Here is a 234,384-nt window from a genome sequence, read left to right as displayed (position 1 = left end):
GGGCAATAAATTTTGGGCGTCAACAAATCCAACTGTTCACAAACCGTAAGCTATTTTTTGTTGGTTTAACATCATACCTTAGTAATATTTCCTATGGGGCCGCCGTCATCCAACCTCCATTTATAATTTTCGTAGATGAAATTAATCCAGTACCTTTTTGTTGTATTCAACGCCTGGAAAATTAATGAACGGCGACATTCAGCGAGACAAGAAATCCCACCGTTCAAATAATGGTTGTCATTAGTGATGCACCGAAACAGCTATTTTTATATTCGGCCGAAACCGAATATTCGGCAAAAGTTGCCGAATTAATTCGGCCGAATAAACCGAACTAATTTTGGTATCCATCTCTTTCAACGCAATAAATTTAAACAAAACATGATGTACTGGATTGGATCTAATCCTATCATACAGCCTTTTTGGCGCTTAAAGAATAACCTCGACTTGTTCCAACTGCTATAACTTGATTTTTATCATTTCTGTGAAAATAAACAAATGAAACGAACACAATCCTACAGTTTAAACAAGGATTCTAACCTTTTCTAAACTTTGCGTATCAGCGTTTTATGCAGTAAAAAAGTTTCGGTTTCGGCCGAATTTTGCAGAAATATTCGGCCGAAACCGAATAATTGCGAAAACCTTAGTTTCGGCCGAATAAATTCGGCAAACCGAACTTTCGGTGCATCCCTAGTTGTCATGACCACACTGTTTACGAATAATTTAAATCAGGACAGGAATTCTTTCGCACATTTACAGTTGATGCAAATGTGAATAAAGTTAATGTTGTGATCAATGAAGCGTAACATTTTTCGTACCCTGTGTTAAATCATTTTGCACCCTGTAAAACATTCCAACGTTGAATGCATGGAAATGGTGTTAGACGATTTCCGTATATAATCACGGTTGTCTTACCTTCCGCACAGTCTTAATTCGAACGAGCTGCTGGCTCATACTTTTGCAAATACACTAACACATCAACTTACATTAAAAATTTCCGTTGAATTTATCCCACTGATGGTGTAAATATGGTCGTATCCCGCTTGTTTACAGATCTCCCTTGCCGTGAGATAGGAAAATGTACGATTAAGCACCTCCCCAAAAGTTACATTCTGCAAGGTTACTTCTGTTGGTGTAAAAGTGACAACTTGTTATACCTCAGCCCACTTCTATCCTATGTTATGTTGCAACTCGAATCAAGATATAACAGCACTAACGGCGGTTTCAGTAATCACATCGACAAATATTTAAGACTTTCGGGAATCACATGCGTTTTGATGGTAAACAAGAAACAACTGCCATAACCCAAAGGAAATTTGCGGCACATATGTTGAGAAGCATAAAGTTTCGATAATAGTAGTATTTTGTACCTTTAATGGTATACTGCTGTAACACCGACCCAACCAACAAAGTAACAAGAAAGTTCATTGCTTTCCGGACAATTGTTGTTCCTGGAATAAAGTTACCACGAATATAGAGTAGTACAAAAACATAAAAAACTTTTGTTAGTTATAATAGTAAAGAAAAACATTAAAAGCATTGGAAAACACTAAAAATGCAATGAACGTCTTCTTCTGATATTATCTTGAATTCCTCATTTCTTTCAACATTGCTAATGTCTATAATAAGTTCTCTCTTGATGCTTTTAATCGAATCTAAATACGTGACTTTATAAGTTCTCCCAAATATTCGTTGCTTCCACAGCAATACCGAAGACAATAATGTCAAATATCAAAAAAACTCTATTGTTTTAAAGCAGTCCCAGTAGTTACGTATTTGCATACAATTAGTGTTTATCATGTTTATGAGACAGACTGCAAGTCGCCTTTACGTAAACCACTCAAATGACCCCGCAAAACGTCGAAAAATGTAAAACTCTATATCACGTCTATATCCCACCAGAAAACATTGTATTCAACATAAAACTGAAAATGACGAAGTTATCAATCAGTTTAATTATTTTCAAACAAACGTTGCGGCTGAAACAACAGCGTTCTGCAATTTAAATTTATTTATTTTTATTTTTAGTCTTAATATTCTTGCTGTAGAGGTCTTCTTTATATTCTACATATCCTACGTAGCCAATTCTCAAATTATGCAACATACTACGAATTACTCGTCTTATGTAAACGTCTTTGTTCGTTTTGTTTTTCACACGCTTTATTTCTTTTTGTATTTTCACTTCACCTTCACTTTTACTCACATGTTTTTCTTTGTTTACTTACACTCACCTTTTATAATATATTTGTAATTATTTCTATTTTACTCGTTTTTATACGCCCGAGCAGTCACGCTTGCGTGGCAAACGTGGACAGTGATAATTGGTGTAAGTGCTGGCGGCGAAAAGAATAAGCGAAAAGCCAGGCAGTTCTCTGGTGGTGGCGAGTAGAAAGCACTGTTTTTATTGTGGCGAAAAGTAATTGTTGTGAACGCTATATGTGCAGTGGAAAGTCCTTTTTGTATAAAAAACAACCGTTGTTTTATCCGTACTTTTACCATTTTACGCTTTTATACCTATTAGCGCTTCCATTTTATTACAAAACTAGCCACCTTGGTCGTGTGACTCCAGGTCTTGGCGATAGGCCGTTAGTGCGGAGTAACCTGGGCGTTAGCCGGTTTAGAGAGAAGCTAATTTCGGTTACACTTACACCTCTCATATGTCTCATGTCGCAGTACTATGCAGAGTGGTTTAAAAAATAATATCACTGTTTTCTTATTCTATTTTTCTGTGTTCTACCCAATAAAATTTCCTCATGTTACCATCTTACCGTCCATTACACCTTCATCGGATACCAAACACAATTGCAACAAAAAAGCACCTTTCTTGCAGTTGTTAAATTTTATTTTGTTAACGAGTCTTGAATTAACAGAAAACAGGATGGAGAAACACATGAAATTATAAAGAAAATCAAAGCCATCAGTTACAAAAAGATACAACTTATTGCTCAAATTTGTTTCAAGTTTGTTAAAGTTTTCATATGCCTTTTCCAAAGAAAGTGTCTGTTAATTTATTGTAAATATTCCTAATTCTATAACGTACATTTCACTCATGCTTTCCCTATTAAGACTACACCACAGTCTGTGGCAATTAAAGCTAAGTTTGAATAACCTCTATGTATTTTTACACTATAAAATCAACCAACGTTTTACGCTAACCAGCACGTTGTTTAGACACAACGCAGGCATTGAGAGAGGTATTTGGGTGTTGAGCGAAACAATAAGTTAATGATTCTACAACACATTTTGTAGCGAATTTTGTTGAACAGTCACAAAAGAGTTTTCAGTTCTCGTCAGAGTGTCTTGAATGTAGAAGTGTGATGACGTAGGTGCTTGCTTCGGTCTTAGGAAATTCATCGCACGTCTTAGCATGGGATCCCACCACAGTCGCCTGGCGTTGGCGTTTCGGACGCAGAAGAATGCAAACACGAAAATTCCCTAAAAGCCAAGTTAGATTTGTGAAGGGTTTGCAAGACAGACTCAATGTCCTAAAGGGTGTTTCTGTTACTTTTACCTGAGCAGCTATCAATACAGAAAATGAATACGTAAGGGCTGCGGTGGTTACTCTGTCGGTATTTAAGGCAGCCTGGCTTTCCAAAGGTATTGCAAGAATCCAGACTACCCCGAAAATACTCGCCAATGCCATTCCCCTGCAAATCGATTCTTTCGGCGTTGTAGAAATTTTGCTGATGCTTACCTATACAATAAAGCAACAATGAGCGTTAATTTTAAATACCTACTATATATAGGTCGTAACTGTATGACAACTCTGATTACGGTTAAATCTAACATAAAAAAGCTACATATTCTAAATCTAAATCTAAACTTTCAAACCATACTTTTCTTCTGTTCCATGTTATATTTTTTAAAATCCATGTGTACAACACCACAATGATAAGAAACATAATTCCCCCTTCAATCAAAAATCCGAAATACAACGAATTACCACGCAGCCAGCAGTATTGGTCGTGTGTGTATGAGCTCAAAATCGCTGAAAGAAATATTTCGTTAAGTTTACGTACTATACAGGTTGTAGTATTTTTATTGTTACCTAAATATGCAGAAACCGAGCTTTGTAAAGCCACTTGTATTCCAATCGTTGCTCCCACCACGAAGGCTGGAATTACATAGGAAAGAACAAACACAAGAGCAATAAGTTCCGAACTAAAACTTCGAACGCTTCTAACCAAGAGCCTAGAAACACAATAGAGTTGTTTTTTAGAAGAGGTAACCCATTCTAAACTGCTTAAACTTACAAGAACATGAACACAGCTTCAACAAGCATCCAACACCAGCTGGCAAGCAGAAAGTAATGTGTCAAAGCTGTCACAATTACACAAGTAACTTTAGAACCGATCTTGTCTGAGCCAAGAATAAAGATAAGATAAGCCATGAACAAGCAAAGACACAGGTTAATGTGGATGGGTCCTGGTTTGGTTGTACGAAGTTCCCTGAAATAACACAACCTCATTACATACACAATGCAATTTTGCACTGCATATTAACCTGTTTATGTTTGCATATTTAGGTTTATGAAACTGTTCGTAAGTCATCAAACTCACTTAAAAGCAATGTGGATTAGCGCTGTGCACAAAAAGCCAACGCAAGACAAGCAACCGATGATAGTGTTTACTATACCGAACACGTTGCTGAAACCCATAGGGGGCGGCCTTTGTACGACCCTCTGTGACGAAACAAATAATAAAATGAGTGTGGTTTTGAAGAATTTGTGTACAGGTATTGTACTCACCACTAAAATGGCAAAATTGGTAAGATGGTTGCATCCGCAGGTTGGTGGGTTGGTGTTTGAAATTAAAAAACAACCATCTTGTGACCATGATGACGTCGAGAAATTCCATGAAACGCATTGGAACTCGACTGTCTCATTCTTAAAAAAAGCATTGTTAGTTGTTGTTCTGTGATATTTTGACACAACATTTACCTCATTTAGAGTGTAATTAAATGGATGGGTGAACGTCACTGGGTTCTTCAAGTTGTTTATTGACATTCCATTTAATTCAGCCGACACCACCTGGTAAAATTTGTGTTAGTGCTGTTTTTAAACATATATAGAAACTTTCGTTGATTAAATTGCATGAACGTTTCATCCAAACACGCAATCAGAATAAAAAAAGTTATTCTATACGTGTGCCTAACCTTTGTCGCAATAAATCCATCCGTTATTACAGCACTTGTGTTTGCAGCGAGGCACGACCCGTTATTGTCGGTCTTATTTTCAAACGAGACATTGCAAGGAGCACCGAAAAAAGTTCTGTCCGAAAACTCCACGAAAGAGACGCGGGAAATATTACCCACACCTCTTGTTCCACTTAACTTATCGAATACCTCTGGTGGAAGGTTTAATGTCAAGTTGTCTCTGCCGGTGAACGTCAATCCTCGCTTTGACTTATTGAAAGCGTTATAGTGGATCTGTGCATGTACGATAACATATGAGGTGTTTGTACAGCAAGGAAACCAAGGTCGGCCATATAATACTGTAATATAGAGGTTCTTAAACTTTTCCGCGCACGAAGCACATGGGAAATATTCAGCAATGTTATGCGCAAGATGCATGCACCACTTAGTAATATATCAGAGGAATTTGTTCAGATGTTTAATTTTCGCATAAAGCCTTATATGTGTTGCAACGTTATATACCGATATACCTTTGCAACAAAACTCTGACTGGCAAACGAAGCAACACTTGTAGACAAATTTGTCGGTTTAAATCGATTGGAAAAATCTTCAACAGTTTTGACAATTGACTCTCTCTCGGAAAGTTGAATCGCGAACTCGTTTGATTTAATAAACGTATAAAACGTGTCAATGATTTCCAATACATTGCTCATTGCGTTTTCAGTAATCTGTAAGATAATTATCAAATGTCAGGTGCGGGACCCAGATGTGAATGGAAATATTACCTCATCCTATAAATATACATCACTATACACCAGTTACCCCTGTTGTGCCATTTGTAATTGTACAATTTGCAATATAGGGTTGCCACTTCTGGTTTAAGAAATTATTTCCGAAAATTGTTTTTTATGTTTATTTTACCTGAAAACTGCTGTTGCTTTGTCGAATTTTTTTCATCACATCAACACCATGGTGTACATCAAGGGATGTCAGATTCTTGCTCTGGGTTTCCAAATTCAAGCGTTTCAACCATTCCTCCACTTGGTCTGTTGTTAGAGGGGTTGTTTCAATCTAAAATCAAACGACAGTTGTGCGTTGCATCCCGGCAATTTTTTAATTTGTTTTTACCTCACTGCGAATGCCAATCAACTTGTTTTTAGATCCTGTAATATAAACGTCAATTAACGTTTTCAAGAATATGTTCATTTTTGCCAGCGTGTTTGTCGGTGGAAACTTTTATGCTTCGAGATATACACTTTATGATGTGCGATAGCACAATCAAGGCATTTTTAATGTAATTTGTACCATTAGATCAAAGTGTCATTTGAGCCGAATCGTGATCGAAGCCCCCCAACCCAAATAGACGTTCGTCAGCATACTATAGTTTAATGGTCAAAAATATATTTAATGACACTCTTTTATCTACAGCTGCAGTGAAATGACGTATGGGGAAGACTGGATGGGGGAAGAGGGCGGTTGCCCTATAGTTGCCCCAACTTGGACCCACCATTGCGTTTACGTTAGTATATCAAAAACGACTCTTTAACAAAAGTTGATCTTACTTTGACAGACAACTTGGTTGTTGTTGCTGCAAGGGATCCTGAACATTGGGCCTATTCGCAGAAGTATATCCAAATTTACTGCCGTGCACTGGATCAATGGAACCGTGTCGGGGATACCGAACGAATTATACCTTTGTCCATTTTCGTACATCCAGCCACGTACATACGCGTTATCGTAATACCGCAATCCATTCCAAATTATTTTGGAATTTACGCTAAAAAACTAAAATTTATGTAAGATGGAAGTTTTGTACTTTGTGTAATGAAAAATATGTACATCCTATTTATCTATGCAACAGGTTCAAATTTTCTATTAACCTTCGGTATTAACATTCTGTTCAAGCCTGTGCTATCATCTATAGGATTTTAATGTTACTTAAACCACAGAGAGTTACAATATTTCATACGTCAATTGGAGTAAAATCCGTGAAAATGGCGATATGGTCGTAGCCCGCTTGTTTGCAAGCGTCGTTTGCAGTGTCGTAAGGAAGAAAAAGATTTTCTATTATTCCCAATAACACATCTCCCCTTGTCCACTCTGAAAAGTAGGTTAATGTCACAAATAAAAACATAGATATGTATTTTTTGTAATAGAATGTTTTTGATTCGTTGAAACAAAACGCTTTTTTGCTAAAGAAAAGTGGTGAGATTGTTAAGACAACTAAACAAAAAAAAACATATTTGTTACAAAACTTTACATTACTTGGATTTTATAGTTATAAAGTACTGTGAAATACTCGCTTACCGACAAGCACATATTGCTGCCATACAGATCCAATCAATAACGTGACGTAGAACAACATATCTCTTCTTTATGGACCTTCACTTCATAAACCTATATGCTACAAGATAAATCTTAATACAAAAAGCTCGACAATTTTTTCTGAAAAGCGTAAAAAACATGAAGCTGAAAATCTCAAAAACAGTAACAAGGGCTCTTCTATAAGAAAAAAGAGCTTCTTCCGGTTGTATGTGGCAGGCTATTTGCAAAAGTCCTTATTCTTTGGGAATATATCACCTATATCTTCAGACTATTTACTCCATAGTCTAAGTTATATTTTGATGAGTCCACCTTACGGTATATAAACCTGTCTTCGTCGCTGAGCGTTTGTCACTTCCCTCTCGGCCCTTTTAGGCCCATTACAAAACTTAGACCAATAAGATGCTAATCTCCTCTGAATGGAAGTGATTAGGTTTAACAGACACGCTTCCCTGCATGAGGCATTTGCATGCATTACACAAATGCCTGCAAGAGTTACGTATCAGATATCCGGTTGTTGTCGCCTGTCGGGTTACGCACGCCACGTCTGCAGACCTTATAGACTGGAGACTGCAGCTTTGTACCTGTGACATACATGCAAATCGAGGCTCTAGTCTTTATGACGTAGAAGCAACATGCTCGTAATAGGGACGTTACAAATAAACTGATGATGTGGAAATCATGCCTATCACTTAAATTTAAAAGTTTGGGCACAATAACTAACACCAAGGTTGTAGAAACTTGAATCAGTCTCATTCAATGAGAAGCATAGGGAAACACCAATGGTTAATTGGGATCATGCACGAAAACAAAACCTTAATTTAATTCAAGTCCGTTTGTTCACATACTGGTAACTTTCCTCATTCCAAAGTTGTTGAATAAAAACATGGGTTCGTCTTTGAGCTAAAAATGGTCAAATAATAAAATAAAAATATTTGATAGCTTGTAGTTTGTAGCGTCCGCTTTAACATAGTGTTGTAACAATTCAAAAGGCCAGGTTTGTTGAGGTTTTGATTTCAAGCATCCGCTCTTTACCACCGTCACGCTAAGTCGTTTTACCTTCGCAGTGTCTGCGTATATTTTCGATTCTATTAAAACAAAATCCTGCTCTAACAGAGCAACTTGAACAGAAAAACATTCGCTGTACAGAATTTGCTGCATGTACCAGTATATGGAAGTCGTTTCCCATTACTTACGCTCAATGCATTTTAAAAAAAATGTAAGTAATCAAATAGCTTTGTGTGTTTCGCATCAACATCGAAACCTTGATGCTGATTTTTTTTTCGAATTAAATCGGAAGCAACTGATTTTTGTGACCCATATTGTGGAAAGCTCTGATACAACAATTCAGATAAATTTCAGGATACTTTGGAGCTATATGTGGAGAATGCTAAAAAAAGTTGGAAAAAATGATTTTTGTGCGTTGTATATTGTTTAGTTTTGATTTTTTTAATCAGTGTTTGGTTTTTTAACCAGTGTATAACGGTTAGTCGGCAACCAAACGTGAAATGCGGGCGGCCGTTATCCACTACGCGCATAATAGATTCGATTCCATTCGTGCGTTTCGCTTGTATTGCGTTTTTGCAGCAGTTGAAATTAATAGGCATCAAATTCTACTGGTTAAACAAGTCGGGTCGATTGTTGGAAATCAACGAAGCAGTTTTAGAATTTTCTATGGTTACAGGTTTCTCGAAATCCTCTTCCTTTCTGCAGCACCTGTGACGTAAGTAAAAGTGAAAGCAGCAACTTGGATTGTAGTTTACATATTTGTTATTAGGATTCGCGGTTAGTATAACCCAACTATATAAATATCCTGCTATTTTTTGTTGCCAGGCATACTAATTAATCGGAATTGCTCTTCTGGCACTTAGTTTCTAAAGTGTTTATTGGAAACCAACGTTTCGTCTGCCATCCGGCGAGACTTCTTTAGGGGTATATAAATATCGTTTGTCATTGTGAGAAGCAACGTAACAGGGATGTAAGAAAGATTATTTCTAAGGATTTACATGTATACTGGCTTTAGCGTGAAACTTTGATCATTTGTTCAGCACGCCCAGATGAAACACAAAAATGAATGGTAATATCGTACTTTAGTCGTCTGATCTTCACGGTGAGGACTACGGCCGTTGTCACGAGCAACGTGGTACCAACGAGTGTTCCAACCACTGTAAGCGCTGTCACGAGGCCCAAACCCGTTTCCTCGGGTGGCGCCACTGTTGTCACCTGCCAAGGTTTTTCCCCTCCAACTACTTCCCTTGTGGCGTTGGCTAAGTTCATAAAATATGTAGTATATGTATAGTAGAATCTAATCACGCTCAGTACCACAAAGATTTGCCTCGCAGATATCACCCGGGTCGCAGAAGGAGCAAGGTTGGCCAACGTAGTATGGCAAAAGTTCCGTCTCGATGGAACTGTAAAAAAGCAGCAGTGTTGTAAATGTCTATATATAATAACATGGTGGTTTTGGCTTTACATACTAAACTTGTTTTTAACGGAATGCACTGGTTCTAAAACTGGGATTCGCGGACCCCGCTATGGTATAAGAGCTGGTATATCTGGAGCAGCCTTCTATCTACACATATATATTGTTCCTTTCTCTTCATTTTTACAGAATTTTTGCTTCTTTATTTTTTCGCTTCATGCTAGCGCATCTTTTTAATTGACCAAATTAAAGCAGGGTTCGCCAACTTTCGTTCACGATACAGTGGGTACAAATTAGGATGAAACCACATATACGAGGCATCAACTTTCTACACAACTATCTTCTCTACCTAGGGGTGTAGGAACAATCCAAGAATATTGCAATGTTGGCCACATGACCGTGGATTGTCATGTTTGGGCATTCCGTCCACGCACAGGCCATTTTTTCAACGTTGTGCCAAACCATTTGGACAAAGTTCTCACAAGGGGCGCCGATGCAAGTTCTTAGCGTTTGGTGAAAATGGTCCCTCTCCTCAAACCAAGAAGCAATCTGTAAAAAAAAAACAATCATGTAATATGAATCGTAATATAAGACCTACTCTAAGTTATGCTTAGATGCCAAATTAGCATCGCACTCTCAGGTACGAGTTTAGTAAATTTATTCAAGAAATGAAATTTTAACGAAAGCTCAACCGGAAAGGGGAAAATGTTTCGAATATAGAGTAGATATTTTTGTGGTTCCATCTAATATGAGGCATACGTTGAATATACACGAAACAAGATACTTTAAACTATTCAATCGGTTTATGGTCTGTCGTATCAATAATGCGAGATTTGCTTTGTTTGTTCTCACTTTCGATTTTTAAAGAAAAAAACTCATGATTTAACTCAATTCAGTTTAATTGTCGTCACATCCACAAAATTCACCATATAAATCCAACAATGAGATGTAGTATATATTGGACAGCGACGAGGGAATGGTTAAAACAACAATTGGTCATATGAAACCGAGAAACAAACTTCACAAAAATCTCTAAGCTTTGCTTCGACCACAAGGGAGACAAATTTATTTTTCACCGACAGCATACCGCTTCCGTGGGATCGAATTCAACAAGATTTCTTCCCCATCCAGCCCAGAGGTTGTCACCGAAAATCGTGTTTTGCGGCAAAACGTTGTCGAACTGGCAACTCTGCACACGCTCCCATGCATTTGCTTCAAGATCAAAATCCCACGACAGTTTGATCATTTGGTCGGCGGGGGGCTGCACATTACTGCGTATGTCGTTGTGCGCCCACAGCAGCGCATCCAACTTGTCTGGACTCATGTGTTCGGGACGAAGGTACTTATCGCTCTGCTGCAAAAACGACACAAATCACGTGATACAAATATAGTCATCTTTCGTTTTCAAATGTTATAGCGCAGGCTTTGTTATTACCATATACTGCTATTTTTGTTGCCAGGCATACTAATTAATCAGAATTGCTCTTCTGGCACTCAGTTTCGAAAGTGCCAGAAGAGCAATTCTGATTAATTTGTTGTTACCAGTTATGGATTGTGCATAAAACCGACCCGAATTGCTGTAACGATGAATGTGTATGCAAAGGTTTGAAAAAACGGCGTCAGTTCTGTCATGTCGGTCATTTGCGCGAGCATTACATTATAACTTTAAAGGCACTGGGTGTCGTAAGTCGTTAAAATGAGTAAATTTTCACAAAAAAAATCCTTCAATTACTCGTTTGGTTTGGCGCTATGTTCTTTACTGAATCGTGTTAATGTGCACACTTATTTTTGTGTCGAAAGATTTTTGCACAAAGCACTACAAGAAATACTACAAGAAGGTCAAGATGTTGTAAGAAAGTAAATTTTGTCCGCAACAGTCTACAGTATAGGTGTGCCTGCAATGTTCTTTTTGTTAAACTCTTACCTCAGAAATGTTTGCTATGTCTTGCACTAGTGGTTGGGGGCGAAAATACTGAAAATTCTTTTTTTTCCGTGGGGCTGTTGTCATAAACTCTCGATACAGTTGTTTGAAAAAAGCGGTTTCGTTGTTACCAGTGCTGCTGAACACTTCAACCAAGTAATCCTCGTCCCAAGACATTATTGCCATGCGTTCCTTACTGACAAGCGGGTAGAGGTCTGGGTCATCTTGTTGGTCTAACTTGGACCCGAAATATGCTGGTTTTGCCCTCTCGTAGGCAGATGTTCCATTCCAAGGTCCAGGCGCACATTTGTTTAATTTTATTAAAGCCGTAAGAAATAAAATAGAATTTAACACCCACATGTTGAGTAGATAACTTTTTACACATCAAACGGCCAACAACATAGCTATTGTGACGTAATACTGGCCACTGCATTTTGCCTTGTGTTTTTCCTTTAAGTCAATGAAACAATAAGTTGACATAAATTTAAGATTGTGTACGTACGTAAGCCCAACTGGGGATATAAAATATACAATCTATCAATGCACTGCCATGGCCTAAATATCTGTGGTTTCTCAGTGAACAAAGACTGATTGGACAACTATAGGAGTAAACCAGTTGTGTACATATTACGGGAGCAACATGGCTTCCCTGCCTTTGTGAGGGTTCCCTGCCTTTGTGAGTTTCAAGGTTAACTTATTGTGTCATTCAGCTCTTTGAACGAAGTAAACTTTTGTCAGCGACACCAAACTAAAAACTTGCGTATGTGTTTGGTACTTTTTTAAAATACTTTTTATGTAATGTTACAATATATTAAACCACGCACATACACTTTTTTTATTTCAATTAGTATTTTGCAAAGAACGGTTTATATCTCCTTATTGAAACGTAACGTATGCAGCTATTTTGTACCGACACCAGCAGTTGCTGTGCTTTAAACATCAAGTTTAGAAGTATACATTTAAGTTTTGTGATGCAACTGTGTGTTTTGAATGTTAGGTTGTTCTACAGTTTAGTCAAAAACCACTTGTAGAGTTAACGTTGTGAAACGCACAGGTATTTTGAGAGATTCCAGACATGTGTGTACATTTTAACCGGGTTTTGACCACATATTGGGGGAAAAAGGCAGAAAAGTGCCACAACATAGTTTTGGGCCAAACAACGTTTCGCAGGTTTGGGAAATCTGGTTCTCATAAGTGCGACCATGGTTCTTGACATTTAGTGGCAGCAAACAGGAAGCGGATGCCTCTATCGCAAAGTGTTTTAACATTGGTCATGCCGTTTTCATGTAGGGGAGAATTACCTGCGTTTTGTTGGCACTGCCAATTGTTTGAGTCTAGCCCTGGCGCCATTGAGCTGACTCGCGGCCTTTAAAGATACTTTGTTGTCTAGAAATCAAGTGTTGCTCTTCCAGAGTTGCGGATGTTGTTTCTAAGTTAGTGACGCATGAGCACTCTACTGTGTAAACACGTTAATGGACAAAGCTTTAAAGCATGGTACACAGCTGAACTTGCTTTCAAGTGTCAAAGAACCAAGTTTCTTTAAGCACTTACCTGTTGTTACAGGACTATCTGAAGTTAGATACAAACGTTCAGACTTGACAAAACATGCTTCAATCAAAGCTACCGCTACTTGTACGTCCGTGAAGAAAAAGTTTGATCCTTCATGATTACTTCAAATTACACTGATATATAAGAGGGTTACAGTAGTTCCAAGCCATACTAAAGCAGTTGGGAATTTACGGTATTTTTGACGCTACACATAATTAACGATGAACAGGGCAGTTGTAATTTTATGTGTTCTTCTTCTGAATGCATTGTGTGCCGTACAGGTGAGCTTAGTTAAACAAGTGCGACTGTATGTACGGTTTTACCGATGTCATTTCCGTGTTTTAGGCAAATCAAGAAAGCAAACATTCAAACTGCGCCAATTTCAACACCGAGTGCTTTTTGCCGAGTCATTGTATTTCCAAATCCACAGACACAGAAATTTGCGCCGAACTTCGATGTGATGTAACCATAAACAGGTGCGTATAAAGGTGGAGATGAATCTGTTATTGCGATTTCTTCAAATCATTATGTCATTATAGTTAACTCACAGAGACACCAGCCTCTGCCGCTAGGCGTTGACCGGTCTTTTTCAGTGTGTAGTAACATCAAGGACAACGGTCAAGCGCCTGATCCAAGTGCAGTTTCATGGCCATTATATCCCGGGTTTGAATCCCAGTGGGGGTCAAAAAATCAACTAGAATAGCAGATGATCAGCGTCAGGATTGTTTTTGGAATGGAAATATTAATTTAGTCTGTTCTTTTTTCTGACATTAATTTAGACATGTAATCTGTTTCTGTTCGATTCAAATAATTCCAGATCAAACTGACGCCGATCGCCAGCCACCCTCTTTGAGTTAACTAGACACCATAATACGTAAAACACAGATCCGAAGGTCAACATCTAACGACTGAGGCTGATTTCTGTAGTCTTATGTGACATTTCACTTGCACTTATATTACGATTTGAAATGTATTGCATTTTTGTTACAGGTGTACGTCCCCGAAGCCAATAACGGGTGTGAGGTATGAGTAAGAAATGGATTCAATGTTCGTAGTCGAGATCTGATGTAAACTGTGGTAGTTTTTGTGTGCTCATGTTAAAAGTGTGCAATTCTTTATGACACAATTTAATGAATGTGTATTTAGCATTGGACGTTACGTAGATTTAGTCACGTGTTATTTTGTGTTGCGTCATCAATCAGTAGCCTACATCGCCAAACATGATTCAAAAGTTGTATATGATAATACTTCGCTAATTTAAAATAAAAAACAGTTCATATTCAGTGCAATATTAATAAAAAGAATAATATCATAATATTTTTTTAGTATTGTTGTTCTCAACAAATAACTTAGTATCAGTAAATTTTGTTGCAATATCTGTGATTAAATTTTTATTAAGTTAGCTTTTTTCAGTTAACGTTTATTCTATGTAGCAAATAAACACATAGCAATGAAGTATAACGCGTTATAATACTGCGCTTTATAATTTATTCCTATAGAAAAATATATATATAGGCCGACGAAGGTTAAACTTTTGTACATATGGTAAAACCTTTCATGTAAAGTTCAAATAAAGCTTGTTGCGCGCGAGCATCGAGAGCTATCCGACTTATTATGTAACTTCAGTGAAACGGTTAATTTACGTTTTTTTTTCTTGGAAACTAAACACCAATAGTGTGTGGAAATTTAAGTGTGTGGAAATTTAAAATACTTGATTTGCTGTGATGTTACACCGTTATATTACACAACACTACGACTTGTGCACCTGTTTTACTTGATACTGCAGCAATAAGAAGAAGTACATACATATGTAATAAAAAGTTCACACAACTATCACGTTTTACCGACCGGAAAAGTGGGACAACTATTATCAACGTAGTAAGTGAGGGCACGTCTTGTTACGATTCTCCGTTTCTTGATGGAAATTATTGAAGTTAGGTATTTTTTATTGGGTGGGCAATGTTCGGACGGACTAATGAGTGCAGCTCGGTTACTGAATGCGGTTAGGTACCAACGAACAGCGAGGCAAAGACGTTCCACTTCGTAGTGTCTTTGCAGTTTCCGTCAATCCGTTGGGTTCCAAACAAGGTACAGTGTTGCTGAGAACCAACCATGGTAAAACATAGTACTATAGCAAATCGCTGTTGGCACTATCCCGCCTGCTACTCGTCATATGCAAGACCGTCTTAAGTCATCTAGCTAACTGTACTATACACGTACACTCACAAATCGTTAAATTATTGTTTCGTCAAATAATTTTATTGGGACTGGGTTCATCAAGCACTGGAACATCAAATTGAAGAAACGAATACAAATTGCACGAATCTTAAAGCAGACAACACAAAACACAAGTAAATAAAATTCGGGATCACATCGAAAAAAAGCAGTTCCAAAGCACATGGTTAAGAGTATGGCGTAAATGCGACGTTCGAGGCTAACTAAACGTGGGATCATCACTTGGTCGTTTATTACAGTTTATTCATTACAGTGGAAAGTTGAAACAGCGTTGGTTACCAGGTAGATTTGGCTCAAGCGAAAAATATCACAATTACTGTGTGCCTGTTTATACAGTTATCGTAGCGAATGCTATGCAGTAATTAAAACAAACACTTTAGAATGAGGGTTTAAAGCGAATCGTTTGTGGAAAATATTGGTACAAGAGGCGTGCAGGGCAAGGTATTTATGAAAGTTTCTCAAAATTTACATTTAAGTATTATACAGACAGCGTTGGAACGAGGAGGCAAAATTCACATAGTACGAAATTCCATTTTGTCATCAAGGTTTCAACTGCACAAAGTACGCGGTTCCATTGTTCAAGTATTTACAGAAAGTAAAATATTAATAACTATGCGAAGCATTTAACTAAATTTTTTAAGATTCTAATTCAGTGAAAAAAGTCACATAGCAGCTACATAACTAAACTATAACAAGTAATTAAAACAGGGAAAATTGTATGTAATCAACACTTTAAAAGTTGTCTAAAACTTAGGGGTAAGTTGGGGTAAAATATGTTACTGCAGCTTAAGATACACACTGTTACTACAGTTAGAAGAATATTGCACTGTTGGTTTGGGTCGTATCATACTGCTTTTGTAAAGTCATGTCATCAACGTAAAGATATAACGACTTGGAAACGAACACAATGATAACGACTTAAATCTGGCTTGAAGCTAGCTATAATGCAACGATTCGGTGAAAGTCATGTGTATAAATGGAAATATTGCACCGCAGAAAATTACAGTAGAGTTCTTCTAGGAGTACAAAACATACTCTAAACTTAAGATTTTTGCGGGCTTGAAGTATTGAATTCACTTTGTAAACACAATAATCTACATGCAAAAGATAAATACGCAAGATAAACACTGCGCTTGCGTTACTCAAACATTAAAAAAATGGTCTTTTTGAGTCACGTACGGGTTATGAATGAAAATATTACATATATCTGCGTATATGGTAGCTGGCTAGCATATCGTAAAAGTAACCAACTGCCATATCTGGATAAATTAAAAACTGCTCTTGGGTAAAATAAACGCAATAAATTGAAAGGAACTTTTTCGCTGAGCGTTCGCATTAGTACCGAAATCACTTGATAATCTCAGCCACACTTAAACCCAAAAGAAATATTAGAGTTTTGACACCAGACGCTTGCTTGTAAAACTCGGTCACTAAAACTCGGGTCACACAGGAGCGCCTGCGCCGACGTTTGGCCTCCATCCGTCTATGAAACGCCGCAGTTTGTGGCGATAGAGTTTACTTAATTCGAAATCTTCTTCCAGGATGTCGCTGCCGAGCTCGGTGAGCATCTGTCCGTCGATTCGTTCATTGTAGAAATACTGAACCACGTCTTCACTGAGTCCGATGTACCTGGAAACATGGCTGTTATGAGAAGTTGAATTTTGGTCAACGTGAATGTTGTCAATCGACATCGATAAAGATGCGTAATTTGAACAAGAAACGTACATGAAGCTTTGTTGTCGCTTCTATAGCGTAAGAGACAATGATGTTTTTTAAAGAGCTGTATGTGACGTCACTATTTGTTGTAAACCTACGTCACACGCGACGTCCAAATGACAACAAACCTTTTGCAAAAAACTAAAACAAAACTCAAAAAGAACTCTATTGAACAATCCACAAGAGAAGTTTCTGACACACTATAGGTAATAAAGCAAGTTATATCGTGCGTTATATTACGAGGTGGTAATGCGGGATTTTACACGGAAGCGAATATGGAGGGCACGCTTGAGGCTTGCGTTGCCGCAAAATGGCTTCCATCCAAAGGAAGAGAAGACAAGGGGTTATTAATCACACAACCAACAATAACTATATGTGGTCACAGGACAATCACAATGATCACAATTTGCATTCGTGACCAAACGAGGAAATGGGGTCATTTTCCTGAAGCAATTACGCCAGAATTACCTTAGAGAGTTGACGACGTCATCGACGCTCATTGACGTCACGCTTTCGGGAGGTTTCCAGCCGTTTGGCGACTGATAAAAACAAAAAAATCTTGTTACCATTGCTGGCGACCCGGTATTAAATATCAGAGTAAATGCATTAGGTTCACTGGCATTGCAGCCTAGCTGGATCACCTACTTTTTCCGACAAGTCGGAAAAAGATCTTAAAAATCAAGCTCCAAGTAAGATTTGAACTCAAACCATGCTTATCGCTCTACCAACTGAGGTATGTAGTCATGGTACACTGATGCGCAAGCGCACAACTTGCCAGACAACTTTCACATATACGAAGGGGATATCCACCAACGTAATCAGACAAAACCAAATAAATTGACGTGTATCTCTTACACGCACATAACTCTTCTGTGACATCTTGGATCGAACGGAGGTACTTTCCATGTCTTCACTCAGTCCGGATCGGGAAATGTCATCAAAAGGAGTCGATCCTTAATATGGAAAAAAGATTATTTTTCAACCGACAAATAGTAAAACAGTTTCAGGGTTCAGCAGCTACAAAGGTATAGGTTAGTTTATAAGCTGTCTCAATATATATTAAACTTTAATATTAGGGTAATCACCATATATGACAACGTCAACATTCACGTTAAGTTTATCTACGCAGTAATGTTCCAGGCAATTGCATTTTTGGCAGGATCGCCCTACTGCACAGGTCCTTACTGGGCGATGACAGCATCCTTTGACTTAAACTTATGGACTTAAATATTTCTACTATTGTTGTATAGTTATCAATAAAATTACATCGGATTCCATAAACTTTATACAAATTAATTGCTAAGATAACGACGATGCGGAAACACGAAAAGGTCAATAAATTACCATTGAAAGTATCAGGCGAAGCAACCGCATCCGTACTTGAAACCGTCAAGGTACCGTCATTAAGTCGCGTCGGTATCTGGAGCACGGCACAGGAGCGAGGCAGGTTAGGTGTTCTGTCTACCTCCTCTACCACGCTAGATGTCGCCACGGTGCTTCGTCGCTGTGCTTCTTCAGCGTTGCTGTAGATACAGTCATCTGATTGCGAATTTTTGGTCTCGACATGGAGGTCGAATGAAGGTGACTCGAGTCTTATTGGAGGAAGAGGTGGAGGTTCTTCTTCTTCGGAATTATGACGTGGAGCTACGTGATTGGTGAAAGCTGGAACAAGAGATATTTTGAACTTGGAATTCTTACCCTACGGTTTAATGCGATTTTTATTCGACGACAATTTACAAACTCCTTTGTTTGTTATAAACTAACGACAAACTGAACACGCAAGGCCATATATGGTATATGGTAAAGTTATAATGGAAGTCGCTAACACTGAAGTGAAGATATCAAACATTGTTCGCAAATAACAATAACTTTCTGTTTCGGTCGACGGCACGAATTGTTCGGTAGCAAGAAAACACATTCCAAGCGACCAATCCACCATTGTAGTTAGATATAAACGTGTTTAAGCACTACCACTGCGTACATGTGGCATACGCAGCCATTAAAACCGACCCAGAAATGCCTTCTCGGATACTTCCGCAAGGATGAGCAGCCCATACAGCTTGTGACGTATGTACAACCTAAAACAATTGCATCTAACCTTCGTCTGTTGGGCTTTCCGCGACATTATTGGGATGAAGTGTGTCTGACTTGTCTTTGGTCTGTGTCGGCTGCCAGACCTCCCATATGTCGTCCTCAACAGTCGGTTCGTTTTCTTTTCGACTGAAAACATCGAAAGGAAATTCGTCACAAGACGACTTTCATTATGACAGATAGTTGTGGTTTGAAACCAACTGTCGGTCTCCTATGTCGAGTGACGTAATACACATGACGGTGCTATCAAATACGAACTTACCAAATCCACTTAAAAATATAGTCCAGATGCAAAGTGTGACAAATCCATACACCAACTAGTTGTGGAGTCTTTACATATATATGTATTGTGCTGCACAAACAGTGTACAGCATAGTTGTTTAATAGAACGTTTTATCGAAAGTGAGTTTGACGCCAAATTGGCATACACTGTATTGATTGGACAAAATACATTAATTTTACAATGCTTTCTGCACACAAACCGTATTTCGTCAATAAATAAACGAAATCGACATATGGCATTAGAATCAGTGGAGTAGAATGACAACAAACCACAGTATTTCTTTATTGATACAAGCTGCTTGTTTCCTAGTAACGTCAACGAAAAACACATCGCCGAGCGGTGGAATGTATACGAAATTATTTCCATTTCTGATCAGTTATAACAATTCTTAAACACAAAAGGATTTTTGAAAAACTGCAACTTTGCCAAATCGTTTCGGGTCAATGGATAAAGACTTGCACTCACTTGGGCGTAAGGGTCGGCGGCAAGCTGCTGGGCGGCGAGGGGGCTTTCTCCGTCGCATGAGGGAGCGGAGCAGGTCGAATTGGCATGTCGGAAGGATAGACTTGCGACAGACGGTTCCTGGCCTTCGGGGGAACCGGGGGCACAGGGTTACGCATGCTCCTACGTGGGGACACAGGGGAATTCCCAGCGGGGTTCCGAGGGGGCAGGGGAGGTCCATCGGTACTAGGCGCCGGAATGTTGGGTGTGGGTAACGAGCGACGAGCCATTCTTGATGACGTCGACCCACGTGGCACGGATGTATCGGGAGTTTGTGTTGTGGCGAGAAGTTGGATGGCAGAAAGACCTGCATGGATGTGTTGGTACAAGTAAGGGCACCGCCTAAAGGTCGGAAACAGTGCGCACTTGTCTGCAGCTCTCAATGATTATTATAGCTCTTTTGAAATCAATGTGAAATTATCCGAGCGATTCGCAGATGTAAAAGGCAGCCATTTTGCGTTTAGATGAAGACAGTTTATTATTGACTTAGTTTTCGTTGGATTGTTTTTTTTTGGTTGTGAACGAGAGGCATCTGGCACATGTTAAGCAAACATGTGTTAAAACTATATGTGAAACTACTGCTAACAGCGATGTTGGTTGAGACTGGACTGAATGTGATCGCTTAAGTTTGAACTAGATTAGATAGTGCATGGTGAAGTCAGTTACACAAATATGAAAATCGGTAAAAAAAACTAACTTTGACAGTGATGATAATCATTATATACTAGACTAGTATTTCCTAACTGAGTGAATGGGTCACTAAAAGGAAATTAAAACTAAGATGGAGCAGTAAATGAAAAAAAGAAACTGTTTTGACTTGTCATCGGGCTGGCTGCCACGCCGCCTAATTTCTATGACTAAGACTTTTCCTTCAATGTATATATTCCAAAATCTACCTTTTTTTCCCAACGCCACTTGTGCGTGACACAGGTGGAAACTTCACGTTTGCAAAATTACAATATCAAATAGCCTTGTGTCAACGCATTTATTTTCAAGAATACATGTTTCGCTAAATAAGCATCTTCAGTGACGAAACATGTATTCTTGAAAATAAATGCGTTGACATCAGGCTATTTGGTATTGTAATTTTGTAAGACTTTTCCATTCTTAACTTCGTCAGTTGCTTAGTGTAATTTTTCACACCACCCCCAAGAATCGTCCCATGTCTATAGTGAATAAAAATTTTCCAAAAAACAGAATGCAGTTTACACCAATTGCGTGAAACAAAATGCCGCAAACTTGGGTAGAGTTTAACATACTGGAAAAAAAAAACTTAAGCAACGCCCTATCCTATTATTAAACGTATAGAGACGTCAATAGCGAAAGGGCTCTGGAACATACCTTTATGGTGCTTGCGTGCCGAGCTGGTCAATATATTTCTATGATGGTTTTGGCGAACGTTGGCATTCGCAGGCAGTGAAGTGGGATTGGTTGGGCGTAGGTGTCGGGGAATATGGAATCTTACCGACCTGAAAAATACAAACGACATTCCCACGTCATCTGTAATAAACTCGTATACCACATGTTAATACATCATGATAGTAAGGGAAATGTAAGGACCGCCAAACTGTTCCCTGACCGTTTTGAAACCATTCACGTTTCTAACAACACAGTTACAGGAAAGACGATGGTGTATGTGTTCATATATAACTGTAATCACTAACCTACTGTGGTCACACTTGCTTTAGCTTTTATGCAAGTTCAGAAAAATCCCGGTACTTTAAGGTGTACGTTCAGTTTATATTATGATTTTATTCCGAAAAAATGATGCTTGCTGTCGTCTTGCTTGTGCCATTGTTAGTTTTTGGCTACACTTTCGATTTTACAGAACAATTGCTTATCTGTAACAAACACTATAACGTGTGACAACAAGGGCAAACTAAGGTGCAAAAGTGAATTCGAAATCCAAGCAAAAAAACAGCAACACTGGAAACCAAACAACCAAACACAGTTGTACAACTATATTTGATAAAGTGGATCGTATTATCTCACCCTCGCCAAAACAAAAACTGTTACATGCTTCTTAATTACGGCAACCAAACGACAGTTGCAACAAATTGACAAATTTCTGTTTAAATAGTGTCAAAACTTGCCTGAATTCTGCCCCTAAACTTTTCTATTGTTTAGCCCTGAACGGAACCTGTTACAGACAAGCTATACTTAGCCATGATACCATCCTACACTAGCCACGCCAGGCTAAATATGCATAACTTACGTATACGTGTTTAACTGTCTCCGGTTTAACTGCCAAAAACGCTTTTCACCAGACAGGCTAACGAAATGCAAATATCTGATTAGAACTATCTGCTCGCCCGTCTAGACTCTTTCAACACTATCTAACACAACACAAGTTTTAAAATCCACCACACGAAACTTTGACCCAGAATTCATGCCAACATTATGTTAGGAGCTATTCATCAGTGCTATGCCCGGCTCTATGCCAGCAACACCAGCTTCCTGATTTTAAGCAGCGCCGAACAAATATAGTATGGCTCCTTCCGCCTCTGATACGCACAATGTTGTGCCAAATTTCGACGCGTTTGTTCGGCAGACTTGACTTTATAAAAAAAAACTGCTCAGTTATTACGATATATTAAACAAGGGACGTTTCAATGGCGCCAGAACTGTGCCTCCAACCAGAGTACAAATTTTTACAAAAATTACAAATTAAAGACTGACGCCGTGAGCGGTTAAACCATAAGGTTATCGAGTCTGTTTCGGAGGCAACCGATATCCAGATGTTCGATGCGGTTTGCACCTGATCACATAATGGGACGCCGCTATTTCCTTATTTCTATTCTCATAGTAAAGTGATTCATCGAGAGATATCACACTACGATTTGCTACGGAAAGTGAAAGCAGGAAATGCCAAAACATCTTTTCGTTTAAAATAAACAGGCATAACAACCACTGATATGTGTAGATAAATTCACCCAATTAGTTTTTTAACGAAATTTTTTATGCAAAACTGAATTGGAAGCAATAGTGCAATTTAAATCAGCCAGAGTAATTCTTTTGAAATAGCCCGATAAAGTGTTTCGAAACAACCTGGTAAATAGTTAAAAATTTGCGATACAAAACACCAAAATGGTTCCCACTAAACGTGAGTCCGAGAATGATGTTTTTGAAGTATCATAGCAGGCCTCATGTGAATCCACTTTCGCCGTCGCACTAAAGCAACCGACGTGAACAGCTCACTGACTTTGCATTAACACTACATTGTAAGACGGAACACAGTCATAATGCGAGTGCGGGAGGGAGGTAGTGCAGTGCTAATGATGATAAGACAGACATGGTTGAAGCTAAATATATCGACATTAGTCACTTACTTGCAGTAGTTGTCAATGTTGGTGACACTGCTTTGGAGTTGGGTTGCCATGTATGTACTTTGGAGGTAGGTCTGGTACTGCTTCTTGTCTTTATCGTTTCCCTGCCCACACATACCAATTAGGAAGGTAGTTCGTTCATATAACGTATACACACGGGGGAGGTAGATTTTTGCACAATTTCCTACCATTTCTATAGCGCGTGGCAACGAAGTTCAGGATTCCTTGTGGGACATTTCAACGCCACTAAACCTTACCACGCAAGTTTTTAGGAGTATTTCGCCAATTTCACAAACTTTTCAATAACATTGATGAAACAACCTGGCACAAAGTTTAACTGTTTTCAAACCAAGAACTTAGGTAAAATTCATTAAAACGGCAGAGTGCGAAACTTCTCCAACTGCATCTCGCTTTTCTGCCTCCACGTTTAAACGCATTTCCGCTCTGCGCCATCGTTTCACTGATTCAATGTTGCTCAAGAGGAAAAGGCCAGTTGGCGTCAGAGCTTAATGAACTCTTCAAGATTTACTAATGCGGAAAACCCAACAGCCCACTGTATGGTAACCAGGAAACGAAGGCCGGAGGTTCCACGAACTCGAAAGTATTGATCAGATGCTGGCAGCGACAATAACTGTAGCCGCACGTTCGTGGCAGCAGAACTGTGTTATATCGCGTTACTTCTTACGCATAAAACGTTTATTGGAATCAAACAATTTTCCACGAAAACGTTAAAAAAACGTCCTATGGAAAAGTTTGTTGTTTAAACCGCACTGAACACTAAAGCCGACATATACTGTAAGCTAAAAACAATCAACCCCCATTAGTCACTGAACAAACAAAGCAGAACTTTCTGTTTCATATAAATATGCACATAGGTTTGCATGGTTTAGAGAACGGTTTTATCAACCCTTTCAATCGTTAAAATTCCTCAACAATCTGGAGCAACGTTTTCTTACCTGTGGATTAACGACGGCCGAGGGAAGAGCAAATGTATCACCGGTCGCACTGAATTCAATGATTCGCTGAAAAGGGGTGACCGCCAATACAATGTCGTGCTCTTCGACCTGCACAACATGAAGTTTCAATGGGTTTTCCAATGCTGGCCGTTTTAGAGATACATTGCCTTTTTCTGCCCAAGTGCGTATGGAGTGACTTAGCAACTGGCGTTACATCAGCCATAGAACGACTGTACGGCAATTCCAGCAATGTCATACAACGTTTTTATGCATAATGGTGAATTATGGAGTATAGGGTGTTATACACGAGACACAAGGGGCACCGGGTTTAGCTGTGGGCATGGTAAAAGCAGTTGGGAAATTTCAGAGCCGAACCAAGCTTAATATACTTTGAACAATAGGACATTGAATGATATAATGAAGTGGTTAAGATGAACAATAGGGAGCACTTAGAATTCGAAACCGAAAATCAACGCCGCGCAAAGTAGTTGAAGGTTTATTGCTGAGTCGAAGTGTCCCCAAAAAAAACTTCTTTTTGACAAGATGGGGAAGAAAAATAGTTACTTGGACCAATATTGCTCGATTTAATCACGATTTAATTGAATGGAGATTTATTTAAATCGAGGGGTAATTAAAAGCAACTAACACGTTTGGATGGAGGACAAAGACCATAAAACTCAGCACCCAGCTGCAATGGTTCGGGCAAAACCCCAAAAGTGCACCAATCACATATTAAATTCTAACTAGAACCATAAAAAAAAATTCTGCCTGGTGTATTTTTAGGTTGGACTTGTAGAGAAACGTTTGATATATTTATTTTTGACACAAGTTCTGCACAGAATTCTATGGTTGGATATTGTAATAAAACAATTATTGAAAAGGAACATCCCTATACTGAATTAAGTGAGACCTGGTTCCAGACCAGTTTCCTCAACCTGTGGACATCATGCAGTTTTCAAGTAAACCACAGCACTAAAAGGAAACAAATTGATTTTTGGGCATCAAAAAAAAAACTAGGTAGTGGGGAGAAACGCTCTTGTGTCATTAAACTACTCTTTTCTGGTGTTTTGGCAATATTGACAAACTGATTAGTTAAATTTTTGCATGACATGCTTTGGAAAGTCGCCACGCTGACTAAATAGTAGGCCACGTAATTTTTTCCAAAAAAATTTCGCCACACAATAAAAAAACTAAGGAAAACTGATTTGGAGTCTTGGGCATTTTGTAACACTTCAGATGGACTTACACTCAATAGTTTCAGATGCATTCCAGATCTCAGAACAAATTCATCCTTCGGGGAGCGAGTACGATTTGAAGCCATAATCACAGTTATAGGAAAGTTTACTTGCCACACGAGGTCAGTCAGTAGCATGTCACGTGACCGGAATGCATGATCCACTTCAATGGGCGACCTTGTGGCAAATTTGCCTTTCAGACTCAGAGGAAGACTGAAAGATGATAAGGGTGCAGATTAAGGCACCAAAATATACAAAAAAAAATACATTTATTGCAACTTACAGGTTGAAAAAAAATACATTATGGTTCTGTCGATGACATAACATACATACACAGGTAATATATTTGGTAATCATGCTTACGTTAAACTTTCATTTAATCTTGTGTTGTGCACAATCAGTAATGCGTGCTGTGACGTCTTTGTCCGGACTTTTGTGATGAATCGACTGGCAGGCTGCACATGGAAAACGGATGTTTAAACAAAGATTACACAGGGACGTAAATACACCAACAACATTGAAAGATACAAAGAGAATCTGGTCGTTCGCTTCAAAACCAACAAGTGCAATGTTTGTGCAAACATTGGTAACTGTTGTATGAAGGAAGTGGACACTTACCACTCACATGTGGGAGAATTAATGCAACAAACACTTGCAAGGATAAGTTTTATACATTTTAATATTGTGATTACTGTAAGACTTTAAAATATTCCCAATATAAAATCTATGTATATGCTGTATGCTTATTTCAGAATGCCACAAGCATTTAACAATATCACCTTGTTAAAGTGAATGCAAGTCTAATTGACAAATTACACAAACTATAATCATGTATATTAGGTATAAATGTAGCAGTAGGAGTTATACGACTGTGTACGTTTATTTAAAAATGATAATTATTTACCTTATTTGGATTGCCGACTACAGGTTGGGCATCAGATCTGCTGATCAAAGTTAACTCGTCTCCATGTTCAAGATGAACATTATTTCCATCATTAGTAGGAACTGTAACAGCCTCTTGTACATAAATTTTTGATGGAAAGTAGTCAGCCACATCTTGCAATGTCTTGAAAGTCTATTGAATCATAAAGATTGACATAGCAGTGTTGCACAAGCAAGAAAAAAATCATGCAGCATACCTTTAAGGGATTATCATCTCGTTCAAAGTCACTGCTGATCCGAAAAAAACCAACAAACTCATCAGATATTTCGATCTGCTTTCCCATCACATAGTGTCCCTCCTCTACAGTTTGAGCTATAGTTCTTGAAGTAGAGTTGAAAAAATGAAAAAATCAAAACAGCACTAAACTGGGATTAATCAGGTTTTGATTGTATATACCTTAACAGGTGTCTTTTTCCATACAGCATTACAGGTTCATTTTCAGGTAGACCATACTTTTCTGAAGTTTCTGCAGTAACCTTGACAATCTTAACAGAAATGAGAATGACAACACAGCATTGTGAGATTGGGGAAAATAGTGTGCTCTTCAAAGAATGTGACCTATTGGCACAATCATCAGTTTTTATTTAATGACTTTTTGCCTTCCACCCAACTCGGTCCATTACCCAGTTGTAGCCTAGTTAGATAGCAGGCAAAACATCGGTGAATAGAAATCAAAGTTTAATTGTGGCTGAAGGTAAGATTCTTTGGAGTTACTATACGCCAGAAAATCAATAATATGCATAAATTGGATATGGAAAAAAATCCTGTTTAACCTGAGTAAAATTTTGTCTTACTTGAGGAAAGCCATACTTTTGCCCAATCTCTTCTATGTCCACACATTGTTTTGTCCATTGCACAGATGACCCAGCGGCGAGTATGTTGTCTATGCTATCCATGATGTATCCTTTACAGAATTATTTTCACATAAAAAAAATCAATTGCAATGTCATGCAATTTCATTACTTACCCAGCTTCTGTATAGTTGATAGGCTAGCAATGTGGACCAGCAGACATACCAGCAGATCTTTTTACATACCACCTACTAGGACAAACCAGCAAGCAATCTGTGTGACATGGAGGTAATGTGTGTGATTTGACAACCTGTAACTTATAACACAATACCACATCCGTACCAGTAACCTATTTATGGCCTAACACTACTTTTTACCCAAACGACAGTGAAGTACTATGTACAGGGCCTTCGGACTCGTCACTTCCGAAACGTTAACGAAGATTAAAATGACTCTCTCGTTGCGGCACGTACGCGTCATAACTTTACACATACAACTGTCAAGGACATAACAGACAGAAAGACAATTTCGCTATCGGTCTGACTGTTGAAGCTTTGGTTAATAATCTACACAAAAATCAAGATTTCTATTACCTGAACGAAAATGAAACACCATCATGTAGCACAGCATTTAAACAGACTGGGGATGTACTCAAAGTCCTTCAGCACATGCCCCTCCGGATGAGCCAACAACCGGCGCATTAAGTTTGTTTGTTTTCCCTCTCAAGATCTTACTTCCCGATTTCGTCCAGAGTTACGCATACTGTAAAACGTATGCCTCCGTAGTATTATCATAGTACACTCTTCTTAGTATACTATGGTATTATCATTGGGATTATATTCCATGCAGCCCTATGATGGCGCATTACAGAGAAGACCTTACTTAAAAACATACGTATGTGCAGGAAGTTGAAAAAATATGTTGTATTTTGAGGTGCCTTGTTTAAATTTGTATTATTTGTTCTGATTTTTGATAGCAGCGGGTTCATGAATCAGAACTTTCTAATTAAGGGAAATAGTAATACAACTTTATGATGAACTAGTTAAGAATTAGATATCGTAAGACGTGTAGACGAACAGGCCGAGAATTCGTTGGGCTTGCTTCAGAGGAGATTGTGGTGGTGCACAGGATAAGCCCTGTTACACTTCATTGCGCAGCAACGCAACTTGATACGGATCTTCAAACCACAAACGCTCAAATTTCTCTGCCCTTTGACAAAACAGTATTTACTTAAAGCCGCTAAAATTTGTGGAATTTCATTATTTTAACGCTGTTGAGTGTGTATTTTGCGTGAGACGCATCGAATTTTCCAAAACCATAATGATTCGTGAGGTGAAAACACTAATATTTGCCAAAAAACTCGCTATTTTTGTTCGTGCAGCAATCGTACACAAAACTTATATTTTATTCATTTCATCTTTGCTAGCCCCCATTTCAAAAACGTATCGATTAACATAAAAGCAAATAATTTATAAATACAATTTCGCAAAACATTACAATTAAACCTGGTGCTACCAAAACTTTTGCACGAAATTAGCAGCGTGCGGATATGCTTTATAACACCCAGCAAGCAAAAGCGCAGAAAATCCAATTGTAATAATTGTCATCTCAGTCTTGATTCTCTGAAACACTGGATGTTCTTTCATAATTTCCTGCAAAATATCCCCCCGCTTGTTTTTGTGTGGAAAAGGCTTCTTTGGTTCTTCCAAGCCAAGAAATTTACAGAGGGGCCCCCAGCCCTCCTTTACATCGTAGATCAACAACTTATCTTTGGGTGCGCTCTGCAAAGAAAAAGAAATATGTGCATACAATGTGTAAACGAAGTTAGTTAACAGCAGGCATAGAATTTGGCAAGTATTATCACAAAAATAAAAAGGGGATTTTGTACTTACGTGCAATACGTAAGCGTTGTGCCTACGATAAGTCCATAGCGCGGGATTGTCACGCCACGTTTGTTTTTCCCATGGCCACAAAGGAGGACTTCCAGACATAACCATTCCTAAAAACGATACCATATCCAAAGTATGTCATCTAAGCTTATAGGCCTAACACATGACCGAAAGGCCCATGTAGCAGAATCTTGGGTGTCAATTTGTAAAATAATGGTGCTACAGTTCGATCACACTTAAATTGAAAATGATACTCACCTAGCTGGTTCATAAAGCGATGCATTGCAAACCCGGTTGGACAGATAGAAAGTAGGCGAAAGATCAAGTTATTGTTGCTGACGTCCAGTTGGTTTTGAGTGCTCCTGAGCCATTCATTTTCATCTCGCATCATGAAAATGATCTGAAATGTAAATGAGGAAGATTTACTCTTCATTTCTTTTCTGTGAGGAAGGTGAGCATGCATTTATTTACTGGGATCTTCATAACATTTTATATTATCTGTAAAAGCCCAAGAACTACACATATCCATTGGCGGAATTCAAATATTCTAGCAATCTGCCATAGTAACCGCTGGGATGCAATACTCGAAATGAAACATAGCCCTATATACATACGCCTGTTATAGCAACTGGAACAAATGGTTCGCGTTGGTTATTAAATTACAATAACCGGTTCCCACGAATCGGATCGAACCGACTGCGTCTCACCACTCCACAGATCACACCAGTAGCCCACCTATGGGCATTTTTCTGGTGTTGTACCTTAGCATCTGGAAACAACTCATGAAGTACATCCCAGAAATAATGGGCAGGTGCGTCACAGACTGCATCAACAGATTCGTACACTTCTCTCAGTCCTTCTATTTCTCCCTTCTCCATGCATGCTTTCCACTCGTTTCCAGCATACCAGAAGTGCTCCATGAAATCGTATACGTTGTAACCGAGGGCTCGCAGCGCAGCGTTCATCGTTTTTGTACCGGTTTTTGAGAATCCGGCGACAATGACTTTCATGGCTGTGGTATAATGAGGTTACGGTTTTTGCAAAGTTAAAGCATACAACGCCTTCAGAATGCGAAAATCTGTGTGGAAGAAACTTTAATTATCTCTACAAATCTGTTGGTAATGGAGTATTTAAACTGATTATTATGGGTAAAACATTGTGTTTAAAATCAAAGGCAATGTTTACTGCAAACCACATCGTAATATACATGACCACTTAATACAGTTTATGCAACATGCATGATAGGTTTCCTTTGCTACATGAAATGCTTCAGTAAGTTTTTGTAGGTGAAACGCCTCTCACTGGCTGCAGTGTGCAGTACCTGTGCAATAAAGGTGCTGATATCAAACAAAAAACTGCGAAGGCGCAAAATTTGTTTACTCTCTTTAAATAACTTTGAACTTCCCCGTAAGCAATAAAACACGTTAAGTTAGCTTCATATTGACAACTTGAGAAAGGCCTAAGGCCTGATCAAATGCTGTGCTAATCAAACTTTCATACAATCGCAAATATCGTATAATGCTTTTCGGATTCAAGCTATACGCCTGTTGGCAAGGTAATCATTTACATAACTTGACAGTCAACAGAGAAAAGAGGGAACCTCACCGAAGGAGCAAACACTTGCTAAAGGTAGAAAAAGTCGAGATCCTGTTTCACGTGTGCCAGCCTAAGGTATTGCTATTCATATCATTGGATCAGTTTGGAAAACATTGAAGCGAATGTGCCATAATTTTGCTATGTTTCTTTCAGCTTGAAACTGAACCAGGGTTTATTCATAGAAATCTTTACATATTTGTTAATTGCTGCATAAGTTCATCTGACAAACCTAGAACTAGTACGAAAACATTTATTTCGATTCATGTTTATATAAATATAACTGATGAACATACATACATGACTAAATATTTCGGAAATCCTGTACACACATTGATCGTATGCTTGCCGATAATGCATAGAATGTATTTTCGCGTTCGGATAAGCCTAAAAAAATACGAGACAGTCAGAAAAAATGGTATCTCGCTGCTGCACTCACCGCAAGAGCAAACACATGGTATCATTGTAGTAATTCCTACTCTCGAAAACGTTTAGCGCCCACCGGCAAAAAAGTTAAGAATTCGTGCATTGCTGTGTATAGATATGGAGCGCACTATGGCCGAACGACTGCTTTGAATCCTATATAGTGCTACTGGCAAAATTATTATACTGCTATGATATTTTAGAAACCGTCGACCTAAAAGTTCTTGTTGCTTTTAGTGTTGTCCCAATGAAGTGTGGATTTTACAGGAAAGAACATTATAATCAACATTAGCAGGACGGAATTAAGGGATTGCTTGGGACTCGCTTTTCAGCTGGCGTGCAATATACACGACACAAAATACCACTATGGTTACATGTATGCATCTGGGATTACAAAGAGTCCCAATTATAAGTGAAATGTCAATACTGCAAGCCGAAAAATGTGTAATGCACAAACCTAACGTGGTTGCAACATATTTTTAACAAAACTGGCCGCGTGCGGATATGCCTTGTAACACCCAACTACCATAGCAGCAGAAAATCCAAAGGCAATAACTGCCATCTCTTTTTTAATTCTCTGGAATACCGGATGTTCTCTGATAACCTCTTCAACTATTTTCGCCCGCTTGTTCTTGTGTGGGAATGGAACTTTTGGATGCTCGACGCCAAGGAATTTACACAGAGGATCCCAACCTTCTTGCAAGTTGTAGACAAGCAACTGATCTTTTGGAGCTCTCTGTATGAACAGGATTCGTGTTTTGAAATCATCAAACAACAAAAGTTAAAGTCGATTAAAACAAAACCAGCATTAGCACTGGTTACTGGTTTTATAACATGTTCCAAGAAATAATATTCAGGTCAACACTGTCAACCATGTAGGAAACACTTTTAGTATATTGCCTTTGTCAGGAGTACGAAAATTTTCGGCGCAAGCAACTCAAAGTCGAGAAGGGATTTTATTCACCTGAAGTACATATGCATTGTGTCTTCTGTAAGTCCACCTTTCACGCCTCATGTAGTATTGAATGCTCTGCCAGGGCCACAAAGGAGCTACACCAGAGAAAACCAGACCTAAAAACGTGATATAAATATTTCAGCTTGCTCACAATGGATGGTCTTACCTATGCAGCTCAAAAATTGATGCAAAGCGTAGCCTGTTGGACAGATAGCAATGGATCTGAAAATGAAGTTACTGTTCTGGACATTTACTTGGTGCTCGACGCTCTTTAACCACTCGGCTTCGTCTCTTAATGTCAATATAATCTAAATCAACAACCAACATATATTCGCCTGACTCGTAAGTTTATTTTGAATTTTTTTGAAGACATACATGCCACTGATCATGGATTTGTTATTAGTCGAGTTTCCCTAGATGTCAGTAGAAACTTTCTATTTTAGTCAACACAGTTATGTTGCTTCAGGATTCCAAATTTAGGTTTGTTTTAAATTGTTTTCTAATTGTTGCTTGCGTTGTTTGTAATTAGAATTTGTCATCAAACTACAACTATAGTGACTTGCCGTACAACAAGCTTTATTTTTAGGTATTTTTTGTACCTTTGCGTCGGGAAATAATTCAAGAAGTTCCTCCCAATAGCAGTTTGCAGGTACATTCAGGACTGCATCCACAGTTTCGTAAATCTCCTTTAATCCATCTGTCTCCCCCGTCTTCATACATTTATGCCACTGGTTTCCAGCATACCAGAAATGTTCAAGGAAATCGTATACTTTGTAATCAAGCGCCGTAAGCGCAGCGTTCATAGTTTTGGTTCCAGTCTTGGGAAAACTTGCGACTATAACTTTCATTGTATTGTTATAATTCTATTCGGCAGTTTTATGAAGGTACGACACCTGGAAATAATAATAGAAGTTGTTTTACGTAACAATACCCAGTAAAGGCTGAACATGAGATCAGGTGAACATTTCACAACATCATTCACTGTAATTTTTTAGGCTGAAAAACGGTGGTCATGTTTGGGGCATTTTTGTTGTGTTTTGGGCTATATTTCAATTAGGTAGTTACTTGGTGGTGGCCACCACGGGTGCTGCTGAAAATTATGTTGAAAATGGAGCACAAAATTCAGGCTGTATTCGTGGAAAAATGAATCGTTAAAGTCGCCGATCATTCGTGACTATGGTCCATCCAAGATCAACAAACTTTGATCAAAATTAGTCTCTAGAAAAATTGTTTAGCCAGCCCCTGGGGGCATTTGCCCTCCTGGTTAGTCAATATTTTATAAAAAAAAATAAAATGGATTTTGCAGAATTCTTGCAAATTTTTGCAAATTTAGTTGCTGAAAAAGTGACGAAGCACAATCCTGATCGGACCAGATTAATTGAAAAATTTTGAACAATTATGCAATGAGAGTTAAAAAAAAAAAATTGTTCAAGCGTTGTATCGTTGTTTAACAAACATTATGTTACGCAAAAAGAGATTGTACAAACAAAAGGAAAAAATATATTCCCATAAGATTTTTATGTTTTGCCGCGTAAACTCGTTATTTGAAAAAAAAAAGACTCAAGAAGGTAGGTGGGTAATAATATTTTAATTATATTTTAGTTTTGAAACCCACGTTAAATTACATCGTTTTTTTGTGTTTTGAGCAAGCAATTGTGCTTCAAGTTACCAGCTGTGATGTCAATTAACTTGTATGCATTGCCAATGCAAAAAACGTTCGGTAGCAGTACAAATGGTAAATTAGTTAACAGTGCTCAAATAAGCTTAGTAAATTCAATGGTATGTCATATCATATATATTGGAAATATTTTCCCATTGTAACCAGTGACTGACATACTGTGCTGACCTATTTTGTTTTCAGTTCAGCTTCATTTCTTGTGTTCAACTCCTTCAGCGCACAAATATACCTTACTAGGCCACAGTCTGATGTGACGAACATGCAAGCAATTAAAATCATAGCAAAAAAAATTAACTGAAACGATTTGGATGATCATATGGTATTTATAAAAATGTCATTTATGACCGATTAACAGTTAATGGCACAGAAAAACATCTCAAGTGTTGCAGTTTTCTTCTGTTGTAAGTCATTTTATTATTCTTTGTTGTGTTTATATACTGACTTGTACATAGTTTATAAATATTTACACTTGGAAGCTAAAATGTTTCGGGACTTGTTATTGTCAATGTTATTACAATATTGATAAATCGTTACTTGACAGTCTGAAAAAGTTGCCTAACCAAAAGTATATTGTTCTTCAAGACAATTTTAATATATTACATAAGGTTTGCTCAACTTATAAGTCAGTATTTTGTAGAAGCTGTGTGGAATAATATGCCAATTGTCACTTTTGCTCCTTCATGCTTATTAACAGTGAGGTAAGTTAAAGCATATTTTTCGTGTTATTTTAATATGTTGTACATCAAAATTATGTTTCTCATTCTTTCCTTAAGCAACCCAAATTTGTTCAGAAAGCTGTGACAAAAAAAAACAGCAAAACGCTCCTGAGCAAAAATTACTACAAGCAAACTAAAGTGTGGTCCATTGTGAGCTATTTTGATTTTGTCATTTTCTAACATTGTTATAATCTGCTTCCTTAGAAAATATTGTGTTGCACTTGCCTAACATAGTTTTTGTTAATGTTGGTGAAATAGACTAAGTGCCTGTTTATAAAAAATATTTGAAACTCCCACTATTTTCCTAAAATATTGCACTACACCCAACTTTTAACTGTATAGTTATGCTTCTTTGTCAGAGGTAAGGCTTTAAAGGTATATTTTTAGCAGATTGTTTCCAAATATTGTTAGTTCATATAAATCATGTTTAATTTTGCAGGTTAAACAAAAACAACAACACCTTATTGGACTATTGGGAAGTCATCATGTAATGCAAACACCTCCTTCAAAATGGAAATATTGTGTAAAGGTGACAACATTTGTGTTGTAAACTTGCTTGTGCTTTGGATGTGCTGATCACTGACATTTGTTTTCCTAAAATTTTACTGTCTTGCTGGTGCAACAGAAAAATATAGCAGTGGGTGGGTAAACGCAGGCAAGTGGTGGAAATAACCACCACTGGAGGTGTTAAACCTCAAGGGTGGAGTTTTCCACCTCAACTCTAGGGGTGACATTGTCCAACGTTGCTTGGAATTTTGGGACCACCCCTCGGGTTGGAAAACTCCACGTTTTTGATTTTTGAAACTTGGTTTGATTGCATTCTGCAAATTCTGTTCAGATCACTTGCATTTTAACCTCATATTAAACATGTATAGCAACTGCATTGGTTCAATTTGCACCACAACGTTCAGTTACACGAACACACGCATTCGTGACTGACTAACTAAATGCTAACGGGTGTCTTTTAGTTACTGTCTGTCTGTGGGCTAGGAATTTAAATTAGATATTTCAACATGCCTAAGTTTGTTGTTTCACGTACCGCGGGCAACCCATACCGGGAATTGCAGTACGGCGGCCGTATTTCTGGTTTAAATATCAACAACAGCTAGTTACTATCCACGACTACTTTGTTGTTTATACTTCAGGTTAATAATACTCAATGAATCAATGTAAATAGCACCGAAGTAGAGTTTATATAGATACAATTTTAGGTGTAGTGCGAAATCTTGCAAAATGTCGGCGCAAAGCACAACAGGAAGTAATTAATAAAACTATTGTTCGTAATATGAAAATAATTCTCCACACAATTAGCACCCACAAATTTTACGAAACGCAACTACCTGTTTATGTGCAAAATCATTTTTCGCGCGCAAAATGTCGAGTAGGAAATTTGCAGCTCGGAGCAGCAACAATAATTATACTACATTGTATCTTGTACCTCAATCTTGATTTTTAGAAAAATTGCGTTTTAAGGAATATTTTACACGGTTAAATGCGCATTAGTTTTTATTGTTTACTTCAAAATAAATATATGCCTGTCCATTTAGTTATGATTAAAGTGTATATTTAAAATATTGTATTTTATGATTTATTTGCAAATGGGAATTAATGAGAGTTTGATTTCTATGAATCGCCTGTGTAATCTCTATGGCTGACAGAGACTCAGTAACGGATCAACGCAGAAAATGATAAATATTCCTAAGTCGTCTGTCTGTTTCAAGTTTTTACGACATATATATATATATCGCTTATTCAAATGATTCTATTTATTTATCATTTTCTGCAAATGGGAATTAAGTATTTTATGGTTTGAATAAACACAGAAATCGATGTTTCCAATGGTTATCGTAGATGACTAATCACACACGTTTGTAATACTTCTAAAGTTTTGCATCATCACTCTTCTGCATTTAAATGGGCACGATGCCAAATCTTATTTATCTTTTTTTGACTATTGAAAGTCGAAGTGAAAACACCCAGTGAATCTACGGCCTGCGGCTGCATGGACTAAATGTGATAGTAACTTTTCTGCCTCCTTAACTATAATATGATTAATTTCTGCAAAATTTTTGAAGCCAAGCTTGTATTCATGATAGATAACACTTCAATCCGTCATTTCTGGCCTTCAACAAACTGTTATGCTACATAAGTTTAAAGGAAGCAAAACACACTGACATGATCATTTCATATAATTGATTTCGACAGAATATGATTATGTAGGATATATATCCAAGCCACCCTGTTATAACAATAATTTCTCAAACTTAACGAGGTTGCAACAAACTTTTAACAAAACTGGCGGCGTGCGGATATGCCTTGTAACATCCAACTACCATAGCAGCAGAAAATCCAAACGCAATAACTGCCATCTCTTTTTTAATTCTCTGGAATACCGGATGTTCTCTGATAACCTCTTCAACTATTTTCCCACGCTTGTTCTTGTGTGGAAATGGAACTTTTGGATGTTCCACGCCAAGGAATTTACACAGAGGATCCCAACCTTCTTGCACGTTGTAGATAAGCAACTGATCCTTTGGAGCTCTCTGCATGAACACGATTCGTGTTTCGAAATTAAGGAGTACTAAAAGTTATCGTCAAAGTCAATTAAACCAAAATCAGTATCAGAACTGTTTACTGGTTTTACAAAAAAAGTTTTTTTTATCTAAGAATTAATATTTGGGTCTATGGTGGGAACAATTCTAGTATTGTGCAGGTTGCACACAGATGGCCAATGTTTCAACCAATAAGATCTCATCAGTGCAGCTGGTGTGACTATCAGACGACTTTGCCGACCAAACGGCTAAGCAAACACTTCACTTTGTGGTGACTATACAATCACTGTCATCCGTTGGGCACCAAACAAGGTAGAAACACTATGGCCTAGCAATGCTCAAATGATTTTGCCGTCAGGCCCCGTTTCACAATAATCATACAATAAGAACAGTGGAGTTAAATTATATTATTGGCTCCACTTTACTTATAGTATTATATTGCCTTTTGCCAGGAAAACGAAAATTTTCAGCGCAAGCAACTCAAAGTCGAGAAGGGATTTTATTCACCTGAAGTACATACGCATTGTGTCTTCTGTAAGTCCACCTTGCAAACTTCATGTTGTATTGAATGCTCTGCCAGGGCCACAAAGGAGCTACACCGGAGAAAACCAGACCTAAAAAGTTGATTTAAATATTTCAGCTTCTTGCTCACAGTGGATAGTCTTACCTATGCAGCTCAAAAATTGATGCAAAGCGTAGCCTGTTGGACAGATAGCAATGGATCTGAAAATGAAGTTACTGTTCTGGACATTTACTTGGTGCTCGACGCTCTTTAACCACTCGGCTTCGTCTCTTAATGTCAATATAATCTAAATCAACAACCAACAAATGTTCGCCTAAAACGTAGGCTATTATTTCTTTTTTCGTGACATTGATGCCACTGATCGAATGTTTGGTCTGGAAATATTCTGAGTAATTCTGATAAAAAAAAATACCCTGAATGTCAATCAAAAGTTTGCATTTTGGTCAACACAATTCTGTTTAAGAATTCCAAATTGATAGTTTGTTTTCAAAACGTCGTTTGCGTTGTTTATAATTAGAATTTGTCATCAAACTACAGCTAGTGACTTGCCGTACAACAAGCTCTATTTTACGTATTTTTCGTAGACTACCTTTGCGTCGGGAAATAATTCAAGAAGTTCCTCCCAATAGCAGTTTGCAGGTACGTCCACGACTGCATCCACAGTGTCGTATATCTCCTTTAATCCATTTGTCTCCCCCGTCTTCATACATTTATGCCACTGGTTTCCAGCATACCAGAAATGTTCAAGGAAATCGTACACTTTGTAATCAAGCGCCGTAAGCGCCATATTCATAGTTTTGGTTCCAGTCTTCGAACAACCTGCGATTATGACTTTCATTGTATTGTTATAATTCTATTCGGCAGTTTAATGAAGATACTACATCTAAAAATAGAAGGTGTTTACGTAACAACACGCAGTAAAGACTAATCATAAATAGGCCTGTTGGATGGGTTGATCATTTAGGTACAACATCAGTTAACCTTGCTTAGATTGCATTCTGCAACTTTCTGTTCAGATCACTTGCATTTTGATCTCATATTAAACATGTATAGCAACTGGATAGGTTCAATTTGCACCACAACTTAAGTTACACGAACACGCATTCGTGACTGACTAACTACATGCTAACGGGTGTCTTTTAGTTATTGCCTGCCTGTAGGCTAAGAATTTGTATAAGTTCCGTCAACATGCCTAAGTTTGTGGTTTCACGCGCCGCGGGCAACCCATACCGGAAAATGCAGTACGACGGTCGTATTTCTGACTCCAACATCAACAGCAGCTAGTTACTATCTACGGCTAATTTGCTGTTTATACTTCAGGTTTATATTACTCACTGAATTAATGAGCACCGAAGCAGCGTTTACGTAGGTGTAGTTTTAGAAGTAGTGCGAAATCTTACGTAGCTATCTTCCTTATATCGGAGAATCCCAATAACGACACAATAATAATGACGTCAAAGCAAAATTACGGGACCGTGACGTCAATTACCGAAAAGACTCCTACTTCCACATACATCTCTACCATAATAACATGTTCGCCACACACACGCCCCAAGTGCAAAGTGTCGGCGCTAGGCACAACAGGAAGTAATTAACAAAACAATTATTCGAGAAATGAAAATAATGCTCCACACATTTAGTTTTCATAAACATTACGAAACGTAATTGTAGACATTATTAGCAAAATAATCCCAACACATTTCGCACGCAAAATGCTGCGTAGAAAGTTTGGATTTCGAAGAAGCAACAAATTTTGCACTTCCATTTGTCATGAATGTATCTTGTACCTAAATCTTGAATTTTGTTGAGGTGGCATTTTAAGGAATATTTTACACGGTTAAATGCACATTGGTTTTTAATGTTTACTTCAACCTAAATATATGCTTATCTATTTAGTTATAATTTTAAAGCGTATATTAAAAATATTATATTTTGTAATTTATTTGCAAATAGGAATTAGGCATTTCATGGTTTTAAATAATGACAGCAATCGATGTTCTTAATGGTTGTCGTAAAAAGGTTATTGCAAGCGTTTGAAATACTTTTGAAATTTTGCATTATCACTTGTCTGCATTGTAATGGCCACAATGCCAAATATCATTAATCTTTACTTGAAAAGTCAAAATGAAAACACCCAGTGAATCTACGGCCTGTGGCTGGACTGAATGTGACAAACCTTTCTGTTTCCGTAAATATAATAGGAATTATTTCTGCAAAACGTCTGAAACACCAAGCTTGTATTTATTACAGATAACACTGAGGTAGAACAATCTGCAAACTGTTATGCTATAAGTTTCTAGGAGGCAAAATACACCAATATGATTATTTGATTTCGACAGACTATGATTATATATGCTATATATCAAAACCGTCCACTCATAAAAGTAAAATGCTCAAAATTAACGTGGTTGCAACAAACTTTTGACAAAACTTGCGGCGTGCGGATATGCCTTGTAACATCCAACTACCAAAGCAGCAGAAAATCCAAACGCAACAACTGCCATCTCCTTTTTTATTCTTCTGAAGAGCGGATGTTCATCTACCATCTCTTCTATGATATTGCCCCGCTTGTTCTTGTGTGGAAATGGTATATTCGGGTGCTCCACGCCAAGGAATTTACACAGAGGATCCCAACCTTCTTGCACGTTGTAAACAAGCAAATGATCCTTTGGAGCTCGCTATATTGAAATACGATGTTATTAAACAAATTACAGATGTATGTTTATTTGAAAAAGTCTGCAGTATACTTTTAGTGGCATAGTATAATTTAGTTGTAATTGCTAATACGAATGAGCCTTCGCCAAAGTTTGAATTCTTATGATGTGAATACAACTTGTCAAAGGAATAATTTTTCATTGTACTCTGCTGTGAGTTCGACGAAGGTGTTTATCTATACCTGCATCACATTTGCGTTGTGTCTTCTGTACGACCACCTTGCACGTTTTTCGTAGTATTTCATGCCTTCCCAGGGCCACATAGGAGCTGAGCCAGCAAATACCATACCTATAAAATCTCGATAAAATGAAAATGTTCAAATTCGAAAAGACGATCTCACCTATGCAACTTAAAAACCTATGCAGAGCGTAGCCTGTTGGACACATAGCAATGGAGCTGAAAATGAAGTTACTGTTCTGGACATTGATTTGGTGCTCGATGCTCTTTAACCATAACTCGTCGTCTCGTATGGTCAATATAATCTAAAATACAAGGATTTGAGCAACTAAACTCTATTTTTCTTCTTTCTTTTTCAAATGGTTTTCTTGTTTTGGTCAGATAATATATAGTGATTTAAAACAATAAGGTCTATATTAAAGTTAAGTACATTATTTACTTTTGCGTCGGGAAATAATTCAAGAAGTTCCTCCCAATAGCAGTTTGCAGGTACATCCACGACTGCATCCACGGTTTCGTAAATCTCCTTCAAACCATTTACCTCCCCCGTCTTCATACAAGTATGCCATTGTTCACCAGCATACCAGAAGTGTTCAAGGAAATCGTATACTTTGTAATCAAGCGCCCTAAGCGCCGCATTCATAGTTTTGGTTCCAGTCTTCGAAAAACCCGCGACTATAACTTTCATTGTGACTACTTGTTTCTATCTATCGGTTACTTCAATATATGAATGCTGTATATGAAGGAAAAATGTAAGTTTAACCTACTTAAAAAAATGTAAATTTAACCTACTGCTTCGCAGCACATGTTGAGGCTAGAACAATCAAGTTTCACGAGTTGTCTAAATTTAAACTTGATTACATTCTGTGCTTTCTGTTCTAATCAAGTTTCTATCTGTTATAAAACACGGAAAAGCTGGCATTAATCATTCACTGATTGTCACAATGACAGTTGTTTCTGAACACATTAGTTGAAACAAATTTCATTTGCTAAACATATAGTTAAACATCTTTGTTATTAGAACCTGTCCATTATCCAGTTACTTTCCTCCTATTAGTCAAACAACAATTAACCACACTGACTTACATAAACGTGACTAGAATTACATTCTAGCCAGAGTGTTTGGTTGCTGGCTTGTCTGAATTAAGAAGTCGCGCCGGTTTATGTCAACATCCCTGCTTTTGTCATTTGTTTTGCCGCTGGCGACCTACTTTAGAAACAAATATTGTAACAATCGTTTAAAAATTACAAAATGAGAAGCTACTTGTCAGTAAATATTACACTCACTTGTGTCGTTATTTTAAAAAATTATTTTCTTTTTGAAGCTCTTAGTGCAAAAATGTAAATATTTCATACAAGAAAATAACCGCAACAACAATTTCTCCACGATATATTACAACATTTTAGTAGAGATTTTGTTTTGACAAGGAAAGTTCGCGGAATGCGTGTGGTTGAATGTATTTAAAACTAAATCTTAACCTGTCTTTAACACACATTTTATCTAAATGACAAACTTTTCCTTAATTTTTAGCACGCAGTTACACATAGTTCGCCCACAGAATTACATTTAGTCGCACAACTCTACAGATGTGTACAGAGCAGCACTTTATAGTTGTACATATAACAGTACCACAATGCTATTGCATAGTTGCACAAGCACTTTTTTACAACAACCGATCTAGGTACAAAAATTTGCATTATTCGCATTGCAAAACAGTTTAGTTGAGTCCAAATCTTTTTTGTCTAATATAAAGAAATACAAGCGATTAAATGCAAAAGTTATCGACTTTTTTCTAATAAAATATTACTTCTTTCTCTAAATCACACCTACATCTCTTATATTTATGGAAATGGTGTATCATGGAAGTTTGGTTTTAAAAAATGTACAAAATTAGACATTGTTTGTTCTATCAAGAAGTTGATAACGGTTTATTTAAACAAGGTGAATTTGAAATGTGTATTTAATGTCATTGGAACTATAAAACAGGTGATAATTGATAAATCTGTTAACATTGTTTTTCTAAGCAAAGTTGGAACATTTCAACAGCCGACCAACTTGAGCAACGCAATTATTTCGCAAGAAGCGACATTTTATTAAAAACGACACCAAGCTTGTATATACCACCATTAGTATTACATTTAAATGAAAATTCAGTATGTTAGATTCTTCAAAAAACGTGTTAAATGATGAGTTTATACAAAACAAAACACACAGTTATGGTTATTTACGCCATCAGCTGCAGTGATGTCGACAGCAGACTACGGTTATGGAAGAAATATATCACAGGTCAGTGAGAGAAGTCAAATGCTCAAACTTAACGAGATTGCATCAAACTTTTGACAAAACTGGCCGCGTGTGGATATGCCTTGTAGCATCCTACTACTAATGCAGCAGAAAATCCTAACCCACAGAGTGTCATCTCTATTTTTATTCTTCGAAAGAGCGGATTTATCTTAATCATCTTTTCTATGACATTTCCTTTTTTGTTCTTGTGTGGAAATGGAATATTCGGATGTTCCACGCCAAGAAATTTACACAGAGGATCCCAACCTTCTTGCACGTTGTAGACAAGCAACTGATCTTTTGGAGCTCTCTACATAGAAGTTTGATGTCAAACGAATTACAGTCACAGCAACCGAGTTTAGCTCAAAAGATTTATCTCTTGATTCCTAGATTGCAGAAATCGCTGTGGGTTGATCCGAAGGGTTTTTATTTTATTTACCTGCAGTACGCATGCGTTGTGTCTTCTGTACGACCACCTTGCACGTTTTTTGTAGAACTCCATGCCTTCCCAGGGCCACATTGGAGCGGAACCAGCGAATATCATAGCTGCAAAAAACTTGACAAAAATATACGACTTAAACTCCTAGAAGACAAGTTTACCTAAGCAGCTAAAAAATTGGTGCAGAGCGTAGCCTGTTGGACAGATAGCAATGGATCTGAAAATGAAGTTACTGTTCTGTACATTGATTTGGTGCTCGATGCTCTCTAACCATGATTCTTCGTCTCGTATGGTCAGTATTATCTAAATTACCATCAATTTGTTTTGAATTAGTAATTTAACCAAACTTTCATTCAAAAATGTTTTTCGTGTTGTTTTTTGTCTATGATACTGAATCGGTAAACAGCCGCCAAGCTTAGAAAGTATATATGGGGTGAAAATCCCTACATGCAAATGATAAAGAAAATAAATAAAGTCATGCATCAAGTTTTCTTAAATGTGTTTAGGCTAAACTTGGTGATTTTTTTGTGCAAATGACAACATAAGTTCACAGCAAGACGTCAGCGGGCTTTTGTGATTTATTTTAGCGTTTCATTTTTTCGTGGTGATACGTTTTCTTGGTGTTGGTTGTGTGCTGTACCAGTATCATTACCCTGAAGAAGCCTTGTTGAATAACAGGAAAAACGTCGGTCAATAATGTTACGTTTGTATTATGCCAGAAGAGCAGACTATTAAATTACAATATGCCTGGTAGCAACATAAACATAATATTTATTTGTTTTCGTTCAACAGAAGTGTCGTTTGCTATTCCCCTTAAATATGTCACCACACAGCAAATAATCACTGACCAGCAAGCTCCACATCTCAGTGTAACTTGTTTTGTCACTTGTGTTGTTGCTTACAATTAGAATTTATCGCTAAGCAATAACTGTAGTGACCTACCCGCATTATAAAGCTCTTCTTTTAGTAAATATTTTTTGTACCTTTGCGTCGGGAAATAATTCAAGAAGTTCCTCCCAATAGCAGTTCGCAGGTACGTCCACGAATGCATCCACGGTTTCGTAAATCTCTTTTAATCCATCTGTCTCCCCCGTCTTCATATATTTGTGCCATTGCTTTCCAGCATACCAGAAATGTTCAAGGAAATCGTATACTTTGTAATCAAGCGCCCTAAGCGCAGCGTTCATAGTTTTGGTTCCAGTTTTGGAAACACCCGCGACAATTACCTTCATTTTTTGGTAATGTTACTAAATTGAGTTTTCTCAAGATGTGAAAGCTGGATATGACAGAAGAGTGTTACAAACATACAAATGCTTACCAGTATGTTTATAATGGAAATAACAACTAACGAAGATATAATTGTTGCATTAAACCCTCTGCCTCTACACGATACACTGTATTTCGATCAAAATCTTTGTCTCATACAAAACATACGAAGCTGACATTTACGGAAAAAACGGAAAAAAAATGTTTCACAGTACTTATTGGTTTTAATTGCCACAACAGCAGTTGTACAAGCAACTCATTGCCTTAAGTCCTCGGCGGTGTTGTTTGAGTGCTTTGTCCGCAACATTTGAGAGGCGATTTTTTTTATTTTTTTCCCATGCGCGAAAATTCACTACACGAGCATGCACAAACGTGACTAGAATCAAATACGAACCAGGGGTGTTTTACTTCCGGTCTTCCTGTGAGAAGTCGATGCGCGTATAAAAAAAATTGGGACAAAGTGGCACAACTTTACTTGATAAGGGCTTACCTCAATTAACATAGCTTTGTAATTTGATCGCTAATCCATGCGCTATATAGGGATTCATGAATCAGTGCATATCATTTGAAATTATATCGTCTTTTGACCTACAGTAAATCCAACTTAAAGACCTTGTTCGCAGTGTGTTCAACGTGTCTTAGCTAGGTGGATTAAGCCTGCGGAATTACAGTGTACATCAGTATGTGTTAATTGCGCTTCTGGCGTTATTGGTGCGTTTGCGTTTGCCTATAACTAAAAAATGCGACAGCATATTTGCTTGAATGGTGTAAAAAAATTCGCTTCCTTCTATTCCAAGGTAGAATTTGTACGGCCGCCCAACATCGACAACGGTTTGAGGAATTCTTTTTCAAGAACCGACACTTCTTGGAAATATTTCGAACTGTGAGTGTTTGGAATCCCAATTTGCGTCAAAAGTTTTCATGATATTTCATCAAATTTATGATCCCAATAATAGGTAAAGCTAGAGAATAATCTGTAGCTGAGCAAAATGAATTGATGTTCATATGTGTACTGCTTCGCAAAAACCGCTATATCTAAAAGTAAACTACTTAGCCAAATAGTGTCTTCCATTCATATTGCTACAACATGTTCTTTATAGTATTTTTTAATCGAAACATAATACATCTTTTCCCATTGATAAACAAATATCTTTAATAAAACGGATGTTAGGATGTAGAAGAAAAAATGGAACCTCTTACATACAAACAAAAAAATCAACGCTATTTGCCCGATGAGCACACTATGTAATTATTTTATGACAAAAATATAGATAAGTCACATTTGTCAGAGCAAACATTTTATAAAAGCAGCAATGTGAGGATAAGCCATGTAACATCCAGTCAGGAATAGCGCAGAAAATCCGACTGAAATCAACGTGAGTTCAGTCTTAATTCTTTGAAACGCCGGGTGCTCCTTGATTTGCTCTTCAAGCATTCCTCCCCTCTTGTTTTTGTGTGGAAAAGGTGCATCGGGCACCTCGGCGCCAAGAAATTTACAAAGCGGTTCCCAGCCTTTCTTCACATCGTAAATAAGCAATTTGTCTTTTGGGGCTCTCTATAAAAATGTAATGATTGTTATCTTAAGTATTAAGTTATAGGACTGGACAACAGTTAAACATCTGGTGAGCGTCAAACCTTTTTGACAAGATTAGGTCGCATGATTTTAATTAAATGTTTGATATTTCCAATGATATATGCAGACCATCAGCAGCTCATAGATATGGTTGAAATAAAAAAAACAATAAAACCTTGTCGGCAACGATATTTTTTACCGTAGCGGGATTCGAACCCAGGTTATCCTGATCACGAATCCCGATCAGTTTTTCCCCGCATTCAAGATACTTACGTGCAGAACACTGGCGTTATGTCTTCGGTACGTCCACCTAGCATTCTTTTCGAACAAAGTCTGACTCTGCCCCGGCCACAATGGATCAGTTCCGAAAATAGCGGTTGCTTCATAAAAAAAAGTTCAATTCAAGGTAATTTCTTTGCATTGTTAAGTTAAAATCGTTTGGTTATGCAAACAAATTCAAAAATGCAGGAAACGCACACTAGTTCGCAGTTGTTGACCGAAAGGTGGCGCTGACGTGCAATAACTTACCTATGCAGTTCATGAAATGATGCAGGGCGAAACCCGTCGGACAAACGGGAATCAGACGGTGAATAAAGTTGCTGTTGGCGGTATCTATTTGGTTTGCAATGCTCTTCAGCCATGAATCTTCGTCTCGCACCATGAAAACAACCTGCAGTAGACCGGAGATCAGTCATGCGCAAAGGATATGTGCGGTAACCAAGCTTAGCAACAAACTGAAATTTGCGGGCCAGTGAACACAAAGTGCAACGACCAAAGCCGTCACTGTGATCAAGAGTGGCCGTAAGCCGAAACTGCCCCCTTGCTGTTTCGAGTAAGGTGTAATTTACAAACATTATAACGTTTCAGTTGCGTTTTACCCACATTTAATATCGCCGCTCTCACGTAACTTTTATTAAACAGCTTTTATTTTACAACAGGTATGGGCAAACTGCAGAGAGCGAACCAAGTTTGTCCAGTTGTGTCTTTCAATGTGGTCCCCACAACGTTGGTATAAACTTTCGGCGCTTAAAGATGCGAATTTAATACAATTTTGGTTCCTTGCTTTTCAGTTTTCAAACTGCTGTTTTAACACTCTTTGTACACTTTATACAAAGAACACACATACCCCGTCGACCCTCCAGCCAAATATTTAATAATTTGTGGGCAGTGAGTCGTATCATTCGCCCTCAACCGTTACAGAGAAACATACAGCGTTTCGTCACCTTTGAATCGGGAAACATTTCAAGCAGTTCTTCCCAGTAGTAGTGAGCGGGGGCGTCACAGACCGCATCGACAGACTCGTAAACTCTTTTTAACCCATCCACTTCTCCCTTCTTCATACAAGCGACCCACTCATTCCCGGCGTACCAAAAGTGTTCGAGAAAGTCGAACACGTTGTAACCAAGTATTCGCAGAGCCGCCGCCATGGTTTTTGTTCCAGTTTTGGAGAAGCCGGCTACAATTACTTTCATGGCATTTGTTACGTCGAAGTCTTTTTCAAAAAAAATTCTTACACAACCTTTGACTGAAATACATTTATTCAGCAATGCGGTTTTTCGTGATAAATATTAGCGCTTTGTTATCTCTTTCAAGTAAAATTAACCAGAAAACAATCAGATCCGTGCGTTTCTGCACTGCCTGCTGATCGCCGGCGTTTCGCGGACTCTATTTCTCGTTGAACGAACTGTTTCTACGTGAATAAACGTGCTAAATAGTTAGACGAAGAAATCCACACACATCACACACTGTTGCCGCCAACTGAATGATTCTTAACTGACCGTAACAACGGGAACAACGAGACGTCGAAAGTTTCTCAAGCCTTCACGGTTGAGCAGGATTGCAAAAAATTGCCCTTCCAAAAATGTGGCATTATAACCCTGGCCACGCAGCACGACCTCGTTAATGAATAACCGCCACGAAACAAGTCGACAAACATTAAAGTCTAATCTCGAAGTTCTGCTAATATTTGCTTGCCCTGTTCTGCACTTTATGTCGTATTTGGCGAATTTTGCATTATATATAGACGATACAAGTTTATTCAAGCGGGCGCACATTCAACCGTCTCAAAAAGGGATGCACAAATGCTGAGGTGAGGCATTTGCGTCGGCAGTAACGCAACGTGAGAGGCGTATCGCCTTCTGGCAAGATCACGGGTCGGTAAAACTGTTCGAATTGACACGGATAAACTTGGGGTACGAGGAACCAAGTGAAAACAGGCAGAACAAGAAAAAAAACAGGCAAAGTAATGTTTTCTGTACACATCTTTCGAAAAGTCCACGGTCGATCAACCACCGAACGGGTACTTTTTCGTGCCTGAAAGAATAAAAGGCTTGTTTAGATATTAATTAGCGAGACAAGATGACGTAATCGCATGTGTGCATTATGCATGTTAAAGTGTATTTGTTAACCAACAGTTCTAAAGTTTATTAAATGGGTAAAACGCCACAGCACGCTATATAGGAACATCCTATTATTCTCTGAACGCGGAATGTTACAGTTGGCCGATTGATTATTTACAGTTGTTACGCGACGTTGTACTCTGAGTTGCATATGACTTACAGTATTGGTTGTAGTCGGCACAGCAGCTCTTGTTATATTTACACTGAGTGTGACACTGACACGTCCATCCCTTGTTGTATCTTCCGCACCTGTTCTGGCATGTCTTTTTGGGCGCTGCAAAACATAATGAGCCAACTTAGATGTTTTCAGAATGACGCAACGCTGTAAATTACATCAGGAGAGGTATTGAAAACAACTTTTGGTAACTCCTTAGAAAATGGAAGCTTTAATATCATGGGGTGATTTTTAGAAACTGTTGACTATACGAAAAACGCAATGACATTACTTGTACCGTAATAAGGCCCAAGGCTCAACCGCTTTCCGGTTGCTTTTGCATCGCCAACAACAGAACATACGTAGTTCACAAAAATCCAAAAATATGTCTGAGGCGTAGGTAACAATGCGTTTTTATCCTTTGAGAATTTAATGTTCTTCAAACGATTGTTTACTTGAAAGGCATGTCGAGTTTCACATACACTGAGAAGAATTTTATTTGGTCACGCAAATGTAGGCTAATTTATAAACATATAAATACAAGGCAAATTGACCGGTCAGTCGTGCTTAATTATAGTTCCACTGTGCCGAGTGCCACTTCAAAGAGTTTCTGCGACGCTTGTGCTTAACTTCAATTGCATGTTTTCAGCCTTTGGCGTAAATGTGGCATATTTTGTTCTGCCGCAATGGCGCTCACAAACACGCTTGTACAGATCGACAGTAGTTCAAGAGCATTGTTTTTGTCCACTGAACCGAGTGGAATGCTGAATCAGACGCTCTGTCGCCAACAGAAGGCTGATCTCCTGTTACGTATCAGTGACACCCACCTGCACAATAGATTCCGTTGCCGTAGTAACCGGGCTTACAGCGACAAGAGTATCCCCAGAATAGGTTGGGCACGCAGACTGCATGCTCATGACAGCGGCTGTTGTAACAGCGGTCGACTGCAAAAGATAAGTATGTTGTTAAGTTAATCGGATTAAAGCTCAATTTGCTGCCCGAGCGCTCATGGGTGCAGACTTACCTGCACAGTATCCACCCTTGCCCTTGACGTAGCCAGGTTTGCAGCTGCAAACCGCCTTGCCGTCGGTGGAAGTGCAGATTGAGTTTGGTCCACAGCGTCCGTAATAGCAAGGGTTTGGTTCTGTTAAAAGACCTGTTATTCAACCGTGAATTTTACCGCAAAGGAAATATGGGCCCAGGATTCAGAGAACCATGAAACCAGGTGGCCCTAATTATTTGTTTCCCCTAGCGAGAAATAATTTTCTAGACAAGCTTTTGTTGCTCACATTATTATAATTATTTTTTTAAGCTCAAAAAAATATGTGAAACACCACAACTACGCACTCTGGCAGACTTTTCCGTAGCGGACGTATCCTTTGTTGCAGACGCATGTGGGTCGCTTGTATCCAGAACTTTTGCATGTCGAGTAGGCGCCGCACTTTACTCCGTAGCATGGGTCATTTGCTGTATGAGAGAGAAAAATGAATGTGCAGAAAACAAAGGTTGGGTTACGGGATTAGAATAAGTGTGAACTATCAAAGAAACCTACGTTGGCAATATTTTCCACTTCCCGAGTAGCCCTGTTTGCACACACAGCTGCCTCCCACGCACTTGGCATTCTTGTGGCATTGGACGTTGTAGCAAGGATCAACGGCTGAAAAACGGAAACTTTTTACACTCTCTCAGTTGCTAAACGAGTGCACTTCATTTCACATCGTGCGGAACTTATTTTTAAAGCAAACATAACAGCGTGTTGTTTGACTGATGTAGTAGGTGCTTTGTATATATTACAGCGCACTGACAGAAATTTAGGAAATTTCAGGTCACTCACGTTGGCATGATTTGCCGGATTTGACGTAACCTTCAATGCACACGCAGCTTCCTCCAACACATTTTGCATTCGCGTAACATTGGATGTTGTGGCACGGGTCGACGGCTGCAGATCGAAACATTTATATTTAAAGAAAAATAAATCCAAGTACATTAAGAAATAGGTTATGCTTTATTTAACACTGGGATTAATGCTGATTAAAACTTTACATTTTGTGCCTTGCTATCGTCAGGAATTGAATTCAAAATGCCATATAGTTGTCATGATTTTTTTCATACCTGTTTCCCGAAACTTACACAGAAGAAAATACGAACATAAACTTACGTTGGCAATATTTGCCGGATCCAGTGTAGCCATGATTGCAAACGCAGCTACCTCCAACACACTTGGCGTTTTTGTGACATTGGACGTTGTAGCACGGATCAATAGCTGCAGAACGCAATATTTATATCTCATGAATATAAATCCAAGTACATTAAAAAAGGTTTTGCTTGATGTAACACTGGCATTCATGGTGGTATGTCTAGGAGAGTATAACTTCCTCTAATATTTGTGGCTTGCTATCGCCATGAATAGAATTCAGGTTGCCATGCAGTTGTCATTTTTGCATTATTGTTCTCTTACACTAATACAGTATAAGCATAAACTTACGTTGGCAATATTTGCCGGAACCAGTGTAGCCCTGCTTGCAAACACAGCTGCCTCCAACGCACTTGGCGTTTTTGTGACATTGGACGTTGCGGCAAGGATCAATGGCTGCAAAGGAGTTGTATCATGATTACCGTGCACAGTTAACGATACCATTTCTAGACTCTAGATTAATGCTATTTGGACTTACGTGAGCAATATCTTCCGTTTCCTTCATAACCTGACTTGCATACGCACTGGTAGCTGTTCTTTGAGCTCTGGCATGTGGCATGTTGATGGCAATTATTGTTGGCACATGGGTCGGGGCCTAAAACAAAATCACAAGTCATTTGCCTATTCGGGATAATTTATATGTTAACTGTTCGGGATAATTCATATGTTAACTATTCGGGATAATTCATATGTTGACTATTCGGGATAATTCAAATAAGAAACAATTTCCACAATTATTCCACTTACGAGTGCAAATCTTTCCGTTTCCTTGGTAACCGTACTTGCAGACGCATTTGTAACCTCCCTTGGCTGCGGAGCAGGTAGCGTGTGAGCTGCAATCGTTGTTGGCGCATGGGTTTGGGCCTAATGCAAAAGAAAATTCACGATTAAATAATCACCTCATTCGTGATACAGTGCACGTTGCAAAACGTAAACAATCAACTCACGTCTACATCCGTATTTGGTCTTAACGTAGCCTTCATCGCATGCACACTGTCGAACTTTTCCGCTGTAGGTGCAGTGGGAGTAAGCCGGACACCTGTAGCTGGTGCAAGGGTTGTATGCTGAGGATGAAGCACAATATGGGTTAAGTTTATAGAGATGTCAGTGTTGCTTGTTTTGCTGGGACAGTTTTAGGGCTATTTATAGTCAAAGGAGATTGTGAGACAGAACCAGTGGTAATTTTCGTACAAATATCATTGAAAGCAAAATAACAGTAAAATTGTATATCAAGCTCTGCTTTTTTTCGGAAAATGAGAAACCGTAATGGCAAGTATGTGTTATTAATATATAATATAAGGTCTGTATTTAGTAGCACTTACCACGACAGCCCTTCAAATAACTAACAAAGCCCGTCTTGCAGATGCAGCGGTAGGTGTAGCCAATTTTGCCCCTCTGACACACACTGTTCTCCGGGCAATTGGCTCTGGCGCATGGATCACGAGCTAAATTCAAACAAAACGAACAATTTAATTTGAGCTCCTGCTGTTTCTTACGGTAGAGTGTAATGAATAATATGTTTTTCTTACGTCTACAACCATATCCTGATCTCACGTATCCCTTGTTGCAGACGCACTGGTAAGACTTGCCGTAAATTTTGCAAGTGGAGCCGGCCGGGCACTTCTTCCCAGAGCAGGGGTCGACACCTGCGAAAGGAAATTTGGTTAAAAACGATAAAGATGCTGGAAAACCGTCGAACGTCGTCGTGAGTAAACAAAAAGTAATTACAAGCAAATGATATTAAAAAAGTTAATACAGGTAACGAGAATATATAACAAAACAGCATTCTTATTGTACAGGGGCGGGCAACATACGACCCGCGGGCCAGATTCGGCCCGCGACGGAATTTTGAGCGCCCCGCAGACAGTTTCCGGTCATACATGATAATGTGGCCCGCGGCCACAGTCTGCCACAATCCCTTGCTTACTATGTCAAATTATAGTGATTCTTAGTTATTCTTTAGTTCTTTGTATTCTTTGGAATCCGGCCCGCCAAGTACTTAATTTCCCATATCAGGCCCGCCGACTGGAGAAGTTGCCCACTCTTTATAGTAGGTGAATACTTACGGACACAGCCAGTGGAGGAACGCCTGTAGCCGGGATTGCAAACGCATCTGTATTGCTTCCCGTGTGGTTTACACTGGCTGTACTGTCCGCAGTTCATTGTAGCACATGGATTTTTGGCTGCAGGAAAAACACAAATACATAACGTCAAGGAACGTGATGCTCGGCACTGAAGTAAACATGACTTACGTCTGCAGCCATATCCAGTCTGGGTGTAGCCATCCTTGCAGACACAGCTATATCCTTTGTTGGTTGATTGGCATACGCTGTTATCTGGGCACGTTACCTTAGCGCACTTGTCCCTTGCTGTGAAACATGGACATCATGTTACGTCACTTATTCTGAATATTGTGTAATTTTCCGCCCAACGATGTAATATCGGTGGTGGGAAAAGCTCAACACCACAGGAATAAATAATTTCTTTTTAACACATTCTTACGACTCCTTGTTTTTTTTTGTAAACGATGACATGCACATATGACTTTTCCAGAAGATTTTCTTACACAATTATTTTATGCTTGAGATACATTTTTCACTTCGCAAACATAACAAGAAACGTATTTTTGACACACAACCAAAGAGTGGGATTCTGATGATGGGCTAGGCGAATTATTTTTTATTTTTTCAATTTCAACTCACATTTGCAGCCTTCACTGGTCTGGTAATAGCCGTCCTTGCACACGCACGTGTGCGACTTGCCGTTAGCCTGACAGGTAGAGTGTTCTGGACAGGTGGCGCTCGCACATGGGTCCTTGGCTATATTAAAAAGTTGTGAATGAGATATCGCAAAGCTACTTCAAAAAAGTAAAACTGTGAAATTGTGACTCACGGACGCATTGGCCCTGGTTGTTAGCGACATAGTGCTCCTTGCACAGACAGATGTGACTTTTTCCGTTGGCTTGACAAACGGTGTTTTCGGGGCATAAAGCGGCCGCGCATGGGTTGGTTGCTGATAAGGAAAATTTCTACAATTATTTGTTTATACGGAGCGTGCAACTGCCTTGGTAGTATATAGGCAAAGAGCTTATTTGTTAAAAATATTCGGTATTACGCAGGTCCAAGCACACATTTTAACTTTTTTGATATTAAACTGCTTGCAAATACAAAAATATGTTTCAGGCAAATAGAGTAAAAAAAACAAATTCCTTCAAAAGAAAAAACAAATAAAAGCGGTAAACTCACGTTTGCAACTGCCGTCAGTTTCCGCGTAGCCTGGATTACATTGGCACACGTACGACTTTCCGGACTCAACGCACTGCGTGTTATCAGGGCAGGTCACTCCGTTGCAGGGATCGGCCGCTATGAAAAGAAAATCGGATTAACGACAAGTTGAGCCTCAACAGCGAAACCTGATTCGCCGTATTCACATCTCCTTACGTCGACACTCCATGCCGTTCCCCTGGAAACCAGGCTTGCAGACGCAACGTCTGATCGTACCGGACGAATAACACATCGCGTTGGCGTGACAGGAAGCGCATGGATCTGCCGTAATAAAAGTTGTTGCAAATTAGTCAATGTTTAAATTTAGCGATACTCTTACATGTTTTATTTCTTAACTTAAAGGGTCCACGTTCAGAAAAAAAAAATATTCGCTGCTTCTCGACTTTTTATTGGCAAAAACAGAGCGACGAATTGTGACGAATTGACTAAACAGCTTAAAACTACCATAAAAATGTTTACAAATTCGCGACCAACTTGACAAATCTGTCTCACTCACCTTCCTCGCAGTAAGTTCCGTTGCCGACGTATCCGTCATTGCAAGTGCAAGTGTGAGAGTCAATCTCAACAGCTTCGCAAATTGCTTCCGCATGACATGGTGAAGGGTCGCACGGGTTGCTCGGTGGAACCACTAAAATCGATGCAACGCGTTAACCAAGGAAAATTTAATGAAAGTTCAAATGCTCGAATACTTACTGGTACAGTCGACACCATTGCCTTGGTAACCCGGGTTGCAAATGCAAGCAGCATTGCCGTTTTCCAATCCGCAGGTTGCATGGAAATTGCAGGGGCTGGGGTTGCAAGGATCGTTCGGTGGAGTGGCTGAAAAAATAAAATAAATTTAAATGAAATCTCTGTCTCGTTGATTATCAAGAAAATCTTATAACTTACGCAGGAGACTGCAGGAGAGTCCGTCTCCTACGTAGCCTTGAGCGCATGTGCAAGTAAAACTCGCTCCGTTGCTGGAGCAAACGGCGTTGACATCACACGGGAAGTTGCTCTGAGTGCATGGATTTGGTGGATTGCCTGTATAACAATGTCATTCAATTCATTGTCCACCCATGCCACACAGTTATTGATATTTAGTGCTGCTTACCCCCTTTTTCGTGGCCGTACTGCGCGGTGGACAATTGCGCAAAGCAGATCACTGCAACAGACAAAGTAACAAACTTCGCTGCTCGCATCTTTTCGTTTCTCGTTGCTTGTCTCTGGTTGTGTCGTCGAATTCGATTGACGCTGAATGATTAGTCAGAGCCATAGCTTTGCTCTTTTATATCCTCCGTCCAACCGCTTAGCCCAAAGTCACGTGACTTCTTAATTGCCGACGCCCAAAGTGTCCACAAGAGACGCCAGTTCGCCTTAAGCTTCGGAGCCATTCTCGATGGAAAATAAAGAAAAAAAGGATTAAACAAAGGAGAAAAAGTATGCGCGCTCCCTTAGTTTTGAAGAAGTTGCATCAATTACGTCAAAAATTCGAGATTGAGCCTAATTAGCCTCGTGTTTACCCGAAACGCGGCCAGATTTTTGAGTAATTGTCAACTTAATTGCGCATCGCACGAGCATTCCCGCAACAAAGATTTGGAGCTCTTGAAATAACCGCGGCGTGGTGTGCTCGTATTCAATACAGACGCCCCCATGGTCCCAAAATGGATCCGTTGCATTTGGGTAGAAGGATTTGGCGCATTCTCGGTCGGGATATATGGTAATAACGACGGCGTCGCGATGCTAAAACAGTGAGCAATTAGAATGGCCGTTGGCTTGTTTCCAAGTGTTTCTCCGGCCTCTCTGGCTTGTTATGGATATATCGACCAACGAGAAGTTAAATTTAAAACGTAATTACAAAACTTTTGGACGCTTACTTAATAACGACAGCGAATAACATAAAGAAGTAGCAAAAGCGTTTCTTGGAAGAAAAGAAAAAAAGAGCCGCTTGACTTTAAGTTCTAAAAATGAGACATACTTAAAATGCTTTGAAAGTAAATTGCATTCGCATGAAGTCCCGACCAGAAAGACTTGCCTCCGGTCAGCGATGCAATTTCCGTGTTTAGTCATATGTTGTACAAACTTCTGCAGTAAACTGAAAAATGCTTGTCCCAAAAACGTTTTTTTTTTCACTAATTTGCAGTTTACATCCAAGCAAGTTTGTTTTCATTGAACCCCCCAAACATAAAATATTTGAATAAAAATAATAATTTCTGTAAATTTACTCCCCGTCAATTTTTACCTACACGATCATTTTGGACAAAAACAAATGCAAATTACTTAGCGGTCAAACGAACCCGCCAATCATGGTTCCCACCTAAATTCCACCTCAAGAAGTGGGTGTGCGCGGTTGCTTGTTTTGACCCTTGTCTCAGTGGCTTCGAAATTAGGCCAAATTATGTCGCGCCGAGAAGTTCCCTGTAATTAGTCGTGCGCCGCCAAAGTAAATTTGTTTGCGTTAGCGTAGGTGGTGCGCGTGGCCCCGGGCACTACACATTACCAGAATAGTCGGTCGGCATTTCAGTCGGGATTTACCACACTACACCGCCGCGAACAAACCGATTACACCATGTAGGCTGTTGATGAATTTACCATGCCTGTGATAAGGACTGTGGACGCCTTGTACGATCACGTGCGTCAATACAAACTTTAATAAAATACCGACGTAACCTGATGGTTAAGGTAGCCTTCGGCGAGAGTTGGACCTTGTGGAGCTATGGAGGTTAGTTACCGCGGTATGGCACAGGTACCGGTGGCTTGCGACTAGCAATCTTAAGCCGGTAGCGCCCAGATTAAAACAATCAGCTAACACCAAACGTAAGCAATTAATTGCGGGGAATTCTTCCGTTATGGCCTTCTTGTAGAGCATCTCAACAAATGTCGATGGCTAAACGGCGCAACCAGAATAGCGTTGGAGTCACAAAGACTAATGCTTGGTCTATATTTGCCTTCTGGAAAAGTCCGCGCATGCTTATGCCACATCCAACACTGCAGTGACTGCGAAGTTTCGCCTTCTAAATTTGGTGTTCCGGATTTTATAAGCGACCGATCGCCACAATGCAAGTCACCCTCCAACAAGGGTTGTGTTTTAAAAGAAACCATACGGAAATTTATTATCACGCATCCAATTCTTGAATAAAATGAACACATGAAGGCGTGTTTTGTCGACTCGATATTTGTTCTATACTAGGACGCAGATCTGAGAACGAAAAACTTTGTCACTGACCTTCGAATCACCATCGATAATTAAAATAACTCGATCCTAAATTCAATATTGAACGCTGCTGTATGGTGGCCAAAACGTTGACAGAATAAAATGAAAAGCCATATTCGCAGCAATGAAATATGCCTGGCAACATTAGTAGTAATATATGTAAATTCAAGGTATTTTGTTTTGTGGCTGGATTTTCCCAGTTTGGATTTTGTGGAATAGAATTACACCGGGGAATTCTCCCAAAGCAAATGCAGAACTTTGCGGTGCACCGCGAAGCAGTTGACCACAGGCCAATGTAATCGTCTTTGCCGCAAAATCTAATTACGGCACCTCTTAGTTAATGACACTACATGCGCCTTCATGTGGAATATCGGTCGGTGGCAACAATTACAATTTGCGACAATTAATCCGAATCATTACAACCGATGTTAATTAAGCGCTCTTATTTCTATTTTTTCTTTCAAATTTTATTTTAATTTGAAATTAAACCTGTTTCTTCGAACTGAATTGGTGATTTGCACATATACCACATAGGGAATGCAGTTTCAAAATGTGTCAGAAACGAAAATAACACATGAAAGGAAAAAAATTACTTGCGGGATAGGTCATCATCAATCAGTTTAATGAGACCATACCTGGTACACGGCAACACATCAGACAATTACTCAATTAAGTCAAATAGGGAATTCGTGTTTTTCAAAACAAATTTTCAATGACGTAATTTGCATCTGCAGTGCAGCCATTTCGTGCATGCCGCAATTCAAATCGTTACTAATTGCTGAAGAAAAGCACTGATCAAATTTCACTGCGTATAATTTATATTTAAAGTTACATGGTATGCGGGTATTTCCTCGCATAAACCGCCCGCAGTTGATTTGCATTCCTCCCTACAGTGTTTATTGATGACGGGTGCAGGCAATACAAGCACGGTTTCTTGGAACTGGTGCGCACAACTTATGAGATGCATATATAGATTTGCGTTTGTTCCCCAGACCAAGCAACATGCAATTAGTGCGTAGTTTGTGATCTTGGAAGGGCGCCAACTCGATGACGTCCATCATAAAACCAACAAACCGATTTCCCCTGTTAATATCACGAAATTATAAGTGAGTGTGGCTTGTTGGATTTTACGCCTTGTCAGACTTTGGTCGTAATTTGACTAACGCTGCGTATTGCCATGCTGGTTTTTAATTGTTTTGTCGTTATTTTAACGTGTATTCCAAACTTATGCAAGTACAGGAATCCTGTGATCAGACAATGTTCCACGTGTGAAGTTGGGCGTTTTAGAGTTGAGTTAACAAAACATAATCTTGAATTGAATAGAAATAAAATGTGCCTAATACGTTTCCTGGAATAACATATGGTGTAGATTTGACCGCAACAACAACGATCATAGCGCACAGTGAGTTAATTTTTGAGTTTAAATAGTTTGCAAACTCTTCGCAGCGGCATAGCATGAAATGTTTGGGGGATTTCCCTTGCCGCGTCGGGCAGTATCTCCAAGATATGACGCAACTTAAAGACCGAGAAAATTAGGTTTCTATTTAAAACAGTTTCAACATTTGACTAATGCGATTTTGAGAGACATGCAATTAACGGGGGTTTCATATTTGCGCGTTACACAAGTGGCATTTAACCATATGGCGACCGTATGCAGACTGCACTATTCTGAAGCGATCGCCCCAATCTTTTGAGTTAATTATGATTTACTAGATTCGAAAAAGGTTTGATTTTGTATTCAAAACTTCTACATTCCAAATTTACCTGAAACATAAATACTCTTGGTTTTTCAAAGTTTAAGTAGGGCTGTATTTGCCAGTGCTGAAAGTAAGCCGGAACGGTTCGGTACGCCGTTCCATTGAAAGAATTCTTGCCGGTACGCCGTTCTTGTGAATGGTGAAATCATTCAATTATTTAAGAAATTTCGCCTAGTATACGTAAACACAATGGTTTAGTTTTTTGTGTAAATTCAATCGATCCGAAATATAAGTTGATTAAGATTACTGGGAGGCTATTTTAACAACAATTAATACCCATAGTGGAACCCTTGTAGTTTTGGGGTAAGGCCCTCTTCACTTCGTGATAAAATTCAACAATATGACGTCAATTCTACCCTTTTAGAAACGTGACAGTGGCCGTCGGCACGCGATGGCGAAAGTCACAGTAATTATAGGCCATAAAATGAACCCTATTTAGGCTGCCCAGTTGGCAATCAACCATCAAAAACAGAGAAATTCGCGAAATTGGGTGACATACCTGTAGCGTACACTTACAAGCGTTTATCAAAGCCTCAACCCGCGAAGCACGCAAATAGGTGGGCAGACTAATTCGCGGTCAAGTGCATCGATCCCAACCACAAGCGCAGATTGAGTGATCCGCGATCCATATCAAGAAGCGCGTTGCCCTCAAGCCCGTTCAATGGACAATTTGCAGTATTTTATCGATTTTGACACAAGCGCGAAAAGAGATTTCCGCCTATATTTTTCCGCAATACATTTTAAGTTCCGGATAATTTCCGGAGTATTCATGTCGCGATTACATCAATGCGCTGGTTGTTTTTTATTACCTTTGAATGCCTTATTAACTTGAGGAACGCAGAAAAACGATCGGATACAGTTCATAACAAGGCAGCATAATATGTCGACGTGTGTAACGCAAGCCATTTGCGAATCAATTAGCGTGGACTGATGCGTTAGAGCAGAAAAGTTCACTGCACGAAAGGTTAATTTCGACATTCTGTTAAAAAAAATGAAAAAACCTTACGTAACATGCTCTGACTGGAATTATGGGCAAGTAAATGCAAATTGTGCACTAAAAATATACGCCCTTCAGGCCATAATTCCTACAGCTTAGGGCCTCTTATGTAATGCCGAGAACCGTGATCCGTGGCCTTTGAAAAATGCCAGATTTAATTCTCGAGGCATGACCTCAGCGGTTGGCACTTCCAGCCACACCAAGTCGCAAGTGAGCATGTATTTAGCAGGCCAAGAGGTTCCTCTTGTACAATGCGTTATTACGCTCTTCTGACGAGGTCATGGGACCGTTGTCGTGACAACGATGACATAGTCGACCTGCGACCGTGATTGGTGGAACCTCAATGGCGGCGTCAGTAAGTCTGAAACGCTTTTCGAGTTTGGCTCCTGTGCCTGTCCTGGGTGGTTACCATTTATCAACCAATTGACGACGTTCCGTTTATGGCAATTTTTCCCAAACGCAAGTTTTTCACACGATGTAAGCCGCAATTAACTCAGTCGGGTGGAAATTATTTGTTGTCTCGTGAGAAAACAAACAAATTTTCATTGCTTCTCATAACCTGCGGCGAACGGTTGTTAATAACGGGGCTCGCACAGGTAACAAAGCATATCTTCCGAAGGTCGAAAGGTGAGGTCACAACTGACCAACGAACTGTTGTGTTATTCACAATAACCTATGTACAAAGCAGAAATCGTGACAACTTCAATGCAATTCCAAATAGATGTACGACGAACTGGGTATTCCCGATTGAGAATATCGTGTTTACGTTCCTCAAACCATTAGCTGCTGAAACAGCATTTACGACAAAACAGAAATGCTAGTGAAGAAACCGCGTATAGATACACCACACTGAAAAAAAAATTCCAGGATCAAAGGAAATTAATCAGAGTTTTAATTATTTACATGCTTCAGAGCACAAAGAAGGTAACATATTTTTGCAAAGAAGCAACAATGCATTAAAAGTGGGTTCCTTCGAATAGAAGCGCTTCCAAATTACAATTTATATTTAGAACTTTATCGGGATCTTTGGGTGGAGGTAAAGTTTTTTAGTAAGCATGGACAGATAGCAGGGCATTTGTTTCTTTCCCAACATTCTGATGGAACCACCGTATATAACATCTCGTTGCGCCACCCTGCGGCTGACAGTTGTCAGAACGTCAATAAAGTCCACGTCCTGCCTTTGATCGTCTATGGTCAAAAACATCGATTTTTGTGAGTGTTTGAAAGTTAGTTTTATTTTGTGAAACAAAATAAACATAACAACATAAAAAATGCCAAATCATTACCTGTCGTTTCCAAGATTAGTGTTTCCATCACGTTAGTGAATTCGTCAATATACCACGACCCGAAAAACTTGTCTCGGAAAGAGAAAAAGCCTGTTAACAAACAGCATCGATATTCAGCCATCTTCAACAAATCAATGCCTAATGTATGCCGTGGGCTACCACCCAAAATCTCTTACCTTCAGCGACTGAGTAACAGAATAGGAAATCTGACCCGGATGGAATTGTAAGTTCCGGGCCACTGTCAACAGCTATTGCGTTTTCATCGCTTCCGAGATCTTCTGATATTCCATCGACCACGTCATGTGCAACAGAAACCCCAGTTTCGTATTCCTTTCCTCTGCAAGTCTAAAAGTGAAAAACTTGATAGACAGGGTTGCGACAGTGTAGGGTACATTTTTATTATTTGTGCTTATTTGATGCGGCTAATACAAATGTGTTTGTTGCCAAGAGAGGTGCCTACTTTTGACCTGTGTAATTAGTTTTCTCCACTATAAACGTGTTTACTTTTTCATTAAATTCGGATAGTTAGATATATATGAGAGCAATGATGAATGTTTTTAAAGTGCCTATGACGCGGTCACTTTTAAAGTTATGAACATCTTTTAGTGTAAATATTAACATGTTTTATTTTTCCGTGTTATATGCACTTTAAACCTACCATCAGTAGGGCAAAAATATATCGGCGTAATTTTTTTAAACATATGGTATTTTTTTTACAAATTTGATGATAAATAAAATTGGATCAATTCTTAAATTAAAAACTTCTATATCTCTATTATACCTGAAACATAAATATTTTTGGTTTGCCAGCTAAAGTAGGACATTGATCGCCACGAAAATTGTCCACAATCCTTTTGATTTTTACTGTGCCGTCTGTTCCGAAAACACAACCGTTGTCGCCGTGACTCAATATGGCAAGAACAAAACAATCTGAGTTTGAGTGATTTTCTTTAGCATACTTGTCTGTCAACTGGAAAACGTAAGTCACTGTCAACGTATTTAGATTTCAAAAAATATATACAGTGTACAAACAGATTGCAAGTACATATAAACGTGACTGGACTGGACTCGACAAGGAAAAATACGCGTAAGCAAAAATAGGGATACGACCTGCTTTTTGGTGTAAAATTCACGGCAAAATAGGGCCCTGATTTTTATGGGCGAGGCCTCTTTTCAAGCTTGGGCCCGAGTGTTTCAAATTGGTCAATTGTGCTTAGCTTATAGCCTGCAGGAAGCGCTTAAAAGATTTGCACCTCACCTCTTTGAGAGCGGCACTCGATATATTTTGTTGCAAATCAACTTGAAATCCAAGCTTTCTAAAAATCCTTTTTAAATTTCTGGCATCAACGTCACTCCCGAACCGCACATCTAACCCTGTACCATCAGGACGGATCGTTATCAGATATTCGAAGTATTCAATAATGGACTGTCAGGAATAATAAGCGAATGCTTTTTTAAGGCTGTTGTGAAATAAGATGCTACCGTAAACATCCTACAATTTCTTTCGACAACGTGCCGCAAAACTGCAAGAATGCCATTACATTTTCATGTATATATATATACATATACATATATGCCGGCATTTTAGTGGCACCGCAGCCAAATTTCCATTCAGCAAAAAACGTACTCCCGGTGAGGTTTGAACCCACGTCCTGTGGCATTCTAGGCATCGCTGAGTTACAGAATTTCTGTTGCCCGGATACGACGGTGGTGCTCTCAAACGCAAATATTAACTTTTGCATACCGGAGCACTTTGTCAGTTAGATACCGAAGCTCGTAGGATAAAGTGCAGACCCGATAGTCTTATAGTCGTGAGTTCAATAATATTTCACGCAATGGCATGATTGGCAGAATCGCCCCGTCAGGAAAAAGTGACTGATCCAGCTAGGCTGCTATGCCTGGGCTGCCAAGCCCGAAAACCTCATCATCGCGATACGTTAGCTATGATCGCCGAGCAAAGACCTGCGCAGTGGGGCGATCCTGCCTATCATGCCATTGCATAAAATTTTACTACAGTATAACATATCACAATAACGTATAGTCGTTTAAGATGCTGTTATGTGTAAATTTATGGGTGCTTTTGAAGTCTACGTAACATACTGTTCAAAATTAATCTATTAAACATCACCCGACAAGTGCCATGGTAGCGTTTACATAAATCTTTCTTACCAGTCTTCCGATGAAATGTTTCATTATTCACAATAACAGCATAACCGCGGTGTTTGAAGTTCATGTTGTAATGAACGATACGTGGTAGATTTGCTTTTCGTTTTCTCATTAGTCCCACAGGCCCTCCAACACCTTGTGCATCAACTTGGACTACACTCTCTTCCATGCAATTTCTGTTGTTGTTGTCGCTCGTTGACGAGTTTTGCCCAAGAACTTCACCTGCCTTCTTCTTTAACTCAATAGTTGTTTCGTTTTCCATGCCCAGAATTTTCACTTATACTTGACCGAAACTCACTTGCAGGGTATTGTTAGTCTGCTGGTAAGCTTATCACTTGATTAATTAAGACCGACTTTCGATATAGTTGCCTGCTGAGGGAAGTCAGACGTAGATAGCACTTGAAGTTGTAATCATTAACTTTTTGGCGACTGGCAAGTGGCTGCGATCGTTTGGCACAGTGTTGATTTGGTTAAATCGGGTTATTGTATGGATGACAGTTGATTTGTTATTTTTTTGCACTTGAATTAAGGCCAAACCCCAAAAAACGGGTAAAATATTTATGTTTTTTTCTGCAAAATAATTGTGCATTGCAATATTGTTGTTTGCAACAAAACTGAATTTTGAAACCACATCAGTGAGTGGCAAAGTATACAACCTCCATTATAAAACCACAAAAAAAACAATATGTTTGCATTCATGGGACCAGAAACATGGTATTGCGTATTGTCTTACTTCAAATTGATTGCAATAGTCAGTGAACTACATTCCCAGTGAACCAGTGGTTTTTAACAGGTGGGAAGTTATAGGGTTTTAGGTGGGTAATTATTAGGCACAAGCAGACAATAGTAGTTGGAAAAGAAACATTATGTTCTGTATTCACTGTGTGTCATCCACTTTTTGGTAATTGGTCATCCCATGCGGTCGAAAAAGTTACAACAGATATAGCAAAATAAAAATACCAGTATGGGAAATGAGGATTCCGTTCAAACTGTAGGTGGGAAATGAGATAAAAACGGTTAAAAACCACTGAAATAAACAAACACAGGGAAATTCATTGCCAGTCATTTTTCTCCGACAATCACACTGTATATGTGTGTGGACGCTCAACTACGTAACTAACGATCATAAATTCTGCGATGTTTGGACAAAATCTCGAGTAATCTGGATTAAGCGTCCATCTGAAACTAACATTCTTGTATTGCGAGGCGGTTTCACAATGTTGGAGATAATGCAACAATGTATGGGTAAAAAGTGGGGGCACAAATTTTAACTTTAAATTGTTAGAGTGATGAAACAAAACGACGAGACAACGTTCAAACAAATGCACCGAGAAACCAAATTTAACATAAAATAGAAATTGCACCGAATCGGATGAGAGATGCTGGAAAGTTGAACACTTCACCCCAAGTACAAAAGTCCAAAACGGACACATACTAAACAGGATTAAAAAACATCTTTTGATACGAAATTTCTGACCAAATCTATGCGGCAGTCCCAAACATATCAGGCAACATGCAATGAATAAACAGTTCGCACCAATTGGGTATTTACGCTCTTCATGATAGTTAAAACGACTTTTAAAAAACGTTTTTTTTTTCATCAACACAAAAACAAATCTGTTTTGAATCGTGCTAAGCACAAACTTGTTTGACACATTATACGAGATAGACCAGGCAATATAAGTAGAAATTCCGCTTTGCAATCTTACATTAAAGGGACAAATGGTTCGATAGTTGACAGTGGATTGATACGGTTAGTTTTGCTACGTTGTGATATGGGTAAATGCGATGGCACACCAGTTGCAACACAATACACAAATGTATTAACGGTTACAGGTTTATGTGTGTAATACTATGCGGATGATATGACTGATCATGTGTGTGTGTACTGACAAATGAAAAACATATGAATAAAAAGTCACTTAATACACAAGTACAATCGCATTATGGGAAAAACAGATGCTACAGTACAGAAATAACTGAGTCGCCACTCTGCCAAATCCTGTGAAGATAAAAAATCAAAACAACACTTATACAACAACGCGGTTGAGCGTCGCAGTAGGCAAATTAATACAGTTACTTTGCAGTTCGTACCCGCACAGTTTCAACTCGAACTCACGAAAATAACCTCCCCAGGAACATCAAACTTCCGTCGACTTTTTGGGACGTTTGTTCGCCTTCGGGAAAAGATAGAACTTTTTGGTGAGCATTGAAAGGTAGCAGGGCATCTGCTTCTTGCCGAACATCTGTCGGGAGTTGGTGCGGGTCACGTGACGTGACGCCACGTTCCGGTTGACCGCCGTCATGACGTCGATGAAGTCAACGTCCTCGCGTTGCTCTTCTGCAAGAAAAAATAAACGCCTGTCATTTTACTAATTTTGTGACAAACAATCGAAATTCTCAGGAAAAACGAGGTGGCTTGCTAGAAACGCAGATATATATTGTATGGATTTTATGTTTAACGAAGCTGAAACAAGTATACATGTTTACGGACGTGCATAAATTAATACGCAAACCTCCATTTCTCTAAACATAGACCAAAATAAGAGTTTGTTAACAGCAATTTCTACTTGGAAAAAACCCAAGAGTATAGAAGCATATTGTTACATAAAACCAACCATACAAGCAACACAAGCAAATGAGCGAATACAAACAACGGTAATAAACACACCAAAAATTTACCTTCGTATTGCACAGCAGTAAAGCCTTTAAAATGTTAAAACCCAGCATTGTGTACTACCAACAGCTAGATAAAGATTAGGTTAATACAGAACATCCTGAAAGTCCGCAACTGGTATGAACTTACCACAATTTTTCTAGCAAACTAGTTTATTGACAGTCTGTACATAGTGAAGAATTTCGATGAAGCAATACTGTTACCACAATGGCAAATGTTGTGCAATACAGAGCGATTAATCTCACTACAATGTTTAGATTACAATGAGGAAGGTTGAAGAAGCGGCGACAAGTTAGATCCAGACACAGCTTGTAACTACGAATCAGCAGCGTTTTAGCGCCAGCTAGCGGAAGCTATATTTGAAGAATAATAGTTCAACACGAGACGAAAATGACGAGTTTTAAAGATAGAATTCAGCAACATTTTGCAACTGACTGCATTAACAAGTGTTCAGAAAAAAACACATCATGATTGGCAAATTCCTATACTCAAAACATTTCCAATGCAATGTAAAATACCACAGCAATACATCGTGCAACTTAGAGACACCATAACATGACAATAACATTATAAAACGATTACAATTTTTTTGCTATTTAGAGTTAAATATACAGTGTGACAAAAACGGAACGCATGAAGTATTGGAATATGATTTTGTGTGGTTTATGGTTCTGTATGAAGATGGCAGGTTTAAGTTGTAAATTATAAAATACAATAGAATGCAGTGCGATGGTGAAATGAGTTATTTTGCTTGTAATAGCGCATGTATGCGAATATTTGAAAGTGCAAGGTCGTTAGTGTACGATGTATTGCAAGACAAACTACATGAAAATGGCAAGCAATAAAACTACCTTAATCCTGGGCAAGTGGGGTTTACATTTTTTAGGGCTCAACAATAATGTGCAGCTTGCATGTAAAGAAAAGGGGAATCTTATTCGTTCATTGGGAAATGAAACAAAATCCAAAAAAATATGGAAAAAAAACATTTGAGAATTGTGTTGGCATTACGAAAGAGCGCCCACTAACGGTCAACACAAAGCAGAACACGACCGGCTAAGAGAAAGGTCAGCACCAATTTTAACCACTAATTGGGCGGTTAGCAAGGGTGCTTTTGTTGCAGTTAAACAAACAAACCGCGAAAGCCATGTTTCTTTTTATCCCGCGATTTCGGCAACAGGTAAAGTTTCTTGGTAAGCATTGACAGGAAGCAGGGCATTTGCTTTTTGCCGCGCGCATGCGCAGAACTGGTGCGGGTCACGCGCCGCGACGCAACCTTCGCGTTGACGGTAGTCATGACGTCAATGAAGTCGATCGCCTCCCTTTTACTTTCTACGAAGCAAATTTGCAACGTTTGTTTTTGTGAAATTTTGGAGAATTTAACAACCTTGCATTTACTGTGTTTAAGGTTTTTTCATTCAACCAAAAATTTTGATGCATTTCGCTGTGTTAGGAACACACTTCTAGTTTGTTGTGTTTATAGATTGTTCGAACAACTCTATTTGGCAATTTTTGACGACAACCCATTTGTAACGTATTTAACGACCACACTATGACAAAACAACAAATTTAATAAGGCCATTTATACACTAGGCTTGTGAATTTTGTCATTTTAACTGGAGGTGTTTACCCATTAAATTCCAGACTATTTAAGTCAAGGATGAAATAGTTGTCCTAAAAACATATTGACAGATCCATACAACTGCACGTTTAGTGGCGGTGGAATTGGTGCGCCGAAACGTGTTGCAATCAACCGTTTACGGCAAAGACCAAGCCTTTCCACGCGAATTCACTCAACCGTCGACTATGGTTTACGAGAAACACAAATGGCGCAATAACATTTACGAGAAGTAGACGAACAAACACAAGCGCCTACCCTGTTATTGAGCTTACGGTAACGAGTAATTTGGCGAAAATGAACGACCAGACAATAACGGCGTAACAGAAAACATCACGTCAGAACATACGACTTATACGCGGAAGTTGAAACAACAAACATTTTACAACATACCAAACGTTGGCTGTATACTGGAAATCTTGCGGGATATACTGTGCTAAGCTTGAAAACAAGCATTATCAAAATGGCAGTGTCGCAACCGAAACGCATAATCGCACACTATGAGCTGAATTTGCACAAAACCGTGTGTCAATAACCTGCCTCCGGTGCCAATAAATTTAGAAGTCAATGGCAACATGGAACAAAGGCATTGGGCCGTTGCACCACTAAGCCTTTTCAGTTACTGCCATTGCATCATAAAGCCAACATCGAGTAGATCGTAAATTCAACCACAAAGAGAACCCCTGCCTCAGGACATTCTCTACACAAAGTTTTACTGACGGAAATAATTTTCGCTGAAAGCTTTTGTTGGTTCATCATTTAACTCTATTACAAACGCATTGCAGAATTTCCAGGATAAAGAGACCAGCAGATAGTTTGGATTTTCACATAACAACGGATTTTTTTGCAACCTTCATACTCACAGATTTTATGTATTTCTAGTATTGTTTATTGTGAAAGTTTTGCTTTAATTAGTTAGCAATCAGTATAGATACATATGTAATTTCAAATTAATATTTTGCAAATCAAAGTACATACCAGGGACATCCAGTATCAATGACTCCATGACATCTGTGAACTCTTGAATGTACCACGAACCAAACAGCGTGTCGCGAAAAGAATAGAACCCTGAAAACAAGACAATTTCTTTTTTCTGTAATATCTTAGAATCAAATTTTACCTTCTGTGACAGAATAACAAAAAAGAAAATCTGATCCTGATGGAAGGGTTGGGACGGGTCCACTATCTACAACAGTGAGATTGTCAGGTCCTTGGTCCACCACGTCTCCATCAATCACATCCTTTGTCGGTTCAACAGGCACTTCATACTCTGTTCCCCGACAAGCCTACACATTATAACACACATATATTTATCAGTTTACATGTATTAGTAAAGAATAGTAAAAACTATGCTGGCTGTTCTGGTACCCCAAATTACCCTGACAGGCTGTTGATCATGCAACGTATTGCAAACAGAAAAACTGTTTTTTATGTATTTACCTGAAACATAAAGATTTTGGGCTTGCCAGCCAAAGAAGGGCATTGTTCTCCCCGAAATTTGTCAACAATTTGCCTGATTCTGATTGTACCGTTTGTTCCATAAATACAACCATTATCACCATGACTTAAGATTGCCAGAACAAAACAATCTGAACCGGAATGGTCTGTACTGGCATACTTTTCCACCACCTGCAAAACAGAATGTATTTGCTTGTCATCATTGTAAACTTACGTATTTTTATGAAAGCATTGATCTAATAAGGATCAGTGAGCTGTATATATACAGTGTTTTAAACTATCAGGCCACACCAGTGCAGATGGTAACTGACAAGGTATTGTAATGGTTGCAAAAAAATGGGGTTATGAGTTTGCAATGCAGTCTAAACCTTGCCTCATGCAATGTAACACAGTCTATGTCCTTTCGCATGTCAACTTCAAATCCAAGCTTCCTAAAAATCTTCTCCAAGTTGTTTGCATCAATATCAGTTCCAACTCGTTTGTTCATTCCTTTGAAAAAATGCAGGGTTTCAACATATGGAGCTCAACAACACAAGTCTGCATTCCACTACCACAAAATCTTACCTGTGCACCAATGGAAGGATTCATTATTAATGATAACAGCATATCCGCGATTCTGGAAGTCCATGTTATAGTGACTTATGCATGATGGTGTTTGCTTTCTTTTAGAGAAAAATCCGCTGTCGCCAACACCACGGGCATCAACATGCACCTCACTCTCTTTTTCTGTGTTGTTGTTGTTTTGGTTTCCCTTCACTGGCAGACCTTGCATCAATACGTCACCAGCACTAACCCCAGCATCCACATCAACAGTATGCTCGCTTACATTTGAAGTTGACATTGCAAATTATCAAGCTTATTTATTTGTATGTATCTAAAACACAAAACCTATTACAATATTTTAACAAAACCAGTTGTTTGCAATTGGACATATAAATAACTAATTTCATTGTAGAAAGGATTTGTATTCCTTTGTGACTAAAATGTTTCATATCACATATTGTTTTCATATTTGGTCATATATTGTTTTGCACATTTGACATCATCCTACTACATCTCCAGAATTGGAAGAAACACTTTTCTCAGGAACTTTCTCAAACATCTTTTCAGTGTGAGGTCTACAGAGCTCTCGAAAGTTGAATTTTTTATGATGAGCATAGTTTTGAACCACAGACATCATGCACACAGCTTGAATAACGTCGATTAATAGAACAACTTTATCAGAACGACAATTATACTGCCAATCTGAAACCACAGCTTCAGCACTGTTACACACAGCTTCAGTCACCACATGCATTCCCAAGTGATCGTTGTTTCTTCCGCGATACAAGATAGCAAACTCCTTTTTAAATGCATTATCCTCAGCTTGATTTTTATATACTGTTGCGAAAGCATCAGGTAAGTAGGATTCAATTTCATTTTTAATATCAAGTAAGTGAGCTTTGCAACTGGTAGCAGCCGGGTGGACTCTGAGAATATGTCGAGGAAGAGGACAATCAGGCAACTTTGCTTCTGCTACATTTAAACTGATGACAATACGCTGAATAAGATCTGTTGGGTTTATATTGTGAGTTCTAATAAAGATGATGTTGTTGCATCCACTCTTTAATAGGGCAAATCTTCTCTTATTGTGTTTTTTGTTTGAAATTGCATCTTTAATATCTTTTACTTCTGCATTCAAAGCAGTATCAATGTCAACTTCTTCGTTATCACTTTCACTCTGTTCATTTTCACCCAGAGATTCTAGCTTTTGGTCTAACTCAGGTCCATGCCACAAGTTTGCAAAATAATTAAGTATGTTGAAAATGTCACTTGTACACGGTCTCTCTTTTCCCCTATCATGCGTAACTAAAATGCCACGAACACCAGCTGTCACTTTACCACATTCACCGTCCTTAAAACGCTTGTAATGTTGTTGCTTTGAACCCTTATAGAATTTTCGTTTTTTGCCCATTCTTTTTTTCAGGTTCGAGCAAACAGAAACTTTTACTGCTGTCATGTCAGAGAAATAATTTTATTTTCAACGAAATATATTTCATGCACGAGTGAACACAACTTAAAACGATTTTTTGAAAACAAATCACAAGTATGTACACAAGTTAGGACACAATGACTATCCAAATACATTAAATGTAAATTTAGCTCCTCTATGTTATAAATTCCGACTATTTTCGTTCGTACAAGGTATATTAAGACACCAAAACTTAAATTTGGTTGCGATCATGCATCAAGCAGATAAAGTGGTGTAGTTGCTAGATATAGGCGAACATTTGAAACCGTTCTGGTCCATAGGAATTCTTAAGTTTAACACAGATCTTGCCTGGAGCATGCTGATGAACATGGTATAAGTTATCTGTATGCAACTTACACAAAATACGAAAACATTCGAAACATATGGAGCACTTAACTGTTCCTATGCGTTTTGCGAATTCACTTAAAAAGTACATTGACGCTTATCCTTTTCTATGTTAAAGAGTCAATATAATTCCTGCAAACTTAATTTTTGCGGCTCCTAAGATGTATTTGTTTAGTGCAGTAGTAGTGCAACTGGGTCTTTGCATGCCAAAGGTTAGCGAACTCTGGTGGTTACAATATTCCCGAGTGTGTTTCGAAAACCTATGACGTCCGAACCGACCTATGTCCAGGGTAGTGGTCGAGTTCAAAACCCAACCGGAAGATTGATTTTTTATATCATGTCGAAAAAAGTGGCATTCATTCAGCTTTGTTACAATCCCATAGTTGAGATGGCAGTGAACCTTATGGTGTACGGCATACACCATAGCTGGGATTGGGTAACGGCGTTTAATTCGCAGTAGGGCGATCCTGCCTTTAATTGTCATGCGACAGCATGAAAAACTTCTGCGTTGTGACATACTCATGTGACAAATTTTCGACCAGCTCAATGTAAAATAAATGCCCTTGATCCTTGTTGTAAAAAAGGGTTTATTGAACAATACACGAAGATCCTACGTTTAATAATTACTCATGCGTATCCATAAACACATGTAGAAAAAAAAAAACAGTACCGCGTCGACATTTCGGCGAAATCAAAAAAAATTCATAAAAATTATTTTATGCACCAGTGAACACAACTTAGTCAATTCTTTTGTCGAATTATAATATGTTGCATGCGTGATTCAGAGAGGTAACTAACTAGTAACCAGCAAACAACAATACAATAGCAATGAATAAACAACAATTTGAAAGAATTACCTAAAATTATTACAAAGGAAATAAGGGCCATCCTGTTTCAACATTACATACGAAACGCAACTGTTAATGTAAGCCAAAACCTAATCAATTTCCGGGCCATAGAATTTCCAATAATTTTGCACAGGGCATGCTCAGATCATGCAGGTGAACGTGATTTAAGTTAAATACCAAACGGCTCCACAAATATAAAATATCAACAGGAAAACGAATAAATTATTGCAACTGCAATTTCTACACAGGGACCAACCATTTTTTTTTTAATCGCAGATGATGAGTGAGAACCGCTCTTATTAGGAGAGTATCTTCGTGAACGTGTTGGTGATTTATTGAAAACTTCCTTATGTTCACCACCGCCAAGATTAGAAGTTGAAGATTCTGGTAAAACATTAATGCTTGGCATTCCCCGTGTTAATAGATAGATCATGAGTGGTCAAAACATTTAAAAATAGGTATACAGTCTTCCAGTCCAGCTGGATCAGCCACTTTTTCCCGACAAGTCGAAGCAAGATTTGAAAAATCAAGCTCCCAGTGAGATTTGAACTCACGACCCTGGACTAACCAGGCTGCAATGCCTGGACTAACCAGAAAAGAGGCTGATCCAGCTAGGCTTCAATGCCGGGGCTACAAAGCCTGTAAAGCTAATATAAACCCGATACGTTAAATGTGATCGCCAAGTAAGGACCAGCGCAGTGAGGCGATCCTGCCAATCATGCGAATCGCGTCATTGTATGAAACATTACTGCGTTGATTCCTATCTGTTGTAAATTGTCGAGTCCGGGCTATAGCAAGACCTCATATCGCTATTTAAACCGGTTACTCTCCCACCGTGTAGGCGTGTGTAACCAAGCGCGTCACAATTGTTAATCGAATTACGTAATATTGTTTATGACATAACTCAGTAAAGGAACTATTCTATGGTAGGTACAGCAACAGTATAAACACATTTTTTTCTGCAGCTACAGATATATTCCGTCTTTGAGTTTTTAACTTGATTCTCGAATCGTCTGGCTTGCCACAAGATTTTTGCAAACGATTTAGTTGTGGAGAGTTATTTGATGACTAAAAGTAAGTAGTGTTAAATCCTTTACTGGATTACAGTCGGCCATTGTTGCTAAGTTGTAAAGTTTACTTTCCCAACAAGAAAACAACCAAACTCATATGCCTACTTTCCAATAACCAAACCCTGGTACAATAACCAAATCCAGCTACAATGACCAAACCCTGCTACAATAACCAAACCCTGGTACAATAACCAAATCCTACTACAATGAACAAACCCTGGTACAATGACCAAACCCAGCTGCAATAACCAAACCCTGCTACAATGACCGACCCTGCTACAATGACCAAACCCTGCTACAGTGACCAAACCCAGCTACAATAACCAAACCCAGCTACAATGACCAAACTCAGCTACAATAACCAAACCCTGCTACAATGACCAAACCCTGCTACAATGACCAAACCCTGCTACAATGACCAAACCCTGCTACACTGACTAAACCCTGCTTCAATGACCAAACCCTGCTACACTGACTAAACCCTGCTTCAATGACCAAACCCTGCTACACTGACTAAACCCTGCTACAATGACCAAACCCTGCTACAATGACCAAACCCTGCTACACTGACTAAACCCTGCTTCAATGACCAAACCCTGCTTCAATGACCAAACCCTGCTGCAATAACCAAACCCTGGTACAATAACCAAATCCAGCTACAATGACCAAACCCTGCTACAATAACCAAACCCTGGTACAATAACCAAATCCTGCTACAATGAACAAATCCTACTGCAATAACCAAACCCTGGTACAATAACCAAATCCAGCTACAATGACCAAACCCGGCTACAATAACCAAACCCTGGTACAATAACCAAATCCTGCTACAATGAACAAATCCTACTACAATGAACAAACCCTGGTACAATGACCAAACCCAGCTGCAATAACCAAACCCTGCTACAATGACCGACCCTGCTACAATGACCAAACCCTGCTACAGTGACCAAACCCAGCTACAATAACCAAACCCAGCTACAATGACCAAACTCAGCTACAATAACCAAACCCTGCTACAATGACCAAACCCTGCTACATTGACCAAACCCTGCTTCAATGACCAAACCCTGCTACACTGACTAAACCCTGCTACAATGACCAAACCCTGCTACAATAACCAAACCCAGCTACAATCGAACCATGTTATATGTGGAAATAGTTATTGGAGATAATTTGTAGTTGTTTTTTTTGCGATGTTTTCGATAAATTGGTAGAAGTCCAATTTTCATGTGCAACAATTTAAGCAGCTAATAGAACAAATGAGCACGTATTTCTCTAATCACAAATAACCCTACACGTAGAATTGTACGAGAACAATCAACTTCTTCGAGCACCCATGCAACATTTCATATTCTTTACCATTGTTAATGACAATAGAGCCTGCAGATTATGTTTGCTTTAACTTTTCACCGTCGGTTGAGGTAAATATGTCTCTGTATAAACTACAATGAAAACAATATTAACGATCGCGACATAATGTGATCAACTGATGTGTCAAAGTAAATTGATGACAGATACAGGGGAGTTTTCTGGGAGGTGGGTTTGGTGTAAGAGAAGGCGACTTATCTGTCAGATTGCAATGCTGTGTATAGTACAGATGATATCATTTGGTAGCTTCGTTGCGATGGCCAAAGTTTTCAATTTTCATGGGCGTGATTATATTGTGACGTCATAATTTGTTACTATACCGTCAAAAAGTAAAACTGTCTCTGAATTTGGCCGTACAGTGTTAACGATAATCACATAACAAGATAGGCGTATTACGAAAACGACAAATAGCGGGGCAGTATTTGACATAAAACATACTGCAAAGCTGACCTTGCAACTATACCTTGATTGTGGGTTTAAAATTAGGCAAATTATTCTTCGAAGTTACAAATGCGACGAGTTACGTGGCGCTGTTACCTACAGACGCGCGTATTAGCTTTACTTCATTTTTTTTTAGGGCGCCTCCCCTAGGCCTTCCAGGACTACGCGCACATTACTGAAATATTGACTCTACTCAAGATTGGTCTCAAACACTCTTTGATGCAACACTTGACCCAAAACCTCACCAAAATTACCCGAAACTGGCTCAAATTCGCCCAAGCAACAACACATGCATATGTATTCACTCGAACGTAAAATTAACCCACATGCATTACTGATTGCTTCCATTGGCGAAACCTATATTATAAGGGCTCCCGATACATGAATTTGTTTATTTCTACACGAATTAAATGTATGTACATGGATTACAGCGTTCGTCAAATCCAACTTCAACTTACACAGTTATTTACACAAAATGGGCGTTTTACATGTAGATGTTACTATTCATGTCAATAACCAGTAGATTGTTGACGTCACACAGAGTTGATTGTAATGCGCTACAAAATTCAAAAATGCAATACAGGATCAGAAAAGACAGAAATGAAACGAAAGATATGTTAAGTATCAGGATATATACAATGCATATCATAGGTTATAGTTTAACGAAGAAGTTCAGGGGGAATGTACAAACTATTTGGATCAAAAGCTGAACTTGTTGCTCCGTCCATTTCACCGGCGAGTTCGTTCCCTTCATCTAGCCTATGGGAAGTCCCCCCTACAACCAACCAGAAAATACATAAACATCATGACCATATCTATACCATACAAGTTTTCTGTATATCATCCCAAAAGTTTTAATGACAATATCTCATTCCTTAATCGTTGATCTTGTGTTTTTCTTCTTATTTTCCCGAAAGACAATGTCACTCGATTCATATTTTGGATTATCTAATACTGGGTTATAAATTGTCTGATAAAAAATTGATTTGTTTTTGCCTGTATTTACACGAAAAAAGCGCACTTACCCTTGTACAATCTTGGGTTTTAAATATTTTTCTTCTACGACTAACTTAACAACAGGTATACGTCAATGAAACAAACATATACAATTATCAACAAACCAATATTTTCGTTGCATTCAGGACAACGGCTTCGCTGTGACGCTCCACCACATTCCCCGATGGCGTACACGTGGCCATTCCTACACTTGTACCAGTGACCTTTGCTCAAATTCATCGCTTTTAAAACCATTTTCCGCTCATCTTCCGAAATCCCCAACCCCGAAAACAAGGACGGATTCTAAAACAAACCCAAATGACTTTTGAATTTTTGTTTAATTTTTTACTCGACCACCTTTGACTTCATTTCATCCAGAAGTTTTTTCACTTTTTCTTCCTTTAATTGTGAGTAGGGAGAAAGATCTTTCAATAAAACATTTTCAAGTTCTCCCACCTCCTCGCAATCCCTAGTTGTTTAGTACGAGTTGTTATGAGAACGTATTTGTGATAGACAAAAATTATTTTACAAACTTACTGCAAAATTAGACTCCGTTCAATCAAAGGTTTGATTCTGATCAAAATATTCCAATGTTTTAGTCTCGCAAATTCGCGCTCCAAGTCGTCAATTTCTTGTCCAGAAAAGTTGTTTCTTTTGTTTGTTAACCACCTGGAAATTTGGCGACAACCTGCTTCAAATTCTTTCTTCATTCCTGGAAAAATTAGATCCAGAAATGATGGCGGAAAGAACACTCTTGGTCACGTTTTATCACCTTGTAATGTGGAGTTTGTCGATGATAAATATATATTTTTCAGATTTTGCAATAAGCTTGACAAACGACTTAAACCATTGTATTTTACTTCCACCACGTGGACGTCGTTCATCGTTCGAATTCGTCTCTGGAAATTTGAGTTTGCATAAATTTCGTCTGTGATTCATTTGAAGAATGTTCGATACCTCGTTCATTTCGTCAAGGATCTCATCTGCTTGCATTTTGAAGTAAAGTTTGATATTCAAGTCTTTTTTTATTTGTCCTTTCAATTTTCCGACTTCGGAGTTGATATTTTTGTTGTTACCAGCAATTTTCATCTTACATGCGTTAGTTATTCTGTAATAAAAGAAAACTATACTAGAAAAGACTTTCAGCTGGTTAAATACCCGATTTTTGATAAAAAAGCAACAGTTAAAAAGTTCTTTCAGGAAGATATTAAAATTTAGGCAAATGCTCTATATTTACTCTAGTTGTTTGTTGATGACATTTTTGTATCTCCTCGATTTTTTTATGGGGGTTTTGCATAGTGGGCATTCCTTCGAAGCAATATTCATTTCGTCTGTTTCTTCGTCGTTCATCCATTTATCCAGTCCTTGATATGTGAAAATATGTCCGCACTCCTCAAGCTGTACAAACCTATACAGATAACACAAACAACTGTATGTTTCTACTGGTTTAAATAACAAGTTAAAGTTTGTACCGAACATCCTCTTCGTCCTCATCACCGAAAAATATTTCAGTGACCTTGTCCTTGTCACAAACTCGACAGAGGTCAGGACACGTTTCGCCGCACAAACCAATACAAGGATGACCACATTTCTTAGTTTTCTTCAAACATATCTTTTGTTACAACAGAGTGAGTACAACCTGTTAAAATACATACCTGGCATGGTTCGTTGCACGGAGGTCTATCACAAGGTCCTGAACACAGCTTTGAGCATGAATGATGTTTACACTTCCAACCGCAAATTTCTCTGCATTTTTTTTAAATATTTAGAGATTACCTTCTGACTTAGGTTCGGATCTCAGGTTTTGCAATTGTCTTCTTTATTTAAGTTAAAGCAGAACCGAAAACCATAAGAAATATGTTTGTCAAGTTTAACGTTTATACAAACTGCTATGTTGATGTCAGAACAAATTAAACTGTATTGACTACTATGTATCAATACTTACATGCAAGGTTTGCAAGGTTCTGAACATATTCTCTTACACTTGCTGTGCTCGCACAACATTGTGCATTTCCTGGTGCATGGCGGACAATTCTGTGAGCAAGTAACTTCACACGTATGCCCGCATATTAGAACCCTTCCACACTTCTGCTTGCATCTCTCGTGTAAACGACCCTTTAAATATATTTGAGAATGTTGTAGTAGGAATCACAATGAGTAATGGAAAGTTACACTTTGTGAAATCAATTGTTTGGTTTAAAACATACTTATCATTTATATTCCTTCAGTTTGTCGTGTCTGTCTCTGATCTATGACTATATGCTTGCTTGTGCACTGCTTTTATAAGAGACTGACTGTTAAACAACTTTATTGGCACGAGCTTTCGCGAGATTGATCTCGCTTCATCAGGTGCAGCAAATGACGTGTCAAATAAAATGCGGTAACAGCGCTAAAAACAAGGAAGAAAAAAGAAAAAAGAAAAAACGCACGAAGAGGTGATAATTGTTGGTCACTGAGTGCCCGTGGCATCTTGGTGCGTATAATGGCTCATAAAGCCCCAGTCTCTATTGAGACCGTGGTTGATAGAGTCAAATTTTTGGATGAGGCGTTGTTCTGCCGTCTCTCTCGCTAGTCTCGTTCTTCTTATAACCTTCTGTAGCACCATGACCCTCAAGTCTTCAACACTGTGGTCAGGCTCGTTGAAATGAGCACCTACCGGTTTCTCGAGACTAGCGAGACTAGCGAGAGAGACGGCAGAACAACGCCTCATCCAAAAATTTGACTCTATCAACCACGGTCTCAATAGAGACTGGGGCTTTATGAGCCATTATACGCACCAAGATGCCACGGGCACTCAGTGACCAACAATTATCACCTCTTCGTGCGTTTTTTCTTTTTTCTTCCTTGTTTTTAGGGCTGTTACCGCATTTTATTTGACACGTCATTTGCTGCACCTGATGAAGCGAGATCAATCTCGCGAAAGCTCGTGCCAATAAAGTTGTTTAACAGTCAGTCTCTTATAAAAGCAGTGCACAAGCAAGCATATTATCATTTATAGAAAGGAAAAAGCAAAACATTCGTAAGTATAGTGACGAAAATATTACTTGAAAGCATGACGAGCACGTTCCCTTGCACAGATGTTCACATTTCAACATCGCATTGCATTTCTTTTTGCAAAGGCTTGGGTCTGGACTTGCCGATGAATGACAGAAAACTTTTATTTTATGTCCACAAGGACTCTTCGCTGAAAAGAATTAAAAGAACTAGATTTTAACGTCTTTTGGATAAATTCGTTACTGAAACAGATATTGATGCAAACAAACCTTATTTATATGTACGACAAGTTTGAAGAAACAAATGTTGCTTCGACTGACTTTTACCACTGAGATAAAACTAATGATAATGTACAAATGCACGAAAAGTGGATAGAGTTACAATTGATTTTAGACAAGTTTGGGCTCAAATACCCAAGAATCGAAACTTTTATAAAGGAGTTACCCATGACTGAAACCATGCAGTTTGTGGTGCAAAATCTCCCACATGAACTCATGCAATTGTGGCCACATTCCAATGTTTTGGTGCAAGGAATTTTACAAAGGAATGTGTGTGGATCTTGATGACAAGGCACTTCCTGTTCATGTTTGCACCAGGGAATCACCTGCAATATAATCGAATAAATATTAAAAAATCCTCTGTGAATTATCAGAAATAAAATGTTTGTTTTTTTATTTCTTGCGCTTGGGAATCTTTAAATTGTTTTAAGTGCTTCGCAAATATTGTCGCAAAGATAAAAAAAAAACGATTTCAGTACCTTTATCACAGAAACTTTGCATTCTCCACAATCCTCGTGGCACTTTAAAGGACATATATGACCTTGAGGACACTTTTTAACACATGGTTTTCTGCACTTATGCTTGTAATGTTCCGCATCAAGAGGATGGCAACTCCTCGGACAACTATGTCCACACTGAAGTCTTACCCCACATACTTTGTCACATCCACCTGGAGAAGAAGCTCGGTAACAAAACCTGGTTTGTTTAAATTCACGTAACGACCTTCAGGTACTTTGTTGAAGTCTGTAACAACTGAGGCCTCAGTAATATGACCGGGATGGTTTCTACAACAAAGCGGGAGCGATTTTCCGAACTGTCCGTGTAGTTTTAAGTCATCCACTATGTGTCGCCAAAGAGCACTTTTTTCTTGGAGAATCTTATTCAAAAATCCATCCATAAAATTTGATACATAACATTTCTATGACAATTTACCGTGAAATTTCCAATGCAATACAAACCCATCTTTGCTCGCGAGAGAGCGACGCACACGCGGTTTTTAACCTTCAGGAATCCGATGTTTTGCTGAAGAAAACAATTTATTTGCTTCTTACCAAAACCTTTCAACAATTTCCAACCTCGTCGTTGCTTCGGACGAGAGAAAGAAGAATGACGTCATTTTCCTCCCCTTGAAAATTATCTACTGCAGTCACACGGACACCCTGGTAAAGTTTCTTCTCCATAACGCGCTTGAAAGCGAATAGTTGACCTGGAAAGTCATATTTGACGTCACCAATGTCTATATCACAATCACCGCTGTACCTGTGTAAGCCGTGAGTATCGTGATTTGCTCGGGTTTGTAACCTTGACATAAGAGGTACTGGCAAAGTGCAACCATGTAGTCTGCCTCGTGCTGGTTTGTCTGATAAAATATTTGTTATCGAATAAAAGATCCTTGTGAAGAAACAACCAACTCGGTTTACCTTGCTTTTTCCGTCAGAAACACTTTCCTCGGGTTGTTCGTGAGTTATGAAAAATACATTTTGGGAAATTCCCCGAATGTTTTCGTATTTTTCCACACTGCAGTGGTCAATCAAGTCTGAATAAATGTTAATTCGAAGCAAGTCAGCGATTCTTGGTCGCATTCTATGTTGAACCTTCAGTTTTGTGTACGGTAATCCATTTTTTATCTAAAAAATCACTGGTATTACATGTTGTGAAGTTCATAACATTAACTATGGTCACCATTCGTTCGAACAAGGAAATGTCCAAGTTAAATTTCACAGCAAGTTCGTGAACGGTCGGTGAAGGTCTGAGCTGTTGATGGTCGCCGATCAGTATCAGATGTTCGGTTGATTTGGGCATTGTTGTAACAATATGAGCTTCCAGAACCTCAGCAGCTTCTTCAACGATCACAATTTTCACCTAAATAACCGGTATTATTGGCGTAACTTCTGCAACACTTATGCTGCTGGCAAATTGCTTACGGGTAAGTTTCGAATAATATCACGGTACTTTGCTGCACCAGTTGTTGTCATTCCAATAACATCAGCTTCTTCCAGTATGGCTCGATCATCGCTTTTCTGGATTTCATGTAAACTTTTTGCAAGCCGGTTGTACTTGCAAGAGTGAACTTCAACTTTTTCCCTTATTGTGGTTCGAAAGTCAGCAACCCATCTCCTGCCATGAGGTTAAATCACATACTTAGTTTTCCGTACAATCAACTGCACTCAATGCTGGTCGTTATCACTGCGTTAAGTTCGAATACTCACCGATACAAATTCCATCTTTGATCTGCACGCAACGTGTTTATGTTTGTTAGGTTTCGGGCTGATTCACTTGTCATGGCATCAATTTTTCCGAGCTCGTTCATCACAGCCTGTTGTCGTTTTGTTTTCCCTCCCTTTTGCCTTCCACCATGAAGGTCACCTAGTTTCATCAAGGTCATGTAATTATTTAGAGTTAACAACAAGTTTTATCGATAGAAGTTTGTATGAAGACACCATGACTGGAAGTTTATATTATCATAAATTCCTGTTAGCATATTGCCAACAAAATCGTGGCAACAGAGTTTTTGACAGCTTTTACGTATGAACTTAACATGGGCGTTGTTTTGTGGAAATACTGATGATGCTTATAATATACATGCATTAACAGAATATCTTGTTGTACGACAAACGAACTAAGGTTTCATATAAAAATTGTTAAAATACCCTTAAATATGAATGCGGACATTTTTCTGATAAGTTTTTCCCTTTGTTTTTGTTTTTGCTTTTCTGTTTCTGTCAAGTTGCTACGTAAGAACTTGGCCAACATTTCATCATCTGTGATTGATTAATATAGAAAATATTTCAAGTAAATAATCTTGGCCTTGAAAGCTTTGACGAAAAAGTTGTAGTAAAAGTAATTTCCGTTATACGTGCAAGAAAGCCATAATAATTGAGAGTTGCAGACAGGGTGTACACGCACTGTTTCGACCTGTGAGGTCTCGGTGAGTTGTGCAGTTCAGTGCAGTTGTTGACTGCGGCACTGTGCTAGCTTTTACACTAGCAGGCACACTAATTGTATTGAATTGGGTTTTAGCCTTTAGCACTATCGGTTACCAAGCAGTTCCGTTTGGCCATAGAGCGCTCCACGGTGGTTCGTCTCTGTTATTTGGTACTCAGTATAGGGTACCCAACAGATCGACGTTGACCGAAAGGTGCCACAAAGCGGAAATAAGTGTGCTCGCTAGTGTAAAAGCTAACACAGTTCCGATGAGACCTCACAGGTCGAAACAGTGCGTGTACACACTGTCTGCAGCTCTCAATTTCCATTACTTTTACCAGGTTATACATTTTTCACATAAGATCCCGAAATGTGATTTAGTGACAAAGGTACTCACCTGGCATCCTTTGTTCTTGAAGTAAAGCAGCTTCTTCCTCAATTTCAAGTTCACTATTTTCATTTGTTTCATATGTGTAGTCTGTATTTGAAAACGAGAGTTGGAATTAATATGTCACAGGAACACTACTTACAGATTTTCTCATAATTCAGAGAATAAAAAGACTGGTCCATACCATTGTAAATAGTGTCATGTTTCATACAAAAAAACATGGCAATGTTTAAAATTTATAGACAAGTCTCTTTATTCTTAGAATATTCCACAGGTTATTTGATTCATCTCACTTCTTATTTGTGAATGTTCTTGTAACCACTGCAGAGCATTTTGGTTTTCTGAAACAAATTTTGAATATTAAACATTTGCAAGAAATTGTGTGAGCTGCATACAGATAGCCAACTGTTTCGACCTCTAAGGTCTCATCAGTGCAGCTGGCGTGACTATCATATGACTTTGCCGACCAAACGGTCAAGCAAAGCCTTGTGTTGACCAACATCCTTTGGGCACCAAACCAGGTGCAACCTTACGGAGAAAACAAGGGGGAAACACTATGGCCAAGCAATGCTCAACTGATACTGCCGTCAGGCAAGAAAGTGTGTCATTCCAAACTATTAATATTTGCACACTTTGAACATTTTAGTTACTCAGTTTAGTACTTTCACAGAGAAACTTGTAAAACAAAATTTGAAGTCTACAAACCTGAAACCATAATTGCACAGTTAATTTCCTCGTTGTTAAATCCAAGTTTTGTCAGTTGTTGACAGTTTGGTGGCAAAGCTATATGGTGTAATATTTCTAAAACTATATCTGCAAAGAAAAAGGTTGTTGCTATCCAGAAAAACAACTTATAAAACAAATGCCTGTCGGTGGAGGTTCGATTGATCTCATCTTAACAAACCGATGTTTGCGCATCCAATTAAACAATCTTTGGACATTGAAGGAACCTAAACAATATTGAAGAATATTAAGCAGACGAACTCTTAATTGCTTCGAAGAGATTTACTCACATGTGCGAACAATGGCATCATAGAAATGTTGTAGGTTAAAGTGTTTGGGATGAAGTGTTTGAAAAACATTAGTAATTCTGTTCAAAGCTTCTGCAAATATTTAAGGCACAAAATTTACATTGTTTGCGTGCACTTAAAAATACATACGACTTGCAACAAAATCCTTGTCAAGTTTAAAGTTTCCCATTGATTCCACACCTAGCCACTCCAGAAAAGATTCATTTGCTGAAACATATTTCATGTTGGTAAATTGATCATAAGTTTTATAACAAACAACTCACGGTCACGTGGGCAGCTATCGATTTGATTGTAGAGATGCACAGGAATGACTGGCCAGAGTGTTTCCAAGTTCAGAATTACTTTACTTGAAACTTCCAAAATCTCAATGTTTTCCATCATTTTTTCGATAAGAACTTGCCTTTCCCCTGCCCAATATTTAAGTTATATTCAAACACTTGTAACAAATCGGTATTTATTATTTTGCATATTTGTTGCCTTTTAATTTCCCAAAAGTGCTTTTGTTAAACTTTGTAGCATAGTTGTAACATCGTTTCTTGCTCATTAGTGTGCAATGTAGAAGGTTTTCGTTTTTACATCTTCCACCAACCCTCACGATTCCAGATGGATGGAATGGAACAATTCCTTCGAGAAACTGATCAAGCGCATGGTTTGTGTAACATACAACAAGGATCGGATTCTTCCGTCCCATGTCATTTTTTGTGAGGCTGAGAACGCCATATTTTTTGTTACAATGAATGGAAAAACAATAAAACTTTGAACCTACCCGTTTGTTAGCATCAGTTTCATGATAGTTAAACCAATGTATGTTTTCCCTGTTCCTGGTGGTCCTTGAATAATCGACAATTCATTTGTAAACGCATTGATTAAAGCTTCCCTCTGAGAATCATCAAGTGCTAATTTCTCAGCGGTAGGCCAATTGTTTTTGACCAAAATATCCACTAAGCCTGAAGGAGCTCCTGAAATTGACGTTTATTTTACGATTAAAAAAACAACTTTGTCATCCAAGCTTAACTATTTTTTAATGTTTAGCAATACATTTTTACCTTCAAACTCAGAAGAAAACGTAAAAAGTGCTTTGAATGGGTTGTTTCTAAAGTAAAGTGGTGAGTTTATCCTACTTTGGCATCTCACAAGATATCTCTCCAATGGAATCCTTTCAATTTCTACAGAAATATTATTCCATTAACAATTTGCTAAATAATCCTGAAAATAAGCAATACCTTGAAGACTAGCAAGTACATGACGATATGCCTCAAAGTAAGCTTCTGTTTCAATCATTGTGTACTCCTGCTGCATATCAATATCAGGCACTTTAAAGGTTTCATCAAAAAATGGGTCGAAATCCTTATCAGAAAAATACATCTCATCTAAAAGTAAAGTTTTTTTGTTTCAATCAACAAACTTATCATTGTTGCTGCTTTTGTTTAAAATCACCTTCGCTGCGAATTTTTCCTTCTTGATAAAAATCATCATCCACGGGCGCTGTTATTTCTAAGAGATTGGTGCTGTGAACAAATTCAACATTCAAGTATCCAAAACATAGGTCATTAGGATTTCGTTGTGAAATTGTGGCAAAAAGTAAGTTGTTCTGCAAAGGAAAAGAAGTCAGAAGAGCATTGGAAATGCTCAGAAATGTACCTGAAAGTTGTCAGATGAAAGGCAAATTAAATTCCCAAACATTAATCTTTTGCTACTTTGCCATCGAATGCTACGGAATGGTCTTGAGTCAAAATGTATACGATGCAACATTCCTGAAAACCATTTAATTTTTTATAAAATTGCAGTGATGTAGATTTGCCAGAAATTTACCTCGACCCCCAGGAAAGGAATATTCAACTTTTACTTTGTTGTAAACTTTAACACATTGTTTGTGTTTTCTCTCTCTACTCGCACCCAAATCTGCACAACAGAATTTTGTGAAAAGTTTACCTTTTTACTCCTTTAATCTATTACCAGAAGACAGATGTTCTTGTATTCCATCCCGCAGAGGTCGAACAAAATCTTCTCGCAAAAGTCTAAACTGGACATCCAAATAATGCTCCTGGCTGTTAAAAGTAATTTTTAAACAAACAAAGGACAGAGAAACGAAGAAAATGGTAAGTAAACGTATACTTCCAATGCAATGCCGTTCACACTAAATATTCTCTTTACCTTTGGTAAGCATTGGAAATCAGGTTGGTTCTTATAAAAAGATTTTTAGTTGAGTGAATATCAGACTGTGTAGGAAACACTGGGATTTCTCTAAAATCATCTGGTGGCTTTTCATTGTGCAATGCTCCAGGGTTTTCATAATGTTGTCTTTTAACATAAACGAAGGGATATAATTTTAACATAATCACAGTTAGCGTAGGGAAGAAAACAACAACACATACTTCTTCTGTTTGAGAGTTTCAACTTTGACCGGCGACGTTTCCTCGAACATTTCTTGAACTTCACCAAATATTTGAGAAACATTTTCATGTGATTGAAGATTCAAATTTTTAATTACATTTTCAACAATTAATTTAAGCATGGAAACCTGAAAAAGTAATTGAGCAAATAAGCTTATAATTTTGTTCAGATTATTTTTTAGATAATGCTTTATTTTGTAGACAGATAACACATTGTTTCTACCTGGGTCACATCTGTTGCTATTGCGTCTGTAATTTAGCGCTTTTTAGGGCCCCAGTGCTTCTACCCGAAGTTTAAATTTTAATTTAACTTTGTTGTTTACTTGCCTGCTTTTTTGAGGTCGTTGGCATTTTGTTCATCCATCCTTTCATCACTTGAAGGCAATTAACAACATGAGTGACATCAACATTTCTGAACATTTCAAAAAGTGTTAAAGCTTTAAAAACGGATTTTTGAAAATTTTAAACCTTCCACCACTGCTTATGCCATGCAAAAATGTGGAAGCCTTCTCATGAAAGTTGCAATCCAGCGCAGTTTTTAAAACAAAATTGACAGATTGATGATTTGGAACATCATCTCTGCATATTTTTGCCAATGCACCAAGAATCATTTGGATCATGCCTGTAAACGAGATACGAAGAACTCGATTTGTGGCAAATATAAGTTTGAAGTGTAACTGATTAATTTAAATATTTCATTATTTAATTACAAAAAACGTTTAACTAACACTGTGCAAAATTATTACAAGGGCAAAAAAATTGCTAAAACGTGACTTACCGTCCCTCAAGTTTTGTTTTAGTGTGAGGTAAAACCCTGATGATTCTGTTGATAAACGGATTGCCAAATCACCAGAGGTTATGTCCTCATTGTTAACCATCTCTTCAAGTGCTTTGTATGGAATTGGTTTTGGAATGCTGGAATCATAGCAACAGTGTAACCTCAGTTCTTCTAAAGCCGAATATAAACTAACCATTTCTCATGATTTGCAGATGATGAATAAGAACCTCTCTTATAAGGAGAATACCTTGGGGAGTTTATTGGTGAGTGGAAAACATCTTTTCGACGGCCAACATGAGAAGTTGAACATCCTGGCGAATTCCTATAATTTCAATATAAATATATCAGAAGGATATAGTATAAAGTAATGCAAGTGCAAATTCTACACAGACACCAACCATTTTTTATGATTAGCAGATGATGGGTGCGAACCGCTCTTATGAGGAGAGTATCTTCGTGAACGTGTTGGTGATCTTTTGAAAACTTCCTTATGTTCACGACCGCCAAGATTAGAAGTTGAACATTCTGGCGAATTCCTTTGGATTAATATATTTTGATTATTATATCAACAAACATTAATGCTTGGTATTCCTCTTGTTAATAGATAGATCATGAGTGGTCGAAAGCAACACCCACTTTCTAATAGTGATGAGGCAGTATGACGTATTCGTTCATTGAACTGCTCGTTGTTACAAATGTGTAACCATTGACAAATAATATAACTTTACTTGACGAAAGGATTTTGATAAACTCCACGCTTGATTTGAAAAAAAGTTGATCATCGCGCGGACATCTCGAATCAGGACTAAGTTTCACCTGGGTTGGGTGTAATGTTGGAAGTCTATCTGGGGTCCTGAGTAAATGGGTTCGGGTGAAGTTGGACGATATATATGACTGCCGCCGCTCGCTGTTGCAGTTGGCTTCACTGCTGAAGCAAATGAACGCGCTCCTGCAAATCATATTCAAAATGACTTCGACTCCTACGAATTTTCTCATTGTTTTTCATTCAGTCTTTCAGCAACGCAAAGATTACATATTTAACGAAAAACTGATACATTCCCGTAAAACAACCCTCGAATGATACACAACTTATTTAAAAACAACAAGCAACCCAAAAACATTGCATGAGGTCTTACTAGAAACATTTTCCTCAATCTCTCGTTGTATTCTCCTGCCACGAATTGGAGTCCTTTCATTTCTCTCTCTTGCATCAGACTTGATCTTTGACAGTGCGTTGACAGTTACACGTAAGTTTGTATCCCTTCCTGAAGATATTCTTCGACTCGGAGAAGCAATTCTATTAAATATTGGCCTCTCGACAGATTGACGACAAAGAGGTTTCAATTTCACTCGTCTTGTCATCTTAAATTTAATTCTGCGTAAAACGAAAAATCAACTTGTTAGAAACTGGCGCAGCAATTGCTGGTGACCAATTTAGAAAATAGATGGCTACATTTTGAGCCAAGTAGTTTGGAGGCGGAACTTTCCAGGACGCATGACGAATTGCACTGGAGGTTGGAGCAGTACAGGACATTAGGTGGCCTGCATGGTGTGTGGACCTAAGCAAATCTCATTATAACGAGTTTGCCATCGACTCACACACCAAGTTGCAAGCTGGGTTGGTATCCCGGTGTGGTGAAAAGAATGAAAGCTTAAACTCTGTCTGTACAAATGAAGGATGTCCACTTCTTTTGTCTTGTATTTTCAGTTTCTTTAGACACAAGCTTTAGTGAGTTCCTTTCTCTTTATCTGTACATAAACAATCGTACAGCGAAAAAATCTTTACTTTGCCAACTATATCTTCATATAAAACGATGCGCTGACTTTGTCTTAACTAATTTCACAACCTAGCTGTTGTAAATTGTCGATGCACGTATTACGCAAAGAAGCACATCCTCACAGCGCTATTTAAACCGGTTACTCAACCACCGTGTAGGCAGGTGGAACCAAGCGCGTCACAATTGTTACTCGCGTGACGTAATATTGTTTTTGACATTATTCAGTAAGGAACTATTTTACAGTAGGTACACACACAATATGTACACAATATTATCTGCATACACATTACGTGTTTGCATTTAAACTTGATTCTCGAGTTACTTGACTTACCAGAGAACATTTAGCAAACAATTTAGTTCTGGGAACTAATTTGTTGATTGAAAGTGAGTAGTGTTGAGTCCCTAACTGCATTTTAGTTGGTCATTGTTGTCGAGCTGTAAAGTTTGCTCTGCCAACAACAAACCAACCAAACTATAATGCCTACGTTACATCGATAAAAAACCTGCTATTCGACGAACAAACTTAGCTAAAATTAACTAAACCAGACTAACAGAGGAACTTGACGTGAATTTTCATTGTCTCGGGTAATGTAGAAAATGCACCAACACAATACTTTTGCAACAAGCGAAATAAGTTACCACTAGCCTAAGTGATTATCCGCAATCCACTGCTCCCAAGATTAAACAATCAAATCCACAACCCTTCTCTGCTCTTCTTGAAACTAAAACATTGATGCGTCAGTCGCCACTGACTCTCTCGCATAACGCTTTGACTGATGCGCCTGTTGCCTTTTCGAGACATGAAGAAAGTTGTTTTGATGCAGGAGAACCACCAGCGTGTTAACCAAGGTTTTCGATAAATAAATAAAAAGTACGTCATCCGTAGACATGTATTAAGTAAATATTGTTACTTGCGAACTAAGCTTTTACAAGTATGTACATGCTTGTTTTTGTTAAACTTCTTGCGATTGTTTGTGGAATGAGCAGAAGGCTTGTTGAACAATAGAATGGATAGCAAGGCTTTGTACAAAGACTTTCATAAGGCAGGTTGTTGAGCGTAACACTGGATACACAAGTATTGATTACACAGTGTTTGCTACACATACCATAAATAACGTAACTGTGACATGTATTGGCGTCATCGCTGCTGTGTGGAAATCACTTAACTGTGACCACAAGAGTTAAAGGTCTGGGATACTCAATCTTTTCAATTCGACCATGCGTAACGCGCACCTTTGCTTGTTACGTGACACTACCACGAGCATTGTAAAACAACACATGCAAGTGGTTATTCTGGAACTGAACAATTCGAGGGTGTATCAATGCATTTGGATGTGAATTGTACATACATGCACAATAAACAGACAATAATGATTAACGACTAACCGGTTACGACGTCATAGTGCAGGAAACTGGGACATGCGGTAAAATATAGGTGTGACCAGCGTGCCAAGATGATCCATGTATTCTAGAGTAGAGGTAGCTAGAAATAAATATAGGTTTTTAAGGCAAAACGAAACGTAACAACCCTTTTTGGAGTACGGACTATTCCGATTGTTACATTCGTCATTCACTCTGCTATATCTATGTTTACTATTGTCATTCTTTATGAGCACAATCCGCATATGTTTTTTTCTTAAAAAGCGTTCCGCATCAATTATGAGAGTTTCACAAGAAAGTTTCACAGACACATATGTGCTTGTACTGTGCCTAAAACACAGTGTGTCTCACAATTTACACAAACATGGTTGTGGACGGTTCATACACGCAAATTACTCACAGCAAACCACAGGTTTTCCATCAGAATGACTTCAAAGACTCGCGATTATGCATGTTTTGGTAGGGGGAGTACGTCACATTCAACCGCGTGTTAAAATACTTTCAGCCTACTACAATTTCTTTGAATCACTGTGTCTGTCAAGAATCTAGTGTTGATTTAAGGAAAAATGATTTAAAATGGTTACAAAATCTCAGGTTTTCCATCAGCATGACTTCAAACACGCGCAATTTTGCATCTCAATTTGAGAGCACGGTCCGAATGCAGGCACGCTGGCCAATTTGGGCCCTCAATGTAACTTTCGTTTACCCGCGAATCGTAACCTCACTTGGAAACACAACTTTGTATTTTCGCATGTCCTTAACTTAAACTCCCGTTTTAATACCGCAAAGATTGTTTTGTGTTATCAGTAATCCCATGTATGTCTAAGCAAGATTTTGCAGTAACACTTGCTCCCGGGATAAACTAATAAGGTTTGTTATGGCCAGGGACAAAATTTAGTTGGAACACACTGGTCTAAACCATGGTGTATTTATGTATTTTTTTGCGCACTAAAATTTAAGCATTATCGGTCGGCCCTACATATCGCATTGACTAAAAGCGTGGTGTTAAGTTTCCTTCTCTTGGACAAAAGTCAACAGCGAAACCCAGAGTTGTATGTGAATATCGAACCCATGTTGTATGTGGTCGGACATAATTTTTAGAGATCATTTGTACTTGTTTTTTAACGATAACTTGCAAGCAATGGGTCATCCTGTTTCAACATTACATAGGAAAAGCAACTGTTAATGTAAGCCAAAACTTAATCAATTTCCGGGCCATAGAATTTCCAATAATTTTGCACAGGGCATGCTCAGATCATGCAGGTGAACATTATTTAAGTTAAATACCAACCGGCTCCACAAATATAAAATATCAACAGGAAAGCGAATAAATTATCGCAACTGCAATTTCTACACAGGCACCAACCATTTTTTATGATTCGCAAATGATGAGTGAGTATAACGCTCTAATGAGGAAAGTATCCTCGTGAACGTGTTGATGATCTATTGAAAACGTCCTTATGTTCACGACCGCCAAGAGTAGAAGTTGAACATTCTGGTGAATTCCTATGGATTTGATTATGTCAAGAAACATTAATGGCATTCCCCGAGTTAATAGATAGATCATGAGTGGTCGAAACCTTTAGAAAATAGGTATACAGTCTTCGCAGTCCAGCTGGATCAGCCACTTTTTCCCGACAAGTCGAAGCAAGATTTGAAAAATCAAGCTCCCGGTGAGATTTGAACGCACGACCCTGGACTAACCAGGCTGCAATGCCTGGACAAACCAGAAAAGTGGCTGATCCAGCTAGGCTTCAATGCCTGGGCTACAAAGCCTGTAAAGCTAATATAAACCCGATACGTTAAATGTGATCGCCAAGTAAGGACCAGCGCAGTGAGGCGATCCTGCCAATCATGCGAATCACGTCATTGTATGAAACATTACTGCGTTGATTCCTATCTGTTGTAAATTGTCGAGTCCGGGCTAGCAAGACCTCATATCGCTATTTAAACCGGTTACTCTCCCACCGTGTAGGCGTGTGTAACCAAGCGCGTCACAATTGTTAATCGAGTTACGTAATATTGTTTTGACATAACTCAGTAGGAACTATTCTTCGGTAGGTATAACAGCAACAGTGTAAAGACGTTATTATCTGCAGCTACAGATATATTACGTCTTTGAGTTTAAACTTGATTCTCGAATTGTCTGGCTTGCCACAAGATTTTTGCAAACGATTTAGTTGTGGAGAGTTATTTGATGACTAAAAGTAAGTAGTGTTAAATCCTTTACTGGATTACAGTCGGCCATTGTTACTAAGTTGTAAAGTTTACTTTCCCAACAACAAAACAACCAAACTCATATGCCTACTTTCCAATGACCAAACCCTGGTACAATAACCAAATCCTACTACAATAACCAAAGCCTGCTACAATAACCAAACCCTGCTACAATAACCAAATCCTGCTACAATGACCAAACCCTGGTACAATAACCAAATCCTGCTACAATGACCAAACCCTGCTACAATAACCAAAGCCTGCTACAATAACCAAACCCTGCTACAATAACCAAAGCCTGCTGCAATGACCAAACCCTGCTACAATGACCAAACCCTGCCACAATAACCAAAGCCTGCTACAATAACCAAATCCTGCTACAATGACCAAACCCTGGTACAATAACCAAATCCTGCTATAATGACCAAACCCTGGTACAATAACCAAATCCTGCTACAATGACCAAACCCTGCTACAATAATCAAAGCCTGCTACAATAACCAAACCCTGCTACAATAACCAAATCCTGCTACAATAACCAAACCCTGCTACAATAACCAAAGCTTGCTACAATAACCAAACCCTGCTACAATAACCAAATCCTGCTACAATGACCAAACCCTGGTACAATAACCAAATCCTGCTACAATGACCAAACCCTGGCACAATAACCAAATCCTGCTACAATGACCAAACCCTGCTACAATAACCAAATCCTGCTACAATGACCAAACCCTGCTACAATAACCAAAGCCTGCTACAATAACCAAACCCTGCTACAATAACCAAATCCTGCTACAATGACCAAACCCTGGTACAATAACCAAATCCTGCTACAATGACCAAACCCTGCTACAATAACCAAAGCCTACTACAATGACCAAACCCTGCTACAATAACCAAAGCCTGCTACAATGACCAAACCCTGCTACAATAACCAAAGCCTGCTACAATAACCAAACCCTGCTACAATGAACAAACCCTGCTACAATGACCAAACCCAGCTACAATAACCAAACCCTGCTACAGTGACCAAACCCTGCTACAATGACCAAACCCAGATACAATAACTAAACCCAGCTACAATGAACAAATCCAGCTACATTAACTAAACCCAGCTACAATAACCAAACCCTGCTACAATGACCAAAGCCTGCTACAATGACCAAACCCTGCTAAAATGACCAAACCCAGCTACAATAACCAAACCCAGCTACAATCGAACCATGTTACATGTGGAAATAGTTATTGGAGATCATTTGTAGTTGATTTTTTTTGCGATGCTTTCGATAAATTAGTAGAAGTCCAATTTTCATGTGCAACAATTTAAGCAGCTAATAGAACAAATGAGCAAGAATTTCTCTTATCACAAATAAACGTATACGTAGAATTGTACGAGAACGAACAACTTCTTCGAGCACCCATGCAACATTTCATATTCTTTACCATTGTTAATGACAATATAGTCTGCAGATTATGTCGGCTTTAACTTTTCACCGTCGGTTGAGGTAAATATGTCGTTGTATAAACGACAATGAAAACAATCTTAACGATCGCGACATAATGTTATCAACTGAAGGGTCAAAGTAAATTGATGACAGATACAGGGGAGTTTTCTGGGAGGTGGGTTTGGTTTAAGAGGGCGACTTGTCTGTCAGATTGCAATGCTGTGTTTAGTACAGAAGAAGCTACTATTATTTAGTAGCTTCGTTGCTATGACTAAATTTTTCAAGTTTTGATACCGAGAAAGGCGTATCACGAAACCGATAAATTGCGGGGCAGTATTTGACATAATACATACTTTAAAGCTGATCTTGCAAATATACCTTGACTGTGGGTTTGAAATCAGGCAAATTAATCTTCGAAGTTACGAATGCGACGAGTTACGTGGGGCGGTTTCCTACAGACGCTCGTATTAGCTTTACTTTATCATTTTGAAAAATCTGGGGGCGACTGAAATATTAACTCTACTTAAGATTAGTTTCAAACACTCTTTGTGGCAACACCTGACTCAAAACCCAAATAAAATTACCTGAAACTTACTCAATTTCGCCCAGCAACAACACATGCATATGTACTCACTCAACCGTAAAATTAACCCCCATGCATTACTGATTGCTTCCATTGGCAAAACTTATTTTGGTTCTTGCTCTCCACACATATATTTATATATATTCTTCTGGCATTTAAGTTTCTAAAGTTTTATTCGAAACCAACGTTTTGTCTGCCATCCGGCAGACAATTCTTATCAATTAGTATGCCTGGCAGCAAAAATAGCAGTATATATTTATTTATTTCCACTCGGATTAAATGTATGTACATGGATAACTACGTTGGTCAAATCCAACTCACAATCAAATTAAACAATTATTTACACAAAATGGGCGTTTTACAAGTGGTTACTATAATCACTTTTATATGTGGATGTTACAAATCAAGCCAATAACCAGTACATTATTTACGTCACACAGAGTTGATTATGATGCGCTTCAAAATTCAAAAATGCTATACAAGATTAGAAAAGACAGCAATGGAAAGAAAGATATGTTTCTATGTTTTGGTAAAGATGTTAAGTATAAGGATATATACAATGTATATCATAGGTTTTAGTTTAACGAAGAAATTCAGGGGGAATGTACAAACTATTTGGATCAAAAGCTGATCTTGTTGCTCCGTCCATTTCACCTGCGAGTTCGTTCCCTTCATCTAGCCTATGGGAAGCCCCCCCTACAACCAACCAGAAAATACATAAACATCATGACCATATCTATACCATACAAGTTTTCTGTATATCATCCCAAAAGTTTTAACGACAATATCTCATTTCTTAATCGTTGATCTTGTGTTTTTCTCCTTTTTTTCCCGGAAGACAATGTCACTCGATTCATATTTTGGATTATCTAATACTGGGTTATAAATTGTCTGATAAAAAATTGGTTTGTTTTTGCCTGTATTTACACGAAAAAAGCGCACTTACCCTTGTACAATCTTGTGTTTTTTTTGAATATTTTTCTTCTACGACTAACTTAACAACAGGTATACGTCAATGAAACAAACATATACAATTATCAACAAACCAATATTTTCGTTGCATTCAGGACAACGGCTTCGCTGTGACGCTCCACCACATTCCCCGATGGCGTACACGTGGCCATTCCTACACTTGTACCAGTGACCTTTGCTGAATTTCATCGCTTTCAAAACCATTTTCCGCTCATCTTCCGAAATCCCCAACCCCGAAAACAAGGATGGATTCTAAAGCAAAGAAAAATGACTTTTGAATTTTTGTTTAATTTTTTTACTCAACCACCTTTGACTTCATTTCATCCAAAAGTTTTTTCACTTTATCTTCCTTCAATTGCGAGTATGGAGAAAGATCTTTCAACAAAACATTTTCAATTTCTTCCACCTCGCAATCCCTATTTGTTTAGTACGAGTTGTTATGAGAACGTAGTTGTAACAGACAAAAATTATTTTACAAACTCACTTCAAAATTGGACTGCGTTCAATCGAAGATTTGATTTTGATTAAAACAATCCAATGTTTTAGTCTCGCAAATTCGCGCTGCAAGTCGTCAATTTCTTGTCCAGAAAAGTTGTTTCTTTTGTTTGTTAACCACCTGGAAATTTGGCGACAACCTGCTTCAAATTCTTTCTTCATTCCTGGAAAAATTAGATCCAGAAATGATGGCGGAAAGAACACTCTTGGTCACGTTTTATCACCTTGTAATGTGGAGTTTGTCGATGATAAATATATATTTTTCAGATTTTGCAATAAGCTTGACAAACGACTTAAACCATTGTATTTTACTTCCACCACGTGGACGTCGTTCATCGTTCGAATTCGTCTCTGGAAATTTGAGTTTGCATAAATTTCGTCTGTGATTCATTTGAAGAATGTTCGATACCTCGTTCATTTCGTCAAGGATCTCATCTGCTTGCATTTTGAAGTAAAGTTTGATATTCAAGTCTTTTTTTATTTGTCCTTTCAATTTTCCGACTTCGGAGTTGATATTTTTGTTGTTACCAGCAATTTTTATCTTACATGCGTTAGTTATTCTGTAACAAAAGAAAACTATACTAGAAAAGACTTTCAGCTGGTTTAATACCCGATTTTTGATAAAAAAAGCAACATTTAAAAATTCTTTCAGGAAGATATTAAAATTTAGGCAAATGCTCTATATTTACTCTAGTTGTTTGTTGATGACATTTTTGTATCTCCTCGATTTTTTTATGGGGGTTTTGCATAGTGGGCATTCCTTCAAAGCAATATTCATTTCGTCTGTTTCTTCGTCGTTCATCCATTTATCCAGTCCTTGATATGTGAAAATATGTCCGCACTCCTCAAGCTGTACAAACCTATACAGATAACACAAACAACTGTAAGTTTCTACTGGTTTAACAACAAGTTAAAGTTTGTACCGAACATCTTCTTCGTCCTCATCACCGAAAAATATTTCAGTGACCTTGTCCTTGTCACAAACTCGACAGAGGTCAGGACACGTTTCGCCGCACAAACCAATGCAAGGATGACCACATTTCTTAGTTTTCTTCAAACATATCCTTTGTTACAACAGAGTGAGTACAACCTGTTAAAATACAAACCTGGCATGGTTCGTTGCACGCAGGTCTATCACATGGTCCCGAACACAACTTTGAGCATGAATGATGTTTACACTTCCAACCGCAAACTTCTCTGCATTTTTTTCAAATATTTAGAGATTAACTTCTGACTTAGGTTTAGATCTCGGGTTTTGCAACTGTTGCAATTTATTTAAGTTAAAGCAGAACCGAAAAACATTAGAAACATGTTTGTTAAGTTTAACGTTTATACAAACTGCTATGTTGATGTCAGAACAAATTAAAACTGTATCGACTACTATGTATCAATACTTACATGCAAGGTTTGCAAGGTTCTGAACATATTCTCTTACAGTTGCTGTGCTCGCACAACGTTGTGCATTTTCTGGTGCATGGCGGACAATTCCGTGAGCAAGTAACTTCACAAGTATGCCCGCATATAAGAACCCTCCCACACTTCTGCTTGCATCTCTGGTGCAGACGCCCCTAAAATATATTTGAGAATGTTGTAGTAGGAATCACAATGAGTAATGGAAAGTTACACTTCGTTAAATCAATTGTTTGGTTTAAAACATACTTATCATTTATAGAAAGGAAAAAACAAAACATTCTTAAGTATAGTGACAAAAATATTACTTGAAAGCATGACGAGCACGTTCCCTTGCACTGATGTTCACATTTTAACATCGCTTTGCATTTCTCTTTGCAAAGTCTTGGGTCTGGACTTGACGATGAATGACAGGAAACTTTTATTTTATGTCCACAAGGACTCTCCGCTGAAAAGAATTAAAAGAACTAGATTTTAACGTCTTTTGGATAAATTCGTTACTGAAACAGATACGTCAAGTTTGAAGAAACAAATGTTGCTTCCACTGACTTTTGCCACTGAGATAAAACTAATGATAAAGTACAAATACACGAAAAGTGGATAGAGTTACAATTGATTTTAGACAAGTTTGGGCTCAAATACCCAAGAATCGAAACTTTTATCAGGGAGTTACCCATGACTGAAACCATGCAGTTTGTGGTGCAAAATCTCCCACATGAATTCATGCAATTGTGGCCACATTCCAATGTTTTGGTGCAAGGCATTTTACAAAGGAATGTGTGTGGATCTTGATGACAAGGCACTTCCTGTTCATGTTTGCACCAGGGAATCACCTGCAATATAATCGAATAAATATTAAAAAATCCTCTGTAAATTATCAAAGATGAAATATTTAGTTTTTTATTTCTTGCGCTTGGGAATCTTTAAATTGTTTCAAGTGCTTCGCAAATATTGTCGCAAAGAATTAAAAAAAACGATTTCAATACCTTTATCACAGAAACTTTGCACTCTCCACAATCCTCGTGACACTTTAAAGGACATATATGACCTTGAGGACACTTTTTAACACATGGTTTTCTGCACTTATGCTTGTAATGTTCCGCATCAACAGGATGACAACTCCTCGGACAACTATGTCCACACTGAAGTCTCACCCCACATACTTTGTCACATCCACCTGGAGTAGAAGCTCGGTAACAAAACCTAGTTTGTTTGAATTCACGTAACGACCTTCAGGTACTTTGTTGAAGTCTGTAGCAAATGAGGCCTTAGTAACATGACCAGGATGGTTTCTACAACAAAGCGGGAGCGATTTTCCGAACTGTCCGTGTACTTTTAAGGCATCCACTATTTTTCGCCAAAGAGGACTTTTTTCTCGGAGAATCTTTTCAAAAAATCCATCCATAAAATTTGATACATAACATTTCTATGACAATTTACCGTGAAATTTCCAATGCAATACAAACCCATCTTTGCTCGTGAGAGAGCGACGCACACGCGGTTTTTAACCTTCAGGAATCCGATGTTTTGCTGAAGGAAACAATTTATTTGCTTCTTACCAAAAACTTTCAACAATTTCCAACCTCGTCGTTGCTTCGGACGAGAGAAAGAAGAATGACGTCATTTTCCTCTCCTTGAAAATTATCTACTGCAGTCACACGGACACCCTGGTAAAGTTTCTTCTCCATAACGCGCTTGAAAGCGAATAGTTGACCTGGAAAGTCATATTTGACGTCACCAATGTCTATATCACAATCACCGCTGTACCCGTGTAAGCCGTGAGTATCGTGATTTGCTCTGGTTTGTAACCTTGACATAAAAGGTACTGACAAAGTGCAACCATGTAGTCTGCCTCGTGCTGGTTTGTCTGATAAAATATTTGTTATCGAATAAAAGATCCTTGTGAAGAAACAACCAACTCGGCTTACCTTGCTTTTGCTGTCAGAAACACTTTCCTCGGGTTGTTCGTGAGTTACGAAAAATACATTTTTGGAAATTCCCCGAATGTTTTCGTATTTTTCCACACTGCAGTGGTCAATCAAGTCTGAATAAATGTTAATTCGAAGCAAGTCAGCGATTCTTGGTCGCATTCTATGTTGAACCTTCAGTTTTGTGTACGGTAATCCATTTTTTATCTAAAAAATAATTGGCATTACATGTTGTGAAGTTCATAACATTAACTATGGTTACCATTCGTTCGAACAAGGAAACGTCCAAGTTGAATTTTACAGCAAGTTCGTGAACGGTCGGTGAAGGTCTGAGTTGTTGATGGTCGCCGATCAGTATCAGATGTTCGGTTGATTTGGGCATTGTTGTAACAATATGAGCTTCTAGAACCTCAGCAGCTTCTTCAACGATCACAATTTTTACCTGAATAACCGGTATTATTGGCGTAACATCTTCAACACTTACGCTGCTGCCAAATTGCTTACGGGTAAGTTTCGAATAATGTCACGGTACTTTGCTGCACCAGTTGTTGTCATTCCAATAACATCAGCTTCTTCCAGTATGGCGCGATCGTCGCTTTTCTGGATTTCATGTAAACTTTTTGCAAGCCGGTTGTACTTGCAAGAGTGAACTTCAACTTTTTCCCTTATTGTGGTTCGAAAGTCAGCAACCCATCTCCTGCCATGAGGTTAAATCACATACTTAGTTTTCCGTACAATCAACTGCACTCAATGCTTGTCGTTATCACTGCGTTAAGTTCGAATACTCACCGATACAAATTCCATCTTTGATCTGCACTCAACGTGTTTATGTTTGTTAGGTTTCGGGCTGATCCACTTGTCATGGCATCAATTTTTCCGAGCTCGTTCATCACAGCCTGTTGTCGTTTTGTTTTCCCGCCCTTTTGCCTTCCACCATGAAGGTCACCTAGTTTCATCAAGGTCATCTATTTATTTAGAGTTAACAACAAGTTTTGTCGATAGAAATTTGTATGAAGACACCATGACTGGAAGTTTATATTATCATAAATTCCTGTTAGCATATTGCCGACAAAATCGTGGCAACAGAGTTTTTGACAGCTTTTACGTATAAACTTAACATGGGCGTTGTTTTGTGAAAATACTGATGATGCTTATAATATACATGCATTTACAGAATATCTTGTTGTACGACAAACGATATTAGGTTTCATATGAAAATTGTTAAAATACCCTTAAATATGAACGCGGACATTTTTCTGATAAGTTTTTCTCTTCGTTTTTGCTTTTCTGTTTCTGTCAAGTCGCTACGTAAGAACTTGGCCAACATTTCATCATCTGTGATTGATTAATATAGAAAATATTTCAAGTAAGTAATCTTGGCCTTGAAAGCTTTGACGAAGAAGTTGTCGTAAAAGTAATTTCCGTTATATGTGCAAGAAAGCCACAATAATTGAGAGCTGCCGACCTGTGAGGTCTCATCAGTGCATGTTGTTGACTGTGACACTGTGTTAGCTTTTACACTAGCGGCACACTAATTGTATTGAATTGGGTTTTAGCCTTTAGCACTCTCGATTACCAAGCAGTTCCGTTTGGCCATAGTGCGCTCCACGGTGGTTCGTCTCTGTTGTTTGGTACTCAGTATAGGGTACCCAACGGATCGACGTTGACCGAAAGGTGCCACAAAGTGGAAATCAGTGTGCCCGCTAGTGTAAAAGCTAGCACAGTGCCACAGTCAACAGCTGCTCCGATGAGACCTCACAGGTCGAAACAGTGCGTGTACACACCCTGTCTGCAGCTCTCAATTTCCATTACTTTTACCAAGTTTTACATTTTTTACATAAGATCCTGAAATGCGATTTAGTGACAAAGATACTCACCTGGCATCCTTTGTTCTTGAAGTAAAGCAGCTTCTTCCTCAATTTCAAGTTCACTATTTTCATTTGTTTCGTATGTGTAGTCTGTATTTAAAAACGAAAGTTAAAATTAATATGTCACAGGAATACTACTTACGGATTTTCTCATAATTCTGAGAATAAAGAGACTGGTCCATACCATTGTAAATATTGTCATGTTTCATACAAAAAAAACATTTCGGCAAGAACTTATGCCATCATCTTGCCGAATTTCTTTTTTAGTATGAAACATGGCATTGTTTACAATGTATAGACAAGTCTCTTTATTCTTGGAATATTCCACAGTTTATTTGAATCATCTCACTTCTTATTTGTGAATGTTCTTGTAACCACTGCAGAGGACTTTGGTTTTCTGAAATTAATTTTGAATATTAAACATTTGCAAGAAATTGTGTAAGCTGCATAACGATAGCCAACTGTTTCGACCTCTAAGGTCTCATCAGTGCAGCTGGCGTGACTATCAGAGGACTTTGCCGAACAAACGGTCAAGCAAAGATTTTCACTTTGTGGTGACTATACAATCACCGTCATCCGTTGGGCACCAAACTAGGTGCAACCTTACGGAGAACACAAGGTGGAAACACTATGGCCAAGCAATGCCCAACTAATACCGTCGTCAGATTACAGGCAAGAAAGTTTGTCATTTCAAACTATTAACATTTACACACTTTGAACATTTTAGTTACTCAGTTTAGCACTTTCACAGAGAAACTTGTAAAACAAATTTTGAAGTCTACGAACCTGAAACCATAATTGCACAGTTAATTTCCTCTTTGTTAAATCCAAGTTTTGTCAGTTGTTGACAGTTTGGTGGTAAAGCTATATGGTGTAATATTTCTAAAACTATATCTGCAAAGAAAAAAGTTGTTGCTATCCAGAAATACAACTTATAAAACAAATGCCTGTCGGTGGAGGTTCGATTGATCTCATCTTAACAAACCGATGTTTGCGCATCCAATTAAACAATCTTTGGACATTGAAGGAACCTAAACAATATTGAAGAACAATAAGCGGACGAACCCTTAACTGCTTCGAAGAGATTTACTCACATGTGCGAACAATGGCATCATAGAAATGTTGTAGGTTAAAGTGTTTGGGATGAAGTGTTTGAAAAACATTTGTAATTCTGTTCAAAGCTTCTGAAAATATTTAGGGCAAAAAATTTACATTGTTTGCGTGCACTTAAAAATACATACGACTTGCAACAAAATCCTTGTTAAGTTTAAAGTTTCCCATTGATTCCACACCTAGCCACTCCAGAAAAGATTTATTTGCTGAAGCATATTTCACGTTGGTAAATTCATCTTAAGTTTTATAACGAACAACTCACGGTCACGTGGGCAGCAATCAATTTGATTGTAGAGATGCACAGGAATGACTGGCCAGAGTGTTTCCAAGTTCAGAATTACTTTACTTGAAACTTCCAAAATCTCAATGTTTTCCATCATTTTTTCGATAAGAACTTGCCTTTCCCCTGCCCAATATTTAAGTTATATTCAAACACTTGTAACAAATCGGTATTTATTATTTTGTATATTTGTTGCCTTTTAATTTCCCAAAAGTGCTTTTGTTAAACTTTGTAGCATAGTTGTAACATCTTTTCTTGCTCATTAGTGTGCAATGTAGAAGGTTTTCGTTTTTACATCTTCCACCAACCCTCACGATTCCAGATGGATGGAATGGAACGATTCCTTCGAGAAACTGATCTAGTGCATGGTTTGTGTAACATACAACAAGGATCGGATTCTTCCGTCCCATGTCATTTTTTGTGAGGCTGAGAACGCCATATTTTTTGTTACAAAGAATGGAAAAACAATAAAACTTTGAGCCTACCCGTTTGTTAGCATCAGTTTCATGATAGTTAAACCAATGTAGGTTTTCCCTGTTCCTGGTGGTCCTTGAATAATCGACAATTCATTTGTAAACGCATTGATTAAAGCTCTCCTCTGAGAATCATCAAGTGCTAATTCCTCAGCGGTAGGCCAATGGTTTTTAACCAAAATATCCACAAAGCCAGAAGGAGCTCCTGAAATTGACGTTTATTTTACGATTAAAAAAACAACTTGTCACCCAAACAGTAAGCTTAACTATTTTTTAATGTTTAGCAATACATTTTTACCTTCAAACTCAGAAGAAAACGTAAAAAGTGCTTTGAATGGGTTGTTTCTAAAGTAAAGTGGTGAGTTTATCCTTTTTTGGCATCTCACAAGATATCTCTCTAATGGAACCCTTTCAATTTCTGCAGAAATATTATTCCATAAACAATTTGCAAAATAGCACTATTGGGTCCCAAACAGTTGTTTTGGCCATAGTGCGCTCCACGTGGTTCGTCTGTGTTGATTGGTACCTAGTTTGGTACCCAACATATCGACGATTGACCGAAAGGTACCACAAAGTGGAAATCTGTGTGCCTGCTAGTCTACCAGCTAGCACAGTGCCACATCAACAGCTGCACTGATGAGACCTTACAGGTCGAAACAGTGCGTGTATACACCCTGTCTGCAGGTCTAATTTGCAAAATAATCCTGAAAGTAAGCAATACCTTGAAGACCAGCAAGTACGTGACGATATGCCTCAAAGTAGGCTTCGGTTTCAATCATTGTGTACTCCTGCTGCATATCAATATCAGGCACTTTAAAGGATTCGTCAAAAAATGGGTCGAAATCCTCGTCAGAAAAATACATCTCATCTAAAAGTTTTTTGTTTCAATCAACAAACTTTTCATGGTTGCTGCTATTGTTTAAAATCACCTTCGCTGCGAATTTTACCTTCTTGATAAAAATCATCATCCACGGGCGCTGTTATTTCTAAGAGATTGGTGCTGTGAACAAATTCAACATTCAAGTATCCAAAACATAGGTCATTAGGATTTCGTTGTGAAATTGTGGCAAAAAGTAAGTTGTTCTGCAAAGAAAAAGAAGTCAGAAGAGCATTGGAAATGCTCAGAAATGTACCTGAAAGTTGTCAGATGAAAGGCAAATTAAATTCCCAAACATTAGTCTTTTGCTACTTTGCCATCGAATGCTACGGAATGGTCTTGAGTCAAAATGTATACGATGCAACATTCCTGAAAACCATTTAAATTTTTATAAAATTGCAGTGATGTAGATTTGCCAGAAATTTACCTCGACCCCCAGGAAAGGAATATTCAACTTTTACTTTGTTGTAAACTTTAACACATTGTTTGTGTTTTCTCTCTCTACTCGCACCCAAATCTGCACAACAGAATTTTGTTAAAAACTTACCTTTTTACTCCTTTAATCTATTACCAGAAGACAGATGTTCTTGTATTCCATCCCGCAGAGGTCGAACAAAATCTTCTCGCAAAAGTCTAAACTGGACATCCAAATAATGCTCCTGGCTGTTAAAAGTAATTTTTGAACAAACAAAGGACAGAGAACCGAAGAAAATGGTAAGTAAACGTATACTTCCAATGCAATGACGTTCACACTAAATATTCTCTTTACCTTTGGTAAGCATTGGAAATCAGGTTGGTTCTTATAAAAAGATTTTTTGTTGAGTGAATATCAGACTGTGTAGGAAACACTGGGATTTCTCTAAAATCATCTGGTGGCTTTTCATTGTGCAATGCTCCAGGGTTTTCGTAATGTTGTCTTTTAACATAAACGAAGGGATATAATTTTAACATAATCACAGTTAGTGTAGGGAAGAAAACAACAAAACATACTTCTTCTGTTTGAGAGTTTCAACTTTGACCGGCGACGTTTCCTCGAACATTTCTTGAACTTCACCAAATATTTGAGAAACATTTTCTTGTGATTGGAGATTCAAATTTTTAATTACATTTTCAACAATTAATTTAAGCATGGAAACCTGAAAAAGTAATTGAGCAAATAAGCCCAGAATTTTGTTTAGATTATTTTTTAGATAATGCTTTATTTTGTAGACAGATAACACACTGTTTCTACCTGGGTCACATCTGTTGCTATTGCGTCTGTAATTTAGCGCTTTTTAGGGCCCCAGTACTTCCACCCGAAGTTTAAATTTTAATTTAACTTTGTTGTTTACTTGCCTGCTTTTTTGAAGTCGTTGGCATTTTGTTCATCCATCCTTTCATCACTTGAAGGCAATTAACAACATGAGTGACATCAACAATTCTGAACATTTCAAAAAGTGTTAAAGCTTTAAAAACGGATTTTTTGAAAACTTTATACCTTCCACCACTGCTTATGCCATGCAAAAATGTGGAAGCCTTCTCGTGAAAGTTGCAATCCAGTGCAGTTTTTAAAACAAAATTAACCGATTGATTTGGAACATCATCTCTGCATATTTTTGCCAAAGCACCAAGAATCATTTGGATCATGCCTAAACGAGATACGAAGAACTCACTTGTGGCAAATATAAGTTTAAAGTACAACTGTTTAATTTAAATATTTCATTATTTCATTACTAAAAACGTGTAACTACCACATGGCAAATTTGTTACAAGGACGAAAAAATGCCTAAAACATGACTTACCGTCGCTCAAGTTTTGTTTTAGTGTGAGGTAAATCCCTGATGATTCTGTTGATAAACGGATTGCCAAATCACTAGAGGTTATGTCCTCATTGTTAACCATCTCTTCAAGTGCTTCGTATGGAATTGGTTTTGGAATGCTGGAATCATAGCAACAGTATAACCTCAGTCCTTCTAAAGCCGAATATAAACTAACCATTTCTCATGATTTGCAGATGATGAGTAAGAACCTCTCTTATAAGGAGAATATCTTGGGGAGTGGAAAACTTCTTTTCGACGGCCAACATGAGAAGTTGAACATCCTGGTGAATTCCTATAATTTCAATATAAATATATCAGAAGGATATAGTATAAAGTAATGCAAGTGCAAATTCTACACAGACACCAACCATTTTTTATGATTAGCAGATGATGGGTGCGAACCGCTCTTATGAGGAGAGTATCTTCGTGAACGTGTTGGTGATTTGTTGAAAACTTCCTTATGTTCACGACTGCCAAGATTAGAAGTTGAACATTCTGGCGAATTCCTTCGGATTAAAATATTTTGATTATTATATCAACAAACATTAATGCTTGGTATTCCTCGTGTTAATAGATAGATCATGAGTGGTCGAAAGCAACACCCACTTTCTAATAGTGATGAGGCAGTATGACGTGATGTGGTGGTGAGGGGTCGCCACTTAAATTCTCACTGCACTCATCACATCACTTAAAAAGTTTTGTGGTAACTTGAATTACATAGAAATCAACCACGGACAACAAGAAAACGGCATACGAGTATGTTGGGTGCAAGTCCTATTGGAAAACACTGACGGACTCGTGTTCGTTCATTTAACTGCTCGTTGTTACAAATGTGTAACCATTGACAAATAATATAACTTTACTTGGCGAAAGGATTTTGATAAGCTCCACGCTTGATTTGAAAAAAAGTTGTTCATTTTGCATTTCGTAATCCGGATTTTCATGTACTTTTTTCACTTTAACTTTGCATTCGTTCACCAAATCGCACTTAAGTTACGTTTGTTTATGACAACTACTGATAGCTATATTCTTTCCTCACTATTGTTTCCTCTGTCACATGGGCAGCATCGGATCACTAAGCACTATTATTGTTCGGCACATGTGCTTGTGACCAATGGTTTTGGGTAAACATAAGGTTAGAAATACGCGATACAGAGCTTTCGCGGTCTTAGTGTTACAAAGATATCTTATCCGTGTTCAATCAGGGTAATTCTGCTTCCAACTAATTGCGAATGCTTATAGGCCTTGAAACAATCATCGCGCGGACATCTCGAATCAGGATTAAGTTTCACCTGGGTTGGGTGTAATGTTGGAAGTCTATCTGGGGTCCTGAGTAAACGGGTCCTGGTGAAGTTGGACGATATATATGACTGTCGCTGATCGCAGTTGCAGTTGGCTTCACTGCTGAAGCAAATGAGCGCGCTCCTGCAAATCATATTCAAAATGACTTCGACTCCTACGAATTTTATCATTGTTTTTCATTCAGTCTTTCAGCAACGCAAAGATTACATACTTAACAAAAAACTGATACAATCCTGTAAAACAACCCTCGAATGGTACACAACTTATTTAAAAACAACAAGCAACCCAAAAACATTGCATGAGGTCTTACTAGAAACATTTTCCTCAATCTCTCGTTGTATTCTCCTGCCACGAATTGGAGTCCTTTCATTTCTCTCTCTTGCATCAGACTTGATCTTTGACAGTGCGTTGACAGTTACACGTAAGTTTGTATCCCTTCCAGAAGATATTCTTCGACTCGGAGAAGCAACTCTATTAAAAATTGGCCTCTCGACAGATTGACGACGAAGAGGTTTCAATTTCACTCGTCTTGTCATCTTAAATTTAATTCTGCGTGAAACGAAAAATCAATTCTTAGAAACTGGCGCAGCAATTGCTGATGACCAATTTAGAAAATAGATGGCTACATATTGAGCCAAGTAGTTTGGAGGCGGAACTTTCCAGGACGCAGGACGAATTGCACTGGAGGTTGGAGCAGTACAGGACATTAGGTGGCCTGCATGGTGTGTAGACCTAAGCAATTCTCATTATAACGAGTTTGCCATCGACTCACACACCAAGTTGGAAGCTGGGCTCGTATCCCGGTGTGGTGAAAAGAATGAAAGCTTAAACTCTGTCTGTACAAATGAAGGATGTCCACTTCTTTTGTCTTGTGTTTTTAGTTTATTTTGACACAAGCTTTAGTGAGGTCCTTTCTCTTTATCAGTACATAAACAATCGTACAGCGTAAAAATCTTTACTTTGCCAACTATATCTTTATACAAAACGATGCGCTGACTTTGTCGTAACTAAATTCACCACCTCGCTGTTGTAAATTGTCGATGCACGTATTACGCAAAGAAGCACATCCTCACAGCGCTATTTAAACCGGTTACTCACCCACCGTGTAGGCAGGTGGAACCAAGCGCGTCACAATTGTTAGTCGCATGACGTAATATTGTTTTTGACATTATTCAGTAAGGAACTATTTTACGGTAGGTACACACACAATATGTACACAATATTATCTGCATGCACATTACGTGTTTGAATTTAAACTTGATTCTCGAATTACTTGGCTTACCAGAAAACATTTAGCAAACAATTTAGTTCTGGGAACTTATTTGTTGATTGAAAGTGAGTAGTGTTGAATCCCTAACTGCATTTTAGTTGGCCATTGTTGTAGAGCTGTAAAGTTTGCTCTGCCAACAACAAACCAACCAAACTATAATGCCTGCGTTACATCGACAAAAAAACCTGCTATTCAACGAACAAGCTTAGCTACAATTAACTAAACCAGACTAACAAAGGAACTTGACGTGAATTTTCATTGTCTCGGGTAATGTAGAAAATGCACCAACACAATACGTTTGCAACAAGCGAAATAAGGTAACACTAGCATAAGTGATTATCCGCAATCCATTGTCATCAAGATTAAACAATCAAATCCACAACCCATCTCTGCTCTTCTCTAAACTAAAACTTTGATGCGTCAGTCGCCACTGACTTTCTCACATGACGCTTTGACGTCACTGGTGCGTCTGTTGCCATACACAAAGAAAGTAGTTTTGATGCAGGGGAACCACCAGCGCGTTAACCAAGGTTTTCGATAAATACAAAAAAGTACGTCATCCGTAGACCTGTATTAAAGTAAATATTGTTATTTTCGAACTAGGCTTTCACAAGTATGTACATGTTTGTTATTAAACTTCTTGCGATTGTTTGTGGAATGGGCAGATTGGTTGTTAAACAATAGTATGGAAAGCAAGGCTTTGTATAAGGCAGGTGAATAAGCGTAACACTGCACACACAACTATTGATTACACAGATAAACACCTAGAGTTTGCTACACATACCATAAATCACATGACTGTAACATGAATGGGAGTCATCGCTGCTGTGCAGAAATCACTTAAGCGTGACCATAACAGTTAGGTCTGGGACACCCAATTGTTGCACACCACATGCAACTGGTTATTCTAGAACTGAGCAATTTGAGGGTGTAACCATGCATTCGGATGTGAATTGTACATACCTGCACAATAAACAGACAATATTGATTAACGACTAACTGGTTACGACGTCATAGTGCAGGAAACTGGGACATGCGGTAAAATAAAAGTGTGACCAGCGTTCCAAAATGATACATGCATTCCAAAACGATAGCTAGAAAAAAAAATACATTTTCAAGGCAAAACGAAACGTAACAACCCTTTTTGGAGTACAGACTATTCCGATTGTTACATTCGTCATTCACTCTGCTATATCTATGTTTACTATTGTCATTCTTTACAAGCAGAATCCAAATATGTTTTTTCTTAAAAAGCGTTCCGCATCAATTATCACAATTTCACAAGAAAGTTTCACACATACGTATGTGTTTGTATTGTGCCTAAAACACAGAGCGTCTCACAATTTACACAAACATTGTTGTGGAAGGTTCATTTCATACACGCAAATTACTCGCAGCAAACCACAGGTTTTCCATCAGAATGACTTCAAACACTCGCGATTATGCATGTTTTGGTAGGGGGGGTATGTCACATTCAACCACGTGCTAAAATACTTTCCGTCCACATCAATTTTTTTGAATCTATGTGTCTGTCAAGAATCTAGTGTTGATTTCCGGAAAAATGATTAAAAATGGTTACAAAATCTCAGGTTTTCCATCAGCATGACTTCAAACACGCGCAATTTTGCATCTCAATTTGAGAGCATGGTCCAAATGCAGACACGCTAGCCAATTTGGGCCCTCACTGTAACTTTCGTTTACCGGCGAATCGTTACCTCGCTTGGAAACATAACTTTTTATTTTCGCATGTCCTTAACTTAAACTCCCGTTTTAATACCGCAAAGATTGTTTTGTGTTATCGGTAATCCCATATGTATGCATGAGCAAGATTTTACAGTAACACTTGCTCCCGGGATAAACTAATACGGTTTGTTATGGCCAGCGGCAAAGTTTAGTTGGAACAAACTGGTCTAAACCATGGTGTATTTATGTATTTTTTTGCGCACTAAAATTTAAGCATTATCGGTCGGCCCTGCATATCGCATTGACTAAAAGCGAGGCTGGACTAACCAGGTTGCAATGCCTGGACTAACCAGAAAAGTGGCTGAACCAGCTAGGCTTCAATGCCTGGGCTACAAAGCCTGTAAAGCTAATATAAACCCGATACGTTGAATGTAATCGCCAAGTAAGGACCAGCGCAGTGAGGCGATTCTGCCAATCATGCGAATCACGTCATTGTATGAAACATTACTGCGTTGATTCCTATCTGTTGTAAATTGTCGAGTCCGGGCTATAGCAAGACCTCATATCGCTATTTAAACCGGTTACTCTCCCACCGTGTAGGCGTGTGTAACCAAGCGCGTCACAATTGTAAATCGAGTACAGCAACAGTATAAACACATTATTATCTGCAGCTACAGATATATTACGTCTTTGAGTTTAAATTTAAACCGCGAATCGTCTGGCTTGCCACAAGATTTTTGCAAACGATTTAGTTGTGGAGAGTTATTTGATGACTAAAAGTAAGTAGTGTTAAATCCTTTACTGGATTACAGTCGGCCATTGTTGCTAAGTTGTAAAGTTTACTTTCCCAACAAGAAAACAATCAAACTCATATGCTTACTTTCCAATGACCAAACCATGCTACAATAACCAAACCCTGCCACAATGACCAAACCATGCTACATTGACCAAACCCTGCTACATTGACCAAACCCTGCTACAATCGAACCATGTTATATGTGGAAATAGTTATTGGAGATCATTTGTAGTTGTTTTTTTGCGATGTTTTCGATAAATTGGTAGAAGTCCAATTTTCATGTGCAACAATTTAAGCAGCTAATAGAACAAATGAGCAAGTATTTCTCTTATCACAAATAACCGTATACGTAGGATTGTACGAGAACGAACAACTTCTTCGAGCACCCATGCAATATTTCATATTCTTTACCATTGTTAATGACAATATAGTCTGCAGATTATGTCGGCTTTAACTTTTAAACGTCAGTTGAGGTAAATATGTCGCTGTATAAACGACAATGAAAACAATCTTAACGATCGCGACATAATGTGATCAACTGATGTGTCAACGTAAATTGATGACAGATACAGGGGAGTTTTCTGGGTGGTGGGTTTGGTGTAAGAGAAGGCGACTGATCTGTCAGATTGCAATGCTGTGTATAGTACAGATGATATCATTTGGTATACCAAAGCTATAGCTTCGTTGCGATGGCTAAAGTTTTCAATTTTCATGGGCGTGATTATATTGTGACGTCATAATTTGTTACTATACCGCCAAAAAGTAAAACTGTCTCTGAATTTCAACGCTTGAGGCGTATTGGCCGTAAGGACAGTGCTAACGATAATAACGTAACAAGATAGGCGTATTACGAAAACGACAAATAGCGGGGCAGTATTTGACATAAAACATACTGCAAAGCTGACCTTGCAAATATACCTTGATTGTGGGTTTGAAATAAGGAAAATTAATCTTCGAAGTTACAAATGTGACGAGTTACGTGGCGCTGCTGTTACCTACAGACGCGCGTATTAGCTTTACTTTATTTTTTTAGGGCGCCTCCCCTTGGCCTTTTTTTTTAGGGCGCCTCCCCTTGGCCTTCCAGGACTACGCGCATATTACTGAAATATTGACTCTACTCAAGATTGGTCTCAAACACTCTTTGATGCAACACTTGACCCAAAACCTCACCAAAATTACCCGAAACTGGCTCAAATTCGCCCAAGCAACAACACATGCATAGGTATTCACTCGAACGTAAAATTAACCCACATGCATTACTGATTGCTTCCATTGGCGAAACCTATATTATAAGCGCTCCCGATACATGAATTTATTTATTTCTACACGAATTAAATGTATGTACATGGATTACAGCGTTCGTCAAATCCAACTTCAACTTACACAGTTGTTTACACAAAATGGGCGTTTTACATGTAGATGTTACTATTCATGTCAATAACCAGTAGATTGTTGACGTCACACAGAGTTGATTATAATGCGCTACAAAACTTAAAAAATGCAATACAGGATCAGAAAAGACAGAAATGAAAAGAAAGATATGTTAAGTATAAGGATATATACAATGCATATCATAGGTTATAGTTTAACGAAGAAGTTCAGGGGGAATGTACAAACTATTTGGATCAAAAGCTGAACTTGTTGCTCCGTCCATTTCACCGGCGAGTTCGTTCCCTTCATCTAGCCTATGGGAAGCCCCCCCTACAACCAACCAGAAAATACATAAACATCATGACCATATCTATACCATACAAGTTTTCTGTATATCATCCCAAAAGTTTTAATGACAATATCTCATTCCTTAATCGTTGATCTTGTGTTTTTCTTCTTATTTTCCCGATAGACAATGTCACTCGATTCATATTTTGGATTATCTAATACTGGGTTATAAGTTGTCTGATAAAAAATTGGTTTGTTTTAGCCTGTATTTACACGAAAAAAACGCACTTACCCTTGTACAATTTTGTGTTTTAAATATTTTTCTTCTACGACTAACTTAAGAACAGGTATACGTCAATGAAACAAACATATATAATTATCAACAAACCTATATTTTCGTTGCATTCAGGACAACGGCTTCGCTGTGACGCTCCACCACATTCCCCGATTGCGTACACGTGGCCATTCCTACACTTGTACCAGTGTCCTTTGCTGAATTTCATCGCTTTCAAAACCATTTTCCGCTCATCTTCCGAAATTCCCAACCCCGAAAACAAGGATGGATTCTAAAACAAAGAAAAATGACTTTTGAATTTTTGTTTAATTTTTTACTCCACCACCTTTGACTTGATTTCATCCAGAACTTTTTTGACTTTATCTTCCTTCAATTGCGAGTAGGGAAAAAGATCTTTCAACAAAACATTTTCAAGTTCTTCAACCTCCTTGCAATCCCTAGTTGTTTAGTACGAGTTGTTATGAGAACGTAGTTGTAACAGACCAAAATTATTTTACAAACTCACTTCAAAATTGGACTTCGTTCAATCGAAGATTTGACTTTGATCAAAACAATCCAATGTTTTAACCTCGCAAATTCGCGCTCCAAGTCGTCAATTTCTTGTCCAGAAAAGTTGTTTCTTTTGTTTGTTAACCACCTGGAAATTTGACGAGAACCTGCTTCAAATTCTTTCTTCATTCCTGGGAAAATTAGATCAAGTAATGATGGCGGAAAGATCACTCTTGGTCACGTTATATCACCTTGTAATGTGGAGTTTGTCGGTGATAAATATATATTTTTCAGATTTTGCAATAAGCTTGACAAACGACTTAAACCAGTGTATTTCACTTCCACCACGTGGACGTCGTTCATCGTTCGAATTCGTCTCTGGAAATTTGAGTTTGCATAAATTTCGACTGTGATTCATTTGCAGAATGTTCGATACCTCGTTGATTTCGTCAAGGATCTCTTCTGCTTGCATTTTGAAGTAAAGTTTGATATTTAAGTCTTTTTTTATTTGTCCTTTCAACTTTCCGATTTCGGAGCTGATATTTTTGTTGTTACCAACAATTTTCTTCTTACATGCGTTAGTTATTCTGTGATAAAAAAAACTTACAAAAGACTTTCAACTGATTTAACCCCCGATTTTAGGAACAAAGCAACATTTAAAAAGTTCTTTTGGGAAAAGAAAATTTTTTTTGGATAGGTAGAATTCTGTAAAACACAAGCATCCTCCATAATTGTAAATTTTAAAGCTAGTTTTTCATTTTCCACTAAAACCTGGTTAAAATTTAAGCAAATGCTCTCTATTTACCCTAGTTGTTTGTTGATGACATTTTTGTATCTCCTCGACTTTTTTATGGGGGTTTTGCATCGTGGACATTCCTTCGAAGCAATATTCATTTCGTCTGTTTCTTCGTCGTTCATCCATTTATCCAGTCCTTGATATGTGAAAATATGTCCGCACTCCTCAAGCTGTACAAACCTATACAGATAACACAAACAACTGTAAGTTTCTACTGGTTTAAATAACAAGTTAAAGTTTGTACCGAACATCTTCTTCGTCCTCATCACCGAAAAATATTTCAGTGACCTTGTCCTTGTCACAAACTCGACAGAGGTCAGGACACGTTTCGCCGCACAAACCAATACAAGGATGACCACATTGCTTAGTTTTCTTCAAACATTTCCTTTGTTACAACAGAGTGAGCACAACCTGTTAAAATACAAACCTGGCATGGTTCGTTGCACGGAGGTCTATCACATGGTCTCGAACACAGCTTTGAGCATGAATGATGTTCACACTTCCAACCGCAAACTTCTCTGCAATTTTTTTCAAATATTTAGAGATTAACTTCTGACTAGGTTCGGATCTCAGGTTTTGCAATTGTCTTCTTTATTTAAGTTAAAGCAGAACCGAAAAACATTAGAAATATGTTTGTTAAGTTTAACGTTTATACAAACTGCTATGTTGATGTCAGAACAAATTAAAACTGTATCGACTACTATGTATCAGTACTTACATGCAAGGTTTGCAAGGTTCTGAACATATTCTATCACATTTGCTGTGCTCGCACAACGTTGTGCATTTTCTGGTGCATGGCGGACAATTCTGTGAGCAAGTAACTTCACAAGTATGCCCGCATATAAGAACCCTTCCACACTTCTGCTTGCATCTCTGGTGCAGACGCCCCTAAAATATATTTGAGAATGTTGTAGTAGGAATCACAATGAGTAATGGAAAGTTACACTTCGTTAAATCAATTGTTTGGTTTAAAACATAATTATCATTTATAGAAAGGAAAAAGCAAAACATTCGTAAGGATAGTGACAAAAATATTACTTGAAAGCATGACGAGCACGTTCCCTTGCACAGATGTTCACATTTTAACATCGCTTTACATTTCTCTTTGCAAAATGTTGGGTCTGGACTTGACGAGGAATGACAGGAAACTTTTATTTTATGTCCACAAGGACTCTCCGCTGAAAAGAATTAGATTTTACTGTTTTTAGATAAATTCGTCACTGAAACAGATATTGATGCAAACAACCTTATTTATATGCACGACAAGTTTGAAGAAACAAATGTTGCTTGGACAGACTTTAAGATAAAACTAATGATAAAGTACAGTGGTACAAAACACGAAAAGCGAAAAGAGTTACAATTGATTTTAGACATGTTTGGGCTCAAATACCCAAGAATCGAAACTTTTATCAGGGAGTTACCCATGACTGAAACCATGCAGTTTGTGGTGCAAAAACTCGCACATGAACGCATGCAATTGTGGCCACATTCCAATGTTTTGGTGCAAGGCATTTTACAAAGGAATCTGTATGGATCTTGATGACAAGGCACTTTCTGTTCATGTTTGCACCAAGGAATCACCTGCAATATAACCGAATAAATATTAAAACCTCCTCTGCAAATATGAGAAATAAAATATTTAGTCTTCTATTTTCTTGCGCTTGGGAATCTTTAAATTGTTTTAAATGCTTCGCAAATATTGTCGCAAAGAATTAAAAAAAAACGATTTCAATACCTTTATCACAGAAACTTTGCACTCTCCACAATCCGAAGCAAGTCAGCGATTCTTGGTCGCATTCTATGTTGAACCTTTAGTTTTGTGTACGGTAATCCATTTTTTATCTAAAAAATCACTGGCATTACATGTTGTGAAGTTCATAACATTAACTATGGTCACCATTCGTTCGAACAACGAAATGTCCAAGTTAAATTTCACAGCAAGTTCGTGAACGGTCGGTGAAGGTCTGAGCTGTTGATGGTCGCCGATCAGTATCAGATGTTCGGTTGATTTGGGCATTGTTGTAACAATATGAGCTTCCAGAACCTCAGCAGCTTCTTCAACGATCACAATTTTCACCTAAATAACCGGTATTATTGGCGTAACTTCTGCAACACTTATGCTGCTGGCAAATTGCTTACGGGTAAGTTTCGAATAATATCACGGTACTTTGCTGCACCAGTTGTTGTCATTCCAATAACATCAGCTTCTTCCAGTATGGCTCGATCATCGCTTTTCTGGATTTCATGTAAACTTTTTGCAAGCCGGTTGTACTTGCAAGAGTGAACTTCAACTTTTTCCCTTAATGTGGTTCGAAAGTCAGCAACCCATCTCCTGCCATGAGGTTAAATCACATACTTAGTTTTCCGTACAATCAACTGCACTCAATGCTGGTCGTTATCACTGCGTTAAGTTCGAATACTCACCGATACAAATTCCATCTTTGATCTGCACTCAACGTGTTTATGTTTGTTAGGTTTCGGGCTGATTCACTTGTCATGGCATCAATTTTTCCGAGCTCGTTCATCACAGCCTGTTGTCGTTTTGTTTTCCCGCCCTTTTGCCTTCCACCATGAAGGTCACCTAGTTTCATCAAGGTCATCTAATTATTTAGAGTTAACAACAAGTTTTGTCGATAGAAATTTGTATGAAGACACCATGACTGGAAGTTTATATTATCATAAATTCCTGTTAGCATATTGCCGACAAAATCGTGGCAACAGAGTTTTTGACAGCTTTTACGTATAAATTTAACATGAGCGTTGTTTTGTGGAAATACTGATGATGCTTATATTATACATGCATTAACAGAATATCTTGTTGCACGACAAACGAACTAAGGCTTCATACGAAAATTGTTCACATACCCTTAAATATGATCGCGGACATTTTTCTGATAAGTTTTTCCCTTCGTTTTTGCTTTTCTGTTTCGGTCAACTCGCTACGTAAGAACTTGGCGAACATTTCATCATCTGTGATTGATTAATATAGAAAATATTTCATGTAAATAATCTTGGCCTTGAAAGCTTTGACGAAGAAGTTGTAGTAAAAGTAATTTCCGTTACATGTGCAAAAAAGCCATAATAATTGAAAGCTGCAGACAGGGTGTACACGCACTGTTTCGACCTGTGAGGTCTCATCAGTGCATGTTGTTGACTGTGACACTGTGATAGCTTTTACACTAGCGGGCACACTAATTGTATTGAATTGGGTTTTAGCCTTTAGCACTCTCGGTTAACAAGCAGTTCCGTTTGCCAAAACAGTTTGCCAAAAGCAGTTCCGTTTACCAAACTCTCGGTTACCAAGCAGTTCCGTTTGGCCATAGTGCGCTCCACGGTGGTTCGTCTCTGTTGTTTGGTACTCAGTATAGGGTACCCAACGGATCGACGTTGACCGAAAGGTGCCACAAAGTGGAAATCAGTGTGCCCGCTATTGTAAAAGCTAGCACAGTGCCACAGTCAACAGCTGCACTGATGAGACCTCACAGGTCGAAACAGTGCGTGTACACCCTGTCTGCAGCTCTCAATTTCCATTACTTTTACCAAGTTTTACATTTTTCACATAAGATCCTGAAATGCGATTTAGTGACAAAGGTACTCACCTGGCATCCTTTGTTCTAGAAGTAAAGCAGCTTCTTCCTCAATTTCAAGTTCACTATTTTCATTTGTTTCGTATGTGTAGTCTGTATTTGAAAACGAAAGTTAAAATTAATATGTCACAGGAATACTACTTACGGATTTTCTCATAATTCTGAGATTAAAGAGACTGGTCCATACCATTGTAAATATTGTCATGTTTGATACAAAAAAAACATTTCGGCAAGAACTTATGCCATCATCTTGCCTTTTTTAGTATGAAACATGGCATTGTTTACAATGTATAGACAAGTCTCTTTATTCTTAGAATATTCCACAGGTTATTTGAATCATCTCACTTCTTATTTGTGAATGTTCTTGTAACCACTGCAGAGGACTTTGGTTTTCTGAAATAAATTTTGAATATCAAACATTTGCAAGAAATTGTGTAAGCTACATACAGATAGCCAACTGTTTCGACCTCTAAGGTCTCATCAGTGCAGCTGGCGTGACTATCAGACGACTTTGCCGAACAAAACGGTCAATACCCAACTTATACCGTCGTCAGATGACAGGCAAGAAAGTTTGTCATTTCAAACTATTAACATTTGCACACTTTGAACATTTTAGTTACTCAGTTTAGCACTTTCACAGAGAAACTTTTGAAGTCTACGAACCTGAAACCATAATTGCACAGTTAATTTCCTCTTTGTTAAATCCAAGTTTTGTCAGTTGTTGACAGTTTGGTGGCAAAGCTATATGGTGTAATATTTCTAAAACTAGATCTGCAAAGAAAAAAGTTGTTGCTATCCAGAAAAACAACTTATAAAACAAATGCCTGTCGGTGGAGGTTCGATTGATCTCATCTTAACAAACCGATGTTTGCGCATCCAATTAAACAATCTTTGGACATTGAAGGAACCTAAACAATATTGAAGAACAATAAGCGGACGAACCCTTAATTGCTTCGAAGAGATTTACTCACATGTGCGAACAATGGCATCATAGAAATGTTGTAGGTTAAAGTGTTTGGGATGAAGTGTTTGAAAAACATTTGTAATTCTGTTCAAAGCTTCTGAAAATATTTAGGCCAAAAAATTTACATTGTTTGCGTGCACTTAAAAATACATACGACTTGCAACAAAATCCTTGTCAAGTTTAAAGTTTCCCATTGATTCCACACCTAGCCACTCCAGAAAAGATTCATTTGCTGAAACATATTTCATGTTGGTAAATTGATCATAAGTTTTATAACAAACAACTTACGGTCACGTGGGCAGCAATCGATTTGATTGTAGAGATGCACAGGAATGACTGGCCAGAGTGTTTCCAAGTTCAGAATTACTTTACTTGAAACTTCCAAAATCTCAATGTTTTCCATCATTTTTTCGATAAGAACTTGCCTTTCCCCTGCCCAATATTCAAGTTATATTCAAACACTTTTAACAAATCGGTGTTTATTATTTTGCATATTTGTTGCCTTTTAATTTCCCAAAAGTGCTTTTGTTAAACTTTGTAGCATAGTTGTAACATCTTTTCTTGCTCATTAGTGTGCAATGTAGAAGGTTTTCGTTTTTACATCTTCCACCAACCCTCACGATTCCAGATGGATGGAATGGAACAATTCCTTCGAGAAACTGATCAAGTGCATGGTTTGTGTAACAAACAACAAGGATCGGATTCTTCCGTCCCATGTCAATTTTTGTGAGACTGAGAACGACATATTTTTTGTCACCATGAATGGAAAAACAACAAAACTTTAAACCTACTAGTTTGTTAGCATCAGTTTCATGATAATTAAACCAATGTAGGTTTTCCCTGTTCCCGGTGGTCCTTGAATAATCGACAATTCATTTGTAAACGCATTGATTAAAGCTTCCCTCTGAGAATCATCAAGTGCTAATTCCTCAGCGGTAGGCCAATGGTTTTTAACCAAAAGATCCACAAAGCCTGAAGGAACTCCTGAAATTGACGTTTATTTTACGTAAAAAAACAACTTGTCACCCAAACAGTAAGCTTAACTATTTTTTAATGTTTAGCAATACATTTTTACCTTCAAACTCAGAAGAAAACGTGAAAAGTGCTTTGAATGGGTTGTTTCTAAAGTAAAGTGGTGAGTTTATCCTTGTTTGGCATTTCACAAGATATCTCTCCAATGGAATCCTTTCAATTTCTACAGAAATATTATTCCATTAACAATTTGCCAAATAATCCTGAAAATAAGCAATACCTTGAAGACCAGCAAGTACATGACGATATGCCTCAAAGTAAGCTTCTGTTTCAATCATTGTGTACTCCTGCTGCATATCAATATCAGGTACTTTAAAGGTTTCATCAAAAAATGGGTCGAAATCCTCATCAGAAAAATACATCTCATCTAAAAGTAAAGCTTTTTGTTTCAATCAACAAACTTTTCATGGTTGTTGGTATTGTTTAAAATCACCTTCGCTGCGAATTTTACCTTCTTGATAAAAATCATTATCCACGGGCGCTGTTATTTCTAAGAGATTGGTGCTGTGAACAAATTCAACATTCAAGTATCCAAAACATAGGTCATTAGGATTTCGTTGTGAAATTGTGGCAAAAAGTAAGTTGTTCTGCAAAGAAAAAGCTTTTTAAAGTCAGAAGAGCATGGAAATGCTCAGAAATGTACCTGAAAGTTGTCAGATGAAAGGCAAATTAAATTCCCAAACATTAGTCGTTTGCTACTTTGCCATCGAATGCTACGGAATGGTCTTGAATCAAAATGTATACGATGCAACATTCCTGAAAACCATTTAATTTTTTATAGAATTGCAGTGATGTAGATTTGCCAGAAATTTACCTCGACGCCCTGGGAAGGAATATTCAACTTTTACTTTGTTGTAAACTTTAACACATTGTTTGTGTTTGCTGTCTTTACACGCACCCAAATCTGCACAAAAAAATTTTACTAAAAGTTTACCTTTTTACTCCTTCAATCTATTACCAGAAGACAGATGTTCTTGTATTCCATCCCGCAGAGGTCGAACAAAATCTTCTCGCAAAAGTCTAAACTGGACATCCAAATAATGCTCCTGGCTGTTCAAAGTAATTTTTAAACAAACAAAGGACATAGAACCGAAGAAAATGGTAAGCAAACGTCTACTTCCAATGCAATGCCGTTCACACTAAATATTCTCTTTACCTTTGGTAAGCATTGGAAATCAGGTTGGTTCTTATGAAAATATTTTTCATTGAGTGAATATCAGACTGTGTAGGAAACACTGGGATTTCTCTAAAATCATCTGGTGGCTTTTCACTGTGCAATGCTCCAGAGTTTTCATGATGTTGTCTTTTAACATAAACGAAGGGATATAATTTTAACATAATCACAGTTAGTGCAGGGAAGAAAACAACAAAACATACTTCTTCTGTTTAAGAGTTTCAACTTTCACCGGCGACGTTTCCTCGAATATTTCTTGAACTTCACCAAATATTTGAGAAATATTTTCTTGTGATTGAAGATTCAAATTTTTAATTACATTTTCAACAATTAATTTAAGCATGGAAACCTGAAAAAGTAATTGAGCAAATAAGCTTATAATTTTGTTCAGATTATTTTTTAGATAATGCTTAATTTTGTAGACAGATTACACATTGTTTCTACCTGGGTCACATCTGTGGCTATTGCGTCTGCAGTTTAGCGCTTTTTAGGGCCCCAGTTTTTCTGTACCCTAAGTTTAATTTTTTAATTAACGTTGCCGTTTATTTGCCTGTTTTTTTGAAGTCGTTGGCATTTTGTTCATCCATCCTTTCATCACTTGAAGACAATTAACAACATCAACATTTCTCTGGTTAAGACTAAACATTTCAAAAAGTGTCAAAGCTTTAAAAACTTAGGATTTTTAAAAACTTTATACCTTCCACCACTGCTTATGCTATGCAAAAAGGTGGAGGCCTTCTCGTGAAAGTTGCAATCCAGTGCAGTTTTTAAAACAAAATTAACCGATTGATTTGGAACATCATCTCTGCATATTTTTGCCAAAGCACCAAGAATCATTTGGATCATGCCTAAACGAGATACGAAGAACTCACGTGTGGCAAATATAAGTTTAAAGTTCAACTGTTTAATTTAAATATTGCATTATTTAATTACTAAAAACGTGTAACTAACACATGGCAAATTTATTGCAAGGACGAAAAAAAGCCGAAAACGTTACTAACCGTCCCTCAAGTTTTGTTTTAGTGTGAGGTAAAACCCTGATGATTCTGTTGATAAACGGATTGCCAAATCACCAGAGGTTATTTCCTCATTGTTAACCATCTCTTCAAGTGCTTCGTATGGAATTGGTTTTGGAATGCTGGAATCATAGCAACAATGTAACCTCAGTTCTTCTAAAGCCGAATATAAACTAACCATTTCTCATGATTTGCAGACGATGAGTAAGAACCTCTCTTATAAGGAGAATATCTTGGTGAGTTTATTGGTGGGTTGAAAACATCTTTTCGACGGCCAACATGAGAAGTTGAACAACCTGGTGAATTCCTATCATTTCAATATAAAAAAAATCAACAGAAAAGCGAATAAAATATTGCAACTGCAAATTCTACACAGACACCAACCATTTTTTATGATTCGCAGATGGTGAGTGAAAACCGCTCGTATGAGGAGAGTATCTTCGTGAACGTGTTGGTGATTTATTGAAAACTTCCTTATGTTCACGACCGCCAAGATTAGAAGTTGAACATTCTGATGAATTCCTTCGGATTAAAATAGTTTGATTATTATATCAACAAACATTAATGCTTGGTATTCCCCGTGTTAATAGATCATGAGTGGTCGAAGGCAACACCCACTTTCTAATAGTGATGAGACAGTATGACGTAATGTGGTTGAGAGGGGTCGCCACTTAAAATCTCACTGGACTCATCACATCACTTCAAAAGTTTTGTAGTAACTTGCATTACATAAAATTATTAAACGTGCCGTATCAGTATATATGTGCACGAGCTAAATTCTCTTGATTGGCACTCTTTTGTAAAAGACTGACTTTTGTAATGCAAAAAGTACACTAGCTTTCGCGATTTTCCCTCGTCAGGTGTAGTCTCCACGCTTAATTCGAAAAAAGTTGTTCATTTTACATTTCGTAATCCGGATTTTCATGTACTTTTTTCACATAAACTTTGCATTCGTTTACCAAATCGCACTTAAGTTACGTTTGTTTATGACAACTACTGATAGCTATATTCTTTCCTCACTATTGTTTCCTCTGTCACATTGCAACATCGGATCACTAACCTTTATTATTGTTCGGCACATGTGCTTGTGACCAATGGTTTTGGGTAAACATAAGGTTAGAAATACGCGATACAGAGCTTTCGTGGTCTTAGTGTTACAAAGATATCTTATCCGTGTTCAATCAGGGTAATTCTGCTAACCTCCAACTAACTGCGAATGCTTATAGGCCTTGAAACAATCATCGCGCGGACATCTCGAATCAGGATTAAGTTTCACCTGGCTTGGGTGTAATGTTGGAAGTCTATCTGGTGTCCTGAGTAAATGGGTCCGGGTGAAGTTGGACGATATATATATGACTGTCGCCGCTCGCTGTTGCAGTTGGCTTCAATGCTGAAGACAATGAGCGCCCTCCTGCAAATCATATTCAAAATGACTTCGACTCCTACGAATTTTATCATTGTTTTTCATTCAGTCTTTCAGCAACGCAAAGATTACATACTTAACAAAAAACTGATACATTCCTGTAAAACAACCCTCGAATGATACACAATTTATTTAAAAACAACAAGCAACCCAAAAACATTGCATGAGGTCTTACTAGAAACATTTTCCTCAATCTCTCGTTGTATTCTCCTGCCACGAATTGGAGTCCTTTCATTTCTCTCTCTTGCATCAGACTTGATCTTTGACAGTGCGTTGACAGTTACACGTAAATTTGTATCCCTTCCTAAAGATATTCTTCGACTCGGAGAAGCAATTCTATTAAAAATTGGCCTCTCGACAGATTGACGACGAAGAGGTTTCAATTTCACTCGTCTTGTCATCTTAAATTTAATTCTGCGTGAAACGAAAAATCAACTTGTTAGAAACTGGCGCAGCAATTGCTGGTGACCAATTTAGAAAATAGATGGCTACATTTTGAGCCAAGTAGTTTGGAGGCGGAACTTTCCAGGACGCATGACGAATTGCACTGGAGGTTGGAGCAGTACAGGACATTAGGTGGCCTGCATGGTGTGTAGACCTAAGCAAATCTCATTATAACGAGTTTGCCATCGACTCGCACACCAAGTTGGAAGCTAGGTTCGTATCCCGGTGTGGTGAAAAGAATGAAAGCCTCAACTCTGTCTGTACAAATGAAGTATGTCCGCTTCTTTTGTCTTGTATTTTTAGTTTCTTTAGACACAAGCACACTTGTGTTGACACAAGGTCCTTTTTCTTTATCAGTACATAAACAATCGTACAGCGTAAAAATCTTCACTTTGCCAACTATATCTTTATATAAACCGATGCGCTGACTGTGTCGTAACTAGTTTCACAACCTCGCTGTTGTAAATGGTCGATGCACGTATTATGCAAAGAAGCACATTCTCACAGTGCTATTTAAACCGGTTACTCAACCACCGTGTAGGCAGGTAGAACCAAGCGCGTCACAATTGTCAATCGCGTGACGTAATATTGTTTTTGGCATTATTCAGTAAGGAACTATTGTACGGTAGGTACACACACAATATGTACACAATATTATCTGCATACACATTACGTGTTTGAATTTAAACTTGATTCTCGACTTACTTGGCTTACCAGAGAACATTTAGCAAACATTTTAGTTCTGGGAACTTATTTGTTGATTGAAAGTGAGTAGTGTTGAGTCCCTAACTGCATTTTAGTTGGTCATTGTTGTCGAGCTGTAAAGTTTGCTCTGCCAACAACAAACCAACCAAACTATAATGCCTACGTTACATCGATAAAAAAAACCTGCTATTCAACGAACAAACTTAGCTACAATTAACTAAACCAGGCTAACAGAGGAACTTGACGTGAATTTTCATTGTCTCGGGTAATGTAGAAAATGCACCAACACAATACTGCAACAAGCGAAATAAGGTAACACTAGCATAAGTGATTATCCGCAATCCATTGTCATCAAGATTAAACAATCAAATCCACAACCCATCTCTGCTCTTCTCTAAACTAAAACTTTGATGCGTCAGTCGCCACTGACTTTCTCACATGACGCTTTGACGTCACTGGGGCGTCTGTTGTCATACACAAAGAAAGTAGTTTTGATGCAGGGGAACCACCAGCGCGTTAACCAAGGTTTTCGATAAATACAAAAAAGTACGTCATCCGTAGACCTGTATTAAAGTAAATATTGTTATTTTCGAACTAAGCTTTCACAAGTATGTACATGTTTGTTATTAAACTTCTTGCGATTGTTTGTGGAATGGGCAGAAGGGTTGTTAAACAATAGTATGGAAAGCAAGGCTTTGTATAAGGCAGGTGATTAAGCGTAACACTGTACACACGACTATTGATTACACAGATAAACACCTTGTGTTTGCTACACATACCATAAATCACATGACTGTAACATGAATGGGAGTCATCGCTGCTGTGCAGAAATCACTTAAGCGTGACCATAACAGTTAGGTCTGGGACACCCAATTGTTGCACACCACATGCAACTGGTTATTCTAGAACTGAGCAATTCGAGGGTGTAACCATGCATTCGGATGTGAATTGTACATACCTGCACAATAAACAGACAATATTGATTAACGACTAACTGGTTACGACGTCATAGTGCAGGAAACTGGGACATGCGGTAAAATAAAAGTGTGACCAGCGTTCCAAGATGATACATGCATTCAAAACGATAGCTAGAAATAAAAATACGTTTTCAAGGCAAAACGAAACGTAACAACCCTTTTTGGAGTACAGACTATTCCGATTGTTACATTCGTCATTCACTCTGCTATATCTATGTTTACTATTGTCATTCTTTGAAAGCAGAATCCAAATATGTTTTTTCTTAAAAAGCGTTCCGCATTAATTATCACAATTTCACAAGAAAGTTTCACAGATACGTATGTGTTTGTACTGTGCCTAAAACACAGTGCGTCCCACAATTTACACAAACATTGTTGTGGAAGGTTCATTTCATACTCGCCAATTACTCGCAGCAAACCACAGGTTTTCCATCAGAATGACTTCAAACACTCGCGATTATGCATGTTTTGGTACGGGGGGTACGTCACATTCAACCACGTGCTAAAATACTTTTCGTCCACTACAATTTCTTTGAATCTCTGTGTCTGTCAAGAATCTAGTGTTGATTTCCGGAAAAATGATTAAAAATGGTTACAAATCTCAGGTTTTCCATCAGCATGACTTCAAACACACGCAATTTTGCATCTCAATTTGAAAGCATGGTCCAAATGCAGACACGCTAGCCAATTTGGGCCCTCACTGTAACTTTCGTTTACCGGCGAATCCTAACCTCGCTTGGAAACATAACTTTGTATTTTCGCATGTCCTTAACTTAAACTCCCGTTTTAATAATGCAAAGATTGTTTTGTGTTATCGGTAATCCCATATGTATGTCTAAGCAAGATTTTACAGTAACACTTAATCCCGGGATAAACTAATACGGTTTGTTATGGCCAGCGGCAAAATTTAGTTGGAACACTCTGGTCTAAACCATGGTGTATTTTTATGTATTTTTTTGCGCACTAAAATTTAAGCATTATCGGTCGGCCCTACATATCGCATAGACTAAAAGCGTGGTGTTAAGTTTCCTTCTCTTGGACAAATGTCAACAGCGAAACCCAAAGTTGTATGTGAATATCGAACCCATGTTGTATGTGGTCGGACATAATTTTTAGAGATCATTTGTACTTGTTTTTTTTACGATAACTTAAGTGAAAAAGTTCTTTTGAGTAGAAGTCCAATTTTCATGTGTTTTTGAGCAAAAATTTAAGCAGTTACAATTTTTTACGACGTCCATATTGACCCATGTCTAGTGTCGTGAGTTCAAACCCCACCGGGAGATTTTTGATACCATGTCGAATAAAAGTGACCTTCATGCAGCTTGATTACGATCCCGTAGTTGAGATGGTGGTGAACCTAATGGTGAACGGCATATACCATAGCTGGGACTGGGTAACGGCATTTCGCAGTAGGGCGATTCTGTAATGCGATAGCATGAAACACTTCTGCGTTGAGACATATTCATGTGACAAATTTTCGACGAATTCAATGTGAAAAGAATGTCCTTGATCCTTGTTGTAAAAAGGGTTTATTGAACAATACACGAAGACAATCTTGCGTTTAATAATTACTCATGCGCAGCCATAAAAACATGTTATAAAAACAAAACCGAGATTTTACACTGTCGTCATTTCGACTAATTAAAAAAAATCACGAAAATTATTTTATGCATCAGTGAACACAACTTAGTTTATTTTTTGTCGAATTATAATATGTTGCATGCGTGATTCAGAGAGGTAACTAATTAATAACAAGCAAACAACAATACAATAACAATGAATAAACAACAATTTAAACGAATTACCAAAAATTTTTACAAAGGAATGCAATAAGACCTATATCAACATTACATACGAAAAGCAACTATTAATACACGCCAAAAATTAATCACATTCCAGGCCATAGAATTTTCTATAATTTTTCACAGGGCTTGCTCATAGCGGAAAAAATACTTACGTAGACAAGTCAGGTAAGACTCGCCTTTTTCTCGTCTCTCTCTTTCTCTCACGTAGACAAGTCAGGTAAGACTTGCTTTTTTCTCGTCTTTCTCTCTCTAACATGTTTGGCGGAAACTTACATGTGTTTAACTCATTTTCTTGAAAGTAAACCAACACAAACAAATGTTTAGTAGTTTGCACGTCATACACAAAGGTTTATTTTTGCAACAAGAAACTTTTTGGTGTCCTACGACTAATACGTTCCCACCAAACCATACCCGACTTGTCTACGTAAGTCTAAGAGAGAAAGAGAGAGACAAGAAAAAGGCGAGTCTTACCTGACTTGTCTAATACCCGACTTCTCTACTAAGTCTGAGAGAGAGAGACGAGAAAAAGGCGAGTCTTACCTGACTTGTCTACGTAAGTATTTTTTCCGCTCATAGCATGCAAGTGAACGTTATCAAAATAAAAATGCCAACCGACTCAACAGTTCCCAGCGAAATGGGCTTAACCGCAGGTCATTGTTTTTGACGGCATAGAGGCCATTTGTAAGCGCAGTGGCTTTTATGGCCTCTTTCTGTCAAACGGCCTCTTTCTGTCAGAAAATTCTAATGCCTGGAAAGTGTTGGAATCTTAGCTTATATGTCAAGATGTCTCCACCGCCATTGCGCTTAAAATGACCTGCGGTTTAAGCTGTTTAGCTTGGAATTGTGGAGCCGGTTGGTAATTTAATTTATGTCACATTTACTTTGACGCTCTAAGCAAGCCCTGTGCAAAATCATTGGAAATTCTATGGCCTGGAAGGCGCTCGTATTATCGCTTTATTTTAACTCTTTCGTAATTTGATCGTGTTTAGCTTCTTTAGTTTTGTTGGTTTCATACATTCCTATGGTAGTGATGCCGACTCGTATATATTGTTATATTTTCGTATGTATGCAAGATTTGTGTCATGTCGGAAGGGTTTGATCTGAAATCGTGTTCAGTCATGTGTGAAATTTATATCCATAAAATAAAAGGTTTCGTCGAAATGACCTTAGTCAACTTTTCATTGAAATGTACGCACATATAGAGGGCGCTATGTATGCACGCGAAAAAAAAGTTTCAACGCAGATAACTTCACAAGGTAAAAACGAGTTGCCAATTATAATTCATGAGTCCCGAAACTTACATATTATTCACAAGAATTATTAAGTCGTTTATGTATTTTTATTATACCCATGAGGGGATTGTACAGGAACACATTTCTTGAAATTGAACCGCAGAACAGAGAACATTACAAAGTCGTGATAAATAAAGCAATCTATATAATGTTGCTCACACCAAATGTCGTTTGTCAACACAGCATTTTATTACGGGTTTTGGTTAGAAAAATTGTAACGAACATCAAAATTAACAACACACTCGTGTGACATGAATGATGTAGGCGTAAATGAAACATAATGTGCCATCCATCGTTTCATATCTGGTACCAAAAAAACATTCGTTCATCGAACAGAAATACTGGGATTTTTTTCATAATCAAAACTTACATGCGCATATTATAGAGAGCGTTAACATTTTAAAGTGTGGAGAGGACTTGCGAGAATTTTAGTGATCTGCAAAAGTTGGGGATCAAACACGCCAGGATTTCCAATGACCAAAAATCCTTAAAAAAACAAAAGAATTAAAAGATTTTATCATCGGAATCTGTTTATAACCAACAAATACTTTGTAACAGATTTTACAGGAGTTGTTCAAAAAAAGAAAAGGGTAAATTTGCTTTTTGAAATCTAAAAGATATCAGTGTACCGTAATTGCATTTTGCTTTCACGATAATAGCTTTTTCATATCTTGCATAGATAACTCCACTTTTTTAGTTCACAATTTTAGAGAACGTTTGGTTTCGGCAAGTAAACTCATTCGAAGTTTCATTGAAAAAATTTCCGTTGTTGATTTCCTGAAAACCACACAAAGATTTACATTGTAAGTTATCTTATAAATTTCGTTCTTACCTCTGGTGAACACGAATCAGAATATGATGGTGATTTGGCAATAATGGTGCCATTGATATCAAAGGACACACAAGATTGGAGTTTTGCAAAATAATGGTTGCGTGATCAGTCAAAGCACTTCCGTAACAGGAATAAACGAAGCAAACCAATAAGAATGTTGAAATCCTCCACATTGTAAATAAGACCAGAATACAAATACACAAACAAAATGTAGAAATTAAAAAGTCCTATCAAAAATAAATTGTAAAAGCGCCATCAATTCTCAATTATGACACATTACAAAAGTGCTGTGCCTTAGTTTTATCACATTTACTTTACACCTTCAGAGTCTCTGGGAAATTAACAAAATCAAACAAAATTACAACTTACATGCAGGAACCAATAGGACCAACGTCCAATTTGAAAACTGAACAAATAAAATCTTTTATATCAATTTCACTGAGGTTTTTCTTTGTTCAGCCCACCAACATTTTAAAGCTTACATGCGCACAACGGTCAATATTTGCAGCATCTACATAATGAGCGTAGTACGCACATCCTTCTTATACCCACAAACCTCTCACAAGAATTAACAAGTTGTTGTTGCTGACTACATTTATGGTAAGCACATTTTAAACAACGAACTTTACTCCCACATACGTGTCAGATTATCTCCATGCTGCGTCATAATTTATTGCTGTGCTGACGTTTGCGTTGCAAATAAACCGTTTATAACAAGTTGGGGAAATCAAATGACTTCGTTCGTTGTGTTATAACAAGAAAGGCTTTCCCTTGTCTAAACCAAGCACGGTCCAATTAACGTACTATATCCCATATGTCACAAAAAACACTTGTGCAATTGGTTGCGATCTTATTGCAGAAGGTTTCACATGTGCGCATGACTCGATAACATTCATAAGGATTTTTCGGTGCCCATGTCATTGTATTTTTTATATTTATTGTCCATACGCATTGTAATCCTTTGTGCAAAATGAAATTAAATTAACATTTGTTTTATGAGCATTGTTTGACATGTTAGTTAGGAGAGTGTGACAAAGTTAAAAATGATGGTTATCGAGAGGAAGCATTACACAAGTTTAAAAACGAGATTAAAGGAGGACGTTAATAACCCTCACAGCCTCGTCCCTCAACGAGTACAGTGGTCGTCACGAGAGGGCACCTGTGAGCGAACAGCGCTTAATTTCTATACTTAATTTTCCCAAAAACGAAATTAAACCTATTTAATTTATTTGTAATAAGCAAGTTGATTCTTGTATTTAGCAACGCAACAATATAAGCAATGTTACGTCACAGATAGTTCCTGTAAGATGATGGTGACGTCATCCCGGATTTATGACAGCCAAGTTGATACTTGCAGCACTATAAAGTATGGCTTTACATTGGGTTACTTATTCTAGGACGGATAGTTGTAATAATTGCTGGGGCCACCTATTCGTATTGGAAGGATAGCAAAGGGCATCTTAAAAGGTTCGCTTGATTGCTTGAAGTTTGGTTTCCTCTTGTAGATTAAGTCGATCTCCTTTTCATTTTCGTCTGAACGCTGTTGCAACATACACAAATTATGAGCAATATATTTTTCTTACACTATGGTCAACATACTAAGTATGAATGAAAGAATGAAATGCTTTGGGCAATGTCGTTTTTTCAACAACATTGTAGTAATATTTCTGGAAGTGTTTTTCAAGCAGATTCAAAGCAAAGCAGTTTAGATCGTTACCTTGATCTTGTCCATTAAGATCTTTGTTTTCGTAAATATGGGGTTGTCCATCCATCATAGCTTGGGTCTCACTGCTCCAGATATTCGCGTCTTTCTCTACCGCCGTGCGGAGTCGGAGGACGTGCTGCCTCTTGTAAATCACAATCTACCACAAGCCTGTATGTGTCTGTAGTGGAAGTAAAAGATGGCGTAACTTCTAGTACAGAAAGTATAGGATAGAATCGAAACTACAGCTGGCGGCAAATGTTCAGTAATATTTCACAAAAAATCACCTGCTGAAAGGGATCATCGTATAATTCCCTGTATTATAACAGACTGACCATGTTTAAACAAGTGTTTTTTGTGTGAGCAACATACATTTTATTAAATTTTATTTCATTCGGTTTATGACGCAAAAGTGTTATGTTTTTGTATGGTAAGGCGGAATCGTCCAACCATGCAGGTTCTTACAACGAGGTTCGTTTTAGTATATTAAATGTTCATCTTCGATAAACACATTTAAATCCTTTTTAACCAATGCTAACAGAAAATTCAGCGTCAACATTTATCCATAATTTAAATGCGAACGTTTTCTTTCCCTTTTACTGCTACACACACCAGGGACTAAAAAAGACGTTCTCGTCCGTGGAGGTGACGACATAGAGACTGTTGAGTCTCAACGACTCGATCTTCTGCGCATCGCAGTTGCTGTTCTTGAAATATTCAATCGCATTTGATTTCAGAACGAACCACCAACGTTGATGACCCACTTTCTGGTTTTGAGGAACCAACCTTGCTGCATGAAGGAATCTCGGCCATTTTGGAAGTTTTTTGAAACAAAATTAGAGATTGATGGCGACTATAGTGAGCAAGTGCAACAATCGTTTTTTTATGTTAATTTAAGCGGCAGACCTATGTACGCTGTTTCGACCTATTATGTCTTATATAGTTGTGCAACAATGAAAAAATTACTGGGACAGGGTTTTTTTGTTGTTACACGTGATACACGAACTTTTGAAAACACGACCGAGACAAATCGTCAATTTAGCATTGTCGTTTTGTCCATTCACAGGAAAAGATAGAAGTAGGTTAATTGAATTTTGTCAACACAAACATGAGGTTAAAGTTATGACATCACACCCAAAGTGACGTCATATAATGTTACTGAGCAAAGAAACGCACCATCCCCGTCTTATCGAAGTACAGAGTAATGTCGTTGCAGCTATACCCATGTTCTTCCGATAATCAGAGACAAATAGGCCTTTGGTTTGTGACGTCACAGTGACATATTTGTGTGTGATGGAAAACTTTGTCCTGCCCTTTGGGGTAACGTAATCTGTGGATTCTCCTATGTTTGAAACCTTTCGATATCTGCAATATAAGGCGCCTTCTCCTATGTAAACAATGCATTTTTTCGACGCGAGCGCCACAAAAGGTTCAGGATTTTTGGTCACCGCTACTTTTCGTGCAGTTTTCTACATGTTTTAGTTAACGTGGAACCAAACAGAGATGGCAGTTATTGCGTTAGGATTTTCTGCTGCTATGGTAGTTGGGTGTTACAAGGCATATCCGCACGTCGCCAGTTTTGTTAAAAGTTTGTTGCAGCCACGTTAAGTTTGTGCATTACAACATTCTCGCCTTGCGGTATTGAAATTTCATATATAGTTGGGACTCCTTGAAATCCCAGAAGCAACCATGCAACCATCGAAGTTATCGCAAAAACCAACTACAAATGATCTCCAGAAACTATGTCTGACCACATACAACACGGGTGGGATATTTACATACAACATGGATTCGAAATTCACATACAACATGGGTTCGAAATTCACATACAACATGGGAAGGATATTCACATACAACATGGGTTCGAAATTCACATACAACATGGGAAGGATATTCACATACAAAATGGGAAGGATATTCACATACAACATAGGTTCGATATTCACATTAACATGGGTTCGAAATTCACATACAACATGGGTGGGATATTCACATACAACATGGGTTCGAAATTCACATACAACATGGGTTCGAAATTCACATACAACATGGGTGGGATATTTACATACAACATGGGTTCGAAATTCACATACAACATGGGTTCGAAATTCACATACAACATGGGTGGGATATTCACATACAACATGGGTTCGAAATTCACATACAACATGGGTTCGAAATTCACATACAACATGGGTGGGATATTCACATACAACATGGGAAGGATATTCACATACAAAATGGGTGGGATATTCACATACAACATGGGTTCGAAATTCACATACAACATGGGAAGGATATTCACATACAACATGGGTTCGAAATTCACATACAACATGGGAAGGATATTCACATACAAAATGGGAAGGATATTCACATACAACATGGGTTCGAAATTCACATACAACATGGGTGGGATATTCACATACAACATGGGAAGGATATTCACATACAACATGGGTGGGATATTCACATACAACATGGGTTCGAAATTCACATACAACATGGGAAGGATATTCACATACAACATGGGTTCGAAATTCACATACAACATGGGTGGGATATTCACATACAACATGGGAAGGATATTCACATACAACATGGGTGGGATATTCACATACAACATGGGTTCGAAATTCACATACAACATGGGAAGGATATTCACATACAACATGGGTTCGAAATTCACATACAACATGGGAAGGATATTCACATACAAAATGGGAAGGATATTCACATACAACATGGGTTCGAAATTCACATACAACATGGGTTCGAAATTCACATACAACATGGGTTCGAAATTCACATACAACATGGGTTCGAAATTCACATACAACATGGGAAGGATATTCACATACAAAATGGGAAGGATATTCACATACAACATGGGTTCGAAATTCACATACAACATGGGTGGGATATTTACATACAACATGGGTGGGATATTCACAAACAACATGGGTTCGAAATTCACATACAACATGGGTTCGAAATTCACATACAACATGGGAAGGATATTCACATACAACATGGGTTCGAAATTCACATACAACATGGGAAGGATATTCACATACAAAATGGGAAGGATATTCACATACAACATGGGTTCGAAATTCACATACAACATGGGTTCGAAATTCACATACAACATGGGTTCGAAATTCACATACAACATGGGTTCGAAATTCACATACAACATGGGAAGGATATTCACATACAAAATGGGAAGGATATTCACATACAACATGGGTTCGAAATTCACATACAACATGGGTGGGATATTTACATACAACATGGGTGGGATATTCACAAACAACATGGGTTCGAAATTCACATACAACATGGGTGGGATATTCACATACAACTCTGGGTTTCGCTGTTGACGTTTGTCCAAGAGAAGGAAACTTAACACCACGCTTTTAGTTAATTCGATATCCTGCTTGCTCATGGGCCGACCGATAATGCTTAAATCCTAATGTGCAAAAAAATACATAAATACACCATGCTTTAGACCAGTGGTTCCCAACCTGGGGGTCGCGACCCCTAAGGGGGTCGCGGGAAGGCTATCTGTGGGTCGCGACATATATGTGATGTTTTTATAACTTGTTACAACACATAGGCTACAACTAGTTGGGCCTACTATCGCTTTGTCTTGTCAGGGACGATAAGAAGTAGGCTATATGTGCCACTAACATTGTGCTCAGGCATTGTGATTGAAACATCACAGCAATTATTGTCATCAACAATGAAAGTATCAAAAAGCAGTTTAGGGCGTTCAGTTGTAAGTAGCAGTGAGATATCAAGGTGCAGTGTTTTTCTTAAACTCTGGTCATGGAGAAGAACCGTAAATGTGTTGAAGAATATTTGAAGTTTGGATTTACCCGCATAATCTGCACTTGCACTGAAAAGCCTCCGTGTGTCTTGTGCAACGTGGGCAGTGCTTAATCAATCCGTCTAAATTAAACCGCCATTTACACACCATGCACCCCCAACACGTGAAAAAAAGATTAGGAATTCTTCAAACGTCATGAAGCCGGTTTGTAACGTCAGAGATTTGACTTGGGAGGTAGTTTTCAGATTTTAGCGTTGTCAAATACTCAACCAAGGATTTCAAACTTGGCTATGAAGTTGCAAGTCAGCCGTCTTATGGAGCAAAGTGATTGCCAATAAATGATATACTGTAAAATGCACTTTGATTAATATTGCTGTTGGGAAAAAAGTGGTGGGGGTCGCAAGTTAGTTTAAATCAATATAGGGGGTCACCAACCACAAAAGGTTGGGAACCACTGCTTTAGACCAATGTGTTCCAACTATATTTTGTCGCTGGCCATAACAAACCTTATTAGTTTATCGCGGGAGCAAGTGTTACTGTAAAATCTTGCTTAGACATACATATGGGATTACCGATAACACAAAACAATCTTTGTTCAATGCGACATTTGTGATCGAGCTGCTTCTTCAATGAAAGCGGTATCAAAACGGGAGTTTTTGTTAAGGCCATGCGAAAATACAAAGTTGTGCTTCCAAGTGAGGTTACGATTTGCGGGTAAACAATAGTTACATTGAGGGCCCAAATTGGCCAGCGTGCCTGCATTTGGACCATGCCCCCAAATTGAGAAGTAAAATTGCGCGTGTTTGAAGTCATGCTGATGGAAAACCTGAGATTTGTAACCATTTTAAATCATTTTTCCGTAAATCCGTAAATCGTACCGCACATTTGTTTTTTGATACACTGCGTACCACCGTATTACTATACCGTAACTGTTATGACATACCACCAATGAATAACAATTTAGCCAATATCACCAGTTGCTTGGATTTCTTTGTTGTGCATTTGTGACGCAGTAGTATCAACGTGAAACTGTTGCACAGTTGAATACACGATGTCAGAATTACTTCAACAGTGCAACAATTTCACGTTGATACTATTGCGTCACAAATACACAATAAAGAAAACCGACATCATGTATTTGCAGCGGTTTGGGCTTCTGCAAAGTGCGGCAAATTGTATAGAGTAGACTAAATCGCGTACCACTTGAAAAGCTCTCGCGTACCACTAGTGGTACGCGTACCACAGTTTGAGAACCACTGTGCTAGAATGACAACAGTAAACATAGATATAGCAGAGTGTCGCGTCTGACCCTAGACTGTTCTTCTTGGGCGACGCTGTCGGGTTAGTTTAATTGGCGTGTTTTCAAAACTGGCTTTACTACTGCAGAATAAGCTGTTGAGAGTCTGCTCACTTATTTAATAATCATTCCGTTACCACTGTACAGTATTTCACACATCACTATCAAACTATGACGTCACAATATAATGTAACTTGACGTGTAAACACGTAATTTGTGACATCACCCCCAATCTAAGAGAAAACATTGGTTTTTTTGAAAACCGACACAAAACAAATTACGAAACACAAAGAAACACCACACAGCCATTTATGAACAAAAGCCGTACAACTTTTACCAACGTTGTTGTTACGACCTACTAAGAAAATCGGCACCAACATTCTCCGAACCCTTAATATACTCAAAGCGAATGCGATAACTCTGCAAATACATTGCCCAGCGCATCAAACGGTCATTGTCATATTTTGCTGAGGATAGGTACTTCAGGGAATAGTGATCCGTTTGCGACACGAACTCGCAACCGTAAAGGTAAATCCTGTACCTTTTAACTGCCCATATGATTGCAAGGCACTCCTTCTCAATAGTCGAATATGCCACCTCAGCGGGAGACAACTTCCTACTTGCGTAGCTCACGGGGTAGAGTCTTCCGTCATGTTGTTGCAGTAGAACACATCCTATTCCGGTTTGGGACGCATCGGTTCGCAGAACAAACTCTCTGTGAACATCAGGCAAGCGCAATATCGGCTGACTTGCCAACATGCACTTTAAGGTTCCAAACGCACGTTCCTGTGCATCACCCAAACAACTTCGTTCGGCTGTCCTTTCTTCGTTAAGTCCGTTAACGGTGACGCAATAGCCGCGTAGTTAGGGATAAAATCTCTGTAGTACCCTGTAAGAGCAATAAATGAGCGAATTTCCTTCTTCGTCCCAGGCCGTTTCGCTCCTTTGATTTTCTCAACATTTCGGTCGTTTAATCCAAGACTGCCATCACACACACTGTGCCCCAAGAACTCGACAGTATGAGTCCCCACTACACATTTTGGTGGCTTAATGGTGACACCTTTTCGTTTTAAGCGATCGAAAAGAGATTTTAGCGAGACAAGGTGATCCTCCCACGTATCCGTGTGTAGCAGTATATCATCGATATAACAATCAACGTGGTCAAGGCCCCGAAGCAACATCCGCATTGCTCTCATGAACGTTGCCCCCGAGTTTACCATACCGAACGGCATTTTAAGAAACTCGTACGTACCTCCGCTGGTGACAAACGCCGTTTTGGGGACGTCTTCGGCTGCTACTGGCACCTGTCAGTATCCTTTGGAAAGGTCAATCTTCGTAAAATATTTGCTTGTAGAAAGCTTCTGAAAAATCTCTTCCGCCGTGGGCATCGGCTCTGGATCGAATATTGACAGCTTGTTTAACTTGCACGGGATAAGCCTTAGTCAGTCAACTCAATTCGATGCTCAATGAACTCCACACTTCCTGGATCATCGCTGAACACAGATTCGTTCTGTCGAACGAGTTGTTCCACTTGCTTGCACTGCGCCTCGTCAAGTTGTTCTCCATAGGTCACCTGGTTCGAACCACTTGCAACGAGAGCGGTCGCACATGAATGGGAATCCTGTCCGCACCTTTCTTCCTCAGCTGGACCTTCCTTACCCGAGACATGTCTCTGTATGTACTGTTTTAACAAATTTATGTGAAACATCTTTGTCTTTCCGTTAATGTCAAGCACGTAGTCGTTGGTACCAAATCTTTCGAGAACGGTAAATTGACCTTTCCAGTGCATTAACAGTTTGTTGTGGTCGGTTGGGAGCAATAGAAGAACTTTATCGCCTTTAAATCTCCGCGGTTTGGTTTTCCTGTCAAAGTACTGTTTGTACCTACTGTGTGACTTAGACAGGTCTTCTTTGGCTAACTGCAAGGTGTTTGCGATCCGATTCCTTAAGTCGACCACGTACTGATAGCTAGACTTAATATCGGACGACTTGTCGAGGTTTGTCCATATCTCCCTCATGATTGCCATTGGACCCCGAACCGTTCTTCCATAGAGTAACTCGAATGGGGAAAACCCCGTCGCCTCCTGTGGTACTTCGCGGTAGGCGAAAAGCAATGGATTAATGTAACGGTTCCACTGTTTTGGCTGATCACAACAAAGCCTTTTTAACATTCGTTTCAAGGTACCATTGAATTTTTCAACCAGACCATTACACATTGGGTGGTATGGGGTCGTAGCCAAATGTTTGACCATAAGGAGTCGTTCCACCTCTTTCATGCACTCAGATACAAACTGTGTACCGAGGTCGCTAAGAACCTCATCAGGTATGCCAAGACGACTACACATGTCTACAAGTGCTTCGGCGACGGACTCCGTTGCAATTGATGTCAACGCTACGGCTTCGGGATATCTGGTCGCATAATCCACTAACGTGAGTATGTATCGATGTCCATCGTCGCTTACTGGGTGAATTGGACCGATAATATCCACCGCGACTCTCCTGAAGGGCGTGTCTATCAATGGTGTCGCTTGCAGGGGTGCCTTCATGGCACTCCCCTTGTTTACAGTTATCTGACAAATGTCACATGACTTACAATACCTCCTTACGTCACCGGCAATTCCAGGCCACTAAACGTTAGTAGTGATCTTATCATACGTTTTCTTTATTCCCATATGACCTCCCATAATGGAGTCATGGGCAACTGCCATCACTCTTTCCCTTAGTGTCGTAGGTACAACAAGCTGCTTCAGCCACTCACCGTTGTTAACTTTCGGATGCTTGTACATTCTATGAAGAAGGCCTTCTTTAACTGTTAGTCACCCGGTCACCTCGCACCAGTTCCTCCGTACTGTCCCACAGCTTGGCAAGCGAAGTGTCCTTCTTTTGAGCTTTTAGAAATGCTTGTCTATCACAAACAGACCATTTGCTATCATCAGCAACAACCAACGGAACCAATGTCTTCTTTTTGTCTCCTGATCGAGTTGTAACAGCATTTGCTTCGCACCAGAATTGGTTAAGATTATCTGCATTCCGTACACCCTCGATATTTCCAAAACACAAATCATTCGGTGCCCTTGGCAAGCACAACGCCTCCACAGTTCCCGTGTAATATGGCGTATCAATAAATATTTTCGCTACTTCGGTTTGCACCACTTGTCCATCAGCAAGCGCAACAGATCCTTGACTTTCAACGATATCCTTGGGGTCGACAAACCTTTTATTTACCAGCACACCAGTGCATCCAGTGTCGCGCAAAACCATAACAGGGTGCTTTCCCACAAAACCTTTTGTGATTGGCAAAGACGCTGTTTTCGCCTCCATAGCCAAAGACCCTGAAACATTCGTTGGCCGCGACGTACAGTTCTTAGCAAAATGACCTGTCTTGTCACATATGAAACACCGCCTAGGCGTTCTGCTATCAACTTGCTTACGCGGACAGTCCTTTACCTTGTGACCTTGGCGTTTGCAATGCGTGCAAAAATCACGCATGTCTCGATCGCCCTCTCGCATGCAGTTTTTGCCATCATTGGACATTTCTTTTCCGTGTGCAGACAAAAAGTGCTCTGCTAAGGCCGTTAAATCATCCAGGGACTTGGGCGCCTGCTCTTTAAGGTAAATCGCTGTTTCCTTGGAACAAGCTTTAAGAAACTGTTCTTGGATAAACAACTGCCTGGCACTTTCCCATTCAGTTGTGTGGTTTGAACTTTTCACCCACTTGTCAAGGTAGCTTCCAAGACGAACGACGAACTGTACAGGGCTTTCTCCAGACTCTGGTTTTGACTCGCGAAACTTGACCCGATAACCCTCCTCCGTTAGATCGTAACGAAGCAAAAGTGCCCGTTTAAGTTGATCGTAATCCACGGCGTCTTGATCACACAATCTCGAGTATACCTCCAACGCCCTTCCGGTTAGCAACGCACTCAGCGTCGCCCACTCTGATTTGTCCCACTTGCTGTTAGCCGCAAACCGTTCAAAGCGCAATAAATAACTATCGAGCTCGTCTTTTCCATCAACAAACGAAGGCAACTTTGGTGTTTTCGTCCTACTTGCAGCAACGTCCAGACCACCGTTTCTGGTTTGGGCAAGTTGCAATTCAAGTCGTTTTAATTCCAGTTCAGCCTCTATTCGACGTTGTTCGTCTTCCCGCGTCAGACGTTTTAATTCCAGTTCAGCCAGACGTCGTTCTTCACGCTCAAACGCTTGTTGTTCGTTGACAAACTTGATTAACCTCTCTTCAGTAAGCCCCATTTGCCTTCCCAACTCCGCCAGCCTGTCCATTTTGCATTTGCACAAAGACTTCAGTTCGATAAACTAACGCCAAGAAAATAAATGATCCCGGACGAGCCCCCAGATGTCGCGTCTGACCCTAGACTGTACTTCTTGGGAGACGCTGTCGGGTTAGTTTAATTGGCGTGTTTTTGAAACTGGCTTTACTGCTGCAGAATAAGCTGTTGACAGTCTGCTCACTTTTTTAATAATCATACCGTTACCACTGTGCAGTAATTCACACATCACGATCAAACTATGATGTAACTTGACGTGTAAACACGTAATTTGTGACACAGAGTGAATGGCAAATGTAACAATCGGAATAGTCTGTACTCCAAAAAGGGTTGTTACGTTTCGTTTTGCCTTAAAAACGTAAATTTATTTCCAGCTACCTTTACTTTGGTAAAAACGAGTTGCCAATTATAATTCATGAGTCCCGAAACTTACATATCATTCACAAGAATTATTGAGTCGTATATGTATTTTTATTATACCCATGAGGGGATTGCACAGGAACACATTTCTTGAAACGCAATCGCAGAACAGAAAACATTACAAAGTCCTGATGTATAAAGCAATCTATATAATGTTGCTCACACCAAATGTCATCTGTCAACAAAGCATTTTATTACGGATTTTGGTTAGAAAAATTGTAGCGAACATTAAAATTAACAACACACTCGTGTGACATGAACATGATGTAAGCGTAAATGAAACATAATGTGCCATCCATCGTTTCCATACCTGGTACCTGAAAAACATTCGTTCATCGAACAGTAATACTGGGATTTCTTTCACAATCAAAACTTACATGCGTTTATTATAGAGAGTTAACATTTCAAATTGTGGAGAGGACTTGCGAGAATTTTAGCGATTTGTAAAAGTTGAGGGCTAAACATGCCAGGCTTTCCAATGACCAAAAATCCTTAAAAAAAGAGATTTAAAAGATTTTATCATCGGAATTTGTTTATGGCCAACAAATACATGTTTTACAGGAAAAAACATAAGGGTTTAAATTTGCTTTTTGAAATCTAAAAGATATCAGTGTACCGTAATTGCATTTTGCATTCACGATAATAGTTTTTCCATATCTTCCATACATAACTCCACTTTTTAGGTGTGGAATTTCAGAGAATGTTTGGTTTCGGCAAGTAAACACATTCGAAGTTTCATTGAAAAAATTTCCGTTGTTAATTTCCTGAAAACCACACAAAGATTTACACCATAATTTATAATATAAATTTCGTTCTTACCTCTGGTGAACACGAATCAGAATATGATGGTGATTTGGCAACAATGGTGCCATTGATATCAAAGGACACACAAGATTGGATTTTTGCAAAATTATAGTTGCAAACGTCATTCATGTGATCAGTCAAAGCACTTCCGTAACAGGAATAAACGAAGCAAACCATTAAGAATGTTGAAATCTTCCACATTGTAAATAAGACCAGAATACAAATACACAAACCAAATGAAGATATTAAAAAGTCCTATCAAAAATCAATTGTAAATGCGCCATCAATTCTCAATGAAACATTAAAAAAGTGCTGTGCCTTAGTTTCATCACATTTACTTTACAAGTTCAGAGTCTGTGGGAAATTAACAAAATCAAACAAAATTACAACTTACATGCAGGAACCAATAGGACCAAGGTCCAATTTTAAAACTGAACAAATAAAATCTTTTATATCAATTTCACTGAAGTTTTTCTTTATTCAGCCCACAAACATTTTAAAGCTTACATGCGCACAACGGTCAATATTTTCAGCATCTACATAATGAGCGTAGTACGCACATCCTTCTTATACCCACAAACCTCTCACAAGAATTAACAAGTTGTTGTTGCTGACTACATTCATGGCAAGCACATTTTAAACAACGAACTTTACTCCCACATACTTGTCAGATTATCCCCATGCTGCGTCATAGTTTATTGCTGTGCTGACGTTTGCGTTTGCAAATAAACTGTTTCAAGGGGGGCTTTCCTTTGTCTAAACCAAGCACGGTTAACCTCCTATATCCCATATGTCACAAAAATCACTTGTGCAATTGGTTGCGATCTTACGGCAGAAAGTATTCCTTTGTCAGTGGATCACTTTCACATGTGCGCATGACTCGATAACATTCATATGGGTTTTTCGGTGCCCATGTCATTTTATATTTCATATTTATTGTCCACACACATAGAAATCCTTTGTGCTAAATGAAATTGAATTAACATTTGTTTCATGAGCATTGTTTGACATGTTGGTAGCTAGCAGGGTGTGACAAAGTTAAAAATGATGGTTATAAGTTTAAAAACGAGTGATTTGGATTCTTACTTAATGTTCTGAAAACTTTGTCTTTCCATTGAAAGGAGGACGTTAATAACCCTCACAGCCTCGTCCCTCAACGTGTACAGTGGTCGCCACGAGAGGGAACCTGTGAGCGAACACGCTTGATTATGATTTCTATACTTAATAATTTATTTGTAATATGTAAGTTGATTCTTGTTATTAGCAACGCAACAATATGAGCAATGTTACGTCACAGATAGTTCCTGTAAGATGATGGTGACGTCATCCTGGATTTATGACAGCCAAGTTGATACTTGCAGCACTATAAAGTATGCCTTTATTTTGGGTTACTTATTCTGGGACGGATAGTTGTAATAATTGCTGGGGTCACCTATTAGTATGGGAGGGATAGCAAAGGGCATCTTAAAGGTTCGCTTGATTGCTTGAAGTTTGGGTTCCTCTTGTAGATTAAGTCGATCTCCTTTTCATTGTCGTCTGAACGCTGTTGCAACTAAGTATAAGTGAAAGAATAAAATTCTTTGGGCAATGTCGTTTTGTTAACAACATTGTAGTAGTATTCCTTGAAGTGGTTTTTATGCAGATTCGAAGCAACAAGCTTTTCACGTGGCAACTTGGATGGCAAGATCGTCACCAACCAATCCGACATATTAGATCGAATCAGTTTATTACAAGTAAGCAAATTACTCCAAGCAATAAGCTTAGCTGCAATACTACACTTCTGTTTAGATCGCTACCTTGATCTTGTCAATTATGATCTTTGTTTTTCTTAACAATATGGGGCTGTCTATCCATCATAGCTTGGGTCTCACTGCTCCAGATGTCCGCGTCTTCCTTTACCTCCGTGCTGAGTCGGAAGGTGTGCTTTCTCACGTAAACAACAATCTCTAACAAACCTGTTTGTTTTTGCGGTGGAAGTGAAAGATTTTGTCAACACAATGGCGAGGTTAAAGTGACATCACGCCCAAAATGACGTCATATAATGTTACTGAGCAAAGAAACGTACCATCCCCGTCTTAACGAAGTACAGAGTAATGTCGTTGCTGCTATACCCTTTGTTCTTCCAAAAATCAAGGACAAATAAGCCTTTGGTTTGTGACGTCACAGTGACATATTTTTGCATGATGTAAAAAAAGGATCAGTTGCTTGTCTACAACGTGCAAGAAGTTTGGGATCCTCTTTGTAAATTCCTTGGCGTGGAACATCCAAAAGTTCCATTTCCACACAAGAACAAGCGTGGGAAAATAGTAGAAGAGGTTATCATGCAGAGAACTTCCGGTATTCCAGAGAATTAAAAAAAAGATGGCAGTTAATGCGTTAGGATTTTCTGCTGCTATGGTAGTTGGGTGTTACAAGCCATTTCCGCATGATTTGGCCAGTGTTGTTGAAAGTTTGTTGCAACCACGTGAAGTTTGTGTTTTGCACCATTCTCGCCTTGCGGTATTGACATTTCATGTATAGTTGGGACTCGTTGAAATCCCAGAAGCAAACATGCCACCATAGTAGTATTTTTAATCGCGTATTTTTTTTCACTTTATTGATTTGAACAATAAATAAGCTAAAGCTTGCTTAGCTCCCTATACTTGCTTATCTTGTGACAGCGGTGAATAAACAAAATGTTTGTTCATATTACAAATTTTGTGCAAGAATAAGGCGTAGCACATTTTGCAAGCAAAAACGCCTGATCGATCCCCTTAATTTTGTCTTAGGCCTACTTAATTTGTCGTTTGATATAAACTGGGTGCGCTTTCACATAAAGTACCGTTTCAACGTTAGTAGTGCGTTTGCGCACCAGCGTGACTTGACCATGGTATTTCGCTCGTATCCGTTGTGCTTTCGTATAGTTAAATCGGTAAAGAGTAGCCCGGTGAGCCTGAGGGCGTTTGTTCAGACCCTTACGGAAGATCCAGCGTCACGCTTCGATAATTCAAAAAAAGTTATTCTGGCACGCCGGCTAAAAAAGAGCGTCCCATGTCATACCTTAATTGCCACTTGCTTGTGCTGCTTTTAATCACATACAGCCCTATACTTTAACTTTGAAAAGCAATAAGTATTTATATTTCAGGTAAACTTGGAATGCAGAAGTTTTGAATACAAAATCAAACCTTTTTCGAATCTAGTAAATCATAATTAACTCAAAAGATTGCGACGATCGCTTTAGAATAGTGCAGTCTGCATACGGTCGGCATATGGTTAAATGCCACTTGTGTAACGCGCAAATATGAAATCCCCCTTAATTGCATGTCTCTCGAAATCGCATTAGTCAAATGTTGAAACTGTTTTAAATAGAAACCTAATTTTCTCGGTCTTTAAGTTGCGTCACATTTTGGAGATACTGTCAGACGCGGCAAGGGAAATCCCCCAAACATTTCATGCTATGCCGCTGCGAAGAGTTTGCAAACAATTTAAACACAAAAATTAACTCACTGTGCGCTATGATCGTTGTTGTTGCAGTCAAATCTACACCATATGTTATTCCAGGAAACATATTAGGCACATTATACTTCTATTCAGTTTAAGATTATGTTTTGTTAACTTAACTCTAAAACGCCCAACTTCACACGTGGAACATTGTCTAAACATAAAGGAAAAAAGCTGTGCAATTTAGAAAAACTGCATCGTTCAGTCATGACCGGACTTTCCCAGGAAACGTTGTACGTCGCAGCTTCCTTCCACTTTTGTGTATTTTTTGGGGGGATTCACTTCGCCTCGATAAAAAAAAAATTCTTTTCTGGTGTAAAAAAAAACAAATTCAATAATAGCCATGGCAATACGCAGCGTTAGTCAAATTACGACCAACGTCTGACAAGGCGTAAAATCCCGCAAGCCACACTCACTTATAATTTCGTGATATTAACATGAAAAATCGGTGTGTTGGTTTGATGATGGACGTCATTGAGTTGGCGCCCTTCCAAGACGACGAACTACGCACCAATTGCATGTTGCTTGGTCTGGGGAACAAACGCAAATCTATATATGCATCTCATAATTTGTGCGCCCCAGTTCCAAGAAACCGTGCTTGGATTGCCTGTACCCGTCATCAGTAAACACTGTAGGGAGGAATGCAAATCAACTGCGGGCGGTTTACGCGAGGAAATACCCGCATGCCATGTAACTTTAAATATATATTATACGCAGTGAAATTTTGTCAGGGCTTTTCTTCAGCAATTAGTAACGATTTGAATTGCGGCATGCACGAAATGGCTGCACTGCAGATGCAAATTACGTCATAAAAAATTTGTTTTGAAAAACAATTTTTTTTCGAAATTCGCTTTTGACGAATTCCCTACTTGACTTAATTGAGTAATTGCCTGAAGTGTTGTCGTGTACCAGGTATTAAACTGAATGATGATGACGTAGCCACGAAGTATTTTTTTTCTTTTATGTGTTATTTTCACATGTCAAAACTGCATTACCTGTGTGGTATATGTGCAAATCACCAAATCACCAATTCAGTTCGAAGAAATAGGTTTAATTTCACATTGAAATTATTTTGGAAGAAAAAAGAAATGAGAGCGCTAAATTAACATCGTAAAATTGACTTCATGTGTTGACAAATGGTTGTAATGAATCGGATTAATTGTTCGCAAATTGTAATTGTTGCCACCGACCGATATTCCACATGAAGGCGCATGCAGTGTCATTAATTAAGAAGTGCCGTAATTAGGTTTTGCGGCAAAGACGATTACATTGGCCTGTGGTTTATTGTTTCGCGATGCACCGCAATGTTTTGCATTTGTGTTGCGAGAATTCCCCGGTGTAATTCCATTCCAAAAAAAAAGAAAACCGGGAAAATCCAGCCACAAAAACAAAATACCTTGAATTTACATAAATTACTACTGCCGCCAGGCACGTTTCATTGCTGCAATACGACTCTTCTGCCAATATTTATTATATCAACGTTTCGGCACCATATAGCAGCCTTCAACCTTGAACATAGGATTAAATTATTTTAATTATCGATCGTGATTTGACGCTCAGTGACAAAGTTTCTCATTCTTAGATCTGCGTTCCAGTAAAGAACAAATATGGAGTCGACAAAACACGCCTTCGTGTGTTCATAATATTTAAGATTTGTGTGCGTGACAAAAATTGTTTGCTTTCACTGGGGTTTCTCTTAAACTATAAGTCTTGTTCGAGGAGTGACTTGCAATATGGCGATCGGTCGAATACGATGTCCGGAACACCAAATTTAGTAGGCGAAACTTCGCCGTCACTGCAGTGTTGGATGTGGCATTAGCATACGCGGACTTTCCAAAAGGCAAATATAGACCAAGCATTAGTCTTTGTGATTCCTACGCTATTCTGGTTGCGCCGTTAAGTCATCGACATTTGTTGAGATGCTCCACAAGAAGGCCATCAAGGAAGAATTCCCCGCAATTATCTGCTCACGTTCTGCCTGTTTTAATCTGGGCGCTACCGGCTTAAGATTGCTAGACGCAAGCCACCGGTACCTGTGCCATACCGCGGTAACTAACCTCCATAGCTCCACAAGGTCCAACTCTCGCCGAAGGCTACTTTAACCATCAGGTTACGTCGGTATTTTATTAAAGTTTGTATTGACGCACATGATCGTACAAGGCGTCCACAGTCCTTATCACAGGCATTGTAAATTCATCAACAGCCTACATGGTGTAATCGGTTTGTTCGCGGCGGTGTAGTGTGGTAAATCCCGACTGAAATGCCGACCGACTATTCTGGTAATGTGTAATGCCCGGGGCCACTCGCGCCACCTACGCTAACGCAAACAAATTTACTCTGGCGGCGCCTGACTAATTACAGGGAATTTCTCGGTGTGATATAATTTGGCCTAATTTCGAAGCCACTGAGACAAGTGTCAAAACAAGCAACCCCCCCCCCCCCCCCCCCCCACTTTTTGAGGTGTTACTATATATCTCGATCGAGAATGCGCCAAATCCTTCTACCCAAATGCAACGGATCCATTTTGGGACTATGGGGGCGTCTGTATTGAATACGGGCACACCACGCCGCAGTTATTTCAAGAGCTCCAAATCTTTGTCGCGGGAATGCTCGTTCGATGTGCAATTAAGTCAGCCATCACTCAAAAATCTGGCACCGTTTCGGGTAAACACGAGGCTAATTAGACTCAATCTCGAATTTTTAACGTAATTGATGCAACTTCTTCGAAACTAAGGGAACGCGCGTACTTTTTCTCCTATGTTAAATCCTTTTTTCTTATTCTTCCATCGCAAAGCGTTCCCAAGCTTAAGGCGAACTGGCGTCTCTTGTGGACACTTTGGGCGTCGGCAATTAAGAAGTCACGTGACTTTGGCCTAAGCGGTTGCACGAAGGATATAAAAGAGCAAAGCTATGGCTCTGACTAATCATTCAGCGTCAATCGAATTCGACGACACAACCAGAGACAAGCAACAAGAAACGAGAAGATGCGAGCAGCGAAGTTTGTTACTTTGTCTGTTGCAGTGATCTACTTTGCGCAATTGGCCGCTGCGCAGTACGGGGGTAAGCAGCACTAAATATCAATAACTAATATTTCGCCTAGCCCATCATCAGAATCCCACTCTTTGGTTGTGTGTCAAAAATTCGTTTCTTGTTATGTTTGTATTTTATAATTTTCTTGCACCCTAAAATCCAATTTGCTTGAAATCACCTTTTTTCTCTCGACGACGTTTGAAGGTTTTCGAGCATCTTTAGCGTTTTTAACAAAGTTCCCTTACGCAGGTGTCGCCCCCTGTTCTGGAAAGAAGTGCCCGGCCGGCTCCACTTGCAGAATTTACGGCAAGTCTTACCAGTGCGTCTGCAACAAGGGATACGTGAGATCAGGATACGGTTGTAGACGTAAGAAAAACATGTTATTCAATACACTCTACCGTAAGAAACAGCAGGAACTCAAATTAAATTGTTCGTTTTATTTGAATTTAGCTCGTGATCCATGCGCCAGAGCCAATTGCCCGGAGAACAGTGTGTGTCAGCGGGGCAAAATCGGCTACACCTACCGCTGCATCTGCAAGACGGGCTATGTCAGTTATTTGAAGGGCTGTCGTGGTAAGTACTACTAAATACAGACTTTATATTATATTTAACGCATACTTTCCCCTACGGTTTCTTATTTTTCGAATGAAAGCATATACAACTACAATTTTACTGTTATTTTGCGTTCAATGATTTTTGTACAAAAATTACCACTGGTTCTGTCTCACAATTTTCTTTGACTATAAATAGCCCTAAAACTGTCCAAGCAAAACAAGCAACACTGGCATCTCTATAAATTTAACCTATATTGTGCTTCATCCTCAGCGTACAACCCTTGCAGCAGCTACAAGTGTCCGGCTTACTCCCACTGCACCTACAGCGGAAAAGTTCGACAGTGTGCATGCGATGAAGGCTACGTCAAGACCAAATACGGATGCAGACGTGAGTTGATTGTTTATGTTTTTCAACGTGCACTGTATCACGAATGAGGTAATTATTTAATCGTGAATTTTTTTTGCATTAGGCCCAGACCCATGCGCCAACAACGATTGCAGCTCACACGCTACCTGCTCCGCAGCCAAGGGAGGTTACAAATGCGTCTGCAAGTACGGTTACCAAGGAAACGGAAAAATTTGCACTCGTAAGTGGAATGATTGTGGAAATTGTTTCTAACATGAATTATCCCGAATAGTTAACATGCTTTAGGCCGCGACCCATATACATACCACCATTAATGCCAGGGTTATATGAAGCATAACCTTTTTCTTATTGTACTTGGATTTATTTTCATGAAACATAAATGTTACGTTCTGCAGCTATTGATCCATGCTACAACGTCCAATGTCACAAAAACGCCAAGTGCGTTGGAGGCAGCTGCGTTTGCAATCATGGCTACACTGGTTCCGGCAAATATTGCCAACGTAAGTTTATGCTCATACTATATTAGTGTATAGGAACAATAATGCAAAAAATGACAACTGCATGGCAATCTGAATTCTATTCATGGCGATAGCAAGCCACAAATATTAGAGGATGTCATATTCCCATAGACATACCACCATTAATGCCAATGTTACATGAAGCAAAACTTTTTTCTTAATGTACCTGGGTTTATATCCAAGAGATATGAATGTTATGTTCTGCAGCTATTGATCCGTGCTACAACGTCCAATGTCACGAAAACGCCAAGTGCGTTGGAGGAAGCTGTGTTTGCAATCATGGCTACACTGGATCCGGCAAATATTGCCAACGTAAGTTTATGTCCACATTTTCTTCCGTGTAAGTTTCAGGAAACAGGTATGAAAAATACCAACTGCATGTCAGTCTGAATTCAATTCCTGACGATAGCAAGCCACAAAATATAGAGTTTTAATCAGCATTAATGCCCATGTTAAATAAAGCATAGCCTACTTCTTAATGTACTTGGATTTATTTTCATGAAATACAAATGTTTCGATCTGCAGCCGTCGACCCGTGCCACAACATCCAATGTTACGCGAATGCCAAATGCGTTGGAGGTAGCTGCGTGTGCGTTGAAGGTTACGTCAAATCCGGCAAATCATGCCAACGTGAGTGACCTGAGATATCCTGAATTTCTGTCAGTGCGTTGTAATATATTAAAGCACCTACTACTTCAGTCAAACAACGCGCTGTTATGTTTGCTTAAAAATAAGTTCCGAACGATGTGAAATGAAGTGCACTCGTTTAGCAACTGAGAGAGTGTAAAAAGTTTCCGTTTTTCAGCCGTTGATCCTTGCTACAACGTCCAATGCCACAAGAATGCCAAGTGCGTGGGAGGCAGCTGTGTTTGCAAGCAGGGCTACACTGGTTCCGGCAAATATTGCCAACGTAAGTTTATGCTCATACTCTACTAGTGTATAAGAACAATAATGCAAAAAATGACAACTGCATGGCAACCTGAATTCTATTCATGGCGCTAGCAAGCCACAAATATTAGAGGGTTTCATACTCTCCTAGACATACCACCATTAATGCCAATGTTACATCAAGCAAAACTTTTTTTCTTGATGTACTTGCATTTATATTAATGACATATAAATGTTACGTTCTGCAGCCATTGATCCTTGCTACAACGTCCAATGCCACAAGAATGCCAAGTGCGTGGGAGGCAGCTGTGTGTGCAAACAGGGCTACTCGGGAAGTGGAAAATATTGCCAACGTAGGTTTCTTTGATAGTTCACACTTATTCTAATCCCGTAACCCAACCTCTGTTTTCTGCACATTCATTTTTCTCTCTCAGCAAATGACCCATGCTACGGAGTAAAGTGCGGCGCCTACTCGACATGCAAAAGTTCTGGATACAAGCGACCCACGTGCGTTTGCAACAAAGGATACGTCCGTTACGGAAAAGTCTGCCAGAGTGCGTAGTTGCAGTGTTTTACATATTTTATTGAGCTTAAAAAATAATTGAAATAATGTGAGCAACAAAAGCACACTCAGAAGATCAAATAATCAGACCCACCTGGTTTCATGGGTCTCTGAATCCTGGGCTAATATATTGCCTTTGCGGTAAACTTCAGAGTTAATAACAGGGTTTTTTAACAGAACCAAACCCCTGCTATTACGGACGCTGTGGACCAAACTCCATCTGCACTTCCACCGACGGCAAGGCGGTTTGCAGCTGCAAACCTGGCTACGTTAAGGGCAAGGGTGGATACTGTGCAAGTAAGTCTGCACCCATTAGCGCTCGGGCATCAAATTGAGTTTTAATCCGATTAACTTAACAACATTCTTATCTTTTGCAGTCGACCGCTGTTACAACAGCCGCTGTCATGAGTATGCAATCTGCGTGCCCAACTTATTCTGGGGATACTCTTGTCGCTGTAAACCCGGTTACTACGGCAACGGAATCTATTGTGCAGGTGGGTGCTGTCACTGATACGTAACAGGAGATCAGCCTTCTGTTGGCGACAGAGCGTCTGATTTAGCATTCCACTCAGTTCAGCGGGCAAAAACAATGCTATTTAGCTACTGTCGATCGGTACCAACATGCGTGTACGTGAGTGCCATTGCGGCAGAACAAAATATGCCACATTTACGCGGCACAGTGGAACTATAATTAAGCACGACTGACCGGTCAATTCGCCTTGTATTTACATGTTTATAAATTGGCCTACAATTGCGTGGCCAATTAAAATTCTTCTCAGTGTATGTGAAACCCGACATGCCTTCCAAGTAAACAATAGTTTGAAGAACATTAAATTCTCAAAGGATAAAAACACATTGTTACTTACGTCTCACACATATTTTTGGATTTTTTGCGGATTACATATGCTATGTTATTGGCGGAACAAAAGCAACCGGAATGCGGTTGAGCATTGGGCCTCATTACGGTACAAGTAATGTCCTTGTGTTTCTCGTGTAGGCAACAGTTTCTAAAATTCACCCTATGATATTAAATCCTCCATTTTTCAAGAAGTGTCCGAAAGATATTTTCAATACCTCTGCTGATGTAATTTACAGCGTTGCATCATCCTGAAAACATCTAAGTTGGCTCATTATGTTTTGCAGCGCCCAAACAGACATGCCAGAACAGGTGCGGAAGATACAACAAGGGATGGACGTGTCAGTGTCACACCCAGTGTAAATACAACAAGAGTTGCTGCGCTGACTACGACCAATACTGTAAGTAATTTGCAACTCAGAGTACAACGTCGCGTAACAACTGTAAATAATCAATCGGCCAACTGTCTTTATACATTACACGTTCAGAGAATAATAGGATGTTCCTATATAGAGCGTTGTGGCGTTTTAACCATTTAATAAACTTTAGCACTGTTGGTTAACAGATACACTTTAACATGGATAATGCACACATACGATTACGTCATCATTTGCCGCTAATTGATATGTGAACAAACCTTTTATTTTTTCAGGCACGAAGAAGTACAGTGGTTGATTGACTTTGTACTCTTCGAAAGATGTGTACAGAAAATAATGCTTCGCCTGTTTTTTTTTGAATAAACTTGTATCGTCTATATATGTTGCAAAATTGTATTCGCCAAAAAGGACATCAACTGCAGAACTGGGCAAGCAAATGTTAGCAGAACTTCGAGATATGACTTACTTGTTTCGCGGCGGTTACTCATTAATGAGGTCATGCTGCATGGCCAGGGTTATATTACCGCTTATTTGAAAGAGTGTTTTTGCTATCCTGCTCAACCGTGAAGGCTTGAGAAACTTTCGACGTTCCGTTTTCCCCGTTGTTGCGGTCAGTTAAGAAGCATTCAGTTGGCGGGAACAGGGTGTGATGTGTGTGTTTTTTCTTTGTCTAAATACATAGAACGTTTTTTTACGTAGAAACAGTTCAGCAGGCAAAAACCTTTTTTACACTGCGAACACAAACTGTGTGGAAAAAAATTCGACATGTGGAAATGAGATAATAAGATATAGTGATTTATTTAAATTCAGATAAATAGTAAATATTCAGCATCAGCTCATCATTAAATTCAATGTTTATCTACAAGCAAAAGATAAAAAAAATACTAACAAGGAAGTGGAGGTGCCCTAATTTGTCAAACAACCGCTTGTGGTAACTCATTTGACATTACAAAACACTGATGTAAACTCTACCGAATCATTTGTACTGTTTAAACACTGCAAAAGTAATTAAAACTCGGAATGGAAGCAATTTGAACCCATTCCAGTACTTAACACAACGGTCGTTATAAAATGTGTTTCTGCAGCATGTGCATTTATCCTTTCACAATGTAAAAGAAACACTACTGCATCAGTGAACCAAGGTACCCTGACATGCTGTCGATCGATAACCGTATTGAGAGTTCTCTTCATTAAACCGATTTATTTTTTGGATTGCGTAATATAAAATAAAATGAAGAAATTGCATGAAATGCCAGCGTAAAGGTAGCTGCCAAAGGAAAATAGTTTAAAAGTGGCCGCGCTCGGTCTTTTTGTAATTTTTATTCAACGATTGTTACATTGATTGTTTGTGAAAAGGTCGCTCACGGTCTTGTTGAGATATCTGATGAATGGTTCGACTTCTCACAGAAAGCCCGGAAGTGAAAAACTTCTGGTTCGTATTTGATTCTAGTCACGTTTGCGCATGCTCGTGTGGTGAATTTCCGAAACTAGGATGAAAAAGTTGCTTCTCAAATGTTGCTGACAAAGCAGTCAAAAAACACCGCCGCGAGGACTTAAAGTGCATATGACACGGCCATGACAACTTTGCGTAAAACTAAAGGTACATCTACAACAAATATATATCCAAAGTTTCACGGTTCTACGTCAACTAAAAAATGTAGAAAACTGCACGAAAAGTAACGGCGACCAAAAATCGTAAACCTTTTGCGCTAAGGAGAAAGGGACATCACATAAGGCGCTTGCGTCGAAAAAATGCATTGTTTAGATAGGAGAAGGCGCCTTTTTTGCAAATATCGAATAGTTTCAAACATAGGAGAATCCACAGATTACGTTACCGTAAAGGTGAGGACAGGGTTTTGCATCACACAACAATTTGTCATTGTGACGTCACGAATCAAAGGCTTATTTGTCCCTAATTAGCGGAAGACCATAGGGTATAGCAGAAACGACATAACTGTAAGTGGACAAAACGACAATGCTAAACTAACGGTTTGTCTCTGTCGTGTTTTCAAAAGTTCATGTATCACATTAGCGATCATAAATGCTGTAACAACAAGAACACCCTGACCAGTAACTGTTTTATTATTACACAACTAAATTAGACATAATAGGTCGAACAGCGGCCATCTGTCTTCAGCTTAAATTAACATCAAAATCCGTTTATTTCACTTGTTTCCTTTTTGTCCCCTGTTTAATGCAATATTATGCTTAAACCAGTTTTATAATGTTTTCCATTCCGACGCATAAAAAGGCTTGCAGCCAGCACGCGCGCACGACCGAAGCGCCTTCTATGACGTCACGCAACAACATCTCGCTTTCGCACGATTTCGTTCGTGCGACTTTGATCAGCTGTATCTCAGAAACCAGTCGTCGTATCAAGCTACTTTTTTTGCCTAAAATGTTCTAAAGTTATGAATATCTCATAGTTTGATTATTAACATGTTTTATTTTTACGTGTCATATGCACTTTAAGGGAATGAGTTGCTAGTATAACTGCTGTTGTGGAAATCAAGACCAATAAGTAGTGTGAAACATTTCTGAGTTTTACGATTTTTCGTAAATGTCAGCTTCGTATGTTTTGTATGTGACAAAAATTTTGATCAAAGTACAGTGTATTATTTAGGGTCAGAGGGTCTAATGCAACAAATATATCTTCGTTAGTAGTTTTTTCCTTGAACATTTCTGGTATGCTGGAAAGCAATGGAACAATTGTATGAAGACGGGGAAGACAAATGGATTAAAAGAGATTTACGAAACCGTGGATGCAGTCGTGGACGTACCTGCAAACAGCTATTGGGAGGATCTTCTCGAATTATTTCCCGACTTATCGAAACAAAAAATACGTATTAATAGAAGAGCTTTATGATGCGGGAAGGTCACTACAGTTATATTTTGGAGATTAATTTTAATTGTAAACAACAACACAAGTGACATTTAGAAAACAAATTGCACTGCTGAGACGTGGTGCTGGCTAGTCAGTCATTATATACTGTGTGATAGCATATTTGAAAGTTAGTTGCTGATGTCTTGCTGTGAACTTATGACACTTTTGTTACACCAAAACAAATAAATCACAAAAGGCTGCTGATGTCTTGCTGTGAACTTATGCTGTCATTTGCACAAAATATCACCAAGTTTAGCCTATAAATTTAAGACAATTTAATGCTTGATTTTGGTTTAATTTCTTGATCATTTGCAAGTAGGAATTTTCACATTTAATTTCCAAGCTTGGCGGCTGTTTACCAATTCAGTATTACAGACTTAAAATACCAAGAACGGTTCAAATACTCATTGAAAACATATTGATGGTAATTTAGATAATATTGACCATACGAGACGACGAATCATGGTTAAAGAGCATCGAGCACCATGTAAATGTCCAGAACAGTAACTTCATTTTCAGATCCATTGTTATCTGTCCAACAGGCTACGCTTTGCATCAATTTCTGAGCTGTGTAGGTAAATTCGTCTACCAGGAGTTTGAGACGTATAACTTTATCAATTTTTTACAGCTATGATATTCGCTGGTTCCGCTCCAATGTGGCCCTGGGAAGGCATGGAGTACTACAAAAAACGTGCAAGGTGGTCGTACAGACGACAAAATGCATGCGTACTCCAGGAAAATAAAAACCCTTTGGACCAACCCACGACGATATGTGAACTGTAGTGAGAGATAAATCTTTTTAACTGCACTAACCTGAAAAGAATAGAAATACTTCGGATCAAGTATTGAAGGTGAATTCCCCCAAAACGGAAAAGGCCTAAACTTGGTTGCTGTAACTGTAATTTGTTTGATAACATCAAACTTTTATGTAGAAAGCTCCAAAAGATCAGCTGCTTGTCTACAACGTGCAAGAAGGTTGGGATCCTCTGTGTAAATTTCTTGGCGTGGAACATCCAAATATTCCTTTTCCACACAAGAACAAAAAAGGAAATGTCATAGAAAAGATGATTAAGATAAATCCGCTCTTTCGAAGAATAAAAATGGAGATGGCATTCTGTGGGTTAGGATTTTCTGCTGCATTAGTAGTAGGATGCTACAAGGCATGTCCACACGCGGCCAGTTTTGTCAAAAGTTTGATGCAATCTCGTTAAGTTTGAGAACTTGACTTCTCTCACTGACCTGTGATAGATTTCTTTCATAACCGTAGTCTGCTGTCTACATCACTGTAGCTGATGGCGTAAATAACCATATCGGTGTGTTTTGTTTAGCACAAACTCATCATTTAACCTGTTTTGGGAAAGAAATAACGGACTGAATGTTCCATTGAACATAATAGTAATGGCAGACAAGTCTGGTGTCGTTTTTAATAAAGTTTCGATTCTAAAAAAAAAATTCCGTTTCGATTCTAAAAGTAAGATGTGAACTCATGTGTTTGATTGTCGGAAGAAACTCGAACCAACTCCGTAACCGAGCCGTCCGGTGAGGTTACTCCAGGTCACTTATGACGTACCACGAGGCATGCAAGAGTAAATCAGATAACAAAAATATAGGCCTACTTCACAAAAAAACCAAACTATTTTCAAAAGGAATCAGCTTATGTATGGGTGGTATGATATTAGTGACCTGTAGCAACCCCGATGGACTGTTCCGTTACGGAGGCGGTTTAAGTGTTTTGTGTTAATTGTCACGTGATTGGTGAGCACGCAAGTATCTACGCCACCAGGGGCATAAAGGAGTCAAGGCGCGAGTTACGGGCAAAGGTTTTTAGTATTTGTTGCCAGATATGTGAGATTTATATTTTCAAAACTCAACTGTTGGAAGTGTTAGATCCTCTATATTGGACAGCTCTACGAACAAAATGTTCGATGTGTGAGTGGACATTGAATGCTAAGAAACTGCACCGCGTTTTTTTCATTTTGTGATTCGGTTGTATTTTTTCTGGTATTAATTAAGTTGTAAGATATACTCTACAGGGCATTAATGCAGTCAGCAACTAGATAGCTGCACTGGTAATCAACAGGTGGCAATGATATGGCCACAAAGTGGCGATACGTAAAGATGGTTTACCTTGAGTAGTACCAACTTAACCTGAAGGTACGGTTGATTACCAACAAAACATTTGCACGAAAAAAGGAAATACTTTTCTTACAAAACCGCCAATATTTCTTTGTTTAAAGTACTATTTCAATTATTACTATTACAAATTTGTGTCAACCCTTCTAACAAAGAATTAAGTTTAACTTGAGTCACGCGAAAGCAGTGTAAGCAGGTTAGGTGGTTTCCGTATAGTCAAAACATTTTCACTGCTACTTTGTTTAAAGGAATACAAACTTTCTGAGTATAAGTGTCAGCTTTCACAATCTCATAAAGTGAGATATTTTCCTACTCTCTGCATCAAAACCTCAAAAAACATTTTGTTTTATTCCTTCCATTCATATTTCTTCCAAGTAGTGGAATCGTACTAGATACACGTTAGCTCCCAAACCAGAAACGAAATTGGTCATCATAGATGTATTTTTTTTCACAAACCATAGGGTTGATTAATTACGCTCCTTATGTAACTTGCGATTACCCATAGCATGTTGACGCAACGCTAATTTCTTACTGATAAAAAACTTATCAGAGCGAGGGCTGTCGCAATAATCAAACCCTGCAACACCAGCAAAATCTTCATTCTTCTCAGCTCTATTTTTGACACATTTTCATTCTCCGCGCGTTGCCGAGGTACTGATTATTGTTAAGTTTACAGACGTGCTTGTAGTTCGGTAATTTTAGCATCCGGCAAAGCCTTGCGCTATACGAGGTCTAGTATCTTTCTCTTTGCGATTATCATTGTAATATTTCCATTATTACGTAAACCAAGTGTTCTGCAACCCTTTTTACTAACGTCATAATTTCAGTATGCATCTAACCATGCACTTTTCCCAGAATATTGCAACATTATCACACACACAAAATGTATGATAAATTGCTTCTACTTCGTATCCTAAAACTTATATATACACTCGTATCCACCAGTCAGAAGCCAAATAGAGCGTAATTCATTGCCAAAGTCCCCAAATTTATACTGAATAGGTCTTAATTTGGCATTGGGCATATGTTAGGGCCGATTACGTGTAGGTTTCCCGTTTGTTTTGTTGCTTTCTTCGGGTTTTACCGATTTTTGACGCATAATATTCGTTAACTTGTTTTGTAGAAGGAAACTTGTTGCGATTAAGATATTCTCTGAGGCGGATTAAAATTGTTGATCTATCTATTTCTATGTCGAATTACAACAACGACATGATACGAGATATTTATTTGAACGAAAGCTATATGCTCCTTAACCGTTCACATGGGAAACAGGATTTACTTTAGCTTGGTTATTATAAGATCGTTTCACTCCCCTCGCAACAGTTAAACATTAACAATTGCTTACAAAAAACGCCACAAATTGGCTCAAGCTAGTGTTTACACCAACTAAACCGAACTGCAGTGAAACGAACAAAAGTTGAAAATCTTTCAAAATATTTGTCACATTTTATTACCATTTTAGTTACAACAAATTATTGGGTTTATGTTTACCAATGCGTGAAGACATGGTTTTCTCATCAAATACCTGAAAGGCATCCGATTAACGAACAGCAATAACGGGCAATTATTTCATGATGAAAACTTATAGGGTTTCGTTCACAATACGTTAAAGGGTTTTAGTTCTCTAATCGGTCGAGAAAATTTCTTGCTTTATCGGCTATTTCCATCAAGTCTTCTCCGGGCGCACCGGGTTTTCCAATGACCATGAAACCTTGGAGAAACACAATCGATTGACTTGGCTGATTGAAAGTTATTAGATCTGCTTACCTATATTTCCTTTTGTTGTCACAGCGATGCTTTTTCCAGCTCCGATGTAAAGTGTTGTGTTCCCAATGTTTTTCAGCATGGCATAGTTCTGATTTTCACAAGTAAATTCTGTGGCATTGCTGAATAACATTGCATTACCAATTTCCTGAAATAGACAAACAGATCACCACCAACAATTGATGTGTGAAAATCAAGGTATCTTACCATTTCCGAACAAGAATTTGAATCTGACGGTGTCTGACCATTTATAAAACCGTCAGAATAAAACGAAACACATGACTGTATTTGTTCTCTGTATGTGCGTGGAAAGCAAACTGTGACCACACGACCGACCCAGACCAAATCACTTTCAGAGAAGGAACAAATGCAACAAACCAATAACAAGACTGTACTTTTGAACATTGTGAATCAGACAGAAAAATGATAACCCAGACGTGAACAATTTTTCCTGAATATTTAACAGAAATAAAACCACACTGATCGAACGTGGAATTAAAACCCTAATTACCACCGAACCCAAGCTTTCTCTTTGCAGCTGACCGTTTCTCAACTCTTGCAATTCTCGTTATCTGCAGCATCTCACTACCGAATGTGAGAAGCCGACCCTTTTAATATCGAAGCTTGTTCACGTCTTTTTTCTTTCGCCATATGTGGCAGATTATCCCTATGCTGCGTCATAGTTGTAACTGTGCTGACGCTTAGGTTGCAAATAACAAAACATCGTTTTGTGTAAGTTGCACACAGATGGCCACTGTTTCGAACTAAAAGATTTCATCAGTGCAGCTGATGTGACTTTCAGACGACCTTGCTGACCAAACGGCCAAGCAAAGATTTCCACTTTGTGGTGACATTGTTTGTTTAGTTTTATTTCTGCAGCAAAAAACGTTTGTTAGACTTTATTTTTACATTTTTAGCACTTTTAATATATGAAGCATCCTCTAGTCTAAATTGTAATACAAGTTATCAGTTAATACTATCCCTGCCAAAAAATATATGTCCTATAGTGTTTATGACTGGCCCAATCCCAAAATTAAGGCTTATAACAGTAATATTAGTAGACTTTAACTGCACATGGTCAATGACACATAATAAACCACATGAAAAATACTGTTCTCACATTAGTTACAACAATCACGTGATATATGGGATGTTGCAATGAAAGTAGTTTTGTAGAGGTAGTTTGTAAAATGTGTATTTCTATTTTACAAAGTAAGTACATTTTTATGCTATATGCAAGGAGCCATAAGAATAATCGTTTAGAGCTGCAGACAGTAGTGCACACTATTTCGACCTACCAGCTTCTGAAAGAACCTGTTTTTTGACTTAGCAGGCACATATTTCATGCTGTTGCGAAACAAACTCTTCGCTTTGACAGCTTGGTATGAAACAGTTTATTTGCAACGCAAGTGTCAGCACAGCAATAAACTATGACGCAGCATGGGGATAATCTGACACGTATGTGTGAGTAAAGTTCGATGTTTAAAAATGTGCTTACCATTAACAACGTGGACAGCAGGCACGCGGTATTATTCGAACAAGGAATTTGCACCAAAACACTTCAGCGTAATGTGCATATTGGAGAATGGCACAAGCGTTTTTCTACTGCAATCGCCGTACAAGATTGTTTGAAGGGTGAGCAAACAATCGTCAAAGCACAGCAATTTAAATTTACTGAATTCAAAAAACGATATGAAATATCAGCCTTAAAACACTGATAAACTGTGACGCGGCAGGTGGGTGTTGCGGTAACTCAACAAGAAACTTTCCAAAGCTTGTTTTCGCATTTTGAATGACGCGAGTGAAGTTAGAACAACTATCCGTTACTCTCATCCACTTTAAGATCCAGGCAAACAACAAACTGCGTAACGAGAAGATAAAACTTTCCGTTTTGCCAAGTGTGTGTGTTGCTTTTTTTCACAAACTGCTTCCTTCTGGGTGTCGTGCAACATCCAAAACATCACGTGCGTGTTGTGACCATAGGGAACGAAGTATTTGATAGTTTGCTTTATATGTTCCCAGCCATTCTATACCCCGGTCTGATTAGTTTGTTTTGTTTGATGAAAAGACCCATCAAGCTATTGCCGACTCGGAAAACTTTGATAATAAACAATTTAATGACCTTTGTACAAGTATTACACAATTTGCCGATAGAGGTATTTCACGTACTCATGGTGCAAGTGCTATTGCTATTAGAGTATTTGCTAGTATTGGTAATCATCCAATCACTGCAATGTTTTATTTCGAACTTTTTATTCTAGTTTTTTAATATCACTTTATTTTTTAATGTGCGATTTCTATGTAAGCGGGTATTCTGCAACGGAAAAATGCCGAATAACGACATGTTTTATTTCTAATCACGCGAGTTAAATCTCAAACAAGTTGTCGTCTCTCTCATCCACTTTAAGACCCAGGTAAATAACGAACGCATGCCACAAGAAGATGAGACTTCCTTTTGGGCCAATAAAGGTAACGAATATCAATTAAAATGGAATATCCTGCAATGTAAACTTAAATTTATTGTATTGTGTTACATAGATGCTCAAAAATCACTGTGGTTTGTGTGTTGTATTTGTGATCCTGAAGCGGTTGTTTGTGTCGCTTTGTCTACTCTCTCAAAAGTGCATTTAACAAGGGTCATGGTAACTTTGCATGAATTGAAAGGTACATTTACAACAAACGTGTTTCCAAAGTAGAAAAGTGCACTAAAAGAATCGGCGATCAATAATCGTAAACATTTTTTTCCTGGAACTTTTTTTAAATTTAACGTCATACAAGGAACACCACACAAGGCATTCTTTCATGAAGATAGAAAAAGTGCCTTATATTGAAGATACCGATTAGTTTCAAATATTGGAGAATCCCGTTGTGACGTCAGAACTAAAGGCTTCTTTTACTGAGATTATCAGCAAATCAAAAGGTACAGCAGCATCGACATTATTCTCTACTGAGTATGGTGTGTTTCTTCGCTCAGTGACATCTCTTGACGTTGTTTGGGATGTGATGTCTTAACTTTATGGTGATGTAATCTGACGTTTCTACAATTCTTCACGAAATAAATTGCGAAAATATACCATAGTGGTTGATTGCGGCAGAATTGAAAGCAAAAATGAGCTTAAACAACATTGATTGAAGTTCCTCATTGTTTAAGCATGTTACGATCGAAACCGATTATTCGGCAGTTCAGCTGAAGAAATTCGAATGAATTATCGGATCATATGTGATGTAACGCGATCCATGGGTTACGCTACTACCGCAGAAAGTGGTTGTAAGGATAACTTTGTTCCGTTATATCTAAGTCCCTTATTGTCGGAAGACCAAAGGGTATAGCAGCAACGACATTACTCCGCACTTCGATAAGACGGGGATGGTACGTTTCTTTGCTCAGTGACATAACATGACGTCATTTTGGATTTGATGTCATAACTTTAACCTCACCCTTCTGTTTACTTTAATTTGATGATTCCAACATTTCTAGTTACGAACTATATTGCGAAAAATACATTAGTGGTTGATTGTGTCGAAGTAATCAAATCATTTATGACGCGAACTCGCAGGCAACACTTCTGCCAGACAAAAAGTGGTGCTACAGAATAAATGTTTTGCATAATTAACTAATTTGGTCGGCTTTCTCGGCGGTCTTTGCCAGCCTTAAAATTAAATTACTTGTATCCTTTGCTGTCAGAGGACAATCAACAATGCTTAATTGATTTGTCTCTGTCGTGTTTCCAAATTTCATGCATCAAGTTAGAGATCACAAAAGCTTTGACCACAACAAAACCCTGTCCCAGTAACTGTTTTATTATTACGCAACTAAATAAGACATAATAGGTCGAAACAGCGGCCATCTGTCTGCAGCTGAAATTAACAACAATAAGATTGTTGCACTTGTTCACTTGTTGCGCCTTAACTGAAGGAACATAACTGAAGGTTTTATATATCTTTAGTACAAACAAAATAGCCAATACAATGGTGGTTCAACATACATTGGCCAGACAAGACGAAGCCTTGTCACGAGACTCTTAGGAGCACATGACGAGCCCTTCTACGGACGTTTGTCAACATCTTGTGGCTAATCTAACACACAAGGTCGACTTTAAAAAACAAACAATCCTGGGACAGATTGAAAAAAAACGGCGCCTCTCGCTTTTGGAAAAAAAATACATTCAAAATTTTCAGCCGCTGTTAAATGCCGATACATCTTTGCGTCGCTACGACTTTTTAACATATCAACCTCCCTTAGTCGCCGTGTATTTTATAGTATTTTTAATATTTTTATCGTGCACAGTGCATTTAATTTGTTTTTTTTCCTTTATTTTTATCACTAGCACAGGCAACTCTGTTCGGCTTCTAGTCGACCCTCTGCTTGCAGTAACTTGGAAACAGCTTTCGTCAATTGTCACGCAATTGTAGACAATTTATAACAACTTGACGACAGTCAAACCTTCTCTCTTCTGCGGTCTATCACAGACCTTGGTCAGCTGCATAAAAACGTTACGGTCAACTTAGATAGAGCTGACAACGAAGCATGTTGGAATAATAAGAGACGAACTGCAAGTTGAAACGGAGCCAGCGTCATGTTGTTGAGTGGAAGCTAAAGAAAATAGTCAGGGACAGACATGGTTTGAAAGTAAATAAAGATATGTGACTTTCGGGAAATTCACGAGCTTGGCTTCACTTTCAAGCTCGTTTACAGACAAACTTTCTAAACGTGGCCAGGTTTTGGGCACTCGTAGTGAGAAAGGACGAATGAAACCGTCAAAAAGTTTTGCTGCGCAGATAAAAGAGCTCTGTGTGCAAGAAGAGGTAATGGTTTCGTTCGATGTGTTTCCTGTTTACCAACGTTTCGGTAAAGTTGACCGCGAACGCAGCCGCAGAAAGACTACGAAACGACGGAACATTGGAACAACGTTGCTCGTTGCCGACACACATGGTAGATGTCTTCGTTTGTTCCTGGATACCACACACATTTGTTTCAGAGGTAATTCTTATAAATGATTTTTGTTACGGCCACTTGGTGCCCACTTTCCCTTGTAGTTGCGAGCTTCATGATGGAGTCGCTTGAACACCGGACAACGTTAGTCATCCGTCAGTTTTGGGGACGTTATGTGGATGACTCATTCTTTGTCATGCAACGGGATGACGTGCAGTCGCTGCTCTCGTATCTTAACTCTGTAGAACCAAGTCCACAATAGGGTGCTAGCAATGTGGTGGACTGCCTTTTTTATACAAGAGAAGAGCGGGCGATCCTGACCACATTTTTGTTTTTACTACACCGGGATTCGAACCCTGGTTATCTCGGTCACGAAACTCGATCAGGTTTTCTTCTTTGTATAAACGGTCGCTCGCCTTGACCAATGCTACCAATCACCCGTCCAACCTTCACCACAATTGTATACAACAAAACTACTCATTCCTTGTATTTCGCCCTCAAGTGGGGGCTGTATGTAAACTCGAGCACACACTTGATAACGAAGAGCGACTACAAGAGGTGCTGGGTTATGTTAAAGAAGCACTACCAGGTATAGTTGTTTAACAGTTATACACGAGGGAAAACAGCTTTCTCGTAATTGCACAACACAACTGATAACTTGCTAAATGATTTAGAAGGTTTCCTTTGGGATTCACTTTAATTGATTATATTTTCGCCCACACGAAAATTAACAATGTAATTTAACGTAGAGGACGGCTTATGAAACCGGCCCAAGGAATGGTGCTGTAAAGCGACAGCAACAACACACCTGATTGCGTTTTTAACTTTGCCGTTTTTTTAACGGTTTGATTGGTAAGTTATTTTACAACAAAACGTTACAGCAGTGAGAGGGTGTTAACGTTCCAAATTAGGAAGTTTACGTTCCATCCTCCCAAACATATATGATATCAGTGATCCATTCACATTCCTTCCAATCATCAAAATACCTTAGTGAGCACAACCCGTTAAACTTGCTTTTGGCAAGTCAATACCAATGTCGCATTTAGTTGTCACGACGATGAGCTTTCTTAATGTCCTAAACATTTTTATTTTTCCATACATGGGGATTATCAGCATCTCGTAATTTTTGCGAGTAAATCCACTTGACGTTTCGTTAAAAAAGTTTCCGTCGTTAATTTCCTGCAAACTATAACATCACACAGTTACAACATTTGTTGCCTACATAAGCCCGCTCGCCTACCTCTGGTGAACACGAACTCGCATCCGATTATGGGGATTGGGCAATCACGGAATCATTTCGGCGATTCACAACACCACACAAGACAGGACTTTTCCTTATTGTGAATAAGAGTTTTTTTTTATCCATGGAAATACCCACACCATCTCCGCAAAAGAAATAAACGTAACAAACGAATAAGAAGATTGTAATCCTCAACATTGCCAGTCCAAGCAGGATGTGGTTATGTGGATAAAAATGCAATTGGTTAACCTTTGAAAATAAGGTATAGTGTAAAAGTGTTTTCAACAGAATTTCTTGAAACAAATTACAAAGAGAAAAAACCCCAAAACGCGACCAATCTCCTAATTAAACAAAATGTAAAAAAATGTTAACTATATCTTCAGTTTATCCAAATGCGACTGCAATCTAACAAGCGTACCACGGTCGCTATTCGTGGTGTGTAGTTTCCTAACACAATACGCAGATCCTTAAATCCTAACCTTGTCATACCAATTTGCCAATTCAATGCTGAAAGCTTTCGTAGGCCCATGTGACAAACAACGCACTAACTTTAACTGTCACAAGACTCAGCAAGTCATAGTTGATGCTGACAACGTTATGTCGATGGTAATCTTATTTTAAACTCAACTCACAATCATTTTACCACTGCATTGATTGGAAGGTTGGCTATTCTGACCCTGATGTCGCAGGATAAACCATGTGTTAAGTACTCTGTTCTCATTGGCTACAATAATCACGTGACAACTTTTAATGACCGACGTTTTTCCTGCTAGGCTTCCTCAGGGAAGTATTTTCTTGAATGTGTAGAAGACGTGGTATTGGTTTAATCGAGTTTATTTGTTTAATTCACAACGGATTGGAATGAGTAGATTGCAAGCAACTGTTTTCCCATCCATTACTCGGCAATTTCGTAAGAGTCTCCAGTTTGACGAACATCGTCAAACTTGTGACCTTGACTACAACGTTCCTCCTGAATTCGGGGGAAAAAAATTAAAAAAAATTACATGATCAGAATCCATCCAACGAGAATTTTGTTGTGATTTTTGATGTTGTGAAAGGACATTGAAGGCAGATACTGCTGGAACCCCCTTACACAAGGATATTGATTTTAAAACAGTATTTTTAGTGACATTGCACATTTTTGCCATCATTTATACATTTTCCCGGCAATCGCCTTTAATGAAAGAAGGTTTACATTGTCAAGGTTGTTATTGCCTTCGCTACAATGCTTTCTTTGTGATGCAATTAGAGGCTTTGATATTTATGGGATAGGACCTAATTTATAGCAAAGTTTAATGGGTAAACTTAAAAGGTTTTCATGTGAAGGTTGTGCTTTGTGCAGGAACTTTATAGCTTTTGAGACGACTGTAGATTTTTGCTACACTTCCACAGCCCCATATATAACTGTTACCAGGACACTGACATCTCTTTAACCAGTAAAATAGTCTCCATCAATGTGAAAGTCTTCGTCTGGTTTTACGGGCAAGTTACTCATCAGGCAGCTAGCTGAACGGGTGAGAATTAAATACGTCGCAACCGTGGCGTATCCGCAACTCACCCCAATCCAACACAAGCATGGGAACGTTTATGTTTCTCCAATTCGATAGAAAGCAAAATAAAGTAGGGAAGTCACTGGAAGCAAGGGGGAATTACCGCATCATTGTATGTCAAAAATGATTCTACCCAAGTTGATGTCAAGCGTTCCAACACTCACACATAATAAGAGTGTCCATGTGTTGGATGACCTGTGAACGTTGACGACGAGTCCGACCAACTCACCGCGTGACTCATACCATGGTACAGAAAATGATGACTCTCAAAATACAACCGAAAAGCATGACCGGAATGCAAGGTTTATTTACAGAGCGGTTTCTGCTTCAACCACATGTAAGTTTTGTCAGTTAGCAACCACAACCACATTTTCCTGTTGCTCTTCCTGTGGCTGACGCCTGAAAACGGCACGTAGGCCATCCCGGACCTTATCATAAAGCAGTTTTGGTGCGTTGGAGTAGATGAGGGGATTTAGAGAACTGTTGATGGGGAGTAGGATAATTGCTGACACAGCATACATCACTGGAGGCATAGGGACTCCGCCCAAGTTTACAAATGCCATGATGGAAATTGGAACCCAGCAGTGAAAATCAGTAACTATCAGTCGGAGGATTTTCTTTTGCATTTCTGCTGAAACAAACAGCATTAATGGAATAATATTTATGCAAATACAAATGTGCTTACCTTTGTTTTGTGTTGCCGCCCTTCCATCTCTTGGCCTCTCGTTCACTTGTCTGGCACTGGCAGTTGACTTCTTGTATATCCAACAATACGTAATTGCCACAAACACAAAGGCCAGAAAGTTAAGAGTAATAATAGCGATTGAATACCCCCATGCCTTGTCGTTGGTTGATACATACAGCTTGCTAATACAAACACTGCTGCTGCTGTAATATCTACACATAAACAATTTTGTGACGATAAAATTGACGATTTTGTGTGAATAAAAACAAACCCCAAATATCCAGCAATATCAAATAGCTCAGTGTAATTATAATCCTCAAGAATATCCATAAAATCCATCCAAGAATTAGCATCATTTACTCGCATGAGGGCAGAGTTGAGTACTTGGGAATCGTTGCTTGTGAAGTTGTGTTGGAAAGTTACAAATCGATCCATGAAGTTTTTCATGCCTGTATACGCAGCGCTAGTTTCATTAGAAACTGGTTTCACCACCAACATCAACGACAATATCTTACTAGAAACGTCGACTGCAACATTGTCAAAAAACGGATTCTCATTCATCCAAGCTTTGGTTTCGAACAAATGTTGCAGTTGAGTTGTGAGTGGAATAAATGCAATGGTAAACGAGAATGCCCACGATAGAATAATGGAAAGGATGACAGTTTTTAATTCCGGTTTGAAGGATGCATTGAGTGGCTGAAACAAAAGAGAACATTGACGTGTTTTCATTAAAAACAATAAGTTTGCAAGCTCTGTGGTTCTGTCAAATCGAGGGACGGGGAATTTAGTTGTCAGTTCGAATCCCACCGGACTGGAAATTGTTTCTTCTTTCTCTACACCTGCAGTTCCCAAGTAGGGCAAAACTTTGTCATTTCAACAATATTCGTTTCAGTTTCCTTTCTCATGTCAGGCATAGAATCTAGTGATAGCTGTGAGAGTGATAATAATTTGGTTTCCGGAGATAAGATTGTTGTCATAAACCTTTGAAACGATCCGTCACCGGTTCAACGAAGTTGGCAATAGATGACTTAACTAAATGCAAATGTTTCACTCACGTTTTTCACAGCATACAGTCGGAACATGGTCAACAGAACCATTGTAAACACCGATGTTTCGCTTGAAAGCAAAACCAATACCCCCATTGTGGTGCAACTTCCGCGTGATCTCCAAATAAGGTCATTGGTACAATAATTTCCGGAGTATCTGACACCAGCGGCGCCCAGCATGATCAGATAAACTCCCATAAGTAGATCGGAAACGGATAGATTCAAAACCAGCAGATGGTTTGTGCGAAATGCAGCAGATTGTGATTCTGTCGTCGCCAACGTTTTGCCTTCCATCACCATGACAACCTCAAAACAAATTGGCGGAATATAACACGTGTTCTTATTGTGCAACAAAGACAAAACAAACTTAGTTTAATTTACCAAATTTCCAGCAATGGCGAGCATCCCCATTATCCACACAATGGCTCTTAGAAATGGGTTTGCAATCAATTCGTATCGTGATGAAAATATGTTTTCGTTGATCACTTTTGTATTTGTTGGGCACTCGTCAGACCAATCAGAGCAGTCGCCGACTCCATTGAATTTCTGCGTGGAGTAAATTAAAGAAAACTTTGTAGTTAAATTGGTCATATTAGCTTCAGCAAACAGCATGATGTGAAATTACTGTTTTGTATGTAATTGGTGAACAACGGATCTATGGAAATTGGACAAAAAAAATATGTACAGCAATATGTATGTGTAGTTTTGGATACGTTTAAGGCGTGTGACGCGCTAATTGGCTTAAAAGCTGGTGACAAAAATAAGAAATAATTGGTAAACTGGCAGTTCTCATCTGGTGGTAAACGTTAAGGTGTGCTTGTGTGGTTAGGTGTAAAGAACATTATATGTGAAGTGGGTCGCACTTTGTTGTTTGGTATTCTTTCCATTAACATTGGGCGCTTCTTTAGTTTCATTCATATTGACGTCATTTTACTTAATAATAAAAGTATTCGCCTCTGTAGTTCGGCTCCCAACTTTTGTTTTGACGGTGAGCCGTTAGTGCAGGGTGAACTTAGCGTTTACCATATAAGGGGTTGGAAAATTAAGCGCTAAAAAACAGATAAAAATCTTTCTTAATCGGTCCTAAAACTTCCATACCCGCCGTCACAATAAACTTAGTCCGAATTCGGGATCGCTGAATTAATTTCGGTCACAATGGTAATATGCACTGAATCAAAACGTCTTTACCACAGGACACAAAACTTGTGTTTACCTTCTCCGTCTTAACGAACAATGGATCTTTGTTTTCACAATAAAACCTTCCGTCATTTGTGCAGTTTATTTCGTCACTTTGATCATCGCAGTTAATTGTGTGGTCACAAACATCTGATTCGTTGACAGAAATCTGTCACAAGAATCTGTAGAATACTTAAACCGTATTTGTGGTTAACTGTGTGCGAAAGATTCTACACAGGGGATTATGACAAACAATACTAAACAACAGACACCGATACCTATATTTCTTTTATAGCTCAAACACAGCTTTGAAGAGATTTTACTCTAACTATTGCAATTAAGCAGTAATATTTCATGCAATTGCATGATTGGCAGGATCGCCCCACTGCGCAGGTCCTTGCTTGGCGATCACAGCTATCGTATCGCGATCATCAGTTTCGCGATACGATATGCCTGGGCTGTCAAGCCTGCAAACCTAATGATCACGATACGATAGCTGTGATCCAGCCAGGCTGCAATGCCTGGGCTGCCAAGCCTGCAAACCTATTGTAATTAAAGTGTCTTGAATTTTTTGTGGTTTTGTTGACAAGAAATAACTTTACTTTGGCTCCATTTAACGCTGGACAGTAGAATCTTCCTTCCTTTGTGCAGTTTTGTTCTGGATATTCGTCACTTTCATCCTTGCAATCGATGAAACCGTCGCATACTTTGGACATAGGAATATTGAGAAGTCCGTCTTTTGTGTCGCAGTGTTTCCGATGTTTGCAAAGTTGAGGATCTTCATCGTGGGCGAATTGTTGACGTGTGTCAATATTCTTGATCTGACCACTGCAATCCTGCTTCCCATCGCACAGTAGTTTGTTGACGAACGTTATCCGAACAAACCACCTCCTCATCATTTCCTGTGTAAAACACATCACGTGGCTTCTGGTATGTTTGTGTGCGAACGATTTGTTGCTCATGCTGGAAGGAATACTTTTGTTATTACTTCAAATGAATCTTTCATTAGTTATTGTAGAGCTTGTCAGGATTTCCTGGCTGTTACATGAGGTTTTATCAATAGTAAGTTTTGAAACAGGTACGACACATCGACAGCAACAAACGTCATAACAACAAACTTGTTCGAGACTTTTATATCTGGGAAGGTGATCACCATGTGATTGTCATGCATTACAAGATGTTTGTTTTTAAGTTTTGTTAGTTTTTTAATCAACCAGGTAAAAAACAAAGAAAATAGCAAAATGAGCTTCACGAACAAATACAATTTGGGACGAAAGCGATAATTAATTCTAAAACGTGTGGACGGCGGAATTGACTTTTCACTCGACTCCTCTTCCAAGCTCGCGCCGTGGTCGCAGTACTTTGAGTATCAACAAAATAGATATATCTGCTGTTATTTTAGTGACAATTGTTAAAAATGTAGGTATCCCAAATCAGTTATACATGTCGTGCTGGGTGGTTTAGTGCAACCCAAATAACAGATAAATTCCACGCATGTCAACGTTGCACACGAAACGTCTGGGGAACTCGGTACAAGCACGAGCTCCAATTTCATTAGTAAGGTTATATGATTTTGTAACTAATTATTATCACGTACTATTGAAGTCTTGTTCTAGTTTTTGCAAAATGAAACTTTGGAATTTTTTTTTCAATGTTTTAGAATGAGCAATCTTGCATGCGAAGCTAGTTTTACTCGCCACAACATCCCATAGTTGGTGTCAAACAATGGGATGGAATTCCAATCTTCGAGCTTTTGAGATTTAAGTACATTACAAACAGTTAACAAATTTGCAATGTGTCAAAGAGAGCGAACAATCTTTCATGATGATAAGGAATCTGATTGAAAATATCTAAAAGGTTATAACTCGCGATAAAAGTTTTCAAACGAATCCGTAACGATCTTACGGGGATCTTTGTAGGCTACGACGATGAAGTTCAGTATTACGAAGTGGCTCAACCTCATGACAAAGTGAGATTCGGCGGAAGTCATAAGGATATTATGTATGATTTCAATAAATTATATATCGTACTGTCCACCAGTATATAACAACGTAATCCTTCTACATGGAACAGTGTTTGAAGTGGTCGCGATGGAGCCACAGACAGGAACATTTTGAATTGGAATAAATGGATGGTCTCGGTACTGTGACACTGCTGTATCTAACACAAACATCTTCGAGACACAGGTATTCACGTAATTGCGCAGTGTGACGTAAGTTACCGAGCGTAAACTTTTGCGCAGTGCGACGTTCTTTGATCATATAAGAATGAAGCATCGAATCAAAAATCTTTCCATTGTTCGTGGATTAGTTCGCTTTGAAACGAACAAGTGAAATGCAAAACCACAATATTGGCTGTAACTCGCTTCATATCTCTGAGTGTTGGTTTGTTACACAGTAGTTTAGAAAACTACAGAAACCAAACCATTGAGGTACGGAATATCTTTGTTAATCAATCTCTTTGTTAGTTCGTGTAATAATTACGTTCGACTGCGTAAACATTGTTGCAAACGTTTGTTTAAACTGGAGTTTGTCCTGCAAGTGACTAATATATGGTGTTGGTAAGCACCTGCAAATGTACGCAAACATCTAAGCCACTTATTTCCCACAAAGTTATGTATTCTCACTTACGTGACACTCCCACCTCCCCTGTATGTAGTTGGTTGTTGTTGTTGTTGTTGTTGTTGTTGTTGTTGAGCAGGCGTTCTTCACTTCCTCATCAACACTGAAAATATTTGAAAGTTTCGCGATTATTTTATAATTAAAAACTCAAATTAAATGCAGATGATATTTGCTTGTGACTCCTGTAGTAAATGAACAAACGTGTATAAAACCCATACATGGGAATTCAGCTCAGAACTGACCCAAAATTACGAAAAGAAGTTTAACCTCCAAACACCTGCTGCACTCCACTGAAGCAAAAATGCCTCACATTGGATTTGTTACAACACCTTGCCATAGCATCAGTAGTATGTCAAGAAATATAAACAATACCAAAGATTCGCTTTATCCTAATTGGCATTCAAAACACGGTAGCTGAAGAACACAAACATATTGAAACCACTTTAACCCAACAACTGAAAATTTAGTATCATGTAAATTTCCTCTGCTTGGTCGCCAATTATTGAAACACTGTTGCGTCAAACGCTGCTTGCTTGTAATGCCCAGATATGCTATAACTTGCATTTAAAGGCCTATTCGACAACAATACTTTGTAAACAAGGTCAAAAACATCTTCGACATTAAAGGAATGGGTATTTTCCTGCATCGGCGAAACACATCTTTGAAACCATGAAAACAAGTCATGTAGTATTTACAGACACTTAACGCACCTTTACATACACTTAACTACACACACATTGCATGTCAGTGGTTTCAATCCAAAGAATAAACTAATGCTTTATCACTTACTAGTGAAACTTGCCACAATCCTTGGTTTTCCCAGTTTGACAAAAACATTCGTCACTTTTATCGGGACAGTTAATGACGTTATCACACACACTTGACCTTGAGATGATCATGGGGTCATTTGTACATTGGAAACATGAACGATGATTGAATATCTGAGAACTTCGAACATCTCTGCAAATGACACAAGTCCATTCTGTCTTGTCTTAACTTTCAGGAATTTTTAACCAACCACAACAGTTCACAAATACCTGGCGTCTCCATTCTCCGAGGTGTAACACAAATCAGATTGATCATCACAATCAGAAATGCTGTCCCATAGAAACAACTGCGGAAGATTGCAATTCCTGCCATTCCGAACACATTTGAATCCATGTCTATTATTCCAGTGTTGGAAAGCTGGACAATCATTGCAAGGATCGCCATCACAAACAGTTGAACGTTTCCAATAAGCTGAATTCGGACACTGGAAGTGGGAGGAGCAGAGGTACTCACATGGGGAATTTCCCAAACAATGAGAAAGCTTGTCGCAGATTTCAATTTTTGAGTTACAGGAAACGTTGGCTGGATCCATTGTGTTGTAACAGACACCATTATTGTCAAAACAATTACAACGTGGTTTTGAACTAAATAAAATTAACAGATAATTTGCATTAACGAAATAAAAGGTCTTTTCCAAACTACCCAAAATACCCTTTATTGTTATTGATGAACTGCTTATAGAATTTCCCATTACAATTGCATTCATCACTCATATCAGGGCAATCTATGACGTCATCACAAACACTTGACCTTGAGATAATCATTGGGTCATTTGTACATTGGAAACACAATTGTGCGTTTAGGGATGAAGAAGTACGAATATCTCTACAACAACAAATTTGTTTATTGATGCAATTTTTACCACAAGCAAGTAGTTAACTCCGTTCTTTTTACTATATATGACCATTAATATAAATAGCAAAGTTCATTTGACTTTTTACTGCAATAGGAAGAGTGACGCCGAATAATAATCAGAACAGGAGCACAGAGGGTGAGGGGAGTCTGGGACAGTGCTGGTAAGTACACATATGCAAAAGATGCAACAAAAAACGAAATACCTGACATCTCCATTCTCCGAGGTGTAACACAAATCAGATTTATCGTCGCAATCAGAAATGCCGTCCCATAGAAACGTTTGCGGAAGAATGCAATTCCTGCCATTACGAACACATTTGAATCCATGTCCATTATTCCAGTGTTGGAAAGCTGGGCAGTCATTGCAAGGATCGCCATCACAAACAGTCGAACGTTTCCAACAAGATGAATGCGGACACTGGAAGCTAGAGGGGCAGATGTCACACAGCGTTTTTCCAACACATTGGATTATTCCTTTGCAAAACTCCTCCACTTTTAGGGCGCATACTTTGTTTGAAAAGTGGAAATCAAACTTGTTATCGCAACTGTAGAAAAAATATATTGTGTCACATATTAATTATTTCGCGAGATATTGTGTTTACGTATGTTTAAACATGAAGAGTCGTCATGGCTGATAATCTGTAAATGTTAGGTTTGGTTTGAAATAAATCAGATTAATGCCAACTAGTCATGCACTATTGTGTATGCAGATATGTGAATAACAATACACAACCTACGACTTTACAATAATTTCACATCTGCAAAAAAAACTAATAGAAAGCAAGTTGGAGCCAATATTTGAAATTCTGTTGGCAGTAAACAGTTGACCATTGTTTCGAACTATAAGGTCTCATCAGTGCAGCTTGGTGCGACTTCTGTAGACGATCATGCCGACCATCCGGTCATGCAAATACTTCTACTTTGTGGAGACTATACAGCCACTGTCATCACCAAACTAGGTACATCCATACGGAGAAAACAAGGTGGAAGAAAACTATTGGAATCGGGTAATTTTGGGTGTCTAGAACTCTGTCAAGCAATAGCAAATTTATCAAGTCTCTCGCGAAGTTGCGAAAATTTCCATTTTAGGGTTTCTTGTTTCCGCTTTCTCGTTCAAAGAGCTGTTCTGATAGACTTACTGAAACCACGCTGTGCAAAGCCAGTCCAGCTCTTGTCAGTGCTGCTTGTTTTTTGAGAGGAGAGTTGAAATGCCAGTGGCCAGCCCGTACGCATATTTGTAGAGTCGTACATGAACTACGTAAAGGCAGTTTTCCAGCTTAGTGTTTCGGCCAGTGGTGTGAAAGAGGCTAATTCGTTTGCAACGGACGACAACCTTGACATTAAAGCCCATTTCAACCCTGCCAAAAAATGAACATTTTAAGCTTATGGAAGATGGGAGTGTTGATAATGCAAACATCACTACTTGCCTAAAACGCTATTCCTGACGCCTGCGCCTTGGTAAAAACCAGTTGAGGTGATGTATGAAGGGAAACCGCAAAGGTGTGATTTTTTTTGAAAGGAATGACTTTACAATAAATGTCAATCAACGAAAAGAAGCAGCAAATGCGGCAGTAAACGCGGGCACAAATCCGCCGCGAACCGTAGATAAGAGCAAGACCTCAACTTCGTTCGCCCAATGGCAGGTTTGAAGGCTCCAACGATCTGGTGGTTTCAACTACAGGTGTGACAGCTGATGTGACACGTGCGGACAATGTAAGAGTAACAGGTGTTCTCGCTGATGGTGCGCCGCCAACCGTATCCCATCCTGGTTTCAAATCCAGGAGTGGTAAAAAGATACCGCCACAATTCCAGTGGTTCCTACTGAAGCACCCACACAACCAGTTCCCACATCCACCCCAAAGTCAACCATGCGTGACGACGGCACACCGAAATGCGGTCCCACAAACGGAAGAAAACATCGTACTGCCACAGAACATACGCAACATCAGGCAAGCATCGTTAATGTCTATGCGGCACTGTACATTCAAAACAACGCTGTGATGACTGGGCTTCACCTTTACCACTTTTCGTGCGCTATAATAGTAAATTCCTTAACACAAAGTTTTAGAAGCAAATGCATTATGATTGTAACGTATTTATACCACCTACAATATCAAAAATATTTTAACTTTCGTTCTGCGCCAAAAATGTTTTATTGAGGAAACTAGTAATTAAGGCACAGATTGTTGTTTTATTGTTCAAATAATACCACATGTGTGGTAATAATGCCACGTGTTACGTAACAATGTGCCACGTATTTGGTAACAATGCTCAGTTTTGAAACAATGTGTTAAACTGTCGAAGATGAAACTTTTAGTTTTTTCGGTAAATTATGCAAAAAGATTGACAATTACGTTTATTTCAAATTTTGTAAAGTCAACGCAAACTGTGATGCGATCGACGTGTTCGTCACCCCTGATATAAACCTTTACTTATCTTGGATTCACTCTTTGCGCCTCCCACTGGACATTACCTCAACAACATTACTGTTAGGTGGAAGTGTTTCACAATCAATAATTCCCTTGAAATATAAAGCAAAAGCACGTCTAACCGCGTGGGGTTTTGAAACTGTCTTATTTGACCCGACTTTGATATAAATCGTTTAAAAATTGTTATTTCAAGTAAAGTCATACCCTGACAACATCGTCTATTGGTTGGTCAATACTACTACAACGAATGTTGGGAACATATTTAAGTGTTTTCACCTCAAGTAAGGACTGGTTGGGTTTTCAGGATAAGTTGGAAAGTTAGCCGGTTTCTCATCACTTCTGTCCCAGCAATTGAGAACAGCAATAAAATGCTCATCACAAAACGATGTAGCCCCAACCTCCATCCCATTATCGCAAGTGAACGCTGCACAAAACACATGAACGTAAATCGATTTAAAATTCATCAAAATCTGGAAAACTGACCATTAAATTAATTAAATTAATTGAGAGTTTATGATTTGTGACAAAATACTTACTTTCGCCAAGTTTATACCGTGCTGAAGTAATTGTGATGAAGGACAGCAGGATTCTAACCACCTTCAACCAATACCTGATAAAAACAGATCAGAGTTTATATGTTGCAATGATATATTTCTCTCAGGGGAATAACGTCATCATGGATTTTAGTGGAGTTTTTTAAACTTTATGTCCAAGGAGCACTGCAAGGTTATTCAAGATAAATGGTAACCAAAAATGGCTGTTATATCAACTGTCGTCACTTTTTTCATCCACTTGTTGCTCAAACGCTTAGAATAAATAATCAGTAGATTTCTTATTTTTTATTGTCATTTTTGGCAAAAAGAAAGTTTAATCATCACACTGGTTCAAGCATATGTCTGATATAAATACTTTAAACCACGCTTGGTTCGTTTCGGTCAATCTGGGTTTCTAGCGCTTACACAGACCCGGTAAATACTGTATGTGACCGTATATAAGCATATGTCAGATTGCGACTTGGCATAATTTTTGCGCGATATTAACGGACCAAAATTTCGTCCCGCATTCACAGTGCGACTGGCGAAGCGTGAGACACCGGGCAAGTTTATGAGACAAATTGATCATTCACTTTGATTCGCATGCTAGGCCGAGTTGAACCTAACTCAACAAACCCTAGTCCCAGCCATGATAAGACTTTGCAGAGAAATAACAACATTAAATAGTATTTATGATTTTTTCGAGAAAAAAGTGGCTATTTATTGACTTGGAGATAATTTAAATAGCTTACAAACCTTGCTTCCATTTTTAGTCTGTCGGAGCTTGCCCTGATCCGTCTTAAATCCTTCCTCTGGTGAACCAACGACTTTATGATATAATGTTTGTTGACACAGATTTATTGCAGCCAATCTATACACATACCTGTATAAGATTGAAAAGTTTCTTTGCAAATAAGCTGGCCTAAATCACAACAAAATACCCAAACTCTGCAACAAAAATATTTGTAGATGTTTTATAGAAACGGAAATCAAAATGAATATATTTATTTCACTGAAGAGAGAAGCCTAGTTTCTATTGAGGCAACATTTTTTCTACTTCCTATAAGTTTAAATCAGCACCCCATAGGCGGCAATTAAACATATCCACATATTGCCGCACTAATATATGGATTTTACGCTTTCTTCCTTTATATTCTGACATTTAAAACTGACAGTTTCTAGTCCACTGTCTTTCACACGTCTAAAAGACATCCCGTGAAACAAACGTCATTGTGTGAAATTAAAAAAATCCAAATAATAACAAACGTTGAAAAGGATTTCCTCGATTCATGCAGTCTACCATTGCATTCGCTTGTTCCGGGATTGTAATACTGATGCACTGAGACGCACGCAACCACCACAGACCCAAACATTTGTGTTCCTACAAACACTTCGTAAAGATTAGTATTAAGAACTATACTTATCATAATTAACTGGCTCGTTCACGCCAAGTCCTTACAGAAAAAACTTTTTCTGCTTTCCAATGAAATTCAAACTTAGCTTAAATATCGTTGAGGTTGGCTGTCAAACCAACCGTTGGTTGTTCGATAAAACACATGCATCAAGGTGGTCTAACAGAAATTTCGTACGTTTAGCGAACGATGCAAAAGTACTTGATGCTTGGAAAGGCAATTTAACTTAGCCTATTTGCGGTCCGGCAGCGTTTTGTGTTAAGCTTTGGCCCATTACCCACGCAGTGTTGACTAATAGCAGGTATGCAATCATTTTGGTCTTCGTGTGACTAAATTCGGTATCATTGCACATATTTATTACCCGCTATAAACTTGGATTTTGCAGTGACAACCTGTAATTATATTGTTCATATTTGTTAATACAACAGCTCTTATTGATCAGTTAAGTTGTATTCATACTAGATATTGTCTATATTTGATTGAATAAATGTCTTTAACAGTCAACGGACATCTGTTTATATCAACGCAGGTTGAACACGAGCCAATGCAAATTATTTGACATGTATAGAATTCCTCTCGTCCCTGGGAAAACAAAACATGGATGTGTAAAATGAATATATTTTTGCACTAAAACATCCCAACCGCAACAAACCTCACTCATATACTCCGGTGTTATAGTATTTAATATACTATGACGCAACAAGCAATAACTGAAAACACATGTGTTTTTTCCAAATATTTTTAAAAGAAAAGCCATGATAATTAAGCGTGGGGATTTCTGTGGTCAACTCACCATCTGAAATAAAATCCTTTCACCACCCTGCGACAAATTCACCCTGCGACAAATAGTCAAAATAGCAGATAATATTATAAAAGTTAAGAAACAGTATTCACTGGATAGGAAAATTGTTTTGTGGTGGCGCGGATTAAAAGTGAATGTTGTAAAATAACTGTGTTGACTTCTTCCGTTTGGAAAGATGCATCCTATAAAGTTAAAGAATTTGGGCAGTGTATAATTTCAACCTTGGGGAAGATCTTACCTTGCTTCACGCAGATTTTTATTTCAACACTCAGTGTTCCTCTTCAACAGCGTGACAACTGATTTCCTGCTCAGCATTTTCCATGATCAGATTGACAGCTTCTTGTTCTGCGCTTCTCGCGTGTCGATAAATTACTGACACGTTTTTTTGGAAATTTTATTTATTCGCATACGTCGAACGGGAAAACATAGCCATATTACCGTCCAGTCATCGACTTTTTGTGTGTATATTGCCCATAACCCAACAAAAGAACAGAATGTAATTAAGAAAGATATATATGCATTTTTTGGGCCCTTGTGGGACTGAACTTGGGGTTAGAATTCATGTTTATTTAACTACAGTTTAAACTTGGATTTTGCCGCGACAATTAGACTTATTCCGTAAATGGTTTCATGGACTCATGACATTTTATGTTCCATATTTGTTGTTAATTGGCGTAGGTAAAGTGCAAAATAATAATGATTTCATTTGTAAGCATTTCGTGATGATGTCATGATGCAGTTACATGATTTCATGATTCAGTTATATAGCTTGATTCACTTACATGTTCAGTTAAAATGACGTCGTTGTGTCCAATCAGTTATCAGATGCATTAAAAATTCCCAATCAGTACTAACGGTGAAAAGGTTTTTCTCATCATTTGTCAATTGAAGGCTTTTTTATATTGGAGGTCTTTGTGACAACCAACCCCCATGTGGTCATAATAGGAGTCATTGCATGTTGAACTTGAGCGTTTGCCTCTTCACATTTGTGTTATATTTTATGTCACTAAATACAATTGGAACAAATTGAACTACGCTTTCGTTACACATTGCATGTGGTTCTGTTCAAGTTGCGACAGTGTCTTTTTATCCAAATTCTTCCATTAATTTAACAACCCATCAATATCGTGTCCGTTGATAAATCCTTGGAGATGTTCAAGGATTTCTCAGCTTACTTGCGAGTTTACTCCAGCCGATCCGTCGGAATTCCAGCGCTTCCAAAGGCCTGGCAAATATAACCTAACCTACTGTCAGACTGTGACTTGGCATAATTTTTGCGCGATATAAACGGACCAAAATTTCGTCCCGGGCTTAAAAAGCGACTGGCGAAGCGTAACACCCCGTGCAAGTAATGTGACCTGTAGTTTAACTCTAAAAATCATAGCCCCAACCATGATATGAATTTGCATAGAAATAACAACCTTAAATAATTAAAAATGTTTGCGCCTAGTTAGACGCCGGGAGATATTGTGTTATTATCCCGCGCCAAAATTATGCATATTTATTGTTTTTCCGACAAAAATGTTGCTATTTTTCAGCATGTAGAAAATTTAAATAGCTCACAAACCTTGGTCCCATTTTTAGTCTTCTTGATATCGACAATTGAGGAGACTTATGATTGTTTTTGTCCGACATGAAACCTGATATTGAGAAATTTGTGTCATTGCACCAACCTCAACCATCGCATTAATTGACAGCAACAAATAAATTCGTTATGTTTTTTATCTGTTCTGTTGGGTGTTGTTAAATGACTAAGGTGTTTGGGGGGCGGTAGGGAAAAGAAGTTTGAGAAACACTGTTCTAGAGGCTAAGGCACAAGGGCCACGCGTTTCTAGGGGGTACCTGAATATCAACAGGGGTTCATGAACGCACTGGCTTGCTTTTTAGCTGATTTCTACACCTAAGTGGTAGCGCAATGGTAGCTTACTTGCGATCGTCCAGTGTGTTTTGCTTACTTGCGATCGTCCAATATGTTTTGCTTACTTTCGACCGTCCAATGTGTATTGCTTTATGTTTATTTACCCGCGGGTTAAACTTGGATTTCGCATGGACAATTTGGATTTATTCAATTAATGGTTTTATCGACCCATGACAATTTAAGTTTCATATTTGTTGTTCAACAGCGTAGTTAGCGTGAAAAATTAATATGATCGGATTTGTAAATATATAGTGATGCTGCAACTTAGATGATTCAGTTAAAAATGTAATCGTGCAAAAAATTGAAATAAATTCCTTGCAATGTCAACGGACGTATGTTTAACTCAATGCACGCTGGTAAAATACATCCAAATTATTTGACGGCAATCGGGTACAATTTTTCTTGTCCATTTTAATGACCACGTGTGGTCAATAACCCGATGGCGTAATAAAACATCGTTGTGTCAAACGAATGCATATATGTAGGCTGCATTAAACAAATCTAACCATTAATATATTGTTCAAACGGTATTCTTCATCGTAATACATTACGACGTTAATCATGACGTTGCAACAATGGTTGCAAGTTAATTGACAGCTTCGTATGCGACGCTCCTCGCCTGCCAGTCTGGCGCATTTAATGTTAGCTTCTTGACTGGATGGTTTTACCGGTGCCCATGTTATTTTTGCTTTTGTATATTTATTGTTTATGTTTAAGTACTTTTGTGCAAAATTAAAATCTATCGGTCAACATTCCGGTTTGGACGAATATTAAAACATTCGGCAAATCACGAACTTACAGAATACCCGAAAAACTTTGAGAGATAAACATGACATTTAACTAAGCACAGAAATAATGGCGATTAGTGAGGTATTTGATTATGATCTGACAAGGAATTAGACACAGAGCAGCGATCCACAGACTTATTTCAACTACGTCAAAATTACAAATTTTCTGATTTCCTACATGAATATTTGTGAAGCAAACCACCTAACAAACAACGCTTCTTATTAGCATTTCAAGCCAACGTCTTCTTTCGGATTTCAAACAAACGTCCAAACTGAATTTTTATCATCATTCGCAGCAGATAACCAAGAATAGATTGGTTGAAAGTAATAGAGGAAGGGCGGACTTTACCTACTTTCGAAAATACACGAACTTGACTTTCCTTTGACGCTCGTTTGGAAACAATCTTGCTCAACGTGGCCAAGTTTTGGGCACCCGTGGTGAGGAAGGACGAAAGAAATCGTCAAAAAGTTGTGCTGCGCAGATAAAAGAGCTGTGTGTGCAAGAAGGGGTAATGGTTTCGTTCGATGTGTTTTCCTGTTCACCAACGTACCGGTAATGTTGGCCGCGAACGTAGCAGCAGAAAGATTGCGAAACGACTTAAAATTGGAACAACATTACTCGTTGCTGTCACACATTGTAGATGTCTTTGTTGGGTCCTGGATGCCACCTACCTTTGTATCAGAGGTAATCCTCATAAAAAGATTTTTGTTACGGCCATTTGATCTACACTTTCCGTTGTGGTTGCCAACAACATGATGTAGTCAGTTGAACACCATACAACGCTAGTCAACCCTCCTCAGTTTTGGGGACGTTATGTTGATGACTCGTTCGTTGTCATGAAACGGGTTGACGTGCGGTCGCTGCTCTCGAATCTCAACTCTGTAGAACCCACAATGGAGTGCGAGCAAGGTAATAGATTGTCTTGTTTCGATTTTTTGTTAGAAGAGAAGAGCGGGCAACTGTTTCTACAAGAGTATACCAAAAATTTACTTATGCCGACAGATCTTTGTCGTTCGGCTCGGCGCACTCGATCGCTCACAGGCTTTTCTGCTGACCGAAGCCTTATGATTCTTTGTTATCCATATTTGTTTGACATTTTTACCCGGTCAACACGTCTGAATTTGAGTCTATATAAACTGTAAAGCCAGACAGTTTCTGAAATGTAACATTGAACATTTGTACTGCCTCATTACGAATCATTGGATTTACTCGAACTTCATCATTGAAATTACATCTTTTAATGTGAGTATTCGAATGCTTCACTAATTTTAATACAACCCAGTAATTACTAATTGCACAGTGTTGGAGTCTTTATGAGTCATAGTTAGGTTTTGTGTTATCACAGAATAAACATAACATAAATCCTACACTTGTACCTCATCAGAATTCACAAGTTCAAGAATACACACAGTTTTACCCTCTCAACACTGTGTTTATTGATAACGACCACAAGTACCACAAAATATTTGCAATCAGCAAACATTCCACAAAACGATTACATTTTGGTGAAAGTTTAAATTAGCCGCGAACGAACCAGCCGATATTAAATGCCAAACAGTAATTGATTGTTAGAAAAATAAACTTCAACCGAAAAATCTTGCTTCTGGGCATTTGATGCAATGTTAACGATGGAATGTGAATTATGATGCGATTTACACAGAGAGTTTGTCCTGCCAAGAATTTTACAACGTCTTGTTTGCAGTAAAATATAATTATCTATGATATACAAAATACACAGGGCGAGGTTTATGTGCAAAGCGTGTGTGAAGGGGTTTTGAGGGGGCGTTTTCAACTTTTTTTGGTGACATTTGAAGGTAGCAGATTATATTTTTATCTGTCGATAGTTTGTATTCTATAAGTTGATTGCATGGAATGTTTCGAACATCATAATATCATATTTACAAGTAAACGTTGATCCAGAGACAAAATGTGGTAAGGAAGTTATTTCTTTCTCCTGCACTTTCGTTTTCTTCTTCCTTCACTATCAATTTTTTTCTCCTGCACTATCATTTTCTTCTTCCTGCACTATCAATTTCTTTCTCCTGCACTTTCAATTTCTTCTTCCTGCACTATCATTTTCTTCTTCCTGCACTATCAATTTCTTTCTCCTGCACTTTCAATTTCTTCTTCCTGCACCATCAATTTCTTCCTCCTGCATTATCAATTTCTTCCTCCTGCACCATCCAAAATGATTCTACCCAAGTTGATGTGAAGCATAATAAGAGTGTCCATGTGTTGGATGACGTGTAACGTGGACGAAGAGTCCGATCAACTAATCACGTGACTCACACTATGGTACATAAAGAGATGACTCATAAAATACAATCAAAAAGCGTGACCAGGCATAAACAGAGACAAGGAAAAAAACCGAGTGCATACACGAACCAAATTTGACATATATTTATTTTTTCGTTTCGGCAGCGCAGATATGGCGTCAAAGATGTTACTTTGTCATACTTGTGAGATTTTTGCAAATAAAGATGTCATGTGATATATAAATTTTGTGTTCGCATTACTTTGCCATCACAAACTATATAGGATTCTACACATGGAAGATACGCGTGACGTCATGAACAAGAGTATAGTTTTCGAAAATTCGATCTCGGGAAAAAGTATATTTTCCACATACTGAATGCAAGGTTTATTTACAGATCTGTTTCCGCTTCAACCACATTCAAGTTTTTTTCGGTTGGCAACCACAACCACATTTTCCTGTTGCTCTTCCTGTGGTTGACGTCTGAAAACGCCACGTAGGCCATCCCGGACTTTATCAAAAAGCAGTTTTCAATTCCGGTTTATCATAAAACAGGAGAGGATAATGGACAGGATGACAGTTTTCAATTCCGGTTTCAAGGATGCATCGAATGGCTGAAACACAAGAGAAACATATGTTTTCATTCAAATGAATAAGTTAGCAAGCTTAGCGGTCCTTCCAAATAGAGGGACGGGGAATGTAGTTTAAATCCCGTCGGAATTGTTTCCTCTATCTTTACCCTGCAGTTCCCAAATTGGGCTAAACTGCATCATTTCAACAATGATGGGGCAGCCGGTTTAACGAAGTTGGCAATAGCTGACTTAACCAAATACAATTGTTTCACTTACGTTTTTCACAGCATACAGTCGGAAAATGGTCAACAGAACCATTGTAAACACCGATGTTTCGCTTGAAAGCAAAACCAATACCCCCATTGTGGTGCAACTTTCGCTTGATCTCCAAATAAGGTCATTGGCACAATAATTTCCGGAGTATCTGACACCAGCGACGCCCAGCATGATCAGATAAACTCCCATGAGTAGATCGGAAACGGATAGATTTAAAACGAGCAGATGGTTTGTGCGAAATGCAGCAGATTGAGATTCTGTCGTCGCCAACGTCTTGCTTTCCGTCACTATGACAACCTCAAAAACATTTTTTTGTACACACATCATCTTATTGTACAATGAGACCAGAAAATGCCTGGGTAATTTTACCAAATTTCCGGCAATGGCGAGCATCCCCATTATCCACACAATGGCTCGTAGAAATGGGTTTGCAATTAACTCGTATCGTGATGAAAATATGTTTTCGTTGGTCATTTTTGTATTTGTTGGGCACTCGTCTGACCAATCAGAGCAGTCGCCGACTCCATTAAACTTCTGTGAATTTAAGAAAAGTTTTTTAATTCGGTATAAAAATCATGTTTCGAAATTATTGTTTGACGTTTAATTGGTGAGCAGACTACAACAAACTTTCTATAAACGTAACGGATGGCAAAAAGATTAGAAAAAATCAAATTAAATGAAATTATGCTAAATTATTAACATGTGTTTACCTTCTCTTTCTTGACGAACAATGGATCTTTGTTTTCGCAATAAAACCTTCCGTCCTTTGTGCAATTTGTTTCGTCACTTTGATCATCGCAGTTAATTATTAGGTCACAAACATCCGATGCGTTGACAGAAATCTAATGTTTACGAAACGTTTTTTTGTTTCTGTCGCAGCGACACAAATGACATGGAATTGTGAAAGTTATTTTTAAAGCATGTATTTAACTGACGTTGTTGACATCATTGTGAATAAATAATGGGTATTGTGGGCAACAATACATAATAGTAAATAGATAACTAATAATGGCAGTGAAAATAAAAAAATAAAAAATCTTTTCAGCTTTAATTTACAATCGATTGGTTGTCATCAAAAAAACACTACAACAGCAGTTATCAACTACAAATGTTGTCAGCAACGGATATTTTTACTTTAGTTCCGTCCAACGCTGGACAGTAGAATCTTCCTTCCTTTGTGCACAATTCTTCTGGATATTCGTCACTTTTATTCTTGCAATCGATGAAACCGTCGCATACTTTGGACATAGGAATATTGAGAAGTCCGTCTTTTGTGACGCAGTATTTCCGATGTTTGCAAAGTTGGGGATCTTCATCGTGGTCGAATCGTCGACCTGTGTCAGCATTGTAGATCTGATAAGGGCAATCCCACCTCCCATCGCATAGTAGTTTGCTGTCGAACCTCCACGTCCTCCACCCCCATTCCTGCATAAAACACATCACGTGGTTCCTGGTATGTTTTTGTGCGGACGATTTGTTGGTCATGCTGGAAATAATATTTTGTTATTATTTCAAACGAATCTTTTTATTAGTATTGTAATTCTTGTCAGGATTTCGTGGTTGTTGCATGAGGTATCGTTAACAACGTCAACTGCTGCTCTGCTTCTGTTATTATTTCGTGCTGGAAATTAAGTACATTCTACTTCAGTTTATTATGTTAAAATGTTGCTACCGTCACATAAGTTCATTTACTGCATTCCACCTATTTATTCCGTTGTGTTTAGTGCTCTGTTAATTCTTGCAAACGTTTGTGCGCTGATAACTGCGGCGTGTTACATCAACCAGCAAACGTTAAGCGCGAAGAAAGTCATCTCCAAGAAGAGGCTTGGAAACGTCCGCCAGTACAAATTTCCATTTAAATTTGCCGGTGGGCAAGTGCATCAGAGCAAAACGTGTTCAGTACGTTCGAATTTTGCTTGCGTTAGCAACTACAAGGATTTTACCTTGCTCATTAATTCTGCGTTCCAGCTCCTGTATCAACAAAAAAATTCATTCCAGAGGTTTTATCCCAAAAGTACAAACTCATGCCGACCGCTGCAGCAGCTAAGGTGCGGTCGGTCGAATCGTTTACCTGAAAATCACAAAGTGGGCAACCCTGGCGATCTTTCTTTCCAAAACGCTCATGAAGGCACTTGTTAGTTCCACGTTTAGGCGATGAAACAGATCTAAAGAAGCTACCACATGAAAATACTTTGTTGTGTCGCTCGAAATATTGCGAAGAACAAATTGTCCCTCCTGCTTGCTGAAACCAAACTCTTGACTGCGCCGTCCAAAAAGTAAGCAGCTAGACTGCCGCTATGCATTCTGTGCTGCTGTTGTTCATTATGTAAATCAAATAATTTAACGTTTTTGATAGGTCGGGGTCACCACTAAGCCAAAGCTACTGTTTATTCTGCGAGCGTGTCTGTAAAACCAACGCAAAGTAGGAACGCATCACAAAAAGCGAGAGAACATAAGAAAGAAGGCAACATATCCGCTGCGTTACACTCCACCACAATACACTGCATTGATGGAGGTCAAGGGAACGTAAACAACCGAGTCTTCATTATTTTATATAACCTGACTTCCGACAAAACAATAAGTTATGTATTCGCACTTACCATACAATACCACTTCCCCTGCATATAGTTGGTTGCTGTTGTTGAGCTGTCGTTCTTTACATCTTGATCCACACTGAAAATATTTGACTGTTTCGTGTTTATTTTGTAATTTAATATTTCAGCTGAATACAACTATACATGGACTACTAATGTTGGTGTCGTGCGCGTCATTATTTCACGCAGTTCTCGTAAGTGTTCTGGAATGTGTTAGTTTTGCTACAAGTGTAAGTTGCATTGATTGCAGCTTTGTGATGTTTGCACCCAACAACAGTTATGGGGCGTTATGGGTTTAACTTTTTTGTGCGATGAAAAACCTTTACTTCGGTTAATGGCGGAAGAGATTCAACGGAGGAAAAATTTCATCATTATGCGAACAACGAATAATCTCTGTCATTGGAACTTTATTGTAGCAAAAGCAGTGAACTTGTAACTTTTCCAATTGCCTTTCTAAAATATATGCAAAACGAGACCTTATTTTCCGAGATTAAATTTCACAAAAAAGACGGGAAAAATAAAAGCGCGACCAAAGAAGGAATAATATCTGGCAAAGTTCCGTGAAACTCGGTTCTGCATCACAAGACGTTCCTAGACAAGGATTTCTCACTCTTTCGATGCTTCTGTATATTGTATAATTGCCCCACATTCAATTGATGTCCGACCAAATTTCGGTACCCGGAACCAGCCGGAAAATAAACTTAAACTTACCGGATAAGTACGATAGCATTCACGAGAAAAAACCCACCGACATGTTTAGGTTGTTTGTTACTCCGTCACTTGTGTCTTACACTGCACACACATTTGTGACACAATTATACAACATCAATACAAGCAGAGTCAAGATGAAGATGAACTGTATTTAGCTGCTTAATGCGCCTAAGGTTAGGAAAGGGTTTTGTAGCATCCAATCAATGAGTATTATACCGCAATGATGTTACAGGGAGGTTGAAGCGGCACAAACGGACTGATTTTGCAAATTTCCCATCCTGTTTTATCCGAATCATAATAAACTATCCTTAACTTAGCATTCTTTTAAGGTATCAAATATCTATGCCATATCGGTAAAACACAAGACTCTCTGCCCAAATTGTGGCTGCATTCTTAATCCAGCCCCATCGTTGACAGATGTACTTTTTATACCAACGGCAAGCTTGATAAAATACCTTATGACTAACAAGTCCTCACAATATATGCCGGGAATTCCACACATTTCGATAATTTATCGTGGCAGTTGTTGACCCCTTGGCACGCATTGCTTGCGTCGGTTGCGCAACACGAAGTTCCCACTAATTGAATGTCGATTTTCGCAACGCCAAGATTAAACAAATCTTTCTTCACTTACTAATGAAACTTGCCACACTTGATTTTCCCAGATTGACAAAAACATTCGTCACTTTTATCAGGGCAATCAATGACGTCATCACAAACATTTGACCTTGAGATGATCATGGGGTCGTTTGTACATTGGAAACATAACCGATAATTAAATGTGTGAGAACTACGAACATCCCTGTAAAAAAAACATATTCCATGTCTGATAAAAACACAAGAGCGGAATGGTCATATCACTGTAGCAAAGTGTAAATAAAATGGTACTATGTATTTGTAAATTCGTAATACTATGACAGAATTAACCGACAAATACAATAAAACACAAAGATAACGCATCTATGTAAAAATGTTTTTACCTGGCGTCTCCATTCTCCGAGGTGTAACACAAATCAAATTTATCATCACAATCAGCAATGCCGTCCCTTAGAAACATCTGCGGAAGATTGCAATTCCTGCCATTCCGAACACATTTGAATCCATGTCTATTATTCCAGTGTTGGAAAGCTGGACAATCATTGCAAGGATCGCCATCACAAATAGTCGAACGTTTCCAACAAGATGAATTCGGACACTGGAAGAGGGAGGGGCAGATGTCACAAAGCGTTTTTCCAACACATTGGATTTTTCCTTTGCAAAACTCCTTCACTCTTAGGGCGCATACTTTCTTTACACTGTAGGAGTCAAACTTGTTGTCGCAACTGTAACAAAAGTAATGTATTACGTCATATAACAATAGTTTCGTGAGATTTGTGTTTGTAAAAGTTTAAACATGCAGAGTCGTCAAAGCTGATAATCTGTAAATGTTATAGGTTTTATCGAGCGTCCCCACCCAAACGAAAAATCTTATTGTCAGTTTGCATTACTGTTGGTTAACTGCGTTGTTGTGTTGTTTTTTAGTGATAACGACGATGCCTGCACAGACACGCTAAATATATATGCCGTAAAAACTTGAAACAGACGGAGGTCGTAGCATTATTTATCATATTTTGTATTAGATTTGGTTTTAAATTAACCAGATTAATGGCAACTATTCGTATTTTTTTAGGCATTTCTGGACTATGTTTGATTATTGCGTTCCTTCCATGAAGTCACACTACTTTCCTGTCGATTTACACGATTAACCTTCATAACGATTCAGTTGTTTGTTAAGTATGTGGTCGTTTCAAACTAAATTTGTGTTTATTTATATGCATTTTAATTCTTTTACATTTTGAATTGATGTGAGGTAAGCTGGATAAGAAACATCAAGTGAACTCCTGTAGCTACGTTCCAGGAGACTGTCACCGTTGTGTTGTTTGCTCCATTTTTAAGGATTTTGCAGACTTCGTGACCAGCAACGACTGTGAACGCATGTGTAGCCTAGGGCGCCTCTGGTGTTCTTTTGTGTTAAATGTCTGTTTTGTTGCAATGAATTTTTCAGAGTGGTCATTCCGCTATCTTCATTTGTATTGAAATAATACAGGAAACAACATATCTCAACATGTGGGTTCTTAAAACTGCTTGGATGTTTTTCGCTCGTCCATTACTTCTTGGACAACTCAGCTAACACGAATATAGAGAATATATTTAAGTGCTTTAACCTCATGTAAGGACTGGCTGAGTTTTCAGGATAAGTGGAAAAGTTGGCCGGTTTCTCATCACTTCCGTCCTTGCATTGGGGACCACCCGGATCATCATCACAAAACCACAGAGACCACACCTCACTCCCATCATCACAAGTGAACCCTACACAAAACACATCAAAGTAAATCGATTTGAAATTATTCGTTAATATTTATAAACCAAATTAAATGATATTAAAAATTTAAATTTAGCGAAAAAAGTAAAAAAAACTCTTTGTCTTAATACCCGAGGACTTTTCTTGCTCTTCGCCTAATAATCGTAAAACAGTCCATGGTTGTTTGTGATTAACTCATGTTTGTCTGTCATGACCAACCTACCTACGGGATGTGGAATAACAACCCAATGCACAGTGGAATAACAACAAATATCGCTAGCTGAAGTGCGTCTGCAACCTGTGTTCGTTGTTGCGTGAATGAAACGTGAGAAATCAATAAATTGTTTTGTTTGATGTAAATTAATCGAATATTCTGTTCTTCCCGCACGAACCGATAACAAATTCCTCAAGGATTGAAATTCCTGGTTTAAACTGGTGGATTTTGCCCTCGTTCGCCAGACTCGGAACGCACGGTTATTCCACTAAACTGCGAGGCCATTTATTCCTCGTGATTATTTTTTGTGTTTGCATGGAAATTCTCGAGCAAAATTTATTTGATTTTACTGGTAGAGATCAGTCCCACAGTCCAAAGCTGCAGGATTATAAGTTTTTTCACCCGAACATTGTTTGAATAGATTGATAGAGATTACCATTGGGTCACCCCTAGACAGTAGCTGAATAAACTCAAGTTATAACAAAATACATACTTGGAATCTGAGCTGAAGTGAGTGAGATCAGGGTTCCAGCAACAACCACCATCAACCAATACCTGATAAAACACAAATAGTTTATATCTTACATTGTCATGTTCCTATATTGTCTTTGGTCTCACAAACCTTGCTCCCATGTTTAGTCTAAAGTCAACAAGACAAATCCAACCCTGTCTCAAAACCTCCGTCTGAACAACCAAAAATTTTAAATTTTAAGCGGAATATATTATCTCAAAAAAATCATAAATAAAGAATCCAACATTTCATTTTACTTTCGTACGTGCTCGAAGTTTGAAGATTCTTTTACAAAAAAAAAGTATAGCAAGCCTACATCAAAAATATTTGTCAATCTCACGAATGTTTTTCGGAAAGATTTAAAACCACTTTCTCTACATAAGCAATTATCCATATTTAAGGTTTGGATGCGATTTCCAAAATATAAATCTTTGCAGAAATCAAACATAGACAGACAATTTTATACAAATTATATTTGAAGGCAAACACAGCAAATGACAGTCGTGCAACCTCTTTGTACAGAGGGCACGAACAACGGGCTGACTGCACGCAAAATGCGTCACAGTATTAACTACGTGATTTAATGTTGAAAAACGACTAGACTTAAACAAAAACTGTGTGGACAGCTCAACTGCGTGTGCACTCTAGTTAAGTTTTTGAAAATTTCAAGTTATTTGAAGGCAAACACAGCAAATGATAGTCGTGCAACAACTTTTTACAGAGGTCACGACCAACGCGCCTATTGCGCGCAAAATGCGTCATATTCGAAATACAGGCAGATTTAAGCAAAAACTGTTTCGACTGCTCATCTCCATATGCATTCTAGTTAAATTTTTGAAAATTTCAAGTTATTTGAAGGCAAACACAGCAAATGACAGTCGTGCAACGATTTTGTACAGAGGTCACGACCAACGCGCCTACTGCGTGCATAATGCGTCATATCTGAAAAAACGGCTAGATTTAAAAAAAAACTGTTTTGACAGCTTATCTCCACATGCACTCTAGTTAACTTGTTGAAAATTTCAACTCACTTGAAGGCAAACACAGTAAATGACAGTCGTGCAACCACTTTTTACAGAGGTCACGACCAACGCGCCTACTGCGTGCATAATGCGTCATATTTGTAAAAACGGCTAGATTTAAACAAAAACTGTTTTGATAGCTCAACTGCATATGCACTCCAGTTAACTTGTTGAAAATTTCAACTCACTTGAAGGCAAACACAGTAAATGACAGTCGTGCAACCACTTTTTACAGAGGGTACAAACAACGCGCTTACTGCAGGCATTATGCGCCACGGTATTAAATACGTGGTTTAATATTCGAAAAATGACTAAACTTAAACAAAAACTGTTTTGACAGCTCAACTGCATATGTACTCTAGTTAACTTGTTGAAAATTTCAAGTCGTTCGAAGGCAAACACAGCAAATGACAGTCGTGCAACCACTTTTTACAGAGGGCACGACCAACGCGCCTACTGCACGCAAAATGCGTCATATTCGAAAAACAGCTAGACTTAAACAAAAACTGTTTCGACAGCTGATTTCCATGTGCACTCTAGTTAACTTGTTGAAAATTTCAAGTCGTTTAAAGGCAAACACAGCAAATGACAGTCGTGCAACAACTTTTTACAGAGGGCACGACCAACGCGCCTACTGCGCGCAACATGTGCCACGATATTAATTACGTGATGTAATAGTTGAAAAACCACTGGTCATAAACAAAAACTGTGTCGACAGTTCAACTGCATATGCACTCTAGTTAACTTGTTGAAAATTTCAAGTTATTTGAAGGTAAACACAACAAATGACAGTCGGGCAACCTCTTTGAACAGAGGTCACGAACAACGCGCTTACTGCACGCATCATGCGCCACGGTATCAAATACGTGGTTTAATATTCGAAAAACAGCTAGACTTAAACAAAAACTGTTTCGACAGCTCATTTCCTAATGCACTCTAGTTTCCATTCTGTCAAAGAAACAAATGATACTGAATTAAACATAAATTTCATTGCAACATCCGCTATGCCAACAGCAATGACAAAAGCTGACATACAAGAAGCCTTGCAAAAAGATGAGGTACTTCAGAAAGTTATTGAATTAACAATAAACAACAAATGGAAAGCAAATTTGGATGATCCAAACCTAAAACCATTTTTGTTGATCAGAAATGAACTGGTAGTAACAGAGGATGATCTCCTTCTAAAAGTTACAAAAATAGTTATTCCAAAAATGTTACAAAAGAAAGTCATTAAATTGGCACATGAAGGACACCAAGGAATTGTCAAAACCAAGAAACTCCTCTGAGAACACATATGGTTCCCTGGAATTGACAAAACAGTGGTAGAAACAGTCAAAGGTTGTATATACTGTCAAGCTGCTACAGTTACCAACAACTATGTGCAAATGTCAGAACTGCCAAAAAGTCCATGGAAAGAACTCAGTCTAGATTTTTCTGGTCCATTTCCATCAGGAGAATATCTTTTTGTATTAATTGATGAATATTCCAGATATCCAATTGTTGAAGTAATCAAGTCAACAAAAGCAACCTCAGTCATTCCAGTATGGAAAAGACATTTTCATGTTTTGGAATACCAGACATCCTAAAAACAGACAATGGTCCACCATTTACCAGCTATAAATTCAAGAATTTTGCAAAATAACTTGGATTTACTCATCGCAAAATCACTCTACATTGGCCAAAGGCAAATGCTGAAGCAGAAAGATTTATGAAAACTCTCAACAAAGCCGTAAGAATCATGAATGCTGAAACTAACTTGTGGAAAAGTAATCTACAGCAACTTCTGAGAAACTGCAGAGCTACACCTCATTTTCCTACACAAGTGAGCCCTGCAGAACTCCTAAAAATCACTATTCCTCATGTTGATGACATGAAACAAGACACACAACTTTGTGACAGAGATGAGAAAGCAAAACTGAAAATGTAGAAATATGCTGACAACCATTCACATGTAAAAGAATCACATTTTCAAATTGGCGATAAGGTTCTTTTGAAAGAAAAAAAAGAAGGCAAATTAATGCTTCCTGACAACCCAACACCATTCACTGTTACACACATAAAAGGCACAATGATCACAGTACAAAACAAACACAAAACAGTACATACAGATGATGAAAACATGTACGTACAGATCATGATCACCCATATTATACATATGACCATGATAACACAACAACTTGTGAAGGACACAGTGCACATGATTTTGTTGCGACCCAGTTCCTCGCTATCCTTCTCGAAATTGTAGACTCCCTCAATATCTGAGAGATGGTACTTGCATGTAAATGCTATTGTGCATGATTCATTCGCTTGTATATTGCAGTACTTCATTACCTATGCTGTATATTGCCATTCTTCACAATACGTACTTCAAACATCCTTTTATACTTTCATAAGAAGCCAGTGTACGATTGCCAAAGTACCTGTGTTATCCTGCCAATTTCTTGTCCGAATACCTCCCAGTATCTTCATATATTGAACCATGCCATTGTGTTACTTTGAAGCCAACCGCCATTGTGTATTATGTTAAATAACCTTGAACTTGTGATTTACCATCTATAACTTGGGGAGGAATGTACTGTTTACAAACTATCGAGTGTAACATGATCTCTATGTAAAGAATACGTCACGTGACCGGATAACCACATGCTAGGGATTCTATTCGAACGAGCAATAACGAAGTATCAAACTTACATCTGGTGTTATGTCTAGCCTTTAGTACAGAACTAGACAGAGGAACACTACAGGGGTGCACTGACCCGGACTGGGGCGTAGTACAAAATATAACACTGCCGTATATCTTACTCCTGCTCTACTGCATTATGTCTCTTCCTTTCTGAGACGTAATGGGAGACCTGAATCTTAAACTTGGCGGCAATTTTCGCTCCCTTAAACACGAATGGTTGAAGTGCAAATGTATCCGACGACAAAATGGAGACGTATTATTCTTTTGGCAAGACCTAAAGCTTTTGATCCGTATGAATCTCTTAATTTCACAAACATAATGTTCCTGTTGCCTAACTTTATTCCGACGTTTCGCCTGTTATCCAACAAGGATTCCCCAGGGTAATGATACAGCTAGAGCACACAGCTAACGCCAAAAAAACGTGCCTACACGAAAAAGGATAACGCTGACACCGCTTGTGAAATCACGTGATGTATAAACAATGGGCGGGAAACAACAGTCACAGTAAATTATTATAAAGCACCGGGAAGTAAACGCGCTGTCCCCTATCATTGACACAGTGATTGTTCTTGTGGATGTTGAGCGCTTCTAGGAAGAGGCGCTCTGTGTGATCCACCTCCTTTTCCAAAACCTTAGCCTTGTCGAAGGCGATCTGATGACCTTCTATGGCAGCATGCTTGGCCAACGCTGTCTTATTTGCGTCTTTCTATGCAACGTCGCGGCGGTGCTCCTTAATTCTGGTTTTCAAGGCTCTTCCGGTTTCCCCGATGTAGACACCCTCGCACTCTCCACATGGAATTGAATAAACCACTCCTTTTAGGTTCCGAGACCTCAATGACAATGGGGTGCGACACCAAACTGCGGAGAGTTGTATGGGGTCCAATGTATACTTTAATCCCATACTCTGTCAGCATCCGTTGAAAAGTCTCGGTGAGTGTCTAATACTGCCAGAAACTATCGTGTAGCCTTTTTTAACGCCCACCTGCAAGAATCTTGGGTGTAATTTATGTTTAGGTGTATAAAATCTGATACTGCCAGAAACTACAGTGCAGCCTTTTTTAACGTCCACCTGCAAGAATCTCCGGTGTAATTGATGGGTCAGGACGCGTCGTAATTACCTCTATTCACCCGAATGATCACAAGGTGACGTCAGTTGCGTCACCCCATGTAGAGTACAAAGTTACATCACAATTGCTTGTTACAATTTAAATTCGCTCCATTGCGTTTGCGAAGCAAATAACTTTCTGGCCTAAATGGGACTTAACAAAAATTTCGGGTACGGGCAGTTTACAAGTTTTTTTCTGAGAAAAGTAAGCGGTCGTTCCCATGTGCAACTCTGTGAAGTTATATGTAGGTTGTGGCAGCTAATGAACCTGTCCACATTTTCTTGCAACACAATATTATTGAAACGAAAAACCACAAAATTCTTTGTTTGGTTTGTAGGAACAGAATTCACGTCCACAAGTGATGTTGGGTTTTAAAACCAAGGGTTTCGTAGCCGACAAGCGAACGGAGAATATTATTCAATGGAAGATCACACCATCCCAAACATATATTCAAACCCAGTGTACATGGGGGGCTGTTATGATGCACCCCCTCATTGGAGAGCCGGAAGATTACCAGACAAGCCCCAAACGACTACAGAGGAAATGCGCTATGTCTGAATTCCCACCAAAAAGCACCAAAAGAATGATTGAAACTGCGAGAAATTGGGAGGAAAGGTTTTGGCCTGAGAACCAACAAGAAGAAACCAAAATTGCCGATCCATCGGTATATTGGGCTACATCCTTTCCCCGCATGGAGCCAAACGCCAAAGTGACATTTAAAAAGCCCCGGACACTACAGAGCTGGCTTACTGCTTTCAGGTCTATTGCAACCCGTTCCCACACAGGGCCAGGGTGTTCAAAACCATGCCGGAAATGTGGCCTATGCGGACATCTCAAAGGCTTTAACAGCATGGTAGACGAAGTTCACCAGGTTGAAACACCATCTGGTGCAATCAAGCTCCATTACCAATTGGATTGTGCAAGCTATAGAATAGATACGACGATTTGTAGTGTATGTCATGAAAAATACGAAGGACAAACAAAGAATAAGTTCACCACCAGGTGAAACAAGCACAGACAAATGAGGAGAACATTCAACATCGATAAAGCGGGAGACGAGAGTGCGCTACTCCGTCATTTTCAGGCACATCACCCAAGTTTTACCAAAGACCTGACTTGGCTACATGCTACTCTGTGGTGTTTCTTGAACAACCCCCTATGGAGCATTTGGTCATTTGTGAAAACAAATGTCAAAACGTTTTAAACGCATGAATTAATATACAAAAAATGGTACTACCTGCGATCCCGTGATACGTCCAACGTTTTTATCTACACATGCAACGCATGCTAGCGGCCGCGGTGCTACACCACGCAAGTAGGTCACCAGACATTGCTAGTCAGAGTGACTTGGAGGTTACCACCAGTAGCCTATTTGTTCGGCCAGTTTTTAGCATTCTTTTGAGCATTTTACTTTTGTTTTCCGTTTCATTTTAGAACTGAGAATGCTTTTAGCGAAACGTGTATTCTTTACAATCAATGCGTTTGACACAAAGTTATTTCATATTGTAACTTTACAAACGTGTAGTTTCCACCTGTGTCACGCACAACAAGTGGTGTTAGAAAAAGGTAGATTTAAGAACGTATGTATTGAATATTGTTTGTTCAAATTTTGTGCACAAATTTGGGGGCCAACAGTTTTGTGGCGCCACAAGTTAATGTGCCGGCGACAAGTTGAATGTTTATACTAATGACACAGAAGTTTGGTTCTGATCCATTCCAACATTGCATGGATTTGATAACAATTATTCGAAAAAATACCGAAATGGAACCAGCACACAGTCAGTTTTATCGCTCGTCTGATGGTCTGCTCTGCCTTTTTCATCGTGAGTTCGCAAACCTAGACACATCAAAACCCATACAGCGATTGGTAAGACTTATGAAAGAGTTTGATGACATTGAAACTTACTAGAATGGTTAAAGTGAACAGAGTGATAATGCGCACTCACGCAAAAAGATGCATCTTCCTTATCGTTCGGTCGACATGCGGTTATTACATTTTCTAACTCAGAGCATTACACAGGTTTGTAATAGAAAATTGTTTCTGCAAAGATGAAGATAATGTATTCATACAGAACGACAAATAAGTTTAACATTTTTATTTGTCGTCTTTAAACTTTTTTATGAGCTTGGCTAAAATATTGTTCAGCAAGTCAAAATTTCGGCCGAGAAAAAGATTCAAGCGCTTGACTGAGCACCGGTCATGCGTGGAGTGTTGTGCTGCAACAAAAACGACAACTTGTGGTCTTAATGTTGGTTTGATGGATTTTATTTTTGTAACATTGTAGGGAAGATTAACGTTTTAGTATAAACCACGTTTAACAAAATCACAAATTTCGGCATTGAATGTTGCGGAGCATTTAACGCATTTTTTGCATGTATTCTTTCGTGTCAAAATTTGGTGATAGTTTTTGTTGTTCATGATGTAATTGGTATTGTTGTATAAAAGTAACAGTCGATTATTCCCATGTTTACTAGATAGATATAGTTTGTTGCAGAGTGGTTCATCAATTAATAGTCGTCTTTGTTTGGTGTTGCACTTTATTCACCGTTGATCTATTGTTGTAACATCGCCACAAAAGTTTGTTTTCTTTGGCTGCAAACCAAACAAAGAATTTCGCGTTTTTTTGTTTTATAAATATTGTATTGCAAGAAAATGTGGGCATGTCTCATTGGCTGCCACAACCTACATAGCTTAACATAGTTGCACATGGGAACGACCGCTTGTAAACGCCGACCAGAAAAAAGGAAGAAAATCCCCTCTTCACATGCTAAACTTTCTCATTTCAGCAATTTTAGTATTTGGATTGTGGTCTTGGTGACAGCGAAACATACTAATGCATTACTTTTCTCAGACAAAATTTGTAAACCGCCCGCACCCGAACATTTTTGTTTAAGTCCCATTTAGGCCAGAAAGCTACGCAAAGGCAATGGAGCGAATATAAATTGTAACAAGCAGTTGCGATGTAACTACGTATTCGACATCGGGTGACGTAACTGACGTCGCCATGTGATCATTCGTGTGAATAAAATGTAATTACGACGTAAATGTATCCTAACCCATCAATTAAACCCGAGATTCTTGCAGGTGGGCGTTATATAAGGCTACACGATAGTTTTTCGCAGTATAAGATTTTATGCACCCAACCTATTGGATAAACAAAATGTTCATTGCACGCACAAAAGTAAAAGTTTGTATGTTATGTGGTTTTCGTTTACCGGCACACAACTTCAAATTTCTTTGTTGCTTGCTTGGCATGTGTTCGCGACGCGCGTTAGGTGACACGGTCCACTAAAAACCAAGCTAGCGGAAAAAAAATTCGGTAAAGCTGTAGGTGCACGCTAAACTTTTTTTTCGTATAACGCCACAGATACAGGGTGAAACCATTTTGATCGCTGTTCACTAGGAGTCGTACTATGTGCACCGTGACCATACGGTTGGTTTGTGCAAGGCAGGCAGCTCGAAGCAAAGTTTTATGTTTGGTCGTAATTTTTTCATATCTTTTTCATAATTTTCTTTTTTTAGTAGGTCTTTTGATGTTATTTAATTGTGCCAAGTGTAAAGTTTCACACAATTGCACATCACTATGTGATGCACAGTAAATGCATAGAAGTTACACGTATATATCGTATATGATGTACAATATTTGTTCATTGTTCAGATTTCGTGTCATCATGTCACAATGCTGCTGGTAACGATTGGCTGAAAGTGTATTGGTTTACCTAATAGTTTTTTAATAAATCGATTGTAGCGGTAAATCCTTTTTAAGGAAAGGCTATAAGAAGAAATAGCCTAGGAATATTAGTATCAAGCACCCAAAAACAAAAATGCATGATTAGGCGAAGAAAAACGCCTGAAACTAACTGTAACTAGCGCGTCTGTTTATCCGTCTACTAAGTCGTTCAGAATACCGTTTTTATGATACACTGACCCAATGATCACCGTATTGTGTTTGCAGATTAGCAAGAGAATTTTAAATTACTTTAGCAAACAAAGCGGGAAAGCCGAATGTCTTACCCAAAATCTCCCCCACGGGCACCAATCCGTATTTCAGGTTTGTTTTTTTCACAAAACAGCACAGTATATAACGTGCGTGGAATTAGGGATGTGACGACACAAAAAAGATTCGGAATCTGCCGAATACGTGTACTTTCTGCCAATATTTAGTCGAACCCTGACCGATTTCGAATCCAAATATTTAATGAAGTCGTGAATTCACATATTGATGTTCAAAATGCACACGAACTTTTTTAAATTTTCAGACATAGATATAATATAATGTCCTTGTTCGTGCGCTAAATTGACCATTGTTTGTTTCGTACTATTCAATTTTCGTGCACAAATTCTAACGGCGATGTGCAATTTCAAGTTTGGTTGTGCAGATTAGAGAAAAATTCATTGAATATAAAGTTTGTGGACAATATTTGGATTCGGTGCCAACATTCGTATTCAGTTGAATAATGAAAAATACTAAGTGTTCGTATATTCTGTTTCGGTCCGGCACATTCCTACCAACAATACGGTTAGTCTTTAGGAATGTGTTATATATTATTACTATTCGCCCATTGACTTACTTTATTTTAATTTACAAATCACGTTAGTACGTCAATTTTCCAAATATTGGAAGGGTGTCAAAACTTGTGGCGTTGATCAGTGACTTTTTTAGGATTTGACTATAGAGGGGGTCAGATAAGTATAAAAAGAAGGTAGCCATTTAAAATCACTTTGCAAGGAATCTTTCTTTACTAAGTCAATAGGCGTTGCCCAATGGCCTATGGTTGGTCATCGGTGTAATAATTCATCATATTGTACGCGTACCTTAGTTAGATAACGTGCGTGCGCCTTATTATAGAACATGTACGTTATTTGAAGCCTAGCCAGCAGTGTCAAATTCCGCATAAGAGCGACATCGTGAGGAATAATAAGGTACGCGCGCGTTAATAAGCAGCAGGTTCGCTATTAGTGTACATGCCCCTTAATAGGATACATTTCATGGACAATCGTGTCATAAGTCAAACTCATGTAACATGCTCGTAACTCAGTAACGTGCGCGCATTTTAAGTTGGCCGATAGTATCATAATCTTAGGTAAAATTCCTTGTACTGACATGCTCTTGTTTTCTGCTTTCACTTTTGCAAATATCACTCATGTATCCATCTAGTAGCAGCATCCTCAAATGTTACCGCAACTGCTTAAAAATATAAGTGTTTGATTACAGGCCCAAATGTACCATGGCCGCACACAAATTTGTAAGTACTAGAAACGTATTTTTCAAATATTTATCCTCTTTCAAAATTGTCCTCTTTTCAGCGCGTACTTTAATTCCAAATGATGTCGCTCTTATTTCGGATTTAGACACTGTTGGCCAGGCTTTAAATAAAGCACGCGTTCGTTAATAAGGCACACGCACGTTATCTAAGGTACGCGTACAATATGACGAATTATGACAATGATGGCCAACCATAATAGCCCTCACGAAAACGCTAATTGGTACTCCCTAATATAAATTCAAAGACCGATTTACTGCTACTTTTTTGCAAAGGTATAGATATAGAAAGTTGTTCCAGCCAAAATGAAGATGATGTATCCATTGTGGACGACAAGTGAGTTAAAAAAATGTTTCTCTTCTTCTTTACGAGCTTTGCTAAAATGTTGTTCATCAAGTCAAAATTTTGACCTCAAGCGCATGACTGATCACCGGTCATGCGTGGAGTGTTGTGCTGTAGAAAAAAATAACAAATTGTGGTCTTAGTGTTGTTTAGATTGATTTTATTTCCGTAAAATTACATTGAAGATTAACGTTTTAGCATAAACCACGTTTAACAAAATTAAAAATTTTGACATTGATTGTTGCGGAGCTTTCGAGTATTTTTACATGTATAGTCTATCGTGTCAAAATTTGGTGATAGTTTTTGTTGGTAATAATGTAATTGGTGTTGTTATATTGCGGTAACAGTCGATTATTCCCATGTTTACTGGATAAATATAGTTCGTTGCAGAGTGGTTCATCAATTAATAGTCGTCTTTGTTAGGTGTTGTACTTTATTCACCGTTGATCTATTTTTGCAACATTGCTACAAAACTGGATTCTGTTGTCACAAACCAAACAAAGAATTTCGCGGTTATTCGTTTCATTAATATTGTGTTACAAGAAAATGTGGACATGGCTTATTGGCTGCCACTACCTACATAGCTTCACAGAGTTGCAAATGGGAACGACCGCTTGTAAACGCCGACATAAAAAAAGGAGAAAATCTCCTCCTCACATGCTAAACTTTCTCATTTCAGCATTTTTATTATTTGTGTTGTGGTCTTGGTGACAGTGAATTTTCCATTTTGGGGGACAAGGTCTTGCGCATAATACAAAACAAACGATTCCATTCCGAAATAATAAATGGTAACGTGGTGATGCAAACCTTTCTCAGAGAAAATTTGTAAACTGCCCACACCCGAACAAGTCCCATTACGACCAGAAAGTGACTTGCTACGCAAACGCAATGAAGCGAATTTAAATTGTAACAAGCAGTTGTGATGTAATACGTAGTCTATCCTATCAAGTAAGCTTGAGAATCTTACAGATGGGCGTTATATAACGCTATATGATTGATAATGGCAGTATCAGATGCACCCAACCTATTAAACATAAACAAAATTCTCATTGCACGGACAAAAGTTTTCATTTTATGGTTTTCGTTTACCGGCAAACAACTTCTAATTTCTTTGTTGCTTGCTTGGCATGTGTTCGCGACGCGCGTTAGGTGATACGCTCCACTAACAACCAAGTGACCGGAAAAAATCCACTGTCCAAACATTTTACGCATAAACAAGCTTTGTGTGGACACTAAAACCTTTTGTCGTGTAACGCCACAGACACACTGTCTCAATTGCTATAATAATAATAATCCTAATATGTTTCGCGCGATATAAAATGAGAGGCAGACATTACGTTTTATGTTGTTGATCCATCAACAATGTCGCACAGGATACTGTTTTATTAATATATACCCATTTATTACCGTACTGTGTTTACATTTTTGCAAAAACAATTTAAATTTAAAACTATTTTTACCAATAAAGCGGACAAGGTCGAATGTCTTACCCAAATTCTCCTCCGACAAGAATCCAACCCCGAACACCGTCCATTTCAGGTTTGCTTGTTTGTTTCACAAAGTAGTACAGTGTATGACGTGTTAGGAATAAGGGTTGTGACGACACAGAAAATATTCACATTCTGCTGAATATGAATAAGGTACCTGCTGCTAGAAAGATCCACTTATAGCCATATTTCTTAATATATAAGAAAACTTTAGTTCCTTTTTGTCGCGATACATAATATATGCCTATTGTCGTTTACAACTTTGGGACAATTTCCTTCTTTAACAAAATTGTTATACAAGTAAACCCATTCATTTCCGGCATATTATAAATTCAGATAATTTTTCAATCACCAAAATTTAAAGTTTTTGTCAATAGAAACAACAAGTTTATTAGGATGATATAAGGGTATACGAACTGAATTCTCTTGATTTGGCACTCTTTTGTAGTCGTCGTGTTGCGGCATTGTTCCTGGGGCATCGTCGTGTTGATAATGACTTGTGAACATATCTGTTGAGACATTCTTTGATGGCGTTAAAGCGATTAAATCAGTTTTTTAGGCATAATCTCGGATGTAACATAGTGGCAAGTAGTTTCATCGGCTTGTTAAAACTTGGAAATCTTTCATACAAAACAACAAAATTTGGGGCCTTATTAACAACGTGAGCAGGTTTTAAGGCTGGAAAAAAATTTTGTTTTAAACGGACAATACATCAAAATTAAACAGAAAATCTATCTCACAGTTTTATAGATGTTTAATATCAACCTATTCAACGTTTGCTTAGTTATAGACTAACGTTGGTTAGGTGGACCTTGATACGTGCAGGTACCTCACCTGCTGCCAATATTCAGTCGAACACGGGACGAATCCGACTATTGGGTAACTTCATGAATTTAAATATTGGTCCAAAAACTGTTTCGCGGCGTCACCATTTGACCACTTTATCGCCACCAATCACAAATATGCTAATTGCAATTCCTTCAAATAAATTCAAAACCGTTTTACTGCGCTTATTTGCCAATTTGTAGATATAGAAAACAGTTTGAGCGAAGAAGATGAAGATCGTGAATCCATTCAGGACGAAAGGTTATTTTGAAATATTTACACTTTTTGGTCGTTGCGTACCTGGCATTGCAGCATAAACGATCGATACATTGCAGCTGTGACACAAGTGCTGAAACAAAGAAAAAACAAATTGTGGTCTTAGTGTTGTTCAGGTGGATTTTATTTTCGTAACATTAGATTGAAGATTAACGTTTTATTATCAACCAAGTTTAACAAAATTAAAAATTTTGCATTTATTGTTGCGGAGCCTAGTTTTTGTTGATGATGGTGATGTAATTGGTGTTGTTATATTACAGTAACAGTCGATTATTCTCATGTTTACTGGATAAATATAGTTCGTTTGAGAGTGGTTCACTAATAAATAGTCGTCTTTGATAGGTGTTGTACTTTATTCACCGTTGATCTGTTGTTGCAACATTGCTACAAAACTGGATTCTGTGGTTACAAACCAAACAAAGAATTTCGCGGTTATTCGTTTCATTAATATTGTGTTACAAGAAAATGTGGACATGCCTTATTGGCTGCCACTACCTACATAGCTTCACAGAGTTGCAAATGGGAACGACCGCTTGTAAACTCCGACATAAAAAAGGAGAAAATCTCCTCCCCACATGCTAAACTTTCTCATTTCAGCAATTTTTATTATTTGTGTTGTGGTCTTGGTGACAGCGAATTTTCCATTTTTGGGGACAAGGTTTTGCGCATAATACAAAACAAAAGATTCCAATTCGAAATAATAAATGGCAACGTAGTGATGCGTTACTTTTCTCAGAGAAAATTTGAAAGCTGCCCGCACCCGAACATTTTTGTCAAGTCCCATTAAGACCAGAAAGTGACATGTTACGCAAACGCAATGGAGCGAATTTAAATTGCAACAAGCAGTAGTGATGTATGCAGTCTATCCTATCAAGTACGCTTAAGAATCTTACAGATGGGCGTTATATAACGCTATATGATTGATAATGGCAGTATCAGATTTTATGCACCCAACCTATTAAACGTAAACAAAATTCTTATTGCACGGACAAAAGTTTTCATTTTATGGTTTTCGTTTACCGGCACACAACTTCTAATTTCTTTGTTGCTTGCTTGGCATGTTTTTGCGACGCGCGTTAGGTGATACGCTCCACTAACAACCAAGCGACCGGAAAAAATCCACTGTCCAAACATTCCACGCATAAACAAGCTATGTGTGGACACCAAAACCTTTTGTCGTGTAACGCCACAGACACACTGTCTTAATCGCTATAATAATAATCCTAATATGTTATGCGCGATATAAAATGAAAGGCAGACATTACGTTGTATATTGTTGATCATCAACAATGTCGCACAGGATACTGTTTTTTTAATACATACCCATTTATTACCGTACTGTGTTTACATATTTTCAAAACAAATTTAAATTTCAAACTATTTTTTACCAATAAAGCGGACAAGGTCGAATGTCTTACCCAAATTCTCCTCCGACAAGAATCCAACCCCGAACACCGTCCATTTCAGGTTTGCTTGTTTGTTTTACAAAGTAGTACAGTGTATGACGTGTTAGGATTAAGGATTGTGACGACACAAAAAAAAATTCACATTCTGCTGAATATGAATAAGGTCCCTGCTGGTAAAAAGATCCACTTAAGAAAACGTCATTTCCTTTTTGTCCCGTTACATAATATATGCCTATTGTCGTTTACAACTTTGGGACAATTTCCTTCTTTAACAAAATTGTTATGGTCAATACAAGTAAACCCATTCATTTCCGGCATATTATTTATTCAGATTATTTTTTAGTCACCGAAATTTTTAATTTTTGTCAATAGAAACAACAAGTTTATTAGGATGATATAAGGGTATACGAACTGAATTCTCTTGATTTGGCACTTTTGGCATCGTTCCTGGGGCATTGTCGTGTTGATAATGACTTGTGAACATCTATGTTAAGCCATTCTTTGATGGCGTTAAAGCGATTAAATCAGCTTCTTTAGGCATAATCTGGAATGTAACATAGTGGCAAGTAGTTTTATTGGCTTGTTGAAACTTGGAAAATGTTTATACAAAACAACAAAATTTGGGGCCTTATTAACAACGTGAGCAGGTTATAAGGCACGAAAAATGTTTTGTTTCAAGCGGACAATACATCAAAATTAAACAGAAAATCTATCTCACCGTTTGATAGATGTTTAATATCAACCTATTCAACGTTTGCTTAGTTATAGGCAAACGTTGGTTAGGTGGGTCTTGATACCTGCAGGTACCTCACCTGCTGCCAATATTCAGTCGAACATGGAACGAATCCGACTATTGGGTAACTTCATGAATTTAAATATTGGTCCAAAAACTGTTTTGTGGCGTCACCATTTGACCACTTTATCGCCATCAATCACAAATACGCTAATTGCAATTCCTTCAAATAAAATCAAAACTGTTTTACTGCGCTTATTTGCCAATTTGTAGATATAGAAAACAGTTTCAGCGAAGAAGAAGAAGATCGTGAATCCATTCAGGACAGAAGGTAATTTTGAAATATTTACACTTTTCGGTCTTTGCGTACTTCACATTTCAGCATAAACGATCGATACATTGCGGCTGTGACACAAGATCGTCTGAGGGTCAAAATTTTCTCACAACACGGGACCAATGTATCTTTCTTGTGCCCTGAAATGCGTGAGATTCCCAATGTAAACTGTACTGATGATGAAGGACGGACTGCCCTAAGAATTGCAATCAACAACCGATCAGTCAAAGCTTGCAAACTACTTCTAAATATGAAGGTTAGAACTGGACATATATGTGTAAACCACAATCACTGGTGTCTACATTTTGGGCTTAACACAGGTAAAATTAGGTTGCGCACTTTTCCATGCCATCAAGCAAGATTTCGTGCAAGGGGTCAGGGTAATTTTGGAACACGAAGCAAACCTCCAAGTTCAGTCTCCTACACTTCCATCCAGCGATTATTATTTTCCTGGATTCACCCCGGTTGTCCTTGCTGCGCATTGCAACAATTACAGCATTCTAAAACTTCTCCTCGACAATGGATACAACTTGGAGGTAGGAGCAAGTCCTAAATCTGTTTAGATTACAAGGCACTCAAAGTTATGGGCACTTCTGCTCCAGTACAGCCAAGCTGGCAATGTCGTCTGTTGGTTTCTAAAGTCTGTCCTTATTTTGGGTCTCTAAAAATGTGAACGTCTTTTCATCCATTTCATGTCCTCGTTTGTGATTTATTGTCCTTATTTTAGGCATTTCTAGGCTGCTTGGTTGCCATATTCTCAACACGTTTTAGCCCAAACCATGTTAAATGCAACCATTTTTCGTTTCCGTCGTCATTATTCTATGTTGGAGATCAAAACATTCCTATTTATGACACAACAGCACTGATTTCGGACTGGTTTGATCCGAACATTACAAGACGTCTTTTAACATGGGATTTTTGCTTGATCGTAGGAAATGTTCACATCTGACGGGGTGTTCTGGGAATCAGCAAATGAAAAAAAAATTATGTGCCAAGCAAAATCATGTCCAGCCTGTATTACAGTACTCGCTGAGGTAAGGTCAGTGATAAATCTTTTCAAGTAAAATTTTGGTAGTTTTACTTAAAGTTAATGTGCCAGCGACAAATTGACTCTTTATGCTACCAACACAGAAGTTTGGCTCTGATCCATTCCAACACTGCATGGATTTGATAACAACAATACGAAAAAATACCGAAATGGAACCCGCACACAGTCAGTTTTATGCCGATTTAGAACGTGAAGTTGAAAGTTACATGTGCGCTCTTTTAGATGAGGTAAGCTTCCGTTTGTTTGTAACGTAAAACTAATTTCAACTTCATGTAAAAATAATTTTACAACTGTTACGTTTACATGTTTATGTAACATGGACATTGAACATTTACACATATCATGAACATTGATCACAAATAACCAAATTACGTCATGAAAGTTCGCGACCTCTCAAATTCGACTTGTACTGCGGTAAACAGGGATGCGCATTCGTTGTTCACCTCATCTCTTAATTTATGCTAGAATTTTGTTTTTTGTACATCTCGCACGCCATGCGCACGCGATATATTATTAGTTAACCTCGTGATCTCATAACTTGCTGTTTCGATTCAATAAAATCGCGTTACCATAATCTAATAAATGATAAAGTAACTTTGTATCAGGTTTGCAATTGAAAGCAGGTAAGGAAACACAACGGTTAGAACTCACGCGTGGCCTTGTTTCAAATGAATTAGTCAATAGGATTTCGTTATTTATGGTTAATTAATATTGTTAATACACAGCGCTAAGTTAACAACATTTGGCATATAGGTCGCAACATTGAAAAGCATTTTGCGGTTTGAGAACTTTTCAGGAAAAGTTTTGGTCTTGTTCGTCTAGTGAGGGTGGGAGCGATTCTTTGCAGGAAAGACGTGACCAGGCGCAGAATTATGTTTCTGAAATCGAGCGTTTAAATAATGAATTGGCTTCTTTGAAAACTCATAATAATCAGCATTTACTCGCTTTGGAAAAAACTCGTTTGATGACGCGGGATATGGATGAACAGTTGCGCAATGATACTAAAGCGCATAAGGCGGCTCAAGTTGATAAGGATGCCTAGTTAAATGCAGTTCAAAATGTTGTTGTTATTTAAATGTTAAAGCGTCATTTAGATATTAAAATTGTAACCGGAACAAGTGCTTATCTCCGCAAGGAAATTCTTCTTGCACAGATTCGCTCGTCTAAAGGTCTGCTCTGCCTTTTTCAATATGAAGTCGCAAACCTGGACACATCAAAACCCATAGAAGAATTGGGAAAAGTTGTCAAAGTGTTTGATGACATTGAAAGTCACCAGAATGGCCAAAGTGAACAGAGTGATAATGCGCACTCACGCAAAAAGATGCAACTTCTTAATCGTTCGATCGACATGCGGTTATTAAATTTTGTAACTCATAGCAATACACAGGTCTGTAACCAATTCCATCCTAGCGTTTTAATTTATGAATCAAAACAAATGTTTTTTTCCAGCAATGCATCGATTACATGAACTACAAGGGGGCAAAGTATATGCACCAAGGAAATATGATTAAATGGGTTTTGATCAACTTTTTCGTCGGATTGCTATTTCCTATTCTATCTCTGTTTTATTTGACTGTCCCAAATATTTGGATTGGAAGTAAGCAGTTCATATTATTGTTAAGATACGGACAAATATATTTATTTTACTTGATCCTTCTGAAAACTATTACAGAGCTTATAAAACAACCAGCAGTGGCATTTGCTTGTCACCTTATGTCGGATTTATCCTTTGTTGTTTTGATGGTCATCAACGTCGCAACACGATCTGTTGAAAACGATTATCTGGGTATGCTGAGGAAATCGCACTTTTCCGCCATGTTGTCGCTTTTATAATTAGTTAACACGTGGTAAACATTTTTAGGATCTTCTCCTACTCTAGTTCAATGGTTGATGCTCTTGTGGATAATCGGAAAATGGAGTCAAGAATTTGTTGAATTAAAAATACACGGCCCTTCCAAATACTTTTCGGACTGGTGGAACATAAATGATATCACACAACTTACATTGCTAAGCACCAGCGCCATATTGAGGCAAGATTTTACTTACACAGATGCGCGACGACTGAAGAGCGCTGACAAACTATTTGCACTCAACTAAAGATATAAACCTATTTTTGGCATAATTACCGGCAGCCTATACACCAATTTAATGGTATATACTGCATAACAGTGCATTTTGAGTTTTTAACTCACCTTTTTGCCGTTAAGTTTCCCTATTGCGAACGCATCGTGTGTTTAATAATATAACAACATTTATATTAGGAACATAAATCACGGATTTACCCATAATTTTGAGAATAAAAAGACTGGTTCATGTTGTCATTAACATTGTTATGTTTGAAAAACGTTTCGACAAAAACTTATGCCATCATCAGTTTGAATGACGCGACTGGTGTAGCTCCATCATTATAAGGAGCTAACCTGACCGACGTCACAGATAAGGCTCGCGCGGGTGGTGACGTCATTTTGTTAACGGCCACACACCACTAGAGGCGGAAAATGCGCCTTGAACGACATAAAACGCTAAAAAAACACATTGAACATTAAAACAAAATAGTGGTGCAGAAGTGCCGTCCACATTAAGTTGTGGTTTTTGCTGTTGTATGAACAGCGACTTCATTAGCTGGAGACGATACCTGTCTCTCGCCAGAGAAAGGATTTGTGGCTCACTAAACCTAACCTTGTGAGTCGGGTGGTCAAGTAGGTGTTTGCACACTTCCGATTTTGGCGATCGTTTGTGTTCAGCGATCCGCGTGTACAAGTTTCGATATGTTTGTCCGATATAGGTTTGTCCACATGAACAGGTTAGCTTGTACACCACGGATGAGAGGTGCAGGGTCTTCTAGCGATCTTTAAATGGAAATTGCTGCGCAAGTTTGCATGTCTCAAGCATGAAACGCAAGATAGTTTACTTGTTGGTACAGCGGTCGACAAACCATGATAGTTCCCTACGAATTCGGTGGTTAGTAGGGCCTAGGTATGGTAACCTCATAACATAGAACTTGGTGCATCTCGAAACATGTACACGCGGATCGCAGAACACAAACGATCGCTAAAATCGGAGGTGTGCAAACACCTACTTGACCACCCAACTCGCAAGGTTGAGTTTAGTGAGCCACAAATCCTTGCTCTGGCGAGAGACAGGTATCGTCTCCTGCTGATGGAATCGATGTTCATACAACAGCAACAACCACAACTTAATGTGGAGGGCACTTCTGAACCACTATTTCTGTTTAATGTTTATTGTGTAATTTGCGTTTTACGTCGCTTACTGCGCATTTTCCGCCTCTATTGGTGTGTGGCCGATAACAAAATGACGTCACCAATCGTGGGAGCCTTATCTGTGACGTCGGTCAGGTTAGCTCCTTATAATGATGGAACTACACCAACCGCGTCATTCAAACTGATGATGGCATAAGTTTTTGCCGAAACGTTTTGCAAACATGACAATGTTAATAGCAATATGGGCCAGTCTTTTTGTTCTCAACAGTTATATTGTTAACTGCAATCCACAAATTCTTTTATATAAACAGGGCAGTGGATTTTTTTCAACACAACAATGATGTAAGCAAAACACCGAGATACGAGTGGAAACCAAACGAACTTAAACTTATTTCAGAGGCTCTGCTTTCTTGGGCTTATATCGTTGTGTGCCTTCGTGTTTTTAATTTGATCAGAACAATTCGTAGACTTGGTCCTCTGCAACTTTCGTTAGCCAGAATGGTAACCAACATCCTCGAATTCCTTTTTATATTCGCACTAGTCGTGGTTGCTTTTGCTCTAAGTCTCAGTGAGTTGTATTGGTATTATGGCACAAATCCTGGCAGACAACTGCTTTGTGTTGCAAATATTCTACTGCTTCGAATTGCAACAAAAGTGTTCTGTTTACTGATATCGGCAGTTCACTATGGTCACTGTATTGGACAATTTTTGGCTACCTTGACTTGTCTCTTATATCGCTTTCTGGTAAACACTTCGTAACTGAAGGGTTCGCTTGGTCGCTTGTGACTGTATATCACGTTGTTGTTCTCATTGTTTTGATCAACATGTTGATTGCCATGATGTCGCGAAGTTACGAACAGACGAGCGCCAACGCTGAAGTGGAATGGAAACTTCACCGGGCGGCAGTTTGGCTTCGATTTATTCGAAGGGAAAACGTTCTTCCTCCACCAATGAACATTATTCCGAACATTCGTGAACTGGTAAAATGGATAAGGGGAAAGTACCTTAAAACCAAGAGAGCACATAAAGTAAACAACGATGGAAATGAAAATCACCAAAGATCGAGAAATTACGTCATCAAAGTTATTCTGGAAAGATATAAATACAACAAAGGACTTGCAAAATAGACGATTGTACGCTTAAATGTAAAAATGCATATGATATCAAAAACATTTACCAAAAACAAGTATTTTTTTGAGTGTGACTACAACTTCTATTTAACAAGATTATTTTGTTAAAAATTTGCTAGCGTGTTTGACCCTGTGTAACCGCCGTGTGTAACTATTTTCCCTAACAAATTAAAAAATATATATAATCCATTTGGTTTTGGCTACTGGTCATTGTAACACAGTAATACTGGACTATCCCGTTAAACTATACGTTTGGGTTAAAACTCCAGTGTGTGTGGTAGCATCATATGATACAGATGGGATAATAGTCCAGCAAGTTGCATTATATTTCACTAGAGCAGTCTGTGCCGAGTGTTTGTTCAAATCTTTACATTCAGGACGGATTTTGTCAGCATTCATGAATTTCTTGGCGATTTTTGCAGTCTCGCGTTTTTCGTAGGTTACAATTGTCAAAATGTAAATAAGGAAATTCTGTTGATTCTACCTGGTATAATATTCAAACAAATCAGTGATTGTTATGCGCACAAAACATAACTCATTGATCTTTTGGTGAATGTATTAAGCATGGCAATATACAAAACACTCTTTTATCAACACCTTGCTCTGAAAATGTATTTACAGTAGCCCATTTAAATTCTTCCATGTAAAATTGCATTCATTGAAACACAATAAAAAACAGTTTAAAACGTTTGAATACAGCATTAATATCATTGAAAACGCAGTTATGATTTTGTCACCATATTTGAATGTTTGTGTGAAGCACACAAAATATGAGGTATCTGGTTCAATGGACAGATGTCTTATTCCTGTGGTTCTCAAACTTTTTCACTTACTTTTTGCATCTTTTATGTTTCAAAACTGCTTTTGCGACATAGGAGGTTTATTAAATCTAAGCTAAAATGCACCGAAAAGAACATTTAAAAAAAAATTGAAAAGTCAAAAATGCAAACCGCACCAGGAAAAATCCATTTCGTGTTAAAATAATATATATAGGAAAAACGGTAAAATATATCATTTAAATACACGCACAGTTATTTTGTTGATTTTAGAATGGGAGACTAGATCAGAGCTTATCTACCAGGGTTCCGCGGAAACGTAGTGTTTCGGGAAGCACTCCCTGGGGTTCCGTTTGAATCTCACAGACGGATGTTAGTTGTTAAAAACAACAATCAGCGCATCACACATCTGCCATGCAGGCACGACAACTCGAGCATACAAAATAAAAGGTGAAACAAATTCACATAAAAACATCGATCTATGTAGATTGCTCATTGTCTAGTTCATAGAATGAATGTGGAATAAAAATTCATTCTCGCATACATCGTCGCTATAGCCAAAAGAATTTCCAGCACCATTACACGGTGTTTCATAAATGACACCAACGCCTGAAAAATTGATCAGTGAAGGCATTTACATTGCAAACAGTGATAAGAAAAAGTTCTGAAATGGTTTCTGCGTAATGCTGAAAATATCAATCAACCAGACAGCTCCACAGATGTTTAATTGTAAAACGTTTTTTAGGACACATCAATGCGTCATTTATTTATTTAGGTCATTAGGGTAGTCCGTTTGTTCTCAATTATGGAAAAAAAATATTTTCCCCGATAATATCCACAAACAGACTCCGTTCAGTTTCAGGCTTGTGAGGGTTGGACGGGTGTAGATGGCATATTTCGAGTAAGATTTTTTATATTTTTGTTAAGATATGGAAAATAACAAAGGCACAACTATCCTTAAATACAAGAAAACTTGTTTATTCCCCCAAAACACTGGACTATGACTACCTAAACTAGTAAATTATAATTATGTAACTCACCTTTGGTAACATAACAAAGAATCTTGCAAGTCAATTCACTACACACGAAAAAAATATTTTTTTTGTAACTTTTGATACACCGCATCTTCGAAGTAGGTGCCCTGTTAAGTGAAAACACTGCACAGCCCATCCACCGACTGCCTGACAACTGCGATCAACAATTTCCAGCCAAATGCTGAAAACACTGCACAGCAATTTTAGGCTGAACTTAGATAAGCCGCGCTTAAAGTTAGCGCGTATTAAGTTAAGCAGGGTTCCCACCCTTAAACTTGCGTGCGATCTGCAAGTTTCATCTGAGAGATGTTAATGTTCAGATACTTCAATGCACATCGGTTCTACGCTAAACAGACAATTTCCAGGGTCCTTCGTTTGTTTGTTTGCCACAAAATACATGCACCACGTGTGCGCATCAAACAGTTACTATAACTCAGTGGGTTATGCGAAAGTCTTTCGGCTATAAACCATGAACAATGACAAACTTGTCACTTTAACCATAATAAATCTCCAAGATCGGTCGAACAAATCAATCACACAAAAGCGACTGGCACACAATTAAATGGCTTCCACGCTTTGATTTTGTACAAGTTGGTGCAACAACATGGACTGTTACGTCATACAAGCTAAAGCGGGGAAAAGCAACAACATGAGTAGCGCAAAGGCACAGGGAGATTAACAAAACCTGACGGGCACTACAGCTTGTTAGTTTAATTATCTTTGCTGAAGTCTATAATTGTGGCATTTGTGCGGTGACCACAGCCTGTTAGTTTAATTTTCTTGTTGGTATGTAGAAATATTAACTGTTATACGTTAAAGAAGAATCAGCGGGAAATATACAACGCGAAAAAGGTTGCTGTGTAGCGTGCGATTGCTTTGGGTGTTTTTCAGCGCATCCGTTTGTATCGAATGTCCTGCGCCGAATCTTGCACTTCTGACTAACTAAAACAATTGTTGTATGCAACAACAAGAATGAAAATTATGTAATGAAAAATGCAAAGCACTACATGATGCCAATGAATTAATAACTGTGTTTAACAAAAGTCTTTTAAACAGGTTCAAAGAAACCTGCCAAAACATGTTTGTAGAAGTATTTTAATATGCGCATAAACACCATAGTTTTATTTTTTTGAAGTTTTTTTGTTCAGGTATTATATATATATAAAAATGTGTACTTCGCAACATAGCAGTTAATTTGTATACTTATTAAATTTACAGAAAAGATTCCACTATCTCAGAAACTCAAGTTTCGGGCTGAAATCTGTCAGTCTTGTTAAGTTAGACAAATATATTTTGCTTTGGTAAAACCGTCATCAGTGTCTCTAAAAAAGCAAGGCAAGAATTAGGTTAAATCAACAAGGCTCTCCACTACCGCACACGACTACAAACCTGCCACATGCAACGGGTTGAAGCGTTAAGAAAACGCGGAAAAGATAAAACACTGGTGGAACACGCTGCCACACTCGGCCACCGAGTTAACTTTGACGAGGTCCGAGTCTTCGAGATGAAGGAGGATCACACATAACGTCTATTCCTGGAGACACTCCACATTCACATGAACAATCATTGCGTGAATGACAAGGAGCAATGTGTGTATTTTCCAGCAGTTTACAACAACTTGTTGTAATTGTTACGCCCCGTTACAGACCTGGTCACGTGACGATACAAGCGGTGCCATTGTTATCGACTCCCTTTTTCTTGCGTTTTTGGTGTTTTATGCGCTTGATGTATTATCGTTGTGACATAACCTCGAGGAAGTGTCGCCGTATGGTGGACGAAACGTCGGTTTCAATAAACACTTTCGAAAATTAAGTGCCAGAAGAGCAAATCCTAAAAATTACCATCAAGTTTACCTAATAGTTTACAAAAAATGCTAGACTGAAACCTCAATACATAACGCCACACTTATTTGATATAATTAATAAAAGAGGCTTAAATGCAAATCGTTTTCGATTCAAGCCCGAATGCAGGGGTGAGATATAGACGGGTCGCGCGAACCTTTTTTAGGGAATTGATGACCCAAGCGAACCCGTTGTTAACAACCGTATGTGTAGGCATGTGTTTCACTTCAAGCACCGTATTCCCGCGTGTAATGACATGCTGCTATTGAGAGAACCGGATGCTGAAAAATTTCAATCCCACCACTGCCTGTATACGCCCACGAATGTGCATGTAGTGACGTCAGACAGTTCATTGTACAGCATAAAACAATAAGTTACTTTCGGGCGTAATTTGGACGACAAAAATAGACGGGTTCGAGCCAATTACCAGTTTGCTTCCAGAAAGAACGAAAAGACTAAATCTTTCGTTGTATTTTATGCAAAACAAGAAACGTACTTGCAAATATTATAAATTTGTGGTTACCGCAACAATTTTTTAAACACTAAGATTGCGGAAAAAAATGCTTACTTTCTTCTGTTTGGCGTTTACAAGCGATGTGACGTGGTTGTTACACATTAGTCTGTTCTCGAAGTGGATTGAAAGCGAAACTAATTTAGACGGATAGAGCGCGAGAGCGGTTAAGCGCTCCGGCGCTCCTCCTGGAAAAGAATGTTCCAAACAATAACCGGAAAGATGTGATGCTGAAAAGAGCTGCGCCAACGCTTAAGAGACAGTACATTACAGGACTGACTATTCGACGAGCTAAGTTGCTATGTTTCGTTTCTTGGAAATTGATAGATTGCCAAGCAGCGGCATATATCTATCGCCGATACAGAAGTCAAAAGTGTTGTAACAAAGCAAAGAAAGTAAATTTTAATACTATGATTCAGTATAATTTTAACGTGTATATTTAGCAACCAGTAATTATTTTATTTTTAATCATTTCCTTCGAACTGTCGGTAGCGTGACGCGAGTTCTACATCACAGTACATATTATTATTATGTTTATAGAGCTATGAAATTTAAAGAAGCATTTTATATATCTGTCTCTATGCTTTGTCGCAGCAGGAAAATACCCTGATTCCTTGTGTCTATTTTGAAGTGATCAGTCTTTAACCCTCATTTACTATAAAACTGGAAAGTGAAAAGGAACATAATGAATATGGAAGGAGACGATTTAGGTAGGATGAATCGAAAATGATACACGTCACCCATTTCTGAGAATACAAACTAATAAATTATATTTGGCCAGGTGGTAATTTTTGCACTTGTACATGTATTTAAGATTCCCATGAACTGAAACTTGCACTAGAGTTGAAAGCCTCCTGTGGCGACGACGGAAAAGAAATCGAAATTGATCAATCAGCTTGCACTATACAAAAGCTGGGAGACCTTTATTTTGAGAAGTTCCAGAAAGCCTTTCGTAACCAACAAGTTCTACAATCGAGGTTTGATGCGTTGAAATGTGCTGCATTATACCAAGCTGCCATGAAAAGGTTTAACATACTACAAAAACATGATTGCATTACACAAGCACAAAGAAAGTTACAAAGTCTTTACAAAGCTTTATTTAAAAATTTCAAAATAATTGAAAATCCTTCAATATTGTATTCCATGATTGAAAAAACTAAACAACTTGTGCAAAACCTGAGAAATGAATCGCAGGCAGATTTTAATTTAATTAAAAATCCGTTTATTGCGGAAGGAAAAAATACTACGAAAAATGGTCAAACAACATTTTACAACCTGATGGAAAAGTATCAAATTTCATTGACAACTAAGTTCACAGATTTAGTGAGAAATATCTTTTTTGAATGTTCCGCAAAAGTTTTAAGTGGCGAACCACCCTGTTCATTTGCACTGATGGGTTTGGGATCTCTGGCTCGATTTGAAGTGACGCCCTACTCTGATTTTGAAAGTATTATAGTGCTAGAAAACCAAAGTGATTTAAACGAGTCAGATATGGAGTATTTTCGGAACTACGCAATGTTAGCCCAGCTTGTTGTAATCGGATTGGGGGAAACTATTCTTCCGTCAATGGCGATCAAGTCACTGAACGATTTTGAAGAAGAAGGAGGTGATTGGTTTGTGGATATGATCACAAAACGCGGGATTTCATTTGACGGCCTTATTCCACACGCTTGTAAAAATCCTCTTGGCAGAATGCCAACTGAAAAGAAACCGTGGAACACAGAACTTATTCAAACAGTTGATAATATGTTGCGTTTTGTCGATGAGGATCTCGAGCTCAAGGAAGGATATCACTTGGCTGAAATAATTGTTCAGTCAATTTTTGTCGCGGGTGGAAATAGGGAAGGACAACCAGATGGTAAAAGTGTGGGAACAAAATTTCAAGATCTTGTGTGGGAGAAGATTCGTAACAAAATGAGGTTGCAAAGCTGTAAACAAAAAGCAGTTGAAGGCCTATTGGAAGACATTAGGGCATACAGTTTTCTTTCGTTAGAGCATGGCAAAGCTGTCAACGTGAAAAAGGATTTATATCGTGGTATCACAATTTTGCTACCTAGGTTGGCGATGCTGATGTCAGACCGGCCTCTTAGATCTTTCTACGACATTGTTCGCCAGTTTGCGGACTTCCGTGCAATCGACCAAAGTTTTTATCATGATCTCATGACTGCAGTCGCGATTGCAAATTACGCTAGATCTAAAACCTACTTCCAGAAAGGTGCGCAATGGGACACAGTAGCAGGAGGAATTTCTCTCACACGTTCGGATAATCAAACCTCCATCCTGGACACTTTGTCCATGCCTGCAATTCAACATTTGTATCGTGTAGGATTTGAGTTTCACGAATCGATACGTAATTGCAATATAATGAGTGACAAAGAACATTTTATACTTGAACGAAGTGGCGAAGAGTTTTCACCGGGAAATTTACTATTTCGTTTTGAGCAGTATGATGAAGCGATTAGACATTTTCAAGAAGAACTAAAAAATGCAGCAGAAGAGGATTATAACGATCTGAAGAAAAAATCTCATACACACTTAATGCTTGGCAGATGCTACTATAGCTTGGGAACATTTGATAAAGCTTGCTTTCATATTGTAGTAGCTCAGCACTTTTGTCAAAGTGGAGGTTTTTCTCGAGGAAGAATATTGCTTTTTCGAGCTTTAGCTCAGAAAAAGTTAAAGGGAGTGGACACTGAACATTTATTGAAAGAAGCCGAACAATGTTTTCAAGTATTTGGTAATGACTCTGAAATTTACAGTGAATACTACATTCAATCGTTCGCTAGTATGCTGGAACTAGTGTGCCAGGAAGATTCAGATTTGGTTCCGGAATTGATTGAAGTTGTGGTTATGACCGGGGATCGTTTGTTAAAAGAAGCCAAGCTTCCGTTTGTTGCTCTTCAGCAATACCGAAACGCACTCTACCAGATGGACAAATATTACAAAGACGAAGGACACACAATACATTATTTTTATGTTATGGAATCTGTGGCCATATGCGAAGGAAAATTGGGTCATTTTGATACAGCTCTTGATTTGTGGTTGGAACTATTGAAGAGATTGAAAACAATGTCTATCGATGAAACAATACATATTTCTGTTCAAAGGGAATATAATCCATTATCATCAGTGAGGAAAAATATTTGTGAAATTAAGGCGGCTCTATATGGGGTAAAGAACCATGACACCAGGATTAGTGTTTGTGAGGAACTGGTTTGCTTCTTTGAATCATGGGATTTAAACGAAAAAAATCGTGTTCTGCGGGACAGAATTTTGGCAATTTTTTGTTCGATTTTGTGTAAGGTGTATGAGGAAGCCAACTTGTTTAGCAAGGCATACGTTACCTTTTTGAAAGAAAGGTATATTTATGATGAAATTTATCCCAACTCTTTAATGGTAAACAAAGACTGTAAACGACTGTGTCCAAAATTATTTTGTGACACAAATGGAATCGAAACTAATGACATTGACAAAGCTGCTGATGTAGTTTCCACCTTAAGACAATCAACGAAGTTTTGGGAGTTATTAACATCTGAAGATCTATTGGAACTCTTCATGAAAGTGTTGGAATTTTCAAACAAGCTTTACGACAGAATTGAGTTTCATGAAGTTCTCTTTAGTCTTTTAATGGAAACTCTGATGAAAAATGACAACAACATGTTTTCCATGTATGTTTCACAAATCATGTTGATGTCATTATGCAGGATCACATGTGTTCAAAATTACGACAAACTGCTCGAAGCAAGTTTATGTTTTGCTGTAAAACTCAGTGACCGTGATAACGATTCTGTATCAGACAGAAAACTTAATTTAGCTGGTTTGATGGAAACATGCGGAAGATTTTGGATAGAACAAAACGTAACGATTTACGCAAAACTTGCGTATGAACATGGTCTGGGCTACCTTGAAACCTTGCATGAAATTTCAGTAACAACCACGTTTAGTAAATATAGCTCAGTACTTTTGGGAATTGCATTTGGATTGGAATATTTTGATATTTCATACGATCTTCGGATTCAAAAAAACATTCTGGTAAACCATTCCAGTTTCGTTCTTCCGCTCAATATCCGTTACACATATGTTTTTCTCCGACTTATTAGTCCACCTTGCGATGATATAGCAGAATGCCTATCCAGGATTTTACTTCAAATAAGTTTGTCACCTGCACTTGAAAGTTGGATAAAAGACGAGAGTGACACCGCAATCACCAGAGACGTCATTACCTTACTAATCAAAATAATATTTATGTTTCCACAAGGAAGTGTACAAGAAATGGATTTTGTTTCTTTGGGTGCAGCCCTGCAGAATTTATGCCGACATCCTCTAATTTCGTTTGCAATTGTTCCGAAAGTTGAAATTGCATTGGTAAGTAACATTTGCAAACAAATTGTTTGTCACGCGAAATTACCTAATATATAAATGGCGCATTGTAATGTGTTGTGGGAGCAACTGAAATGCTGAATTTTATCCACTCTTTCTAAACAACCTTATTACAATTAAACATTCATAGAGCTGTCTGGTAGATCTATATTTTCAGCATTACGCAGAAACCATTTTAGAATTTTTCTTATCACTGTTTGCAATGTAAATGCCTTTGATCAAATTTTCAGGCGTTTGTGTCATTTCTGAAACACCATGTAATGGTGCTGGACATTCTTTTGGCTATAGCGACGATGTACGCGAGTATGAAATTTTATGCCGATGCTGAGAGTTGCCTGATTTTTGCTTTATGGCAAATAATAGACGAAGAAGAATCTGAGAAGTCAAACGTCAACTGGCAAGTATTTTTGGAACTGAACAAATTTGTAAGACTGGCTACGATTTTGGGCAACACGATGTAAAGGCTGTATACTAGTGAAAAATGCATTACAAAAATCCAAACAGTTGTGAAGGGTGTAACATTGGGCATGGTAAAGATGGAAAATTATTTTATTTTAGGTATAAAGCGAGCTGCTTAAAGAACCTCAGTGATTGCTGCATGATGCAGATGAAAACAGAGAAAGCCTGGCTCTATCTTGAACAAGCGATGGATTTTTGCCCCTACTTCGAACGATATCGAAAACTCATGCAAGAGTGCCAATCTCAACCTTGCAAGGAAGAAGCATGGGGTGACTTCTTGATAATTTTGACAGAATGCCTTGAACAAACGCTTAGAGCAATTACATGGAAAGAAAATCTTACTGATTACATTTACGATACACCTGAACGCATTTGCGATATCCATTATGAGGATAATCCTTACAATGAACCTTATAGTGGAATACCACATTCATTCTATGAAATAGACAATGAGGCAATCTACTCAGATTAATGTTTTTGTGTGAATTTGTTCGTTTTGTTTTTCGCATATTTCTTTGTTTTCACCTCACCTCTAAATCACTCACATATTTTTCTTGTTTAGCTCCCACCTACCTTTAGTATGTATATGTATTTGTTTCACCTTTTAATTTGTACGTTCGAGTTGTCGTGCCTGCGTGGCAGATGTGTGATGTGTGATCCATGCCTTCAAATATGGTGACAAAATCATAATTGCTTGCTTTCAATGATCATGCTGTATTTAAACGTTTTGAACTGTTTTTTATTGTGTTTGAATAAGTGCAAGTTTACATGGAAGAACTTAAATGGGTTACTCAATGATATATTGAAAGAACGTGTCCATAGCTCATCGTTTGCCTCTCTATAAATGATCATGTAAGCGCTTTCCATTCTGTCGCCTTTTCTGTCGTAGTATGACATCACAGTCGTGTATTTATGTGCAAAAAACAGAAAAGACTCAGATTTGACCGAATCCGAATATTTAATGTCGTCATAAGTTTACATCCAGGTCGTAAAAAATCACACGCGTCGTTTTTATTTACGCTAAAGCAAAATAAATTTGGTTCTGAGTTATTTATGCGATAAATTTGCCAGTCTTTATTTCGTATTTATACCATTATTTTGTATTAATCCCATCGAGAATGCGCGATCGTTGCTTGAATTTTGGGTAAAACACGATTCGAGTCAATATTCGGATTCGGCCGAATATTGAAAAACATTTTTTTCGGAATCGGTCCGACATATCCCTAGACACAAACAGCCGAATAATGTGATTTTTTTGTGTGCAAAGTTCTAAAGAAGTTATCTTGTTTTAATGTTACGTCATTTTCTTAAAAATACATTAACAAAAGAGAAAAGGTAAAATTATGTTTTTTGCGGTTTCGTATCTATTTCTAAGATTTCCCCTTTTTTCGCCCCACAATGCTTGGACTCTAGGCGGCGAATAATTCGATATTTGTAGATTTACGAAAAAATATCTTCGGAAAAACGAGCATACTTGTTTTCTTACGCACCAAAACCGAATGATCGTGAAATACGTCTTTCTTGCAGGCTGTGTAAGCAGACTAACCACTTCTCCCATTTTCGTAAGTCTTTAGCAGGCATCTCTTCGTCTCATTCAATTTCTTGCTTGCAACGAGCTCCCATAAATATGCCGGGCTCGCAACACGACATAGGTAACAAAACCCAATGGGTCGAATAGAGAATTCATAGTTGACAAGAGGCCTCGACGAGTGCGCGGCTTCATTGGCAATGAAACAGCAAACAGAAATGCGTCAGCATGAACATTCCACTGTATACCAAGCACACGCTCTTGTAATTCAGCGTCCAGTGGGCGCACCTGCAAAGCCATTGATAATTCATTTTCCGTAAGCGATCAAGAATCTCCTTGCAGTTTGACAACCACTTGGTCAAGTGAAATCCACCCTTCTCAAGCAAGGAGCGCAGACCATCGACAACCTGCAATCCAGTTTCAACATCTGTCGCCGATGTAAGGCAATTATCAACGTAGAAACTACGTTCAACCGTAGAAAAACAATGGGTTCAAATTCACTTCCAAAATCACTAGCGGTTTGACGTAAACAAAAGGTTGCGCAGCTTGGAGACAAAGTTGCCCCGAAGAGATGTACATTCATTCTGTGGGGTACAGGCTCGCGTGACAGGTTCCCACCAGGCCACCAAAGTTAACGCAAACTGTCACGATCACGAGGGGCAACTTGCACTTGGTAAAACATGGCCTCAATGTCAGCTACCAAGGCAATTGGCGACTTGCGGAAGCGCAACAAGACGCCAAGTAGACTGTTGACAAGATCAGGACCTTGCCGCAGTGGCAATTCATAATGTCCATCAATGTATTGGATGGAGTCCTTCATCAATTGGTACGTCCTCCGATCTTCCCTGAAGAGAGGACTTTCAAACAATTCGTCTTCTTCTTTGGGGATCGGGTCACTCTCATCGCTTAGAAACATGGTATGGGCGGTGTCCACGACACAAGCAAAGTTAGCATCTGCAGCAGTTTTGCAGGCAGCCTCGAGCGACCCAGCAAAGACCATCCAAGAGGTGTCTTCACGGCATCTGGGCATTCGTCGTTTCCAGGATGACTGTACTGCACGCGATGTGCCGCAGGTACACTGTTCAACCAGCATTGGAAGACAGTTACAGATTCCTTATCGATGGGTGTATTTTCAGAGTTTTCCTGGTAGGAGACTTATTCGGTTCACAGGTATTTGTTCAACAACTACTACCTCTGGCAAGTTTATTTGCTCGCCTCCATCAAGCGGTTCGACCGACACGGAAATTTCGATTGTGTCGAGTTTTTGCGGTGTCGTCAGTGTGTTCAACAAAATTTGTTTGGGTCGTCCAGACGCACCTAATTTGTCTATCAACTTACGTTCACAAAACGTTGTGGTAGAACCCTAATCCAGAAAAGCATCAATTTGTAGTGCGTCGACAAAACAACTTTGACTGGAATCACAGTCAATAGCACGGTGGCCAGCCTTTAAACACTTAAAATACAAACCCATTGAACGCACGAACCTGCGTCGATCAATCCACGACATTTTGTTAAGCTGGATACATGCATCAAGAGAATGGCTACCGTTGCACAGCAAACACTTCATTTGCACGTGTGTTTTGTCCTTACTTTTCGGCGCAAAAGTCGCCACAGTGCTGTGCGCAATTGATTTCGGCCGGCGGCTTCCTTTGTTGTCTTTCTTCGATGAATAAAGCGCCTTACCAAAAATCGAGTTTGCATCCTTGGTTTTTAGTGCTACAAACTCTGCAAGAGTCGCAAAGGTAGCTCGTTTTTCAGTGTCACGCTCAATCTGTGCGAACATCGAAACCCAGTCCTTTCGCATGCTGAACGGGAGTTTCCTAATAACAGCCAACATGACATCCATAGAATCAACACTAGAAACATGTCTTATATCACTATGTAGTGCCGTGCAGCATTTGTCCAACCGCACAGATAATTTCATGAGACCATCGGGGTCGTTATCCTTGACAACAGGAGCTGACATCAGCTGTTCTTCGCATCTTTGTGAGATAATGTGAGGTTGGCCATATTCGTTATGTAAGGTTTGCCAGGCCAGCCTGCGTTAAATCAGTAATTTTTTTCACGAATATGGGGCTTGCAGTGTTGTACCAAATACAACAGCCGCATCTCATCATTGTGGGCCTTCTTAGCAATGAAGGTATCAAACTGTCGTACGAATAGCCATCAAATTTGGCTACTTCAGGAATCGGCAAGTTATCATGGTATGCGTTCTGATACGTCTTATTTTTGGGGGACTAGGGCAACATCGCCCTACAGCACTTGACGGCAATTGTGATCTCGTATGTTGAAAAACATTTGACAGTAATTGTGGGCGAGGGTTAGAAATTGAACTACCTTTTGTAACAGACGCCAGGCTAGAATTACCGGTAGACTCTTCCTCCCATGCCTCCACTTCAGCTTCAGCGAGTTGCAAATCGCCTTTGCGCAGCGTGCTTCTCCGCTTCTTCACTGATGCGCCGGGCTTCATTCTCTGCCTCACGTCGAATTCGTTCTGCCTTCAGCTCGGCTGTACGACGTAATATATCTACTTCTTCTGAGGCCCTTCGTACATTTTCGGCCTTTTGGGCACTTGCGAATTACGCAAGCTTTAGTTTCACCTTACTGCGTCGAATTTCACATAGTATAGAACTCGAGGTTGAATTTCCACTCGAGTGAACGGACAACGCGTCGACTGGTGACACTGGTAGGTGTTGCGACCTATTATGTCAAATATGAGTCTCGAATTTGGTCTTAACAATATTATTTATGATCGATGGGAATCCTATTTGATTAGCGCATTTGACATTAGATCGCACGTGAGTTCTAATTGTTGTGTTTTCCTAACCTGACTTTACTTAACTCTCGATGCAAACACTACACCAATATTTATTTACCACGAACAATTTTGGATACGAAATTAACATGCGCAATTATACCAACGCCAAACTGAGTGAATTTACGCCCAAACGTCCAGATAGAATTGAACAAAACCGAATCACAAAATAGTAACCACTAACTCACTCACACTGCAAACCACGCACACTCATTATATGAAGCGAGAATACAAAAGACCAACGGTCAGCGGACAGTTTAACAAAGACAGTTCGTTTGAAAAACGATACAGGACAGTCACACAAGAAAAACGTCTAGCGTCTCTAAACGCCTTACGTCTCTTTGCTACCACACCAACACTTCAAACTGGCCAATCAAATCACTTGACAACGCAACAGTTGCTTTAAAACTACACATGTCTTAACATTGATATGACACCAAAACAGTTGAGAAACAGTTGGAAAGGACACATAGGACACAAATCACGTGAATACACAACCGCTAACGCTACAGTTTGAAATGAACACGCCTGGCAAGACAACCCTACTTATGACTTTACCCAACCCAATGATGAGAAATTCCGAACAATTACTACGTTTCCATGGCCACATTTGTACATAGCCCGAAAACATGGCCCGATCATATACTAGGCCCGAACGAACAGGCGCAAAACGGCTTGTGTTTCCATGTCCGTTCAGACTTGTGCATGTTGTGGAAAGTACGGCCAAATAATGCTGTCTTTCTGGTTATTAGACATAAAAGGGTGCCACAGAACATTGAATTCCCAAGAAAATTATAAAATACTGTAAAACACCACCAACCTTGTCTATTTCCACTTTTTGTGAAAATTAAGAAGTTTTGAACAGTTGTACACATTACAGATTCCATCATATAACTGTGCCCAGCATTAGACAGTAACATATTTTCTAGGGTGCAAAGTATCTGGAGTTAAATAGTCTAAATAAAAAAGCCAAAGCTAGAATGCTGTTCATCATAATGCTGGTAGACATATTTTCTATATCTTTGATTTTTTTAATCCACACAAAACTTTGTGATTTTATTTATTGAGTTGAAACAAAACATGGTACACAATTCATTCATAGGTGAGCATTCACAAGGCCCATTTGCTTTCAATGGTTAGGTCCATACACACATAATACTGTGCACCATGATCAAGCTCATGTGAAGTTTCAATGACTGACCATTTTCATATGTCTGCATGAGCTTTAAATGTTTACTGGATTAACTACCTAATGCATTGTTTACAAAACATTTGTATGTGATAACAAGTCATCAAAATGTATGTGATAACAAGGGAAGCATATGGTGATCCTTGTAGAATGGGAAGTTCCTTCAAATACAACTTGATTTCTGAACTTTCAAGCCAGTAGCTACCTGACAATTAATATCCATAAATTTACAAAAAAGAATTAAATTGCAAATAATTAGTCATAAATGGTGAAGCTGTGACCTTTCTAATTTCATCAGCAACCAGCTGTACAGTGAGTCTGCCACAATCCGGTTCATAGCATTTTTGCAAGGTGGCTATATAGTCACATTTTTGTCTCCCTGCAAGGATAATATTTTCAATAAATTGTTACTACTCAAGTTAACAACACTAACGCCATTCGCAGAACTATTTCTTATCACCACACGACTGCACAGTTACAACTTCAAAAAAACCGAAATCCGTCGGGCCGAGTATACTCCGCCTCAACTCGGTCAGGCAACCCCTTCTAGACCGCCCGACCGATCGCCAGTTCAGGCGCAGTAAAGCGCCTCGTTTTACTACGTCACTTCCGTTTTTCGGCCTTCGGGCCGAGTACTGCGCCTGAAAAGTGGCCATGGAAACGTAGTAAATGACATACTGGCCATGCAACCTACTTTCATAAATGCACATTGATATGTAACGTAAAATTACGTTACAGTAGGGAAACGGATCTAGGCTGCTGGTCATGCAGCTTTGATATCCACGTTGCGACCCATTCATGGAATTCTTGTTTCGCTTACGCGAGACTGTCTCAGGTAGTTTATCACTATCCAAAATATTTGTGTAAAGTTCAATTAGCTTATCAAAGTTTGCATTTACTTGGGGCAGGAACTCACGTAGCGCTGAAAGATCTTGCGGCTTTCTCATAAGACTCTCCGCGCAAGCGTAGCTATCTTGTAGAGCTTTTAAAGCCTCTACTATTTCGTTTTCTGAATCTTCCGTCATACGGTTTACTTGTAATGCAATTTCACGGCGTGGAAATGTTTGTCGTGACCAAATTAATCGTCGATCCTTCGCTTGTTGACGAATTTTAGTTTGTTAACGATGTAACACGGCTAACTTCGAATCGCATTCGGTTGCACCAGGTAAATATACGTTATTCATTCACTATTCAAGTTACCAACTTGAGGCAATTCACAACAGATATTTACACAGTTTACTGCACGCGGACAAGTTCAACACGTGGCAGATATTAAGACTGCTGGCAGTAGCCTTGCATCATACATTTGGAAGGGGCATTATGACGTTTCTATTGTTGTGAAATTTCTTCATGTGGAAAAGTACGCGCACAGAAATCTTACAGCAAAGCTGTGCTAAAACCTCCATTTGCGCTTGTACTTTTTGAGACAGACACCAAACGCACGGTCACAGTAGCATGCTTGAACGCCCAGCGACGTTTTTCCAGCTACAAAAAATTGAAACAATTCATCACCGTCAATGTTATGGTACAACTTTATTTTCAGCGGACTTACAACAAGTGATTTGGCGGTTTGTGCCGGTTGCCGTGTATTTTACGTTATACGACAAAGTGCTCGACCATTTCCTTTTGCCGTATCTTCTAGCGGCAGAAAGGAGACATCCATCGTGTGCATTGCAACACACACGGGACAAGCAAAGTTGTTGTATTGTATATTATGTATAAAGTGTGAATATGATATTACAGGAAATTACTTGTCGATTTTGTCAACAGTTCTACCAGATTCCCCAAAACCACACCAGCAACCGTACTTTCCGTATTTCGAGGAGTATTTTTAAAGCCTTACCAAGGTTGAGAGATTTTCCTGATAGCATGATATTGTCTATGCGAGGTTGTTTAAAGCTATCGCCTTGCTGCTATCTGTAAACATTGGCGTCAATGGAAACTCGTTTCTGTTTTCGCCTTGCAGCAAAACAGAGAAAAATCTATTTTGTGAAAATTATCCTGAATAAACATTGCCATGCTTTATACATATTAGCATATTTTCATCAAACGATCAAGTGAGTTGTGTTTTGTGCACATAACAATTACTGTTTCACCTGTATTCTATCGTATTTCATTTCCTTGTCCACATTTTGACCATTGCAACCTACGAAAAACGCGAGGCACGCAAAAATCGCCAAGAAACTCATGAATGCTGACAAAATCCGTCCTGTATGGAAGAATTTGAACACACACTCGGTACAGACTGCTCTTAGTGTAATATAATGCGACTTCATCAGAGTTATGTCCACAGCTTGTACTCATATAAGGCTGTAGATCGGAAGCAATTGCAATGCGTAACTGCATACGCCGTCTTGTTAGAATATTATCCCATCCCTATCATGTGGTGGTATTTCACCCACTGGCAGAGTTTTAAACCAAACGTATAGTTTAACGAGAAAGTGTGGTATTACTACATTGGAATAACCAGAAGCCAAAATCAATGGGAATATAGTTTTTTTAGTACAATGTTAGGATAAATGTTACACATGGCGGTTACACAGGGTCAAACACGCTAGCAAAATTTTAACTAAATAAACTTGTTAAATTCAAGTTGTTGTCACAACACAAAAAAATTGTTTTCGGCAAATTTTTTTGATATCATATGCATTTTCACATTAGGCGTATTTTGATGAAATAACCAGTCTTCTATTTCGCAAGCCCTTTGTTGTATTTATATCTTTCCAGAATAACCTTGATGACGTATTTTCTCGATCCTTGGTGATTTTCATTTGCATTGTTGTTCACTTGATGTGGTCTCCTGGTTTTACGGCACTTTCCCCTGATCCATTTTACCAGTTCACGAATGTTCGGAATAATGTTCATTGGTGGAGGAAGAACGTTTTCCCTTCGAATAAATCGAAGCCAAACTGCCGTCCGGTGAAGTTTCCATTCCACTTCAGCGTTGGCGCTCGTCTGTTCGTAACTTCGCGACATCATGGCAATCAACATGTTGATCAAAACAATGAGAACAACAACGTGATATACAGTCACAAGCGACCAAGCAAACCCTTCAGTTACGAAGTGTTTTCCAGAAAGCGATATAAGAGACAAGTCAAGGTAGCCAAAAATTGTCCAATACAGTGACCATAGTGAACTGCCGATATCAGTAAACAGAACACTGTTGTTACAATTCGAAGCAGTAGAATTATTTGAAACACAAAGCAGTTGTCTGCCAGGATTTGTGCCATAATACCAATACAACTCGCTGAGACTTAGAGCAAAAGCAACCACGACAAGTGTGAATATAAAAAGGAATTCGAGGATGTTGGTTACCATTCTGGCTAGCGAAAGTTGCAGAGGACCAAGTCTACGAATTGTTCTGATCAAATTAAAAACACGGAGACACACAAAGATATAAGCCCAAGAAAGCAGAGCTTCAGAAATAAGTTTAAGTTCGTTTGGTTCCCATTCGTATCTCGGTGTTTTGATTACATCATTGTTGTGTTGAAAAAAATCCACTGCCCTGTTTAAATGAAAGAATTTGTGGATTGCAGTTAACAATATAAACGTTGTTAAATTACACGCATGATGCGTTCGCGTAAGGGAAGAAAATAGATTCAAAATCAAGGGTTTTGAAAAAGCAACAGCTTTTTTGCAAGAAATGTGAGTTTAAAACTCAGAATCCATTGTTTTGCTGCATACCATTCAATCGGTGTATACCGGTAATTATGCCAAAAATAGGTTTTTATCTTGAATTGAGTGCAAATGGTTTGCCGGTGCTCTTCAGTCGTCGCGCCTCTGGGTAAGTAAAATCACAGCAAACTTACCTCAATATGGCGCTAGTGCTTAGCAATGTAAGTTGTGTGATATCATTTATATTCCACCAGTCCGAGAAGTATTTGGAAGGGCCGTGTATTTTTAATTCAACGAATTCTTGACTCCATTTTCCGATTATCCACAAGAGCATCAACCATTCAACTGAAGTAGGAGGAGATCCTAAAAGTGTTTACCACGTGTAAACTAATTATAAAAGCGACAACATGCTGGAATAGTGCAGTTTCGTCGGCATACCGAGATAATCGTTTTTAACAGATCGTGTTGCAACGTTGATGACCATCAAAACAACAAAGGATAAATCCGATATAAAATGACAAGCAAATGCCACTGCTGGTAGTTTTATAAGCTCTGAAATAGTTTTCAGAAGGATCAAGTAAAATAAAATATATTTGTTCGTATCTTGACTAAAATAAGAACTGCTCACTTCCAATCCAGATATTTGGTACAGTCAAATAAAACAGAGACAGAAAAGGAAAAAGCAATCCGACAAAAAAGTTAATGAAAATCCATTTAATCATATTTCCTTGGTGCATATATTTTGCCCCCTTGTAGTTCATGTAATCGATGCATTGCTGGAAAAAAAACTTTCGTTTTGCATCAAAAATTAATAGCGCTAGGATGGTATTCAGTACAAACCTGTGTATTGCTATGAGTTACAAAATTTAACAACCGCATGTCGACCGAACGATTAAGAAGTTGCATCTTTTTGCGTGACTGCGCATTATCATTTTGTTCACTTTGACCATTCGGGTGACTTTCAATGTCGTCGAACTCTTTCACAACTCTTCCCAATCGCTGTATGGGTTTTGATGTGTCCAGGTTTGCGACCTCACATTGAAATAGGCAGAGCAGACCATCAGACGAGCGAATCTGTGCAAGAAGAATTTCCTTGCTGAGATATGCACTTGCTCGCGTTGCAATTTTAATATCTAAATGTCGTTTAACATTTAAATAACAACAACATTTTGAACTGCGTGTTGTAAAATTAGTTTTTGGTTCCAAACAAGCGGAAGCCTACCTCATCCAAAAGAGCGCACATGTAACTTTCAACTTCACTTTCTACCTCGGCATAAAACTGACTGTGTGCGGGTTCCATTTCGGTATTTTTTCGTATTGTTGTTATCAAATCCATGCAGTGTTGGAATGGATCAGAGCCAAACTTCTGTGTTGGTAGCATAAAGAGTCAATTTGTCGCGAGCACAATAACTTTATGTAAAACTACCAAAATTTTACTTGAAAAGATTTATCACTGACTTTACCTCAGCGAGTACTGTAATATAGGCTGGACTTGATTTTGCTTTGCACATAATTTTTCTCTCATTTGCCGATTCCCAGAACACCCCGTCAGATGTGAACATTTCCTGCGATGTAATGTTCGGATCAAACCAGTCCGAAATCAGTGCTGTGTTATCATAAATAGGGATGTTTTGATCTCGAACATGGAATAATGACGACGGAAACGAAAAATGGTTGCATTTAACATGGTTTGGGCTAAAACGTGTTAAAAATAATGAAACCAAAGCAGCCTAGAAATGTCTAAAATAAGGACACTAAGTCACAAACAAGGACATGAAATGGATGAAAAGACACTCACACTTTTAAAGTCTTAAAATAAGGACAGATTTTAGAAAAAAACAGACGATATTGCAAGCTAGGCTATGCAGGAGCAGAAGTGCCCATCACTTTGAGTGCTTTGCAATCTAAACTGGTATAAACGTTTAAGACATGTAACTCCTACCTCCAATTTGTATTCATTATCGAGGAGCAGTTTAAGAATGCTGTAATTATTACAATGTGCAGCAAGGACAATCGGGGTGAATCCAGGAAAATAGTAGTCGCTCGGTGGAAGTGTAGGAGTCTGAACTTGGAGATTCGCTTCGTGTTCCAAAATTACCCTGACACCTTGCACGAAATCTTGCTTGATGGCATGAAAAAGTGCGCAACCTAAGTCTACCTGTGTTAAGCCCCAAATTTAGGCACCAGTGATTTACACACATATGTCCAGTTCTAACCTTCAATTTCAGAAGTAGTTTGCAAGCTTTGACTGATCGGTTGTTGATGGCAATTCTAAGGGCCGTCCGTCCTTCATCATCAGTACAGTTTACATTAGGAATCTCACGCATTTCAGGGTACAATAAAAATACAGTGATTCCGTTTCGTGAGACAATTCGGACCCTTAGACGATCTTGTGTCACAGCCTCAATGTATCGATTGTTTATGCTGAAATGAGAAGTACTAAAAGAGAGAGAAGTGTAAATTTTTTAAAATTACCTTTCGTCCTGAATATATTCATGGTCTTCTTCTTTGCTCGAACTATTTTCTATATCTACAAGTTGGTAAAAAAGAGCAGTAAAACGGTTTTGAATTTATTTTCGGGAATTGCAATTAGCGTATTTGTGATTGGTGGCGACAAAGTGATCACATGGTGGCGCTGAACAGAGTTCGACTGAATATTGGCAGCAGGTATTCAAATTCCGTAGAATCTGAATATTTTCTGTGTCGTCACAGGCCTTATTCTTATCACATATCCTATCATATACAACAAACCTGAAATGGACGGTGTACGGGGTTGGATTCTTTTCGGAGGAGATCTTGGATAAGACATTCGACTTTGTCCCCTTTATTTGCAAAAAAATAATTTGGAATTTAAAATTCATTTGCAAATCTATAAACACAGTAAGGTAATAAATGGGTATATAGTATTTAAACGCTTTCCTGTACGAATTTGTAGATGGATCAACAATATAAAACGTAATGTCTGTCTCTTCTTTTATACCAAACGGGAAACATATGGGATTATTAATATATAAGTTATATATCAGCCCCCTGGGCTATGTCCAATTTTGAAGATATGCACTTTTTTGATGTTTTTTTTTGCAATATGAACATAGCTCGTCTTGTTGCACTATATTTCATTTCTTTAGGTGGTCTAAATCAAAAGTTAGCATGAACATATGTTTTGTGTGAGAACACTTATGTAGAGCAAAACTGGCCTATGTCCACTAAATGGACATGACGCTGTTTGCTTCTATATGTCTAACTGGGTCTAAGTCCATGTTAATCCCTAATTTTTTGCTGTTTAATAAAATTATGAATAACTTATAAACAATTACAATGGAAAAAAAAGAAAAAAACAAGTCTTTATGGTGAGTAATACATGCATAAACAAAAATATGCAATTATCTACTAAAAAATTAAAAATATGTGTTGATGTATTTTTTGTAAATTGTGGTATTTTATGGTAAATTCTTTTTTTTGAATAAAACATGTGACTTTGGCATTCATTTAGAATTATATGCACTTATCCCCATACAATGGTTGTGCAAGAGTTGTTCTTCAGGTTTATTCTTCACAAGTGCAAAGTAAAGTGTCAGTACAAGTGTTTTTGTTGAAAATCGGGATTACATTACACGAATTAACAGAAAATTAGTTGCTATGCACACTGAATATTACAATGAGTAGAAGATTCAGTCCTGAGTTTCAACAGAAGCATGTCAGTTTGATGCTCCTAATGCCAAAGAAAAGGACAGGTGGTCATATTTAAAATTTGGTGAAGGTGTTCATATTTAAAATTTGGTGACAACTGGAGAGACTCTAGGGTTTCAGTAACTGTGTTACAAAATTCAGGTCAACAATGGTTAGTGCAGTGGGACATGGATGAAACAACGACAAGCATGGAAACAGATAAATTGTTCCT

At 38.5% G+C, this 234,384-nt stretch overlaps 20 protein-coding genes, 1 long non-coding RNA gene and 2 pseudogenes across 24 annotated transcripts; 3 read left to right on the top strand and 20 right to left on the bottom strand.

Moving 5' to 3' along the window:
* Window positions 1–9,053: 9,053 nt before the first annotated feature.
* LOC145895712 (uncharacterized) lies at window positions 9,054–12,155 on the bottom strand. The gene is made up of 6 exons (XM_082984498.1): window positions 11,799–12,155; window positions 10,962–11,228; window positions 10,224–10,423; window positions 9,775–9,863; window positions 9,542–9,719; window positions 9,054–9,168 (listed from the first exon to the last, which is right to left on the bottom strand). Exons 1-6 carry the CDS (start codon window positions 12,153–12,155, stop codon window positions 9,066–9,068), a joined length of 1,194 nt encoding a protein of 397 aa, XP_082840624.1. The 3' UTR covers window positions 9,054–9,065.
* A 1,334-nt stretch (window positions 12,156–13,489) lies between these two features.
* On the top strand, window positions 13,490–15,105 carry LOC145894957 (uncharacterized). The gene is made up of 3 exons (XR_014401588.1): window positions 13,490–13,624; window positions 13,689–13,819; window positions 14,334–15,105. It is a non-coding gene; the product is annotated as an uncharacterized LOC145894957 (long non-coding RNA).
* Window positions 15,106–15,580: 475 nt separating this feature from the next.
* On the bottom strand, window positions 15,581–28,140 carry LOC145894230 (GRB2-associated and regulator of MAPK protein-like). 3 transcript variants are annotated; one of them, XM_082982749.1, is made up of 17 exons: window positions 28,014–28,140; window positions 27,597–27,693; window positions 27,424–27,533; window positions 27,026–27,114; window positions 26,826–26,949; window positions 26,591–26,761; window positions 26,050–26,141; window positions 25,698–25,899; window positions 24,452–24,559; window positions 23,499–23,599; window positions 21,499–21,638; window positions 20,134–20,476; window positions 19,393–19,514; window positions 18,639–18,956; window positions 18,150–18,247; window positions 17,763–17,833; window positions 15,581–17,207 (listed from the first exon to the last, which is right to left on the bottom strand). In XM_082982749.1, the coding sequence occupies exons 3-17, from the start codon at window positions 27,523–27,525 to the stop codon at window positions 17,021–17,023; spliced, it is 2,268 nt and encodes a 755-aa protein (XP_082838875.1). In that variant the 5' UTR covers window positions 27,526–27,533; window positions 27,597–27,693; window positions 28,014–28,140; the 3' UTR covers window positions 15,581–17,020. The 3 variants fall into 3 exon arrangements, with proteins under 3 accessions (XP_082838875.1, XP_082838872.1, XP_082838873.1); XM_082982746.1 differs by having other exon boundaries at window positions 21,511–21,638; XM_082982747.1 differs by having other exon boundaries at window positions 18,156–18,247; window positions 21,511–21,638.
* Window positions 28,141–28,931: 791 nt separating this feature from the next.
* LOC145895711 (uncharacterized) lies at window positions 28,932–30,569 on the bottom strand. Its single transcript, XM_082984497.1, has 4 exons — window positions 30,071–30,569; window positions 29,568–29,709; window positions 29,313–29,419; window positions 28,932–29,201 (listed from the first exon to the last, which is right to left on the bottom strand). Exons 1-4 carry the CDS (start codon window positions 30,317–30,319, stop codon window positions 28,932–28,934), a joined length of 768 nt encoding a protein of 255 aa, XP_082840623.1. The 5' UTR covers window positions 30,320–30,569.
* Window positions 30,570–31,158: 589 nt separating this feature from the next.
* On the bottom strand, window positions 31,159–33,169 carry LOC145894231 (uncharacterized). Its single transcript, XM_082982750.1, has 4 exons — window positions 32,880–33,169; window positions 32,447–32,588; window positions 32,290–32,396; window positions 31,159–32,061 (listed from the first exon to the last, which is right to left on the bottom strand). The coding sequence occupies exons 1-4, from the start codon at window positions 33,126–33,128 to the stop codon at window positions 31,783–31,785; spliced, it is 777 nt and encodes a 258-aa protein (XP_082838876.1). The 5' UTR covers window positions 33,129–33,169; the 3' UTR covers window positions 31,159–31,782.
* Window positions 33,170–36,783: 3,614 nt separating this feature from the next.
* On the bottom strand, window positions 36,784–38,627 carry LOC145895191 (uncharacterized). Its single transcript, XM_082983957.1, has 4 exons — window positions 38,339–38,627; window positions 37,894–38,035; window positions 37,734–37,840; window positions 36,784–37,217 (listed from the first exon to the last, which is right to left on the bottom strand). The coding sequence occupies exons 1-4, from the start codon at window positions 38,585–38,587 to the stop codon at window positions 36,939–36,941; spliced, it is 777 nt and encodes a 258-aa protein (XP_082840083.1). The 5' UTR covers window positions 38,588–38,627; the 3' UTR covers window positions 36,784–36,938.
* A 1,521-nt stretch (window positions 38,628–40,148) lies between these two features.
* On the bottom strand, window positions 40,149–41,329 carry LOC145895709 (uncharacterized). Its single transcript, XM_082984496.1, has 4 exons — window positions 41,081–41,329; window positions 40,814–40,946; window positions 40,646–40,761; window positions 40,149–40,427 (listed from the first exon to the last, which is right to left on the bottom strand). The coding sequence occupies exons 1-4, from the start codon at window positions 41,327–41,329 to the stop codon at window positions 40,149–40,151; spliced, it is 777 nt and encodes a 258-aa protein (XP_082840622.1).
* Window positions 41,330–42,956: 1,627 nt separating this feature from the next.
* On the bottom strand, window positions 42,957–44,596 carry LOC145895708 (uncharacterized). The gene is made up of 4 exons (XM_082984495.1): window positions 44,348–44,596; window positions 43,526–43,667; window positions 43,365–43,471; window positions 42,957–43,235 (listed from the first exon to the last, which is right to left on the bottom strand). Exons 1-4 carry the CDS (start codon window positions 44,594–44,596, stop codon window positions 42,957–42,959), a joined length of 777 nt encoding a protein of 258 aa, XP_082840621.1.
* Window positions 44,597–45,915: 1,319 nt separating this feature from the next.
* On the bottom strand, window positions 45,916–47,705 carry LOC145895707 (uncharacterized). The gene is made up of 4 exons (XM_082984494.1): window positions 47,427–47,705; window positions 46,732–46,873; window positions 46,477–46,583; window positions 45,916–46,185 (listed from the first exon to the last, which is right to left on the bottom strand). Exons 1-4 carry the CDS (start codon window positions 47,673–47,675, stop codon window positions 45,916–45,918), a joined length of 768 nt encoding a protein of 255 aa, XP_082840620.1. The 5' UTR covers window positions 47,676–47,705.
* Window positions 47,706–48,357: 652 nt separating this feature from the next.
* LOC145895706 (uncharacterized) lies at window positions 48,358–55,415 on the bottom strand (annotated as a pseudogene).
* A 5,772-nt stretch (window positions 55,416–61,187) lies between these two features.
* LOC145895705 (caspase-3-like) lies at window positions 61,188–63,895 on the bottom strand. Its single transcript, XM_082984492.1, has 6 exons — window positions 63,637–63,895; window positions 62,726–62,841; window positions 62,249–62,437; window positions 61,644–61,812; window positions 61,468–61,557; window positions 61,188–61,369 (listed from the first exon to the last, which is right to left on the bottom strand). The coding sequence occupies exons 1-6, from the start codon at window positions 63,893–63,895 to the stop codon at window positions 61,188–61,190; spliced, it is 1,005 nt and encodes a 334-aa protein (XP_082840618.1).
* Window positions 63,896–64,483: 588 nt separating this feature from the next.
* On the bottom strand, window positions 64,484–70,267 carry LOC145894545 (caspase-6-like). Of its 2 annotated transcripts, none has more exons than XM_082983165.1 (6): window positions 69,948–70,267; window positions 69,757–69,872; window positions 69,366–69,554; window positions 69,046–69,211; window positions 68,904–68,993; window positions 64,484–65,974 (listed from the first exon to the last, which is right to left on the bottom strand). In XM_082983165.1, the coding sequence occupies exons 1-6, from the start codon at window positions 70,222–70,224 to the stop codon at window positions 65,775–65,777; spliced, it is 1,038 nt and encodes a 345-aa protein (XP_082839291.1). In that variant the 5' UTR covers window positions 70,225–70,267; the 3' UTR covers window positions 64,484–65,774. The 2 variants fall into 2 exon arrangements, with proteins under 2 accessions (XP_082839291.1, XP_082839290.1); XM_082983164.1 differs by lacking the exon at window positions 64,484–65,974 and adding an exon at window positions 66,235–67,639.
* Window positions 70,264–71,347, bottom strand: LOC145894546 (THUMP domain-containing protein 1-like). The gene has a single exon (XM_082983166.1). It carries the CDS (start codon window positions 71,335–71,337, stop codon window positions 70,426–70,428), a length of 912 nt encoding a protein of 303 aa, XP_082839292.1. The 5' UTR covers window positions 71,338–71,347; the 3' UTR covers window positions 70,264–70,425.
* A 4,477-nt stretch (window positions 71,348–75,824) lies between these two features.
* On the bottom strand, window positions 75,825–88,620 carry LOC145894084 (NFX1-type zinc finger-containing protein 1-like). Its single transcript, XM_082982537.1, has 46 exons — window positions 88,389–88,620; window positions 88,069–88,201; window positions 87,651–87,788; window positions 87,446–87,574; window positions 87,253–87,389; window positions 86,943–87,096; window positions 86,802–86,886; window positions 86,457–86,602; window positions 86,236–86,382; window positions 86,038–86,129; window positions 85,894–85,983; window positions 85,723–85,835; window positions 85,519–85,672; window positions 85,305–85,451; window positions 85,128–85,247; window positions 84,848–85,040; window positions 84,559–84,788; window positions 84,345–84,488; window positions 84,211–84,288; window positions 84,064–84,153; window positions 83,917–84,000; window positions 83,756–83,863; window positions 83,344–83,391; window positions 83,060–83,140; window positions 82,389–82,499; window positions 81,948–82,104; window positions 81,663–81,855; window positions 81,421–81,600; window positions 81,159–81,365; window positions 80,998–81,097; window positions 80,814–80,944; window positions 80,671–80,760; window positions 80,461–80,614; window positions 80,217–80,407; window positions 79,904–80,063; window positions 79,510–79,649; window positions 78,411–78,580; window positions 78,121–78,211; window positions 77,938–78,065; window positions 77,703–77,873; window positions 77,423–77,573; window positions 77,238–77,364; window positions 77,003–77,177; window positions 76,823–76,934; window positions 76,591–76,768; window positions 75,825–76,244 (listed from the first exon to the last, which is right to left on the bottom strand). The coding sequence occupies exons 1-46, from the start codon at window positions 88,612–88,614 to the stop codon at window positions 76,129–76,131; spliced, it is 6,300 nt and encodes a 2,099-aa protein (XP_082838663.1). The 5' UTR covers window positions 88,615–88,620; the 3' UTR covers window positions 75,825–76,128.
* Window positions 88,621–94,893: 6,273 nt separating this feature from the next.
* Window positions 94,894–107,720, bottom strand: LOC145894085 (NFX1-type zinc finger-containing protein 1-like). Its single transcript, XM_082982539.1, has 46 exons — window positions 107,486–107,720; window positions 107,166–107,298; window positions 106,242–106,379; window positions 106,049–106,165; window positions 105,856–105,992; window positions 105,552–105,702; window positions 105,410–105,494; window positions 105,065–105,210; window positions 104,844–104,990; window positions 104,646–104,737; window positions 104,502–104,591; window positions 104,331–104,443; window positions 104,127–104,280; window positions 103,919–104,065; window positions 103,496–103,615; window positions 103,210–103,402; window positions 102,921–103,150; window positions 102,707–102,850; window positions 102,573–102,650; window positions 102,426–102,515; window positions 102,279–102,362; window positions 102,118–102,225; window positions 101,681–101,728; window positions 101,341–101,421; window positions 100,694–100,798; window positions 100,253–100,409; window positions 99,968–100,160; window positions 99,726–99,905; window positions 99,464–99,670; window positions 99,303–99,402; window positions 99,119–99,249; window positions 98,976–99,065; window positions 98,766–98,919; window positions 98,522–98,712; window positions 98,209–98,368; window positions 97,844–97,983; window positions 97,524–97,693; window positions 97,232–97,322; window positions 97,049–97,176; window positions 96,815–96,985; window positions 96,535–96,685; window positions 96,350–96,476; window positions 96,115–96,289; window positions 95,938–96,046; window positions 95,705–95,882; window positions 94,894–95,354 (listed from the first exon to the last, which is right to left on the bottom strand). The coding sequence occupies exons 1-46, from the start codon at window positions 107,709–107,711 to the stop codon at window positions 95,239–95,241; spliced, it is 6,276 nt and encodes a 2,091-aa protein (XP_082838665.1). The 5' UTR covers window positions 107,712–107,720; the 3' UTR covers window positions 94,894–95,238.
* Window positions 107,721–112,152: 4,432 nt separating this feature from the next.
* On the bottom strand, window positions 112,153–115,750 carry LOC145894087 (NFX1-type zinc finger-containing protein 1-like; the record flags this gene model as incomplete). Its single annotated transcript, XM_082982541.1, has 12 exons — window positions 112,153–112,625; window positions 112,972–113,149; window positions 113,204–113,315; window positions 113,384–113,558; window positions 113,619–113,745; window positions 113,804–113,954; window positions 114,173–114,343; window positions 114,408–114,535; window positions 114,591–114,681; window positions 114,882–115,051; window positions 115,202–115,341; window positions 115,585–115,750. Coding segments are annotated over 12 exons (1,725 nt in total), but the record flags the coding sequence as incomplete, so codon positions are not given.
* On the bottom strand, window positions 115,605–123,766 carry LOC145894086 (NFX1-type zinc finger-containing protein 1-like). The gene is made up of 30 exons (XM_082982540.1): window positions 123,535–123,766; window positions 123,213–123,347; window positions 122,321–122,458; window positions 122,115–122,243; window positions 121,922–122,058; window positions 121,618–121,768; window positions 121,471–121,558; window positions 121,124–121,269; window positions 120,903–121,049; window positions 120,705–120,796; window positions 120,561–120,650; window positions 120,390–120,502; window positions 120,180–120,333; window positions 119,967–120,113; window positions 119,790–119,909; window positions 119,506–119,698; window positions 119,217–119,446; window positions 119,003–119,146; window positions 118,869–118,946; window positions 118,722–118,811; window positions 118,569–118,658; window positions 118,414–118,515; window positions 118,096–118,143; window positions 117,763–117,843; window positions 117,029–117,133; window positions 116,588–116,744; window positions 116,303–116,495; window positions 116,061–116,240; window positions 115,899–116,005; window positions 115,605–115,744 (listed from the first exon to the last, which is right to left on the bottom strand). Exons 5-29 carry the CDS (start codon window positions 122,019–122,021, stop codon window positions 115,904–115,906), a joined length of 3,141 nt encoding a protein of 1,046 aa, XP_082838666.1. The 5' UTR covers window positions 122,022–122,058; window positions 122,115–122,243; window positions 122,321–122,458; window positions 123,213–123,347; window positions 123,535–123,766; the 3' UTR covers window positions 115,605–115,744; window positions 115,899–115,903.
* A 15,286-nt stretch (window positions 123,767–139,052) lies between these two features.
* LOC145895704 (uncharacterized) lies at window positions 139,053–140,525 on the bottom strand. The gene has a single exon (XM_082984491.1). The coding sequence runs from the start codon at window positions 140,523–140,525 to the stop codon at window positions 139,053–139,055; it is 1,473 nt and encodes a 490-aa protein (XP_082840617.1).
* Window positions 140,526–148,144: 7,619 nt separating this feature from the next.
* Window positions 148,145–152,684, top strand: LOC145895703 (uncharacterized). The gene is made up of 15 exons (XM_082984490.1): window positions 148,145–148,232; window positions 148,514–148,630; window positions 148,715–148,837; window positions 149,090–149,206; window positions 149,289–149,405; window positions 149,581–149,685; window positions 149,911–150,015; window positions 150,229–150,333; window positions 150,509–150,613; window positions 150,840–150,944; window positions 151,026–151,145; window positions 151,331–151,450; window positions 151,531–151,647; window positions 152,297–152,410; window positions 152,662–152,684. Exons 1-15 carry the CDS (start codon window positions 148,145–148,147, stop codon window positions 152,682–152,684), a joined length of 1,581 nt encoding a protein of 526 aa, XP_082840616.1.
* Window positions 152,685–167,237: 14,553 nt separating this feature from the next.
* LOC145895702 (uncharacterized) lies at window positions 167,238–191,579 on the bottom strand. The gene is made up of 14 exons (XM_082984489.1): window positions 191,569–191,579; window positions 191,440–191,501; window positions 190,596–190,740; window positions 187,687–187,759; window positions 186,270–186,511; window positions 177,974–177,985; window positions 170,400–170,514; window positions 169,835–169,966; window positions 169,003–169,167; window positions 168,631–168,927; window positions 168,091–168,271; window positions 167,847–168,024; window positions 167,576–167,787; window positions 167,238–167,518 (listed from the first exon to the last, which is right to left on the bottom strand). The coding sequence occupies exons 1-14, from the start codon at window positions 191,577–191,579 to the stop codon at window positions 167,238–167,240; spliced, it is 2,106 nt and encodes a 701-aa protein (XP_082840615.1).
* LOC145894568 (uncharacterized) lies at window positions 173,207–177,830 on the bottom strand. The gene is made up of 7 exons (XM_082983191.1): window positions 177,820–177,830; window positions 177,067–177,140; window positions 176,807–176,954; window positions 174,305–174,646; window positions 173,889–174,071; window positions 173,456–173,830; window positions 173,207–173,378 (listed from the first exon to the last, which is right to left on the bottom strand). Exons 1-7 carry the CDS (start codon window positions 177,828–177,830, stop codon window positions 173,207–173,209), a joined length of 1,305 nt encoding a protein of 434 aa, XP_082839317.1.
* A 1,904-nt stretch (window positions 191,580–193,483) lies between the features above and the next one.
* Window positions 193,484–212,332, top strand: LOC145895701 (short transient receptor potential channel 4-like; annotated as a pseudogene).
* Window positions 212,333–229,556: 17,224 nt separating this feature from the next.
* On the bottom strand, window positions 229,557–233,292 carry LOC145895700 (short transient receptor potential channel 4-like). Its single transcript, XM_082984487.1, has 11 exons — window positions 233,235–233,292; window positions 232,959–233,013; window positions 232,700–232,907; window positions 232,426–232,641; window positions 231,938–232,048; window positions 231,706–231,846; window positions 231,324–231,557; window positions 231,112–231,259; window positions 230,922–231,035; window positions 230,678–230,846; window positions 229,557–230,373 (listed from the first exon to the last, which is right to left on the bottom strand). The coding sequence occupies exons 1-11, from the start codon at window positions 233,290–233,292 to the stop codon at window positions 229,557–229,559; spliced, it is 2,271 nt and encodes a 756-aa protein (XP_082840613.1).
* Window positions 233,293–234,384: the final 1,092 nt, after the last annotated feature.

This window comes from Ascidia mentula, chromosome 3 (assembly GCF_947561715.1).
Source record: "Ascidia mentula chromosome 3, kaAscMent1.1, whole genome shotgun sequence".
Lineage (NCBI taxonomy): Eukaryota > Metazoa > Chordata > Ascidiacea > Phlebobranchia > Ascidiidae > Ascidia > Ascidia mentula.
The sequence above is the reverse complement of the archived record's forward strand: the minus strand, read 5'-3'. Positions and strand labels throughout refer to the sequence as shown.

Bases quoted from the DNA above. Each gene is read 5' to 3' on its own strand.
- LOC145895712 (XM_082984498.1), bottom strand. From the start codon at position 12,155: ATGTGGGTGTTAAATTCTATTTTATTTCTTACGGCTTTAATAAAATTA. The intron at 11,229-11,798 runs GTAAGAGTTTAA...TCGTTTTTGCAG, and splicing joins ACATAGCAAACATTTCTGAG to CAGAGCGATAAGTACCTTCG. The intron at 10,424-10,961 runs GTATGCTGTCGG...TTTTTTTTACAG, and splicing joins AATTCGATCCCACGGAAGCG to ATTGCTTCTTGGTTTGAGGA.
- LOC145894230 (XM_082982749.1), bottom strand. From the start codon at position 27,525: ATGGATAGCATAGACAACATACTCGCCGCTGGGTCATCTGTGCAATGG. The intron at 20,477-21,498 runs GCCCTTTCGCTA...ACATCCATGCAG, and splicing joins CCATAAAGGTATGTTCCAGA to GTCTTTCTGCCATCCAACTT. The intron at 18,957-19,392 runs GTTAGATGCAAT...CTCTTGTTCCAG, and splicing joins GGAAAGCCCAACAGACGAAG to CTTTCACCAATCACGTAGCT.
- LOC145895711 (XM_082984497.1), bottom strand. From the start codon at position 30,319: ATGAAAGTCATTGTCGCCGGATTCTCAAAAACCGGTACAAAAACGATG. The intron at 29,710-30,070 runs GTACAACACCAG...TTTACATTTCAG, and splicing joins AGTTGTTTCCAGATGCTAAG to ATCATTTTCATGATGCGAGA. The intron at 29,202-29,312 runs GTAAGTACAAAA...TTTTCTTTGCAG, and splicing joins ACAACGCTTACGTATTGCAC to AGCGCACCCAAAGATAAGTT.
- LOC145894231 (XM_082982750.1), bottom strand. From the start codon at position 33,128: ATGAAAGTTATAGTCGCAAGTTTTCCCAAGACTGGAACCAAAACTATG. The intron at 32,589-32,879 runs GTACAAAAAATA...TTGTTGATTTAG, and splicing joins AATTATTTCCCGACGCAAAG to ATTATATTGACATTAAGAGA. The intron at 32,062-32,289 runs GTGAATAAAATC...CTGTTCATACAG, and splicing joins ACAATGCATATGTACTTCAG to AGAGCTCCAAAAGATCAGTT.
- LOC145895191 (XM_082983957.1), bottom strand. From the start codon at position 38,587: ATGAAAGTCATAATCGCAGGTTGTTCGAAGACTGGAACCAAAACTATG. The intron at 38,036-38,338 runs GTAGTCTACGAA...TTGTTGATTTAG, and splicing joins AATTATTTCCCGACGCAAAG to ATTATATTGACATTAAGAGA. The intron at 37,218-37,733 runs GTGAATAAAATC...GTGTTCATGCAG, and splicing joins ACAATGCGTATGTACTTCAG to AGAGCTCCAAAGGATCAGTT.
- LOC145895709 (XM_082984496.1), bottom strand. From the start codon at position 41,329: ATGAAAGTTATAGTCGCGGGTTTTTCGAAGACTGGAACCAAAACTATG. The intron at 40,947-41,080 runs GTAAATAATGTA...CTTGTATTTTAG, and splicing joins AATTATTTCCCGACGCAAAA to ATTATATTGACCATACGAGA. The intron at 40,428-40,645 runs GTATAGATAAAC...ATTTCAATATAG, and splicing joins ACAACGCAAATGTGATGCAG to CGAGCTCCAAAGGATCATTT.
- LOC145895708 (XM_082984495.1), bottom strand. From the start codon at position 44,596: ATGAAGGTAATTGTCGCGGGTGTTTCCAAAACTGGAACCAAAACTATG. The intron at 43,668-44,347 runs GTACAAAAAATA...ATGGTAATTTAG, and splicing joins AATTATTTCCCGACGCAAAG to ATAATACTGACCATACGAGA. The intron at 43,236-43,364 runs GTAAATAAAATA...ACTTCTATGTAG, and splicing joins ACAACGCATGCGTACTGCAG to AGAGCTCCAAAAGATCAGTT.
- LOC145895707 (XM_082984494.1), bottom strand. From the start codon at position 47,675: ATGAAAGTAATTGTAGCCGGCTTCTCCAAAACTGGAACAAAAACCATG. The intron at 46,874-47,426 runs GTGACGAAACGC...GGTCTACTGCAG, and splicing joins AAATGTTTCCCGATTCAAAG to GTTGTTTTCATGGTGCGAGA. The intron at 46,186-46,476 runs GTAAGTATCTTG...ACATTTTTATAG, and splicing joins ATAACGCCAGTGTTCTGCAC to AGAGCCCCAAAAGACAAATT.
- LOC145895705 (XM_082984492.1), bottom strand. From the start codon at position 63,895: ATGGAAAACGAAACAACTATTGAGTTAAAGAAGAAGGCAGGTGAAGTT. The intron at 62,842-63,636 runs GTAAGAAAGATT...CTGATGGTACAG, and splicing joins AACATTTCATCGGAAGACTG to GGTTAGATGTGCGGTTCGGG. The intron at 62,438-62,725 runs GTGAGGTGCAAA...TACGTTTTCCAG, and splicing joins CGAGTGCCGCTCTCAAAGAG to TTGACAGACAAGTATGCTAA.
- LOC145894545 (XM_082983164.1), bottom strand. From the start codon at position 70,224: ATGTCAACTTCAAATGTAAGCGAGCATACTGTTGATGTGGATGCTGGG. The intron at 69,555-69,756 runs GCAAGGTTTAGA...TCTGTTTTGCAG, and splicing joins ACTGTGTTACATTGCATGAG to GTGGTGGAAAAGTATGCCAG. The intron at 69,212-69,365 runs GTAAATACATAA...TATAATGTGTAG, and splicing joins CCAAAATCTTTATGTTTCAG to GCTTGTCGGGGAACAGAGTA.
- LOC145894546 (XM_082983166.1), bottom strand. From the start codon at position 71,337: ATGGGCAAAAAACGAAAATTCTATAAGGGTTCAAAGCAACAACATTAC.
- LOC145894084 (XM_082982537.1), bottom strand. From the start codon at position 88,614: ATGACAAGACGAGTGAAATTGAAACCTCTTTGTCGTCAATCTGTCGAG. The intron at 86,130-86,235 runs GTAAAGAGAATA...TACTTTTAACAG, and splicing joins ATTTCCAATGCTTACCAAAG to CCAGGAGCATTATTTGGATG. The intron at 81,098-81,158 runs GTAAACCGAGTT...ATATTTTATCAG, and splicing joins TTTCTGACGGAAAAAGCAAG to ACAAACCAGCACGAGGCAGA.
- LOC145894085 (XM_082982539.1), bottom strand. From the start codon at position 107,711: ATGACAAGACGAGTGAAATTGAAACCTCTTCGTCGTCAATCTGTCGAG. The intron at 104,066-104,126 runs GTGATTTTAAAC...AAAAACTTTTAG, and splicing joins AGGTAAAATTCGCAGCGAAG to ATGAGATGTATTTTTCTGAC. The intron at 98,920-98,975 runs GTAAATTGTCAT...TTTTTTGAAAAG, and splicing joins ATTGCATTGGAAATTTCACG to ATTCTCCGAGAAAAAAGTCC.
- LOC145894086 (XM_082982540.1), bottom strand. From the start codon at position 122,021: ATGGTTAACAATGAGGAAATAACCTCTGGTGATTTGGCAATCCGTTTA. The intron at 121,769-121,921 runs GTTAGTAACGTT...TATCTCGTTTAG, and splicing joins AAAACAAAACTTGAGGGACG to GCATGATCCAAATGATTCTT. The intron at 120,334-120,389 runs GTACATTTCTGA...TTTTCTTTGCAG, and splicing joins TTTCATCTGACAACTTTCAG to AACAACTTACTTTTTGCCAC.
- LOC145895704 (XM_082984491.1), bottom strand. From the start codon at position 140,525: ATGGACAGGCTGGCGGAGTTGGGAAGGCAAATGGGGCTTACTGAAGAG.
- LOC145895703 (XM_082984490.1), top strand. From the start codon at position 148,145: ATGGCTCTGACTAATCATTCAGCGTCAATCGAATTCGACGACACAACC. The intron at 149,686-149,910 runs GTAAGTTTATGC...TATGTTCTGCAG, and splicing joins TTCCGGCAAATATTGCCAAC to CTATTGATCCGTGCTACAAC. The intron at 150,945-151,025 runs GTAGGTTTCTTT...TTTCTCTCTCAG, and splicing joins AAGTGGAAAATATTGCCAAC to CAAATGACCCATGCTACGGA.
- LOC145894568 (XM_082983191.1), bottom strand. The intron at 176,955-177,066 runs GTAAGTATTTTG...TGTTTTGTGCAG, and splicing joins ACGGTATAAACTTGGCGAAA to CGTTCACTTGCGATAATGGG. The intron at 173,831-173,888 runs GTAGTTTGGAAA...AATTTTATTTAG, and splicing joins AACAATAAAGGGTATTTTGG to TTCAAAACCACGTTGTAATT.
- LOC145895702 (XM_082984489.1), bottom strand. The intron at 168,928-169,002 runs GTAAATTAAACT...ATTTGTTTTGAG, and splicing joins TCGCCATTGCTGGAAATTTG to GTTGTCATGGTGATGGAAGG. The intron at 168,025-168,090 runs GTAAGATATTGT...CTGCGTATACAG, and splicing joins TGTTGCAGTCGACGTTTCTA to GCATGAAAAACTTCATGGAT.
- LOC145895700 (XM_082984487.1), bottom strand. From the start codon at position 233,292: ATGTCTTATCCAAGATCTCCTCCGAAAAGAATCCAACCCCGTACACCG. The intron at 232,642-232,699 runs GTTAGAACTGGA...GGCTTAACACAG, and splicing joins AACTACTTCTGAAATTGAAG to GTAGACTTAGGTTGCGCACT. The intron at 231,558-231,705 runs GTAGGCTTCCGC...CTTCTTGCACAG, and splicing joins TGTGCGCTCTTTTGGATGAG to ATTCGCTCGTCTGATGGTCT.